Consider the following 288,358-nt stretch of genomic DNA (forward strand, 5'->3'; position numbering starts at 1 on the left):
ATGAAACACAGAAATTGAATCGGGTTTGAATACAACAGTCACCATGCGCACTTTCCTCCGTGGGAGTAATGTCTCAAATAGTTTACGCTTTGATCGTTTCCTGGAATACAAGTAGTAGTTTCTGATGCACATCTAAAGGCATCCTGTAATGTGTGGACTCTCAGAGTGTTGATGAAACACAGAAATTGCTTCGGGATTGAATACAACAGTAACCATGCGCACTTTCCTCCATGGGATTAATTCTCAAACATGCTACGCTTTGATCGTTCCCTGGTAGACCAGTAGTAGTTTCCGATGCACATCTGGTGGCATTCTGTAATCTGTGGACTATCAGAGTGTTGATGAAACACAGAAATTGCATCGGGATTGAACACAACTGTCACCATGCGCACCTTCCTCCATGGGAGTAATGTCTCAAAGAGTTTACGCTTTGATCGTTCACTGAAAGGCCAGTAGTAGTTTCCGATGCACATATGGAGGCACTCTATAATCTGTGAAGTGTCAGAGTGTTGATGAAACACAGAAATTCCATAGGGATTGAATACAACAGTCACCATTCGAACCTTCCTCCATGGGAGTAATGAGTCCAAGAGTTTACGCTTTGATCGTACCCTGGAAGACGAGTAGTAATTTCCGATGCACTTCTGGAGTCATTCTGAAATCTGTTTATTAACTGAGTGTTGATGAAACACAGAAATTACATCGGGATTGAATACTACAGTCACCATGTTCACTTCTCTCCATGGGAGTAATTCTCAATCAGTATACGCTTTGATCGTCCCTGGAAGACCAGTAGTTGTTTCCGATGCACATCTGGTGGCATTCTGTAATCTGTGGACTATCAGAGTGTTGATAAAACACGAAATTGCATCGGGATTGAATACAACAGTCACAACGCGCACTTCCCTCCACGGGAGTAATGTCTCAAGCAGTCTACGCTTTGTTCGTTCCCTAGGAGACCATTATTAGTTTCCGTGGCACATCTGGTGGTATTCTGTAATCTGTGGAGTATCAGGGTCTTGATGAAACACAGAAATTGAATCGGTTTTGAATACAACAGTCACCATGCGCACTTTCCTCCATGGGAGTAATGTCTCAAATAGTTTACGCTTTGATCGTTTCCTGGAATACAAGTAGTAGTTTCCGATGCACATCTGGTGGCATTCTGTAATCTGTGGACTATCAGAGTGTTGATGAAACACAGAAATTGCATCGGGTTTGAATACAACAGTCACAACGCGCACTTTCCTCCACGGGAGTAATGTTTCAAACAGTCTACGCTTTGATCGTTCCCTGGAAGAACAGTAGTAGTTTCCGATGCGCATCTGGAGGCATTCTGTAATCTGTGGAGTATCAGAGTGTTGATGAAACACAGAAATCGCATCGGGATTGAACACAACAGTCACCATGCGCACTTTCCTCTATGGGAGTATTGTCTCAACGAGTTTACGCTTTGATCGTTCCTTGGAATACCAGTAGTAGTTTCTGATGCACATCTGGAGGCATTCTGTAATGTGTGGACTATCAGAGTGTTGATGAAACAGAGAAATTGAATCGGGATTGAATACAACAGTCACCATGCGCACCTTCCTCCATGGGAGTAATGTCTCAAAGAGTTTACGCTTTGATCGTTCACTGGAAGACCAGTAGTAGTTTCCGATGCACATATGGAGGCATTCTATAATCTGTGAAGCGTCAGAGTGTTGATGAAACACAGAAATGCCATAGGGAATGAATACAACAGTCACCATTCGCACCTTCCTCCATGGGAGTAATGAGTCCAAGAGTTTACGCTTTGATCGTACCCTGGAAGACCAGTAGTAATTTCCGATGCACATCTGGAGTCATTCTGAAATCTGTGGACTAACTGAGTGTTGATGAAACACAGAAATTGCATCGGGATTGAATACAACAGTCACCATGCGCACTTTCCTCCTTTGGAGTAATGTCTCAAACAGTCTACGCTTTGATCGTTCCCAGGAAGACCAGTAGTAGTTTCCGATGAACATCTGGAGGCATTCTGCAATCTGTGGACTATCAGAGTGTTGATGAAATACAGAAATTGAATCGGGATTGAATACAACAGTCACCATGTTCACTTCCCTCCATGGGAGTAATTCTCAATCAGTATACGCTTTGATCGTTCCTTTGGAAGACCAGTAGTAGTTTCCGATGCACATCTGGTGGCATTCTGTAATCTGTGGACTATCACAGTGTTGATAAAACACAGAAATTGCATCGGGATTGAATACAACAGTCACAACGCGCACTTTCCTCCACGGGAGTAATGTCTCAAACAGTCTACGACTTGATCGTTCCCTAGGAGACCTGTAGTAGTGTCCGATGCACATCTGGAGACATTCTGTAGTCTGTGGTCTATCAGAGTGTTGATGAAACACAGAATTTGCATCGGGATTGAATACAACAGACACCATGCGCACTTTCCTCCATGCGAGTAATGTCTCTAACAGTCTACGCTTTGATCGTTCCATGGAATACCAGTAGTAGTTTCTGATGCACATCTGGAGGCATTCTGTAATGTGTGGACTATCAGAGTGTTGATGAAACACAGAAATTGCTTCGGGATTGAATACAACAGTAACCATACGCACTTTCCTCCATGGGAGTAATTCTCCAACATGCTACGCTTTGATCGTTCCCTCGTAGACCAGTAGTAGTTTCCGACGCATATCTGGTGGCATTCTGTAATCTGTGGACTATCAGAGTGTTGATTAAACACAGAAATTGCATCGGGATTGAATACAACAGTCACGACGCGCACTTTCCTCCACGAGAGTAATGTCTCAAACAGTCTACGCTTTGATCGTTCCCTGGAAGGACAGTAGTAGTTTCCGATGCTCATCTGGAGGCATTCTGTAATCTGTGGACTATCGAGTGTTGATGAAACACAGAAATTGCATCGGGTTGAATACAACAGTCACCATGCGCACTTTCCTCCATGGGAGTTATGTCTATAACAGTCTACGCTTTGATCGTTCCCTGGAAGACCAGTAGGTAGTTTGCGATGCACATCTGGAGGCATTCTGAAACCTGTGGAGTATCAGAGTCTTGATGAAACACAGAAATTGTATCGGGTTTGAATACAACAGTCACCATGCGCACTTTCCTCCGTGGGAGTAATGTCTCAAATAGTGTACGCTTTGATCGTTTCCTCGAATACAAGTAGTAGTTTCTGATGCACATCTGGAGGCATCCTGTAATGTGTGGACTATCAGAGTGTTGATGAAACACACAAATTGCATCGGGATTGAATACAACAGTCACCATGCGCACTTTCCTCCATGGGAGTAATGTCTCAAACAGTCTACACTTTGATCGTTCCCTGGAAGGCCAGTAGTAGTTTCCGATGCACATCCAGAAGCATTCTGTAATCTGTGGACTATACGGTTGTTGTTGAAACACAGAAATTGCATCGGGATAGAATACAACAGTCACCATGCCCACGTTGCTCCATGCGAGTAATGTCTCTAACAGTCTACGCTTTGATCGTTCCCTGGTAGACCAGTAGTAGTTTCCGATGCACATGTGGAGGCATTCTGTAATCTGTGGACTATCGAGTGTTGATGAAACACAGAAATTGCATCGGGTTGAATACAACAGTCACCATGCGCACTTTCCTCCATGGGAGTTATGTCTATAACAGTCTACGCTTTGATCGTTCCCTGGAAGACCAATAGGTAGTTTGCGATGCACATCTGGAGGCATTCTGAAACCTGTGGAGTATCAGAGTCTTGATGAAACACAGAAATTGAATCGGGTTTGAATACAACAGTCACCATGCGCACTTTCCTCCGTGGGAGTAATGTCTCAAATAGTTTACGCTTTGATCGTTTCCTGGAATACAAGTAGTAGTTTCTGATGCACATCTAAAGGCATCCTGTAATGTGTGGACTCTCAGAGTGTTGATGAAACACAGAAATTGCTTCGGGATTGAATACAACAGTAACCATGCGCACTTTCCTCCATGGGATTAATTCTCAAACATGCTACGCTTTGATCGTTCCCTGGTAGACCAGTAGTAGTTTCCGATGCACATCTGGTGGCATTCTGTAATCTGTGGACTATCAGAGTGTTGATGAAACACAGAAATTGCATCGGGATTGAACACAACTGTCACCATGCGCACCTTCCTCCATGGGAGTAATGTCTCAAAGAGTTTACGCTTTGATCGTTCACTGAAAGGCCAGTAGTAGTTTCCGATGCACATATGGAGGCACTCTATAATCTGTGAAGTGTCAGAGTGTTGATGAAACACAGAAATTCCATAGGGATTGAATACAACAGTCACCATTCGAACCTTCCTCCATGGGAGTAATGAGTCCAAGAGTTTACGCTTTGATCGTACCCTGGAAGACGAGTAGTAATTTCCGATGCACTTCTGGAGTCATTCTGAAATCTGTTTATTAACTGAGTGTTGATGAAACACAGAAATTACATCGGGATTGAATACTACAGTCACCATGTTCACTTCTCTCCATGGGAGTAATTCTCAATCAGTATACGCTTTGATCGTCCCTGGAAGACCAGTAGTTGTTTCCGATGCACATCTGGTGGCATTCTGTAATCTGTGGACTATCAGAGTGTTGATAAAACACGAAATTGCATCGGGATTGAATACAACAGTCACAACGCGCACTTCCCTCCACGGGAGTAATGTCTCAAGCAGTCTACGCTTTGTTCGTTCCCTAGGAGACCATTATTAGTTTCCGTGGCACATCTGGTGGTATTCTGTAATCTGTGGAGTATCAGGGTCTTGATGAAACACAGAAATTGAATCGGTTTTGAGTACAACAGTCACCATGCGCACTTTCCTCCATGGGAGTAATGTCTCAAATAGTTTACGCTTTGATCGTTTCCTGGAATACAAGTAGTAGTTTCCGATGCACATCTGGTGGCATTCTGTAATCTGTGGACTATCAGAGTGTTGATGAAACACAGAAATTGCATCGGGTTTGAATACAACAGTCACAACGCGCACTTTCCTCCACGGGAGTAATGTTTCAAACAGTCTACGCTTTGATCGTTCCCTGGAAGAACAGTAGTAGTTTCCGATGCGCATCTGGAGGCATTCTGTAATCTGTGGAGTATCAGAGTGTTGATGAAACACAGAAATCGCATCGGGATTGAACACAACAGTCACCATGCGCACTTTCCTCTATGGGAGTATTGTCTCAACGAGTTCACGCTTTGATCGTTCCTTGGAATACCAGTAGTAGTTTCTGATGCACATCTGGAGGCATTCTGTAATGTGTGGACTATCAGAGTGTTGATGAAACAGAGAAATTGAATCGGGATTGAATACAACAGTCACCATGCGCACCTTCCTCCATGGGAGTAATGTCTCAAAGAGTTTACGCTTTGATCGTTCACTGGAAGACCAGTAGTAGTTTCCGATGCACATATGGAGGCATTCTATAATCTGTGAAGCGTCAGAGTGTTGATGAAACACAGAAATGCCATAGGGATTGAATACAACAGTCACCATTCGCACCTTCCTCCATGGGAGTAATGAGTCCAAGAGTTTACGCTTTGATCGTACCCTGGAAGACCAGTAGTAATTTCCGATGCACATCTGGAGTCATTCTGAAATCTGTGGACTAACTGAGTGTTGATGAAACACAGAAATTGCATCGGGATTGAATACAACAGTCACCATGCGCACTTTCCTCCTTTGGAGTAATGTCTCAAACAGTCTACGCTTTGATCGTTCCCAGGAAGACCAGTAGTAGTTTCCGATGAACATCTGGAGGCATTCTGCAATCTGTGGACTATCAGAGTGTTGATGAAATACAGAAATTGAATCGGGATTGAATACAACAGTCACCATGTTCACTTCCCTCCATGGGAGTAATTCTCAATCAGTATACGCTTTGATCGTTCCCTGGAAGACCAGTAGTAGTTTCCGATGCACATCTGGTGGCATTCTGTAATCTGTGGACTATCACAGTGTAGATAAAACACAGAAATTGCATCGGGATTGAATACAACAGTCACAACGCGCACTTTCCTCCACGGGAGTAATGTCTCAAACAGTCTACGACTTGATCGTTCCCTAGGAGACCTGTAGTAGTGTCCGATGCACATCTGGAGACATTCTGTAGTCTGTGGTCTATCAGAGTGTTGATGAAACACAGAATTTGCATCGGGATTGAATACAACAGACACCATGCGCACTTTCCTCCATGCGAGTAATGTCTCTAACAGTCTACGCTTTGATCGTTCCATGGAATACCAGTAGTAGTTTCTGATGCACATCTGGAGGCATTCTGTAATGTGTGGACTATCAGAGTGTTGATGAAACACAGAAATTGCTTCGGGATTGAATACAACAGTAACCATACGCACTTTCCTCCATGGGAGTAATTCTCCAACATGCTACGCTTTGATCGTTCCCTGGTAGACCAGTAGTAGTTTCCGACGCATATCTGGTGGCATTCTGTAATCTGTGGACTATCAGAGTGTTGATGAAACACAGAAATTGCATCGGGATTAAATACAACAGTCACGACGCGCACTTTCCTCCACGAGAGTAATGTCTCAAACAGTCTACGCTTTGATCGTTCCCTGGAAGGACAGTAGTAGTTTCCGATGCTCATCTGGAGGCATTCTGTAATCTGTGGAGTATCAGAGTGTTGATGAAACACAGAAATTGCATCGGGATTGAATACAACAGTCACCATGCGCACTTTCCTCTATGGGACTATTGTCTCAAAGAGTTTACGCTTTTATCGTTCGCTGGAATACCAGTAGTAGTTTCTGATGCACATCTGGAGGCATTCTGTAATGTGTGGACTATCAGAGTGTTGATGAAACACAGAAATTGTATCGGGATTGAATACAACAGTCACCATGCGCACTTTCCTCCATGGGAGTAAGATCTCAAACAGTCTACCCTTTGATCGTTCCCTGGAAGACCAGTAGTGGTTTCCGATGCACATCTGGAGGCATTCTGTAATCTGTGGAGTATCACAGTGTTGATAAAACACAGAAATTGCATCGGGATTGAATACAACAGTCACCATGCGCACCTTCCTCCATGGGAGTAATGTCTCAAAGAGTTTACGCTTTGATCGTTCACTGGAAGACCAGTAGTAGTTTCCGATGCACATATTGAGGCATTCTATAATCTGTGAAGTGTCAGAGTGTTGATGAAACACAGAAATTCCATAGGGATTGAATACAACAGTCACCATTCGCACATTCCTCCATGTGAGTAATGAGTCCAAGGGTTTACGCTCTGATAGTACCCTGGAAGACCAGTAGTAATTTCCGATGGACATGTGGAGGCATTCTGTAATCTGTGACTATCAGAGTGTTGATGAATCACAGAAATTGCATCGGGATTGAATACAACAGTCACCATGCGCACTTTCCTCCATGGGAGTAGTGTCTCAAACAGTCTACGCCTTGATCGTTCCTTGGAAGACCAGAAGTAGTTTCCGATGCACATCTGGAGTCATTCTGAAATCTGTGGACTAACTGAGTGTTGAAACACAGAAATTGCATCGGGATTGAATTCAACAGTCACCATGCGCACTTTCCTCCTTTGGAGTAATGTCTCAAACAGTCTACGCTTTGATCGTTCCCAGGAAGACCACTAGTAGTGTCCGATGAACATCTGGAGGCATTCTGCAATCTGTGGACTATCAGAGTGTTGATGATATACAGAAATTGAATCGGGATTGAATACAACAGTCACCATGTTCACTTCCCTCCATGGCAGTAATTCTCAATTAGTATACGCTTTGATCGTTCCATGGAAGAGCAGTAGTAGTTTCCGATGCACGTCTGGTGGCATTCTGTAATCTGTGGGCTATCAGACTGTTGATGAAACACAGAAATAGCATCGGGATTGAACGCAACAGTCACCATGCGCACTTTCCTCTATGGGAGTGATGTCTCAAACAGTTTACGCTTTGATCGTTCCCTGAAAGAGCAGTAGTAGTTTCCGATGCACGTCTGGAGGCATTCTGTAATCTATGGACTATCAGACTGTTGATGAAACACAGAAATTGCATCGGGATTGAATACAACAGTCACCATGCGCACTTTCCTCTATGGGAGTGATGTCTCAAACAGTCTACGCTTTGATCGTTCCCTGGAAAGCCAGTAATAGTTTGCGATGCACATCTGGAGATATTCTGTAATCTGTGGGCTATCAGACTTTTAATAAAACACAGAAATTGCATCGGAATGGAATACAACAGCCACCAAGCGCACTTTCCTGCATTGGGAATAATTCTCAAAGAGTCTACGCTTTGATCGTGGCCTGGAAGACCAGTAGTAGTTTCCGATGAACACCTGGTGGCATTCTGTAATCTGTGGAGTATCAGAGTGTTGATGAAACACAGAAATTGCATCGGGATTGAATACAACAGTCACCATGCGCACTTTCCTCCATGGGAGTATTGTCTCAAAGAGTTTACGCTTTGATCGTTCCCTGGAATACCAGTAGTAGTTTCTGATGCACATCTGGAGGCGTTCTGTAATGTGTTTACTATCAGAGTGTTGATGAAACCCAGAAATTGCATCGGGATTGAATACAACAGTCACCATGCGCACTTTCCTCCATGGGAGTAATTTCCCAAACATTCTGAACTTTGATCCTTCCCTGGAAGACCAGTAGTAGTTTCCGATGCACATCTGGACCCTTTCTGTAATCTGTGGACTATCAGAGTGTTAATGAAACACAGAAATAGGATCGGGATTGAATACAACAGTCACCATGCGCACTTTCCTCCATGGGAGTAATTCTCAAACATGCTACGCTTTCATCGTTCCCTGGTAGCCCAGTGGTAGTTTCCGATGCACATCTGGTGGCATTCTGTAATCTGTGGACTATCAGAGTGTTAATAAACACAGAAATTGCATCGGGATGGAATACAACAGTCACAACGCGCACTTTCCTCCACGGGAGTAATGTCTCAAACAGTCTACGCTTTGATCGTTCCCTGGAAGACCAGTAGTGGTTTCCGATGCACATCTGGAGGCATTCTGTAATCTGTGAAGTGTAAGAGTGTTGATGAAACACAGAAATTCCATAGGGATTGAATACAACATTCACCATTCGCACCTTCCTCCATGGGAGTAATGAGTCCAAGAGTTTACGCTTTGATCGTACCCTGGAAGACCAGTAGTAATTTCCGATGGACATCTGGAGGCATTCTGTAATCTGTGACTATCAGAGTGTTGATGAAACACAGAAATTGCATCGGGATTGAATACGAAAGTCACCATGCGCACTTTCCTCCATGGGAGTAGTGTCTCAAACAGTCTACGCCTTGATCGTTCCTTGGAAGACCAGAAGTAGTTTCCGATGCACGTCTGGTGGCATTCTGTAATCTGTGGAGTATCAGAGTGTTGATGAAACACAGAAATTGCATCGGGATTGAATACAACAGTCACCATGCGCACCTCCCTCCATGGGAGTAAGGTCTCAAAGAGTTTACGCTTTGATCGTTCACTGGAAGACCAGTAGTAGTTTCCGATGCACATCTGGACCCTTTCTGTAATCTGTGGACTATCAGAGTGTTAATGAAACACAGAAATGGCATCGGGATTGAATACAACAGTCACCATGCGCACTTTCCTCCATGGGAGTAATTCTCAAACATGGTACGCTTTCATCGTTCCCTGGTAGCCCAGTAGTAGTTTCCGATGCACATCTGGTGGCATTCTGTAATCTGTGGACTATCAGAGTGTTAATGAAACACAGAAATTGCATCGGGATGGAATACAACAGTCACAACGCGCACTTTCCTCCACGGGAGTAATGTCTCAAACAGTCTACGCTTTGATCGTTCCCTGGAAGACCAGTAGTGGTTTCCGATGCACATCTGGAGGCATTCTGTAATCTGTGGAGTATCAGAGTGTTGATAAAACACAGAAATTGCATCGGGATTGAATACAACAGTCACCATGCTTACCTCCCTCCATGGGAGTAAGGTCTCAAAGAGTTTACGCTTTGATCGTTCACTGGAAGACCAGTAGTAGTTTCCGATGCACGTATGGAGGCATTCTATAATCTGTGAAGTGTCAGAGTGTTGATGAAACACAGAAATTCCATAGGGATTGAATACAACATTCACCATTCGCACCTTCCTCTATGGGAGTAATGAGTCCAAGAGATTACGCTTTGATCGTACCCTGCAAGACCAGTAGTAATTTCCGATGGACATCTGGAGGCATTCTGTAATCTGTGACTATCAGAGTGTTGATGAAACACAGAAATTGCATCGGGATTGAATACGACAGTCACCATGCGCACTTTCCTCCATGGGAGTAGTGTCTCAAACAGTCTACGCCTTGATCGTTCCTTGGAAGACCAGAAGTAGTTTCCGATGCACATCTGGAGTCATTCTGAAATCTGTGGACTAACTGAGTGTTGATGAAACACAGAAATTGCATCGGGATTGAATTCAACAGTCACCATGCGCACTTTCCTCCTTTGGAGTAATGTCTCAAACAGTCTACGCTTTGATCGTTCCCAGGAAGACCAGTAGTAGTTTCCGGTGAACATCTGGTGGCATTCTGCAATCTGTGGACTATCAGAGTGTTGATGAAATACAGAAATTGAATCGGGATTGAATACAACAGTCACCATGTTCACTTCCCTCCGTGGCAGTAATTCTCAATCAGTATACGCTTTGATCGTTCCCTGGAAGACCAGTAGTAGTTTCCGATGCACATCTGGTGGCATTCTGTAATCTGTGGGCTATCAGATTGTTGATGAAACACAGAAATAGCATCGGGATTGAACACAACAGTCACCATGCGCACTTTCCTCTATGGGAGTGATGTCTCAAACAGTCTACGCTTTGATCGTTCCCTGAAAGACCAGTAGTAGTTTCTGATGCACATCTGGAGGCATTCTGTAATCTGTGGACTATCAGACTGTTGATGAAACACAGAAATTGCATCGGGATTGAATACAACAGTCACCATGCGCACTTTCCTCTATGGGAGTGATGTCTCAAACAGTCTACGCTTTGATCGTTCCCTGGAAAGCCAGTAATAGTTTGCGATGCACATCTGGAGATATTCTGTAATCTGTGGGCTATCAGACTTTTAATAAAACACAGAAAGTGCATCGGAATGGAATACAACAGTCACCAAGCGCACTTTCCTGCATTGGAAATAATTCTCAAAGAGTCTACGCTTTGATCGTGGCCTGGATGACCAGTAGTAGTTTCCGATGAACACCTGGAGGCATTCTGTAATCTGTGGAGTATCAGAGTGTTGATGAAACACAGAAATTGCATCGGGATTGAATACAACAGTCACCATGCGCACTTTCCTCCATGGGAGTATTGTCTCAAAGAGTTTACGCTTTGATCGTTCCCTGGAATACCAGTAGTAGTTTCTGATGCACATCTGGAGGCATTCTGTAATGTGTTTACTATCAGAGTGTTGATGAAACCCAGAAATTGCATCGGGATTGAATACAACAGTCACCATGCGCACTTTCCTACATGGGAGTAATTTCCCAAACATTCTGAACTTTGATCCTTCCCAGGAAGACCAGTAGTAGTTTCCGATGCACATCTGGACCCTTTCTGTAATCTGTGGACTATCAGAGTGTTGATGAAACACAGAAATGGCATCGGGATTGAATACAACAGTCACCATGCGCACTTTCCTCCATGGGAGTAATTCTCAAACATGCTACGCCTTCATCCTTCCCTGGTAGCCCAGTAGTAGTTTCCGATGGACATCTGGAGGCATTCTGTAATCTGTGACTATCAGAGTGTTGATGAAACACAGAAATTGCATCGGGATTGAATACAACAGTCACCATGCGCACTTTCCCCCATGGGAGTAGTGTCTCAAACAGTCTACGCCTTGATCGTTCCTTGGAAGACCAGTAGTAGTTTCCGATGAACATCTGGAGGCATTCTGCAATCTGTGGACTATCAGAGTGTTGATGAAATACAGAAATTGAATCGGGATTGAATACAACAGTTACCATGTTCACTTCCCTCCATGGCAGTAATTCTCAATCAGTATACCCTTTGATCGTTCCCTGGAAGACCAGTAGTAGTTTCCGATGCACATCTGGTGGCATTCTGTAATCTGTGGGCTATCAGACTGTTGATGAAACACAGAAATAGCATCGGGATTGAACACAACAGTCACCATGCGCACTTTCCTCCACGGGAGTAATGTCTCAAACAGTCTACGCTTTGATCGTTCCCTGGAAGACCATTAGTAGTCTCCGATGCACATCAGGTGGCATTCTGTAATCTGTGGACTATCATAGTGTTGATGAAAAACAGAAATTGAATCGGGATTAAATACAACAGTCACCATGCGACCTTTCCTCCACGGGAGTAATGTCTCAAAGAGTCTACGTTTTGATCGAGCTGTGGAGGACCAGTAGTAGTTTCCTATGCACATCTGGAGGACTTCTGTAATCTGTGGACTATCACAGTGTTGATGAAACACAGAATTTGCATTGGGACTGAATACAACAGTCACCATGCGCACTTTCCTCCATGGGAGTAATGTCTCAAACAGTCTACGCTTTGATCGTTCCCTGAAAGACCAGTAGTAGTTTCCGATGCACATCTGGAGGCCTTCTGTAATCTGTGGACTATCAGAGTGTTGATGAAACACAGAAATGGCATCGGGATTGAATACAACAGTCACCATGTGCACTTTCCTCCATGGGAGTAATTTCCCAAACATTCTAATCTTTGATCGTTCCCTGGTAGCCCAGTAGTAGTTTCCGATGCACATCTGGATCCTTTCTGTAATCTGTGGACTATCAGAGTGTTGATGAAACACAGAAATGGCATCGGGATTGAATACAACAGTCACCATGCTCACTTTCCTCCATGGGAGTAATTCTCAAACATGCTACGCTTTCATCGTTCCCTGGTAGCCCAGTAGTAGTTTCCGATGCACATCTGGTGGCATTCTGTAATCTGTGGACTATCAGAGTGTTGATGAAACACAGAAATTGCATCGGGATGGAATACAACAGTCACAACGCGCACTTTCCTCCACGGGAGTAATGTCTCAAACAGTCTACGCTTTGATCGTTCCCTGGAAGAACAGTAGTAGTTTCCGATGCACATCTAGTGGCATTCTGTAATCTGTGGAGTATCAGAGTGTTGATGAAACACAGAAATTGCATCGGGATTGAATACAACAGTAACCGTGCGCACTTTCCTCCGTGGGAGTATTGTCTCAAAGAGTTTACGCTTTGATCGTTCCCTGGAATACCAGTAGTAGTTTCTGATGCACATCTGGAGGCATTCTGTAATGTGTTTACTATCAGAGTGTTGATGAATTACAGAAATTGCATCGGGATTGAATACAACAGTCACCATGCGCAGTTTCCTCCATGGGAGTAATTTTCAAACATTCTACGCTTTGATCGTCTCCTGGAAGACCAGTAGTAGTTTCCGATGCACATCTGAAGGCATTCTGTAATCTGTGGACTATCAGAGTGTTGATGAAACACATAAAATTCATCGGGATTGAATACAACAGTCACCATGCGCACCTTCCTCCATGGGAGTAATGTCTCTAACAGTCTACGCTTTGATCGTTCCCTGGAAGACCAGTAGTAGTTTCCGATGCACATCTGGAGGCATTCTGCAATCTGTGGACTATCAGAGTTTTGATGAAACACAGAAATTGCATCGGGATTGAATACAACAGTCACCATGCGCACTTTCCTCCATGGGAGTAATTTCCCAAACATTCTAAACTTTGATCCTTCCCTGGAAGTCCAGTAGTAGTTTCCGATGCACATCTGGACCCTTTCTGTAATCTGTGGACTATCAGAGTGTTGATGAAACACAGAAATGGCATCGGGATTGAATACAACAGTCACCATGCGCACTTTCCTCCATGGGAGTAATTCTCAAACATTCTACGCTTTGAACGTTCCCTGTTAGACCAGTAGCAGTTTCCGATGCACATCTGGTGGCATTCTGTAATCTGTGGACTATCAGAGTGTTGATAAAACACGAAATTGCATCGGGATTGAATACAACAGTCACAACGCGCACTTCCCTCCACGGGAGTAATGTCTCAAGCAGTCTACGCTTTGTTCGTTCCCTAGGAGACCAGTAGTAGTTTCCGTGGCACATCTGGTGGCATTCTGTAATCTGTGGAGTATCAGGGTCTTGATGAAACACAGAAATTGAATCGGGTTTGAATACAACAGTCACCATGCGCACTTTCCTCCATGGGAGTAATGTCTCAAATAGTTTACGCTTTGATCGTTTCCTGGAATATAAGTAGTAGTTTCCGATGCACATCTGGTGGCATTCTGTAATCTGTGGACTATCAGAGTGTTGATGAAACACAGAAATTGCATCGGGTTTGAATACAACAGTCACAACGCGCACTTTCCTCCACGGGAGTAATGTTTCAAACAGTCTACGCTTTGATCGTTCCCTGGAAGAACAGTAGTAGTTTCCGATGCGCATCTGGAGGCATTCTGTAATCTGTGGAGTATCAGAGTGTTGATGAAACACAGAAATCGCATCGAGATTGAACACAACAGTCACCATGCGCACTTTCCTCTATGGGAGTATTGTCTCAACGAGTTTACGCTTTGATCGTTCCTTTGAATACCAGTAGTAGTTTCTGATGCACATCTGGAGGCATTCTGTAATGTGTGGACTATCAGAGTGTTGATGAAACAGAGAAATTGAATCGGGATTGAATACAACAGTCACCATGCGCACCTTCCTCCATGGGAGTAATGTCTCAAAGAGTTTACGCTTTGATCGTTCACTGGAAGACCAGTAGTAGTTTCCGATGCTCATATGGAGGCATTCTATAATCTGTGAAGCGACAGAGTGTTGATGAAACACAGAAATGCCATAGGGATTGAATACAACAGTCACCATTCGCACCTTCCTCCATGGGAGTAATGAGTCCAAGAGTTTACGCTTTGATCGTACCCTGGAAGACCAGTAGTAATTTCCGATGCACATCTGGAGTCATTCTGATATCTGTGGACTAACTGAGTGTTGATTAAACACAGAGATTGCATCGGGATTGAATACAACAGTCACCATGCGCACTTTCCTCCTTTGGAGTAATGTCTCAAACAGTCTACGCTTTGATCGTTCCCAGGAAGACCAGTAGTAGTTTCCGATGAACATCTGGAGGAATTCTGCAATCTGTGGACTATCAGAGTGTTGATGAAATACAGAAATTGAATCGGGATTGAATACAACAGTCACCATGTTCACTTCCCTCCATGGGAGTAATTCTCAATCAGTATACGCTTTGATCGTTCCCTGGAAGACCAGTGGTAGTTTCCGATGCACATCTGGTGGCATTCTGTAGTCTGTGGACTATCAGAGTGTTGATAAAACACAGAAATTGCATCGGGATTGAATACAACAGTCACAACGCGCACTTTCCTCCACGGGAGTAATGTCTCAAACAGTCTACGATTTGATCGTTCCCTAGGAGACCAGTAGTAGTGTCCGATGCACATCTGGTGGCATTCTGTAATCTGTGGTCTATCAGAGTGTTGATGAAACACAGAATTTGCATCGGGATTGAATACAACAGACACCATGCTCACTTTCCTCCATGCGAGTAATGTCTCTAACAGTCTACGCTTTGATCGTTCCATGGAATACCAGTAGTAGTTTCTGATGCACATCTGGAGGCATTCTGTAATGTGTGGACTATCAGAGTGTTGATGAAACACAGAAATTGCTTCGGGATTGAATACAACAGTAACCATACGCACTTTCCTCCATGGGAGTAATTCTCAAACATGCTACGCTTTGATCGTTCCCTGGTAGACCAGTAGTAGTTTCCGACGCATATCTGGTGGCATTCTGTAATCTGTGGACTATCAGAGTGTTGATGAAACACAGAAATTGCATCGGGATTGAATACAACAGTCACGACCCGCACTTTCCTCCACGGGAGTAATGTCTCAAAGAGTCTACGCTTTGATCGTTCCCTGGAAGGACAGTAGTAGTTTCCGATGCACATCTCGTGGCATTCTGTAATCTGTGGACTATCAGAGTGTTGATAAAACACAGAAATTGCATCGGGATTGAATACAACAGTCACAACGCGCACTTTCCTCCACGGGAGTAATGTCTCAAACAGTCTACGATTTGATCGTTCCCTAGGAGACCAGTAGTAGTGTCCGATGCACATCTGGTGGCATTCTGTAATCTGTGGTCTATCAGAGTGTTGATGAAACACAGAATTTGCATCGGGATTGAATACAACAGTCACCATGCGCACCTTCCTCCATGGGAGTAATGTCTCTAACAGTCTACGCTTTGATCGTTCCCTGGAAGACCAGTAGTAGTTTCCGATGCACATCTGGAGGCATTCTGCAATCTGTGGACTATCAGAGTTTTGATGAAACACAGAAATTGCATCGGGATTGAATACAACAGTCACCATGCGCACTTTCCTCCATGGGAGTAATTTCCCAAACATTCTAAACTTTGATACTTCCCTGGAAGTCCAGTAGTAGTTTCCGATGCACATCTGGACCCTTTCTGTAATCTGTGGACTATCAGAGTGTTGATGAACCACAGAAATGGCATCGGGATTGAATACAACAGTCACCATGCGCACTTTCCTCCATGGGAGTAATTCTCACACATTCTACGCTTTGAACGTTCCCTGTTAGACCAGTAGCAGTTTCCGATGCACATCTGGTGGCATTCTGTAATCTGTGGACTATCAGAGTGTTGATAAAACACGAAATTGCATCGGGATTGAATACAACAGTCACAACGCGCACTTCCCTCCACGGGAGTAATGTCTCAAGCAGTCTACGCTTTGTTCGTTCCCTAGGGGACCAGTAGTAGTTTCCGTGGCACATCTGGTGGCATTCTGTAATCTGTGGAGTATCAGGGTCTTGATGAAACACAGAAATTGAATCGGGTTTGAATACAACAGTCACCATGCGCACTTTCCTCCATGGGAGTAATGTCTCAAAGAGTTTACGCTTTGAACGTTTCCTGGAATACAAGTAGTAGTTTCCGATGCACATCTGGTGGCATTCTGTAATCTGTGGACTATCAGGGTGTTGATGAAACACAGAAATTGCATCGGGTTTGAATACAACAGTCACAACGCGCACTTTCCTCCACGGGAGTAATGTTTCAAACAGTCTACGCTTTGATCGTTCCCTGGAAGAACAGTAGTAGTTTCCGATGCGCATCTGGAGGCATTCTGTAATCTGTGGAGTATCAGAGTGTTGATGAAACACAGAAATCGCATCGGGATTGAACACAACAGTCACCATGCGCACTTTCCTCTATGGGAGTATTGTCTGAACGAGTTTACGCTTTGATCGTTCCTTGGAATACCAGTAGTAGTTTCTGATGCACATCTGGAGGCATTCTGTAATGTGTGGACTATCAGAGTGTTGATGAAACAGAGAAATTGAATCGGGATTGAATACAACAGTCACCATGCGCACCTTCCTCCATGGGAGTAATGTCTCAAAGAGTTTACGCTTTGATCGTTCACTGGAAGACCAGTAGTAGTTTCCGATGCTCATATGGAGGCATTCTATAATCTGTGAAGCGTCAGAGTGTTGATGAAACACAGAAATGCCATAGGGATTGAATACAACAGTCACCATTCGCACCTTCCTCCATGGGAGTAATGAGTCCAAGAGTTTACGCTTTGATCGAACCCTGGAAGACCAGTAGTAATTTCCGATGCACATCTGGAGTCATTCTGAAATCTGTGGACTAACTGAGTGTTGATGAAACACAGAAATTGCATCGGGATTGAATACAACAGTCACCTTGCGCACTTTCCTCCTTTGGAGTAATGTCTCAAACAGTCTACGCTTTGATCGTTCCCAGGAAGACCAGTAGTAGTTTCTGATGCACATCAGGAGGCATTCTATAATGTGTGGACTATCAGAGTGTTGATGAAACACAGAAATTGCTTCGGGATTGAATACAACAGTAACCATACGCACTTTCCTCCATGGGAGTAATTCTCAAACATGCTACGCTTTGATCGTTCCCTGGTAGACCAGTAGTAGTTTCCGACGCATATCTGGTGGCATTCTGTAATCTGTGGACTATCAGAGTGTTGATGAAACACAGAAATTGCATCGGGATTGAATACAACAGTCACGACGCGCACTTTCCTCCACGGGAGTAATGTCTCAAAGAGTCTACGCTTTGATCGTTCCCTGGAAGGACAGTAGTAGTTTCCGATGCACATCTGGAGGCATTCTGTAATCTGTGGAGTATCAGTGTGTTGATGAAACACAGAAATTGCATCGGGATTGAATACAACAGTCACCATGCGCACTTTCCGCTATGGGACTATTGTCTCAAAGAGTTTACGCTTTTATCGTTCCCTGGAATACAAGTAGTAGTTTCTGATGCACATCTGGAGGCATTCTGTAATGTGTGGACTATCAGAGTGTTGATGAAACACAGAAATTGTATCGGGATTGAATACAACAGTCACCATGCGCACTTTCCTCCATGGGAGTAAGATCTCAAACAGTCTACCCTTTGATCGTTCCCTGGAAGACCAGTAGTGGTTTCCGATGCACATCTGGAGGCATTCTGTAATCTGTGGAGTATCACAGTGTTGATAAAACACAGAAATTGCATCGGGATTGAATACAACAGTCACCATGCGCACCTTCCTCCATGGGAGTAATGTCTCAAAGAGTTTACGCTTTGATCGTTCACTGGAAGACCAGTAGTAGTTTCCGATGCACATATGGAGGCATTCTATAATCTGTGAAGTGTCAGAGTGTTGATGAAACACAGAAATTCCATAGGGATTGAATACAACAGTCACCATTCGCACATTCCTCCATGTGAGTAATGAGTCCAAGGGTTTACGCTTTGATAGTACCCTGGAAGACCAGTAGTAATTTCCGACGGACATCTGGAGGCATTCTGTAATCTGTGACTATCAGAGTGTTGATGAAACACAGAAATTGCATCGGGATTGAATACAACAGTCACCATGCGCACTTTCCTCCATGGGAGTAGTGTCTCAAACAGTCTACGCCTTGATCGTTCCTTGGAAGACCAGAAGTAGTTTCCGATGCACATCTGGAGTCATTCTGAAATCTGTGGACTAACTGAGTGTTGATGAAACACAGAAATTGCATCGGGATTGAATTCAACAGTCACCATGCGCACTTTCCTCCTTTGGAGTAATGTCTCAAACAGTCTACGCTTTGATCGTTCCCAGGAAGACCACTAGTAGTTTCCGGTGAACATCTGGAGGCATTCTGCAATCTGTGGACTATCAGAGTGTTGATGATATACAGAAATTGAATCGGGATTGAATACAACAGTCACCATGTTCACTTCCCTCCATGGCAGTAATTCTCAATTAGTATACGCTTTGATCGTTCCCTGGAAGAGCAATAGTAGTTTCCGATGCACGTCTGGTGGCATTCTGTAATCTGTGGGCTATCAGACTGTTGATGAAACACAGAAATAGCATCGGGATTGAACACAACAGTCACCATGCGCACTTTCCTCTATGGGAGTGATGTCTCAAACAGTTTACGCTTTGATCGTTCCCTGAAAGACCAGTAGTAATTTCCGATGCACGTCCGGAGGCATTCTGTAATCTGTGGACTATCAGACTGTTGATGAAACACAGAAATTGCATCGGGATTGAATACAACAGTCACCATGCGCACTTTCCTCTATGGGAGTGATGTCTCAAACAGTCTACGCTTTGATCGTTCCCTGGAAAGCCAGTAATAGTTTGCGATGCCCATCTGGAGATATTCTGTAATCTGTGGGCTATCAGACTTTTAATAAAACACAGAAATTGCATCGGAATGGAATACAACAGTCACCAAGCGCACTTTCCTGCATTGGGAATAATTCTCAAAGAGTCTACGCTTTGATCGTGGCCTGGAAGACCAGTAGTAGTTTCCGATGAACACCTGGAGGCATTCTGTAATCTGTGGAGTATCAGAGTGTTGATGAAACACAGAAATGGCATCGGGATTGAATACAACAGTCACCATGCGCACTTTCCTCCATGGGAGTATTGTCTCAAAGAGTTTACGCTTTGATCGTTCCCTGGAATACCAGTAGTAGTTTCTGATGCACATCTGGAGGCGTTCTGTAATGTGTTTACTATCAGAGTGTTGATGAAACCCAGAAATTGCATCGGGATTGAATACAACAGTCACCATGCGCACTTTCCTCCATTGGAGTAATTTCCCAAATATTCTAAACTTTGATCCTTCCCTGGAAGACCAGTAGTAGTTTCCGATGCACATCTGGACCCTTTCTGTAATCTGTGGACTATCAGAGTGTTAATGAAACACAGAAATGGCATCGGGATTGAATACAACAGTCACCATGCGCACTTTCCTCCATGGGAGTAATTCTCAAACATGCTACGCTTTCATCGTTCCCTGGTAGCCAAGTAGTAGTTTCCGATGCACATCTGGTGGCATTCTGTAATCTGTGGACTATCAGAGTGTTAATGAAACACAGAAATTGCGTCGGGATGGAATACAACAGTCACAACGCGCACTTTCCTCCACGGGAGTAATGTCTCAAACAGTCTACGCATCGATCGTTCCCTGGAAGACCAGTAGTGGTTTCCGATGCACATCTGGAGGCATTCTGTAATCTGTGGAGTATCAGAGTGTTGATAAAAAACAGAAATTGCATCGGGATTGAATACAACAGTCACCATGCGCACCTTCAACCATGGGAGTAAGGTCTCAAAGAGTTTACGCTTTGATCGTTCACTGGAAGACCAGTAGTAGTTTCCGATGCACATATGGAGGCATTCTATAATCTGTGAAGTGTCAGAGTGTTGATGAAACACAGAAAGTCCATAGGGATTGAATACAACATTCACCATTCGCACCTTCCTCCATGGGAGTAATGAGTCCAAGAGTTTACGCTTTGATCGTACCCTGGAAGACCAGTAGTAATTTCCGATGGACATCTGGAGGCATTCTGTAATCTGTGACTATCAGAGTGTTGATGAAACACAGAAATTGCATCGGGATTGAATACGACAGTCACCATGCGCACTTTCCTCCATGGGAGTAGTGTCTCAAACAGTCTACGCCTTGATCGTTCCTTGGAAGACCAGAAGTAGTTTCCGATGCACATCTGGAGTCATTCTGAAATCTGTGGACTAACTGAGTGTTGATGAAACACAGAAATTGCATCGGGATTGAATTCAACAGTCACCATGCGCACTTTCCTCCTTTGGAGTAATGTCTCAAACAGTCTACGCTTTGATCGTTCCCAGGAAGTCCAGTAGTAGTTTCCGGTGAACATCTGGAGGCATTCTGCAATCTGTGGACTATCAGAGTGTTGATGAAATACAGAAATTGAATCGGGATTGAATACAACAGTCACCATGTTCACTTCCCTCCGTGGCAGTAATTCTCAATCAGTATACGCTTTGATCGTTCCCTGGAAGACCAGTAGTAGTTTCCGATGCACATCTGGTGGCATTCTGTAATCTGTGGGCTATCAGATTGTTGATGAAACACAGAAATAGCATCGGGATTGAATACAACAGTCACCATGCGCACTTTCCTCTATGGGAGTGATGTCTCAAACAGTCTACGCTTTGATCGTTCCCTGAAAGACCAGTAGTAGTTTCCGATGCACATCTGGAGGCATTCTATAATCTGTGGACTATCAGACTGTTGATGAAACACAGAAATTGCATCGGGATTGAATACAACAGTCACCATGCGCACTTTCCTCTATGGGAGTGATGTCTCAAACAGTCTACGCTTTGATCGTTCCCTGGAAAGCCAGTAATAGTTTGCGATGCACATCTGGAGATATTCTGTAATCTGTGGGCTATCAGACTTTTAATAAAACACAGAAATTGCATCGGAATGGAATACAACAGTCACCAAGCGCACTTTCCTGCATTGGAAATAATTCTCAAAGAGTCTACGCTTTGATCGTGGCCTGGAAGACCAGTAGTAGTTTCCGATGAACACCTGGAGGCATTCTGTAATCTGTGGAGTATCAGAGTGTTGATGAAACACAGAAATTGCATCGGGATTGAATACAACAGTCACCATGCGCACTTTCCTCCATGGGAGTATTGTCTCAAAGAGTTTACGCTTTGATCGTTCCCTGGAATACCAGTAGTAGTTTCTGATGCACATCTGGAGGCATTCTGTAATGTGTTTGCTATCAGAGTGTTGATGAAACCCAGAAATTGCATCGGGATTGAATACAACAGTAACCATGCGCACTTTCCTCCATGGGAGTAATTTCCCAAACATTCTGAACTTTGATCCTTCCCAGGAAGACCACTAGTAGTTTCCGATGCTCATCTGGACCCTTTCTGTAATCTGTGGACTATCAGAGTGTTGATGAAACACAGAAATGGCATCGGGATTGAATACAACAGTCACCATGCGCACTTTCCTCCATGGGAGTAATTCTCAAACATGCTACGCTTTCATCCTTCCCTGGTAGCCCAGTAGTAGTTTCCGATGCACATCTGGTGGCATTCTGTAATCTGTGGACTATCAGAGTGTTGATGAAACACAGAAATTGCATCGGGATTGAATACAACAGTCACCATTCGCACCTCCCTCCATGGGAGTAATGAGTCCAAGAGTTTACGCTTTGATCGTACCCTGGAAGACCAGTAGTAATTTCCGATGGACATCTGGAGGCATTCTGTAATCTGTGACTATCAGAGTGTTGATGAAACACAGAAATTGCATCGGGATTGAATACAACAGTCACCATGCGCACTTTCCTCCATGGTAGTAGTATCTCAAACAGTCTACGCCTTGATCGTTCCTTGGAAGACCAGAAGTAGTTTCCGATGCACATCTGGAGTCATTCTGAAGTCTGTGGACTAACTGAGAGTTGATGAAACACAGAAATTGCATCGGGATTGAATTCAACAGTCACCATGCGCACTTTCCTACTTTGGAGTAATGTCTCAAACTGTCTACGCTTTGATCGTCCCCAGGAAGACCAGTAGTAGTTTCCGATGAACATCTGGAGGCATTCTGCAATCTGTGGACTATCAGAGTGTTGATGAAATACAGAAATTGAATCGGGATTGAATACAACAGTCACCATGTTCACTTCCCTCCATGGCAGTAATTCTCAATCAGTATACGCTTTGATCGTTCCCTGGAAGACCAGTAGTAGTCTCCGATGCACATCTGGTTGCATTCTGTAATCTGTGGGCTATCAGACTGTTGATGAAACACAGAAATAGCATCGGGATTGAACACAACAGTCACCATGCGCACTTTCCTCCACGTGAGGTATGTCTCAAACAATCTGCGCTTTGATCGATCCCTGGAAGACCAGTAGTAGGCTCCGATGCACATCAGGTGGCATTCTGTAATCTGTGGACTATCATAGTGTTGATGAAAAACAGAAATTGAATCGGGATTAAATACAACAGTCACCATGCGCACTTTCCTCCACGGGAGTAATGTCTCAAAGAGTCTACGTTTTGATCGTGCTGTGGAAGACCAGTAGTAGTTTCCTATGCACATCTGGAGGCCTTCTGTAATCTGTGGACTATCACAGTGTTGATGAAACACAGAATTTGCCTTGGGATTGAATACAACAGTCACCATGCGCACTTTCCTCCATGGGAGTAATGTCTCAAACAGTCTACGCTTTGATCGTTCCCTGAAAGACCAGTAGTAGTTTCCGATGCACATCTGGAGGCATTCTGTAATCTGTGGACTATCAGAGTGTTGATGAAACACAGAAATGGCATCGGGATTGAATACAACAGTCACCATGCGCACTTTCCTCCATGGGAGTAATTTCCCAAACATTCTAATCTTTGATCGTTCCCTGGTAGCCCAGTAGTAGTTTCCGATGCACATCTGGATCCTTTCTGTAATCTGTGGACTATCAGAGTGTTGATGAAACACAGAAATGGCATCGGGATTGAATACAACAGTCACCATGCGCACTTTCCTCCATGGGAGTAATTCTCAAACATGCTACGCTTTCATCGTTCCCTGGTAGCCCAGTAGTAGCTTCCGATGCACATCTGGTGGCATTCTGTAATCTGTGGACTATCAGAGTGTTGATGAAACACAGAAATTGCATCGGGATGGAATACAACAGTCACAACGCGCACTTTCCTCCACGGGAGTAATGTCTCAAACAGTCTACGCTTTGATCGTTCCCTGGAAGAACAGTAGTAGTTTGCGATGCACATCTAGTGGCATTCTGTAATCTGTGGAGTGTCAGAGTGTTGATGAAACACAGAAATTGCATCGGGATTGAATACAACAGTAACCGTGCGCACTTGCCTCCGTGGGAGTATTGTCTCAAAGAGTTTACGATTTGATCGTTCCCTGGAAAGCCAGTAATAGTTTGCGATGCACATCTGGAGATATTCTGTAATCTGTGGGCTATCAGACTTTTAATAAAACACAGAAATTGCATCGGAATGGAATACAACAGTCACCAAGCGCACTTTCCTGCATTGGAAATAATTCTCAAAGAGTCTACGCTTTGATCGTGGCCTGGAAGACCAGTAGTAGTTTCCGATGAACACCTGGAGGCATTCTGTAATCTGTGGAGTATCAGAGTGTTGATGAAACACAGAAATTGCATCGGGATTGAATACAACAGTCACCATGCGCACTTTCCTCCATGGGAGTATTGTCTCAAAGAGTTTACGCTTTGATCGTTCCCTGGAATACCAGTAGTAGTTTCTGATGCACATCTGGAGGCATTCTGTAATGTGTTTGCTATCAGAGTGTTGATGAAACCCAGAAATTGCATCGGGATTGAATACAACAGTCACCATGCGCACTTTCCTCCATGGGAGTAATTTCCCAAACATTCTGAACTTTGATCCTTCCCAGGAAGACCAGTAGTAGTTTCCGATGCTCATCTGGACCCTTTCTGTAATCTGTGGACTATCAGAGTGTTGATGAAACACAGAAATGGCATCGGGATTGAATACAACAGTCACCATGCGCACTTTCCTCCATGGGAGTAATTCTCAAACATGCTACGCTTTCATCCTTCCCTGGTAGCCCAGTAGTAGTTTCCGATGCACATCTGGTGGCATTCTGTAATCTGTGGACTATCAGAGTGTTGATGAAACACAGAAATTGCATCGGGATTGAATACAACAGTCACCATTCGCACCTCCCTCCATGGGAGTAATGAGTCCAAGAGTTTACGCTTTGATCGTACCCTGGAAGACCAGTAGTAATTTCCGATGGACATCTGGAGGCATTCTGTAATCTGTGACTATCAGAGTGTTGATGAAACACAGAAATTGCATCGGGATTGAATACAACAGTCACCATGCGCACTTTCCTCCATGGTAGTAGTATCTCAAACAGTCTACGCCTTGATCGTTCCTTGGAAGACCAGAAGTAGTTTCCGATGCACATCTGGAGTCATTCTGAAGTCTGTGGACTAACTGAGAGTTGATGAAACACAGAAATTGCATCGGGATTGAATTCAACAGTCACCATGCGCACTTTCCTACTTTGGAGTAATGTCTCAAACTGTCTACGCTCTGATCGTCCCCAGGAAGACCAGTAGTAGTTTCCGATGAACATCTGGAGGCATTCTGCAATCTGTGGACTATCAGAGTGTTGATGAAATACAGAAATTGAATCGGGATTGAATACAACAGTCACCATGTTCACTTCCCTCCATGGCAGTAATTCTCAATCAGTATACGCTTTGATCGTTCCCTGGAAGACCAGTAGTAGTCTCCGATGCACATCTGGTTGCATTCTGTAATCTGTGGGCTATCAGACTGTTGATGAAACACAGAAATAGCATCGGGATTGAACACAACAGTCACCATGCGCACTTTCCTCCACGTGAGGTATGTCTCAAACAATCTGCGCTTTGATCGATCCCTGGAAGACCAGTAGTAGGCTCCGATGCACATCAGGTGGCATTCTGTAATCTGTGGACTATCATAGTGTTGATGAAAAACAGAAATTGAATCGGGATTAAATACAACAGTCACCATGCGCACTTTCCTCCACGGGAGTAATGTCTCAAAGAGTCTACGTTTTGATCGTGCTGTGGAAGACCAGTTGTAGTTTCCTATGCACATCTGGAGGCCTTCTGTAATCTGTGGACTATCACAGTGTTGATGAAACACAGAATTTGCATTGGGATTGAATACAACAGTCACCATGCGCACTTTCCTCCATGGGAGTAATGTCTCAAACAGTCTACGCTTTGATCGTTCCCTGAAAGACCAGTAGTAGTTTCCGATGCACATCTGGAGGCATTCTGTAATCTGTGGACTATCAGAGTGTTGATGAAACACAGAAATGGCATCGGGATTGAATACAACAGTCACCATGCGCACTTTCCTCCATGGGAGTAATTTCCCAAACATTCTAATCTTTGATCGTTCCCTGGTAGCCCAGTAGTAGTTTCCGATGCACATCTGGATCCTTTCTGTAATCTGTGGACTATCAGAGTGTTGATGAAACACAGAAATGGCATCGGGATTGAATACAACAGTCACCATGCGCACTTTCCTCCATGGGAGTAATTCTCAAACATGCTACGCTTTCATCGTTCCCTGGTAGCCCAGTAGTAGCTTCCGATGCACATCTGGTGGCATTCTGTAATCTGTGGACTATCAGAGTGTTGATGAAACACAGAAATTGCATCGGGATGGAATACAACAGTCACAACGCGCACTTTCCTCCACGGGAGTAATGTCTCAAACAGTCTACGCTTTGATCGTTCCCTGGAAGAACAGTAGTAGTTTGCGATGCACATCTAGTGGCATTCTGTAATCTGTGGAGTATCAGAGTGTTGATGAAACACAGAAATTGCATCGGGATTGAATACAACAGTAACCGTGCGCACTTGCCTCCGTGGGAGTATTGTCTCAAAGAGTTTACGATTTGATCGTTCCCTGGAAAGCCAGTAATAGTTTGCGATGCACATCTGGAGATATTCTGTAATCTGTGGGCTATCAGACTTTTAATAAAACACAGAAATTGCATCGGAATGGAATACAACAGTCACCAAGCGCACTTTCCTGCATTGGAAATAATTCTCAAAGAGTCTACGCTTTGATCGTGGCCTGGAAGCCCAGTAGTAGTTTCCGATGAACACCTGGAGGCATTCTGTAATCTGTGGAGTATCAGAGTGTTGATGAAACACAGAAATTGCATCGGGATTGAATACAACAGTCACCATGCGCACTTTCCTCCATGGGAGTATTGTCTCAAAGAGTTTACGCTTTGATCGTTCCCTGGAATACCAGTAGTAGTTTCTGATGCACATCTGGAGGCATTCTGTAATGTGTTTGCTATCAGAGTGTTGATGAAACCCAGAAATTGCATCGGGATTGAATACAACAGTCACCATGCGCACTTTCCTCCATGGGAGTAATTTCCCAAACATTCTGAACTTTGATCCTTCCCAGGAAGACCAGTAGTAGTTTCCGATGCTCATCTGGACCCTTTCTGTAATCTGTGGACTATCAGAGTGTTGATGAAACACAGAAATGGCATCGGGATTGAATACAACAGTCACCATGCGCACTTTCCTCCATGGGAGTAATTCTCAAACATGCTACGCTTTCATCCTTCCCTGGTAGCCCAGTAGTAGTTTCCGATGCACATCTGGTGGCATTCTGTAATCTGTGGACTATCAGAGTGTTGATGAAACACAGAAATTGCATCGGGATTGAATACAACAGTCACCATTCGCACCTCCCTCCATGGGAGTAATGCGTCCGAGAGTTTACGCTTTGATCGTACCCTGGAAGACCAGTAGTAATTTCCGATGGACATCTGGAGGCATTCTGTAATCTGTGACTATCAGAGTGTTGATGAAACACAGAAATTGCATCGGGATTGAATACAACAGTCACCATGCGCACTTTCCTCCATGGTAGTAGTATCTCAAACAGTCTACGCCTTGATCGTTCCTTGGAAGACCAGAAGTAGTTTCCGATGCACATCTGGAGTCATTCTGAAGTCTGTGGACTAACTGAGAGTTGATGAAACACAGAAATTGCATCGGGATTGAATTCAACAGTCACCATGCGCACTTTCCTACTTTGGAGTAATGTCTCAAACTGTCTACGCTTTGATCGTCCCCAGGAAGACCAGTAGTAGTTTCCGATGAACATCTGGAGGCATTCTGCAATCTGTGGACTATCAGAGTGTTGATGAAATACAGAAATTGAATCGGGATTGAATACAACAGTCACCATGTTCACTTCCCTCCATGGCAGTAATTCTCAATCAGTATACGCTTTGATCGTTCCCTGGAAGACCAGTAGTAGTCTCCGATGCACATCTGGTTGCATTCTGTAATCTGTGGGCTATCAGACTGTTGATGAAACACAGAAATAGCATCGGGATTGAACACAACAGTCACCATGCGCACTTTCCTCCACGTGAGGTATGTCTCAAACAATCTGCGCTTTGATCGATCCCTGGAAGACCAGTAGTAGGCTCCGATGCACATCAGGTGGCATTCTGTAATCTGTGGACTATCATAGTGTTGATGAAAAACAGAAATTGAATCGGGATTAAATACAACAGTCACCATGCGCACTTTCCTCCACGGGAGTAATGTCTCAAAGAGTCTACGTTTTGATCGTGCTGTGGAAGACCAGTAGTAGTTTCCTATGCACATCTGGAGGCCTTCTGTAATCTGTGGACTATCACAGTGTTGATGAAACACAGAATTTGCATTGGGATTGAATACAACAGTCACCATGCGCACTTTCCTCCATGGGAGTAATGTCTCAAACAGTCTACGCTTTGATCGTTCCCTGAAAGACCAGTAGTAGTTTCCGATGCACATCTGGAGGCATTCTGTAATCTGTGGACTATCAGAGTGTTGATGAAACACAGAAATGGCATCGGGATTGAATACAACAGTCACCATGCGCACTTTCCTCCATGGGAGTAATTTCCCAAACATTCTAATCTTTGATCGTTCCCTGGTAGCCCAGTAGTAGTTTCCGATGCACATCTGGATCCTTTCTGTAATCTGTGGACTATCAGAGTGTTGATGAAACAGAAATGGCATCGGGATTGAATACAACAGTCACCATGCGCACTTTCCTCCATGGGAGTAATTCTCAAACATGCTACGCTTTCATCGTTCCCTGGTAGCCCAGTAGTAGTTTCCGATGCACATCTGGTGGCATTCTGTAATCTGTGGACTATCAGAGTGTTGATGAAACACAGAAATTGCATCGGGATGGAATACAACAGTCACAACGCGCACTTTCCTCCACGGGAGTAATGTCTCAAACAGTCTACGCTTTGATCGTTCCCTGGAAGAACAGTAGTAGTTTGCGATGCACATCTAGTGGCATTCTGTAATCTGTGGAGTATCAGAGTGTTGATGAAACACAGAAATTGCATCGGGATTGAATACAACAGTAACCGTGCGCACTTGCCTCCGTGGGAGTATTGTCTCAAAGAGTTTACGATTTGATCGTTCCCTGGAATACCAGTAGTAGTTTCTGATGCACATCTGGAGGCATTCTGTAATGTGTTTACTATCAGAGTGTTGATGAATTACAGAAATTGCATCGGGATTGAATACAACAGTCACCATGCGCAGTTTCCTCCATGGGAGTAATTTTCAAACATTCTACGCTTTGATCGTCTCCTGGAAGACCAGTAGTAGTTTCCGATGCACATCTGAAGGCATTCTGTAATCTGTGGACTATCAGAGTGTTGATGAAACACATAAATTTCATCGGGATTGAATACAACAGTCACCATGCGCACCTTCCTCCATGGGAGTAATGTCTTTAACAGTCTACGCTTTGATCGTTCCCTGGAAGAACAGTAGTAGTTTCCGATGCACATCTGGAGGCATTCTGCAATCTGTGGACTATCAGTGTTTTGATGAAACACAGAAATTGCATCGGGATTGAAAACAACAGTCACCATGCGCACCTTCCTCCATGGGAGTAATGTCTCAAAGAGTTTACGCTTTGATCGTTCACTGGAAGACCAGTAGTAGTTTCCGATGCACATATGGAGGCATTCTATAGTCTGTGAAGTGTCAGAGTGTTGATGAAACACAGAAATTCCATAGGGATTGAATACAACAGTCACCATTCACACCTTCCTCCATGGGAGTAATGAGTCCAAGAGGTTACGCTTTGATCGTACCCTGGAAGACCAGTAGTAATTTCCGATGGACATCTGGAGGAATTCTGTAATCTGTGACTATCAGAGTGTTGATGAAACACAGAAATGGTGTCGGGATTGAATACAACAGTCACCATGCGCACTTTCCTCCATGGGAGTAGTGTCTCAAACAGTCTACGCCTTGATCGTTCCTTGGAAGACCAGAAGTAGTTTCCGATGCACATCTGGAGTCATTCTGAAATCTGTGGACTAACTGAGTGTTGATGAAACACAGAAATTGAATCGGGATTGAATACAACAGTCACCATGTTCACTTCCCTCCATGGCAGTAATTCTCAATCAGTATACGCTTTGATCGTTCCCTGGAAGACCAGTAGTAGTTTCCGATGCACATCTGGTGGCATTCTGTAATCTGTGGGCTATCAGACTGTTGATGAAACACAGAAATAGCATCGGGATTGAACACAACAGTCTCCATGCGCACTTTCCTCCACGTGAGGTATGTCTCAAACAATCTGCGTTTTGATCGATCCCTGCAAGGCCAGTAGTAGTTTCCGATGCACATCAGGTGGCATTCTGTATTATGTGGACTATCATAGTGTTGATGAAAAACAGAAATTGAATCGGGATTAAATACAACAGTCACCATGCGCACTTTCCTCCACGGGAGTAGTGTCTCAAACATTCTACGCTTTGATAGTTCTCTGGAAGACCAGAAGTAGTTTCCGATGCACATCTGGAGGCATTCTGAAATCTTTGGACTAACTGAGTGTTGATGAAACACAGATATTGCATCGGGATTGAATACAACAGTCACCATGCGCACTTACCTCCATGGGAGTAATGACTCAAACAGTCTACGCTTTGATCGTTCCCTGAAAGACCAGTAGTAGTTTCCGATGCACATCTGGAGGCATTCTGTAATCTGTGGACTATCAGAGTGTTGATGAAACACAGAAATGGCATCGGGATTGAATACAACAGTCACCATGCGCACTTTCCTCCATGGGAGTAATTCTCAAACATGCTACGCTTTCATCGTTCCCTGGTAGCCCAGTAGTAGTTTCCGATGCACAAATGGTGGCATTCTGTAATCTGTGGACTATCAGAGTGTTGATGAAACACGGAAATTTCATCGGGATGGAATACAACAGTCACATCGCGCACTTTCCTCCACGGGAGTAATGTCTCAAACAGTCTACGCTTTGATCGTTCCCTGGAGGAACAGTAGTAGTTTCCGATGCACATCTAGTGGCATTCTGTAATCTGTGGAGTATCAGAGTGTTGATGAAACACAGAAATTGCATCGGGATTGAATACAACAGTAACCGTGCGCACTTTCCTCCATGGGAGTATTGTCTCAAAGAGTTTACGCTTTGATCGTTCCCTGGAATACCAGTAGTAGTTTCTGTTGCACATCTGGAGGCATTCTGTAATGTGTTTACTATCAGAGTGTTGATGAAATACAGAAATTGCATCGGAGTTGAATACAACAGTCACCATGCGCAGTTTCCTCCATGGGAGTAATTTTCAAAGATTCTACGCTTTGATCGTCTCCTGGAAGACCAGTAGTAGTTTCCAATGCACATCTGCAGTCATTCTGTAATCTGTGGACTATCAGAGTGTTGATGAAACACAAAAATTTCATCGGGATTGAATACAACAGTCACCATGCGCACCTTCCTCCATGGGAGTAATGTCTCTAACAGTCTACGCTTTGATCGTTCCCTGGAAGACCAGTAGTAGTTTCCGATGCACATCTGGAGGCATTCTGTAATCTGTGGACTATCAGAGTTTTGATGAAACACAGAAATTGCATCGGGATTGAATACAACAGTCACCATGCGCACTTTCCTCCATGGGAGTAAGATCCCAAACAGTCTACGCTTTGATCGTCCCCTGGAAGACCAGTAGTAGTTTCCGATGCACATCTGGATGCATTCTGTAATCTGTGGAGTATCAGAGTGTTGATGAAACACAGAAATTGCATCGGGATTGAATACAACAGTCACCATGCGCAACTTCCTCCATGGGAGTAATGTCTCAAAGAGTTTACGCTTTGATCGTTCACTGGAAGACCAGTAGTAGTTTCCGATGCACATATGGAGGCATTCTATAATCTGTGGAGTGTCAGAGTGTTGATGAAACACAGAAATTCCATCGGGATTGAATACAACAGTCACCATGCGCACTTTCCTCCATTTGAGTAATGTGTCCAAGAGTTTACGCTTTGATCGTTCCTTTGAAGACCAGTAGCAATTTCCGATGCACATCTGGAGTCATTCTGAAATCTGTCGACTAACTGAGTGATGATGGAACACAGAAGTTGCATCGGGATTGAATACAACAGTCACCATGCGCACTTTCCTCCACGGGAGTGATGTCTCAAACAGTCCACGCTTTGATCATTCCCTGGAAGACCAGTAGTAGTTTCCGATGCACATCTTGGGGCATTCTGTAATCTCTGGACTATCAGAGTGTTGATGAATCACAGAAATTGCATCGGGATTGAATACAACAGTCATAATGCGCACTTTCTTCAATGGTCGTGAAGTCTCAAACAGGCTACGCCTTGATCGTTCCCTGGAAGACCAGTAGTAGTTTCCGATGCACATCGGGAGGCATTCTGTTATCTGTGGACTATCAGAGTGTTGCTGAAACACAGAAATTGCATCGGGATTGAATACAACAGTCACCATGCGCACTATCCTCCATGGGAGTAGTTCTCAATCAGTATACGCTTTGATCATTCCCTGGAAGACCAGTAGTAGTTTCCGATGAACATCTGGTGTCATTCTGTAATCTGAGGACTATCAGAGTGTTGATGAAACACAGAAATTGCATCGGGATTGAACACAACAGTCACCATGCGCACTTTCCTCCACGGGAGTAATGTCTCATAGAGTCTACGCTTTGATCGTTCCCTGCTAGACCAGTAGTAGATTCCGATGCACATCTGGAGGCTTTCTGTAATCTGTGGACTATCAGAGTGTTGATGAAACACAGAAATTGCATCTGGATTGAATACAACAGTCACCATGCGCACTTTCCTCCATGGGAGTAATGTCTCAAACAGTCTACGCTTTGATCGTCCCTGGAAGACCAGTAGTAGTTTCCGATGCACATCTGGAGATATTCTGTAATCTGTGGACTATCAGACTGTTGATGAAACACAGAAATTGCATCGGAATTGAATACAAGAGTCACCTTGCATACTTTTCTGCATTGGGAGTAATGTCTCAAAGAATTTACGCTATGATCGTGCTCTGGAAGATCAGTAGTAGTTTCCGATGCACATCTGGAGGCATTCTGTAATCTGTGGACTATCAGAGTGTTGATGAAACACAGAATTTGCTTCGGGATTGAATACAACAGTCACCATGCGCACTTTCCTCCATGGGAGTGATGTCTCAAACAGTCCACGCTTTGATCATTCCCTGGAAGACCAGTAGTAGTTTCCGATGCACATCTGGAGACATTCTGTAATCTCTGGACTATCAGAGTGTTGATGAATCACAGAAATTGCATCGGGATTGAATACAACAGTCACCATGCGCACTTTCCTCAATGGGCGTGATGTCTCAAACAGGCTACGCCTTGATCGTTCCCTGGATGACCAGTAGTAGTTTCCGATGCACATCTGGAGGCTTTCTGTTATCTGTGGACTATCAGAGTGTTGCTGAAACACAGAAATTGCATCGGGATTGAATACAAAAGTCACCATGCGCACTATCCTACATGGGAGTAATTCTCAAACAGTCTACGCTTTGATCATTCCCTGGAAGACCAGTAGTAGTTTCCGATGCACATCTGGAGGAATTCTGTAATCTGTAGCCTATCAGAGTGTTGATGAAACACATAAATTGCATCGGGATTGAATACAACAGTCACCATGCGCACTTTCCTCCACGGGAGTAGTGTCTCATACTTTCTACGTTTTGATAGTTCTCTGGAAGACCAGAAGTAGTTTCCGATGCACATCTGTAGGCATTCTGAAATCTTTGGACTAACTGAGTGTTGATGAAACACAGATATTGCGTCGGGATTGAATACAACAGTCACCATGGGCACTTTCTCCATGGGAGTAATGTCTCAAACAGTCTACGCTTCGATTGTTCTCTGGAAGACCAGTCCTAGTTTCCGATGCACATCTGGAAGCATTCTGTTATCTGTGGACTATCAGAGTGTTGATGAAACACAGAAATTGCATCGGGATTGAATACAACAGTCACCATGCGCACTATCATCCATGGGAGTAATTCTCAAACAGTCTACGCTTTGATCATTCCCTGGAAGACCAGTTGTAGTTTCTGATGCACATCTGGAGGCATTCTGTAATCTGTGGACTATCAGAGTGTTGATGAAACACATAAATTGCATCGGGATTGAATACAACAGTCACCATGCGCACTTTCCTCCACGGGAGTAGTGTCTCAAACATTCTACGCTTTGATAGTTCTCTGGAAGACCAGAAGTAGTTTCCGATGCACATCTGGAGGCATTCTGAAATCTTTGGACTAACTGAGTGTTGATGAAACACTCGGGATTGAATACAACAGTCACCATGCGCACTTTCCTCCATGGGAGTAATGTCTCAAACAGTCTACGCTTCGATTGTTCTCTGGAAGACCAGTCCTAGTTTCCGATGCACATCTGGAAGCATTCTGTTATCTGTGGACTATCAGAGTGTTGCTGAAACACAGAAATTGCATCGGGATTGAATACAATAGTCACCATGCGCACTTTGCTCCATGGGAGTAATTCTCAAAAAGTCTACGCTTTGATCATTCCCTGGAAGACCAGTAGTAGTTTCCGATGCACATCTGGAGGCATTCTGTAATCTGTGGACTATCAGAGTGTTGATGAATCACAGAAATTGCATCGGGATTGAATACAACAGTCATAATGCGCACTTTCCTCAAACAGGCTACGCCTTGATCGTTCCCTGGAAGACCAGTAGTAGTTTCCGATGCACATCGGGAGGCATTCTGTTATCTGTGGACTATCAGAGTGTTGCTGAAACACAGAAATTGCATCGGGATTGAATACAACAGTCACCATGCGCACTATCCTCCATGGGAGTAGTTCTCAATCAGTATACGCTTTGATCGTTCCCTGGAAGACCAGTAGTAGTTTCCGATGAACATCTGGTGTCATTCTGTAATCTGAGGACTATCAGAGTGTTGATGAAACACAGAAATTGCATCGGGATTGAACACAACAGTCACCATGCGCACTTTCCTCCACGGGAGTAATGTCTCATAGAGTCTACGCTTTGATCGTTCCCTGCTAGACCAGTAGTAGATTCCGATGCACATCTGGAGGCTTTCTGTAATCTGTGGACTATCAGAGTGTTGATGAAACACAGAAATTGCATCTGGATTGAATACAACAGTCACCATGCGCACTTTCCTCCATGGGAGTAATGTCTCAAACAGTCTACGCTTTGATCGTCCCTGGAAGACCAGTAGTAGTTTCCGATGCACATCTGGAGATATTCTGTAATCTGTGGACTATCAGACTGTTGATGAAACACAGAAATTGCATCGGAATTGAATACAAGAGTCACCTTGCATACTTTTCTGCATTGGGAGTAATGTCTCAAAGAATTTACGCTATGATCGTGCTCTGGAAGATCAGTAGTAGTTTCCGATGCACATCTGGAGGCATTCTGTAATCTGTGGACTATCAGAGTGTTGATGAAACACAGAATTTGCTTCGGGATTGAATACAACAGTCACCATGCGCACTTTCCTCCATGGGAGTGATGTCTCAAACAGTCCACGCTTTGATCATTCCCTGGAAGACCAGTAGTAGTTTCCGATGCACATCTGGAGACATTCTGTAATCTCTGGACTATCAGAGTGTTGATGAATCACAAAAATTGCATCGGGATTGAATACAACAGTCACCATGCGCACTTTCCTCAATGGGCGTGATGTCTCAAACAGGCTACGCCTTGATCGTTCCCTGGATGACCAGTAGTAGTTTCCGATGCACATCTGGAGGCTTTCTGTTATCTGTGGACTATCAGAGTGTTGCTGAAACACAGAAATTGCATCGGGATTGAATACAACAGTCACCATGCGCACTATCCTACATGGGAGTAATTCTCAAACAGTCTACGCTTTGATCATTCCCTGGAAGACCAGTAGTAGTTTCCGATGCACATCTGGAGGAATTCTGTAATCTGTAGACTATCAGAGTGTTGATGAAACACATAAATTGCATCGGGATTGAATACAACAGTCACCATGCGCACTTTCCTCCACGGGAGTAGTGTCTCATACTTTCTACGTTTTGATAGTTCTCTGGAAGACCAGAAGTAGTTTCCGATGCACATCTGTAGGCATTCTGAAATCTTTGGACTAACTGAGTGTTGATGAAACACAGATATTGCGTCGGGATTGAATACAACAGTCACCATGGGAACTTTCTCCATGGGAGTAATGTCTCAAACAGTCTACGCTTCGATTGTTCTCTGGAAGACCAGTCCTAGTTTCCGATGCACATCTGGAAGCATTCTGTTATCTGTGGACTATCAGAGTGTTGATGAAACACAGAAATTGCATCGGGATTGAATACAACAGTCACCATGCGCACTATCCTCCATGGGAGTAATTCTCAAACAGTCTACGCTTTGATCATTCCCTGGAAGACCAGTTGTAGTTTCTGATACACATCTGGAGGCATTCTGTAATCTGTGGACTATCAGAGTGTTGATGAAACACATAAATTGCATCGGGATTGAATACAACAGTCACCATGCGCACTTTCCTCCACGGGAGTAGTGTCTCAAACATTCTACGCGTTGATAGTTCTCTGGAAGACCAGAAGTAGTTTCCGATGCACATCTGGAGGCATTCTGAAATCTTTGGACTAACTGAGTGTTGATGAAACACAGATATTGCATCGGGATTGAATACAACAGTCACCATGCGCACTTTCCTCCATGGGAGTAATGTCTCAAACAGTCTACGCTTCGATTGTTCTCTGGAAGACCAGTCCTAGTTTCCGATGCACATCTGGAAGCATTCTGTTATCTGTGGACTATCAGAGTGTTGCTGAAACACAGAAATTGCATCGGGATTGAATACAATAGTCACCATGCGCACTTTGCTCCATGGGAGTAATTCTCAAAAAGTCTACGCTTTGATCATTCCCTGGAAGACCAGTAGTAGTTTCCGATGCACATCTGGAGGCATTCTGTAATCTGTGGACTATCAGGATGTTGATGAAACACAGAAATTGCATCGGAATTGAATACAACAGTCACCATGCGCACTTTCCTCCACGGGAGTAATGTCTCCAAGAGTCTTCGCTTTGATCGTCCCCTGGAAGACCAGTAGTAGTTTCCGATGGATATCTGGTGGCATTCTGTAATCTGTGGACTATCAGAGTGTTGATGAAACACCGAAATTGCGTCGGGATTGAATACAACAGTCACCATGCGCACTTTCCTCCTTTCGAGTAATGTCTCAAACAGTCTACGCTTTGATCGTTCCCAGGAAGACCTGTAGTAGTGTCCGATGCACATCTGGAAGCATTCTGTAATTTGTGGACTATCAGTGTGTTGATGAAACACAGAAATTGCATCTGGATTGAGTACAACAGTCACCATGCGCACTTTCCTCCACGGGAGTAATGTCTCAAACAGTCTACGCTTTGATCGTTCCCTGGAAGACCAATAGTAGTTTCCGATGGACATCTGGTGGCATTCTGTAATCTGTGGACTATCAGAGAGTTGATGAAACACAGAAATTGCGTCGGGATTGAAAACAACAGCCACCATGCGCACTTTCCTCCATGGGAGTAATGTCTCAAACAGTCTACGTTTTGATCCTTCCCTGGAAGACCAGTAGTAGTTTCCGATGCACATCTGGAGATATTCTGTAATCTGTGGACTATCAGACAGTTGATGAGACACAGAAATTGCATCGGGATTGAATACAACAGTCACCATGCGCACTTTTCTGCATTGGGAGTAATGTCTCAAACAGTCTACGCTTTGATCGTGGTCTGGAAGACCAGTAGTAGTTTCCGACGCACATCTGGAGGCATTCTGTAATCTGTGGACTATTAGAGAGTTGATGAAACACAGAATTTGCATTGGGATTGAATACAGCAGGACCATGCGCACTTTCCTCCATGGGAGTAATTCTCAAACAGTCTACGCTTTGATCATTCCCCGGAAGACCAGTAGTAGTTTCCGATGCACATCTGGAGGCATTCTGTAATCTGTGGACTATCAGAGTGTTGATGAAACACAGAAATTGCATCGGGATTGAATTCAACAGTCACCATGCGCACTTTCCTCCACAGGAGTAGTGTCTCAAACATTCTACGCTTTGATCGTTCTCTGGAAGACCAGTCCTAGTTTCCGATGCACATCTGGAAGCATTCTGTTATCTGTGGACTATCAGGGTGTTGCTGAAACACAGAAATTGAATCGGGATTGAATACAACAATCACCATGCGCACTTTCCTCCAGGGGAGTAATGTCTCAAAGAGTCTACGCTTTGATCGTTCCCTGGAAGAACAGTAGTAGTTTCCGTTGCACATCTGAAGGCATTCTGTAATCTGTGGAGTATCAGAGTGTTGATGAAATACAGAAATTGCATCGGGATTGAATACAACAGTCACCATGCGCAGTTTCCTCCATGGGAGTAATTCTCAAATATTCTACTCTTTGACCGTTCCCTGGAAGACCAGTAGTAGCTTCCGATGAACATCTGATGGCATTCTGTAATCTGACGACTATCAGAGTGTTGATGAAACACAGAAATTGCATCGGGATTGAACACAACAGTCACCATGCGCACTTTCCTCCACAGGAGTAATGTCTCATAGAGTCTACGCTTTGATCGTTCCCTGGAAGACCAGTAATAGTTTCCGATGGACATCTGGTGGCATTCTGTAATCTGTGGACTATCAGAGTGTTGATGAGACACAGAAATTGCATCGGGATTGAATACAACAATCAGCATGCGCACGTTCCTCCATGGAAGTAATGTCTCTAACAGTCTACGCTTTGATCGTTCCCTGCAAGACCAGTAGTAGTTTCCGATGCACATCTGGAGGCTTTCTGTAATCTGTGGACTATCAGAGTGTTGATGAAACACAGAAATTGCATCAGGATTGAATACAACAGTCACCATGCCCACTTTCCTCCATGGGAGTAATGTCTCAAACAGTCTACGCTTTGATCGTCCCTGGAAGACCAGTAGTAGTTTCCGAGCACATCTGAAGATATTCTGTAATCTGTGGACTATCAGACTGTTGATGAAACACAGACATTGCATCGGGATTGAATACAGCAGTCACCATGCGCTCTTTTCTGCATTGGGAGTATTGTCTCAAAGAGTCTACGCTTTGATCTTGCTCTGGAAGACCAGTAGTAGTTTCCGATGCACATCTGGAGGCATTCTGTAATCTGTGGACTATCAGAGTGTTGATGAAACACAGAATTTGCTTCGGGATTGAATACAACAGTCACCATGCGCACTTTCCTCCATGGGAGTAATGTCTCAAACAGTCCACGCTTTGATCGTTCCCTGGAAGACCAGTAGTTGTTTCCGATGCACATCTGGAGGCATTCTGTAATCTGTGGACTATCAGACTGTTGATGAATCACAGAAATTGCATCGGGATTGAATACAACAGTCACCAGGCGCACTTACCTCAATGGGAGTGATGTCGCAAACAGTCTACGCTTTGATCGTTCCCTGGAAGACCAGTAGTTGTTTCCGATGCACATCTGGAGGCATTCTGTTATCTTTGGACTATCAGAGTGTTGCTGAAACACAGAAATTGCATCGGGATTGAATACAACAGTCACCATGCGCACTTTCCTTCATGGGAGTAATTCTGAAACAGTCTACGCTTTGATCATTCCCTGGAAGACCAGTAGTATTTTCCGATGCACATCTGGAGGCATTCTGTAATCTGTGGACTATCAGAGTGTTGATGAAACACATAAATTGCATCGGGATTGAATACAACATTCACCATGCGCACTTTCCTCCACGGGAGTAGTGTCTCAAACATTCTACGCTTTGATAGTTCTCTGGAAGACCAGAAGTAGTTTCCGATGCACATATAGAGGCATTCTGAAAACTGTGGACTAACTGAGTGTTGGTGAAAAACAGAAATTGCATCGGGATTGAATACAACAGTCACCATGCGCACTTTCCTCCTTTCGAGTAATGTCTCAAACAGTCTACGCTTTGATCGTTCCCAGGAAGACCAGTAGTAGATTACGATGCACATCTGGAGGCATTCTGTAATTTGTGGAATATCAGAGTGTTGATGAAACACAGAAATTGCATCAGGATTGAATACAACAGTCCCCATGCTCACTTTCCTCCACGGGAGTAATGTCTCAAACAGTCTACGCTTTGATCGTTTCCTGGAAGACCAATAGTAGTTTCCGATGGACATCTGGTGGCATTCTGTAATCTGTGGACTATCAGAGAGTTGATAAAACAAAGAAATTGCGTCGGGATTGAAAACAACAGCCCCTAGGCGGAATTTCCTATATGGGAGTAATGTTTCAAACAGTCTACGTTTTGATCGTTCCCTGGAAGACCAGTACTAGTTTCCGATGCACATCTGGAGATATTCTGTAATCTGTGGACTATCAGACTGTTGATGAGACACAGAAATTGCATCGGGATTGAATACAACAGTCACCATGCGCACTTTTCTGCATTGGGAGTAATGTCTCAAACAGTCTACGCTTTGATCGTGCTCTGGAAGACCAGTAGTAGTTTCCGATGCACATCTGGAGGCATTCTGTAATCTGTGGACTATCAGAGTGTTGATGAAACACAGAAATTGCAACGGGATTGAATACAACAGTCACCATGCGCACTTTCCTCCACGGGAGTAATGTTTAAACAGTGTACGCTTTGATCGTTCCCTGGAGAACCAGTTATAGTTTGCGATGCACATCTGGAGATATTCTGTAATCTGTGGGCTATCAGACTTTTAATGAAACACAGAAATTGCATCGGGATTGAAAACAACAGTCACCAAGCGCACTTCCCTGCGAGGGACTAATTCTCAAAGAGTCTACGCTTTGATCGTGGCCTGGAAGACCAGTAGTAGTTTCCGATGAACATCTGGAGTAATTCTGTAATCTGTGGAGTATAAGAGTGTTGATGAAACACAGAAATTGTATCGGGATTGAATACAACAGTCACCATGCGCGCTTTCCTCCATGCGAGTAATTCTCAAACATTCTACGCTTTGATCGTTCCCTTGAAGACCAGTAGTAGTTTCCGATGCACATCTGGAGGCCTTCTGTAATCTGTGGACTATCAGTGTGTTGATGAAACACAGAAATGGCATCGGTATTGAATACAACAGTCACCATGCGCACTTTCCTCCATGGGAGTAATTCTCAAACGTGCTACGCTTTGATCGTTCCCTGGTAGACCAGTAGTAGTTTCCGATGCACATCTGGTGGCATTCTGTAATCTGTGGACTATCAGAGTGTTGATGAAACACAGAAATTGCATCGGGATTGAATACAACAGTCACAACGCGCTCTTTACCCCACGGGAGTAATGTCTCAAACAGTCTACGCTTTGATCGTTTCCTGGAAGACCAATAGTAGTTTCCGATGGACATCTGGTGGCATTCTGTAATCTGTGGACTATCAGAGAGTTGCTGAAACACAGAAATTGCGTCGGGGTTGAAAACAACAGCCCCTAGGCGGAATTTCCTATATGGGAGTAATGTCTCAAACAGTCTACGTTTTGATCGTTCCCTGGAAGACCAGTACTAGTTTCCGATGCACATCTGGAGATATTCTGTAATCTGTGGACTATCAGACTGTTGATGAGACACAGAAATTGCATCGGGATTGAATACAACAGTCACCATGCGCTCTTTTCTGCATTGGGAGTAATGTCTCAAACAGTCTACGCTTTGATCGTTCCCTGGAGAACCAGTAATAGTTTGCGATGCACATCTGGAGATATTCTGTAATCTGTGGGCTATCAGACTTTTAATGAAACACAGAAATTGCATCGGGATTGAAAACAACAGTCACCAAGCGCACTTCCCTGCGAGGGACTAATTCTCAAAGAGTCTACGCTTTGATCGTGGCCTGGAAGACCAGTAGTAGTTTCCGATGAACATCTGGAGGAATTCTGTAATCTGTGGAGTATAAGAGTGTTGATGAAACACAGAAATTGTATCGGGATTGAATACAACAGTCACCATGCGCACTTTCCTCCATGCGAGTAATTCTCAAACATTCTACGCTTTGATCGTTCCCTGGAAGACCAGTAGTAGTTTCCGATGCACATCTGGAGGCCTTCTGTAATCTGTGGACTATCAGAGTGTTGATGAAACACAGAAATGCCATCGGGATTGAATACAACAGTCACCATGCGCACTTTCCTCCATGGGAGTAATTCTCAAACGTGCTACGCTTTGATCGTCCCTGGAAGACCTGTAGTAGTTTCCGACGCACATCTGGAGGCATTCTGTAATCTGTGGAGTATCAGAGTGTTGATGAAACACAGAAATTGCATCGGGATTGAATACAAAAGTCACCATGCGCACCTTCCTCCATGGGAGTAATGTCTCAAAGAGTTTACGCTTTGATCGTTCCCTGGAAGACCAGTAGTAGTTTCCGATGCACATATGGAGGCATTCTATAATCTGTGGAGTGACAGAGTGTTGATGAAACACAGAAATTCCATCGGGATTGAATACAACGGTCATCATGCGCACCTTCCTCCATGGGAGTAATGTGTGCAAGAGTTTACGTTTTGATCGTTCCCTGGAAGACCAGTAGTAATTTCCGATGGACGTCTGGAGGCATTCTGTAATCTGTGACTATCAGAGTGTTGATGAAACACAGAAATTGCGTCGGGATTGAATACAACAGCCACCATGCGCACTTTCCTCCATGGGAGTAGTGTCTCAAACAGTCTACGGCTTGATCGTTCCTTGGAAGACCAGAAGTAGTTTCCGATGCACATCTGGAGTCATTCTGAAATCTGTGGACTAACTGAGTGTTGATGAAACACAGAAATTGCATCGGGACTGAATACAACAGTCACCATGCGCACTTTCCTCCTTTCGAGTAATGTCTCAAACAGTCTACGCTTTGATCGTTCCCAGGAAGACCAGTAGTAGTTTCCGATGCACATCTGGAGGCATTCTGTAATCTGTGGACTATCAGAGTGTTGATGAAACACAGAAATTGAATCGGGATTGAATACAACAGTCACCATGCGCACTTTCCTCCACGGGAGTAATGTCTCAAACAGTCTACGCTTTGATCGTTCCCTGGAGAACCAGTAATAGTTTGCGATGCACATCTGGAGATATTCTGTAATCTGTGGGCTATCAGACTTTTAATGAAACACAGAAATTGCATCGGGATTGAAAACAACAGTCACCAAGCGCACTTCCCTGCGAGGGACTAATTCTCAAAGAGTCTACGTTTTGTTCGTGGCCTGGAAGACCAGTAGTAGTTTCCGATGAACATCTGGAGGAATTCTGTAATCTGTGGAGTATCAGAGTGTTGATGAAACAAAGAAATTGTATCGGGATTGAATACAACAGTCACCATGCGCACTTTCCTCCATGCGAGTAATTCTCAAACATTCTACGCTTTGATCGTCCCTGGAAGACCAGTAGTAGTTTCCGATGCACATCTGGAGGCCTTCTGTAATCTGTGGACTATTAGAGTGTTGATGAAACACAGATATGGCATCGGGATTGAATACAACAGTCATCATGCGCACTTTCCTCCATGGGAGTAATTCTCAAACATGCTACGCTTTGATCGTTCCCTGGTAGACCAGTAGTAGTTTCCGATGCACATCTGGTGGCATTCTGTAATCTGTGGACTATCAGAGTGTTGATGACACACAGAAATTGCATCGGGATTGAATACAACAGTCACAACGCGCTCTTTCCTCCACGGGAGTAATGTCTCAAACAGTCTACGCTTTGATCGTCCCTGGAAGACCAGTAGTAGTTTCCGATGCACATATGGGGTCATTCTGTAATCTGTGGAGTATCCGAGTGTTGATGAAACACAGAAATTGCATCGGGGTTGAATACAACGGTCATCATGCGCACCTTCCTCCATGGGAGTAATGTGTGAAAGAGTTTACGTTTTGATCGTTCCCTGGAAGACCAGTAGTAATTTCCGATGGACGTCTGGAGGCATTCTGTAATCTGTGACTATCAGAGTGTTGATGAAACACAGAAATAGCATCGGGATTGAATACAACAGCCACCATGCGCACTTTCCTCCATGGGAGTAGTGTCTCAAACAGTCTACGCCTTGATCGTTCCTTGGAAGACCAGAAGTAGTTTCCGATGCACATCTGGAGTCATTCTGAAATCTGTGGACTAACTGAGTGTTGATGAAACACAGAAATTGCATCGGGACTAAATACAAGAGTCACCATGCGCACTTTCCTCCTTTCGAGTAATGTCTCAAACAGTCTACGCTTTGATCGTTCCCAGGAAGACCAGTAGTAGTTTCCGATGAACATCTGGAGGCATTCTGTAATCTGTGGAGTATCAGAGTGTTGATGAAGTACAGAAATTGCATCGTGATAGAATACAACAGTCACCATGCGCAGTTTCCTCCATGGGAGTAATTCTCAAACATTCTCTGCTTTGTTCGTTCCCTGGAAGACCAGTACTAGTTTCCGATGCACATCTGGAGGCATTCTGTAATCTGTGGACTATCAGACTGTTGATGAATCACAGAAATTGCATAGGGATTGAATACAACAGTCACCATGAGCACTTTCCTCAATGGGAGTGATGTCTCAAACAGTCTACGCTTTGATCGTTCCCTGGAAGACCAGTAGTAGTTTCCGATGCACATCTGGAGGCATTCTGTTATCTGTGGACTATCAGAGTGTTGCTGAAACACAGAAATTGCATCGGGATTGAATACAACAGTCACCATGCGCACTTTCCTTCATGGTAGTAATTCTCAAACAGTCTACGCTTTGATCATCCTCTGGAAGACCAGTAGGAGTTTCCGATGCACATCTGGAGGCATTTTGTAATCTGTGGACTATCAGAGTGTTGATGAAACACATAAATTGCATCGGGATTGAATACAACAGTCACCATGCGCAATTTCCTCCACGGGAGTAGTGTCTCAAACATTCTACGCTTTGATAGTTCTCTGGAAAACCAGAAGTAGTTTCCGATGCACATCTGGAGGCATTCTGAAATCTGTGGACTAACTGAGTGTTCATGAAACACAGAAATTGCGTCGGGATTGAATACAACAGTCACCATGCGTACTTTCCTCCTTTCGAGTAATGTCTCAAACAGTCTACGATTTGATCGTTCCCAGGAAGACCAGTAGTAGTTTCCGATGCACATCTGGAGGCATTCTGTAATTTGTGGACTATCAGAGTGTTGATGAAACACAGAAATTGCCTCGGGATAGAATACAACAGTCACCATGCGCACTTTCCTATACGGGAGTAATGTCTCAAACAGTCTACGCTTTGATCGTTTCCTTTAAGACCAATAGTAGTTAAGATTGGACATCTGGTGGCATTCTGTAATCTGTGGACTATCAGAGAGTTGATGAAACACAGAAATTGCGTCGGGATTGAAAACAACAGCCACCATGCGCACTTTCCTCCATGGGAGTAATGTCTCTAACAGTCTACATTTTGATAGTTCCCTGGAAGACCAGTAGTAGTTTCCGATGCACATCTGGAGATATTCTGTAATCTGTGCACTATCAGAGTGTTGATGAAACACATAAATTGCATCGGTATTGAATACAACAGTCACCATGCGCACTTTCCTCCACGGGAGTAGTGTCTCAAACATTCTACGCTTTGATCGTTCTCTGGAAGACCAGAAGTAGTTTCCAATGCACATCTGGAGGCATTCTGAAATCTGTGGACTAACTGAGTGTTGATGAAACACAGAAATTGCATCGGGATTGAATACAGCAGTCACCATGCGCACATTCCTCCATGGGAGTAATGTCTCAAATAGTCTACGCTTTGATCGCTTTCTGGAAGACCAGTACTAGTTTCCGATGCACATCTGGAGGCATTCTGTTATCTGTGGACTATCAGAGTGTTGCTGAAACACAGAAATTGCATCGGGATTGAATACAACAGTCACCATGCGCACTTTCCTCCATGGGAGTATTTCTCAAACAGTCTACCCTTTGATCATTCCCTGGAAGACCAGTAGTAGTTTCCGATGAACATCTGGAGGCATTCTGTAATCTGTGGAGTATCAGAGTGTTGATGAAACACAGAAATTGCATCGGGATTGAATACAACAGTCAGCATGCGCACTTTCCTCCATGGGAGTAATTCTCAAACATTCTACGCTTTGATCGTTCCCTGGAAGACCAGTAGTAGTTTCCGATGCACATCTGGAGGCTTTCTGTAATATGTGGACTATCAGAGTGTTGATGAAACACAGAAATGGAATCGGGATTGAATACAACAGTCACCATGCGCACTTTCCTCCATGGGAGTAATGTCTCAAACAGACTACGATTTGATTGTTCTCTGGAAGACCAGTCCTAGTTTCCGATGCACATCTGTAGGCATTCTGTAATCTGTGGACTATCACAGTGTTGATGAAACACAGAAATTGCATCGGGATTGAATACAACAGTCAACATGCGCACTTTCCTCCACGGGAGTAATGTCTCAAACAGTCTACGCTTTGATCGTTCCCTGGAAGACTAGTAGTAGTTTCCGATGGACATCTGGTGGCATTCTGTAATCTGTGGACTATCAGAGTGTTGATGAAACACAGAAATTGCGTCGGGATTGAATACAACAGTCACCATGAGCACTTTCCTCCATGGGAGTAATTCTCAAACAGTCTACGCTTTGATCATTCCCTGGAAGACCAGTAGTAGTTTCCGATGCACATCTGGAGGCATTCTGTACTCTGTGGACTATCAGAGTGGTGATGAAACACAGAAATTGGATCGGGATTGAATATAACAGTCACCATGCGCACTTTCCTCCACTTTAGTAATGTCTCAAACAGTCTACGCTTTGATCGTTCCCTGGAAGACCAGTAGTAGTTTCCGATGGACATCTGGTGGCATTCTGTAATCTGTGGACTATCAGAGTGTTGCTGAAACACAGAAATTGCATCGGGATTGAATACAACAGTCACCATGCGCACTTTCCTACATGGGAGTAATTCTCAAACAGTCTACGCTTTGATCATTCCCTGGAAGACAAGTAGTAGTTTCCGATGCACATCTGGAGGCATTCTGTAATATGTGGACTATCAGAGTGTTGATGAACACATAAATTGCATCGGGATTGAATACAACAGTCACCATGCGCACTTTCCTCCACGGGAGTAGTGTCTCAAACATTCTACGCTTTGATCGTTCTCTGGAAGACCAGAAGTTGTTTCCGATGCACATCTGGAGGCAATCTGTAATCTGTGGACTATCAGAGTGTTGATGCAACATAGAAATTGCATCGGGATTGAATAAAACAGTCACCATGCGCACTTTCCTCCACGTTAGTAATGTCTCAAACAGTGTACGGTTTGATCGTCCCTGGAGGACCAGTAGTAGTTTCCGATGGACATCTGGTGGCATTCTGTAATCTGTGGACTATCAGAATGTTGATGAAACACAGAAACTGCGTCGGGATTGAATACAACAGTCACCATGCGCACTTTCCTCCATGGGAGTAATGTCTCAAACAGTCTACGCTTTGATCATTCCCTGGAAGACCAGTAGTAGTTTCCGATGCACATCTGGAGGCATTCTGTAATCTGTGGACAATCAGAGTGTTGATGAAACAGAGAAGTTGCATCGGGATTGAATACAACAGTCATCATGCGCACTTTCTTCCACGGGAATAATGTCTCAAAGAGTTTACGCTTTGATCGTTCCCTGGAATACCAGTAGTAGTTTCTGATGCACATCTGGAGGCATTCTGTAATGTATTTATTATCAGAGTGTTGATGAAACACAGAAATTGCATCGGGATTGAATACAACTGTCACCATGCGCTGTTTCCCCCATGGGAGTAATTCTCAAACATTATACGCTTTGATCGTTCCATGGAAGACCAGTAGTAGTTCCCGATGCACATTTGGTGGCATTCTGTAATCTGTGGACTATCAGAGTGTTGATGAAACACAGAAATTGCATCGGGATTGAATACAACAGTCACAACGCACACTTTCCTCCACGGGAGCAATGTCTCAAACAGTCTACGCTTTGATCGTTCCCTGGAAGACCAGTAGTAGTTTCCGATGCACATCTGGTAGCATTCTGTAATCTGTGGAGTATCAGAGTGTTGATGAAACACAGAAAATGCATCGGGATTGAATACAACAGTCACCGTGCGTACGTTCCTCCATGGCAGTATTGTCTCAAAGAGTTTACGCATTGATCGTTCCCTGGAATACCAGTAGTAGTTTCTGATGCACATCTGGAGGCATTCTGTAATGTGTTTACTATCAAAGTGTTGATGAAACACCGAAATTGCTTCGGGATTGAATACAACAGTCACCATGCGCACTTTCCTCCATGGGAGTAATTCTCAAACATTCTACGCTTTGATCGTTCCCTGGAAGACCAGTAGTAGTTTCCGATGCACGTCTGGAGGCATTCTGTAATCTGTGGACTATCAGAGTATTGATGAAACACAGAAATTGCATCGGGATTGTATACAACAGTCACCATGCGCACCTTCCTCCATGGGAGTAATGTCTCTAACAGTCTACGCTTTGATCGTTCCCTGGTAGACCAGTATTAGTTTCCGATGCACATCTGGAATCATTCTGTAATCTGTGGACTATAAGAGTTTTGATGAAACACAGAAATTGCATCGGGATTGAATACAACAGTCACCATGCGCACTTTTCTGCATTGGGAGTAATGTCTCAAAGAGTCTACGCTTTGATCGTGCTCTGGAAGACCAGTAGTAGTTTCCGATGCACATCTGGAGGCATTCTGTAATCTGTGACTATCAGAGTGTTGATGAAACACAGAAATTGCATCGGGATTGATTACAACAGTCACTATGCTCACTTTCCTCCATGGGAGTAATGTCTCTAACAGTCTACGCTTTGATCGTTCCCTGGAAACCAGTAATACTTTGCGATGCACATCTTGAGATATTCTGTAATCTGTTTGCTATCAGACTTTTAATGAAACACAGAAATTGCATCGGGATTGAATACAACAGTCACCAGCGCACTTTCCTGCATGGGAGTAATTCTCAAACAGACTACGCTTTGATCGTGGCCTGGAAGACCAGTAGTAGTTTCCGATGAACATCTGGAGGCATTCTGTAATCTGTGGAGTATCAGAGTGTTGATGAAACACAGAAATTGCCCCGGAATTGAATACAAAAGTCACCATGCGCACTTTCCTCCATGGGAGTAATTCTCAAACAGTCTACGTTTTGATCGTACCCTGGAAGAACAGTAGTAGTTTCCGATGCACATCTGGTGGCATTCTGTAATCTGTGGGGTATCAGAGTGTTGATGAAACACAGAAATTGCATCGGGATTGAATACAACACTCACCATGAGCACTTCCCTCCATGGGAGTATTGTCTCCAAGAGTTAACGCTTTGATCGTTCCCTGGAGTACCAGTAGTAGTTTCTGATGCCCATCTGGAGGCATTCCCTAATGTTTTTACTATCAGAGTGTTGATGAAACACAGAAATTGCATCGGGATTGAATACAACAGTCACCATGCGCACTTTCCTCCATGGGAGTAATTCTCAAACGGTCTACGCTTTGATCGTTCATTTGAAGACCAGTAGTAGTTTCCGATGCACATCTGGTGGCATTCTGTAATCTGAGGACTATCAGAGTGTTGATGAAACACAGAAATTGCTTCGGGATTGAACACAACACTCACCATGCGCACTTTCCTCCACGGGAGTAATGTCTCAAAGAGTCTACGCTTTGATCTTTCCCTGGAAGACCAGTAGTAGTTTCCGATGGACATCTGGTGGCATTCTGTAATCTGTGGACTATCAGAGTGTTGATGAAACACAGAAACTGCATCGGGATTGAGTACAACAGTCACCATGCGCACTTTCCTCCATGGGAGTAATTCTCAAACATTCTACGCTTTGATCGGACCCTGGAAGGCATGTAGTAGTTTCCGATGCACATCTGGAGATATTCTGTAATCTGTGGAGTATCAGAGTGTTGATGAAACACAGAAATTGCATCGGGATTGAATACAACAGTCACCATGCGCACTTTTCTGCATTCTGAGTAATGTCTCAAAGAGTCTACGCTTTGATCGTTCCCTGGAAGACCAGTAGTATATTCCGATGCACATCTGGAGGCATTCTGTAATCTGTGAACGTTCAAAGTGTTGATGAAACACAGAAATTGCATCGGGATTGAGTACAACAGTCACCATGCCCACTTTCCTATATGGGAGTAATGTCTCAAACAGTCTACGCTTTGATCGTTCCCAGGAAGACCAGTAGTAGTTTCCGATGCACATCTGGAGGCATTCTGTTATCTGTGGACTATCAGAGTGTTGTTGAAACACAGAAATTGCATCGGGATTGAATACAACAGTCACCATGCGCACATTCCTCCATGGGAGTATTGTCTCAAAGAGTCTACGCTTTGATCGTTCCCTGGAAGACCAGTAGTAGTTTCCGATGGGCATCTGGTGGCATTCTGTAATCTGTGGACTATCAGAGTGTTGATGAAACACAGATATTGCATCGGGATTGAATACAACAGTCAGCATGCGCACTTTCCTCCATGGGAGTAAAGTCTCTAACAGTCTACGATTTGATCGTTCCCTGCAAGACCATTAATAGTTTCCGATGCACATCTGGAGGCTTTCTGTAATGTGTGGACTATCAGAGTGTTGATGAAACACAGAAATTGCATCGGGATTGAATACAACAGTCACCATGCGCACTTACCTCCATGGGAGTAATGTCTCAAACAGTCTACGCATTGATCGTTCCCTGGAAGACCAGTAGTAGTTTCCGATGCACATCTGGTGGCATTCTGTATTCTGTTGACTATCAGAGTGTTGATGAAACACAGAAATTGCCCCGGAATTGAATACAACAGTCGCAACGCGCACTTTCCTCCACTGGAGCAATGTCTCAAACAGTCTAAGCTTTGATCGTACCCTGGAAGAACAGTAGTAGTTTCCGATACACATCTGGTGGCATTCTGTAATCTGTGGATTATCAGAGTGTTGATGAAACACAGAAATTGCATCGGGATTGAATACAACAGTCACCATGCGCACTTTCCTCCATGGGAGAAATTCTCAAAGAGTCTACGCTTTGATCGTTCCCTGGAAGACCAATAGTGGTTTCCGATGCACATCTGGTGGCATTCTGTAATCTGAGGACTATCAGAGTGTTGATGAAACACAGAAATTGCTTCGGGATTGAACACAACACTCACCATGCGCACTTTCCTCCACAGGAGTAATGTCTCAAAGAGTTTACGCTTTGATCTTTCCCTGGAAGACCAGTAGTAGTTTCCGATGGACATCTGGTGGCATTCTGTAATCTGTGGACTATCAGAGTGTTGATGAAACACAGAAATTGCATCGGGATTGAATACAACAGTCACCATGCGCACTTTCCTCCATGGGAGTAATTCTCAAACATTCTACGCTTTGATCGGACCCTGGAAGACAAGTAGTAGTTTCCGATGCACATCTGGAGATATTTTGTAATCTGTGGAGTATCAGAGTGTTGAAGAAACACAGAAATTGCATCGGGATTGAATACAACAGTCACCATGCGCACTTTTCTGCATTGGGAGTAATGTCTCAAAGAGTCTACGCTTTGATCGTTCCCTGGAAGACCAGTAGTATTTTCCGATGCACATCTGGAGGCATTCTGTAATCTGTGAACGTTCAAAGTGTTGATGAAACACAGAAATTGCATCGGGATTGAATACAACACTCACCATGCGCACTTTCCATCATGGGAGTATTGTCTCCAAGAGTTAACGCTTTGATCGATCCCTGGAGTACCAGTAGTAGTTTCTGATGCACATCTGGAGGCATTCTGTAATGTTTTTACTATCATAGTGTTGATGAAACACAGAAATTGCATCGGGATTGAATACAACAGTCAACATGCGCACTTTCCTCCATGGGAGTAATTCTCAAACATTCTACGCTTTGATTGTTCCCTGGAGGACCAGTAGTAGTTTCCGATGCACATTTGGAGGCATTCTGTAATCTGTGGACTATCAGAGTTTTGATGAAACACAGAAATTGTTTCGGAATTGAATACAACAGTCACCATGCGCACTTTCCTCCATGGGAGTAAGATCTCAAACAGTCTACGCTTTGATCGTTCATTGGAAGACCAGTAGTAGTTTCCGATGCACATCTGGAGGCATTCTGTAAACTGTGGAGAATCAGAGTGTTGATGAAACACAGAAATTGCATCGGGATCGAATACAACAGTCACCATGCGCACCTTCCTCCATGGGAGTAATGTCTCCAAGAGTTTACGCTTTGATCGTTCACTGGAAGACCAGTAGTAGTTTCCGATGCAAATATGGAGGCATTCTATAATCTGTGGAATGTCAGAGTGTTGATGAAACACAGAAATTCCATCGGGATTGAATACAACAGGCACCATGCGCACCTTCCTCCATGGGAGTAATGTGTCCAAGAGTTTACGCTTTGATCGTTCCCTGGAAGACCAGTAGTAATTTCCGATGGACATCTGGAGGCATTCTGTAATCTGTGACTATCAGAGTGTTGATGAAACACAGAAATTTGCAACGGGATTGAATACAACAGTCACCATGCGCACTTTCCTCCATGGGCGTAGTGTCTCAAACAGTCTACGCTTTGATCGTTCCTTGGAAGACCAGAAGTAGTTTCCGATGCACATCTGGAGTCATTCTGAAATCTGTGGACTAACTGAGTGTTGATGAAACACAGAAATTGCATCGGGATTGAATACAATAGTCACCATGCGCACTTTCCTCCTTACGAGTAATGTCTCAAACAGTCTACGCTTTGATCGTTCCCAGGAAGACCAGTAGTAGTTTCCGATGGACATCTGGTGGCATTCTGTAATCTGTGGACTATCAGAGTGTTGATGAAACACAGAAATTGCATCGGGATTGAATACAACAGTCAGCATGCGCACTTTCCTCCATGGGAGTAATGTCTCTAACAGTCTACGCTTTGATCGTTCCCTGCAAGACCAGTAGTAGTTTGCGATGCACATCTGAAGGCTTTCTCTAATCTGTGGACTATCAGAGTGTTGATGAAACACAGAAATTGCATCGGGATTGAATACAACAGTCACCATGCGCACTTTCCTCCATGGGAGTAATGTCTCAAACAGTCTACGCTTTGATCGTTCCCTGGAAGACCAGTGGTAGTTTCCGATGCACATCTGGAGATATTCTGTAATCTGTGGACTATCAGAGTGTTGATGAAACCCAGGAATTGCATCGGGATTGAATACAACAGGCACCATGCGCACTTTTCTGCATTGGGAGTAATGTCTTAAAGAGTCTACGCTTTGATCGTTCCCTGGAAGACCATTAGTATTTTCCGATGCACATCTGGAGGCATTCTGTAATCTGTGAACGTTCAAAGTGTTGATGAAACACAGAAATTGCATCGGGATTGAGTACAACAGTCACCATGCCCACTTTCCTATATGGGAGTAACGTCTCAAACAGTCTACGCTTTGATCGTTCCCAGGAAGACCAGTAGTAGTTTCCGATGCACATCTGGTGGCATTCTATAATCTGCGGACTATCAGACTGTTGATGAAACACAGAAATTGCATCGTGATTGAATACAACAGTCACCATGCGCACTTTCCTCCATGGGAGTAATTCTCAAACATTCTACGCTTTGATCGGACCCTGGAAGACCAGTAGTAGTTTCCGATGCACATCTGGAGGCATTCTGTAATCTGTGGACTATCAGAGTATTGATGAAACACAGAAATTGCATCGGGATTGAATACAACAATCACCATGCGCAACTTCCTCCATGGGAGTAATGTCTCTAACAGTCTACGCTTTGATTGTTCCCTGGAAGACCAGTAGTAGTTTCCGATGCACATTTGGAGGCATTCTGTAATCTGTGAACGTTTAAAGTGTTGATGAAACACAGAAATTGCATCGGGATTGAATACAACAGTCACCATGCGCACTTTCCTCCATGGGAGTAATTCTCAAACAGTCTACGCTTTGATCATTCCCTGGAAGACAAGTAGTAGTTTCCGATGCACATCTGGAGGCATTCTGTAATATGTGGACTATCAGAGTGTTGATGAAACACATAAATTGCATCGGGATTGAATACAACAGTCACCATGCACACTTTCCTCCATGGGCGTAGTGTCTCAAACAGTCTACGCTTTAATCGTTCCTTGGAAGACCAGAAGTAGTTTCCGATGCACATCTGTAGTCATTCTGAAATCTGTGGACTAACTGAGTGTTGATGAAACAGAGAAATTGCATCGGGATTGAATACAATAGTCACCATGCGCACTTCCCTCCTTACGAGTAATGTCTCAAACAGTCTACGCTTTGATCGTTCCCAGGAAGACCAGTAGTAGTTTCCGATGGACATCTGGTGGCATTCTGTAATCTGTGGACTATCAGAGTGTTGATGAATCACAGATATTGCATAGGGATTGAATACAACAGTCAGCATGCGCACTTTCCTCCATGGGAGTAAAGTCTCTAACAGTCTACGCTTTGATCGTTCCCTGAAGGACCATTAGTATTTTCCGATGCACATCTGGAGGCATTCTGTAATCTGTGAACGTTCAAAGTGTTGATGAAACACAGAAATTGCATCGGGATTGAATACAACAGTCACCATGCGCACTTTCCTCCATGGGAGTAATTCTCAAACAGTCTACGCTTTGATCATTCCCTGGAAGACAAGTAGTAGTTTCCGATGCACATCTGGAGGCATTCTGTAATATGTGGACTATCAGAGTGTTGATGAAACACAGAAATTGCATCGGGATTGAATACAACAGTCAGCATGCGCACTTTCCTCCATGGGCGTAGTGTCTCAAACAGTCTACGCTTTGATCGTTTCTTGGAAGACCAGAAGTAGTTTCCGATGCACATCTGGAGTCATTCTGAAATCTGTGGACTAACTGAGTGTTGATGAAACACAGAAATTGCATCGGGATTGAATACAATAGTCACCATGCGCACTTTCCTCCTTACGAGTAATGTCTCAAACAGTCTACGCTTTGATCGTTCCCAGGAAGACCAGTAGTAGTTTCCGATGCACATCTGGTGGCATTCTATAATCTGCGGACTATCAGACTGTTGATGAAGCACAGAAATTGCATCGGGATTGAATACAACAGTCACCATGCGCACTTTCCTCCATGGGAGTAAGATCTCAAACAGTCTACGCTTTGATCGTTCATTGGAAGACCAGTAGTAGTTTCCGATGCACATCTGGAGGCATTCTGTAAACTGTGGAGTATCAGAGTGTTGATGAAACACAGAAATTGCATCGGGATTGGATACAACAGTCACCATGCGCACCTTCCTCCATGGGAGTAATGTCTCAAAGAGTTTACGCTTTGATCGTTCACTGGAAGACCAGTAGTAGTTTCCGATGCAAATATGGAGGCATTCTATAATCTGTGGAATGTCAGAGTGTTGATGAAACACAGAAATTCCATCGGGATTGAATACAACAGGCACCATGCGCACCTTCCTCCATGGGAGTAATGTGTCCAAGAGTTTACGCTTTGATCGTTCCCTGGAAGACCAGTAGTGATTTCCGATGGACATCTGGAGGCATTCTGTAATCTGTGACTATCAGAGTGTTGATGAAACACAGAAATTTGCAACGGGATTGAATACAACAGTCACCATGCGCACTTTCCTCCATGGGCGTAGTGTCTCAAACAGTCTACGCTTTGATCGTTCCTTGGAAGACCAGAAGTAGGTTCCGATGCACATCTGGAGTCATTCTGAAATCTATGGACTAACTGAGTGTTGATGAAACACAGAAATTGCATCGGGATTGAATACAATAGTCACCATGCGCACTTTCCTCCTTACGAGTAATGTCTCAAACAGTCTACGCTTTGATCGTTCCCAGGAAGACCAGTACTAGTTTCCGATGAACATCTGGAGACATTCTGTAATCTGTGCACTATCAGAGTGTTGATGAAACACAGAAATTGCTTCGGGATTGAACACAACACTCACCATGCGCACTTTCCTCCACGGGAGCAATGTCTCAGAGAGTCTACGCTTTGATCTTTCCCTGGAAGACCAGTAGTAGTTTCCGACGGACATCTGGTGGCATTCTGTAATCTGTGGACTATCAGAGTGTTGATGAAACACAGAAATTGCATCGGGATTGAATACAACAGTCAGCATGCGCACTTTCCTCCATGGGAGTAATGTCTCTAACAGTCTACGTTTTGATCGTTCCCTGCAAGACCAGTAGTAGTTTCCGATGCACATCTGAAGGCTTTCTCTAATCTGTGGACTATCAGAGTGTTGATGAAACACAGAAATTGCATCGGGATTGAATACAACAGTCACCATGCGCACTTTCCTCCATGGGAGTAATGTCTCAAACAGTCTACGCTTTGATCGTTCCCTGGAAGGCCAGTAGTAGTTTCCGATGCACATCTGGAGATATTCTGTAATCTGTGGACTATCAGAGTGTTGATGAAACACAGAAATTGCATCGGGATTGAATACAACAGTCACCATGCGCACTTTTCTGCATTGGGAGTAATGTCTCAAAGAGTCTACGCTTTGATCGTTCCCTGGAAGACCATTACTATTTTCCGATGCACATCTGGAGGCATTCTGTAATGTGTGAACGTTCAAAGTGTTGATGAAACACAGAAATTGCATCGGGATTGAGTACAACAGTCACCATGCCCACTTTCCTATATGGGAGTAATGTCTCAAACAGTCTACGCTTTGATCGTTCCCAGGAAGACCAGTAGTTGTTTCCGATGCACATCTTGAGGCATTCTGTAATCTGTGGACTATCAGAGTGTTGTTGAAACACAGAAATTGCATCGGGATTGAATACAACAGTCACCATGCGCACTTTCCTCCACGGGAGTAATGTCTCAAAGAGTCTACGCTTTGATCGTTCCCTGGAAGACCAGTAGTAGTTTCCGATGGACATCTGGTGGCATTCTGTAATCTGTGGACTATCAGAGTGTTGATGAAACACAGATATTGCATAGGGATTGACTACAACAGTCAGCATGCTCACTTTCCTCCATGGGAGTAAAGTCTCTAACAGTCTACGCTTTGATCGTTCCCTGCAAGACCATTAATAGTTTCCGATGCACTTCTGGAGGCTTTCTGTAATCTGTGGACTATCAGAGTGTTGATGAAACACAGAAATTGCATCGGGATTGAATACAACAGTCACCATGCGCACTTACCTCCACGGGAGCAATGTCTCAAACAGTCTACGCTTTGATCGTATCCTGGAAGAACAGTAGTAGTTTCCGATGCACATCTGGTGGCATTCTGTAATCTGTGGAGTATCAGAGTGTTGATGAAACACAGAAATTGCATCGGGATTGAATACAACACTCACCATGCGCACTTTCCTATATGGGAGTATTGTCTCCAAGAGTTAACGCTTTGATCGTTCCCTGGACTACCAGTAGTAGTTTCTGATGCACATCTGGAGGCATTCTGTAATGTTTTTACTATGTGAGTGTTGATGAAACACAGAAATTGCATCGGGATTGAATACAACAGTCACCATGCGCACTTTCCTCCATGGGAGTAATTCTCAAACATTCTACGCTTTGATCGGACGCTGGAAGACCAGTAGTAGTTTCCGATGCACATCTGGAGGCATTCTGTAATCTGTGGACTATCAGAGTATTGATGAAACACAGAAATTGCATCGGGTTTGAATACAACAGTCACAATGCGCAACTTCCTCCATGGGAGTAATGTCTCTAACAGTCTACGCTTTGATTGTTCCCTGGAAGACCAGTAGTAGTTTCCGATGCACATTTGGAGGCATTCTGTAATCTGTGAACTATCAGAGTTGTGATGAAACACAGAAATTGCATCGGGATTGAATATTACAGTCACCATGCGCACTTTCCTCCATGGGAGTAAGATCTCAAACAGTCTACGCTTTGATCGTTCATTGGAAGACCAGTAGTAGTTCCCGATGCACATCTGGAGGCATTCTGTATACTGTGGAGTATCAGAGTGTTGATGAAACACAGAAATTGCATCGGGATTGAATACAACAGTCACCATGCGCACCTTCCTCCATGGGAGTAATGTCTCAAAGAGTTTACGCTTTGATCGTTCACTGGAAGACCGGTAGTAGTTTCCGATGCACATCTGGAGGCATTCTGTAATCTGTGGACTATCAGAGTGTTGATGAAACACAGAAATTGCATCGGGATTGAATACAACAGTCACCATGCACAGTTTCCTCCATGAGAGTAATGTCTCTAACAGTCTACGCTTTGATCATTCCCTGGAAGACCAGTAATAGCTACCGATGCATATCTGGAGGCATTCTGTCATCTGTGGACTATGTGAGTGTTGATGATACACAGAAATTGCATCGGGATTGAATACAACTGTCACCATTTGCACTTTCCTCCATGTAAGTAATGTCTCAAACGGTCTACGCTTTGATCGTTCCCTGGAAGACCAGTGTTAGTTTCCGATGCACATCTGGAGGAATTCTGTAAACTGTGGACTATCAAAGTGTTGATGGAACACAGAAATTTCATCGGTATTAAATACAACAGTCACCATGCGCAGTATCCGCCATGGGAGTAATGTTTCAAACAGTCTACGCTTTGATCGTTCCCTGGAAGACCAGTAGTAGTTTCCAATGCACATCTGGAGGCATTCTGTAATCTGTGGACTATCAGAGTGGTGATGAAACACAGAAGTTGCATCGGGATTGAATACAACAGTCACCATGCGCACTTACCTCCATGGGAGTAATGTCTCAAAGAGTTTGCGCTTTGATCGTTCCCTGGAATACCAGTAGTAGTTTCTGATGCACATATGGAGGCATTCTGTAATGTGTGGACTATCAGAGTGTTGATGAAACACAGAAATTGCACCGGGATTGAATACAACTGTCACCATGCGCACTTTCCTCCATGGGAGTAATGTCTCAAAGAGTTTACGCTTTGATCGTTCCCTGGAATACCAGTAGTAGTTTCTGATGCACATCTGGAGGCATTCTGTAATGTGTGGACTATCAGAGTGTTGATGAAACACAGAAATTGCTTCGGGATTTAATACAACAGTCACCATTCGCACTTTCCTCCATGGGAGCAATGTCTCAAACAGTCTACACTTTGATCGTTCCCTGGAATACCAGTAGTAGTTTCTGATGCACATCTGGAGGCATTCTGTAATCTGTGGACTATCAGAGTGTTGATGAAACACAGAAATTGCATCGGGATTGAATACAACAGTCACCATGCGCACTTACCTCCATGAGAGTAATGTCTCTAACAGTCTACGTTTTGATCGTTCATCGGTAGGCCAGTAGTAGTTTCCGATGGACATCTGGAGGCATTCTGTAATCTGTGGACTATCAAGTGTTGATGAAACACAGAAATTGCATCGGGATTGAATACAACAGTCACCATGCGTACTTTCCTCCATGGGAGTTATGTCTAAAACAGTCTACGATTTGATCTTTCCCTGGAATACCAGTAGTAGTTTGCGATGCACATCTGGAGGAATTCTGAAATCTGTGGAGTATCAGAGTGTTGATGAAACACAGAAATTGAATCGGGAGTGAATACAACAGTCACCATGCGCACTTTCCCCCATTGGAGTAATGTCTCAAAGAGTTTACCCTTTGATCGTTCCCTGGAATACCAGTAGTAGTTTCTGATGCGCATCTGGAGGCATTCTGTAATGTGTGGACTATCAGAGTGTTGATGAAACACAGAAATTGCTTCGGGATTGATTACAACAGTCACCATGCGCACTTTCCTCCATGGGAGCAATGTCTCAAACAGTTTACGCTTTGATCGTTCCCTGAAAGACCAGTAGTAGTTTCCGATGCACGTCTGGAGGCATTCTGAAATCCGTGGACTAACTGAGTGTTGATGAAACACAGAAATTGCATCGGGATTGAATACAAAAGTCAGCATGCGCACTTTCCTCCATGGGAGTAATGTCTCAAACAGTCTACGCTTTGATCGTTCCCTGGAAGACCAGTAGTAGTTTCCGATGAACATCTGGAGGCATTCTGTAATCTGTGGACTAACAGAGTGTTGATGAAATACAGAAATCGAATCGGGATTGAATACAACAGTCACCATGTTCACATCCCTCCATGGGAGTAATGCTCAATCAGTATACGCTTTGATCGTTCCCTGGAAGACCAATAGTAGTTTCCGATACACATCTGGTGGCATTCTGTAATCTGAGGACTATCAGAGTGTTGATGAAACACAGAAATTGCATCGGGATTGAACACAACAGTTACCATGCGAACTATCCTCCACTTGAGTAATGTCTCAAAGAGTCTACGCTTTGATCGTTCCCTGGAAGACCAGTAGTAGTTTCCGATGGACATCTGGTGGCATTCTGTAATCTGTGGACTATCAGAGTGTTGATGAAACACAGAAATTGCATCGGGATTGAATACAACAGTGAGCATGCGCACTTTCCTCCATGGGAGTAATTCTCAAACAGTCCACGCTTTGATCATTCCCTGGAAGACCAGTAGTAGTTTCCGATGGACATCTGGTGGCATTCTGTAATCTGTGGACTATCAGAGTGTTGATGAAACACAGAAATTGCATCGGGATTGAATACAACAGTCACCATGCGCACTTACCTCCACGGGAGCAATGTCTCAAACAGTCTACGCTTTGATCGTATCCTGGAAGAACAGTAGTAGTTTCCGATGCACATCTGGTGGCATTCTGTAATCTGTGGAGTATCAGAGTGTTGATGAAACACAGAAATTGCATCGGGATTGAATACAACACTCACCATGCGCACTTTCCTATATGGGAGTATTGTCTCCAAGAGTTAACGCTTTGTTCGTTCCCTGGACTACCAGTAGTAGTTTCTGATGCACATCTGGAGGCATTCTGTAATGTTTTTACTATGTGAGTGTTGATGAAACACAGAAATTGCATCGGGATTGAATACAACAGTCACCATGCGCACTTTCCTCCATGGGAGTAATTCTCAAACATTCTACGCTTTGATCGGACGCTGGAAGACCAGTAGTAGTTTCCGATGCACATCTGGAGGCATTCTGTAATCTGTGGACTATCAGAGTATTGATGAAACACAGAAATTGCATCGGGTTTGAATACAACAGTCACAATGCGCAACTTCCTCCATGGGAGTAATGTCTCTAACAGTCTACGCTTTGCATGGGAGTAAGATCTCAAACAGTCTACGCTTTGATCGTTCATTGGAAGACCAGTAGTAGTTCCCGATGCACATCTTGAGGCATTCTGTAATCTGTGGACTATCAGAGTGTTGTTGAAACACAGAAATTGCATCGGGATTGAATACAACAGTCACCATGCGCACTTTCCTCCACGGGAGTAATGTCTCAAAGAGTCTACGCTTTGATCGTTCCCTGGAAGACCAGTAGTAGTTTCCGATGGACATCTGGTGGCATTCTGTAATCTGTGGACTATCAGAGTGTTGATGAAACACAGATATTGCATAGGGATTGACTACAACAGTCAGCATGCTCACTTTCCTCCATGGGAGTAAAGTCTCTAACAGTCTACGCTTTGATCGTTCCCTGCAAGACCATTAATAGTTTCCGATGCACTTCTGGAGGCTTTCTGTAATCTGTGGACTATCAGAGTGTTGATGAAACACAGAAATTGCATCGGGATTGAATACAACAGTCACCATGCGCACTTACCTCCACGGGAGCAATGTCTCAAACAGTCTACGCTTTGATCGTATCCTGGAAGAACAGTAGTAGTTTCCGATGCACATCTGGTGGCATTCTGTAATCTGTGGAGTATCAGAGTGTTGATGAAACACAGAAATTGCATCGGGATTGAATACAACACTCACCATGCGCACTTTCCTATATGGGAGTATTGTCTCCAAGAGTTAACGCTTTGATCGTTCCCTGGACTACCAGTAGTAGTTTCTGATGCACATCTGGAGGCATTCTGTAATGTTTTTACTATGTGAGTGTTGATGAAATACAGAAATCGAATCGGGATTGAATACAACAGTCACCATGTTCACATCCCTCCATGGGAGTAATGCTCAATCAGTATACGCTTTGATCGTTCCCTGGAATACCAGTAGTAGTTTCTGATGCACATCTGGAGGCATTCTGTAATCTGTGGACTATCAGAGTGTTGATGAAACACAGAAATTGCATCGGGATTGAATACAACAGTCACCATGCGCACTTACCTCCATGAGAGTAATGTCTCTAACAGTCTACGTTTTGATCGTTCATCGGTAGACCAGTAGTAGTTTCCGATGGACATCTGGAGGCATTCTGTAATCTGTGGACTATCAAGTGTTGATGAAACACAGAAATTGCATCGGGATTGAATACAACAGCCACCATGCGTACTTTCCTCCATGGGAGTTATGTCTCAAACAGTCTACGATTTGATCGTTCCCTGGAATACCAGTAGTAGTTTGCGATGCACATCTGGAGGAATTCTGAAATCTGTGGAGTATCAGAGTGTTGATGAAACACAGAAATTGAATCGGGAGTGAATACAACAGTCACCATGCGCACTTTCCCCCATTGGAGTAATGTCTCAAAGAGTTTACCCTTTGATCGTTCCCTGGAATACCAGTAGTAGTTTCTGATGCGCATCTGGAGGCATTCTGTAATGTGTGGACTATCAGAGTGTTGATGAAACACAGAAATTGCTTCGGGATTGATTACAACAGTCACCATGCGCACTTTCCTCCATGGGAGCAATGTCTCAAACAGTTTACGCTTTGATCGTTCCCTGAAAGACCAGTAGTAGTTTCCGATGCACGTCTGGAGGCATTCTGAAATCCGTGGACTAACTGAGTGTTGATGAAACACAGAAATTGCATCGGGATTGAATACAAAAGTCAGCATGCGCACTTTCCTCCATGGGAGTAATGTCTCAAACAGTCTACGCTTTGATCGTTCCCTGGAAGACCAGTAGTAGTTTCCGATGAACATCTGAAGGCATTCTGTAATCTGTGGACTAACAGAGTGTTGATGAAATACAGAAATTGAATCGGGATTGAATACAACAGTCACCATGTTCACATCCCTCCATGGGAGTAATGCTCAATCAGTATACGCTTTGATCGTTCCCTGGAAGACCAATAGTAGTTTCCGATACACATCTGGTGGCATTCTGTAATCTGAGGACTATCAGAGTGTTGATGAAACACAGAAATTGCATCGGGATTGAACACAACAGTTACCATGCGAACTATCCTCCACTTTAGTAATGTCTCAAAGGGTCTACGCTTTGATCGTTCCCTGGAAGACCAGTAGTAGTTTCCGATGGACATCTGGTGGCATTCTGTAATCTGTGGACTATCAGAGTGTTGATGAAACACAGAAATTGCATCGGGATTGAATACAACAGTCAGCATGCGCACTTTCCTCCATGGGAGTAATTCTCAAACAGTCCACGCTTTGATCATTCCCTGGAAGACCAGTAGTAGTTTCCGATGCACATCTGGAGGCATTCTGGAATCTGAGGACTATCAGAGTGTTGATGAAACACATAAATTGCATCGGGATTGAATACAACAGTCACCATGCGCACTTTCCTATACGGGAGTAGTGTCTCAAACATTCTACGCTTTGATAGTTCTCTGGAAGACCAGAAGTAGTTTCCGATGAACATCTGGAGGCATTCTGTAATCTGTGGACTATCAGAGTTTTGATGAAACACAGAAATTGCATCGGGATTGAATACAACAGTCACCATGTGCACTTTCCTCCATGGGAGTAATTCTCAAACAGTCTACGCTTTGGTCAATCTCTGGAAGACCAGTAGTCGTTTCCGATGCACATCTGGAGGCATTCTGTAATCTGTGGACTATCAGAGTGTTGATGAAACACAGAAATTGCATCGGGATTGAATACAACAGTCACCATGCGCACTTCCCTCCATGGGAGTAACGTCTCAAATAGTCTACGATTTGATCGTTCCCTGCAAGACTAGTAGTAGATTCCGAAGCACATCTGGAGGCTTTCTGTAATCTGTGGACTACCAGAGTGTTGATGAAACACAGAAATTGCATCGGGATTGAATACAACAGTCATCATGCGCACTTTCCTGCATTGGGAGTAATGTCTCAAACAGTCTACGCTTTTATCGTGCCCTGGAAGACCGGTAGTAGTTTCCGATGCACATCTGGAGGCATTCTGTAATCTGTGGACTATCAGAGTGTTGATGAAACACAGAAATTGCATCGGGATTGAATACAACAGTCACCATGCACAGTTTCCTCCATGAGAGTAATGTCTCTAACAGTCTACGCTTTGATCATTCCCTGGAAGACCCGTAATAGCTACCGATGCATATCTGGAGGCATTCTGTCATCTGTGGACTATGTGAGTGTTGATGATACACAGAAATTGCATCGGGATTGAATACAACTGTCACCATTTGCACTTTCCTCCATGTAAGTAATGTCTCAAACGGTCTACGCTTTGATCGTTCCCTGGAAGACCAGTGTTAGTTTCCGATGCACATCTGGAGGCATTCTGTAAACTGTGGACTATCAGAGTGTTGATGGAACACAGAAATTTCATCGGTATTACATACAACAGTCACCATGCGCAGTATCCGCCATGGGAGTAATGTTTCAAACAGTCTACGCTGTGATCGTTCCCTGGAAGACCAGTAGTAGTTTCCAATGCACATCTGGAGGCATTCTGTAATCTGTGGACTATCAGAGTGGTGACGAAACACAGAAATTGCATCGGGATTGAATACAACAGTCACCATGCGCACTTTCCTCCATGAGAGTAACAGTCTACGCTTTGATCGTTCATTGGTAGACCAGTAGTAGTTTCCGATGGACATCTGGAGGCATTCTGTAATGTGTGGACTATCAGAGTGTTGATGAAACACAGAAATTGCTTCGGGATTGATTACAACAGTCACCATGCGCACTTTCCTGCATGGGAGCAATGTCTCAATTAGTTTACGCTTTGATCGTTCCCTGGAAGACCAGTAGTAGTTTCCGATGCACGTCTGGAGGCATTCTGAAATCCGTGGACTAACTGAGTGTTGATGAAACACAGAAATTGCATCGGCATTGAATGCAAAAGTCAGCATGCGCACTTTCCTCCATGGGAGTAATGTCTCAAACAGTCTACGCTTTGATCGTTCCCTGGAAGACCAGTAGTAGTTTCCGATGCACATCTAGAAGCATTCTGTATTCTGTGGACTATAAGATTGTTGATGAAACAATGAAATTGCATCGGGATTGAATACAACAGTCACCACGCGCACTTTCCTCCATGGGTGTAATTCTCAAACATTCTACGCTTTGTTCGTTCCCTGGTAGACCAGTAGTAGTTTCCGATGCACATCTGGTGGCATTCTGTAATCTGTGGTCTATCAGAGTGTTGATTAAACACAGAATTTGCATCGGGATTGAATACAACAGTCACCATGCACACTTTCCTCTATGCGAGTAATGTCTCTAACAGTCTACGCTTTGATCGTTCCATGGAATACCAGTAGTAGTTTCTGATGCACATCTGGATTCATTCTGTAATGTGTGGACTATCAGAGATTTGATGAAACACAGAAATTGTTTCGCGATTGAAAACAACAGTCACAACGCGCACTTTCCTCCACGGGAGTAATGTCTCAAACAGTCTACGCTTTGATCGTTCCCTGGAAGACCAGTAGTAGTTTCCGATGCACATCTGGTGGCATTCTGTAATCTGTGGTCTATCAGAGTGTTGATTAAACACAGAATTTGCATCGGGATTGAATACAACAGTCACCATGCACACTTTCCTCTATGCGAGTAATGTCTCTAACAGTCTACGCTTTGATCGTTCCATGGAATACCAGTAGTAGTTTCTGATGCACATCTGGATTCATTCTGTAATGTGTGGACTATCAGAGATTTGATGAAACACAGAAATTGTTTCGCGATTGAAAACAACAGTTACCATGCGCACTTTCCTCCATGGGAGTAATTCTCGAACATGCTACGCTTTGATCGTTCCCTGGTAGACCAATAGTAGTTTCCGATGCACATCTGGTGGCATTCTGTAATCTGTGGATAATCAGAGTGTTGATGAAACACAGAAATCGCATCGGGATTGAATACAACAGTCAACATGCGCACCTTCCTCCATGGGAGTAATGTCTCAAAGAGTTTACGCTTTTGATCGTTCACTGGAAGAGCAGTAGTAGTATCCGATGCACATATGGAGGCTTTCTATAATCTGTGGAGTGTCAGAGTGTTGATGAAACACAGAAATTCCATCGGGATTGAATACAACAGTCCCCATGCGCACCTTCCTCCATGGGAGTAATGTGTCCAAGAGTTTACGCTTTGACCGTTCCCTCGAAGACCACTAGTAATTTCCGATGGACATCTGGAGGCATTCTGTAATCTGTGACTATCAGAGTGTTGATGAAACACAGAAATTTAATCGGGATTGAATACAACAGTCACCATGCGCACTTTCCTCCATGGGAGTAGTGTCTCAAACAGTCTACGCCTTGATCGATCTTTGGAAGACCAGAAGTAGTTTCCGATGCACATCTGGAGGCATTCTGAAATCTGTGGACTTACTGAGTGTTGATGAAACACAGAAATTGCATCGGGATTGAATACAACAGTCACCATGCGCAGTTTCCTCCTTTCGAGTAATGTCTCAAACAGTCTACGCTTTGATCGTTCCCAGGAAGACCAGTAGTAGTTTCCGATGAACATCTGGTGGCATTCTGTAAACTGTGGACTATCAGAGTCTTGATGTTATACAGAAATTGAATCGGGATTGAATACAGCAGTCACCATGTTCACTTCCCTCCATGGGAGTAATGGTCAATCAGTATACGCTTTGATCGTTCCCTGGAAGACCAGTAGTAGTTTCCGATGCACATCTGGTGGCATTCTGTAATCTGTGGACTATCAATGTGTTGATGAAACACAGAAATTGCATCGGGATTGAATACAACAATCACCATGCGCACTTTCCTCCACAGGAGGTACGTCTCAAACAGTCTACGCTTTGATCGTTCCCTGGAAGACCAGTAGTAGTTTCCGATGCACATCAGGTTGCATTCTGTAATCTGTGGACTATCAGAGTGTTGATGAAAAACAGAAATTGAGTCGGGATTAAATACAACTGTCACCATGCGCACTTTCCTAAACGGGAGTAATGTCTCAAAGAGTCTACGCGTTGATCGTTCCCTGGAAGACCAGTAGTAGTTGCCGATGGACACCTGGTGGCATTCTGTATTTTGTGGAGAATGAGAGTATTGATGAAACTCAGAAATTGCATCGGGATTGAATACAACAGTCAGCATGCGCACTTTCCTCCATGGGAGTGATGTCTCTAACAGTCTACGCTTTGATCGTTCCCTGCAAGACCTGTAGTACTTTCCGATGCACATCTGGAATCATTCTGTAATCTGTGGACTATCAGACTGTTGATGAAACACAGAAATTGCATCGGGATTGAATACAACAGTCACCATGCGCACTTTTCTGCATTGGGAGTAATGTCTCACACAGTCTACGCTTTGATCGTGCTCTGGAAGTCCAGTAGTAGTTTCCGATGGAAATCTGGAGGCATTCTGTAATCTGTGGACTATCAGAGTGTTGATGAAACACAGTATTTGCATCGGGATTGAATACAACAGTCACAATGCGCACTTTCCTCCATGGGAGTAATGTCTCAAACAGTCTACGCTTTGATCGTTCCCTGGAAGACCAGTAGTAGTTTCCGATTCACATCTGTAGGCATTCTGTAATCTGTGGACTATCAGACTGTTGATGAAACACAGAAATTGCATCGGGATTGAATACAACAGTCACCATGCGCACTCTCCTCCATGGGAGTAATGTCACAAACAGTCTACGTTTTGATCGTTCCCTGGAAGACCAGTAGTAGTTTCCGATGCACATCTGGAGATATTCTGTAATCTGTGGAGTATCAGAGTGTTGATGAAACACAGAAATTGCATCGGGATTGAATACAACAGTCACCATGCGCACTTTTCTGTATTGGGAGTAATGTCCCAAAGAGTCCACGCTTTGATCGTGCTCTGGAAGACCAGTAGTAGTTTCCGATGCACATCTTGAAGCATTCTGTAATCTGTGGACTAACAGAGTGTTGATGAAACACAGAAATTGCATCGGGATTGAATACAACAGTCACCATGCGCACTTTCCTCCATGGGAGTAATGTCTCAAACAGTCTACGCTTTGATCGTTCCCAGGAAGACCAGTAGTAGTTTCCGATGAACATCTGGTGGCATTCTGTAAACTGTGGACTATCAGAGTCTTGATGTAATACAAAAATTGAATCGGAATTTAATACAGCAGTCACCATGTTCACTTCCCTCCATGGGAGTAATCCTCAATCAGTATACGCTTTGATCGTTCCCTGGAAGACCAGTAGTAATTTCCGATGCACATCTGGTGGCATTCTGTAATCTGTGGACTATCAGTGAGTTGATGAAACACAGAAATTTCATCGGGATTGAATACAACAGTCACCATGCGCACTTTCCTCCTTTCGAGTAATGTCTCAAACAGTCTACGCTTTGATCGTTCCATGGAAGACCAGTAGTAGTTTCCGATGCACATCAGGTTGCATTCTGTAATCTGTGGACTATCAGAGTGTTGATGAAAAACAGATATTGAATCGGGATTAAATACAACTGTCACCATGCGCACTTTCCTAAACGGGAGTAATGTCTCAAAGAGTCTACGCGTTGATCGTTCCCTGGAAGACCAGTATTAGTTTCCGATGGACATCTGGTGGCATTCTGTATTCTGTGGACTATGAGAGTATTGATGAAACTCAGAAATTGCATCGGGATTGAATACAACAGTCAGCATGCGCACTTTCCTCCATGGGAGTAATGTCTCTAACAGTCTACGCTTTCATCGTTCCCTGGAAGACCAGTAGTAGTTTCCGATGCACATCTGGTGGCTTTCTGTAATCTGTGGTCTATCAGAGTGTTGATGAAACACAGAATTTGCATCGGGATTGAATACAACAGTCACCATGCACACTTTCCTCTATGCGAGTAATGTCTCTAACAGTCTACGCTTTGATCGTTCCATGAAATACCAGTAGTAGTTTCTGATGCACATCTGGATTCATTCTGTAATGTGTGGACTATCAGAGATTTGATGAAACACAGAAATTGCTTCGCGATTGAAAAAACAGTCACCATGCGCACTTTCCTCCATGGGAGTAATTCTCGAACATGCTACGCTTTGATCGTTCCCTGGTAGACCAGTAGTAGTTTCCGATGCACATTTGGTGGCATTCCGTAATCTGTGGATAATCAGCGTGTCGATGAAACACAGAAATTGCATCGGGATTGAACAGAACAGTCACAACGCGCACTTTCCTCCAGGGGAGTAATGTCTCAAACAGTCTACGCTTTGATCGTTCCTGGAAGAACAGTAGTAGTTTCCGATGGGCTTTCGGAGGCATTCTGTAATCTGTGGAGTATCACGAGTGTTGACGAAACACAGAAATTGCATCTGGATTGAATACAACAGTCACCATGCGCACTTTCCTCCATGGGAGTATTGTCTCAAAGAGTTTACGATTTGATCGTTAGCTGGAAACCAGTAGTAGTTTCTGATTCACACCTGGAGACATTCTGTAATTTGTGGACTATCAGAGTGTTGATGAAACACAGAAATTGCATCGGGATTGAATACAACAGTCACCATGCGCACTTTCCTCCATGGGAGTAATTCTCAAATACTTTACGCTTTGATCGTTCCCTGGAAGACCAGTAGTAGTTTCCGATGCACATCTGGAGGCATTCTGTAATCTGTGGACTATCAGAGTGTTGATGAAACACAGAAATCGCATCGGGATGGAATACAACAGTCACCATGCGCACCTTCGTCCATGGGAGTAATGTCTCAAAGAGTTTACGTTTTGATCGTTCACTGGAAGACCAGTAGTAGTTTCCGATGCACATATGGAGGCATTCTATATTCTGTGGAGTGTCAGAGTGTTGATGAAACACAGAAATTCCATCGGGATTGAATACAACAGTCCCCATGCGCACCTTCCTCCATGGGAGTAATTTGTCCAAGAGTTTACGCTTTGACCGTTCCCTCGAAGACCACTAGTAATTTCCGATGGACATCTGGAGGCATTCTGTAATCTGTGACTATCAGAGTGTTGATGAAACACAGAAATTTAATCGGGATTGAATACAACAGTCACCATGCGCACTTTCCTCCATGGGAGTAGTGTCTCAAACAGTCTACGCCTTGATCGATCTTTGGAAGACCAGAAGTAGTTTCCGATGCACATCTGGAGGCATTCTGAAATCTGTGGACTAACTGAGTGTTGATGAAACACAGGAATTGCATCGGGATTGAATACAACAGTCACCATGCGCACTTTCCTCCATGGGAGTAATCCTCAATCAGTATACGCTTTGATCGTTCCCTGGAAGACCAGTAGTAGTTTCCGATGCACATCTGGTGGCATTCTGTATTCTGTGGACTATGAGAGTATTGATGAAACTCAGAAAATGCATCGGGATTGAATAAAACAGTCAGCATGCGCACTTTCCTCCATGGGAGTAATGTTTCTAACAGTCTACGCTTTGATCGTTCCCTGCAAGACCAGTAGTACTTTCCGATGCACATCTGGAATCATTCTGCAATCTGTGGACTATCAGACTGTTGATGAAACACAGAAATTGCATCGGGATTGAATACAACAGTCACCATCCGCACTTTTCTGCATTGGGAGTAATGTCTCAAACAGTCTACGATTTGATCGTGCTCTGGAAGTCCTGTAGTAGTTTCCGATGCAAATCAGGTTGCATTCTGTAATCTGTGGACTATCAGAGTGTTGATGAAACACAGTATTTGCATCGGGATTGAATACAACTGTCACAATGCGCACTTTCCTCCTTGGGAGTAATGTCTCAAACAGTCTACGCTTTGATCGTTCCCTGGAAGACCAGTAGTAGTTTCCGATTCACATCTGGAGGCATTCTGTAATCTGTGGACTATCAGACTGTTGATGAAACACAGAAATTGCATCGGGATTGAATACAACAGTCACCATGCGCACTTTCCTCCACGGGAGTAATGTCTCAAACAGTCTCCGCTTTGATCGATCCCTGGAAGACTAGTAGTAGTTTCCGATGGACATCTGGAGGCATTCTGTAATCTGTGACTATCAGAGTGTTGATGAAACACAGAAATTTAATCGGGATTGAATACAACAGTCACCATGCGCACTTTCCTCCATGGGAGTAGTGTCTCAAACAGTCTACGCCTTGATCGATCTTTGGAAGACCAGAAGTAGTTTCCGATGCACATCTGGAGGCATTCTGAAATCTGTGGACTAACTGAGTGTTGATGAAACACAGAAATTGCATCGGGATTGAATACAACAGTCACCATGCGCACTTTCCTCCTTTCGAGTAATGTCTCAAACAGTCTACGCTTTGATCGTTCCCAGGAAGACCAGTAGTAGTTTCCGATGAACATCTGGTGGCATTCTGTAAACTGTGGACTATCAGAGTCTTGATGTAATACAGAAATTAAATATGGATTGAATACAGCAGTCACCATGTTCACTTCCCTCCATGGGAGTAATCCTCAATCAGTATACGCTTTGATCGTTCCCTGGAAGACCAGTAGTAGTTTCCGATGCACATCTGGTGGCATTCTGTGATCTGTGGACTATCAGTGTGTTGATGAAACACAGAAATTGCATCGGGATTGAATACAACAGTCACCATGCGCACTTTCCTCCACGGGAGGTACGTCTCAAACTGTCTACGCTTTGATCGTTCCCTGGAAGACCAGTAGTAGTTTCCGATGCACATCAGGTTGCATTTTGTAATCTGTTTACTATCAGAGTGTTGATGAAAAACAGAAATTGAATCGGGATTAAATACAACTGTCACCATGCGCACTTTCCTAAACGGGAGTAATGTCTCAAAGAGTCTACGCGTTGATCGTTCCCTGGGAGACCAGTATTAGTTTCCGATGGACATCTGGTGGCATTCTGTATTCTGTGGACTATGAGAGTATTGATGAAACTCAGATATTGCATCGGGATTGAATACAACAGTCAGCATGCGCACTTTCCTCCATGGGAGTAATGTCTCTAACAGTCTACGCTTTCATCGTTCCCTGGAAGACCAGTAGTAGTTTCCGATGCACATCTGGTGGCATTCTGTAATCTGTGGTCCATCAGAGTGTTGATGAAACACAGAATTTGCATCGGGATTGAATACAACAGTCACCATGCACACTTTCCTCTATGCGAGTAATGTCTCTAACAGTCTACGTTTTGATCGTTCCATGGAATACCAGTAGTAGTTTCTGATGCATATCTGGATTCATTCTGTAATGTGTGGACTATCAGAGATTTGATGAAACACAGAAATTGCATCGCGATTGAAAAAACAGTCACCATGCGCACTTTCCTCCATGGGAGTAATTGTCGAACATTCTACGCTTTGATCGTTTCCTGGTAGACCAGTAGTAGTTTTCGATGCACATCTGGTGGCATTCTGTAATCTGTGGGTAATCAGAGTGTTGATGAAATACAGAAATTGCATCGGGATTGAATAGAACAGTCACAACGCGCACTTTCCTCCAGGGGAGTAATGTCTCAAACAGTCTACGCTTTGATCGTTCCTGGAAGAACAGTAGTAGTTTCCGATGGGCTTTCGGAGGCATTCTGTAATCTGTTTAGTATCAGAGTGTTGGCGAAACACAGAAATTGCATCTGGATTGAATACAACAGTCACCATGCGCACTTTCCTCCATGGGAGTATTGTCTCAAAGAGTTTACGATTTGATCGTTAGCTGGAAACCAGTAGTAGTTTCTGATGCACACCTGGAGGCATTCTGTAATTTGTGGACTATCGGAGTGTTGATGAAACACAGAAATTGCATCGGGATTGAATACAACAGTCACCATGCGCACTTTCCTCCATGGGAGTAATTCTCAAATACTTTACGCTTTGATCGTTCCCTGGAAGACCAGTAGTAGTTTCCGATGCACATCTGGAGGCATTCTGTAATCTGTGGACTATCAGAGTGTTGATGAAACACAGAAATCGCATCGGGATTGAATACAACAGTCACCATGCGCACCTTCCTCCATGGGAGTAATGTCTCAAAGAGTTTACGTTTTGATCGTTCACTGGAAGACCAGTAGTAGTTTCCGATGCACATATGGAGGCATTCTATAATCTGTGGAGTGTCAGAGTGTTGATGAAACACAGAAATTCCATCGGGATTGAATACAACAGTCCCCATGCGCACCTTCCTCCATGGGAGTAATGTGTCCAAGAGTTTACGCTTTGACCGTTCCCTCGAAGACCACTAGTAATTTCCGATGGACATCTGGAGGCATTCTGTAATCTGTGACTATCAGAGTGTTGATGAAACACAGAAATTTAATCGGGATTGAATACAACAGTCACCATGCGCACTTTTCTCCATGGGAGTAGTGTCTCAAACAGTCTACGCCTTGATCGATCTTTGGAAGACCAGAAGTAGTTTCCGAAGCACATCTGGAGGCATTCTGAAATCTGTGGACTAACTGAGTGTTGATGAAACACAGAAATTGCATCGGGATTGAATACAACAGTCACCACGCGCACTTTCCTCCTTTCGTGTAATGTCTCAAACAGTCTACGCTTTGATCGTTCCCATGAAGACCAGTAGTAGTTTCCGATGAACATCTGGTGGCATTCTGTAAACTGTGGACTGTCAGAGTCTTGATGTAATACAGAAATTAAATATGGATTGAATACAGCAGTCACCATGTTCACTTCCCTCCATGGGAGTTATCCTCAATCAGTATACGCTTTGATCGTTCCCTGGAAGACCAGTAGTAGTTTCCGATGGACATCTGGTGGCATTCTGTATTCTGTGGACTATGAGAGTATTGATGAAACTCAGAAAATGCATCGGGATTGAATACAACAGTCACCATGCGCACTTTCCTCCATGGGAGTAATGTTTCTAACAGTCTACGCTTTGATCGTTCCCTGCAAGACCAGTAGTACTTTCCGATGCACATCTGGAATCATTCTGCAATCTGTGGACTATCAGACTGTTCATGAAACACAGAAATTGCATCGGGATTGAATACAACAGTCACCATGCGCACTTCTCTGCATTGGGAGTAATGTCTCAAACAGTCTACGCTTTGATCGTGCTCTGGAAGTCCAGTAGTAGTTTCAAATGCAAATCTGGAGGCATTCTGTAATCTGTGGACTATCAGAGTGTTGATGAAACACAGTATTTGCATCGGGATTGAATACAACAGTCACAATGCGCACTTTCCTCCATGGGAGTAATGTCTGAAACAGTCTACGCTTTGATCGTTCCCTTGAAGACCAGTAGTAGTTTCCGATTCACATCTGGAGGCATTCTGTAATCTGTGGACTATCAGACTGTTGATGAAACACAGAAATTGCATCGGGATTGAATACAACAGTCATCATGCGCACTTTCCTCCATGGGAGTAATTCTCGAACATGCTACGATTTGATCGTTCCCTGGTAGACCAGTAGTAGTTTCCGATGCACATCTGGTGGCATTCTGTAATCTGTGGATAATCAGAGTGTTGATGAAACACAGAAATTGCATTGGGATTGAATAGAACAGTCACAACGCGCACTTTCCTCCAGGGGAGTAATGTCTCAAACAGTCTACGCTTTGATCATTCCTGGAAGAACAGTAGTAGTTTCCGATGGGCTTTCGGAGGCATTCTGTAATCTGTGGAGTATCAGAGTGTTGACGAAACACAGAAATGGCATCTGGATTGAATACAACAGTCACCATGTGCACTTTCCTCCATGGGAGTATTGTCTCAAAGAGTTTACGATTTGATCGTTAGCTGGAAACCAGTAGTAGTTTCTGATGCACACCTGGAGGCATTCTGTAATTTGTGGACTATCAGAGTGTTGATGAAACACAGAAATTGCATCGGGATTGAATACAACAGTCACCATGTGCACTTACCTCCATGGGAGTAATTCTCAAATACTTTACGCTTTGATCGTTCCCTGGAAGACCAGTAGTAGTTTCCGATGCACATCTGGAGGCATTCTGTAATCTGTGGACTATCAGAGTGTTGATGAAACACAGAAATCGCATCGGGATTGAATACAACAGTCACCATGCGCACTTTTCTGCATTGGGAGTAATGCCTCAAAGAGTCTACGTTTTGATCGTGCTCTGGAAGTCCAGTAGTAGTTTCCGATGCAAATCTGGAGGCATTCTGTAATCTGTGGACTATCAGAGTGTTGATGAAACACAGTATTTGCATCGGGATTGAATACAACATTCACAATGCGCACTTTCCTCCATGGGAGTAATGTCTCAAACAGTCTACGCTTGGATCGTTCCCTGGAAGACCAGTAGTAGTTTCCGATTCACATCTGGAGGCATTCTGTAATCTGTGGACTATCAGACTGTTGATGAAACACAGAAATTGCATCGGGATTGAATACAACAGTCACCATGCGCACTTTCCTCCATGGGAGTAATGTCTCAAACAGTCTACGCTTTGATCGTTCCCTGGAAGACCAGTAGTAGTTTCCGATACACATCTGGAGGCATTCTGTAATCTGTGGACTATCACAGTTTTGATGAAACACAGAAATTGCATCGGGATTTAATACAACAGTCACCATGCGCACTTTCCTCCACGGGAGTAATGTCTCAAACAGTCTCCGCTTTGATTGATCCCTGGAAGACTAGTAGTAGTTTCCGATGGACATCTGGTGGCATTCTGTAATCTGTGGACTATCAGAGTGTTAATGAAACACAGAAATTATATCGGGATTGAATACAACAGTCACCATGCGCACCTTTCGCAATGGGAGTAATGTCTCAAAGATTTTACGCTTTGATGGTTCCCTGGAAGATCAATAGTAGTTTCCGATGCACATATGAGGCATTTTGTATAGTGTGGACTATCAAAGTGTTGATGAAACACAGAAATTGCATCGGGATTGATTACGACAGTCACCATGCGCACTTTGATCCACGAGAGTAGTGTCTCAAACATTCTACGCTTTGATCGTTCTCTGGAAGACCAGGAGTAGTTTCCGATGCACATCTGGAGGCATTCTGAAATCTGTGGACTAACTGAGTGTTGATGAAACACAGAAATTATTTCGGGATTGAATACAACAGTCACCATGCGCACTTTCCTCCATGGGAGTAATGTCTCAAACAGTCTACGTTTTGATCGTTCTCTGGCAGACCAGTACTAGTTTCCGATGCACATCTGGAGGCATTCTGTAATCTGTGGACTATCAGAGTGTTGATGAAACACAGAAATTGCATCGGGATTGAATACAACGGTCACAATGCGCCCTTTCCTCCATGGGAGTAATGTCTCAAACAGTCTACGCTTTGATCGTTCCCTGGAAGACCAGTAGTAGTTTCCGATGCACATATGGAGGCATTCTATAATCTGTGGAGTGTCAGAGTGTTGATGAAACACAGAAATTCCATCGGGATTGAATACAACAGTCCCCAGGCGCACCTTCCTCCATGGGAGTAATGTGTCCAAGAGTTTACGCTTTGACCGTTCCCTCGAAGACCACTAGTAATTTCCGATGGACATCTGGAGGCATTCTGTAATCTGTGACTATCAGAGTGTTGATGAAACACAGAAATTTAATCGGGATTGAATACAACAGTCACCATGCGCACTTTCCCCCATGGGAGTAGTGTCTCAAGCAGTCTACGCCTTGATCGATCTTTGGAAGACCAGAAGTAGTTTCCGATGCACATCTGGAGGCATTCTGAAATCTGTGGACTAACTGAGTGTTGATGAAACATAGAAATTGCATCGGGATTGAATAAAACAGTCACAACGCGCACTTTCCTCCAGGGGAGTAATGTCTCAAACAGTCTACGCTTTGATCATTCCTGGAAGAACAGTAGTAGTTTCCGATGGGCTTTCGGAGGCATTCTGTAATCTGTGGAGTATCAGAGTGTTGACGAAACACAGAAATTGCATCTGGATTGAATACAACAGTCACCATGCGCACTTTCCTCCATGGGAGTAATTCTCAAATACTTTACGCTTTGATCGTTCCCTGGAAGACCAGTAGTAGTTTCCGATGCACATCTGGAGGCATTCTGTAATCTGTGGACTATCAGAGTGTTGATGAAACACAGAAATCGCATCGGGATTGAATACAACAGTCACCATGCGCACCTTCCTCCATTGGAGTAATGTCTCAAAGAGCTTACGTTTTGATCGTTCACTGGAAGACCAGTAGTAGTTTCCGATGCACATATGGAGGCATTCTATAATCTGTGGAATGTCAGAGTGTTGATGAAACACAGAAATTCCATCGGGATTGAATACAACAGTCCCCATGCGCACTTTCCTCCACGGGAGGTACGTCTCAAACAGTTCACGCTTTGATCGTTCCCTGGAAGACCAGTAGTAGTTTCCGATGCACATCAGGTTGCATTCTGTAATCTGTGGACTATCAGAGTGTTGATGAAAAACAGAAATTGAATCGGGATTAAATACAACTGTCACCATGCGCACTTTCCTAAACGGGAGTAATGTCTCAAAGAGTCTACGCGTTGATCGTTCCCTGGAAGACCAGTAGTAGTTTCCGATGGACATCTGGTGGCATTCTGTATTCTGTGGACTATGAGAGTATTGATGAAACTCAGAAAATGCATCGGGATTGAATACAACAGTCAGCATGCGCACTTTCCTCCATGGGAGTAATGTTTCAAACAGTCTACGCTTTGATCGTTCCCTGGAAGACCAGTAGTAGTTTCCGATTCACATCTGGAGGCATTCTGTAATCTGTGGACTATCAGACTGTTGATGAAACACAGAAATTGCATCGGGATTGAATAACAGTCACCATGCGCACTTTCCTCCATGGGAGTAATTCTCGAACATGCTACGCTTTGATCGTTCCCGGGTAGACCAGTAGTAGTTTCCGATGCACATCTGGTGGCATTCTGTAATCTGTGGATAATCAGAGTGTTGATGAAACACAGAAATTGCATCGGGATTGAATAGAACAGTCACAACGCGCACTTTCCTCCAGGGGAGTAATGTCTCAAACAGTCTACGCTTTGATCATTCCTGGAAGAACAGTAGTAGTTTCCGATGGGCTTTCGGAGGCATTCTGTAATCTGTGGAGTATCAGAGTGTTGACGAAACACAGAAATTGCATCTGGATTGAATACAACAGTCACCATGCGCACTTTCCTCCATGGGAGTAATTCTCAAATACTTTACGCTTTGATCGTTCCCTGGAAGACCAGTAGTAGTTTCCGATGCACATCTGGAGGCATTCTGTAATCTGTGGACTATCAGAGTGTTGATGAAACACAGAAATCGCATCGGGATTGAATACAACAGTCACCATGCGCACCTTCCTCCATTGGAGTAATGTCTCAAAGAGCTTACGTTTTGATCGTTCACTGGAAGACCAGTAGTAGTTTCCGATGCACATATGGAGGCATTCTATAATCTGTGGAATGTCAGAGTGTTGATGAAACACAGAAATTCCATCGGGATTGAATACAACAGTCCCCATGCGCACTTTCCTCCACGGGAGGTACGTCTCAAACAGTTCACGCTTTGATCGTTCCCTGGAAGACCAGTAGTAGTTTCCGATGCACATCAGGTTGCATTCTGTAATCTGTGGACTATCAGAGTGTTGATGAAAAACAGAAATTGAATCGGGATTAAATACAACTGTCACCATGCGCACTTTCCTAAACGGGAGTAATGTCTCAAAGAGTCTACGCGTTGATCGTTCCCTGGAAGACCAGTAGTAGTTTCCGATGGACATCTGGTGGCATTCTGTATTCTGTGGACTATGAGAGTATTGATGAAACTCAGAAAATGCATCGGGATTGAATACAACAGTCAGCATGCGCACTTTCCTCCATGGGAGTTATGTTTCTAACAGTCTGCGCTTTGATCGTTCCCTGCAAGACCAGTAGTACTTTCCGATGCACATCTGGAATCATTCTGCAATCTGTGGACTATCAGACTGTTGATGAAACACAGAAATTGCATCGGGATTGAATACATCAGTCACCATGCGCACTTTTCTGCATTGGGAGTAATGTCTCAAACAGTCTACGCTTTGATCGTGCTCTGGAAGTCCAGTAGTAGTTTCCGATGCAAATCTGGAGGCATTCTGTAATCTGTGGACTATCAGAGTGTTGATGAAACACAGTATTTGCATCGGGATTGAATACAACAATCACAATGCGCACTTTCCTCCATGGGAGTAATGTCTCAAACAGTCTACGCTTTGATCGATCCCTGGAAGACTAGTAGTAGTTTCCGATGGACATCTGGTGGCATTCTGTAATCTGTGGACTATCAGAGAGTTAATGAAACACAGAAATTATATCGGGATTGAATACAACTGTCACCATGCGCACCTCTCGCAATGGGAGTAATGTCTCAAAGATATTACGCTTTGATCGTTCCCTGGAAGATCAGTAGTAGTTTCCGATGCACATTTGAGGCATTTTGTATAGTGTGGACTATCAAAGTGTTGATGAAACACAGAAATTGCATCGGGATTGAATACAACAGTCACCATGCGCACTTTGATCCACGGGAGTAGCGTCTCAAACATTCTACGCTTTGAACGTTCTCTGGAAGGCCAGAAGTAGTTTCCGATGCACATCTGGAGGCATTCTGAAATCTGTGGACTAACTGAGTGTTGATGAAACACAGAAATTATTTCGGGATTGAATACAACAGTCACCATGCGCACTTTCCTCCATGGGAGTAATGTCTCAAACAGTCTACGTTTTGATCGTTCTCTGGCAGACCAGTACTAGTTTCCGATGCACTTCTGGAGGCATTCTGTAATCTGTGGACTATCAGAGTGTTGATGAAACACAGAAATTGCATCGGGATTGAATACAACGGTCACAATGCGCCCTTTCCTCCATGGAAGTAATGTCTCAAACAGTCTACGCTTTGATCGTTCCCTGGAAGACCAGTAGTAGTTTCCGATGCACATCTGGAGATATTCTGTAATCTGTGGAGTATCAGAGTGTTGATGAAACACAGAAATTGCATCGGGATTGAATACAACAGTCACCATGCGCACTTTTCTGCATTGGGAGTTATGTCCCAAAGAGTCTACGCTTTGATCGTGCTCTGGAAGACCAGTAGTAGTTTCCGATGCACATCTGGAGGCATTCTGTAATCTGTTGACTATCAGAGTGTTGATGAAACACAGAAATTGCATCGGGATTGAATACAACAGTCACCATGCGCACTTTCCTCCTTTCGAGTAATGTCTCAAGCAGTCTACGCTTTGATCGTTCCCAGGAAGACCAGTAGTAGTTTCCGATGAACATCTGGTGGCATTCTGTAAACTGTGGACTATCAGAGTCATGATGTAATACAGAAATTGAATCGGGATTGAATACAGCAGACACCATGTTCACTTCCCTCCATGGGAGTAATCCTCAATCAGTATACGCTTTGATCGTTCCCTGGAAGACCAGTACTAATTTCCGATGCACATCTGGTGGCATTCTGTAATCTGTGGACTATCAGAGCGTTGATGAAAAACAGAAATGGAATCGGGATTGAATACAACAGTCACCATGCTGATTTTTCTCCATGGGAGTAATGTCTCTAACTGACTACGCTTTGATCGTTCCCTGGGAGACCAGTAGTAGTTTCCGAAGCCCATCTGGAGGCATCCTGTAATCTGTAGACGTTTAGAGCGTTGATGAAACACAGACATTGCAACGGGATTGAATACAACAGGCAAAATGCGGAAGTTTTAGCATGGGAGTAATGTCCCACACCGTCAACGGTTTGATTGATTCCTGGGAGATCAGTAGTAGTTTCCGCAGCACATCTGGAAGCTTCCTGTAATCTGTGGACGTTCTGAGTGTTGATGAAACACAGAAATTTAATCGGGATTGAATACAACAGACACCGAGAAGACTTTTGTCATAGGGAGTAATGTCTCAAACAATCTACACTTTGCTCGATTCCTGGGAGACAATTAGTAGGTTCCAAAGCACCTCTGTAGGCATTCTGTAATCTGTGGACATTCAGAGTGTTGATAAAACACAGAAATTGCATCGGCATTGATTACACCAGGCACCAAGCGGACTTTTCTCTATGAGAGTAATGTCTAAAACTGTCTACGATTTGTTCGTTCCCTGGTAGACCAGTAGTAGTTTCCGAAGCACATCTGAAGTCTTTCCGTAATCTGTGGACGTTCAGAGTGTTGATGAAACACAGAAATTGCATCGGGATTGAATATAACAGGCACCATGCGGACTTTTCTCCTTGGGAGTAAAGTTTCTAACTGTCTACGCTTTGATTGCTCTCTGGGAGACCACTAGTAGTTTCCGAAGCACATCTGGAGTCTTCATGTAATCTGTGGACGTTCAGTGTGTTGATGAAACACAGAAATTGCATCGGGATTGAATATAACAGGCACCATGCGGACTTTTCTCAATGGGAGTCATGTCTCAAACATTCTACACTTTGGTCAATTCCTGGGAGACCATTAGTACGTTCCGACGCACATCTGGAGGCATTTTGTAATCTGTGGACATTCAGAGAGTTGATGAAACACAGAAATTGCATCGGCATTGATTACAATAGGCACCATGCGGACTTTTCTCCATGGCAGTAATGTCTCTAACTGTCTACGCTTTGATCGAATCCTGAGAGACCAGTAGTAGTTTCCGAAGCAGATCTGAAGACTTCCTGAAATCTGTGGACGTTCAGAGTGTTGATCAAACACAGAAATTGCATCGGGATTGAATACAACAGCACCATGCGGACTTTTCTCCATGGGAGTAATGTCTCTAACTGTCTTCGCTTTGATCGTCCCTGGGAGACCAGTAGTAGTTTCCGAAGCAAATCTGGAGACTTCCTGTAATCTGTGGACGTTCTGAGTGTTGATGAAACATTGAAATTACATCGGGATTGAATACAACAGGCACCATGCGGACTCTTCTCTATGGGAGTAATGTCTCAACCTGTCTATGCTTTGATCGAATCACGGGAGACCAGTAGTAGTTTCCGAAGCACATCTGGATTCCTCATGTAATCTGTGGACGTTCCGAGTGTTGATGAAACACAGAAATTGCATCGGGATTGAATACAACAGACACCAAGAAGACTCTTGTCATAAAGAGTAATGTCTCAAACTCTCTACCATCTAATCGATTCCTGGGAGAGCAGTAGTAGTTTCCGAATGACATCTGGAGGCATTCTGTAATCTATGGACGTTCAGTGTGTTGACGAAACACAGAAATTGCATCGGGATTGAATACAACAGGCACCATGCGGACTTTTCTCCATAGGAGTAATATCTCTAACTGTCTACGCTTTGATGGTTCCCTGGGAGACCAGTAGTAGTTTCCGAAGTACATCTGGAGGCATCCTGTAATCTGTAGACGTTCAGAGCGTTGATGAAACACAGACATTGCATCGGGATTGAATACAACAGGCAACATGCGGAAGTTTTAGCATGGGAGTAATGTCCCAAACTGTCAACGGTTTGAACGATTCTTGGGAGACCAGTAGTAGTTTCCGCAGCACATCTGGAAGCTTCCTGTAATCTGTGGACGTTCTGAGTGTTGATGAAACACAGAAATTTAATCGGGATTGAATACAACAGACACCAAGAAGACTTTTGTCATAGGGAGTAATGTCTCAAACATTCTACACTTTGGTCGATTCCTGGGAGACCATTTGTAGGTTCCAAAGCACTTCTATAGGCATTCTGTAATCTGTGGACATTCAGAGTGTTGATAAAACACAGAACTTGCATCGGCATTGATTACAACAGGCACCAAGCAGACTTTTCTCTATGGGAGTAATGTCTAAAACTGTCTACGATTTGTTCGTTCCCTGGTAGACCAGTAGTAGTTTCCGAAGCACATCTGAAGTCTTTCTGTAATCTGTGGACGTTCAGAGTGTTGATGAAACCCAGAAATTGCATCGTGATTGAATACAACAGGCACCATGCGGACTTTTCTCCATGGGAGTAATGTCTCTAACTGTCTACGCTTTGATTGCTCTCTGGGAGACCACTAGTAGTGTCCGAAGCACATCTGGAGTCTTCCTGTAATCTGTGGACGTTCAGTGTGTTGATGAAACACAGAAATTGCATCGGGATTGAATACAACAGCCACCATGCGGACTATTCTCAATGGGAGTCATGTCTCAAACATTCTACATTTTGGTCGATTCCTGGGAGACCATTAGTAGGTTCCGAAGCAGATCTGGAGGCATTTTGTAATCTGTGGACATTCAGAGTGTTGATGAAACACAGAAATTGCATCGGCATTGATTACAATAGGCACCATGCGGACTATTCTCCATGGGAGTAATGTCTAAAACTGTCTACGCTTTGATCGTTCCCTGGGAGACCAATAGTAATTTCCGAAGCACATCTGGAGGCATCATGTAATCTGTCGACGTTCAGAGTGTTGATGAAACACAAAAATTTCATCGGGATTGAATAAAACAAGCCCCATTTGGAATTTTCTCCATGGGAGTAATGTCTCAAACTGTCTACGCATTGGTCGATTCCTGGGAGACAGGTAGTAGTTTACAAAGCACATATGGAGGCTTCATGTAATCTATGACGTCCAGAGTGTGCATGAAACACAGAAATTGCATCGGGAATGAATACAACAGGCACCATGCTTACTTCTCTACATGGGAGTAATGTCTCTAACTGTCTACGCATTGATCGTCCCTGGGAGACCAGTAGTAGTTTTCGAACCACATCTGGAGGCTTCATGTAATCTATGGACGTTCAGAGTGTTAATGAAACACAGAAATTGCATCGGGATTGAATACAACAGTCACCATGCGGACTTTTGTCCATGGGAGTAATGTCTCAAACTGTCTACGCTTTGATTGTTCTCTGGGAGACCACTAGTAGTTTCCGAAGCACATCTGGAGTCTTCCTGTAATCTGTGGACGTTCAGTGTGTTGATGAAACACTGAAATTGCATCGGGATTGAATGCAACAGGCACCATGCGGACTTTTCTCCATGGGAGTAATGTCTCTAACTGTCTACGCTTTGATCGTCCCTGGGAGACCAGTAGTAGTTTCCGAAGCAGATCTGAAGGCTTCCTGTAATCTGTTTACGTTCAGAGTGTTGATGAAACACAGAAATTGCATCGGGATTGAATGCAACACTCACCATTCGGACTTTTCTCCATGGGAGTAATGTCTCTAACTGTCTACGCTTTGATCGTCCCTGGGAGACCAGTAGTAGTTTCCGAAGCAGATCTGAAGGCTTCCTGTAATCTGTGGACGTTCAGAGTGTTAATGAAACACAGAAATTGCATCGGGAATGAATACAACGGGTACCATGCGGACTTTTCTCCATGGGAGTAATGTCTCTAAATGTCTACGTTTTGATTGCTTTCTGGGAGACCACTAGTAGTTTCCGAAGCACATCTGAAGGCTTCCTGTAATCTGTTAACGTTCCGAGTGTTGATGAAACACAGAAATTGCATCGGGATTGAATACAACAGGCACCATGCTGAAATTTCTGCATGGGAGTAATGTCCGAATCTGTCTACGCTTTGATAGATTCCTGGGAGACCAGTAGTAGTTTTCGAACCACATCTGGAGGCTTCATGTAATCTATGGACGTTCAGAGTGTTAATGAAACACAGAAATTGCATCGGGATTGAATGCAACAGGCACCATGTGGACTATTCTCAATGGGAGTAATGTCTCTAACTGTCTACGCTTTGATCGTCCCTGGGAGACCAGTAGTAGTTTCCGAAGCAGATCTGAAGGCTTCCTGTAATCTGTTTACGTTCAGAGTGTTGATGAAACGCAGAAATTGCATCGGGATTGAATGCAACACTCACCATGCGGACTTTTCTCCATGGGAGTAATGTCTCTAACTGTCTTCGCTTTGATCGTCCCTGGGAGACCAGTAGTAGTTTCCGAAGCAAATCTGGAGACCTCCTGTAATCTGTGGACGTTCTGAGTGTTGATGAAACACTGAAATTACATCGGGATTGAATACAACAGGCACCATGCGGACTCTTCTCTATGGGAGTAATGTCTGAAACTGTCTATGTTTCGATCGAATCACGGGAGACCAGTAGTAGTTTCCGAAGCACATGTGGAGGCCTCATGTAATCTGTGGACGTTCCGAGTGTTGATGAAACACAGAAATTGCATTGGGATTGAATACAACAGGCACCATGCGGAAATTTCTGCATGGGAGTAATGTCCCAATCGGTCTACGCATTGATAGATTCCTGGGAGACAAGTAGAGTTTACGAACCACATCTGGAGGCTTAAAGTAATCAGTCGACGTTCAGAGTGTTAATGAAACACAGATATTGCATCGGGATTGAATACAACAGGCACCATGCGGACTTTTCTCTATGGGAGTAATGTCTCAAACTGTCTATGCTTTGATCGAATCACGGGAGACCACTAGTAGTTTGCGAAGCACATCTGGAGTCTTCCTGTAATCTGTGGACGTTCAGTGTGTTGATGAAACACAGAAATTGCATCGGGATTGAATACAACAGACACCAAGAAGACTCTTGTCATAGAGAGTAATGTCTCAAACTCTCTACCTTTTAATCGATTCCTGGGAGAGCAGTAGTAGTTTCCGAAGCACATCTGGAGGCATTCTGTAATGTATGGACGGTCAGTGTGTTGACGAAACACAGATATTGCATCGGGATTGAATACAACAGGCACCATGCGGACTTTTCTCCATGGGAGTAATGTCTCTAAATGTCTACGCGTTGATCGTTCCCTGGGAGACCAGTAGTAGTTTCCGAAGCCTATCTGGAGGCATCCTGTAATCTGTAAACGTTCAGAGCGTTGATGAAACACAGACATTGCATCGGGATTGAATACAACAATAAACATGCGGAAGTTTTAGCATGGGAGTAATGTCCCAAACTGTCAACGGTTTGAACGATTCCTGGGAGACCAGTAGTAGTTTCCGCAGCACATCTCGAAGCTACCTGTAATCTGTGGACGTTCTGAGTGTAGATGAAACACAGAAATTTCATCGGGATCGAATACATCAGGCACCAAGCGGACTTTTCTCTATGGGAGTAATGTCTCAAACTGTCTACGATTTGATCGTTCCCTGGGAGACCAGTAGTAGTTTTCGAACCACATCTGTAGGCTTCATGTAATCTATGGACGTTCAGAGTGTTAATGAAACACAGAAATTGCATCGGGATTGAATACAACAGCCACCATGCGGACTTTTGTCCATGGGAGTAATATCTTAAACTGTCTACGCTTTGATCGTTCCCTGGGAGACCAGTAGTAGTTTCCGAAGCACATCTTTAGGCATTAGGTGATCTATCGACGTTCAGAGTGTTGATGAAACACAAAAATCTCATCGGGATTGAATAAAACAGGCACCATTCCGAATTTTTTCCATGGGAGTAATATCTCAAACTCCCTACGCAAAGGTCGATTCCTGGGAGACCAGTAGCAGTTTCCGAAGCACATATGGAGGCTACATGGAATCTATGACGTCCAGAGTGTGAATGAAACACAGAAATGGCATCGGGAATGAATACAACAGGCACCATGCTTACTTCTCTACATGGGAGTAATGTCTCAAACTGTCTACGCTTTGGTCGATTCCTGGGAGACCAGTAGTAGATTCTGCAGCATATCTGAAAGCTTCCTGTAATCTGTGGACATTCTGTGTTGATGAAACTCAGAAATTGCATCGGGATTGAATACAACAGGCACCATGCGGACTCTTCTCTATGGGAGTAATGTCTTAAACTGTCTTCGCTTTGATCGTCCCTGGGAGACCAGTAGTAGTTTCCGAAGCAAATCTGGAGACTTCCTGTAATCTGTGGGCGTTCTGAGTGTTGAGGAAACACTGAAATGACATAGGGATTGAATACAACAGGCACCATGCGGACTCTTCTCTATGGGAGTAATGTCTCAAACTGTCTATGCTTTGATCGAATCACGGGAGACCAGTAGTAGTTTCCGAAGCACATCTGGATCCCTCATGTAATCTGTGGACGTTCCGAGTGTTGATGAAACACAGAAATTATATCGGGATTGAATACAACAGGCACCATGCGGAAATTGCTGCATGGGAGTAATGTCCCAATCGGTCTACGCATTGATAGATTCCTGGGAGACAAGTAGTAGTTTACGAACCACAAATGGTGGCTTCAAGTAATCTGTGGACGTTCAGAGTGTTAATGAAACACAGAAATTGCATCGGGATTGAATACAACAGTCACCATACTAATTTTTCTCCATGGGAGTAATGTCTCAAACTGCCTACGCTTTGATTGTTCTCTGGGAGACCACTAGTAGTTTCCGAAGCACATCTGGAGTCTTCCTATAATCTGTGGACGTTCAGTGTGTTGATGAAACAAAGAAATTGCATCGGGATTGAATACAACAGACAGCAAGAAGACTCTTGTCATAGAGAGTAATTTCTCAAACTCTCTACCTTTTAATCGATTCCTGGGAGAGCAGTTGTAGTTTCCGAAGCACATCTGGAAGCATTCTGTAATCTATGGACGTTCAGAGTGTTAATGAAACACAGAAATTGCATCGGGATTGAAAACAACAGCCACCATGCGGATCTTTCTCAATGGGAGTCATGTCTCAAACATTCTACACTTTGTTCGATTCCTGGGAGACCATTAGTAGGTTCCGAAGCACATCTGGAGGCATTCTGTAATCTGTGGACATTCAGAGTGTTGATGAAACACAGAAATTGCATCGGCATTTATTACAACAGGCACCATGCGGACTTTTCTCCATGGGAGTAATGTCTCTAACTGTCTACGCTTTGATCGTTCCCTGGGAGACCAGTAGTAGTTTCCGAAGCACATCTGGAGGCATCATGTAATCTGTCGACGTTCAGAGTGTTGATGAAACACAAATATCTCATCGGGATTGAATAAAACAGACACCATTCCGAATTTTCTCCATGGGAGTAATATCTCAAACTCTCTACGCAATGGTCGATTCCTGGGAGACCAGTAGTAGTTTCCGAAGCACATATGGAGGCTACATGTAATCTATGACGTCCAGAGTGTGACTGAAACACAGAAATGGCATCGGGAATGAATACAACAGGCACCATGCTTACTTCTCTACATGGGAGTAATGTCTCAAACTGTCTACGCTTTGGTCGATTCCTGGGAGAGCAGTAGTAGGTTATGCAGCATATCTGGAAGCTTCCAGTAATCTGTGGACATTCTGTGTTGATGAAACTCAGAATTTGCATCGGGATTGAATACAACAGGCACCATGTGGACATTTCTCCATGGGAGTAATGTCTCTAACTGTCTACGCTTTGATCGTCCCTGGGAGACCAGTAGTAGTTTCTGAAGCAGATCTGAAGGCTACCTGTAATCTGTGGACGTTCAGAGTGTTGATCAAACACAGAAATTGCATCGGGATTGTATACAACAGGCACCATGCGGACTTTTCTCCTTGGGAGTAATGTCTCTAACTGTCTTCGCTTTGATCGTCCCTGGGAGACCAGTAGTAGTTTCCGAAGCAAATCTGGAGACTTCCTGTAATCTGTGGGCGTTCTGAGTGTTGATGAAACACTGAAATTACATCGGGATTGAATACAACAGGCACCATGCGGACTCTTCTCTATGGGAGTAATGTCTCAAACTATCTATGCTTTGATCGAATGACGAGAGACCAGTAGTAGTTTCCGAAGCACATCTGGATTCCTCTTGTTATCTGTGGACGTTCCGAGTGTTGATGAAACACAGAAATTGCATTGGGATTGAATACAACAGGCACCATGCGGAAATTTCTGTATGGGAGTAATGTCCCAATCAATCTACGCATTGATAGATTCCTGGGAGACAAGTAGTAGTTTACGAACCACAAATGGAGGCTTCAAGTAATCTGTGGACTTTCAGAGTGTTAATGAAACACAGAAATTGCATCGGGATTGAATACAACAGTCTCCATGCTGATTTTTCTCCATGGGAGTTATGTCTCAAACTGCCTACGCTTTGATTGTTCTCTGGGAGACCACTAGTAGGTTCCGAAGCCTATCTGGAGGCATCCTGTAATCTGTGGACATTCAGAGTGTTGATGAAACACTGAAATTGCATCGGCATTGATTACAACAGGCACCATGCGGACTTTTCGCCATGGGAGTAATGTCTCAAACTTTCTACGCTTTGATCGTCCCTGGGAGACCAGTAGTAGTTTCCGAAGCACATCTAAAGGCTTCCTGTAATCTGTTTACGTTCAGAGTGTTGATGAAACACAGAAATTGCATCGGGATTGAATGCAACAGGCACCATGCGGACTTTTCTCCATGGGAGTAATGTCTCTAAATGTCTACGCTTTGATCGTTCCCTGGGAGACCAGTAGTAGTTTCCGAAGCCTATCTGGAGGCATCCTGTAATCTGTAGACGTTCAGAGCGTTGATGAAACACAGACATTCCATCAGGATTGAATACAACAGGCAACATGCGGAAGTTTTAGCATGGGAGTAATGTCCCAAACTGTCAACGGTTTGAACGATTCCTGGGAGACCAGTAGTAGTTTCCGCAGCACATCTGGAAGCTTCCTGTAATCTGTGGACGTTCTGAGTGTAGATGAAACACAGAAAATTCATCGGGATTGAATACAACATGCACCAAGCGGACTTTTCTCTATGGGAGTAATGTCTCAAACTGTCTACGATTCGATCGTTCCCTGGGAGACCAGTAGCAGTTTCCGAAGCACATCTGAAGGCTTTCTGTAATCTGTGGACGTTCAGAGTGTTAATGAAACACAGAAATTGCATCAGGATTGAATACAACAGGCACCATGCCGACTTTTCTCAATGGGAGTCATGTTTCAAACATTCTACACTTTGGTCGATTCCTTGGAGACCATTAGCAGGTTCCGAAGCACATCTGGAGGCATTTTGTAATCTGTGGACATTCAGAGTGTTGATGAAACACAGAAATTGCATCGGTATTGAATACAACAGGCACCATGCTGACATTTCTGGATGGGAGTAATGTCCCAATCTGTGTACGGTTTGATAGATTCTTGGGAGACCAGTAGTAGTTTTCGAACCACATCTGTAGGCCTCATGTAATCTATGGACGTTCAGAGTGTTAATGAAACACAGAAATTGCATCGGGATTGAAAACAACAGCCACCATGCGGATCTTTCTCAATGGGAGTCATGTCTCAAACATTCTACACTTTGTTCGATTCCTGGGAGACCATTAGTAGGTTCCGAAGCACATCTGGAGGCATTCTGTAATCTGTGGACATTCAGAGTGTTGATGAAACACAGAAATTGCATCGGCATTTATTACAACAGGCACCATGCGGACTTTTCTCCATGGGAGTAATGTCTCTAACTGTCTACGCTTTGATCGTTCCCTGGGAGACCAGTAGTAGTTTCCGAAGCACATCTGGAGGCATCATGTAATCTGTCGACGTTCAGAGTGTTGATGAAACACAAATATCTCATCGGGATTGAATAAAACAGACACCATTCCGAATTTTCTCCATGGGAGTAATATCTCAAACTCTCTACGCAATGGTCGATTCCTGGGAGACCAGTAGTAGTTTCCGAAGCACATATGGAGGCTACATGTAATCTATGACGTCCAGAGTGTGACTGAAACACAGAAATGGCATCGGGAATGAATACAACAGGCACCATGCTTACTTCTCTACATGGGAGTAATGTCTCAAACTGTCTACGCTTTGGTCGATTCCTGGGAGAGCAGTAGTAGGTTATGCAGCATATCTGGAAGCTTCCAGTAATCTGTGGACATTCTGTGTTGATGAAACTCAGAATTTGCATCGGGATTGAATACAACAGGCACCATGTGGACATTTCTCCATGGGAGTAATGTCTCTAACTGTCTACGCTTTGATCGTCCCTGGGAGACCAGTAGTAGTTTCTGAAGCAGATCTGAAGGCTACCTGTAATCTGTGGACGTTCAGAGTGTTGATCAAACACAGAAATTGCATCGGGATTGTATACAACAGGCACCATGCGGACTTTTCTCCTTGGGAGTAATGTCTCTAACTGTCTTCGCTTTGATCGTCCCTGGGAGACCAGTAGTAGTTTCCGAAGCAAATCTGGAGACTTCCTGTAATCTGTGGGCGTTCTGAGTGTTGATGAAACACTGAAATTACATCGGGATTGAATACAACAGGCACCATGCGGACTCTTCTCTATGGGAGTAATGTCTCAAACTATCTATGCTTTGATCGAATGACGAGAGACCAGTAGTAGTTTCCGAAGCACATCTGGATTCCTCATGTTATCTGTGGACGTTCCGAGTGTTGATGAAACACAGAAATTGCATTGGGATTGAATACAACAGGCACCATGCGGAAATTTCTGTATGGGAGTAATGTCCCAATCAATCTACGCATTGATAGATTCCTGGGAGACAAGTAGTAGTTTACGAACCACAAATGGAGGCTTCAAGTAATCTGTGGACTTTCAGAGTGTTAATGAAACACAGAAATTGCATCGGGATTGAATACAACAGTCTCCATGCTGATTTTTCTCCATGGGAGTTATGTCTCAAACTGCCTACGCTTTGATTGTTCTCTGGGAGACCACTAGTAGGTTCCGAAGCCTATCTGGAGGCATCCTGTAATCTGTGGACATTCAGAGTGTTGATGAAACACTGAAATTGCATCGGCATTGATTACAACAGGCACCATGCGGACTTTTCGCCATGGGAGTAATGTCTCAAACTTTCTACGCTTTGATCGTCCCTGGGAGACCAGTAGTAGTTTCCGAAGCACATCTAAAGGCTTCCTGTAATCTGTTTACGTTCAGAGTGTTGATGAAACACAGAAATTGCATCGGGATTGAATGCAACAGGCACCATGCGGACTTTTCTCCATGGGAGTAATGTCTCTAAATGTCTACGCTTTGATCGTTCCCTGGGAGACCAGTAGTAGTTTCCGAAGCCTATCTGGAGGCATCCTGTAATCTGTAGACGTTCAGAGCGTTGATGAAACACAGACATTCCATCAGGATTGAATACAACAGGCAACATGCGGAAGTTTTAGCATGGGAGTAATGTCCCAAACTGTCAACGGTTTGAACGATTCCTGGGAGACCAGTAGTAGTTTCCGCAGCACATCTGGAAGCTTCCTGTAATCTGTGGACGTTCTGAGTGTAGATGAAACACAGAAAATTCATCGGGATTGAATACAACATGCACCAAGCGGACTTTTCTCTATGGGAGTAATGTCTCAAACTGTCTACGATTCGATCGTTCCCTGGGAGACCAGTAGCAGTTTCCGAAGCACATCTGAAGGCTTTCTGTAATCTGTGGACGTTCAGAGTGTTAATGAAACACAGAAATTGCATCAGGATTGAATACAACAGGCACCATGCCGACTTTTCTCAATGGGAGTCATGTTTCAAACATTCTACACTTTGGTCGATTCCTTGGAGACCATTAGCAGGTTCCGAAGCACATCTGGAGGCATTTTGTAATCTGTGGACATTCAGAGTGTTGATGAAACACAGAAATTGCATCGGTATTGAATACAACAGGCACCATGCTGACATTTCTGGATGGGAGTAATGTCCCAATCTGTGTACGGTTTGATAGATTCTTGGGAGACCAGTAGTAGTTTTCGAACCACATCTGTAGGCCTCATGTAATCTATGGACGTTCAGAGTGTTAATGAAACACAGAAATTGCATCGGGATTGAAAACAACAGCCACCATGCGGATCTTTCTCAATGGGAGTCATGTCTCAAACATTCTACACTTTGTTCGATTCCTGGGAGACCATTAGTAGGTTCCGAAGCACATCTGGAGGCATTCTGTAATCTGTGGACATTCAGAGTGTTGATGAAACACAGAAATTGCATCGGCATTTATTACAACAGGCACCATGCGGACTTTTCTCCATGGGAGTAATGTCTCTAACTGTCTACGCTTTGATCGTTCCCTGGGAGACCAGTAGTAGTTTCCGAAGCACATCTGGAGGCATCATGTAATCTGTCGACGTTCAGAGTGTTGATGAAACACAAATATCTCATCGGGATTGAATAAAACAGACACCATTCCGAATTTTCTCCATGGGAGTAATATCTCAAACTCTCTACGCAATGGTCGATTCCTGGGAGACCAGTAGTAGTTTCCGAAGCACATATGGAGGCTACATGTAATCTATGACGTCCAGAGTGTGACTGAAACACAGAAATGGCATCGGGAATGAATACAACAGGCACCATGCTTACTTCTCTACATGGGAGTAATGTCTCAAACTGTCTACGCTTTGGTCGATTCCTGGGAGAGCAGTAGTAGGTTATGCAGCATATCTGGAAGCTTCCAGTAATCTGTGGACATTCTGTGTTGATGAAACTCAGAATTTGCATCGGGATTGAATACAACAGGCACCATGTGGACATTTCTCCATGGGAGTAATGTCTCTAACTGTCTACGCTTTGATCGTCCCTGGGAGACCAGTAGTAGTTTCTGAAGCAGATCTGAAGTCTTCCTGTAATCTGTGGACGTTCAGAGTGTTGATCAAACACAGAAATTGCATCGGGATTGTATACAACAGGCACCATGCGGACTTTTCTCCATGGGAGTAATGTCTCTAACTGTCTTCGCTTTGATCGTCCCTGGGAGACCAGTAGTAGTTTCCGAAGCAAATCTGGAGACTTCCTGTAATCTGTGGGCGTTCTGAGTGTTGATGAAACACTGAAATTACATCGGAATTGAATACAACAGGCACCATGCGGACTCTTCTCTATGGGAGTAATGTCTCAAACTGTCTATGCTTTGATCGAATTACGGGAGACCAGTAGTAGTTTCCGAAGCACATCTGGATTCCTCATGTAATCTGTGGACGTTCCGAGTGTTGATGAAACACAGAAATTGCATCGGGATTGAATACAACAGGCACCATGCGGAAATTTCTGTATGGGAGTAATGTCCCAATCAATCTACGCATTGATAAATTCCTGGGAGACAAGTAGTAGTTTACGAACCACAAATGGAGGCTTCAAGTAATCTGTGGACTTTCAGAGTGTTAATGATACACAGAAATTGCATCGGGATTGAATACAACAGTCACCATGCTGATTTTTCTCCATGGGAGTAATGTCTCAAACTGCCTACGCTTTGATTGTTCTCTGGGAGACCACTAGTAGTTTCCGAAGCACATCTGGAGTCTTCCTGTAATCTGTGGACGTTCTGAGTGTTGATGAAACACAGAAATTTAATCGGGATTGAAAACAACAGACACCAAGAAGACTTTTGTCATAGGGAGTAATGTCTCAAACACCCTACACTTTGGTCGATTCCTGGGTGACCATTAGTAGGTTCCGAAGCACATCTGGAGGCATTCTGTAATCTGTGGACATTCAGAGTGTTGATGAAACACTGAAATTGCATCGGCATTGATTACAACAGGCACCATGCGGACTTTTCGCCATGGGAGTAATGTCTCAATCTGTCTACGCTTTGATCGTCCCTGGGAGACCAGTAGTAGTTTCCGAAGCACATCTAAAGGCTTCCTGTAATCTGTTTACGTTCAGAGTGTTGATGAAACACAGAAATTGCATCGGGATTGATTGCAACAGGCACCATGCGGACTTTTCTCCATGGGAGTAATGTCTCTAACTGTCTCCGCTTTGATAGAATCCTGAGAGACCAGTAGTAGTTTCCGAAGCAGATCTGAAGACTTCCTGTAATCTGTGGACGTTGAGAGTGTTGATCAAACACAGAAATTGCATCGGGATTGAATTCAACAGGCGCCATGCGGACTTTTCTCCATGGGAGTAATGTCTCTAACTGTTTTCGCTTTGATCGTCCCTGGGAGACCAGTAGTAGTTTCCAAAGCAAATCTGGAGACTTCCTGTAATCTGTGGACGTTCTGAGTGTTGATGAAACACTGAAATCACATCAGGATTGAATACAACAGGCACCATGCGGACTCTTCTCTATGGGAGTAATGTCTCAAACTGTCTATGCTTTGATCGAATCACGGGAGACCAGTAGTAGTTCCCGAAGCACATCTGGAGGCCTCATAAAATCTGTGGACGTTCCGAGTGTTGGTGAAACACAGAAATTGCATCGGGATTGAATACAACAGGCACCATGCGGACATTTCTGCATGGGAGTAATGTCCCAATCGGTCTACGCATTGATAGATTCCTGGGAGACAAGTAGTAGTTTACCAACCACATCTGGAGGCTTCAAGTAGTCTGTGGGCGTTCAGAGTGTTAAATAAACACAGTAATTGCTTCGGGATTGAATACAACAGTCACCATGCTGGTTTTTCTCCATGGGAGTAATGTCTCAAACTGCCTACGCTTTGATTGTACTCTGGGAGACCACTAGTAGTTTCCGAAGCACATCTGGAGTCTTCCTGTAATCTGTGGACGTTCTGTGTGTTGATGAAACACAGAAATTGCATCGGGATTGAAACAACAGACACCAAGAAGACTCTTGTCATAGAGAGTAATGTCCCAAACTCTCTACCTTTTAATCGATTCCTGGAAGAGCATTAGTAGTTTCCGATGCACATATGGAGGCATTCTGTAATCTATGGACATTGAGTGTGTTGACGAAACACAGAAATAGCATCGGGATTGAATACAACATGCACCATGCGGACTTTTCTCCATGGGAGTAACGTCTCTAACTGTCTACGCTTTGATCGTTCCCTGGGAGACCTGTAGTAGTTTCCGAAGCCCATCTGGAGGCATCCTGTAATCTGTAGACGTTCAGAGCGTTGATGAAACACAGACATTGCATCGGGATTGAATACAACAGGCAACATGCGGAAGTTTTAGCATGGGAGTAATGTCCCAAACTGTCAACGGTTTGAACGATTCCTGGGAGACCAGTAGTAGTTTCTGCAGCATATCTGGAAGCTTCCTGTAATCTGTGGACGTTCTGAGTGTTGATGAAACACAGAAATTTAATCGGGATTGAGTACAACAGACACCAAGAATACTTTTGTCATAGGGAGTAATGTCTCAAACATAATACACTTTGGTCGATTCCTGGGAGACCATTAGTAGGTTCCGAAGCACATCTGGAGGCTTCATGTAATCTATGACGTCCAGAGTGTGCATGAAACACAGAAATTACATCGGGAATGAATACAACAGGCACCATGCTTACTTCTCTACATGGGAGTAATGTCTCTAACTGTCTACGCTTTGATCGTCCCTGGGAGAAACGTAGTAGTTTTCGATGCACATCTGAAGGCTTCCTGCAATCTGTCTACGTTCAGAGTGTTGATGAAACACAGAAATTGCATCCGGATTAAATATAACAGGCACCATGCGGACTTTTCTCCATGGGAGTAATGTCTCTAACTGTCTTCGCTTTGATCGTCCCTGGGAGACCAGTAGTAGTTTCCGAAGCAAATCTGGAGACTTCCTGTAATCTGTGGGCGTTCTGAGTGTTGATGAAACACTGAAATTACATCGGAATTGAATACAACAGGCACCATGCGGACTCTTCTCTATGGGAGTAATGTCTCAAACTGTCTATGCTTTGATCGAATTACGGGAGACCAGTAGTAGTTTCCGAAGCACATCTGGATTCCTCATGTAATCTGTGGACGTTCCGAGTGTTGATGAAACACAGAAATTGCATCGGGATTGAATACAACAGGCACCATGCGGAAATTTCTGTATGGGAGTAATGTCCCAATCAATCTACGCATTGATAAATTCCTGGGAGACAAGTAGTAGTTTACGAACCACAAATGGAGGCTTCAAGTAATCTGTGGACTTTCAGAGTGTTAATGAAACACAGAAATTGCATCGGGATTGAATACAACAGTCACCATGCTGATTTTTCTCCATGGGAGTAATGTCTCAAACTGCCTACGCTTTGATTGTTCTCTGGGAGACCACTAGTAGTTTCCGAAGCACATCTGGAGTCTTCCTGTAATCTGTGGACGTTCTGAGTGTTGATGAAACACAGAAATTTAATCGGGATTGAATACAACAGACACCAAGAAGACTTTTGTCATAGGGAGTAATGTCTCAAACACCCTACACTTTGGTCGATTCCTGGGAGACCATTAGTAGGTTCCGAAGCACATCTGGAGGCATTCTGTAATCTGTGGACATTCAGAGTGTTGATGAAACACTGAAATTGCATCGGCATTGATTACAACAGGCACCATGCGGACTTTTCGCCATGGGAGTAATGTCTCAATCTGTCTACGCTTTGATCGTCCCTGGGAGACCAGTAGTAGTTTCCGAAGCACATCTAAAGGCTTCCTGTAATCTGTTTACGTTCAGAGTGTTGATGAAACACAGAAATTGCATCGGGATTGATTGCAACAGGCACCATGCGGACTTTTCTCCATGGGAGTAATGTCTCTAACTGTCTCCGCTTTGATAGAATCCTGAGAGACCAGTAGTAGTTTCCGAAGCAGATCTGAAGACTTCCTGTAATCTGTGGACGTTGAGAGTGTTGATCAAACACAGAAATTGCATCGGGATTGAATTCAACAGGCGCCATGCGGACTTTTCTCCATGGGAGTAATGTCTCTAACTGTCTTCGCTTTGATCGTCCCTGGGAGACCAGTAGTAGTTTCCAAAGCAAATCTGGAGACTTCCTGTAATCTGTGGACGTTCTGAGTGTTGATGAAACACTGAAATCACATCAGGATTGAATACAACAGGCACCATGCGGACATTTCTGCATGGGAGTAATGTCCCAATCGGTCTACGCATTGATAGATTCCTGGGAGACAAGTAGTAGTTTACCAACCACATCTGGAGGCTTCAAGTAGTCTGTGGGCGTTCAGAGTGTTAAATAAACACAGTAATTGCTTCGGGATTGAATACAACAGTCACCATGCTGATTTTTCTCCATGGGAGTAATGTCTCAAACTGCCTACGCTTTGATTGTACTCTGGGAGACCACTAGTAGTTTCCGAAGCACATCTGGAGTCTTCCTGTAATCTGTGGACGTTCTGTGTGTTGATGAAACACAGAAATTGCATCGGGATTGAAACAACAGACACCAAGAAGACTCTTGTCATAGAGAGTAATGTCCCAAACTCTCTACCTTTTAATCGATTCCTGGAAGAGCAGTAGTAGTTTCCGATGCACATATGGAGGCATTCTGTAATCTATGGACATTGAGTGTGTTGACGAAACACAGAAATAGCATCGGGATTGAATACAACATGCACCATGCGGACTTTTCTCCATGGGAGTAACGTCTCTAACTGTCTACGCTTTGATCGTTCCCTGGGAGACCTGTAGTAGTTTCCGAAGCCCATCTGGAGGCATCCTGTAATCTGTAGACGTTCAGAGCGTTGATGAAACACAGACATTGCATCGGGATTGAATACAACAGGCAACATGCGGAAGTTTTAGCATGGGAGTAATGTCCCAAACTGTCAACGGTTTGAACGATTCCTGGGAGACCAGTAGTAGTTTCTGCAGCACATCTGGAAGCTTCCTGTAATCTGTGGACGTTCTGAGTGTTGATGAAACACAGAAATTTAATCGGGATTGAATACAACAGACACCAAGAATACTTTTGTCATAGGGAGTAATGTCTCAAACATAATACACTTTGGTCGATTCCTGGGAGACCATTAGTAGGTTCCGAAGCACATCTGGAGGCTTCATGTAATCTATGACGTCCAGAGTGTGCATGAAACACAGAAATTGCATCGGGAATGAATACAACAGGCACCATGCTTACTTCTCTACATGGGAGTAATGTCTCTAACTGTCTACGCTTTGATCGTCCCTGGGAGAAACGTAGTAGTTTTCGATGCACATCTGAAGGCTTCCTGCAATCTGTTTACGTTCAGAGTGTTGATGAAACACAGAAATTGCATCCGGATTAAATATAACAGGCACCATGCGGACTTTTCTCCATGGGAGTAATGTCTCTAACTGTCTTCGCTTTGATCGTCCCTGGGAGACCAGTAGTAGTTTCCGAAGCAAATCTGGAGACTTCCTGTAATCTGTGGGCGTTCTGAGTGTTGATGAAACACTGAAATTACATCGGAATTGAATACAACAGGCACCATGCGGACTCTTCTCTATGGGAGTAATGTCTCAAACTGTCTATGCTTTGATCGAATTACTTGAGACCAGTAGTAGTTTCCGAAGCACATCTGGATTCCTCATGTAATCTGTGGACGTTCCGAGTGTTGATGAAACACAGAAATTGCATCGGGATTGAATACAACAGGCACCATGCGGAAATTTCTGTATGGGAGTAATGTCCCAATCAATCTACGCATTGATAAATTCCTGGGAGACAAGTAGTAGTTTACGAACCACAAATGGAGGCTTCAAGTAATCTGTGGACTTTCAGAGTGTTAATGAAACACAGAAATTGCATCGGGATTGAATACAACAGTCACCATGCTGATTTTTCTCCATGGGAGTAATGTCTCAAACTGCCTACGCTTTGATTGTTCTCTGGGAGACCACTAGTAGTTTCCGAAGCACATCTGGAGTCTTCCTGTAATCTGTGGACGTTCTGAGTGTTGATGAAACACAGAAATTTAATCGGGATTGAATACAACAGACACCAAGAAGACTTTTGTCATAGGGAGTAATGTCTCAAACACCCTACACTTTGGTCGATTCCTGGGAGACCATTAGTAGGTTCCGAAGCACATCTGGAGGCATTCTGTAATCTGTGGACATTCAGAGTGTTGATGAAACACTGAAATTGCATCGGCATTGATTACAACAGGCACCATGCGGACTTTTCGCCATGGGAGTAATGTCTCAATCTGTCTACGCTTTGATCGTCCCTGGGAGACCAGTAGTAGTTTCCGAAGCACATCTAAAGGCTTCCTGTAATCTGTTTACGTTCAGAGTGTTGATGAAACACAGAAATTGCATCGGGATTGATTGCAACAGGCACCATGCGGACTTTTCTCCATGGGAGTAATGTCTCTAACTGTCTCCGCTTTGATAGAATCCTGAGAGACCAGTAGTAGTTTCCGAAGCAGATCTGAAGACTTCCTGTAATCTGTGGACGTTGAGAGTGTTGATCAAACACAGAAATTGCATCGGGATTGAATTCAACAGGCGCCATGCGGACTTTTCTCCATGGGAGTAATGTCTCTAACTGTCTTCGCTTTGATCGTCCCTGGGAGACCAGTAGTAGTTTCCAAAGCAAATCTGGAGACTTCCTGTAATCTGTGGACGTTCTGAGTGTTGATGAAACACTGAAATCACATCAGGATTGAATACAACAGGCACCATGCGGACATTTCTGCATGGGAGTAATGTCCCAATCGGTCTACGCATTGATAGATTCCTGGGAGACAAGTAGTAGTTTACCAACCACATCTGGAGGCTTCAAGTAGTCTGTGGGCGTTCAGAGTGTTAAATAAACACAGTAATTGCTTCGGGATTGAATACAACAGTCACCATGCTGGTTTTTCTCCATGGGAGTAATGTCTCAAACTGCCTACGCTTTGATTGTACTCTGGGAGACCACTAGTAGTTTCCGAAGCACATCTGGAGTCTTCCTGTAATCTGTGGACGTTCTGTGTGTTGATGAAACACAGAAATTGCATCGGGATTGAAACAACAGACACCAAGAAGACTCTTGTCATAGAGAGTAATGTCCCAAACTCTCTACCTTTTAATCGATTCCTGGAAGAGCAGTAGTAGTTTCCGATGCACATATGGAGGCATTCTGTAATCTATGGACATTGAGTGTGTTGACGAAACACAGAAATAGCATCGGGATTGAATACAACATGCACCATGCGGACTTTTCTCCATGGGAGTAACGTCTCTAACTGTCTACGCTTTGATCGTTCCCTGGGAGACCTGTAGTAGTTTCCGAAGCCCATCTGGAGGCATCCTGTAATCTGTAGACGTTCAGAGCGTTGATGAAACACAGACATTGCATCGGGATTGAATACAACAGGCAACATGCGGAAGTTTTAGCATGGGAGTAATGTCCCAAACTGTCAACGGTTTGAACGATTCCTGGGAGACCAGTAGTAGTTTCTGCAGCACATCTGGAAGCTTCCTGTAATCTGTGGACGTTCTGAGTGTTGATGAAACACAGAAATTTAATCGGGATTGAATACAACAGACACCAAGAATACTTTTGTCATAGGGAGTAATGTCTCAAACATAATACACTTTGGTCGATTCCTGGGAGACCATTAGTAGGTTCCGAAGCACATCTGGAGGCTTCATGTAATCTATGACGTCCAGAGTGTGCATGAAACACAGAAATTGCATCGGGAATGAATACAACAGGCACCATGCTTACTTCTCTACATGGGAGTAATGTCTCTAACTGTCTACGCTTTGATCGTCCCTGGGAGAAACGTAGTAGTTTTCGATGCACATCTGAAGGCTTCCTGCAATCTGTTTACGTTCAGAGTGTTGATGAAACACAGAAATTGCATCCGGATTAAATATAACAGGCACCATGCGGACTTTTCTCCATGGGAGTAATGTCTCTAACTGTCTTCGCTTTGATCGTCCCTGGGAGACCAGTAGTAGTTTCCGAAGCAAATCTGGAGACTTCCTGTAATCTGTGGGCGTTCTGAGTGTTGATGAAACACTGAAATTACATCGGAATTGAATACAACAGGCACCATGCGGACTCTTCTCTATGGGAGTAATGTCTCAAACTGTCTATGCTTTGATCGAATTACGGGAGACCAGTAGTAGTTTCCGAAGCACATCTGGATTCCTCATGTAATCTGTGGACGTTCCGAGTGTTGATGAAACACAGAAATTGCATCGGGATTGAATACAACAGGCACCATGCGGAAATTTCTGTATGGGAGTAATGTCCCAATCAATCTACGCATTGATAAATTCCTGGGAGACAAGTAGTAGTTTACGAACCACAAATGGAGGCTTCAAGTAATCTGTGGACTTTCAGAGTGTTAATGAAACACAGAAATTGCATCGGGATTGAATACAACAGTCACCATGCTGATTTTTCTCCATGGGAGTAATGTCTCAAACTGCCTACGCTTTGATTGTTCTCTGGGAGACCACTAGTAGTTTCCGAAGCACATCTGGAGTCTTCCTGTAATCTGTGGACGTTCTGAGTGTTGATGAAACACAGAAATTTAATCGGGATTGAATACAACAGACACCAAGAAGACTTTTGTCATATAGAGTAATGTCTCAAACACCCTACACTTTGGTCGATTCCTGGGAGACCATTAGTAGGTTCCGAAGCACATCTGGAGGCATTCTGTAATCTGTGGACATTCAGAGTGTTGATGAAACACTGAAATTGCATCGGCATTGATTACAACAGGCACCATGCGGACTTTTCGCCATGGGAGTAATGTCTCAATCTGTCTACGCTTTGATCGTCCCTGGGAGACCAGTAGTAGTTTCCGAAGCACATCTAAAGGCTTCCTGTAATCTGTTTACGTTCAGAGTGTTGATGAAACACAGAAATTGCATCGGGATTGATTGCAACAGGCACCATGCGGACTTTTCTCCATGGGTGTAATGTCTCTAACTGTCTCCGCTTTGATAGAATCCTGAGAGACCAGTAGTAGTTTCCGAAGCAGATCTGAAGACTTCCTGTAATCTGTGGACGTTGAGAGTGTTGATCAAACACAGAAATTGCATCGGGATTGAATTCAACAGGCGCCATGCGGACTTTTCTCCATGGGAGTAATGTCTCTAACTGTCTTCGCTTTGATCGTCCCTGGGAGACCAGTAGTAGTTTCCAAAGCAAATCTGGAGACTTCCTGTAATCTGTGGACGTTCTGAGTGTTGATGAAACACTGAAATCACATCAGGATTGAATACAACAGGCACCATGCGGACTCTTCTCTATGGGAGTAATGTCTCAAACTGTCTATGCTTTGATCGAATCACGGGAGACCAGTAGTAGTTCCCGAAGCACATCTGGAGGCCTCATAAAATCTGTGGACGTTCCGAGTGTTGGTGAAACACAGAAATTGCATCGGGATTGAATACAACAGGCACCATGCGGACATTTCTGCATGGGAGTAATGTCCCAATCGGTCTACGCATTGATAGATTCCTGGGAGACAAGTAGTAGTTTACCAACCACATCTGGAGGCTTCAAGTAGTCTGTGGGCGTTCAGAGTGTTAAATAAACACAGTAATTGCTTCGGGATTGAATACAACAGTCACCATGCTGATTTTTCTCCATGGGAGTAATGTCTCAAACTGCCTACGCTTTGATTGTACTCTGGGAGACAACTAGTAGTTTCCGAAGCACATCTGGAGTCTTCCTGTAATCTGTGGACGTTCTGTGTGTTGATGAAACACAGAAATTGCATCGGGATTGAATACAACAGACACCAAGAAGACTCTTGTCATAGAGAGTAATGTCTCAAACTCTCTACCTTTTAATCGATTCCTGGAAGAGCAGTAGTAGTTTCCGATGCACATATGGAGGCATTCTGTAATCTATGGACATTGAGTGTGTTGACGAAACACAGAAATAGCATCGGGATTGAATACAACATGCACCATGCGGACTTTTCTCCATGGGAGTAACGTCTCTAACTGTCTACGCTTTGATCGTTCCCTGGGAGACCTGTAGTAGTTTCCGAAGCCCATCTGGAGGCATCCTGTAATCTGTAGACGTTCAGAGCGTTGATGAAACACAGACATTGCATCGGGATTGAATACAACAGGCAACATGCGGAAGTTTTAGCATGGGAGTAATGTCCCAAACTGTCAACGGTTTGAACGATTCCTGGGAGACCAGTAGTAGTTTCTGCAGCACATCTGGAAGCTTCCTGTAATCTGTGGACGTTCTGAGTGTTGATGAAACACAGAAATTTAATCGGGATTGAATACAACAGACACCAAGAATACTTTTGTCATAGGGAGTAATGTCTCAAACATTATACACTTTGGTCGATTCCTGGGAGACCATTAGTAGGTTCCGAAGCACATCTGGAGGCTTCATGTAATCTATGACGTCCAGAGTGTGCATGAAACACAGAAATGGCATCGGGAATGAATACAACAGGCACCATGCTTACTTCTCTACATGGGAGTAATGTCTCTAACTGTCTACTTTTTGATCGTCCCTGGGAGAAACGTAGTAGTTTTCGATGCACATCTGAAGGCTTCCTGCAATCTGTTTACGTTCAGAGTGTTGATGAAACACAGAAATTGCATCCGGATTAAATATAACAGGCACCATGCGGACTTTTCTCCATGGTAGTAATGTCTCTAACTGTCTACGCTTTGATCATCCCTGGGAGACCAGTAGTAGTTTTCGAAGCAGATCTGAAGGCTTCCTGTAATCTGTGGACGTTCAGAGTGTTGATCAAACGCAGAAATTGTATCGGGATTGAATACATCAGACACCATGCTTACTTTTATCCATGGGAGTATTGTCTCAAAGTGTCTACTTTTTGATCGAATCCTGGGAGACCAGTAGTAGTTTCCGAAGCACATCTGGAGTCTTCCTGTAATCTGTGGACGTTCAGTGTGTTGACGAAACACAGATTTTGAATCGGGATTGAATACAACAGCCACCATGCGGACTTTTCTCCATGGGAGTAATGTCTCTAACTTTCTACGCTATGATCGTTCCCTGGGAGACCACTAGTAGTTTCCGAAGCACATCGGGAGGCATCCTGTAATCTTTCGACGTTCAGAACGTTGATGAAACACAGAAATTGTATCGGGATTGAATACAACAGACAACATGCGGAAGTTTCTGCATGGGAGTAATGTCTCAAACTGTCTACGATTTGATTGTTCCCTAGGAGACCAGTAGTAGTTTCCGAAGAACATCTGGAGGCATTCTGTATTCTATGGACTTTCAGGGTGTTGATGAAACACAGAAATTGCATCGGGATTGAATACAACAGGCACCACGCGGATTTTTCTCAATGTGAGTTATTTCCAAAATTTTCTACACTTTGGTCGATTCCTGGGAGACCATTAGTAGATTCCGAAGCACATCTGGAGTCATTCTGTAATCTATGGAAGTTCTATGTGTTGATGAAACACAGAAATTGCATCGGGATTGAATACAACAGGCACCATGCGGACTTTTTTCCATGGGAGTAATGTCTCTAACTGTGTACGCTTTGATCGTTCCCTGGGAGACCAGTAGTGGAATCCGAAGCACATCTGAAGGCTTCCTGTAATCTGTGGACGTTCAGAGTGTTAATGAAACACTGAAATTGCATCGGGATTGAATACAACAATCACCTAGAAAACGTTTGTCATAGGGAGTAATGTCTCAAACTCTCTTCGATTTGATTGATTCCTGGGAGACCAGTAGTAGTTTCCACAGCACATCTGGAGGCATTCTGTATTCTATGGACTTTCTGTGTGTTGATGAAACACAGAAATTGCATCGGGATTGAATACAACAGGCATTAAGAAGACTCTTGTCGTAGAGAGTAATGTCTCAAACTCTCTACATTTTAATCGATTCCTGGGAGAGCAGTAGTAGTTTCCGAACACATCTGGAGGCACTCTGTAATCTATGGAGGTTCAGTGTGTTGATGAAACACAGAAATCGCATCGGGATTGAATACAACAGGCACCATGCGGACTTTTCTCCATGGGAGTTATTTCTCTAACTGTCTTCGCTTTGATCGTCCCTGGGAGACCAGTAGTAGATTCCTAAGCAAATCTGGAGACTTCCTGTAATCTGTGGACGTTCTGAGTGTTGATGAAACACTGCAATTACATCGGGATTGAATACAACAGGCACCATGCGACTCTTCTCTATGGGAGTAATGTCTCAAACTGTCTATGCTTTGATCGAATCACAGGAGACCAGTAGTAGGTTCCGAAGCACATCTGGAGGCCTCATGTAATCTGTGGACGTTCCGAGTGTTGATGAAACACAGATATTGCATCGGGATTGAATACAACAGACACCAAGAAGACTCTTGTCGTAGAGAGTAATGTCTCAAACTCTGTACCTTTTAATCGATTCCTGGGAGAGCAGTAATAGTTTCCGAACACATCTGGAGGCACTCTTTAATCTATGGTGGTTCAGTGTGTTGATGAAACACAGAAATTGCATCGGGATTGAATACAACAGGCACCATGCGGACTTTTCTCCATGGGAGTAATGTCTCTAACTGTCTATGCTTTGATCGTCCCTGGGAGACCAGTAGTAATTTTCGAAGCAGATATCAAGGCTTCCTGTAATCTGTGGACGTTCAGAGTGTTGATCAAACACAGAAATTGTATCGGGATTGAATACAACAGGCACCATGCTTACTTTTATCCATGGGAGTAATGTCTCAAAGTGTCTACTTTTTGATCAATACCTGGGAGACCAGAAGTCGTTTCCGAAGCATATCTGGAGTCTTCCTGTAATCTGTGGACGTTCAGAGTGTTGATGAAACACAGGAATTACATCGGGATTGAATACAACAGGCACCATGCGGACTCTTCTCTATGGGAGTAATGTCTCAGACTGTCTATGCTTTGATCGAATCCTGGGAAACCAGTAGTAGTTTCCGAAGCACATCTGGAGGCTTCTTGTAATCTGTGGACGTTCCGAGTGTTGATGAAACACAGAAATTGCATCGGGATTGAAATCAACAGTCACCATGAGGACTTCTCTACATCGTAGTAATGTCTCAAACTGTCTACGCTTTGATCGATTCTTGAGAAACCAGTAATAGTTTCCGCAGCACATCTGGAAGCTTCCTGTAATCTGTGGACGTTCTGAGTGTTGATGAAACACAGAAATTTAATCGGGATTGAATACAACAGACACCAAAAAGGCTTATGTCATAGGGAGTAATGTCTCAAACTCTCCACCCTTTAATCGATTCCTGGAAGTCCAGTAGTAATTACCGATGCACATCTGAAGGTATTCTGTAATCTATGGACGTTCAGTGTGTTGATGAAACACAGAAATTGCATCGGGATTGAATACAACAGGCAGCATGCGGACTTTTCTCAATTGGAGTTATGTCTCAAACTGTCTACACTTTGGTCGATTCCTGGGAGACCAGTAGTAGGTCCCGAAGCACATATGGAGGCATCATGTAATCTGTCGACGTTCAGAGTGTTGATGAAACACAAAAATTTCATCGGGATTGAATAAAACCGGCACCATTCGGAGTTTTCTCCATGGGAGTAATGTCTCAAACTGTCTACGCTTTGATCGTTCCCTGGGAGACCAGTAGTAGTTTCCGAAGCACATCTGGAGGCATCATGTAATCTGTCGACGTTCAGAGTGTTGATGAAACACAAAAATTTCATCGGGATTGAATAAAACAGGCACCATTCGGACTTTTCTCCATGGGAGTAATGTCTCAAACTGTCTACGCATTGGTCGATTCCTGGGAGACCAGTAGTAGTTTCCGAAGCACATATGGAGCCTTCATGTAATCTATGGACGTTCAGAGTGTTAATGAAACACAGAAATTGCATCGGGATTGAATACAACAGTCACCATGCGGACTTTTGTCCGTGGGAGTAATGTCTCAAACTGTCTACGCTTTGAATGTTCTCTGGGAGACCACTAGTAGTTTCCGAAGCACATCTGGAGTCTTCCTGTAATCTGTGGACGTTCAGTGTGTTGATGAAACACATAAATTGCATCAGGATTGAATACAACAGCCACCATGCGGACTTTTCTCAATGGGAGTCATGTCTCAAACATTCTACACTTTAATCGATTCCTGGGAGACAATTAGTAGGTTCCGAAGCACATCTGGAGGCTTCATGTAATCTATGACGTCCAGAGTGTGCATGAAACACAGAAATTGCAACGGGAATGAATACAACAGTCACCATGCTTACTTCTCTACATGGGAGTAATGTCTCTTACTGTCTACGCTTTGATCGTCCCTGGGAGACCAGTAGTAGTTTTCGAAGCACATCTGAAGGCTTCCTGCAATCTGTTTACGTTCAGAGTGGTGATGAAACACAGAAATTGCATCCGGATTGTATTTAACAGGCACCATGCGGACTTTTCTCCATGGGTGTAATGTCTCTAACTGTCTACGCTTTGATCGTCCCTGGGAGACCAGTAGTAGTTTTCGAAGCAGATCTGAAGGCTTCCTGTAATCTGTGGACGTTCAGAGTGTTGATCAAACACAGAAATTGTATCGGGATTGAATACATCAGACACCATGCTTACTTTTATCCATGGGAGTAATGTCTCAAAGTGTCTACTTTTTGATCGATACCTGGGAGACCAGAAGTAGTTTCCGAAGCATTTCTGGAGTCTTCCTGTAATCTGTGGACGTTCAGAGTGTTGATGAAACACAGAAATTACATCGGGATTGAATACAACAGGCAACATGCGTACTTTTCTCCATGGGAGTAATGTCTCTAACTTTCTACGCTATGATCGTTCCCTGGGAGACCACTATTAGTTTCCGAAGCACATCGGGAGGCATCAAGTAATCTGTCGACTTTCAGAACGTTGATGAAACACAGAAATTGCATTGGGATTGAACACAACAGACAACATGCGGAAGTTTCTGCATGGGAGTAATGTTCCAAATTGTCTACGCTTTGATCGATTTCAATGAGACCAGTAGTAGTTTCCGAAGCACATCGTGGGGCATTCTGTAATCTGTGGACGTTTAGAGTGTTGATGAAACACAGGTATTGCATCGGGATTGAATACAACAGACAACATGCGGACTATTCTCCATGGGAGTAATGTCTCAAACTGTCTACGAATTGATTGTTCCCTGGGAGACCAGTAGTAGTTTCCGAAGAACATCTGGAGGCATTGTGTATTCTATGGACTTTCAGTGTGTTTATGAAACACAGAAATTGCACCGGATTGAATACAACAGGCACCACGCGGATTTTTCGCAATGGGAGTTATTTCCAAAATTTTCTACACTTTGGTCGATTCCTGGGAGTCCATTAGTAGGTTCCGAAGCACATCTGGAGGCATTCTGTAATCTATGGAAGTTCTATGTGTTGATGAAACACAGAAATCGCATCGGGATTGAATACAACAGGCACCATGCGGACTTTTCTCCATGGGAGTTATGTCTCTAACTGTCTTCGCTTTGATCGTCCCTGTGAGACCATTAGTAGTTTCCGAAGCAAATCTGGAGACTTCCTGTAATCTGTGGACGTTCTGAGTGTTGATGAAACACTGAAATTACATCGGGATTGAATACAACAGGCACCATGCGGACTCTTCTCTATGGGAGTAATGTCTCAAACTGTCTATGCTTTGATCGAATCACGGGAGACCAGTAGTAGGTTCCCAAGCACATCTGGAGGCCTCATGTAATCTGTGGACGTTCCGAGTGTGGATGAAACACAGATTTTGCATTGGAATTGAATACAACAGACACCTAGAAGACTCTTGTCGTAGAGAGTAATGTCTGAAACTCTCTACCTTTTAATCGATTGATGGGAGAGCAGTAGTAGTTTCCGAAGCACATCTGGAGGCACTCTGTAATCTATGGACGTTCAGTGTGTTGATGAAACACAGAAATTGCGTCGGGATTGAATACAACAGGCACCATGCGGACTTTTCTCCATGGGAGTAATGTCTCTAACTGTCTACGCTTTGATCGTTCCCTGGGAGACCAGTAGTAGTTTCCGAAGCCCATCTGGAGGCATCCTGTAATCTGTAGACGTTCAGAGCGTTGATGAAACACAGACATTGCATCGGGATTGAATACAACAGGCAACATGCGGAAGTTTTAGAATGGGAGTAATGTCCCAAACTGTCAACGGTTTGAACGATTCCTGGGAGACCAGTAGTAGTTTCCGCAGCACATTTGGAAGCTTCCGGTAATCTGTGGACGTTCTGAGTGTTGATGAAACACAGAAATTTAATCGGGATTGAATACAACAGACACCAAGAAGACTTTTGTCATAGGGAGTAATGTCTCAAACATTCTACATTTTTGGTCGATTCCTGGGAGACCATTAGTAGGTTCCAAAGCACATCTGGAGGCATTCTGTAATCTGTGGACATTCAGAGTGTTGATAAAACACAGAAATAGCATCGGCATTGATTACAACAGGCACCCAGCGGACTTTTCTCTATGGGAGTAATGTCTCAAACTGTCTACGCATTGGTCGATTCCTGGGAGACCAGTAGTAGTTTCCGAAGCATATATGGAGTCTTCATGTAATCTGTGGACGTTCAGAGTGTTGATGATACACAGAAATTACATCGGGATTGAATACAACAGGCACCATGCGGACTCTTCTCTATGGGAGTAATGTCTCAAACTGTCTATGCTTCGATCGAATCCTGGGAAACCAGTAGTAGTTTCCGAAGCACATCTGGAGGCTTCATGTAATCTGTGGACGTTCCGAGTGTTGATGAAACACAGAAATTGCATCGGGATTGAATACACAAGGCACCATGCGGACTTTTGTCCCTGGGAGTAATCTCTCAAACTGTCTACGCTTTGATTGCTCCCTGGGAGACCAGTAGTAGTTTCCGAAGAGAAACTGGAGGCGTCCTGTAATCTATCGACGTTCAGAGCGTTGATGAGACACAAAAATTGCATCGGGATTGAATATAATAGGCTCCATGCGGAATATTCTCCATGGGAGTTATGTCTCAAACTGTATACACATTGATCGATTCCTGGAAGACGAGTAGTAGTTTCCGAAGCACATCTGGAGTCTTCATGTAATCTGTACACGTTCAGAGTGTCGATGAAACACCGAAATTGCATCGGGATTGAATACAACAGGCTCCATGCGAAAATTTCTGTATTGGGAGTAATGTCCCAAACTGTCTACGCTTTGATATATTCCTGGGAGACCAGTAGCAGTTTCTGAAGCACATCTGGACGCTTCATGTAATCTATGGACGTTCAGAGTGTTAATGAAACACAGAAATTGCAATGGGATTGAAATCAACAGTCACCATGAGAACTTCTCTACATCGTAGTAATGTCTCAAACTGTCTACGCTTTGATCGATTCTTGAGAAACCAGTAATAGTTCCCGCAGCACATCTGGAAGCTTCCTGTAATCTGTGGACGTTCAGAGTCTTGATGAAACACAGATATTGTATCGGGATTGAATATAATAGGCACCATGCGGTCTTTTCTCCATGGGAGTAATGTGTCAAACTGACTATGATTTGATTGTTCCCTGGGAGACCAGTAGTAGTTTCCGAAGCACATCTGGAGGCTTCATGTATTCCATGGACGTTCAGAGTGTTAATGAAACACAGAAATTGCATCGGGATTGAATAAAACAGGCACCATGGCGACTTCTCTACATAGGAGTAATATCTCAAAATTTCTACGCTTTGATTGTTCCCTAGGAGACCAGTAGTAGTTTCCGAAGCACATCTAAAGGCATCCTGTAGTCTGTCGACGTTCAGAGCCTTGATGAAACACAAAACTTGCGTCGGGATTGAATATAATTGGCACCATGCGGAATTTTCTCCATGGGAGTTATTTCTCAAATTGTCAACGCTTTGATCGATTCCTGGGAGACCAGTATTAGTTTCCGCAGCACATCTGGAAGCTTCCTGTAATCTGTGGACGTTCAGAGTGTTGATGAAACACAGAAAGTTTATCGGGATTGAATACAACAGACTCCATGAAGACTTTTGTCATTGGGAGTAATGTCTCAAATTCTCTACCATTTAATCGATTCCTGGGAGACCAGTAGTAGTTACCAATGAACATCTGGAGGCATTCTGTAATCTTTGGACGTTCAGTGTGTTGATGAAACACAGAAATTGCATCGGGATTGAATACAACATGCACCATGCGGACTTCTCTCAATGGGACTTATGTCTCAAACTGTCTACGCTTTGATCGTTTACTGGGAGACCAGTAGTAGTTTCCGAAGCACATCTGGAGAAAGTCTGTAATCTGTGGATCTTCACAGTGTTGATGAAACACCGAAATTGCATTGGGATTTAATACAACAGCACCATGCGTACTTTGCTCAATGGGAGTAATCTCTCAAACTGTCTACGCTCTGATCGATTCCTGGGAGACCAGTAGTAGTTACCAATGAACATCTGGAGGCATTCTGTAATCTGTGGACGTTTAGAGTGTTGATGAAACACAAATATTGCATCGGGATTGAATACAACAGTCACCATGCGGATTTTTCTCAATGGGAGTTATGTATCAAATATCCTACACTTTGGACGATTCCTGGGAGATCATTGGTGGGTTCCGAAGCACATCTGGAGGCATTCTGAAATCTGTGGACATTTATAGTGTTGATGAAACACAGAAATTGCATCGGCATTGATTACAACAGGCACCAAGCGAAGTTTTCTCTATGGGAGTAATGTCTCAAACTGTCTACGATTTGATAGTTCCCTGGGAGACTAGTAGTAGTTTCCTAAGCAAATCTGAAGGCTTTCTGTAATCTGTGGACCTTCAGAGTGTTGTTGAAACACAAAAATTGCATCGGGATTGAATACAACAGGCAACATGCGGAAGTTTCAGCATGGGAGCTATGTCCCAAACTGTCTACGCTTTGATCGATTCTTGGGAGACCTGTAGTAGATTCCGCAGCACATCTGGAAGCTTCCTGTAATCTGTGAACGTTCTGAGTGTTGACGAAACACAGAAATTTAATCGGGATTGAATACAACAGACACCAAGAAGACTTTTGTCATAGGGAGTAATGTCTCAAACATTCTGCACTTTGGTCGACTCCTGGGAGACCATTAGTAGGTTCCGAAGCACATCTGGAGGCATTCTGTAATCTGTGGATATTCAGAGTGTTGATGAAATACAGAAATTGCATCGGCATTGATTACAACAGGCACCAAGCGGACTTTTCTCTATGGGAGTAATGTCTCATACTGTCTAAGATTTTATCGTTCCCTGGGAGACCAGTAGTAGTTTCCGAAGCACATCTGAAGGCTTTCTGTAATCTGTGGACGTTCAGAGTGTTGATGAAACACAGAAATTGCATCGGGATTGAATACAACACGTACCATTCGGACTTTTCTATATGGGAGTAATGTCTCAAATTGTCTACGCTTTGATTGTTCCCTGGGAGACCAGTAGTAGTTTCCGAAGAACATCTGGAAGCATTCTGTATTCTATGCACGTTCAGTGTGTTGATGAAACACAGAAATTGTATCGGGATTGAATATAACAGGCACCATGCAAACTTTTTTCCATGGGAGTAATGTCTCAAACTGTCTACGCTTTGATCGTTCCCTGGGAGACCAGTAGTGGAATCCGAAGTACATCTGGAGGCTTCCTGTAATCTGTGGCCGTTCAGAGTGATATTGAAACACTGAAATTGCATCGGGATTGAATACAACAGGCAATATGAGAACATTTGTCATGGGGAGTAATGTCTCAAATTCTCTACCTTTTATTCGCTTCCTGGGAGACCAGTAGTAGTTTCCAATGCACATCTGGAGGCATTCTGTAATCTGTGGACGTTCAGAGTGTTGATGAAACACAGAAATTACATCGGGAATGAATACAACACGCCAAATGCGGACTCTTTCTCCATGGGAGTTATGTCTCAAACTGTCTACGATTTTATCGACTCCTGGGATACCAGTAGTAGTTTCCGAAGCACACCTTGAAGCTTCATATAATCTGTGGACGATCAGAGCGTTGATGAAGCACAGAAATTGAATCGGTATTGAATACAACAGGCACCATATAGACTTTTCTCCATGGGAGTAATGTCTCAAACTGTCTACGCTGTGATCGTTCCCTGGGATACCAGTAGTAGATTACGAATGATTTCTTGAGGCTTCATGTAATCTGTGGACGTTCAGAGTATTGAAAACACTGAACTTGCATCGGGATTGAATACAACAGGCACTATGCAGACCTCTCTACATGGGAGCAATGTCTAAAACTGTATACGCTTTGATCGTTCCCTGGGTGACCAGTAGTAGTTTCCAAAGCACATCTGAAGGCTTCCTGTAACCTGTGGACGTTCAGACTGTTGATGAAACACAGAAATTGCATAGGGATTGAATTCAACAAGCACCATGCGGACGTTTCTCAATGGGAGTAATGTCTCAAACTGTTACGCCTTGATTGTACACTACGAGACCAGTAGTAGTGTCCGAAGGACTTCTGGAGGCTTCATGTAATCTGTGGACGTTTAGAATATTGAATAAACACAGAAATTGCATAGGGATTGAAAACAAAGGTGCAAATGCTGACTTTTCTCCATGGGAGTAATGTCTGAAAAACAGTCTACGCTTTGATCGATTCCTGGGAGACCAGTAGTAGTTTCCGACCACATCTGGAGGCTTCCTGTAATCTGTGGACTTTGAGAGTGTTGATGAAACACAGATATTGCTTTTTCATTGGATGCAAAAGGCACCATGCGGACTTTTCTCCATGGGAGTAATGTCTCATACTGTCTACGATTTGATCGATTCCTGGGAGACCAGTAGTAGTTTACGAAGCACATCTGGAGGCTTCCTGTAATCTGTGGACGTCCAGAGCGTTGATGAAACACAGAAATTTCATCGGGATTGAATACAACAGGGACCATGCGGACTTTTCTCCATGGGAGTAATGAATCAAACTTTACGCTTTGATCGATTCCGTAGAGACCAGTAGTAGTTTCTGAAGCACATCTGGAGGCTTCTTGTAATCTGTGGACGTTCAGAGTGTTGATGAAACACAGAAATTGCATCTTGATTGAATGCAACAAGCACCATGCGGACTTTTCTCCAAGGGAGTTATTTCTCAAAGTGTACACTTTGATCGTTCCCTGGGAGACCAGTAGTGGTTTAAGTAGGACTTCTGGGGACTTCATGTAATCTGTGGACGTTCAGAGTGTTCATGAAACACAGAAATTTCATCGGGATTGAATACAACAGGCACCATGCGGACTTTTCTCATGGGGAGTTATGTCTCAACTTTCTAGACTTTGGTCGAATCCTGGGAGAGCAGTAGTAGATTCCGAAGGAGAAATGGAATCATTTTGTAATCTATGGACATTCAGAGTGTTGATGAAACACTGAAATTGCATCGGGATTTAATACAACACGCCAAATGCGGACTTTACTCCATGGGAGTAATGTCTCAAACTGTCTACGCTTTGATCGTTTACTGGGAGACCAGTAGTAGTTTCCGAAGCAAATCTGGAGGCAATCTGTATTCTGTGGACCTTCAGAATGTTGATGAAACACAGAAATTGCTTCGGCATCGATTACAACAGGCACCATGCGGAATTTTCCCCATGGGTGTAATGTCTGAAACTCTCAACGCTTTGATCGACTCCTGGGAGACCAGTAGTAGTTTCCACAGCACATCTGGAGGCATTCTGTAATCTGTGGAGGTTCAGAGTGTTGATGAAACACAGAAATTGACCCGGGATTGAATACAACAAGCACCTAGCGGACTTATCTCCATGGGAGTAATGTCTCTAACTGCCTACGCTTTGATCGTTCCCTGGAAGACCAGTAGTAGTTTCCGAAGCACAACTTGAAGCTTCATATAATCTGTGGACGATCAGAGCGTTGACGAAGCACAGAGATTGCATCGGGATTGAATACAACAGGCACCATGCGGACTTTTCTCATGGGGAGTTATGTCTCAACTTTCTAGACTTTGGTCGAATCCTGGGAGAGCAGTAGTAGGCTCCGAAGGAGAAATGGAATCACTTTGTAATCTATGGACATTCAGAATGTTGATGAAACACTGAAATAGCATCGGGATTCAATACAACACGCCAAATGCGGACCTATCTCCATGGGAGTAATGTCTCAAGCTGTCTACGATTTGATCGTTCTCTCGGAGACCAGTAGTAGTTTCCGAAGCACATATGAAGGTTTTCTGTAATCTGTGGATGTTCAGAGTGTTGATGAAACACAAAATTCCATCGGGATTGAATAAAACAGGCAACTAGCGGACTTTTCTCCATTGGAGTAATGTCTCTAACTGCCTATGCTTTGATCGTTCCCTGGAAGACCAGTAGTAGTTTCCGAAGCACATCTGAAAGGTTCCTGTAATCTGTGGACGATCAGAGTGCTGATCAAACACAGAAATTGCATCGGGATTGAATACAACAGGCACAATGCGGACTTTTCTCAATGGTGGTTATGTCTCAAACTGTCTACGATTTTATCGACTCCTGGGATACCAGTAGTAGTTTCCGAAGCACAACTTGAAGCTTCATATAATCTGTGGACGATCAGAGCGTTGATGAAGCACAGAAATTGAATCGGGATTGAATACAACAGGCACCATATAGACTTTTATCCATGGGAGTAACGTCTCAAACTGTCTACGATTTGATCGATTCCGTAGAGACCAGTAGTAGTTTCTGAAGCACATCTGGAGGCTTCTTGTAATATGTGGACGTTCAGAGTGTTGATGAAACACAGAAATTGCATCTTGATTGATTGCAACAGGCACCATGCGGACTTTTCTCCAAGGGAGTTATTTCTCAAAGTGTACACTTTGATCGTTCCCTGGGAGACCAGTAGTGGTTTCCGTAGGAATTCTGGGTACTTCATGTAATCTGTGGACGTTCAGAGTGTTAATGAAACACTGAAATTGCATCGGGATTGAATATAACAGGCACCATGAAAACTTTTGTCATCGGGAGTAATGTCTCAAACCCTCAACGCTTTGATCGATTCCTGGGAAACCAGTAGTAGTTTCCACAGCACATCTGGAGGCATTCTGTAATCTGTGGACGTTCAGAGTGTTGATGAAACACAGATATTGCTTTGGGATTGAATGCAACAGGCACCATGAAGACTCTTCTCTATGGGAGTAATGTCTCAAGATGTCTACGCTTTGATCGATACCTGGGAGACCAGAAGTAGTTTCCGAAGCGCATCTGGAGTCTTCCTGTAATCTGTGGACGTTCAGAGTGTTGATGAAACACAGATATTACATCGGGATTGAATACAACCGGCACCATGCGGACTTTCCTCTATGGGAGTAATGTGTCAAACTGTCTACGCTTTGATCGATTCCTGAGAGACCAGTTGTAGTTTCCGAAGCACATCTTCAGGCTTCGTTTAGTCTGTGGACGCTCCGAGTGTTGATGAAACACAGAAATTGCATCGGGATTGAATACACAAGGCATCATGCGACTTTTCTCCATTTGAGTAGTGTTTCAAATTGTCTACTCCTTGATTGTTCCCTGGGAGACCAGTAGTAGTTTCCGAAGAAAATCTAAATGCATCCTGTAATCTGTCGACGTTCAGAGCCTTGATGAAACACAAAATTTGCATCGGGATTGAATATTACAGGCACCATGCGTAACTTTCTGCATGGTAGTTATGTCTCAAACTGTCTACGATTTGATCGTTCCCTGGGAGACCAGTAGTAGTTTCCGTAGCACTTCTGGAGGCATTCTGTAATCTGTTGACGTTCAGAGTGTAGATGAAACACAGAAATTGCATCGGGATTGAATACAACAGTCACCATGCGGGCTATCCTCCTCATGAATAAAGTCTCAAACTGTCTACACTTTGAAATTCCTGGCAGATTAAAACTGTGTGCCCGACCGATACTCGAACTCGTGACCTTTGCCGTTCGCGGGCAAGTGCTCTACTATCTGAGCTACCGATGCACGACTCACGCCCGGTACTCATTGCTTTACTTTTGCCAGTATCTCGCCTCCTACCTTCCAAACTTTACAGAAGCTCTAATGCGAAACTTGCAGATCTAGCACCCCTAAAAGACAGGATATAGCTGAGACATGGCTTAGCCACAGCCTGGGGGATGTTTAAAGAATTAGAGTTTCTGTAAAGTTTGGAAAGTAGGAGACGAGGTACTGGCAGAAGTAAAGCTGTGACTACCGGGCGAGAGTCGTGCTTCGGTAGCTCAGATGGTAGAGCAGTTGCTCGCAAAAGGCAAATGTCCCTAGTTCGAGTCTCGGTCGGGCACACAGTTGTAATCTGCCAGGAAGATTAATATCAGCGCAAACTCTGCTGCAGAGTGAACATTTCATTCTGTCTACTCTTTGATCGTTCCCTGGGAGACCAGTAGTACTTTCCGAAGCACATCTGGAAGCATCCTGTAATCTGTCGACGTTCAGAGTATTGATGAAACTCAAAAATGGCAACGGGATTTAATAGAACAGGCACCATGCGGAATTTTCTCCATGGGAGTAATGTCTCAAACTGTCTACGCTTTGATCGATTCCTGGGAGACCAGTAGTAGTTTCCGAAGCATATCTGGAGGCTTCATGTAATCTATGGACATTCAGAGTGTTGATGAAACACAAAAATTGCATCGGGATTGAATACAACAGGCATCATGAGGACTTCTTTACATAGGAGTAATGTCTCAAACTGTCTACGCTTTGATCGATTCCTGGGAGACCAGTAGTAGTTTCCGCAGCATATCTGGAAGCTTCTTGTAATTTGTAGACGTTCTGAGTGTTGATGAAACACAGAAATTTAATAGGGATTGAATACAACAGACACCAAGAAGACTTTTGTCTTGGGGAGTAATGTCTCAAACTGTCTACGATTTGATCGACTCCTGGGATACCAGTAGTTGATTCCGAAGCACAACTGTTGGCTTCATGTAATCTGTGGACGATCAGAGCGTTCATGAAGCACAGAAATTGAATCGGGATTGAATACAACAGGCACCATGCTTACTTTTCTACATGGGAGTAATGTCACAAACTGTCTACCCTTTGATCGATTAATGGGAGACCAATAGCATCTTCCCAAGCACATCTGGAGGCATCCTGTAATCTGTGGTCCTTCTCAGTGTTGATATAAACAGGAATTGCATCGGGATTGAATACAAGCACTATACGGACAATTATATATGGGAGTAATGTCTCAAACTGTCTACGATTTGATCGATTCCTGGGAGATCAGTAGTAGGTTCCGAAGCACATCTGGAGGCATCCTGTAATCTGTGGACCTTCAGAGTGTTGATGAAACACAGAAATTGCACCGGCATTGAATACAACAGCCACTATGCGGACATTTCTCCATGGGAGTAATTTCTCCAACTGTCTAAGCTTTGATCGATTCCTGGGAGACCAGTAGTAGTTTCCGAAGCACATATGGAGGCATTCTGTAATCTGTGGACGTTCAGAGTGTAGATGAAACATAGAAATTGCATCGGGATTGAATACAACAGGCACCTAGGGGTCTTTTCTCCACGGAATAAGGTCTCAAACTGTCTACGCTTTGAAACTTCTTGGCAGATTAAAGCTGTGTGCTCGATCGAAACTCGAACTCGGAACCTTTGCCTTTCGCGGTCGAGTGCTCTACCATCTGAGTTACCAAAGCACGACTCCCAACCAGTACTCACATCTTAACTTCTGCCAGTATCTCCTCTCCTACCTTCCAAACTTTACAGAAGCTCTAATGCGAAACTTGTGGATCTAGCACCCCTGAATGAAAGGATATAGCGGAGACATGGCTTAGCCACAGCCTGGGGGGAAGTTTCCAGAATTAGAGCTTCTGTAAAGTTTGGAAGGTAGGAGACTAGATACTGGCTGGAGTAAAGCTTTGAGTACCGGGCGTGAGTCGTGCTTCGGTAGCTCAGATGGTGGAGCACTTGCACAGAAAAGGCAAATGTCCCTAGTTCGAGTCTCGGTCGGGCACCCAGTTGTAATCCGCCAGGAAGATTCATATCAGCGCACACTCCGCTGCAGAGTAAAAATCTCATTCTGTCTACGCTTTGATCGTTCCCTGGGAGACCAGTAGTAGTTTCCAAAGCACATCTGAAGGCTTCCTGTAATCTATGGACGTTCAGAGTGCTGATGAAGCACAGAACTTGCATCGGGATTGAATACAACAGGCACCATGAGGAAATTTCTGCATAGCAGTAATGTCCCAAACTGTGTACGCTTTGATAGATTCCTGGGAGACCAGTAGTAGTTTCCGAAGCACATCTGGAGGCATTCTGTAATCTATGGACATTTAGAGTGTTGATGAAACACAGAAATTGCATCGGGATTGAATACAACAGTCACCATGCGGACTTTACTCCATGGGAGTAATGTCTCAAACTGCCTACGCTTTGATTGTTCCCTGGGAGACCAGTAGTAGTTTCCGAAGAACATCTGGAGGCATTCTGTAATCTGTGGACATTCAGAGTGTTGATGAAACACAGAAATTGCATCGCGATTGAATACAACAGGCCTAATGCGGACTTTTCTCCAAGGGAGTAATGTCTCAAACTGTCTACGATATGATCGATTCCTTATAGATCGGTAGTAGGTTCCGGAGAACATCTGGATACATCCTGTAATCTGTGGACCTTCAGAGTGTTGATGAAACACAGAAATTGCATCGGGATTGAATGGAACAGGCCTAATGCGGACTTTTCTCCATGGGTGTAATGTCTCAAACTGTCTACGATATGATCGATTCCTTGGAGATCGGTAGTAGGTTCGGAAGAACATCTGGAGACATCCTGTAATCTGTGGACCTTCAGAGTGTTGATGAAACACAGAAATTGCATCGGAATTGAATGCAACAGTCACTATGCTGACATTTCTCCATGGGAGTAATGTCTCAAACTGTGTAAGCTTTGATTGATTCCTGGGAGACCAGTAGTAGTTTCCGAAGCACATATGGAGGCATTCTGTAATCTGTGGACGTTCAGGGTAATGATGAAACACAGAAATTGCATCGGGATTGAATACAACAGTCACCATGCGTTCTATCCTCCACGGGAATAATGTCTCAAACTGTCTACACTTTGAAATTCCTGGCAGATTAAATCTGTGTGCACGACCGAAACTCGAACTCGTGACCTTTGCCGTTCGCGGACAAGTGCTCTACCATCTGAGTTACCGATGCACGACTCACGCCCGGTACTCATTGCTCTACTTCTGCCAGTATCTCGCCTCCTACCTTCCAAACTTTACAGAAGCTCTAATGCGAAACTTGCAGATCTAGCACCCCTAAAAGACAGGATATAGCTGAGACATGGCTTAGCCAAAGCCTGGGGGATGGTTAAAGAATTAGAGTTTCTGTAAAGTTTGGGAGGTAAGAGACGAGGTACTGGCAGAAGTAAAGCTGGGACTACCGGGCGAGAGTCGTGGTTCGGTAGCTCAGATGATAGAGCACTTGCCCGCAAAAGGAAAATGTCCCTAGTTCGAGTCTCGGTCGGGCACACAGTTGTAATCTGCAAGGAAGAGTAATATCAGCGCAAACTCTGCTGCAGAGTGAAAATTTCTTTCTGTCTGCGCTTTGATCGTTCCCTGGGAGACCAGTAGTACTTTCCGAAGCACATCTGGAAGCATCCTGTAATCTGTCGATGTTCAGAGTGTTGATGAAACTCAAAAATGGCAACGGGATTGAATAGAACAGGCACCATGCGGACTTTTATCCATGGGAGTAATGTCTCAAACTGTCTACGATTTGATCGATTCCTGGGAGATCAGTAGTAGGTTCCGAAGCACATCTGGAGGCATCCTGTAATCTGTGGACCTTCAGAGTGTTGATGAAACACAGAAATTGCACCGGCATTGAATACAACAGCCACTATGCGGACATTTCTCCATGGGAGTAATTTCTCCAACTGTCTAAGCTTTGATCGATTCCTGGGAGACCAGTAGTAGTTTCCGAAGCACATATGGAGGCACTCTGTAATCTGTGGACGTTCAGAGTGTAGATGAAACACAGAAATTGCATCGGGATTGAAAACAACAGGCACCTAGATGACTTTTCTCCACGGAATAAGGTCTCAAACTGTCTAAGCTTTGAAACTTCTTGGCAGATTAAAACTTTGTGTTCGATCGAAACTCGAACTCGGAACATTTGCTTTTCGCGGGCGAGTGCTCTACCATATGAGCTACCGAAGCGCGACTCCCGCCCAGTACTCACATCTTAACTTCTGCCACTATCTCGTCTCCTACCTTCCAAACTTTACAGAAGCTCTAATGCGCAACTTGCAGATCTAGCACCCCTGAAAGAAAGGATATAGCGCAGACATGGCTTAGCCACAGCCTGGGGGGAAGTTTCCAGAATTATAGCTTCGGAAAAGTTTGGAAGGTAGGAGACTAGATACTGGCTGGAGTAAAGCTTTGAGTACCGTGCGTGAGTCGTGCTTCGGTAGCTCAGATGGTAGAGCACTTGCACACAAAAGGCAAATGTCCTTAGTTTGAGTCTCGGTCGGGCACACAGTTGTAATCTGCCAGGAAGATTCATATCAGCGCACACTCCGCTGCAGAGTAAAAATCTCATTCGGTCTACTCTTTGATCGTTCCCTCCTAGACCAGTAGTAGTTTCCAAAGCACATCTGAAGTCTTCCGGTAATCTGTGGACGTTCAGAATTGTGATGAAACACAGAAATTGCATCGGCATTGAATACAACAGTCACTACGCGGACATTTCTCCATGTGAGTAATGTCTCAAACTGTCTAAGCTTTGATCGATTCCTTGGAGACCAGTAGTAGTTTCCGAAGCACAAATGGAGGCATTCTGTAATCTGTGGACCTTCAGAGTGTAGATGAAACACAGAAATTGCATCGGGATTGAATACAACAGTCACCAAGCGGACTATCCTCCACGGGAATAAAGTCTCAAACTGTCTACACTTAGAAACTTCCTGGCAGATTAAAACTGTATGCCCTACCGAAACTCGAACTCGGGACCTTTGCCTTTCGCGATCATGTGCTCTACCATCTGAGCTACCGAAGCACAACTCACTCCCGGTACTCATTGCTTTACTTCTGCCAGTATCTCGTCTCCTACCTTCCAAACTTTATGGAAGCTCTAATGCGAAACTTGCAGATCTAGCACCCCTGAAAGAAAGGATATAGCCGAGACATGGCTTAGCCACAGCCTGGGGGATGTTTCCAGAATTAGAGCTTCTGTAAGGTTTGGAAGGTAGGAGACGAGATACTGGCAGAAGTAAAGCTGTGAGTACCGGGCGAGAGTCGTGCTTCGGTAGCTCAGATGGTAGAGCACTTGCCCGCAAAAGGCAAATTTCCCTAGTTCGACTCTCGGTCGGGCACACAATTGTAATCCGCCAAGAAAATTCATATCAGCGCACAATCCGCTGCAGAGTGAAAATCTCATTCTGTCTATTCTTTGATCGTTCCCTGGGAGACCAGTAGTAGTTTCCAAAGCACATCCGAAGGCTTCCTGTAATCTGTGGACGTTCAGAATTGTGATGAAACACAGAAATTGCATCGGCATTGAATACAACAGTCACTACGCGGACATTTCTCCATGTGAGTAATGTCTCAAACTGTCTAAGCTTTGATCGATTCCTGGGAGACCAGTAGTAGTTTCAGAAGCACATATGGAGGCATTCTGTAATCTGTGGACGTTCAGAGTGTAGATGAAACACAGAAATTGCATCGGGATTGAATACAACAGGGATTGAATACAACAGTCACCATGCGGACTATCCTCCACGGGAATTAAGTCTCAAACTGTCTACGCTTTGAAATTTCCTGGCAGATTAAAACTGTGTGCCCGACCGAAACTCGAACTCGGGACTTTTGCCTTTCGCGGGCATGTGCTCTACCATCTGAGCTACCGATGTACGACTCACGCCCGGTACTCATTGCTTTACTTCTGCCAGTATCTCGTCTCCTACCTTCCAAACTTTACAGAAGCTCTAATGCGAAACTTGCAGATCTAGCACCCCTGAAAGAAAGGATATAGCTGAGACATGGCTTAGCCACAGCCTGGGGGATGTTTAAAGAATTAGAGCTTCTGTAAAGTTTGGAAGGTAGGAGACGAGATACTGGCAGAAGTAAAGTTGTGAGTACCGGGCGAGAGTAATGCTTCGGTAGCTCAGATGGTAGAGCAGTTGCCCGCAAAAGGCAAATGTCCCTAGTTCGTGTCTCGTTCTTGCACACAGTTGTAATCTGCCAGGAAGATTAATATCAGCGCACACTCCGCTGCAGAGTGTAAATTTCATTCTGTCTACGCATTGATCGTTCCCTGGGAGAGCAGTAGTAGTTTCCTAAGCACATCTAAAAGCTTCCTGTAATTTGTGGACGTTCAGAGTGTTGATGGAGCACAGAAATTGCATCGGGATTGAATGCAACAAGCACCATGCAGTCTTTTCTCCATAGGAGTAATGTCTCAAACTGACTACGCTTTGATCGTTCCATGGGAGACCAGTATTACTTTCCGTAGGAGTTCTGGTGGGCCGGCCGCGGTGGTCTCGCGGTTCTAGGCGCGCAGTCCGGAACCGTGTGACTTCTACGGTCGCAGGTTCGAATCCTGCCTCGGGCATGGATGTGTGTGATGTCCTTAGGTTAGTTAGGTTTAAGTAGTTCTAAGTTCTAGGGGACTAATGACCACAGCAGTTGAGTCCCATAGTGCTCAGAGCCATTTGATTTTTTTTAGTTCTGGTGGCCTCATGTAATCTCTGGACGTTCAGAATGTTGATAAAACACAGAAATTGCATCGGGATTGAATACAACAGGCACCATGCGGAAATTTCAGCATGGGAGTAATGTCCCAAACTGTCTACGCTTTGATAGATTTCTGGGAGACCAGCAGTTGTTTCCGAAGCACACTCGGAGGCTTCATGTAATCTATGGACGTTCAGAGTGTTAATTAATCACAGGAATTTCATCGGGATTCAATACAACAGGCACCATGCGGACTTTTGTCCGTGGGAGTAATGTCTCAAACTGTCTACTCATTGATCGTTCCCTGGGAGACCAGTAGTAGCTTCTGGAGCACATCTGAAGGCTTTCTGTAATCAGTAGACGTTCAGAGTGTTGATGAAACACAGACATTGCATCGGGATTGAATACATCTGGAACCATGCAGTCTTTTCTCCATGGCAGTAATGTCTCAAACTGTCTACGCTTTTATTGTTCACTGGAAGACCAGTAGTAGTTTCCGAAGCCCATCTGGAGGCTTTATGTAATCTATGGACGTTCAGAGTGTTAATGAAACACTGAAGTTGCCTCGGATTGAATACAAGCACTATGCGGATATTTCTAAATGGGAGTAATGTCTCAAAATGTCTACGCTTTGATCGATTCCTCGAAGACCAGTAGTAGTTTCCGCACCAACTCTTGAAGCTTCCTGTGATCTGTGCACGCTCAGAGTGTTGATGAAACACAGAGATTGCATCGGGATTGAATACAACAGACACAATGAAGACTTTTGTCATAGGGAGTAAAGTCACAAACTCTCTACACTTTAATCGATTCCTGGGAGACCAGTAGTAGTGAAACGTCCCCTTAGAAAAATTGTACAAGACTGGTCTATGTGAAACGTCCTCTTTGAACAATTATACACGACTGTGCTTAAGCTGACACACAATATTTTTAGCGCAACGCAATCTGACTTCCAAAAATCCCTAAAGAATGGCCCTGACTAGCATTAACCTATACGTTTCACAAATCACTTATCTCACAAAAATCTTCGTTACTCAAGCTACTGCAATACAGCGAGCGTCACTACTGCGAGCTAAATAAAAGATTCAGACTACTGAAGGCACTAACTACTGATAGGCATAGTTAGCAAATGAAAGATTTTAAATGAGAACAAACAATGTATTTACCTCACTAGTCATAATATATATATATAGCAGTTCATGACACCAATTCTTACAAATTTCAAAACTCTGCCATCTCTCTCCCCACGTCCACCACTGCTGGCGGCTCACCTCCAACTGCGCAACGCTACCCGCTGTTAGCATCCAGCTGCCGCTGCCCAACGCTACAATGGCAGACAACAATGCAAACTAGCCACAGACTGCGCACAGCAGCCAATGATTTTTCATACAGAGCGCTACGTGGCGTTACCAATAAGAAAACGTAAACAGCTTACTTACATAGCCCCCATGCTCCCCACAATTAATTTACAAATTGTTTTGTGCAGTGGCCAATACAGATTTGAAGAAATTTTCTCATAATTACGATGACAAAGAAATGAAATGCACACACTTATCGATACAATGTTGGTCAAAAGCTAAAATTTTCTCACAGTTCATAAAGACAGTCCTGATCATTCATCAAAGTAAAATTGCAGTGTTTTTCTCAAAGTCTGAGTAGTAAAAGAAAATGCACACGGAAGTAGTGGATTTCCATGCAGTCTTGAAGAAGTAGTGTTGTCCTTCCAACGGAAAGACAGTGCTGACTCCTGACATGCAGACAGGTAATGGGCCACAACAGAGCAAACCCATAGCAGAGTCAGTCGAAGTTGAAGACTATTGGTACTTAGGTCATCACAGAGCAGACCCATTGTAGTACTGGTAGAGATTAGGGTATTGGTGGGCCACCAGAGATGCAGACCCACTGCAGTCCTTGTAGAAATAATGGTATTGATGGGCCATCAAAGATGCAGACCCACTGTAGTCCTTGTAGAGATGGCCAGCAGCCATCTGTTGCGACTGCCAGGTGCACAATCACCATCGAAGAGTCTTGCAGAGAATACAGCAAGTCCATATCAACCATTTGTGCACTCAGAAAAATTGTTTTTGAAATGTCCTTAGAACCAGCAATGCTGTTATCCAGTCCCTTACTGAGTTATTAACACACGTGGAAACACTATCAGTCCCTACTTCTCACATATTGTCCATATACTATGACCAACAGAAATGTGTGCAGTGAATTGTAATTTACAAGTTACTTAGTTTGATGAACTGGTGTCAATTACAATTTTATAACATAAGAATACAATAACAAAGGTACAAAATACATCTTTAAAGAACATAACAATACAGATAACATTTGTAGTAGTACAGGCTTTACAAAAGAATCGAAATAGCAAATACATCAGTGTTACAAATATTACGACATAAGTACATACATAAAAGATCAGAATAACTTTTGAAACATCAACTTCACACATGAGCATTAGAACAAAACAGAATAAATAATGTGTAAACATCTTTACAAAGTAAATAACATGTTATTAATGCAAATTATATTTGAGGATAACAGTATTCCTCATCATAGTTCATGTAGCTGAATATTAGAAAAATTCTGCAACATAAGTCTTATCAGATAAACATATAAAGACAGGACGAACATAAATACACAAGGGTATACAAACACATAGTGGGATAACACAAGGAAAGGATAGGGTTTGTTTTACTGCAGTATTTTGCAAACAAAACTTTCTTTACTTCTCGGAGACCTCCCTTCATTCTTCATTATTTCCAAAAAGTCATATCGAAGCCTGCTTTCTGTATTATGCTCACATCCTCTTTCAAAAATAGTTTTTCTTCACTATAAACTACTTTTTTGGCCAAACCATTTTCTTATAGCTTCTCAATGCATTTCTTCCAATTCATCATAGTTATTTTCTTATATAGTCTACCCCCTCCTAAGCTAACTTAAAATCTACTGAGCTCTGATGCTAAACTAAGGGACGAGGCAATGCAGCAGCACAAAACAATTAACACAAACAGAAATGAAAAAAAAATGCAAGTAAGCATAGCGAGCAGCAATAAATGTAATAATTTATATCTAAACATGACAAAGCTGAAACAGAAAAAATATGTAAGAATGTGTAATACCTATGTCACATCTTAACACTAGAGTGATGCATCACTAGAACATACGCTAGCAGATAAGTTACCAAACCGTAAAAAAAAATTATTTTTGTAAGTCCTGTGAAGGGAAATGTCTATTTGTGCTCTCTTTTCTAAGGAAGTACATCATAAAATGATTCTTTACTGGGTCTGTAAACAGAAAGTAGTTATATTAGTACATGTATTAAATTTTAATTTAAACAATGATGCATTGCAACAAGAAACTAGATATTAAACAAAATAGGCAAAGCAAGGCGTGAAACGTCATTCGCTAGCCATAAGGCATTTCATAATGCAGTAAACAATCTTACAGCTAGCAAGACAATAGACATGAAACGTTTCTCATCATTTCATTTCAGTAAATATCATAAATTAAGAACTCTACAGTGTAATCATGTTTTCAAGTTTGAGAGTGTCATATTTACGATGCTTTCTACAAAGGAATGTCAATAGCGAGGTTAATGACCTCTTTTTTTCCACCTGTGCCTCTGACAGGCACACACTAAAGGCTTTTTTTCCAGGCGCCTGTCGCGCAGCTGGGTGCCCACGACGCATTACGTGCAGGTGGTCACTTACCTTTCTTACTGAAAAATTTACGACAGCAGTTTCCGCTACAGTGACAGTCTCTTATAAAAATATTTTCACAGGTTGAGAATTTGCGTTATAAATGTGTAGAAAATAAAATCCTATAAATATAAGAGTGTCCAAAAAATTTTCGTCGGCATTGTAATACATTCACACATTTACATACATTTCATAACTCTTAAAGTACGATTCTTGGTTTCCAACAACCTATTTCACAAACCAGAGTCCCTAACCACTACTCATTATTCCTTGCTTTATTACACATATACATATTTGTCGACACTTCTTCAATATTTAATCATAAGAAATACATAGCATAATCAAATTCCTCACATATCATCAGCCTGTTGATCATAAACATACCACAACAGCGTAACACACATCGTCATCATAACATCATAAAACCTCACCCAAATCTCAAAATCGTCGTGGCTTCCTATGTCAAAACCTAGAAAAAAATTCTGTGCTCATGTCAAAAGTATCATCTACTTCAAACGTACTTTAAAAATCATGACCCCATACCAAATACATCATTCAAAGCTCTCATAGTATCACAATGCCTCTGAAACAATATGAACAGTTCACAAAGTACAGACAAAATACAATTTCATAAGTGTGAAGTTATCCAGATGTGTAATTGCGTAAACATCTGTCACTGACGTAGTAAAAAAAAAATGTATGTCTCTCTCAGTTAAGTGATCACATAGCTGTGTAGTTCTGTGTTAGAGAAATATGGTACCAATGTGTAGAGTTGTATAAGCAAATACCATATTAGCTAGGGCTCCTTGTGCTTGCCAAACACATGATACACAAAGTAGGCGTGTACCCCCCTGAGGATTAATGTAATTGTATCCTCAGGTGTTACAGATTACAGCAATGGAATGAAATGTATCACGGAAAACTTTCTTTGTAATTCAAATATGTTGAAAAATAAATAGTTTAATGCGTGTCCTGTAGCGCTAAATGTGCGTCTTGCTGTAAGACAATCTCTGTGGAAGTGTCGTAGTTATTGTCCTCCGAAAGCTAAGTTCTGCAGAAGTCAATGTACTTACCTCATGATAAACGAAATTGAAATGCTTTGCGTATAGATATCTTAGTTATTACGCTTATTGCCGTGATGAAGTAAGTACTGTACTGTACGTATTTTTGTGCTACAGAAAAGGCTGTCTCATTGTCGCTATACCACAAAAGTTACTAGTAAAACATGTTTTACTTTCCAGAATTATTCAGAGAAACTGCAGATATAAAACAAATACACCGCAAAAGCAACATTGTAAATTGTCACTCATTAGTAGCGTCGTGATATAATCGTGTAGTCGCCATATGAAACGTCCCCTTAGAAAAATTATACAAGACTGGTCTATGTGAAACGTCCTCTATGAACAATTATACACGACTGTGCATAAGCTGACACACAATATTTTTAGCGCAACGCAATCTGACTTCCAAAAATCCCTACGAAAGAATGGCCCTGACTAGCATTAACCTATACGTTTCACAAATCACTTACCTCACAAAAATCTTCGTTACTCAAGCTACTGCAATACAGCGAGCGCCACTACTGCCAGCTAAATAAAAGTTTCAAACTACTGAATGCACTAACTACTGATAGGCATAGTTAGCAAATAAAAGATTTTAAATGAGAACAAACAATGTATTTACCTCACTAGTCATAATATATATATAGCAGTTCATGACACCAATTCTTACAAATTTCAAAACTCTGCCATCTCTCTCCCCACGTCCACCACTGCTGGCGGCTCACCTCCAACTGCGCAACGCTACGCGCTGTTAGCATCCAGCTGCCGCTGCCCAACACTAGAATGGCAGACAACAATGCAAACTAGCCACAGACTGCGCACAGCAGCCAGTGATTTTTCATACAGAGCTCTACGTGGCGTCACCAATAAGAAAACGTAAACAGCCTACTTACAGTAGTTTCCGAAGCATATCTGGAGGCATTCTGTAATATATGGACATTCAGTGTGTTGATGAAACACAGATATTGCATCGGGATTGAATACAACAGGCACTATGCAGTCTTCTCTCAATGGGAGTTATGTCTCAAACTGTCTACACTTTGGTCGATTCCTGGGAGGCCATTACTATTTTCCGAAGCACATGTGGAGGCATTCTGTAATCTGTGGCCATTCAGAGTGTTTATGAAACACAGAGATTGCATCGGGATTGAATACAACACGCCAAATGCGGACTTTTCTCCATGGGAGTAATGTCTCAAACTGTCTACGCTTCGATCGTCCACGGGGAGACCAGTAGTAGTTTCCGAAGCACATCTGGAGGCTTCCTGTGATCTGTGGACTTTCACAGTATTGATGAAAGAGAGAAATTGCATCGGGATTGAATACAACAGTCACCATGCAGTCTTTTCTCCATGGGAGTAAGGTCTCAAACTGTCTACGCTTTGATCGATACCTGGGAGACCAGTAGTAGTTTCCAAAGCACATCTGGAGGCTTCCTGTAATCTATGGACGTTTAGAATATTGATGAAACACAGAAATTGAATCGGGATTGAAAACAAAGGGTCAAATGCGGACGTTTCTCCATGGGAGTAATGTCTCAAACAGTCTACGGTTTGATCGATTCGTGGGAGACCAGTAGTAGTTTTCGAAGCATATCTGGAGGCATGCTGTAATCTGTGGACCTAAAGAGTGTTGATGAAACACAGAAATTGCATCGCGATTGAATACAACAATTACAACGGGGACTTTTCTCCATGGCAGTAATGTCTCAAACTGTACACGCTTTGATTGTTCCCTTTGAGACCAGTAGTAGTTTCTGAAGCAAATCTGGATGCATCCTGTAATCTGTCGACGTTCAGAGTGTTGATGAAACACAAAACTTGCATCGGAATTGAATAGAATAGGCACCATGCGAACATTTCCCTATGGGAGTAATGTCACAAACTGTCTGCGCTTAGATCGTCATTTGGGAGACCAGTTGAAGTTTCCAAAGCACATCGGGAGGCTTCCTGTAGTCTGTGGACGTTCAGAGTGTTGATAATACACCGAAATTGCATCGGGATTGAATACAACAGGCACCATGCGGACTTTTCTCCACGGGAGTTATGTCTCAAACTGTCTACGCTTTGATTGTTCCCTTTGAGACCAGTAGTAGTTTCTGAAGCAAATCTGGAGGCATCCTGTTATCTGTCGACTTTCAGAGTGTTGATGAAACCCAAAAATTGCATCGGGATTGAATACAACAGTCACCATGCGGACTATCCTCCACGGGAATGAAGTCTCAAACTGTCTACACTTGGAAACTTCCTGGCAGATTAAAACTGTGTGCTCGACCGAAACTTGATCTCGGGACCTTTGCCTTTCGCGGGAAAGTGCTCTACCACCTAAGCCACCGAAGCACAACTCACGATCGGTACTCATTGCTCTACTTCTGCCAGTATCTCGTCTCCTACCTTCCAAACTTTACAGAAGCTCTAAAGAGAAACTTGCAAATCTAGCACCCCTGAAAGGAAGGATATACCCGAGACATGGCTTAGTCACAGCGTGGGGGATGTTTAAGGAATTAGAGCTTCTGTAAAGTTTGGAAGGTAGGAAACGAGATTCTGGCAGAAGTAAAGCTGTGAGTACCGGGCGAGAGTCGTGCTTCGGTACCTCAGATGGTAGAGCACTTGCCCGCAAAAGCCAAATGTCCCTAGTACGAGTCTCTGTCGGGCACACAGTTGTAACCTGCCAGGAGAATTCATATCAGCGCACAATCCGCTGCAGAGTGAAAATCTCATTCTGTCTATGCTTTGATCGTTCCCTGGGAGACCAGTAGAAGTTTCCAAAGCACAGCTGAAGACTTCCTGTAATCTGTCGACGTCCTGAATGTTGATGAAACACAGAAATTGCATCGGGACTGAATACAACAGGCACCATGCGGAAATTTCTGCATGGGAGTAATGTCCGAAACTGTCTACGCTTTGATAGATTCCTGGGAGACCAGCAGTAGTTTCCGAAGCACTTCTGGAGGCTTCATATAATCTATGGACGTTCAGAGTGATAATTAATCACAGAAATTGCATCGGGATTGAATACAACAGGCACAATGCGGACTTTTCTCCATGGGAAAAATGTCTCAAACTTTCTACACTTTTATCGTTCCCTGGGAAACCAGTAGTAGCTTCCGAAACACATCTGAAGGCTTCCTGTAATCTGTGGACTTTCAGAGTGTTGATGAAACACAGAAATTGAATCTGGATTGAATATAACAGGCACCATGTGGACTTTTCTCCATGGGAGTAATGTCTCAAATTGTCTACGCTTTGTTCGATTCCTGGGAGACCAGTAGTACCTTCCCAAGCACATCTGGAGGCATCCTGTAGTCTGTGGTCATTCAGAGTGTTGATGAAACACGGAAATTGCATCGGGAATGAATACAAGCACTATGCGGATATTTCTAAATGGGAGTAATGTCTCAAACTGTCTACGCTTTGATCGATTCCTCGAAGACCAGTAGTAGTTTTCGCAGCACATCTCGAAGCTTCCTGTAATCTGTGCACGTTCAGAGTGTTTGTGAAACACAGAGATTACATCGGGATTGAATACAACAGACACCATGAAGACTTTTGTCATAGGAGTAAAGTCACAAACTCTCCACGCTTTAATCGAATCCTGGAAGACCAGTAGTAGTTTCCAAAGCATATCTGGTGGCATTATGTAATATATGGACGTTCTGTGTGTTGATGAAACAAAGATAATTCATCGGGATTGAAAACAACAGGCACTATTCGGACATTTCTCAATGGAAATAATGTCTCAAACTGTCTACGCTTTGATCGATTCCTGGGAGACCAGTAGTACTTTCCGAAGCACGTATGGAGGCATTCTGTAATCTGTGGACGTTCAGAGTGATGATGAAACACAGAAATTGCATCAGGATTGAATGCAACAGTCATGATGCGGACTTTTTGCCATGGGAATAAAGTCACAAAGTGTCCACGCTTTGATCGATACCTGGGATACCAGTAGTAGTTTCCGAAGCACATCTGGAGGTTTCCTGTAATCTGTGGACGTTTAGAATATTGATGAAACACAGAAATTGAATCGGAACTGAAAACAATGGGAAAATTGCAGACTTTTCACCTTGGGAGTAATGTCTCAAACAGTTTACGCTTTGATCGAATCCTGGGAGACCAGTAGTAGTTTCCGAAGCACATATGGAGGCATTCTGTAATCTGTGGACGTTCAGGGTAATGATGAAACACAGAAATTGCATCGGGATTGAATACAACAGGCACCATGCGGTCTTTTTTCCATGGGAGTAATGTCTCAAACCGTCTTTGCTTTGATCGTTCCGTGGGAGACCAGTAGTAGTTTCCGAAGCACGTCTGGAGGCTTCCTGTAATCCATGTACGTCCAGAGTGTTGATGAAACACAGAAATTGCATCGGGATTGAATACAACAGGCACCATTCGGATTTTTCTCCATGGGAGTTATGTCTCAAACTGTCTACGCTTTGATCGATTCCTGGGGGACCAGTAGTACTTTCCGAAGCACATATGGAGGCATTCTGTAATCTGTGGACGTTCAGGGTAATGATGAAACACAGAAATTGCATCGCGTTTGAATACAACAGTCACCATGCGGACTTTTTTCCATGGGAGTAATGTCTCAAACTGTCTACGATTTGATCGATTCCTGGGAGATCAGTAGTAGGTTCCGAAGCACATCTGGAGGCATCCTGTAATCTGTGGACCTTCAGAGTGTTGATGAAACACAGAAATTGCACCGGCATTGAATACAACAGCCACTATGCGGACATTTCTCCATGGGAGTAATTTCTCCAACTGTCTAAGCTTTGATCGATTCCTGGGAGACCAGTAGTAGTTTCCGAAGCACATATGGAGGCATTCTGTAATCTGTGGACGTTCAGAGTGTAGATGAAACACAGAAATTGCATCGGGATTGAAAACAACAGGGACCTAGATGACTTTTCTCCACGGAATAAGGTCTCAAACTGTCTAAGCTTTGAAACTTCTTGGCAGATTAAAACTTTGTGTTCGATCGAAACTCGAACTCGGAACATTTGCCTTTCGCGGGCGAGTGCTCTACCATATGAGCTACCGAAGCGCGACTCCCGCCCAGTACTCACATCTTAACTTCTGCCACTATCTCGTCTCCTACCTTCCAAACTTTACAGAAGCTCTAATGCGCAACTTGCAGATCTAGCACCCCTGAAAGAAAGGATATAGCGCAGACATGGCTTAGCCACAGCCTGGGGGGAAGTTTCCAGAATTATAGCTTCGGAAAAGTTTGGAAGGTAGGAGACTAGATACTGGCTGGAGTAAAGCTTTGAGTACCGTGCGTGAGTCGTGCTTCGGTAGCTCAGATGGTAGAGCACTTGCACACAAAAGGCAAATGTCCTTAGTTCGAGTCTCGGTCGGGCACACAGTTGTAATCCGCCAGGAAGATTCATATCAGCGCACACTCCGCTGCAGAGTGAAAATCTCATTCGGTCTACTCTTTGATCGTTCCCTGCTAGACCAGTAGTAGTTTCCAAAGCACATCTGAAGTCTTCCGGTAATCTGTGGACGTTCAGAATTGTGATGAAACACAGAAATTGCATCGGCATTGAATACAACAGTCACTACGCGGACATTTCTCCATGTGAGTAATGTCTCAAACTGTCTAAGCTTTGATCGATTCCTTGGAGACCAGTAGTAGTTTCCGAAGCGCATATGGAGGCATTCTGTAATCTGTGGACGTTCAGAGTGTAGATGAAACACAGAAATTGCATCGGGATTGAATACAACAGGCACCATGCGGACTTTTCTCCATGGGAGTAATGTCTCAAACTGTCTAAGCTTTGATCGATTCCTTGGAGTCCAGTAGTAGTTTCCGAAGCACAAATGGAGGCATTCTGTAATCTGTGGACCTTCAGAGTGTAGATGAAACACAGAAATTGCATCGGGATTGAATACAACAGTCACCATGCGGACTATCCTCCACGGGAATAAAGTCTCAAACTGTCTACACTTTGAAACTTCCTGGCAGATTAAAACTGTGTGCCTGACCGAAACTCGAACTCGTGACCTTTGCCGTTCGCGGGCAAGTGCGCTACCATCTGAGCTACCGATGCACGCCTCACGCCCGGTACTCATTGATTTACTTCTGCCAGTATCTCGCCTCCTACCTTCCAAACTTTACAGAAGCTCTAATGCAAAACTTGCAGATCTAGCACCCCTAAAAGACAGGATATAGCTGAGACATGGCTTAGCCACAGCCTGGGAGATGTTTAAAGAATTAGAGTTTCTGTAAAGTTTGGGAGGTAAGAGACGAGGTACTGGCAGAAGTAAAGCTGGGACTACCGGGCGAGAGTCGTGGTTCGGTAGCTCAGATGGTAGAGCACTTGCCCGCAAAAGGCAAATGTCCCTAGTTCGAGTCTCGGTCGGGCACACAGTTGTAATCTGCAAGGAAGAGTAATATCAGCGCAAACTCTGCTGCAGAGTGAAAGTTTCTTTCTGTCTGCGCTTTGATCGTTCCCTGGGAGACCAGTAGTACTTTCCGAAGCACATCTGGAAGCATCCTGTAATCTGTCGATGTTCAGAGTGTTGATGAAACTCAAAAATGGCAACGGGATTGAATAGAACAGGCACCATGCGGACTTTTATCCATGGGAGTAATGTCTCAAACTGTCTACGATTTGATCGATTCCTGGGAGATCAGTAGTAGGTTCCGAAGCACATCTGGAGGCATACTGTAATCTGTGGACCTTCAGAGTGTTGATGAAACACAGAAATTGCACCGGCATTGAATACAACAGCCACTATGCGGACATTTCTCCTTTGGGAGTAATTTCTCCAACTGTCTAAGCTTTGATCGATTCCTGGGAGACCAGTAGTAGTTTCCGAAGCACATATGGAGGCATTCTGTAATCTGTGGACGTTCAGAGTGTAGATGAAACACAGAAATTGCATCGGGATTGAAAACAACAGGCACCTAGATGACTTTTCTCCACGGAATAAGGTCTCAAACTGTCTAAGCTTTGAAACTTCTTGGCAGATTAAAACTTTGTGTTCGATCGAAACTCGAACTCGGAACATTTGCCTTTCGCGGGCGAGTGCTCTACCGTATGAGCTACCGAAGCGCGACTCCCGCCCAGTACTCACATCTTAACTTCTGCCACTATCTCGTCTCCTACCTTCCAAACTTTACAGAAGCTCTAATGCGCAACTTGCAGATCTAGCACCCCTGAAAGAAAGGATATAGCGCAGACATGGCTTAGCCACAGCCTGGGGGGAAGTTTCCAGAATTATAGCTTCGGAAAAGTTTGGAAGGTAGGAGACTAGATACTGGCTGGAGTAAAGCTTTGAGTACCGTGCGTGAGTCGTGCTTCGGTAGCTCAGATGGTAGAGCACTTGCACACAAAAGGCAAATGTCCTTAGTTCGAGTCTCGGTCGGGCACACAGTTGTAATCTGCCAGGAAGATTCATATCAGCGCACACTCCGCTGCAGAGTGAAAATCTCATTCGGTCTACTCTTTGATCGTTCCCTCCTAGACCAGTAGTAGTTTCCAAAGCACATCTGAAGTCTTCCGGTAATCTGTGGACGTTCAGAATTGTGATGAAACACAGAAATTGCATCGGCATTGAATACAACAGTCACTACGCGGACATTTCTCCATGTGAGTAATGTCTCAAACTGTCTAAGCTTTGATCGATTCCTTGGAGACCAGTAGTAGTTTCCGAAGCACAAATGGAGGCATTCTGTAATCTGTGGACCTTCAGAGTGTAGATGAAACACAGAAATTGCATCGGGATTGAATACAACAGTCACCAAGCGGACTATCCTCCACGGGAATAAAGTCTCAAACTGTCTACACTTAGAAACTTCCTGGCAGATTAAAACTGTATGCCCTACCGAAACTCGAACTCGGGACCTTTGCCTTTCGCGATCATGTGCTCTACCATCTGAGCTACCGAAGCACAACTCACTCCCGGTACTCATTGCTTTACTTCTGCCAGTATCTCGTCTCCTACCTTCCAAACTTTATGGAAGCTCTAATGCGAAACTTGCAGATCTAGCACCCCTGAAAGAAAGGATATAGCCGAGACATGGCTTAGCCACAGCCTGGGGGATGTTTCCAGAATTAGAGCTTCTGTAAGGTTTGGAAGGTAGGAGACGAGATACTGGCAGAAGTAAAGCTGTGAGTACCGGGCGAGAGTCGTGCTTCGGTAGCTCAGATGGTAGAGCACTTGCCCGCAAAAGGCAAATTTCCCTAGTTCGACTCTCGGTCGGGCACACAATTGTAATCCGCCAAGAAAATTCATATCAGCGCACAATCCGCTGCAGAGTGAAAATCTCATTCTGTCTATTCTTTGATCGTTCCCTGGGAGACCAGTAGTAGTTTCCAAAGCACATCCGAAGGCTTCCTGTAATCTGTGGACGTTCAGAATTGTGATGAAACACAGAAATTGCATCGGCATTGAATACAACAGTCACTACGCGGACATTTCTCCATGTGAGTAATGTCTCAAACTGTCTAAGCTTTGATCGATTCCTGGGAGACCAGTAGTAGTTTCAGAAGCACATATGGAGGCATTCTGTAATCTGTGGACGTTCAGAGTGTAGATGAAACACAGAAATTGCATCGGGATTGAATACAACAGGGATTGAATACAACAGTCACCATGCGGACTATCCTCCACGGGAATTAAGTCTCAAACTGTCTACGCTTTGAAATTTCCTGGCAGATTAAAACTGTGTGCCCGACCGAAACTCGAACTCGGGACTTTTGCCTTTCGCGGGCATGTGCTCTACCATCTGAGCTACCGATGTACGACTCACGCCCGGTACTCATTGCTTTACTTCTGCCAGTATCTCGTCTCCTACCTTCCAAACTTTACAGAAGCTCTAATGCGAAACTTGCAGATCTAGCACCCCTGAAAGAAAGGATATAGCTGAGACATGGCTTAGCCACAGCCTGGGGGATGTTTAAAGAATTAGAGCTTCTGTAAAGTTTGGAAGGTAGGAGACGAGATACTGGCAGAAGTAAAGTTGTGAGTACCGGGCGAGAGTAATGCTTCGGTAGCTCAGATGGTAGAGCAGTTGCCCGCAAAAGGCAAATGTCCCTAGTTCGTGTCTCGTTCTTGCACACAGTTGTAATCTGCCAGGCTTATTAATATCAGCGCACACTCCGCTGCAGAGTGTAAATTTCATTCTGTCTACGCATTGATCGTTCCCTGGGAGAGCAGTAGTAGTTTCCTAAGCACATCTAAAAGCTTCCTGTAATTTGTGGACGTTCAGAGTGTTGATGGAGCACAGAAATTGCATCGGGATTGAATGCAACAAGCACCATGCAGTCTTTTCTCCATAGGAGTAATGTCTCAAACTGACTACGCTTTGATCGTTCCATGGGAGACCAGTATTACTTTCCGTAGGAGTTCTGGTGGGCCGGCCGCGGTGGTCTCGTGGTTCTAGGCGCGCAGTCCGGAACCGTGTGACTTCTACGGTCGCAGGTTCGAATCCTGCCTCGGGCATGGATGTGTGTGATGTCCTTAGGTTAGTTAGGTTTAAGTAGTTCTAAGTTCTAGGGGACCAATGACCACAGCAGTTGAGTCCCATAGTGCTCAGAGCCATTTGATTTTTTTTAGTTCTGGTGGCCTCATGTAATCTCTGGACGTTCAGAATGTTGATAAAACACAGAAATTGCATCGGGATTGAATACAACAGGCACCATGCGGAAATTTCAGCATGGGAGTAATGTCCCAAACTGTCTACGCTTTGATAGATTTCTGGGAGACCAGCAGTTGTTTCCGAAGCACACTCGGAGGCTTCATGTAATCTATGGACGTTCAGAGTGTTAATTAATCACAGGAATTTCATCGGGATTCAATACAACAGGCACCATGCGGACTTTACTCCGTGGGAGTAATGTCTCAAACTGTCTACTCATTGATCGTTCCCTGGGAGACCAGTAGTAGCTTCTGGAGCACATCTGAAGGCTTTCTGTAATCAGTAGACGTTCAGAGTGTTGATGAAACACAGACATTGCATCGGGATTGAATACATCTGGAACCATGCAGTCTTTTCTCCATGGCAGTAATGTCTCAAACTGTCTACGCTTTTATTGTTCACTGGAAGACCAGTAGTAGTTTCCGAAGCCCATCTGGAGGCTTTATGTAATCTATGGACGTTCAGAGTGTTAATGAAACACTGAAGTTGCCTCGGATTGAATACAAGCACTATGCGGATATTTCTAAATGGGAGTAATGTCTCAAACTGTCTACGCTTTGATCGATTCCTCGAAGACCAGTAGTAGTTTCCGCACCAACTCTTGAAGCTTCCTGTGATCTGTGCACGCTCAGAGTGTTGATGAAACACAGAGATTGCATCGGGATTGAATACAACAGACACAATGAAGACTTTTGTCATAGGGAGTAAAGTCACAAACTCTCTACACTTTAATCGATTCCTGGGAGACCAGTAGTAGTGAAACGTCCCCTTAGAAAAATTGTACAAGACTGGTCTATGTGAAACGTCCTCTTTGAACAATTATACACGACTGTGCTTAAGCTGACACACAATATTTTTAGCGCAACGCAATCTGACTTCCAAAAATCCCTAAAGAATGGCCCTGACTAGCATTAACCTATACGTTTCACAAATCACTTATCTCACAAAAATCTTCGTTACTCAAGCTACTGCAATACAGCGAGCGTCACTACTGCGAGCTAAATAAAAGATTCAAACTACTGAAGGCACTAACTACTGATAGGCATAGTTAGCAAATGAAAGATTTTAAATGAGAACAAACAATGTATTTACCTCACTAGTCATAATATATATATATAGCAGTTCATGACACCAATTCTTACAAATTTCAAAACTCTGCCATCTCTCTCCCCACGTCCACCACTGCTGGCGGCTCACCTCCAACTGCGCAACGCTACCCGCTGTTAGCATCCAGCTGCCGCTGCCCAACGCTACAATGGCAGACAACAATGCAAACTAGCCACAGACTGCGCACAGCAGCCAATGATTTTTCATACAGAGCGCTACGTGGCGTTACCAATAAGAAAACGTAAACAGCTTACTTACATAGCCCCCATGCTCCCCACAATTAATTTACAAATTGTTTTGTGCAGTGGCCAATACAGATTTGAAGAAATTTTCTCATAATTACGATGACAAAGAAATGAAATGCACACACTTATCGATACAATGTTGGTCAAAAGCTAAAATTTTCTCACAGTTCATAAAGACAGTCCTGATCATTCATCAAAGTAAAATTGCAGTGTTTTTCTCAAAGTCTGAGTAGTAAAAGAAAATGCACACGGAAGTAGTGGATTTCCATGCAGTCTTGAAGAAGTAGTGTTGTCCTTCCAACGGAAAGACAGTGCTGACTCCTGACATGCAGACAGGTAATGGGCCACAACAGAGCAAACCCATAGCAGAGTCAGTCGAAGTTGAAGACTATTGGTACTTAGGTCATCACAGAGCAGACCCATTGTAGTACTGGTAGAGATTAGGGTATTGGTGGGCCACCAGAGATGCAGACCCACTGCAGTCCTTGTAGAAATAATGGTATTGATGGGCCATCAAAGATGCAGACCCACTGTAGTCCTTGTAGAGATGGCCAGCAGCCATCTGTTGCGACTGCCAGGTGCACAATCACCATCGAAGAGTCTTGCAGAGAATACAGCAAGTCCATATCAACCATTTGTGCACTCAGAAAAATTGTTTTTGAAATGTCCTTAGAACCAGCAATGCTGTTATCCAGTCCCTTACTGAGTTATTAACACACGTGGAAACACTATCAGTCCCTACTTCTCACATATTGTCCATATACTATGACCAACAGAAATGTGTGCAGTGAATTGTAATTTACAAGTTACTTAGTTTGATGAACTGATGTCAATTACAATTTTATAACATAAGAATACAATAACAAAGGTACAAAATACATCTTTAAAGAACATAACAATACAGATAACATTTGTAGTAGTACAGGCTTTACAAAAGAATCGAAATAGCAAATACATCAGTGTTACAAATATTACGACATAAGTACATACATAAAAGATCAGAATAACTTTTGAAACATCAACTTCACACATGAGCATTAGAACAAAACAGAATAAATAATGTGTAAACATCTTTACAAAGTAAATAACATGTTATTAATGCAAATTATATTTGAGGATAACAGTATTCCTCATCATAGTTCATGTAGCTGAATATTAGAAAAATTCTGCAACATAAGTCTTATCAGATAAACATATAAAGACAGGACGAACATAAATACACAAGGGTATACAAACACATAGTGGGATAACACAAGGAAAGGATAGGGTTTGTTTTACTGCAGTATTTTGCAAACAAAACTTTCTTTACTTCTCGGAGACCTCCCTTCATTCTTCATTATTTCCAAAAAGTCATATCGAAGCCTGCTTTCTGTATTATGCTCACATCCTCTTTCAAAAATAGTTTTTCTTCACTATAAACTACTTTTTTGGCCAAACCATTTTCTTATAGCTTCTCAATGCATTTCTTCCAATTCATCATAGTTATTTTCTTATATAGTCTACCCCCTCCTAAGCTAACTTAAAATCTACTGAGCTCTGATGCTAAACTAAGGGACGAGGCAATGCAGCAGCACAAAACAATTAACACAAACAGAAATGAAAAAAAATGCAAGTAAGCATAGCGAGCAGCAATAAATGTAATAATTTATATCTAAACATGACAAAGCTGAAACAGAAAAAATATGTAAGAATGTGTAATACCTATGTCACATCTTAACACTAGAGTGATGCATCACTAGAACATACGCTAGCAGATAAGTTACCAAACCGTAAAAAAAAATTATTTTTGTAAGTCCTGTGAAGGGAAATGTCTATTTGTGCTCTCTTTTCTAAGGAAGTACATCATAAAATGATTCTTTACTGGGTCTGTAAACAGAAAGTAGTTATATTAGTACATGTATTAAATTTTAATTTAAACAATGATGCATTGCAACAAGAAACTAGATATTAAACAAAATAGGCAAAGCAAGGCGTGAAACGTCATTCGCTAGCCATAAGGCATTTCATAATGCAGTAAACAATCTTACAGCTAGCAAGACAATAGACATGAAACGTTTCTCATCATTTCATTTCAGTAAATATCATAAATTAAGAACTCTACAGTGTAATCATGTTTTCAAGTTTGAGAGTGTCATATTTACGATGCTTTCTACAAAGGAATGTCAATAGCGAGGTTAATGACCTCTTTTTTTCCACCTGTGCCTCTGACAGGCACACACTAAAGGCTTTTTTTCCAGGCGCCTGTCGCGCAGCTGGGTGCCCACGACGCATTACGTGCAGGTGGTCACTTACCTTTCTTACTGAAAAATTTACGACAGCAGTTTCCGCTACAGTGACAGTCTCTTATAAAAATATTTTCACAGGTTGAGAATTTGCGTTATAAATGTGTAGAAAATAAAATCCTATAAATATAAGAGTGTCCAAAAAATTTTCGTCGGCATTGTAATACATTCACACATTTACATACATTTCATAACTCTTAAAGTACGATTCTTGGTTTCCAACAACCTATTTCACAAACCAGAGTCCCTAACCACTACTCATTATTCCTTGCTTTATTACACATATACATATTTGTCGACACTTCTTCAATATTTAATCATAAGAAATACATAGCATAATCAAATTCCTCACATATCATCAGCCTGTTGATCATAAACATACCACAACAGCGTAACACACATCGTCATCATAACATCATAAAACCTCACCCAAATCTCAAAATCGTCGTGGCTTCCTATGTCAAAACCTAGAAAAAAATTCTGTGCTCATGTCAAAAGTATCATCTACTTCAAACGTACTTTAAAAATCATGACCCCATACCAAATACATCATTCAAAGCTCTCATAGTATCACAATGCCTCTGAAACAATATGAACAGTTCACAAAGTACAGACAAAATACAATTTCATAAGTGTGAAGTTATCCAGATGTGTAATTGCGTAAACATCTGTCACTGACGTAGTAAAAAAAAAATGTATGTCTCTCTCAGTTAAGTGATCACATAGCTGTGTAGTTCTGTGTTAGAGAAATATGGTACCAATGTGTAGAGTTGTATAAGCAAATACCATATTAGCTAGGGCTCCTTGTGCTTGCCAAACACATGATACACAAAGTAGGCGTGTACCCCCCTGAGGATTAATGTAATTGTATCCTCAGGTGTTACAGATTACAGCAATGGAATGAAATGTATCACGGAAAACTTTCTTTGTAATTCAAATATGTTGAAAAATAAATAGTTTAATGCGTGTCCTGTAGCGCTAAATGTGCGTCTTGCTGTAAGACAATCTCTGTGGAAGTGTCGTAGTTATTGTCCTCCGAAAGCTAAGTTCTGCAGAAGTCAATGTACTTACCTCATGATAAACGAAATTGAAATGCTTTGCGTATAGATATCTTAGTTATTACGCTTATTGCCGTGATGAAGTAAGTACTGTACTGTACGTATTTTTGTGCTACAGAAAAGGCTGTCTCATTGTCGCTATACCACAAAAGTTACTAGTAAAACATGTTTCACTTTCCAGAATTATTCAGAGAAACTGCAGATATAAAACAAATACACCGCAAAAGCAACATTGTAAATTGTCACTCATTAGTAGCGTCGTGATATAATCGTGTAGTCGCCATATGAAACGTCCCCTTAGAAAAATTATACAAGACTGGTCTATGTGAAACGTCCTCTATGAACAATTATACACGACTGTGCATAAGCTGACACACAATATTTTTAGCGCAACGCAATCTGACTTCCAAAAATCCCTAAAGAATGGCCCTGACTAGCATTAACCTATACGTTTCACAAATCACTTATCTCACAAAAATCTTCGTTACTCAAGCTACTGCAATACAGCGAGCGCCACTACTGCCAGCTAAATAAAAGTTTCAAACTACTGAATGCACTAACTACTGATAGGCATAGTTAGCAAATAAAAGATTTTAAATGAGAACAAACAATGTATTTACCTCACTAGTCATAATATATATATAGCAGTTCATGACACCAATTCTTACAAATTTCAAAACTCTGCCATCTCTCTCCCCACGTCCACCACTGCTGGCGGCTCAGCTCCAACTGCGCAACGCTACGCGCTGTTAGCATCCAGCTGCCGCTGCCCAACACTAGAATGGCAGACAACAATGCAAACTAGCCACAGACTGCGCACAGCAGCCAGTGATTTTTCATACAGAGCTCTACGTGGCGTCACCAATAAGAAAACGTAAACAGCCTACTTACAGTAGTTTCCGAAGCATATCTGGAGGCATTCTGTAATATATGGACATTCAGTGTGTTGATGAAACACAGATATTGCATCGGGATTGAATACAACAGGCACTATGCAGTCTTCTCTCAATGGGAGTTATGTCTCAAACTGTCTACACTTTGGTCGATTCCTGGGAGGCCATTACTATTTTCCGAAGCACATGTGGAGGCATTCTGTAATCTGTGGCCATTCAGAGTGTTTATGAAACACAGAGATTGCATCGGGATTGAACAAACTGTCTACGCTTTGATCGATACCTGGGAGACCAGTAGTAGTTTCCAAAGCACATCTGGAGGCTTCCTGTAATCTATAGACGTTTAGAATATTGATGAAACACAGAAATTGAATCGGGATTGAAAACAAAGGGCCAAATGCGGACGTTTCTCCATGGGAGTAATGTCTCAAACAGTCTACGGTTTGAACGATTCGTGGGAGACCAGTAGTAGTTTTCGAAGCATATCTGGAGGCATGCTGTAATCTGTGGACCTAAAGAGTGTTGATGAAACACAGAAATTGCATCGCGATTAAATACAACAAGTACAACGGGGACTTTTCTCCATGGCAGTAATGTCTCAAACTGTACACGCTTTGATTGTTCCCTTTGAGACCAGTAGTAGTTTCTGAAGCAAATCTGGATGCATCCTGTAATCTGTCGACGTTCAGAGTGTTGATGAAACACAAAACTTGCATCGGAATTGAATAGAATAGGCACCATGCGAACTTTTCCCTATGGGAGTAATGTCACAAACTGTCTGCGCTTAGATCGTCATTTGGGAGACCAGTTGAAGTTTCCAAAGCACATCGGGAGGCTTCCTGTAGTCTGTGGACGTTCAGAGTGTTGATAATACACCGAAATTGCATCGGGATTGAATACAACAGGCACCATGCGGACTTTTCTCCACGGGAGTTATGTCTCAAACTGTCTACGCTTTGATTGTTCCCTTTGAGACCAGTAGTAGTTTCTGAAGCAAATCTGGAGGCATCCTGTTATCTGTCGACTTTCAGAGTGTTGATGAAACCCAAAAATTGCATCGGGATTGAATACAACAGTCACCATGCGGACTATCCTCCACGGGAATGAAGTCTCAAACTGTCTACACTTGGAAACTTCCTGGCAGATTAAAACTGTGTGCTCGACCGAAACTTGATCTCGGGACCTTTGCCTTTCGCGGGAAAGTGCTCTACCACCTGAGCCACCGAAGCACAACTCACGATCGGTACTCATTGCTCTACTTCTGCCAGTATCTCGTCTCCTACCTTCCAAACTTTACAGAAGCTCTAAAGAGAAACTTGCAAATCTAGCACCCCTGAAAGGAAGGATATACCCGAGACATGGCTTAGTCACAGCATGGGGGATGTTTAAGGAATTAGAGCTTCTGTAAAGTTTGGAAGGTAGGAAACGAGATTCTGGCAGAAGTAAAGCTGTGAGTACCGGGCGAGAGTCGTGCTTCGGTACCTCAGATGGTAGAGCACTTGCCCGCAAAAGCCAAATGTCCCTAGTACGAGTCTCTGTAGGGCACACAGTTGTAACCTGCCAGGAGAATTCATATCAGCGCACAATCCGCTGCAGAGTGAAAATCTCATTCTGTCTATGCTTTGATCGTTCCCTGGGAGACCAGTAGTAGTTTCCAAAGCACAGCTGAAGACTTCCTGTAATCTGTCGACGTCCAGAATGTTGATGAAACACAGAAATTGCATCGGGACTGAATACAACAGGCACCATGCGGAAATTTCTGCATGGGAGTAATGTCCGAAACTGTCTACGCTTTGATAGATTCCTGGGAGACCAGCAGTAGTTTCCGAAGCACTTCTGGAGGCTTCATATAATCTATGGACGTTCAGAGTGATAATTAATCACAGAAATTGCATCGGGATTGAATACAACAGGCACAATGCGGACTTTTCTCCATGGGAAAAATGTCTCAAACTTTCTACACTTTTATCGTTCCCTGGGAAACCAGTAGTAGCTTCCGAAACACATCTGAAGGCTTCCTGTAATCTGTGGACTTTCAGAGTGTTGATGAAACACAGAAATTGAATCTGGATTGAATATAACAGGCACCATGTGGACTTTTCTCCATGGGAGTAATGTCTCAAATTGTCTACGCTTTGTTCGATTCCTGGGAGACCAGTAGTACCTTCCCAAGCACATCTGGAGGCATCCTGTAGTCTGTGGTCATTCAGAGTGTTGATGAAACACGGAAATTGCATCGGGAATGAATACAAGCACTATGCGGATATTTCTAAATGGGAGTAATGTCTCAAACTGTCTACGCTTTGATCGATTCCTCGAAGACCAGGCGTAGTTTTCGCAGCACATCTCGAAGCTTCCTGTAATCTGTGCACGTTCAGAGTGTTTGTGAAACACAGAGATTACATCGGGATTGAATACAACAGACACCATGAAGACTTTTGTCATAGGAGTAAAGTCACAAACTCTCCACGCTTTAATCGAATCCTGGAAGACCAGTAGTAGTTTCCAAAGCATATCTGGTGGCATTATGTAATATATGGACGTTCTGTGTGTTGATGAAACAAAGATAATTCATCGGGATTGAAAACAACAGGCACTATTCGGACATTTCTCCATGGAAATAATGTCTCAAACTGTCTACGCTTTGATCGATTCCTGGGAGACCAGTAGTACTTTCCGAAGCACGTATGGAGGCATTCTGTAATCTGTGGACGTTCAGAGTGATGATGAAACACAGAAATTGCATCGGGATTGAATGCAACAGTCATGATGCGGACGTTTTGCCATGGGAATAAAGTCACAAAGTGTCCACGCTTTGATCGATATCTGGGATATCAGTAGTAGTTTCCGAAGCACATCTGGAGGTTTCCTGTAATCTGTGGACGTTTAGAATATTGATGAAACACAGAAATTGAATCGGAACTGAAAACAATGGGAAAATTGCAGACTTTTCACCTTGGGAGTAATGTCTCAAACAGTTTACGCTTTGATCGAATCCTGGGAGACCAGTAGTAGTTTTCGACGCACATCTGAAGGCATTCTGTAATCTGTGGACCTTCAGAGTGTTGATGAAACACAGAAATTGCATCGGGATTGAATACAACAGGCACCATGCGGTCTTTTTTCCATGGGAGTAATGTCTCAAACCGTCTTTGCTTTGATCGTTCCGTGGGAGACCAGTAGTAGTTTCCGAAGCACATCTGGAGGCTTCCCGTAATCCATGTACGTCCAGAGTGTTGATGAAACACAGAAATTGCATCGGGATTGAATACAACAGGCACCATTCGGATTTTTCTCCATGGGAGTTATGTCTCAAACTGTCTACGCTTTGATCGATTCCTGGGGGACCAGTAGTACTTTCCGAAGCACATATGGAGGCATTCTGTAATCTGTGGACGTTCAGGGTAATGATGAAACACAGAAATTGCATCGCGTTTGAATACAACAGTCACCATGCGGACTTTTTTCCATGGGAGCAATGTCTCAAACTACCTACGGTTTGATTGTTCCCTGGGAGACCATAGTAGTTTCCGAAGCACATCTGGAGACATCCTGTAATCTGTCGACTTTCAGAATGGTGATGAAACACAAAAATTGCATCGGGATTGAATTGAACAGGCACCTTGCCCACATTTCTCTATGATAGTAAATTTACAAGCTGTCTACGCTTAGATCGTCATTTGGCAGGCTTCCTGTGATCTGTGTATGTTCATTGTGTTGATGAAACACATAAATTGCATCGGCATTGTTTACAAAAGGCACCATGCTGACTCTTCTCCATGGGAGTAATGTCTCAAACTGTCTACGCTTTGATCGCTTCCTGGGAGACCAGGAGAAGTTTCTGAAGCACATCTAGAGGCATTCTATAATCTGTGGACCTTCAGAGTGTTGATGAAACACAGAAATGGCATGGGGATTGAATACAACAATCACCATGCCGACTTTTCTCCATGGGAGTAATGTCTCATAATGTATACGCTTTGATCGATTGCTGGGAGACCAGTAGTAGTTTCTGAAGCACGTCTGAACTCTTCCTGTAATCTGTGGACTTTCAGAGTTTTGATGAAACACAGAAAATGCACCGGGATTGAATACAACAGCCACCATCGGGACTTCTCTCCGTGGGAGTAATGTCTCAAACTGTCTACACATTTTTTTCGTTCCCTGCGAGACCAGTAGTACTTTCCGAAGCACATCTGGAGACATTCTATAATCTGTGGACCTTCAGAGGGTTGATGAAACACAGAAATTGCATCGGGATTGAATACAACAGGCACCATGCGGACATTGCTCAATGGGAGTAAAGTCTCAAACTGTCATCGCTTTGATCGATTCTTGGGACACCAGTAGTAGTTTCCGAAGTACATCTGAAGACATTCTGTTATCTGTGGACGTTCAGAGTGTTTATGAAACACAGATATTGCATCGGGATTGAATACAATGTTCACCATGCGGACTTTTCTCCACAATAATTATTTCTCAAACTGTCTATGCTTTGATCGATTCCCGGGAGACCAGTAGAAGCTTCCGAAGCACATCTGGAGGCATTCTAAAATCTGTGGACCTTCAGGGTGATGATGAAACACAGAAATGGCATCGGGATTGAATACAAGAGTGACCATACGGTTTTTTCTCAATGCGAGTAATGTCTCAAACTGTCTACGCTTTGATTGTACCCTGGGAAACCAGTAGTAGTTTCCGAAGCGCATCTTGAGGCATCCTGTAATCTGTGGACCTTCAGAATGTTGATGAAACACAGAAATTGCATCGGGATTGAATACAACAGCCACCATGCAGACTTTGCTCAATGGGAGTAATGTCTCACACTGTCTACGCTTTATTCGATTCCTGGGAGACCACTAGTAGTTTCCGAAGCACATCTGTAGGCCTTCTGTAATCTGTGGACCTTCAGAATGTCGATGAAACACACGAGGTGCATCGGTATTGAATACAACAGGCACCATGCGAACTTTTCTGCACGGGAATAATGTTAAAAACTGTCTACGCTTTGATCGATTCCTGCGAGACCAGTAGGAGTATGCGAAGCACATCTGGAGGCATTCTATAATCTGTGGACCTTCAGAGTGTTGATGAATCACAGAAATTGCATCGGGATTGAATACAACAGGCACTATGCGAGCATTTCTCCATGGGAGTAATGTCCTCAAATGAGTACGATTTGATAGATTCCTGGGAGACCAGTAGTAGGTTCCGAAGCACATCTGGAGGCGTTCTGTAATCTGTGCACCTTCAGAGGGTCGATGAAACACAGAAATTGCATCGGGATTGAGTACAACAGGCACCATGTGGATTTTTCTCCACGTGAATAATGTCTACGATTTGATCGATTCCTGGGAGACCAGTAGTAGTTTCCAAAGCACTGATGGAGGCATTCTATAATCTGTGGACCTTCTGAGTGTTGAAACACAGAAATTGCATCGGGATAGAATACTACAGGCACCATGCCGACTTTGCTCAATAGGAGTAATGTCTCAAACTGTCTACGCTTTTATCGATTCCTGGGAGACCACTAGTAGTTTCCGAAGTACGTCTAGAGGAACTCAGTAATCTTTTGACGTACAGGTTGTTGATGAAACACTGATATTGCAATGGGACAAGAGTCACGATGCGGACTTTTCTCCATGGGAGTAATGTCTCAAACTGTCTACGCTTTGATTGTTCCTAAAAGAGCTGTAGTAGTTTAAGAAGCACATCTGGAGGCATTCTATAATCTGTGGACCTACAGAGTGTTGATGAAACACAGAAATTGCATCGGATTTGAATACAACAGGCACCATGCAGGCTTTTCACCATTGGAGTAATGTCTCAAACTGTCAACGTTTTGATCGATTCCGAGAGACCAGTAGTAGTTTCCGAAGCACATCTAGAGGAACTCAGTAATCTTTGGACGTACAGGTTGTTGATGAAACACTGATATTGCAATGGGATTGAATACAACAGTCACCATGCGCACTTCCCTCCATGGGAGTAATGTCTCAAACAGTCTTCGCTGTGATCATTCCCAGGAAGACCATTAGTAGTTTCCGATGCACATCTTTAGGCATTCTGTAAACTGAGTACTATCAGAGTGTTGATGAAACACAGAAAATGCATCGGGATTGAATACAACAGTCTCCATGGGCACTTTCCTCGATGGGAGTAATGCCTCAAAGAGTTTACGATTTGATCGTTCCCTGGAAGACCAGTAGTAGCTTCCGATGCACATCTGGAGGCATTCTGTAATCTGTGGACTCTCAGAGTGTTGATGAAACACAGAAATTGCATCGGGATTGAATACAACAGTCACCATGCGCCCTTCCCTCCATGGGAGTAATTCTCAAACAGTCTACGCTTTGATCGTTCCCTGGAAGACCAGTAGTAGTTTTTGATGCACATCTGGATTCATTCTGTAATCTGTGGACCTTCAAAGTCTTGATGAAACACAGAAATTGCCTCGGTATTGAATGCAACAGTCACCATGCGCACTTTCCTCCATGGGAGTAAAGTCTGAAACAGTCTACGCTTCGATCGTTCCCTGGAAGACCAGTAGTAGTTTCCGATGCACTTCTGGAGGCATTCTGTAATCTGTGGACCTTCGAAGAGTTGATGAAACACAGAAATTGCATCGGGAGTGTATACAACAGTCACCATGCGCACTTTCCTCCATGGGAGTAATGTCTCAGACAGTCTACGCTTTGATCGTTCCCTGGAGGCATTCTGTAGTCTGTGGACTATCATAGTGTTGATGAAACACAGAAATTGCATTGTGAATGAATACAACAGTCACCATGCGCACTTTCCCCCATGTTAGTAATTCTCAAACAGTCTACGTTTTGATTATTCCCTGGAAAACCAGTAGTAGTTACCGATGCACATCTGGAGGCATTCTGTAATCTGTTGACTATCAGAGTGTTGATGAAACACAGAAATTGCGTCGGGATTGAATACAACAGTCACAATGCGCACTTTCCTCCATGGGAGTAATGTCTCTAACAGTCTACGCTTTGGTCATTCCCTGGAAGACCAGTAGTAGTTTCCGATGCACATCTGGTGGCATTCTGTTATCTGTGGACTATCAGAGTGTTGATGAAACACAGTAATTAAATCGGGATTGAACACAACAGGCACCATGCGCACTTTCCTCCATGGGAGTAATGTCTTAAACAGTCTATTCTTTGATCGTTCCCTGGAAGACCAGAAGTAGTTTCCGATGCGCATCTGAAGGCATTCTTTACTCTGTGGACCTTCAAAGTTTTGATGACACACAGAAATTGCATCGGGAGTGAATACAACAGTCACCATCCGCACTTTCCTCCATGGGAGTAATGTCTCAAACAGTCTACCTTTTGATCGTTCCCTGGAAGACCAGTATTAGTTTCCGATGCACATCTGGAGGCAATCTGTAATCTGTGGACTATCAGAGTATTGATGAAAAACAGAAATTTCATCGGGATTGAATACAACATTCACTAAGCGGACTTTTCTCCATGGGAGTAATGTCTCAAAGAGTCTACGCTTTGATCGTTCCATGGAAGACCCGCAGTAGTTTCCGACGCACATCTGGAGGCATTCTGTAATCTGTGGACTATCAGAGTGATGATGAAACACAGAAATTGCATTAAGATTGAGTACAACAGTCACCATGCGCACTTTCCTCCATGGGCGGAATGTCTCTAACAGTCTACGCTTTGATTGTTCTCTGGACGACCAGTGGTAGTTTCCGATGCACATCTGGATGCATTCTGTAATCTGTGGACTATCAGAGTATTGATGAAACACAGAAATTGCATCGGGATTGAATACAACAGTCACCATGCGCACTTTCCTCAATTTGAGTAATGTCTCAAACAGTCTACGATTTGATCGTTCCCTGGAAGACCAGAAGTAGTTTCCGATGCACATCTGGAGGCATTCGGTAATTTGTGGACTATCAGAGTGTTGATGAAACAAAGAATTTGCATCGGGATTGAATACAACAGTCACCATGTGCACTTTCCTCCATGGAAGTAATGTCTCTAACAGTCCACGCTTTGATCATTCGCTGGAAGACCAGTAGTAGATTCCGATGCACATCTGGAGGCATTCTGTAATCTGTAGATTATCAGAGTGTTGATGAAACACAGAAATTGCATCGGGATTGAATACAACAGTTACCATGCGCTCATTCCTCCATGGGAGTAATTCTCAAACAGGCTACGATTTGATCGTTCCCTGGAAGACCAGTAGTAGTTTCCGATGCACATCTGGAGGCATTCTGTAAAATGTGGTCTATCAGACTGTTGATGAAACACAGAAATTGCATCGGGAATGATTACAACAGTTACCATGCGCTCTTTCCTCCATGGGAGTAATTCTTAAACAGTCTACGTTTTGATCGTTCCCAGGAAGATCAGTAGTAGTTTCCGACGCACATCTGGAGGCAATCTGTAATCTGTGGACCTTCAAAGTGTTGATGAAACACAGAAATTGCATCGGGATTGAATACAACAGTCACCATGCGCACATTCCTCCATGGGAGTAATGTCTCAAAGAGTCTACGCTGTGATCGTTCCCAGGAAGACTAGTAATAGTTTCCGATGCACATCTGGAGACATTCTGTAATCTGTGGACTATCAGAGTGTTGATGAAACACAGAAGATGCAACGCGATTGAATACAAATGTCACCATGCACACTTTCCTCCATAAAAGTAAAGTCTCAAACAGACTACGCTTTGATTGTTCCCTGGAAGACCAATAGTAGCTTCCGATGCACATCTGGAGGCATTCTGTAATCTGTGGACCTCCAAATTGTTGATGAAACACAGAAATTGCATCGGGATTGAATGCAACAGTCAACATCCGCACTTACCTCGGTGTTAGTAATGTCTCAAACAGTCTACGCTATGATCGTTCCCTGGAAGACCAGTGTTAGTTTCCGATGCACATCTGGAGGCATTCTGTAATCTGTGGACTATCAGAGTGATGATGAAACAAAGAAATTGCATCGGGAATGAATACAACAGTTACCATGCGCTCTTTCCTCCATGGGAGTATTTCTTAAACAGTCTACGTTTTGATCGTTCCCAGGAAGATCAGTAGTAGTTTCCGACGCACATCTGGAGGCAATCTGTAATCTGTGGACCTTCAAAGTGTTGATGAAACACAGAAATTGCATCGGGATTTAATACAACAGTCACCATGCGCACTTTCCTCTATGGGAGTAATGTCTCAAACAGTCTACGCTTTGATTGTTCCCTGGTAGACCAGTAGTGCTTTCCGATTCACATCTGGAGGCATTCTGTAATCTGTGGACTATCAGAGTGTTGATGACACACAGAAATTGCATCGGGATTGAATACAACAGTCTCCATGGGCACTTTCCTCCATGGGAGTAATGTCTCAAAGAGTTTATGCTTTGATCGTTCCCTGGAAACCAGTAGTAGCTTCCGATGCACATCTGGAGGCATTCTGTAATCTGTGGACTATCAGAGTGTTGATGAAACACAGAAATTGCGTCGGGATTGAATACAACAGTCACAATGCGCACTTTCCACCATGGGAGTAATGTCTCTAACAGTCTACGCTTTGATCATTCCCTGGAAGACCAGTAGTAGTTTCCGATGCACATCTGGTGGCATTCTGTTATCTGTGGACTATCAGAGTGTTGATGAAACACAGTAATTGCATCGGGATTGAACACAACAGGCACCATGCGCACTTTCCTCCGTGGGAGTAATGTCTTAAACAGTCTATTCTTTGATCGTTCCCTGGAAGACCAGAAGTAGTTTCCGATGCGCATCAGAAGGCATTCTGTACTCTGTGGACCTTCAAAGTTTTGATGACACACAGAAATTGCATCGGGAGTGAATACAACAGTCACCATCCGCACTTTCCTCCATGGGAGTAATGTCTCAAACAGTCTACCTTTTGATCGTTCCCTGGAAGACCAGTATTAGTTTCCGATGCACATCTGGAGGCAATCTGTAATCTGTGGACTATCAGAGTATTGATGAAAAACAGAAATTTCATCGGGATTGAATACAAGAGTCACTAAGCGCACTTTTCTCCATGGGAGTAATGTCTCAAAGAGTCTACGCTTTGATCGTTCCCTGGAAGACCCGCAGTAGTTTCCGACGCACATCTGGAGGCATTCTGTAATCTGTGGACTATCAGAGTGATGATGAAACACAGAAATTGCATTAAGATTGAATACAACAGTCACCATGCGCACTTTCCTCCATGGGCGGAATGTCTCTAACAGTCTACGCTTTGATTGTTCTCTGGAAGACCAGTGGTAGTTTCCGATGCACATCTGGAGGCATTCTGTAATCTGTGGACTATCAGAGTATTGATGAAACACAGAAATTGCATCGGGATTGAATACAACAGTCACCATGCGCACTTTCCTCTATGGGAGTAATGTCTCAAACAGTCTACGCTTTGATTGTTTCCTGGTAGACCAGTAGTGCTTTCCGATTCACATCTGGAGGCATTCTGTAATCTGTGGACTATCAGAGTGTTGATGACACACAGAAATTGCATCGGGATTGAATACAACAGTCTCCATGGGCACTTTCCTCCATGGGAGTAAAGTCTCAAAGAGTTTATGCTCTGATCGTTCCCTGGAAACCAGTAGTAGCTTCCGATGCACATCTGGAGGCATTCTGTAATCTGTGGACTATCAGAGTGTTGATGAAACATAGAAATTGCTTCGGGATTGAATACAACAATCACCATGCGCACTTTCCTCCATGGGCGTAATTCTCAAACAGTCTACGCTTTGATCGTTCCCTGGAAGACCAGTAGTAGATTCCGATGCACATCTGGAGGCATTCTGTAATCTGTGGACCTTCAAAGTGTTGATGAAAAACAGATATTGCATCGGGAGTGAATACAACAGTCACCATCCGCACTTACCTAAATGGGAGAAATGTCTGAAACAGTCTACCCTTTGATCGTTCCCAGGACGACCAGTATTTGTTCCGATGCACATCTGGAGACAATCTGTAATCTGTGGACTATCAGAGTGTTGATGAAACACATAAATTACATCGGTATTGAATACAACAGTCACCATGCGCACTTTCCTCCATGGGCGTAATTCTCAAACAGTCTACAATTTGATCGATCCCTGGAAGACCAGTAGTAGTTTCCGATGAACATCTGGAGGCATTCTGTAATCTGTGGACTATCAGACTTTTGATAAAACACAGAAATTGCGTCGGGATTGAATCTAACAGTCACCATACGCACTTTCCTCCATGGGAGTAATGTCTGAAACAGTCTACGCTTTGATCGTTCCCAGGAAGACCAGTATTTGTTCCCGATGCACATCTGGAGACAATCTGTAATCTGTGGACTATCAGAGTGTTGATGAAACACATAAATTACATCGGGATTGAATACAAAAGTCTCCATGGGCACTTTCCTCCATGGGAGTAATGTCTCAAAGAGTTTATGCTTTGATCGATCCCTCGAAACCAGTAGTAGCTTCCGATGCACATCTGGAGGCATTCTGTAATCTGTGGACCTTCAAAGTGTTGATGAAACACAGAAATTGCCTCGGGATTGAATACAACATTCATCATGCGCACTTTCCTCTATGGGAGTAATGTCTCAAACAGTCAACGCTTTGATCGTTCCCTGGAAGACCATTACTACTTACCGGTGCACATCTGGAGGCACTCTGTAATTTGTGGACTATCAGAGTGTTGATGAAACACAGAAATTGCATCGGGATTGAATACAACAGGAACCATGCGCACTTTCCTCCTTGGGAGTAACGTCTCAAAAAATCTATTTTTGATCGTTCCCTGGAAGACCAGAAGTAGCTTCCGATGCACATCTGAAGGCATTCTGTAATCTGTGGACCTTCAAAGTGTTGATGAAACACAGAAATTGCATCGGGATTGAATACAACAGTCACCATGCGCACTTTCCTCCTTGGGAGTAATGTCTTAAACAGTCTATACTTTGATCGTTCCCTGGAAGACCAGAAGTAGTTTCCGATGCACATCTGGAGGCATTCTGTAATCTGTGGACCTTCAAAGTGTTGATGAAACACAGAAATTGCATCGGGATTGAATACAACAGTCACCATGCGCACTTTCCTCCATGTTAGTAATTCTCAAACAGTCTACGTTTTGATCGTTCCCTGGAAGACCAGTAGTAGTTACCGATGCATATCTGGAGGCATTCTGTAATCTGTGGACTATCAGAGTGTTGATGAAACACAGAAATTGCATCGGGATTGAATACAACAGGCACCATGCGCACTTTCCTATATAAAAGTAATGTCTCAAACATACCACGATTTGATCGTTCCCTGGAAGACCAGTAGTAGTTTCCGATGCACATCTGGAGGCATTCTGTAATCTGTGGACTATCAGAGTGTTGATGAAACATAGAAATAGCATCGGGATTGAATACAACAGTCACCATCCGCACTTTCCTCCATGAGAGTAATTTCTGAAACAGTCTACGATTTGATCGTTCCCTGGAAGAGCAGTAGTAGTTTCCGATGCACATCTGGTGGCATTCTGTAATCTGTGGACCATCAAAGTGTTGATGAAACACAGAAATTGCATCTGGTGTGAATACAACAGTCACCATCCGCACTTTCCTCCATGGGAGTGATTATCAAACAGTCTATGCTTTGATCGTTCCCTGGAAGACCAGTAGTATTTTCCGATGCACATCTATAGGCATTCTGTAATCTGTGGACCTTCAAAGTGTTGATGAAACACAGATATTGCCTCGGGATTGAATACAACAGTCACCATGCGCACTTTCCTCCTGGGGAGTAATGTCTCAAACAGTCTACCCTTTGATCGTTCACTGGAAGACCAGTAGTAGTTTCCGATGCACATCTGGTGGCTTTCTGTAATCTGTGGACTATCAGAGTGTTGATGAAACACAAAAAATTGCATCGGGAATGAATACAACAGTCACCATGCGCACATTCCTCCATAAAAGTAATGTCTCAAACAGTCTTCGCTTTGATCGTTCCCTGGAAGACCAGTAGTAGTTTCCGATGAACATCTGGAGACATTCTGTAATCTGTGGACTATCAGAGTGTTGATGGAACACAGAAATTGTATCGGGATTGAATACAACAGTCACCATGCGCACATTCCTCCATGCTAGTAATGTCTCAAACAGTCTACGCTTTGATCGTTCCCTGGAAGACATGTAGTAGTTTCCGATGCACATCTGGTGGCATTCTGTAATCTGTGGAGTATCAGAGTGTTGATGAAGCACAGAATTTGCATCGGGATTGAATACAACAGTTACCATGCGCACTTTCCTCCACGGGAGTAATTTCTCAAACAATCTACGCTTTGATCATTCCCTGGAAGACCAGTAGTAGTTTCCGATGCACATCTCGTGGCATTCTGTATTGAGTAGACTATCAAAGTGTTGAAGAAACACAGCAATTGCTTCGGGATTGAATACAACAGTCACCATGCGCACTCTCCTCCATGGGAGGAATGTCCCAAACAGTCTACGCTTTGATCGTTCCCTGGAATACCAGTAGTAGTTTCCTATGCACATCTAGAGGCTTTCTGTACTCTGTGGACTAACAGAGTGTAGATGAAACACAGACATTGCATCGGGATTGAATACAACAGTCTCCATGCGCAGATTCCTCCATGGGAGTAATGTCTCTAACAGTCTACGTTTTGATCGTTCCCTGGAAGACTAGTATTAGCTTCCGATGCACATCTGGAGGCATTCTGTAATCTGTGGACTATCAGAGTGTTGATGAAACACGGAAATTGCATCGGGATGGAATACAAAAGTCTCCATGCGCACTTTCCTCCACGGGAGTAATGTCCCTAACAGTCTACCCTTTGATCGTTCCCTGGAAGACCAGTAGTAGTTTCCGATGCACATCTGGAGGCATTCTGTAATCTGTGGACTATCAGACTGTTGATGAAACACAGAAATTGCATCGGGATAGAATACAACAGTTACCATGCGCACTTTCCTCAACGGGGGTAATGTCTCAAACTGTCTACGCTTTGATCGTTCCCTGGAAGACCAGTAGTAGTTACCGATGCATATCTGGAGACACTCTGTAATCTGTGGACTATCAGAGTGTTGATGAAACACAGAAATTGCATCGGGATTGAATACAACAGTCACCATGAACACATTCCTCCATGGGAGTAATGTCTCTAACAGTCAACGCTTTGATCATTCCCTGGAAGACCAGTAGTAGTGTCCGATGCACATCTGGTGGCATTCTGTAATCTGTGGACTATCAGAGTGCTGATGAAAGACAGAAATTGCATCGGGATTGAATACAACAGGAACCATGCGCACTTACCTCCTTGGGAGTAATGTCTCAAAAAATCTATTTTTTGATCGTTCCCTGGAAGACCAGAAGTAGTTTCCGATGCACATCTGGAGGCATTCTGTAATCTGTGGACCTTCAAAGTGTTGATGAAACACAGAAATTGCATCGGGATTGAATACAACAGTCACCATGCGCACTTTCCTCCATGGGAGGAATGTCTCAAACAGTCTACGCTTTGATCGTTCCCTGGAAGACGAGTGTTAGTTTCCGATGCACATCTGGAGGCATTCTGTAATCTCCGGAACTTCAAAGTGTTGATGAAACACAGAAATTGCATATGGATTGAATACAACAGTCTCCATGCGCACTTTCCTCCATGGGAGGTATGTCTCAAACAGTCTACGCTTTGATCGCTCACTTGAAGACCAGTAGTATTTCCCGATGCACATCTGGAGGCATTCTGTAATCTGTGGACTATCTGAGTGTTGATGAAACACAGGTATTGCATTCGGGATTGAATACAACAGCCAACATGCGCACTTTCCTCCATGGGAGTAATTCTCAAACAGTCTACGCTTTTATCGTTCCCTGGAAGACCACTAGTAGTCTACGATGCACATCTGGAGGCATTCTGTAATCTGTGGACTATCAGACTGTTGATGAAACACAGAAATTGCATCGGGATTGAATACAACAGGAACCAAGCGCACTTTCCTCCTTGGGAGTAATGTCTCAAAAAATCTATATTTTGATCGTTCCCTGGAAGACCAGAAGTAGTTTCCGATGCACGTCTGGAGGCATTCTGTAATCTGTGGACTATCAGAGTGTTGATGAAACACAGATATTGCATCGGGATTGAATACAACAGTCACCATGCGCACTTTCCTCCATGAGAGTAATGTCTGCAACAGCCTACGCTTTGATCATTCCCTGGAAGACCAGTAGTAGTTTTCGATGCATATCTGGAGGCATTCTGCAATCTGTGGACCTGCAAATTGTTGGTGAAACACAGAAATTGCCTCGGGATTGAATACAACTGTCACCATGCGCACTTCCCTCCATGGGAGTAATGTCTGAAACAGTCTACGCTTTGAGCGTTCCCTGGAAGACCAGTAGTAGTTTCCGATGCACATTTGGAAGCATTCTGTAATCTGTGGACCTTCAAAGTGTTGATGAAACATAGAAATTGCATCTGGAGTGAATACAACAGTCACCATCCGCACTTTCCTCCATGGGAGGAATGTCTCAAACAGTCTACGCTTTGATCGTTCCCTTGAAGACCAGTAGTAGTTTCCGATGCACATATGGAGGCATTCTGTAACCTGTGGATTATCAGACTGTTGATGAAACACAGAAATTGCATCGGGATTGAATACAACAGGAACCAAGCGCACTTTCCTCCTTGGGAGTAATGTCTCAAAAAATCTATATTTTGATCGTTCCCTGGAAGACCAGAAGTAGTTTCCGATGCACGTCTGGAGGCATTCTGTAATCTGTGGACCTTCAAAGTGTTGATGAAACACAGAAATTGCATCGGAATTGAATACAACAGTCACCATGCGCACTTTCCTCCATGGGAGGAATGTCTCAAACAGTCTACGCTTTGATCGTTCCCTGGAAGACCAGTGTTAGTTTCCGATGCACATCTGGAGGCATTCTGTAATCTGTGGACTATCAGAGTGTTGATGAAACACAGATATTGCATCGGGATTGAATACAACAGTCACCATGCGCACTTTCCTCCATGAGAGTAATGTCTGCAACAGCCTACGCTTTGATCATTCCCTGGAAGACCAGTAGTAGTTTCCGATGCACATTTGGAAGCATCCTGTAATCTGTGGACCTTCAAAGTGTTGATGAAACATAGAAATTGCATCTGGAGTGAATACAACAGTCACCATCCGCACTTTCCTCCATGGGAGTAATGTCTGAAGCAGTCTACGCTTTGATCGCTCCCAGGAAGACCAGTAGTAGTTTCCGATGTATATCTGGTGGCATTCTGTAATCTGTGGACTATCAGAGTGTTGATGAAACACAGAAATTGCATCGGGATTGAATACAACAGTCACCATGCGCACTTTCCTCCATGGGAGGAATGTCTCAAACAGTCTACGCTTTGATCGTTCCCTTGAAGACCAGTAGTAGTTTCCGATGCACATCTGCAGGAATTCTGTAACCTGTGGTTTATCAGACTGTTGATGAAACACAGAAATTGCATCGGGATTGAATACAACAAGAACCAAGCGCACCTTCCTCCTTGGGAGTAATGTCTCAAAAAATCTATTTTTTGATCGTTCCCTGGAAGACCAGAAGTAGTTTCCGATGCACATCTAGAGGCATTCTGTAATCTGTGGACCTTCGAAGAGTTGATGAAACACAGAAATTGCATCGGGAGTGAATACAACAGTCACCATGCGCACTTTCCTCCATGGGAGTAATGTCTCAGACAGTCTACGCTTTGATCGTTCCCTGGAGGAATTCTGTAATCTGTGGACTATCAGAGTGTTGATGAAACACATAAATTGCATTGTGAATGAATACAACAGTCACCATGCGCACTTTCCCCATGTTAGTAATTCTCAAACAGTCTACGTTTTGATTATTCCCTGGAAGACCAGTAGTAGTTACCGATGCACATCTGGAGGCATTCTGTAATCTGTTGACTATCAGAGTGTTGATGAAACACAGAAATTGCGTCGGGATTGAATACAACAGTCACAATGCGCACTTTCCTCCATGGGAGTAATGTCTCTAACAGTCTACGCTTTGATTATTCCCTGGAAGACCAGTAGTAGTTTCCGATGCACATCTGGTGGCAATCTGTTATCTGTGGCCTTTCAGAGTGTTGATGAAACACAGTAATTGCATCGGGATTGAACACAACAGGCACCATGCGCACTTTCCTCCATGGGAGTAATGTCTTAAACAGTCTATTCTTTGATCGTTCCCTGGAAGACCAGAAGTAGTTTCCGATGCGCATCTGAAGGCATTCTGTACCCTGTGGACCTTCAAAGTTTTGATGACACACAGAAATTGCATCGGGAGTGAATACAACAGTCACCATCCGCACTTTCCTCCATGGGAGTAATGTCTCAAACAGTCTACGCTTTGATCGTTCCCTGGAAGACCAGTATTAGTTTCCGATGCACATCTGGAGGCAATCTGTAATCTGTGGACTATCAGAGTATTGATGAAAAACAGAAATTTCATCGGGATTGAATACAACAGTCACTAAGCGCACTTTTCTCCATGGGAGTAATGTCTCAAAGAGTCTACGCTTTGATCGTTCCCTGGAAGACCCGCAGTAGTTTCCGACACACATCTGGAGGCATTCTGTAACCTGTGGACTATCAGAGTGATGATGAAACACAAAAATTGCATTAAGATTGAATACAACAGTCACCATGCGCACTTTCCTCCATGGGAGGAATGTCTCTAACAGTCTACGCTTTGATTGTTCTCTGGACGACCAGTGGTAGTTTCCGATGCACATCTGGAGGCATTCTGTAATCTGTGGACTATCAGAGTGTTGATGAAACACAGAAATTGCATCGGGATTGAATACAACTGTCACCACGCGCACTTTCCTCCATGGGAGTAAGTTCTCTATTAGTCTACGCTTTGATCGTTCCCTGGAAGACCAGAAGTAGTTTCCCATGCACATCTGTAGGCATTCTGTAATCCGTGGACTATCAGAGTGTTGATGAAACAAAGAAATTGCATCGGGATTGAATACAACAGTCACCATGTGCACTTTCCTCCATGGAAGTAATGTCTCTAACAGTCCACGCTTTGATCATTCGCTGGAAGACCAGTAGTAGATTCCGATGCACATCTGGAGGCATTCTGTAATCTGTAGATTATCAGAGTGTTGATGAAACACAGAAATTGCATCGGGATTGAATACAACAGTTACCATGCGCTCATTCCTCCATGGGAGTAATTCTCAAACAGGCTACGAATTGATCGTTCCCTGGAAGACCAGTAGTAGTTTCCGATGCACATCTGGAGGCATTCTGTAAAATGTGGACTATCAGACTGTTGATGAAACACAGAAATTGCATCGGGAATGATTACAACAGTTACCATGCGCTCTCTCCTCCATGGGAGTAATTCTTAAACAGTCTACGTTTTGATCGTTCCCAGGAAGATCAGTAGTAGTTTCCGACGCACATCTGGAGGCAATCTGTAATCTGTGGACCTTCAAAGTGTTGATGAAACACAGAAATTGCATCGGGATTGAATACAACAGTCACCATGCGCACTTTCCTCCATGGGAGTAATGTCTCAAAGAGTCTACGCTGTGATCGTTCCCAGGAAGACTAGTAATAGTTTCCGATGCACATCTGGAGACATTCTGTAATCTGTGGACTATCAGAGTGTTGATGAAACACAGAAGATGCAACGCGATTGAATACAAATGTCACCATGCACACTTTCCTCCATAAAAGTAAAGTCTCAAACAAACTACGCTTTGATTGTTCCCTGGAAGACCAATAGTAGCTTCCGATGCACATCTGGAGGCATTCTGTAATCTGTGGACCTCCAAATTGTTGATGAAACACAGAAATTGCATCGGGATTGAATGCAACAGTCACCATCCGCACTTACCTCGGTGTTAGTAATGTCTCAAACAGTCTACGCTATGATCGTTCCCTGGAAGACCAGTGTTAGTTTCCGATGCACATCTGGAGGCATTCTGTAATCTCCGGAACTTCAAAGTGTTGATGAATCACAGAAATTGCCTCGGGATTGAGTACAACAGTCACCATGCGCACTTTCCTCCATGGGAGTAATGTCTGAAACAGTCTACGCTTTGATCGCTCCCAGGAAGACCAGTAGTAGTTTCCGATGTATATATGGAGACAATCTGTAATCTGTGGACTATCAGAGTGTTGATGAAACACAGAAATTCCATCGGGATTGAATACAACTGTCACCACGCGCACTTTCCTCCATGGGAGTAATGTCTCTAACAGTCTACGCTTTGATCGTTCCCTGGAAGACCAGAAGTAGTTTCCCATGCAAATCTGTAGGCATTCTGTAATCCGTGGACTATCAGAGTGCTGATGAAACACAGAAATTGCAACAGGACTGAATACAACAGTCACCATGCGCACTTTCCTCCATGAGAGTAACGTCTGAAACAGTCTACGCTTAGAACGTTCCCTGGAAGACCAGTAGTAGTTTCCGAAGCACATCTGGAGACAATCTTTAATCGGTGGACTATCAGAGTGTTGATGAAACACAGAAATTGCAAATGGATTGAATACAACAGTCACCATGCGCACTTTCCTCCATGGGAGGTATGTCTCAAACAGTCTACGCTTTGATCGCTCCCTTGAAGACCAGTAGTAGTTCCCAATGCACATCTGGAGGCATTCTGTAATCTGTGGACTATCTGAGTGTTGATGAAACACAGGTATTGCATTCGGGATTGAATACAACAGCCAACATGCACACTTTCCTCCATGGGAGTAATTCTCAAACAGTCTACGCTTTGATCGTTCCCTGGAAGGTCAGTAGTAGATTCCGATGCACATCTGGAGGCATTCTGTAATCTGTGGACCACCAAATTGTCGATGAAACACAGAAATTGCATCGGGATTGAATACAACTGTCACCATGCGCACTTCCCTCCATGGGAGTAATGTCTCAAACAGTCTACGCTTTTATCGTTCCCTGGAAGACCACTAGTAGTCTACGATGCACATCTGGAGGCATTCTGTAATCTGTGGACTATCGGACTGTTGATGAAACACAGAAATTGCATCGGGATTGAATACAACAGCCACCATGCGCACTTTCCTCCTTGGGAGTAATGTCTTAAACAGTCTATACTTTGATAGTTCCCTGGAAGACCAGAAGTAGTTTCCGATGCACATCTGGAGACATTCTGTAATCTGTGGACCTTCAAAGTGTTGATGAAACACAGAAATTGCATCGGGATTGAATACAACAGTCACCATGCGCACTTTCCTCCATGTTAGTAATTCACAAACAGTCTACGTTTTGATCGTTCCCTGGAAGACCAGTAGTAGTTACCGATGCATATCTGGAGGCATTCTGTAATCTGTGGACTATCAGAGTGTTGATGAAACACAGAAATTGCATCGGGATTGAATACAACAGTCACCATGCGCACTTTCCTCCATGGGAATAATGTCTCTAACAGTCTACGCTTTGATCATTCCCTGGAAGACCAGTAGTAGTTTCCGATGCACATCTGGTGGCATTCTGTAATCTGTGGACTATCAGAGTCTTGATGAAACACAGAAATTGCATCGGGATTGAATACAACAGTCACCATGCGCACTTTCCTCAATTTGAGTAATGTCTCAAACAGTCTACGCTTTGATCGTTCCCTTGAAGACCAGTAGTAGTTTCCGATGCACATATGGAGGCATTCTGTAACCTGTGGATTATCAGACTGTTAATGAAACACAGAAATTGCATCGGGATTGAATACAACTGGAACCAAGCGCACTTTCCTCCTTGGGAGTAATGTCTCAAAAAATCTATATTTTGATCGTTCCCTGGAAGACCAGAAGTAGTTTCCGATGCACGTCTGGAGGCATTCTGTAATCTGTGGACCTTTAAGGTGTTGATGAAACACAGAAATTGCATCGGAATTGAATACAACAGTCACCATGCGCACTTTCCTCCATGGGAGGAATGTCTCAAACAGTCTACGATTTGATCGTTCCCTGGAAGACCAGTGTTAGTTTCCGATGCACATCTGGAGGCATTCTGTAATCTGTGGACTATCAGAGTGTTGATGAAACACAGATATTGCATCGGGATTGAATACAACAGTCACCATGCGCACCTTCCTCCATGAGAGTAATGTCTGCAACAGCCTAGGCTTTGATCATTCCCTGGAAGACCAGTAGTAGTTTCCGATGCATATCTGGAGGCATTCTGTAACCTGTGGACCTCCAAATTGTTGGTGAAACACAGAAATTGCCTCGGGATTGAATACAGCTGTCACCATGCGCACTTCCCTCCATGGGAGTAATGTCTGAAACAGTCTACGCTTTGAGCGTTCCCTGGAAGACCAGTAGTAGTCTACGATGCACATCTGGAGGCATTCTGTAATCTGTGGACTATCGGACTGTTGATGAAACACAGAAATTGCATCGGGATTGAATACAACAGCCACCATGCGCACTTTCCTCCTTGGGAGTAATGTCTTAAACAGTCTATACTTTGATAGTTCCCTGGAAGACCAGAAGTAGTTTCCGATGCACATCTGGAGACATTCTGTAATCTGTGGACCTTCAAAGTGTTGATGAAACACAGAAATTTCATCGGGATTGAATACAACAGTCACCATGCGCACTTTCCTCCATGTTAGTAATTCACAAACAGTCTACGTTTTGATCGTTCCCTGGAAGACCAGTAGTAGTTACCGATGCATATCTGGAGGCATTCTGTAATCTGTGGACTATCAGAGTGTTGATGAAACACAGAAATTGCATCGGGATTGAATACAACAGTCACCATGCGCACATTCCTCCATGGGAATAATGTCTCTAACAGTCTACGCTTTGATCATTCCCTGGAAGACCAGTAGTAGTTTCCGATGCACATCTGGTGGCATTCTGTAATCTGTGGACTATCAGAGTCTTGATGAAACACAGAAATTGCATCGGTATTGAATACAACAGTCACCATGCGCACTTTCCTCAATTTGAGTAATGTCTCAAACAGTCTACGCTTTGATCGTTCCCTTGAAGACCAGTAGTAGTTTCCGATGCACATATGGAGGCATTCTGTAACCTGTGGATTATCAGACTGTTAATGAAACACAGAAATTGCATCGGGATTGAATACAACTGGAACCAAGCGCACTTTCCTCCATGGGAGGAATGTCTCAAAGAGGTCTACGCTTTGATCGTTCCCTTGAAGACCAGTAGTAGTTTCCGATGCACATCTGGAGGAATTCTGTAACCTGTGGATTATCAGACTGTTGATGAAACACAGAAATTGCATCGGGATTGAATACAACAGGAACCAAGCGCACCTTCCTCCTTGGGAGTAATGTCTCAAAAAATCTATTTTTTGATCGTTCCCTGGAAGACCAGTGTTAGTTTCCGATGCACATCTGGAGGCATTCTGTAATCTGTGGACAATCAGAGTGTTGATGAAACACAGAAATTGCGTCGGGATTGAATACAACAGTCACAATGCGCACTTTCCTCCATGGGAGTAATGTCTCTAACAGTCTATTCTTTGATCTTTCCCTGGAAGACCAGAAGTAGTTTCCGATGCGTATCTGGAGGCATTCTGTACTCTGTGGACCTTCAAAGTTTTGATGACACACAGAAATAGCATCGGGAGTGAATACAACAGTCACCATCCGCACTTTCCTCCATGGGAGTAATGTCTCAAACAGTTTACGCTTTGATCGTTTCCTGGAAGACCAGTATTAGTTTCCGATGAACATCTGGAGGCAATCTGTAATCTGTGGACTATCAGAGTATTGATGAAAAACAGAAATTTCATCGGGATTGAATACAACAGTCACCAAGCGCACTTTTCTCCATGGGAGTAATGTCTCAAAGAGTCTACGCTTTGATCGTTCCCTGGAAGACCCGCAGTAGTTTCCGACGCACATCTGGAGGCATTCTGTAATCTGTGGACTATCAGAGTGATGATGAAACACAGAAATTGCATCAAGATTGAATACAACAGTCACCATGCGCACTTTCCTCCATGGGAGGAATGTCTCTAACAGTCTACGCTTTGATTGTTCTCTGGACGACCAGTGGTAGTTTCCGATGCACATCTGGAGGCATTCTGTAATCTGTGGGCTATCAGAGTATTGATGAAACACAGAAATTGCATCGGGATTGAATACAACAGACACCATGCTCACTTTCCTGAATTTGAGTAATGTCTCAAACAGTCTACGATTTGATCGATCCCTGGAAGACCAGAAGTAGTTTCCGATGCACATATGGAGGCATTCTGTATTTTGTGGACAATCAGAGTGTTGATGAAACACAGAAATTGCAAATGGATTGAATACAACAGTCACCATGTGCACTTTCCTCCATGGGAGGTATGTCTCAAACAGTCTACGCTTTGATCGCTCCCTTGAAGACCAGTAGTAGTTCCCGATGCACATCTGGAGGCATTCTGTAATCTGTGGACTATCTGAGTGTTGATGAAACACAGGTATTGCATTCGGGATTGAATACAACAGCCAACATGCGCACTTTCCTCCATGGGAGTAATTCTCAAACAGTCTACGCTTTGATCGTTCCCTGGAAGGTCAGTAGTAGATTCCGATGCACATCTGGAGGCATTCTGTAATCTGTGGACCACCAAATTGTCGATGAAACACAGAAATTGCATCGGGATTGAATACAACTGTCACCATGCGCACTTTCCTCCATGGGAGTAATGTCTCAAACAGTCTACGCTTTTATCGTTCCCTGGAAGACCACTAGTAGTCTACGACGCACATCTGGAGGCATTCTGTAATCTGTGGACTATCAGACTGTTGATGAAACACAGAAATTGCATCGGGATTGAATACAACAGCCACCATGCGCACTTTCCTCCTTGGGAGTAATGTCTTAAACAGTCTATACTTTGATAGTTCCCTGGAAGACCAGAAGTAGTTTCCGATGCACATCTGGAGACATTCTGTAATCTGTGGACCTCAAAGTGTTGATGAAACACAGAAATTGCATCGGGATTGAATACAACAGTCACCATGCGCACTTTCCTCCATGTTAGTAATTCACAAACAGTCTACGTTTTGATCGTTCCCTGGAAGACCAGTAGTAGTTACCGAAGCATATCTGGAGGCATTCTGTAATCTGTGGACTATCAGAGTGTTGATGAAACACAGAAATTGCATCGGGATTGAATACAACAGTCACCATGCGCACTTTCCTCCATGGGAGTAATGTCTCTAACAGTCTACGCTTTGATCATTCCCTGGAAGACCAGTAGTAGTTTCCGATGCACATCTGGTGGCATTCTGTAATCTGTGGACTATCAGAGTCTTGATGAAACACAGAAATTGCATCGGGATTGAATACAACAGTCACCATGCGCACTTTCCTCCATGGGAGGAATGTCTCAAACAGTCTACGCTTTGATCGTTCCCTTGAAGACCAGTAGTAGTTTCCGATGCACATATGGAGGCATTCTGTAACCTGTGGATTATCAGACTGTTGATGAAACACAGAAATTGCATCGGGATTGAATACAACTGGAACCAAGCGCACTTTCCTCCTTGGGAGTAATGTCTCAAAAAATCTATATTTTGATCGTTCCCTGGAAGACCAGAAGTAGTTTCCGATGCACGTCTGGAGGCATTCTGTAATCTGTGGACCTTTAAAGTGTTGATGAAACACAGAAATTGCATCGGAATTGAATACAACAGTCTCCATGCGCACTTTCCTCCATGGGAGGAATGTCTCAAACAGTCTACGATTTGATCGTTCCCTGGAAGACCAGTGTTAGTTTCCGATGCACATCTGGAGGCATTCTGTAATCTGTGGACTATCAGAGTGTTGATGAAACACAGATATTGCATCGGGATTGAATACAACAGTCACCATGCGCACCTTCCTCCATGAGAGTAATGTCTGCAACAGCCTAGGCTTTGATCATTCCCTGGAAGACCAGTAGTAGTTTCCGATGCATATCTGGAGGCATTCTGTAACCTGTGGACCTCCAAATTGTTGGTGAAACACAGAAATTGCCTCGGGATTGAATACAACTGTCACCATGCGCACTTCCCTCCATGGGAGTAATGTCTGAAACAGTCTACGCTTTGAGCGTTCCCTGGAAGACCAGTAGTAGTTTCCGATGCACATTTGGAAGCATTCTGTAATCTGTGGACCTTCAAAGTGTTGATGAAACATAGAAATTGCATCTGGAGTGAAAACAACAGTCACCATCCGCACTGTCCTCCATGGGAGTAATGTCTGAAGCAGTCTACGCTTTGATCGCTCCCAGGAAGACCAGTAGTAGTTTCCGATGTATATCTGGTGGCATTCTGTAATCTGTGGACTATCAGAGTGTTGATGAAACACAGTAATTGCATCGGGATTGAATACAACAGTCACCATGCGCACTTTCCTCCATGGGAGGAATGTCTCAAAGAGGTCTACGCTTTGATCGTTCCCTTGAAGACCAGTAGTTGTTTCCGATGCACATCTGGAGGAATTCTGTAACCTGTGGATTATCAGACTGTTGATGAAACACAGAAATTGCATCGGGATTGAATACAACAGGAACCAAGCGCACCTTCCTCCTTGGGAGTAATGTCTCAAAAAATCTATTTTTTGATCGTTCCCTGGAAGACCAGTGTTAGTTTCCGATGCACATCTGGAGGCATTCTGTAATCTGTGGACAATCAGAGTGTTGATGAAACACAGAAATTGCGTCGGGATTGAATACAACAGTCACAATGCGCACTTTCCTCCATGGGAGTAATGTCTCTAACAGTCTATTCTTTGATCTTTCCCTGGAAGACCAGAAGTAGTTTCCGATGCGTATCTGGAGGCATTCTGTACTCTGTGGACCTTCAAAGTTTTGATGACACACAGAAATGGCATCGGGAGTGAATACAACAGTCACCATCCGCACTTTCCTCCATGGGAGTAATGTCTCAAACAGTTTACGCTTTGATCGTTTCCTGGAAGACCAGTATTAGTTTCCGATGGACATCTGGAGGCAATCTGTAATCTGTGGACTATCAGAGTATTGATGAAAAACAGAAATTTCATCGGGATTGAATACAACAGTCACCAAGCGCACTTTTCTCCATGGGAGTAATGTCTCAAACAGTCTACGCTTTGATCGTTCCCTGGAAGACCCGCAGTAGTTTCCGACGCACATCTGGAGGCATTCTGTAATCTGTGGACTATCAGAGTGATGATGAAACACAGAAATTGCATCAAGATTGAATACAACAGTCACCATGCGCACTTTCCTCCATGGGAGGAATGTCTCTAACAGTCTACGCTTTGATTGTTCTCTGGACGACCAGTGGTAGTTTCCGATGCACATCTGGAGGCATTCTGTAATCTGTGGGCTATCAGAGTATTGATGAAACACAGAAATTGCATCGGGATTGAATACAACAGTCACCATGCACACTTTCCTGAATTTGAGTAATGTCCCAAACAGTCTACGATTTGATCGTTCCCTGGAAGACCAGAAGTAGTTTCCGATGCACATGTGGAGGCATTCTGTATTTTGTGGACTATCAGAGTGTTGATGAAACAAAGAAATTGCATCGGGATTGAATACAACAGTCACCATGTGCACTTTCCTCCATGGAAGTAATGTCTCTAACAGTCCACGCTTTGATCATTCGCTGGAAGACCAGTAGTAGATTCCGATGCACATCTGGAGGCATTCTGTAATCTGTAGACTATCAGAGTGTTATTGAAACACAGAAATTGCATCGGGATTGAATACAACAGTTACCATGCGCTCATTCCTCCATGAGAGTAATTCTCAAACAGGCTACGATTTGATCGTTCCCTGGAAGACCAGTAGTAGTTTCCGATGCACATCTGGAGGCATTCTGTAAAATGTGGACTATCAGACTGTTGATGAAACACAGAAATTGCATCGGGATTGAATACAACAGGCACCATTCGCACTTTCCTCCATGGGAGTGATTACCAAACAGTCTATGCTTTTATCGTTCCCTGGAAGGCCAGTAGTAGTTTCCGATGCACGTCTGGTGGCATTCTGTAATCTGTGTACTATCAGAGTGTTGATGAAACACAGAAATTGCTTCGGGATTGATACAGCAGTCACCATGCGCACTTTCCTCCATGGGAATAATGTCTCAAACAGTCTACGATTTGATCGTTCCCAGGAAGACCAGTAGTAGGTTCCGATGCACATCTGGAGGCATTCAGTAATCTGTGGTGTATCAGAGGGTTGATTAAAGACAGAAAATGCATTGGGATTGAATACAAGAGTCACGATGCGCACTTTCCTCAATAGGAGTAATGTCTCAAAGTGTTTACGTTTTGATCGTTCCCTGGAAGACCAGTAGTAGTTTCCGATGAACATCTGGAGGCATTGTGTAATCTGTGGACTATCAGAGTGTTGATGAAACACAGAAATTGCCTCAGGATTGAATACAACAGTCACCATGCGGACTTTCCTCCATGGGAGTAATTCTCAAACAGTCTATGTTTTGATCGTTCCCTGTAAGACTAGTAGTAGTTTCCGATGCACATCTGGTGGCATTCTGTAATCTGTGGACTATCAGAGTGTTGATGAAACACAGAAATTGCATCGGGATTGAATTCAACAGTCACCATGCGCATTTCCTCCATGGGAGTAATGTCTCTAACAGTCTTCGCCTTGATCGTTCCCTGGAAGACCAGTAGTAGTTTCCGATGCACATCTGGAGGCTTTCTGTAATCTGTGGACTATCAGAGTGTTTATGAAACACAGAAATTGCCTCAGGATTGAATACAACAGTCACCATGCGCACTTTCCTCCATGGGAGTAATTCTCAAACCGTCTATGTTTTGATCGTTCCCTGTAAGACTAGTAGTAGTTTCCGATGCACATCTGGTGGCATTCTGTAATCTGTGGACTATCAGAGTGTTGATGAAACACAGAAATTGCATCGGGAATGAATACAACAGTCACCATGCGCACTTTCCTCCATAAAGGTAATGTCTCAAACAGTCTAAGCTTTAATCGTTCCCTGGAAGACCAGTAGTAGTTTCCGATGAACATCTGGAGGCTTTCTGTACTCTGTGGACTATCATAGTGTAGATGAAACACAGACATTGCATCGGGATTGAATACAGCAGTCTCCATGCGCAGATTCCTCCATGGGAGTAATGTCCCTAACAGTCTACGCTTTGATCGTTGCCTCGAAGACCAGTAGTAGTTTCCGATGCACATCTGGAGGCATTCTGTAATCTGTGGACTATCAGACTGTTGATGAAACACAGAAATTGCATCTGGATTGAATACAACAGTTACCATGCGCACTTTCCTCCACGGGGGTAATGTCTCAAACAGTCTACGCTTTGATCGTTCCCTGGAAGACCATTAGTAGTTTCCGATGCACATCTGGAGGCATTCTGTAATCTGTGGACTATCAGAGTGTTGACGAAACACAGAAATGGCATCGGGATTGAATACAACAGTCACCATGCGCACTTTCCTCCATTGGAGTAATGTCTCAAAGAGTTTACGCTTTGAACGTTCGAGGGAAGACCAGTAGTCGTTTCCGGTGCACATCTGGAGGCATTCTGTAATCTGTGGACTATCAGAGTTTTGATGATACACGGAAATTGCGTCGGGATTAAATACAACAGTCACCATGCGCACAATCCTCCATAAAAGTAATGTCTCAAACAGTCTACGCTTTGATCGTTCCCTGGAAGTCCAGTAGTAGTTTCCGATGCACATCTGGAGGCATTCTGTAATCTGTGGAGTATCAGAGTGTTGATGAAACACAGGAATTGTATTGGGATTGAGTACAACAGTCACCATGCGCACTTTCCTCCACGGGAGTAGTGTGTCAAACAGTCTACGCTTTGATCGTTCCCTGGAAGACCAGTAGTAGTTTCCGATGCACATCTGGAGGCATTCTGAAATCTGTGGAGTATCAGAGTGTCGATGAAACACAGGAATTGCATCGGGATTGAATACAACAGTCACCATGCGCACTTTCCTCCATGGGAGTAATGTCCCTAACAGTCTACGCTTCGATCGTTCCCTGGAAGACCAGTAGTAGTTTCCGATGCACATCTGGAGGCATTCTGTAATCTGTGGACTATCAGAGTTTTGATGATACACGGAAATTGCGTCGGGATTAAATACAACAGTCACCATGCGCACAATCCTCCATAAAAGTAATGTCTCAAACAGTCTACGCTTTGATCGTTCCCTGGAAGTCCAGTAGTAGTTTCCGATGCACATCTGGAGGCATTCTGTAATCTGTGGAGTATCAGAGTGTTGATGAAACACAGGAATTGTATTGGGATTGAGTACAACAGTCACCATGCGCACTTTCCTCCACGGGAGTAGTGTGTCAAACAGTCTACGCTTTGATCGTTCCCTGGAAGACCAGTAGTAGTTTCCGATGCACATCTGGAGGCATTCTGTAATCTGTGGAGTATCAGAGTGTTGATGAAACACAGAAATTGCATCGGGATTGAATACAACAGGCACCATTCGCACTTTCCTCCTTGGGAGTGATTATCAAACAGTCTATGCTTTGATCGTTCCCTTTAAGACCATTAGTAGTTTCCGATGCACGTCTGGTGGCATTCTGTAATCTGTGTACTATCAGAGTGTTGATGAAACACAGAAATTGCTTCGGGATTGATACAGCAGTCACCATGCGCACTTTCCTCCATGGGAATAATGTCTCAAACAGTCTACGATTTGATCGTTCCCAGGAAGACCAGTAGTAGGATCCGATGCACATCTGGAGGCATTCTGTAATCTGTGGACTATCAGAGGGTTGATTAAAGACAGAAAATGCATCGGGATTGGATACAAGAGTCACGATGCGCACTTTCCTCAATGGGAGTAATGTCTCAAAGAGTTTACGTTTTGATCGTTCCCTTGAAGACCAGTAGTAGTTTCCGATGAACATCTGGAGGCATTCTGTAATCTGTGGACTGTCAGAGTGTTGATGAAACACAGAAATTGCATCGGGATTGAAGACAACAGTCACCATGCGCAGATTCCTCTATGGGAGTAATGTCTCTAACAGTCTACGCTTTGATCGTTCCCTGGAAGACCAGTAGTACTTTCAATTGCACATCTGGAGGCATTCTGTAATCTGTGGACTATCAGAGTGTTGACGAAACACAGAAATTGCATCGGGATTGAATACAACAGTCACCATGCGCACTTTCCTCCATTGGAGTAATGTCTCAAAGAGTTTACGCTTTGAACGTTCGAGGGAAGACCAGTAGTAGTTTCCGGTGCACATCTGGAAGCATTCTGTAATCTGTGGACTATCAGAGTTTTGATGAAACACGGAAATTGCGTCGGGATTGAATACAACAGTCACCATGCGCACAAACCTCCATAAAAGTAATGTCTCAAACAGTCTACGTTTTGATCGTTCCCTGGAAGTCCAGTAGTAGTTTCCGATGCACATCTGGAGGCATTCTGTAATCTGTGGAGTATCAGAGTGTTGATGAAACACAGGAATTGTATTGGGATTGAGTACAACAGTCACCATGCGCACTTTCCTCCACGGGAGTAGTGTGTCAAACAGTCTACGCTTTGATCGTTCCCTGGAAGACCAGTAGTAGTTTCCGATGCATATCTGGAGGCATTCTGAAATCTGTGGAGTATCAGAGTGTTGATGAAACACAGGAATTGCATCGGGATTGAATACAACAGTCACCATGCGCACTTTCCTCCATGGGAGGAATGTCTCTAACAGTCTACGCTTTGATCGTTCCCTGGAATACCAGTAGTAGTTTCCTATGCACATCTGGAGGCTTTCTGTACTCTGTGGACTATCAGAGTGTAGATGAAACACAGACATTGCATCGGGATTGAATACAACAGCCTCCATGCGCAGATTCCTCCATGGGAGTAATGTCTCTAACAGTCTACGCTTTGATCGTTCCCTGGAAGACCAGTATTAGCTTCCGATGCACATCTGGAGGCATTCTGTATTCTGTGGAGTATCAGAGTGCTGATGAAACACAGAAATTGCATCGGGATTGAATACAACAGACACCATGCTCACTTTTCTCCATGGGAGTAATGTCCCTAACAGTCTACGCTTTGATCGTTCCCTGGAAGACCAGTAGTAGTTTCCGATGCACATCTGGAGGCATTCTGTAATCTGTGGACTATCAGAGTGTTGATGAAACACGGAAATTGCATCGGGATGGAATACAACAGTCACCATGCGCACTTTCCTCCATGGGAGTAATGTCCCTAACAGTCTACGCTTTGATCGTTCCCTGAAAGACCAGTAGTAGTTTCCGATGCACATCTGGAGGCATTCTGTAATCTGTGGAGTATCAGAGTGTTGATGAAACACAGAAATTGCATAGGGATTGAATACAACAGTTACCATGCGCACTTTCCTCCACGGGGGTAATGTCTCAAACAGTCTACGCTTTGATCGTTCCCTGGAAGACCATTAGTAGTTTCCGATGCACATCTGGAGGCATTCTGTAATCTGTGGAGTATCAGAGTGTTGATGAAACACAGAAATTGCATCGGGATTGAATACAACAGACACCATGCTCACTTTCCTCCAAGGGAGTAATGTCCCTAACAGTCTACGCTTTGATCGTTCCCTGGAAGACCAGTAGTAGTTTCCGATGCACATCTGGAGGCATTCTGTAATCTGTGGACTATCAGACTGTTGATGAAACACAGAAATTGCATCGGGATTGAATACAACAGTCACCATGCGCAGATTCCTCTATGGGAGTAATGTCTCTAACAGTCTACGCTTTGACCGTTCCCTGGAAGTCCAGTAGTAGATTCCGATGCACATCTGGAGGCATTCTGTAATCTGTGGAGTATCAGAGTGTTGATGAAACACAGGAATTGTATTGGGATTGAGTACAACAGTCACCATGCGCACTTTCCTCCACGGGAGTAGTGTGTCAAACAGTCTACGCTTTGATCGTTCCCTGGAAGACCAGTAGTAGTTTCCGATGCACATCTGGAGGCATTCTGAATTCTGTGGAGTATCAGAGTGTTGATGAAACACAGGAATTGCATCGGGATTGAATACAACAGTCACCATGCGCACTTTCCTCCATGGGAGTAATGTCCCTAACAGTCTACGCTTTGATCGTTCCCTGGAAGACCAGTAGTAGTTTCCGATGCACATCTGGAGGCATTCTGAAATCTGTGGAGTATCAGAGTGTTGATGAAACACAGGAATTGCATCGGGATTGAATACAACAGTCACCATGCGCACTTTCCTCCATGGGAATAATGTCTCAAACAGTCTACGATTTGATCGTTCCCAGGAAGACCAGTAGTAGGATTCGATGCACATCTGGAGGCATTCTGTAATCTGTGGACTATCAGAGGGTTGATTAAAGACAGAAAATGCATCGGGATTGAATACAAGAGTCACGATGCGCACTTTCCTCAATGGGAGTAATGTCTCAAAGAGTTTACGTTTCGATCGTTCCCTTGAAGACCAGTAGTAGTATCCGATGAACATCTGGAGGCATTCTGTAATCTGTGGACTGTCAGAGTGTTGATGAAACACAGAAATTGCATCGGGATTGAATACAACAGTCACCATGCGCAGATTCCTCTATGGGAGTAATGTCTCTAACAGTCTACGCTTTGATCGTTCCCTGGAAGACCAGTAGTACTTTCAATTGCACATCTGGAGGCATTCTGTAATCTGTGGACTATCAGAGTGTTGACGAAACACAGAAATTGCATCGGGATTGAATACAACAGTCACCATGCGCACTTTCCTCCATTGGAGTAATGTCTCAAAGAGTTTACGCTTTGAACGTTCGAGGGAAGACCAGTAGTAGTTTCCGGTGCACATCTGGAGGCATTCTGTAATCTGTGGACTATCAGAGTTTTGATGAAACACGGAAATTGCGTCGGGATTGAATACAACAGTCACCATGCGCACAATCCTCCATAAAAGTAATGTCTCAAACAGTCTACGCTTTGATCGTTCCCTGGAAGTCCAGTAGTAGTTTCCGATGCACATCTGGAGGCATTCTGTAATCTGTGGAGTATCAGAGTGTTGATGAAACACAGGAATTGTATTGGGATTGAGTACAACAGTCACCATGCGCACTTTCCTCCACGGGAGTAGTGTGTCAAACAGTCTACGCTTTGATCGTTCCCTGGAAGACCAGTAGTAGTTTCCGATGCACATCTGGAGGCATTCTGAAATCTGTGGAGTATCAGAGTGTTGATGAAACACAGGAATTGCATCGGGATTGAATATAACAGTCACCATGCGCACTTTCCTCCATGGGAGGAATGTCTCTAACAGTCTACGCTTTGATCGTTCCCTGGAATACCAGTAGTAGTTTCCTATGGACATCTGGAGGCTTTCTGTACTCTGTGGACTATCAGAGTGTAGATGAAACACAGACATTGCATCGGGATTGAATACAACAGCCTCCATGCGCAGATCCCTCCATGGGAGTAATGTCTCTAAGAGTCTACGCTTTGATCGTTCCCTGGAAGACCAGTATTAGCTTCCGATGCACATCTGGAGGCATTCTGTAATCTGTGGAGTATCAGAGTGTTGATGAAACACAGAAATTGCATCGGGATTGAATACAACAGACACCATGCTCACTTTCCTCCATGGGAGTAATGTCCCTAACAGTCTACGCTTTGATCGTTCCCTGGAAGACCAGTAGTAGTTTCCGATGCACATCTGGAGGCATTCTGTAATCTGTGGACTATCAGACTGTTGATGAAACACAGAAATTGCATCGGGATTGAATACAACAGTCACCATGCGCACTTTCCTACATGGGAGTAATGTCTCAAACAGTCTACGCTTTGATCGTTCCCTGGAAGACCTCTAGTAGTTTCCGATGCACGTCTGGTGGCATTCTGTAATCTGTGGAGTATCAGAGTGTTGATGAAACACAGAAATTGCATCGGGATTGAATACAACAGTCACCATGCGCACTTTCCTCCATTGGAGTAATGTCTCAAAGAGTTTACGCTTTGAACGTTCGAGGGAAGACCAGTAGTAGTTCCGGTGCGCATCTGGAGGCATTCTGTAATCTGTGGACTATCAGAGTTTTGATGAAACACGGAAATTGCGTCGGGATTGAATACAACAGTCACCATGCGCACAATCCTCCATAAAATTAATGTCTCAAACAGTCTACGCTTTGATCGTTCCCTGGAAGTCCAGTAGTAGTTTCCGATGCACATCTGGAGGCATTCTGTAATCTGTGGAGTATCAGAGTGTTGATGAAACACAGGAATTGTATTGGGATTGAGTACAACAGTCACCATGCGCACTTTCCTCCACGGGAGTAGTGTGTCAAACAGTCTACGCTTTGATCGTTCCCTGGAAGACCAGTAGTAGTTTCCGATGCACATCTGGAGGCATTCTGAAATCTGTGGAGTATCAGAGTGTTGATGAAACACAGGAATTGCATCGGGATTGAATACAACAGTGACCATGCGCACTTTCCTCCATGGGAGGAATGTCTCTAACAGTCTACGCTTTGATCGTTCCCTGGAATACCAGTAGTAGTTTCCTATGCACATCTGGAGGCATTCTGCAATCTGTGGACTATCAGACTGTTGATGAAACACAGAAATTGCATCGGGATTGAATACAACAGTTACCATGCGCACTTTCCTCCACGGGGGTAATGTCTCAAACAGTCTACGCTTTGATCGTTCCCTGGAAGACCATTAGTAGTTTCCGATGCACATCTGGAGGCATTCTGTAATCTGTGGAGTATCAGAGTGTTGATGAAACACAGAAATTGCATGGGGATTGAATACAACAGACACCATGCTCACTTTCCTCCATGGGAGTAATGTCCCTAACAGTCTACGCTTTGATCGTTCCCTGGAAGACCAGTAGTAGTTTCCGATGCACATCTGGAAGCATTCTGTAATCTGTGGACTATCAGACTGTTGATGAAACACAGAAATTGCATCGGGATTGAATACAACAGTCACCATGCGCACATTCCTACATGGGAGTAATGTCTCAAACAGTCTACGCTTTGATCGTTCCCTGGAAACCTGTAGTAGTTTCCGATGCACGTCTGGTGGCATTCTGTAATCTGTGGAGTATCAGAGTGTTGATGACACACAGAAATTGCATCGGGATTGAATACAACAGGCACCATTCGCACTTTCCTCCTTGGGAGTGATTATCAAACAGTCTATGCTTTGATCGTTCCCTGGAAGACCAGTAGTAGTTTCCGATGCACGTCTGGTGGCATTCTGTAATCTGTGTACTATCAGAGTGTTGATGAAACACAGAAATTGCTTCGGGATTGATACAGCAGTCACCATGCGCACTTTCCTCCATGGGAATAATGTCTCAAACAGTCTACGATTTGATCGTTCCCAGGAAGACCAGTAGTAGGATCCGATGCACATCTGGAGGCATTCTGTAAACTGTGGTCTATCAGAGGGTTGATTAAAGACAGAAAATGCATCGGGATTGAATACAAGAGTCACGATGCGCACTTTCCTCAATGGGAGTAATGTCTCAAAGAGTTTACGTTTTGATCGTTCCCTGGAAGACCAGTAGTAGTTTCCGATGAACATCTGGAGGCATTCTGTAATCTGTGGACTGTCAGAGTGTTGATGAAACACAGAAATTGCATCGGGATTGAATACAACAGTCACCATGCGCAGATTCCTCTATGGGAGTAATGTCTTTAACAGTCTACGCTTTGATCGTTCCCTGGAAGACCAGTAGTACTTTCAATTGCACATCTGGAGGCATTCTGTAATCTGTGGACTATCAGAGTGTTAACGAAACACAGAAATTGCATCGGGATTGAATACAACAGTCACCATGCGCACTTTCCTCCATTGGAGTAATGTCTCAAAGAGTTTACGCTTTGAACGTTCGAGGGAAGACCAGTAGTAGTTTCCGGTTCACATCTGGAAGCATTCTGTAATCTGTGGACTATCAGAGTTTTGATGAAACACGGAAATTGCGTCGGGATTGAATACAACAGTCACCATGCGCACAATCCTCCATAAAAGTAATGTCTCAAGCAGTCTACGCTTTGATCGTTCCCTGGAAGTCCAGTAGTAGTTTCCGATGCACATCTGGAGGCATTCTGTAATCTGTGGAGTATCAGAGTGTTGATGAAACACAGGAATTGTATTGGGATTGAGTACAACAGTCACCATGCGCACTTTCCTCCACGGGAGTAGTGTGTCAAACAGTCTACGATTTGATCGTTCCCTGGAAGACCAGTAGTAGTTTCCGATGCACATCTGGAGGCATTCTGAAATCTGTGGAGTATCAGAGTGTTGATGAAACACAGGAATTGCATCGGGATTGAATACAACAGTCACCATGCGCACTTTTCTCCATGGGAGTAATGTCCCTAACAGTCTACGCTTTGATCGTTCCCTGGAAGACCAGTAGTAGTTTCCGATGCACATCTGGAGGCATTCTGTAATCTGTGGACTATCAGACTGTTGATGAAACACAGAAATTGCATCGGGAGTGAATACAACAGTCACCATGCGCACTTTCCTACTTGGGAGAAATGTCTCTAACAGTCTACGCTTTGATCGTTCCCTGTAAGACTAGTAGTAGTTACCGATGCACGTCTGGTGGCATTCTGTAATCTGTGGAGTATCAGAGTGTTGATGAAACACAGAAATTGCATCGGGATTGAATACAACAGGCACCATTCGCACTTTCCTCCTTGGGAGTGATTATCAAACAGTCTATGCTTTGATCGTTCCCTGGAAGACCAATAGTAGTTTCCGATGCACGTCTGGTGGCATTCTGTAATCTGTGTACTATCAGAGTGTTGATGAAACACAGAAATTGCTTCGGGATTGATACAGCAGTCACCATGCGCACTTTCCTCCATGGGAATAATGTCTCAAACAGTCTACGATTTGATCGTTCCCAGGAAGACCAGTAGTAGGATCCGATGCACATCTGGAGGCATTCTGTAATCTGTGGACTATCAGAGGGTTGATTAAAGACAGAAAATGCATCGGGATTGAATACAAGAGTCACGATGCGCACTTTCCTCAATGGGAGTAATGTCTCAAAGAGTTTACGTTTTGATCGTTCCCTGGAAGACCAGTAGTAGTTTCCGATGAACATCTGGAGGCATTCTGTAATCTGTGGACTGTCAGAGTGTTGATGAAACACAGAAATTGCATCGGGATTGAATACAACAGTCACCATGCGCAGATTCCTCTATGGGAGTAATGTCTCTAACAGTCTACGCTTTGATCGTTCCCTGGAAGACCAGTAGTACTTTCAATTGCACATCTGGAGGCATTCTGTAATCTGTGGACTATCAGAGTTTTGATGAAACACGGAAATTGCGTCGGGATTGAATACAACAGTCACCATGCGCACAATCCTCCATAAAAGTAATGTCTCAAACAGTCTACGCTTTGATCGTTCCCTGGAAGCCCAGTAGTAGTTTCCGATGCACATCTGGAGGCATTCTGTAATCTGTGGAGTATCAGAGTGTTGATGAAACACAGGAATTGTATTGGGATTGAGTACAACAGTCACCATGCGCACTTTCCTCCACGGGAGTAGTGTGTCAAACAGTCTACGCAATGATCGTTCCCTGGAAGACCAGTAGTAGTTTCCGATGCACATCTGGAGGCATTCTGAAATCTGTGGAGTATCAGAGTGTTGATGAAACACAGGAATTGCATCGGGATTGAATACAACAGTCACCATGCGCACTTTCCTCCATGGGAGTAATGTCTCTAACAGTCTACGCTTTGATCGTTCCCTGGAATACCAGTAGTAGTTTCCTATGCACATCTGGAGGCCCTCTGTACTCTGTGGACTATCAGAGTGTAGATGAAACACAGACATTGCATCGGGATTGAATACAACAGTCCCCATGCGCAGATTCCTCCATGGGAGTAATGTCTCTAACAGTCTACGCTTTGATCGTTCCCTGGAAGACCAGTATTAGCTTCCGATGCACATCTGGAGGCATTCTGTAATCTGTGGACTATCAGACTGTTGATGAAACACAGAAATTGCATTGGGATTGAATACAACAGTTACCATGCGCACTTTCCTCCATGGGGGTAATGTCCCAAACAGTCTACGCTTTGATCGTTCCCTGGAAGACCATTAAAAGTTTCCGATGCACATCTGAAGGCATTCTGTAATCTGTGGAGTATCAGAGTGTTGATGAAACACAGAAATTGCATCGGGATTGAAAACAACAGACACCATGCTCACTTTCCTCCATGGGAGTAATGTCCCTAACAGTCTACGCTTTGATCGTTCCCTGGAAGACCAGTAGAAGTTTCCGATGCACATCTGGAGGCATTCTGTAATCTGTGGACTATCAGACTGTTGATGAAACACAGAAATTTCATCGGGATTGAATACAACAGTCACCATGCGCACTTTCCTACATGGGAGTAATGTCTCAAACAGTCTACGCTTTGATCGTTCCCTGGAAGACCTGTAGTAGTTTCCGATGCACGTCTTGTGGCATTCTGTAATCTGTGGAGTATCAGAGTGTTGATGAAACACAGAAATTGCATCGGGATTGAATACAACAGGCACCATTCGCACTTTCCTCCATGGGAGTGATTATCAAACAGTCTATGCTTTGATCGTTCCCGGGAAGACCAGTAGTAGTTTCCGATGCACGTCTGGTGGCATTCTGTAATCTGTGTACTATCAGAGTGTTGATGAAACACAGAAATTGCTTCGGGATTGATACAGCAGTCACCATGCGCACTTTCCTCCATGGGAATAATGTCTCAAACAGTCTACGATTTGATCGTTCCCAGGAAGACCAGTAGTAGGTTCCGATGCACATCTGGAGGCATTCTGTAATCTGTGGTCTATCAGAGGGTTGATTAAAGACAGAAAATGAATCGGGATTGAATACAAGAGTCACGATGCGCACTTTCCTCAATGGGAGTAATGTCTCAAAGAGTTTACGTTTTGATCGTTCCCTGGAAGACCAGTAGTAGTTTCCGATGAACATCTGGAGGCATTCTGTAATCTGTGGACTGTCAGAGTGTTGATGAAACACAGAAATTGCATCGGGATTGAATACAGCAGTCACCATGCGCAGATTCCTCTATGGGAGTAATGTCTCTAACAGTCTACGCTTTGATCGTTCCCTGGAAGACCAGTAGTACTTTCAATTGCACATCTGGAGGCACTCTGTAATCTGTGGACTATCAGCGTGATGACGAAACACAGAAATTGCATCGGGATTGAATACTACAGTCACCATGCGCACTTTCCTCCATTGGAGTATTGTCTCAAAGAGTTTACGCTTTGATCGTTCGAGGGAAGACCAGTAGTAGTTTCCGGTTCACATCTGGAGGCATTCTGTAATCTGTGGACTATCAGAGTTTTGATGAAACACGGAAATTGCGTCGGGATTGAATACAACAGTCACCATGCGCACAATCCTCCATAAAAGTAATGTCTCAAACAGTCTACGCTTTGATCGTTCCCTGGAAGACCAGTAGTAGTTTCCGATGCACATCTGGAGGCATTCTGAAATCTGTGGAGTATCAGAGTGTTGATGAAACACAGGAATTGCATCGGGATTGAATACAACAGTCACCATGCGCACTTTCCTCCATGGGAGTAATGTCTCAAACAGTCTACGCTTTGATCGTTCCCTGGAAGACCAGTAGTAGTTTCCGATGAACATCTGGAGACATTCTGTAATCTGTGGAGTATCAGAGTGTTGATGAAACACAGAAATTGTATCGGGATTGAATACAACAGTCACCATGCGCACATTCCTCCATGCTAGTAATGTCTCAAACAGTCTACGCTTTGATCGTTCCCTGGAAGACATGTAGTAGTTTCCGATGCACATCTGGTGGCATTCTGTAATCTGTGGAGTATCAGAGTGTTGATGAAGCTCAGAATTTGCATCGGGATTGAAAACAACAGTCACCATGCGCACTTTCCTCCACGGGAGTAATTTCTCAAACAATCTACGCTTTGATCATTCCCTGGAAGACCAGTAGTAGTTTTCGATGCACATCTCATGGCATTCTGTATTGAGTAGACTATCAGAGTGTTGACGAAACACAGTAATTGCTTCGGGATTGAATACAACAGTCACCATGCGCACTTTCCTCCATGGGAGGAATGTCTCTAACAGTCTACGCTTTGATCGTTCCCTGGAATACCAGTAGTAGTTTCCTATGCACATCTGGAGGCTTTCTGTACTCTGTGGACTATTAGAGTGTAGATGAAACACAGACATTGCATCGGGATTGAATACAACGGTCTCCATGCGCAGATTCCTCCATGGGAGTAATGTCTCTAACAGTCTACGCTTTGATCGTTCCCTGGAAGACCAGTATTAGCTTCCGATGCACATCTGGAGGCATTCTGTAATCTGTGGACTATCAGAGTGTTGATGAAACACGGAAATTGCATCGGGATGGAATACAACAGTCACCATGCGCACTTTCCTCCATGGGAGTAATGTCCCTAACAGTCTACGTTTTGATCGTTCCCTGGAAGACCAGTAGTAGTTTCCGATGCACATCTGGGGGCATTCTGTAGTCTGTGGACTATCAGACTGTTGATGAAACAGAGAAATTGCATCGGGATTGAATACAACAGTTACCATGCGCACTTTCCTACACGGGGGTAATGTCTCAAACAGTCTACGCTATGATCGTTCCCTGGAAGACCATTAGTAGTTTCCGTTTCTCATCTGGAGGCATTCTGTAATCTGTGGAGTATCAGAGTGTTGATGAAACACAGAAATTGCATCGGGATTGAAAACAACAGACACCATGCTCACTTTCCTCCATGGGAGTAATGTCCCTAACAGTCTACGATTTGATCGTTCCCTGGAAGACCAGTAGTAGTTTCCGATGCACATCTGGAGGCATTCTGTAATCTGTGGAGTATCAGAGTGTTGATGAAACACAGAAATTGCATCGGGATTGAAAACAACAGACACCATGCTCACTTTCCTCCATGGGAGTAATGTCCCTAACAGTCTACGCTTTGATCGTTCCCTGGAAGACCAGTAGTAGTTTCCGATGCACATCTGGAGGCATTCTGTAATCTGTGGACTATCAGACTGTTGATGAAACACAGAAATTTCATCGGGATTGAATACAACAGTCACCATGCGCACTTTCCTACATGGGAGTAATGTCTCAAACAGTCTACGCTTTGATCGTTCCCTGGAAGACCTGTAGTAGTTTCCGATGCACGTCTGGTGGCATTCTGTAATCTGTGGAGTATCAGAGTGTTGATGAAACACAGAAATTGCATCGGGATTGAATACAACAGGCACCATTCGCACTTTCCTCCATGGGAGTGATTATCAAACAGTCTATGCTTTGATCGTTCCCGGGAAGACCAGTAGTAGTTTCCGATGCACGTCTGGTGGCATTCTGTAATCTGTGTACTATCAGAGTGTTGATGAAACACAGAAATTGCTTCGGGATTGATACAGCAGTCACCATGCGCACTTTCGTCCATGGGAATAATGCCTCAAACAGTCTACGATTTGATCGTTCCCAGGAAGACCAGTAGTAGGTTCCGATTCACATCTGGAGGCATTCTGTAATCTGTGGTCTATCAGAGGGTTGATTAAAGACAGAAAATGAATCGGGATTGAATACAAGAGTCACGATGCGCACTTTCCTCAATGGGAGTAATGTCTCAAAGAGTTTACGTTTCGATCGTTCCCTGGAAGACCAGTAGTAGTTTCCGATGAACATCTGGAGGCATTCTGTAATCTGTGGACTGTCAGAGTGTTGATGAAACACAGAAATTGCATCGGGATTGAATACAGCAGTCACCATGCGCAGCTTCCTCTATGGGAGTAATGTCTCTAACAGTCTACGCTTTGATCGTTCCCTGGAAGACCAGTAGTACTTTCAATTGCACATCTGGAGGCACTCTGTAATCTGTGGACTATCAGCGTGATGACGAAACACAGAAATTGCATCGGGATTGAATACTACAGTCACCATGCGCACTTTCCTCCATTGGAGTAATGTCTCAAAGAGTTTACGCTTTGATCGTTCGAGGGAAGACCAGTAGTAGTTTCCGGTTCACATCTGGAGGCATTCTGTAATCTGTGGACTATCAGAGTTTTGATGAAACACGGAAATTGCGTCGGGATTGAATACAACAGTCACCATGCGCACAATCCTCCATAAAAGTAATGTCTCAAACAGTCTACGCTTTGATCGTTCCCTGGAAGACCAGTAGTAGTTTCCGATGCACATCTGGAGGCATTCTGAAATCTGTGGAGTATCAGAGTGTTGATGAAACACAGGAATTGCATCGGGATTGAATACAACAGTCACCATGCGCACTTTCCTCCATGGGAGTAATGTCCCTAACAGTCTACGTTTTGATCGTTCCCTGGAAGACCAGTAGTAGTTTCCGATGCGCATCTGGAGGCATTCTGTAATCTGTGGACTATCAGACTGTTGATGAAACACAGAAATTGCATCGGGATTGAATACAACAGTTACCATGCGCAATTTCCTCCACGGGGGTAATGTCTCAAACAGTCTACGCTATGATCGTTCCCTGGAAGACCATTAGTAGTTTCCGATGCACATCTGGAGGCATTCTGTAATCTGTTGAGTATCAGAGTGTTGATGAAACACAGAAATTGCATCGGGATTGAAAACAACAGACACCATGCTCACTTTCCTCCATGGGAGTAATGTCCCTAACAGTCTACGCTTTGATCGTTCCCTGGAAGACCAGTAGTAGTTTCCGATGCTCATCTGGAGGCATTCTGTAATCTGTGGAGTATCAGAGTGTTGATGAAACACAGAAATTGCATCGGGATTGAAAACAACAGACACCATGCTCACTTTCCTCCATGGGAGTAATGTCCCTAACAGTCTACGCTTTGATCGTTCCCTCGAAGACCAGTAGTAGTTTCCGATGCACATCTGGAGGCATTCTGTAATCTGTGGACTATCAGACTGTTGATGAAACACAGAAATTTCATCGGGATTGAATACAACAGTCACCATGCGCACTTTCCTACATGGGAGTAATGTCTCAAACATTCTACGCTTTGATCGTTCCCTGGAAGACCTGTAGTAGTTTCCGATGCACGTCTGGTGGCATTCTGTAATCTGTGGAGTATCAGAGTGTTGATGAAACACAGAAATTGCATCGGGATTGAATACAACAGGCACCATTCGCACTTTCCTCCATGGGAGTGATTATCAAACAGTCTATGCTTTGATCGTTCCCGGGAAGACCAGTAGTAGTTTCCGATGCACGTCTGGTGGCATTCTGTAATCTGTGTACTATCAGAGTGTTGATGAAACACAGAAATTGCTTCGGGATTGATACAGCAGTCACCATGCGCACTTTCCTCCATGGGAATAATGTCTCAAACAGTCTACGATTTGATCGTTCCCAGGAAGACCAGTAGTAGGTTCCGATGCACATCTGGAGGCATTCTGTAATCTGTGGTCTATCAGAGGGTTGATTAAAGACAGAAAATGAATCGGGATTGAATACAAGAGTCACGATGCGCACTTCCCTCAATGGGAGTAATGTCTCAAAGAGTTTACGTTTTGATCGTTCCCTGGAAGACCAGTAGTAGTTTCCGATGAACATCTGGAGGCATTCTTTAATCTGTGGACTGTCAGAGTGTTGATGAAACACAGAAATTGCATCGGGATTGAATACAGCAGTCACCATGCGCAGATTCCTCTATGGGAGTAATGTCTCTAACAGTCTACGCTTTGATCGTTCCCTGGAAGACCAGTAGTACTTTCAATTGCACATCTGGAGGCACTCTGTAATCTGTGGACTATCAGCGTGATGACGAAACACAGAAATTGCATCGGGATTGAATACTACAGTCACCATGCGCACTTTCCTCCATTGGAGTAATGTCTCAAAGAGTTTACGCTTTGATCGTTCGAGGGAAGACCAGTAGTAGTTTCCGGTTCACATCTGGAGGCATTCTGTAATCTGTGGACTATCAGAGTTTTGATGAAACACGAAAATTGCGTCGGGATTGAATACAACAGTCACCATGCGCACAATCCTCCATAAAAGTAATGTCTCAAACAGTCTACGCTTTGATCGTTCCCTGGAAGACCAGTAGTAGTTTCCGATGCACATCTGGAGGCATTCTGTAATCTGTTGAGTATCAGAGTGTTGATGAAACACAGAAATTGCATCGGGATTGAAAACAACAGGCACCATGCTCACTTTCCACCATGGGAGTAATGTCCCTAACAGTCTACGTTTTGATCGTTCCCTGGAAGACCAGTAGTAGTTTCCGATGCACATCTGGAGGCATTCTGTAATCTGTACACTATCAGACTGTTGATGAAACACAGAAATTGCATCGGGATTGAATACAACAGTTACCATGCGCAATTTCCTCCACGGGGGTAATGTCTCAAACAGTCTACGCTATGATCGTTCCCTGGAAGACCATTAGTAGTTTCCGATGCACATCTGGAGGCATTCTGTAATCTGTTGAGTATCAGAGTGTTGATGAAACACAGAAATTGCATCGGGATTGAAAACAACAGACACCATGCTCACTTTCCTCCATGGGAGTAATGTCCCTAACAGTCTACGCTTTGATCGTTCCCTGGAAGACCAGTAGTAGTTTCCGATGCTCATCTGGAGGCATTCTGTAATCTGTGGAGTATCAGAGTGTTGATGAAACACAGAAATTGCATCGGGATTGAAAACAACAGACACCATGCTCACTTTCCTCCATGGGAGTAATGTCCCTAACAGTCTACGCTTTGATCGTTCCCTCGAAGACCAGTAGTAGTTTCCGATGCACATCTGGAGGCATTCTGTAATCTGTGGACTATCAGACTGTTGATGAAACACAGAAATTTCATCGGGATTGAATACAACAGTCACCATGCGCACTTTCCTACATGGGAGTAATGTCTCAAACATTCTACGCTTTGATCGTTCCCTGGAAGACCTGTAGTAGTTTCCGATGCACGTCTGGTGGCATTCTGTAATCTGTGGAGTATCAGAGTGTTGATGAAACACAGAAATTGCATCGGGATTGAATACAACAGGCACCATTCGCACTTTCCTCCATGGGAGTGATTATCAAACAGTCTATGCTTTGATCGTTCCCGGGAAGACCAGTAGTAGTTTCCGATGCACGTCTGGTGGCATTCTGTAATCTGTGTACTATCAGAGTGTTGATGAAACACAGAAATTGCTTCGGGATTGATACAGCAGTCACCATGCGCACTTTCCTCCATGGGAATAATGTCTCAAACAGTCTACGATTTGATCGTTCCCAGGAAGACCAGTAGTAGGTTCCGATGCACATCTGGAGGCATTCTGTAATCTGTGGTCTATCAGAGGGTTGATTAAAGACAGAAAATGAATCGGGATTGAATACAAGAGTCACGATGCGCACTTCCCTCAATGGGAGTAATGTCTCAAAGAGTTTACGTTTTGATCGTTCCCTGGAAGACCAGTAGTAGTTTCCGATGAACATCTGGAGGCATTCTTTAATCTGTGGACTGTCAGAGTGTTGATGAAACACAGAAATTGCATCGGGATTGAATACAGCAGTCACCATGCGCAGATTCCTCTATGGGAGTAATGTCTCTAACAGTCTACGCTTTGATCGTTCCCTGGAAGACCAGTAGTACTTTCAATTGCACATCTGGAGGCACTCTGTAATCTGTGGACTATCAGCGTGATGACGAAACACAGAAATTGCATCGGGATTGAATACTACAGTCACCATGCGCACTTTCCTCCATTGGAGTAATGTCTCAAAGAGTTTACGCTTTGATCGTTCGAGGGAAGACCAGTAGTAGTTTCCGGTTCACATCTGGAGGCATTCTGTAATCTGTGGACTATCAGAGTTTTGATGAAACACGAAAATTGCGTCGGGATTGAATACAACAGTCACCATGCGCACAATCCTCCATAAAAGTAATGTCTCAAACAGTCTACGCTTTGATCGTTCCCTGGAAGACCAGTAGTAGTTTCCGATGCACATCTGGAGGCATTCTGTAATCTGTTGAGTATCAGAGTGTTGATGAAACACAGAAATTGCATCGGGATTGAAAACAACAGGCACCATGCTCACTTTCCACCATGGGAGTAATGTCCCTAACAGTCTACGTTTTGATCGTTCCCTGGAAGACCAGTAGTAGTTTCCGATGCACATCTGGAGGCATTCTGTAATCTGTACACTATCAGACTGTTGATGAAACACAGAAATTGCATCGGGATTGAATACAACAGTTACCATGCGCAATTTCCTCCACGGGGGTAATGTCTCAAACAGTCTACGCTATGATCGTTCCCTGGAAGACCAGTAGTAGTTTCCGATGAACATCTGGAGACATTCTGTAATCTGTGGACTATCAGAGTGTTGATGAAACACAGAAATTGTATCGGGATTGAATACAACAGTCACCATGCGCACATTCCTCCATGCTAGTAATGTCTCAAACAGTCTACGCTTTGATCGTTCCCTGGAAGACATGTAGTAGTTTCCGATGCACATCTGGTGGCATTCTGTAATCTGTGGAGTATCAGAGTGTTGATGAAGCTCAGAATTTGCATCGGGATTGAAAACAACAGTCACCATGCGCACTTTCCTCCACGGGAGTAATTTCTCAAACAATCTACGCTTTGATCATTCCCTGGAAGACCAGTAGTAGTTTCCGATGCACATCTCATGGCATTCTGTATTGAGTAGACTATCAGAGTGTTGACGAAACACAGTAATTGCTTCGGGACTGAATACAACAGTCACCATGCGCACTTTCCTCCATGGGAGGAATGTCTCTAACAGTCTACGCTTTGATCGTTCCCTGGAATACCAGTAGTAGTTTCCTATGCATATCTGGAGGCTTTCTGTACTCTGTGGACTATCAGAGTGTAGATGAAACACAGACATTGCATCGGGATTGAATACAACAGTCTCCATGCGCAGATTCCTCCATGGGAGTAATGTCTCTAACAGTCTACGCTTTGATCGTTCCCTGGAAGACCAGTATTAGCTTCCGATGCACATCTGGAGGCATTCTGTAATCTGTGGACTATCAGAGTGTTGATGAAACACGGAAATTGCATCGGGATGGAATACAACAGTCACCATGCGCACTTTCCTCCATGGGAGTAATGTCCCTAACAGTCTACGTTTTGATCGTTCCCTGGAAGACCAGTAGTAGTTTCCGATGCACATCTGGAGGCATTCTGTAATCTGTGAACTATCAGACTGTTTATGAAACACAGAAATTGCATCGGGATTGAATACAACAGTTACCATGCGCACTTTCCTCCACGGGGGTAATGTCTCAAACAGTCTACGATATGATCGTTCCCTGGAAGACCATTAGTAGTTTCCGATGCACATCTGGAGGCATTCTGTAATCTGTGGAGTATCAGAGTGTTGATGAAACACAGAAATTGCATCGGGATTGAATACAACAGACACCATGCTCACTTTCCTCCATGGGAGTAATGTCCCTAACAGCCTACGCTTTGATCGTTCCCTGGAAGACCAGTAGTAGTTTCCGATGCACATCTGGAGGCATTCTGTAATCTGTGGACTATCAGACTGTTGATGAAACACAGAAATTGCATCGGGATTGAATACAACAGTCAACATGCGCACTTTCCTCAATAGGAGTAATGTCACAAAGAGTTTACGTTTTGATCGTTCCCTGGAAGACCAGTAGTAGTTTCCGATGAACATCTGGAGGCATTCTGTAATCTGTGGACTGTCAGAGTGTTGATGAAAAACAGAAATTGCATCGGGATTGAATACAACAGTCACCATGCGCACTTTCCTCCATGGGAGTAATGTCCCTAACATTCTACGCTTTGATCGTTGCCTGGAAGACCAGTAGTAGTTTCCGATGCACATCTGGAGGCATTCTGTAATCTGTGGACTATCAGACTGTTGATGAAACACAGATATTGCATCGGGATTGAATTCAACAGTCACCATTCGCACTTTCCTCCATGGGAGTGATTATCAAACAGTCTATGCTTTGATCGTTCCCTGGAAGACCAGTAGTAGTTTCCGATGCACGTCTGGTGGCATTCTGTAATCTGTGTACTATCAGAGTGTTGATGAAACACAGACATTGCTTCGGGATTGATACAGCAGTCACCATGCGCACTTTCCTCCATGGGAATAATGTCTCAAACAGTCTACGATTTGATCGTTCCCAGGAAGACCAGTAGTAGGTTCCGATGCACATCTGGAGGCATTCAGTAATCTGTGGTCTATCAGAGGGTTGATTAAAGACAGAAAATGCATTGGGATTGAATACAAGAGTCACGATGCGCACTTTCCTCAATAGGAGTAATGTCACAAAGAGTTTACGTTTTGATCGTTCCCTGGAAGACCAGTAGTAGTTTCCGATGAACATCTGGAGGCATTCTGTAATCTGTGGACTGTCAGAGTGTTGATGAAAAACAGAAATTGCATCGGGATTGAATACAACAGTCACCATGCGCACTTTCCTCCATGGGAGTAATGTCCCTAACATTCTACGCTTTGATCGTTGCCTGGAAGACCAGTAGTAGTTTCCGATGCACATCTGGAGGCATTCTGTAATCTGTGGACTATCAGACTGTTGATGAAACACAGATATTGCATCGGGATTGAATTCAACAGTCACCATGCTAACTTTCCTCCATGGTAGTAATGTTTCAAACAGTCTACGTTTTGACCGTTCCCTGGAAGACCAGTAGTAGTTTCCGATGAACATCTCTAGGCATTCTGTAATCTGTGGACTATCAGAGTGTTGATGAAACACAGAAATTGCATCGGGATTGAATTCAACAGTCACCATGCGCATTTCCTCCATGGGAGTAATGTCTCTAACAGTCTTCGCCTTGATCGTTCCCTGGAAGACCAGTAGTAGTTTCCGATGCACATCTGGAGGCTTTCTGTAATCTGTGGACTATCAGAGTGTTGATGAAACACAGAAATTGCCTCAGGATTGAATACAACAGTCACCATGCGCACTTTCCTCCATGGGAGTAATTCTCTAGCTGTCTATGTTTTGATCGTTCCCTGTAAGACTAGTAGTAGTTTCCGATGCACATCTGGTGGCATTCTGTATTCTGTGGACTATCAGAGTGTTGATGAAACACAGAAATTGCATCGGGAATGTATACAACAGTCACCATGCGCACATTCCTCCATAAAAGTAATGTCTCAAACAGTCTACGCTTTAATCGTTCCCTGGAAGACCAGTAGTAGTTTCCGATGAACATCTGGAGACATTCTGTAATCTGTGGACTATCAGAGTGTTGATGAAACACAGAAATTGTATCGGGATTGAATACAACAGTCACCATGCGCACATTCCTCCATGCTAGTAATGTCTCAAACAGTTACGCTTTGATCGTTCCCTGGAAGACATGTAGTAGTTTCCGATGCACATCTGGTGGCATTCTGTAATCTGTGGAGTATCAGAGTGTTGATGAAGCACAGAATTTGCATCGGGATTGAATACAACAGTCACCATGCGCACTTTCCTCAACGGGAGTAATTTCTCAAACAATCTACGCTTTGATCATTCCCTGGAAGACCAGTAGTAGTTTCCGATGCACATCTCGTGGAATTCTGTATTGAGTAGACTATCAGAGTGTTGATGAAACACAGTAATTGCTTCGGGATTGAATACAACAGTCACCATGCGCACTTTCCTCCATGGGAGGAATGTCTCTAACAGTCTACGCTTTGATCGTTCCCTGGAATACCAGTAGTAGTTTCCTATGCACATCTGGAGGCATTCTGTACTCTGTGGACTATCATAGTGTAGATGAAACACAGACATTGCATCGGGATTGAATACAACAGTCTCCATGCGCAGATTCCTCCATGGGAGTAATGTCTCTAACAGTCTACGCTTTGATCGTTCCCTGGAAGACCAGTATTAGCTTCCGATGCACATCTGGAGGCATTCTGTAATCTGTGGACTATCAGAGTGTTGATGAAACACGGAAATTACATCGGGATGGAATACAACAGTCACCATGCGCACTTTCCTCCATGGGAGTAATGTCCCTAACAGTCTACGCTTTGATCGTTCCCTGGAAGACCAGTAGTAGTTTCCGATGCACATCTGGAGGCATTCTGTAATCTGTGGACTATCAGACTGTTGATGAAACACAGAAATTGCATCGGGATTGAATACAACAGTTACCATGCGCACTTTCCTCCACGGGGGTAATGTCTCAAACAGTCTACGCTTTGATCGTTCCCTGGAAGACCATTAGTAGTTTCCGATGCACATCTGGAGGCATTCTGTAATCTGTGGAGTATCAGAGTGTTGATGAAACACAGAAATTGCATCGGGATTGAATACAACAGACACCATGCACACTTTCCTCCATGGGAGTAATGTCCCTAACAGTCTACGCTTTGATCGTTCCCTGGAAGACCAGTAGTAGTTTCCGATGCCTATCTGGAGGCATTCTGTAATCTGTGGACTATCAGAGTGTTGATGAAACACAGAAATTGCTTCGGGATTGATACAGCAGTCACCATGCGCACTTTCCTCCATGGGAATAATGTCTCAAACAGTCTACGATTTGATCGTTCCCAGGAAGACCAGTAGTAGGATCCGATGCACATCTGGAGGCATTCTGTAATCTGTGTTCTATCAGAGGGTTGATTAAAGACAGAAAATGCATCGGGATTGAATACAAGAGTCACGATGCGCACTTTCCTCAATGGGAGTAATGTCTCAAAGAGTTTACGTTTTGATCGTTCCCTGAAAACCAGTAGTAGTTTCCGATGAACATCTGGAGGCATTCTGTAATCTGTGGACTGTCAGAGTGTTGATGAAACACAGAAATTGCATCGGGATTGAATACAACAGTCACCATGCGCAGATTCCTCTATGGGAGTTATGTCTCTAACAGTCTACGCTTTGATCGTTCCCTGGAAGACCAGTAGTACTTTCAATTGCACATCTGGAGGCATTCTGTAATCTGTGGACTATCAGAGTGTTGACGAAACACAGAAATTGCATCGGGATTGAATACAACAGTCACCATGCGCACTTTCCTCCATTGGAGTAATGTCTCAAAGAGTTTACGCTTTGAACGTTCGAGGGAAGACCAGTAGTAGTTTCCGGTGCACATCTGGAGGCATTCTGTAATCTGTGGACTATCAGAATTTTGATGAAACACGGAAATTGCGTCGGGATTGAATACAACAGTCACCATGCGCACAATCCTCCATAAAAGTAATGTCTCAAACAGTCTACGCTTTGATCGTTCCCTGGAAGTCCAGTAGTAGTTTCCGATGCACATCTGGAGGCATTCTGTAATCTATGGAGTATCAGAGTGTTGATGAAACACAGGAATTGTATTGGGATTGAGTACAACAGTCACTATGCGCACTTTCCTCCACGGGAGTAGTGTGTCAAACAGTCTACGCTTTGATCGTTCCCTGGAAGACCAGTAGTAGTTTCCGATGCACATCTGGAGGCATTCTGAAATCTGTGGAGTATCAGAGTGTTGATGAAACACAGGAATTGCATCGGGATTGAATACAACAGTCACCATGCGCACTTTCCTCCATGGGAGGAATGTCTCTAACAGTCTACGCTTTGATCGTTCCCTGGAATACCAGTAGTAGTTTCCTATGCACATCTGGAGGCTTTCTGTACTCTGTGGACTATCAGAGTGTAGATGAAACACAGACATTGCATCGGGATTGAATACAACAGTCTCCATGCGCAGATTCCTCCATGGGAGTAATGTCTCTAACAGTCTACGCTTTGATCGTTCCCTGGAAGACCAGTATTAGCTTCCGATGCACATCTGGAGGCATTCTGTAATCTGTGGACTATCAGACTGTTGATGAAACACAGAAATTGCATCGGGATTGAATACAACAGTTACCATGCGCACTTTCCTCCACGGGGGTAATGTTTCAAACAGTCTACGCTTTGATCGTTCCCTGGAAGACCATTAGTAGTTTCCGATGCACATCTGGAGGCATTCTGTAATCTGTGGAGTATCAGAGTGTTGATGAAACACAGAAATTGCATCGGGATTGAAAACAACAGACACCATGCTCACTTTCCTCCATGGGAGTAATGTCCCTAACAGTCTACGCTTTGATCGTTCCCTGGAAGACCAGTAGTAGTTTCCGATGCACATCTGGAGGCATTCTGTAATCTGTGGACTATCAGACTGTTGATGAAACGCAGAAATTTCATCGGGATTGAATACAACAGTCACCATGCGCACTTTCCTACATGGGAGTAATGTCTCAAACAGTCTACGCTTTGATCGTTCCCTGGAAGACCTGTAGTAGTTTCCGATGCACGTCTGGTGGCATTCTGTAATCTGTGGAGTATCAGAGTGTTGATGAAACACAGAAATTGCATCGGGATTGAATACAACAGGCACCATTCGCACTTTCCTCCATGGGAGTGATTATCAAACAGTCTATGCTTTGATCGTTCCCTGGAAGACCATTAGTAGTTTCCGATGCACATCTGGAGGCATTCTGTAATCTGTGGAGTATCAGAGTGTTGATGAAACACAGAAATTGCATCGGGATTGAAAACAACAGACACCATGCTCACTTTCCTCCATGGGAGTAATGTCCCTAACAGTCTACGCTTTGATCGTTCCCTGGAAGACCAGTAGTAGTTTCCGATGCACATCTGGAGGCATTCTGTAATCTGTGGACTATCAGACTGTTGATGAAACACAGAAATTTCATCGGGATTGAATACAACAGTCACCATGCGCACTTTCCTACATGGGAGTAATGTCTCAAACAGTCTACGCTTTGATCGTTCCCTGGAAGACCTGTAGTAGTTTCCGATGCACGTCTGGTGGCATTCTGTAATCTGTGGAGTATCAGAGTGTTGATGAAACACAGAAATTGCATCGGGATTGAATACAACAGGCACCATTCGCACTTTCCTCCATGGGAGTGATTATCAAACAGTCTATGCTTTGATCGTTCCCGGGGAGACCAGTAGTAGTTTCCGATGCACGTCTGGTGGCATTCTGTAATCTGTGTACTATCAGAGTGTTGATGAAACACAGACATTGCTTCGGGATTGATACAGCAGTCACCATGCGCACTTTCCTCCATGGGAATAATGTCTCAAACAGTCTACGATTTGATCGTTCCCAGGAAGACCAGTAGTAGGTTCCGATGCACATCTGGAGGCATTCTGTAATCTGTGGTCTATCAGAGGGTTGATTAAAGACAGAAAATGCATCGGGATTGAATACAAGAGTCACGATGCGCACTTTCCTCAATGGGAGTAATGTCTCAAAGAGTTTACGTTTTGATCGTTCCCTGGAAGACCAGTAGTAGTTTCCGATGAACATCTGGAGGCATTCTGTAATCTGTGGACTGTCAGAGTGTTGATGAAACACAGAAATTGCATCGGGATTGAATACAGCAGTCACAATGCGCAGATTCCTCTATGGGAGTAATGTCTCTAACAGTCTACGCTTTGATCGTTCCCTGGAAGACCAGTAGTACTTTCAATTGCACATCTGGAGGCACTCTGTAATCTGTGGACTATCAGCGTGTTGACGAAACACAGAAATTGCATCGGGATTGATACTACAGTCACCATGCGCACTTTACTCCATTGGAGTAATGTCTCAAAGAGTTTACGCTTTGATCGTTCGAGGGAAGACCAGTAGTAGTTTCCGGTTCACATCTGGAGGCATTCTGTAATCTGTGGACTATCAGAGTTTTGATGAAACACGGAAATTGCGTCGGGATTGAATACAACAGTCACCATGCGCACAGTCCTCCATAAAAGTAATGTCTCAAACAGTCTACGCTTTGATCGTTCCCTGGAAGACCAGTAGTAGTTTCCGATGCACATCTGGAGGCATTCTGAAATCTGTGGAGTATCAGAGTGTTGATGAAACACAGTAATTGCATCGGGATTGAATACAACAGTCACCATGCGCACTTTCCTCCATGGGAGTAATGTCTCAAACAGTCTACGCTTTGATCGTTCCCTGGAAGACCAGTAGTAGTTTCCGATGAACATCTGGAGACATTCTGTAATCTGTGGACCATCAGAGTGTTGATGAAACACAGAAATTGTATCGGGATTGATTACAACAGTCACCATGCGCACATTCCTCCATGCTAGTAATGTCTCAAACAGTCTATGCTTTGATCGTTCCCTGGAAGACATGTAGTAGTTTCCGATGCACATCTGGTGGCATTCTGTAATCTGTGGAGTATCAGAGAGTTGATGAAGCTGAGAATTTGCATCGGGGTGAATACAACAGTCACCATGCGCACTTTCCTCCACGGGAGTAATTTCTCAAACAATCTACGCTTTGATCATTCCCTGGAAGACCAGTAGTAGTTTCCGATGCACATCTCATGGCATTCTGTATTGAGTAGACTATCAGAGTGTTGACGAAACACAGTAATTGCTTCGGGATTGAATACAACAGTCACCATGCGCACTTTCCTCCATGGGAGGAATGTCTCTAACAGTCTACGCTTTGATCGTTCCCTGGAATACCAGTAGTAGTTTCCTATGCACATCTGGAGGCTTTCTGTACTCTGTGGACTATCAGAGTGTAGATGAAACACAGACATTGCATCGGGATTGAATACAACAGTCTCCATGCGCAGCTTCCTCCATGGGAGTAATGTCACTAACAGTCTACACTTTGATCGTTCCCTGGAAGACCAGTATTAGCTTCCGATGCACATCTGGAGGCATTCTGTAATCTGTGGACTATCAGAGTGTTGATGAAACACGGAAATTGCATCGGGATTGAGTACAACAGTTACCATGCGCACTTTCCTAAACGGGGGTAATGGCTCAAACAATCTACGCTATGATCGTTCCCTGGAAGACCATTAGTAGTTTCCGATGCACATCTGGAGGCATTCTGTAATCTGTGGAGTATCAGAGTGTTGATGAAACACAGAAATTGCATCGGGATTGAATACAACAGACACCATGCTCACTTTCCTCCATGGGAGTAATGTCCCTAACAGCCTACGCTTTGATCGTTCCCTGGAAGACCAGTAGTAGTTTCCGATGCACATCTGGAGGCATTCTGTAATCTGTGGACTATCAGACTGTTACTGAAACACAGAAATTGCATCGGGATTGAATACAACAGTCACCATGCGCACTTTCCTACATAGGAGTAATGTCTCAAACAGTCTACGCTTTGATCGTTCCCTGGAAGACCTGTAGTAGTTTCCGATGCACGTCTGGTGGCATTCTGTAATCTGTGGAGTATCAGAGTGTTGATGAAACACAGAAATTGCATCGGGATTGAATACAACAGGCACCATTCGCACTTTCCTCCATGGGAGTGATTATCAAACAGTCTATGATTTGATCGTTCCCTGGAAGACGAGTAGTAGCTTCCGATGCACGTCTGGTGGCATTCTGTAATCTGTGGAGTATCAGAGTGTTGATGAAACACAGAAATTGCCTCAGGATTGAATACAACAGTCACCATGCGCACTTTCCTCCATGGGAGTAATTCTCAAACAGTCTATGTTTTGATCGTTCCCTGTAAGACTAGTAGTAGCTTCCGATGCACATCTCGTGGAATTCTGTAATCTGTGGACTATCAGAGTGTTGATGAAACACAGAAATTGCATCGGGAATGAATACAACAGTCACCATGCGCACATTCCTCCATGCTAGTAATGTCTCAAACAGTTTACGCTTTGATCGTTCCCTGGAAGACATGTAGTAGTTTCCGATGCACATCTGGTGGCATTCTGTAATCTGTGGAGTATCAGAGTGTTGATGAAGCACAGAATTTGCATCGGGATTGAATACAACAGTCACCATGCGCACTTTCCTCCACGGTAGTAATTTCTCAAACAATCTACGCTTTGATCATTCCCTGGAAGACCAGTAGTAGTTTCCGATGCACATCTCGTGGCATTCTGTATTGAGTAGACTATCAGAGTGTTGATGAAACACAGTAATTGTTTCGGGATTGAATACAACAGTCACCATGCGCACTTTCCTCCATGGGAGGAATGTCTCTAACAGTCTACGTTTTGATCGTTCCCTGGAATACCAGTAGTAGTTTCCTATGCACATCTGGAGGCTTTCTGTACTCTGTGGACTATCAGAGTGTAGATGAAACACAGACATTGCATCGGGATTGAATACAACAGTCCCCATGCGCAGATTCCTCCATGGGAGTAATGTCTCTAACAGTCTACGCTTTGATCGTTCCTGGAAGACCAGTATTAGCTTCCGATGCACATCTGGAGGCATTCTGTAATCTGTGGACTATCAGAGTGTTGATGAAACACGGAAATTGCATCGGGATGGAATACAACAGTCACCATGCGCACTTTCCTCCATGGGAGTAATGTCCCTAACAGTCTACGCTTTGATCGTTCCCTGGAAGACCAGTAGTAGTTTCCGATGCACATCTGGAGGCATTCTGTAATCTGTGGACTATCAGACTGTTGATGAAACACAGAAATTGCATCGGGATTGAATACAACAGTTACCATGCGCACTTTCCTCCACGGGGGTAATGTCTCAAACTGTCTACGCTTTGATCGTTCCCTGGAAGACCATTAGTAGTTTCCGATGCACATCTGGAGGCACTCTGTAATCTGTGGAGTATCAGAGTGTTGATGAAACACAGAAATTGCATCGGGATTGAATACAACGGACACCATGCTCACTTTCCTCCATGGGAGTAATGTCCCTAACAGTCTACCCTTTGATCGTTCCCTGGAAGACCAGTAGTAGTTTCCGATTCACATCTGGAGGCATTCTGTAATATGTGGACTATCCGACTGTTGATTAAACACAGAAATTGCATCGGGATTGAATACAACAGTTACCATGCGCACTTTCCTCCACGGGGGTAATGTCTCAAACTGTCTACGCTTTGATCGTTCCCTGGAAGACCATTAGTAGTTTCCGATGCACATCTGGAGGCACTCTGTAATCTGTGGAGTATCAGAGTGTTGATGAAACACAGAAATTGCATCGGGATTGAATACAACGGACACCATTCGCACTTTCCTCCATGGGAGTGATTATCAAACAGTCTATGCTTTGATCGTTCCCGGGAAGACCAGTAGTAGTTTCCGATGCACGTCTGGTGGCATTCTGTAATCTGTGTACTATCAGAGTGTTGATGAAACACAGACATTGCTTCGGGATTGATACAGCAGTCACCATGCGCACTTTCCTCCATGGGAATAATGTCGCAAACAGTCTACGATTTGATCGTTCCCAGGAAGACCAGTAGTAGGTTCCGATGCACATCTGGAGGCATTCTGTAATCTGTGGTCCATCAGAGGGTTGATTAAAGACAGAAAATGCATCGGGATTGAATACAAGAGTCACGATGCGCACTTTCGTCAATGGGAGTAATGTCTCAAAGAGTTTACGTTTTGATCGTTCCCTGGAAGACCAGTAGTAGTTTCCGATGAACATCTGGAGGCATTCTGTAATCTGTGGACTGTCAGAGTGTTGATGAAACACAGAAATTGCATCGGGATTGAATACAGCAGTCACAATGCGCAGATTCCTCTATGGGAGTAATGTCTCTAACAGTCTACGCTTTGATCGTTCCCTGGAAGACCAGTAGTACTTTCAATTGCACATCTGGAGGCACTCTGTAATCTGTGGACTATCAGCGTGTTGACGAAACACAGAAATTGCATCGGGATTGATACTACAGTCACCATGCGCACTTTACTCCATTGGAGTAATGTCTCAAAGAGTTTACGCTTTGATCGTTCGAGGGAAGACCAGTAGTAGTTTCCGGTTCACATCTGGAGGCATTCTGTAATCTGTGGACTATCAGAGTTTTGATGAAACACGGAAATTGCGTCGGGATTGAATACAACAGTCACCATGCGCACAGTCCTCCATAAAAGTAATGTCTCAAACAGTCTACGCTTTGATCGTTCCCTGGAAGACCAGTAGTAGTTTCCGATGAACATCTGGAGACATTCTGTAATCTGTGGACTATCAGAGTGTTGATGAAACACAGAAATTGTATCGGGATTGATTACAACAGTCACCATGCGCACATTCCTCCATGCTAGTAATGTCTCAAACAGTCTACGCTTTGATCGTTCCCTGGAAGACATGTAGTAGTTTCCGATGCACATCTGGTGGCATTCTGTAATCTGTGGAGTATCAGAGAGTTGATGAAGCTGAGAATTTGCATCGGGGTGAATACAACAGTCACCATGCGCACTTTCCTCCACGGGAGTAATTTCTCAAACAATCTACGCTTTGATCATTCCCTGGAAGACCAGTAGTAGTTTCCGATGCACATCTCATGGCATTCTGTATTGAGTAGACTATCAGAGTGTTAACGAAACACAGTAATTGCTTCGGGATTGAATACAACAGTCACCATGCGCACTTTCCTCCATGGGAGGAATGTCTCTAACAGTCTACGCTTTGATCGTTCCCTGGAATACCAGTAGTAGTTTCCTATGCACATCTGGAGGCTTTCTGTAATCTGTGGACTATCAGACTGTTGATGAAACACAGAAATTGCATCGGGATTGAATACAACAGTTACCATGCGCACTTTCCTCCACGGGGGTAATGTCTCAAACTGTCTACGCTTTGATCGTTCCCTGGAAGACCATTAGTAGTTTCCGATGCACATCTGGAGGCACTCTGTAATCTGTGGAGTATCAGAGTGTTGATGAAACACAGAAATTGCATCGGGATTGAATACAACGGACACCATGCTCACTTTCCTCCATGGGAGTAATGTCCCTAACAGTCTACCCTTTGATCGTTCCCTGGAAGACCAGTAGTAGTTTCCGATTCACATCTGGAGGCATTCTGTAATATGTGGACTATCCGACTGTTGATGAAACACAGAAATTGCATCGGGATTGAATACAACAGTTACCATGCGCACTTTCCTCCACGGGGGTAATGTCTCAAACTGTCTACGCTTTGATCGTTCCCTGGAAGACCATTAGTAGTTTCCGATGCACATCTGGAGGCACTCTGTAATCTGTGGAGTATCAGAGTGTTGATGAAACACAGAAATTGCATCGGGATTGAATACAACGGACACCATTCGCACTTTCCTCCATGGGAGTGATTATCAAACAGTCTATGCTTTGATCGTTCCCGGGAAGACCAGTAGTAGTTTCCGATGCACGTCTGGTGGCATTCTGTAATCTGTGTACTATCAGAGTGTTGATGAAACACAGACATTGCTTCGGGATTGATACAGCAGTCACCATGCGCACTTTCCTCCATGGGAATAATGTCTCAAACAGTCTACGATTTGATCGTTCCCAGGAAGACCAGTAGTAGGTTCCGATGCACATCTGGAGGCATTCTGTAATCTGTGGTCTATCAGAGGGTTGATTAAAGACAGAAAATGCATCGGGATTGAATACAAGAGTCACGATGCGCACTTTCCTCAATGGGAGTAATGTCTCAAAGAGTTTACGTTTTGATCGTTCCCTGGAAGACCAGTAGTAGTTTCCGATGAACATCTGGAGGCATTCTGTAATCTGTGGACTGTCAGAGTGTTGATGAAACACAGAAATTGCATCGGGATTGAATACAGCAGTCACAATGCGCAGATTCCTCTATGGGAGTAATGTCTGTAACAGTCTACGCTTTGATCGTTCCCTGGAAGACCAGTAGTACTTTCAATTGCACATCTGGAGGCACTCTGTAATCTGTGGACTATCAGCGTGTTGACGAAACACAGAAATTGCATCGGGATTGATACTACAGTCACCATGCGCACTTTACTCCATTGGAGTAATGTCTCAAAGAGTTTACGCTTTGATCGTTCGAGGGAAGACCAGTAGTAGTTTCCGGTTCACATCTGGAGGCATTCTGTAATCTGTGGACTATCAGAGTTTTGATGAAACACGGAAATTGCGTCGGGATTGAATACAACAGTCACCATGCGCACAGTCCTCCATAAAAGTAATGTCTCAAACAGTCTACGCTTTGATCGTTCCCTGGAAGACCAGTAGTAGTTTCCGATGCACATCTGGAGGCATTCTGAAATCTGTGGAGTATCAGAGTGTTGATGAAACACCGTAATTGCATCGGGATTGAATACAACAGTCACCATGCGCACTTTCCTCCATGGGAGTAATGTCTCAAACAGTCTACGCTTTGATCGTTCCCTGGAAGACCAGTAGTAGTTTCCGATGAACATCTGGAGACATTCTGTAATCTGTGGACTATCAGAGTGTTGATGAAACACAGAAATTGTATCGGGATTGATTACAACAGTCACCATGCGCACATTCCTCCATGCTAGTAATGTCTCAAACAGTCTACGCTTTGATCGTTCCCTGGAAGACATGTAGTAGTTTCCGATGCACATCTGGTGGCATTCTGTAATCTGTGGAGTATCAGAGAGTTGATGAAGCTGAGAATTTGCATCGGGGTGAATACAACAGTCACCATTCGCACTTTCCTCCACAAAGGTAATTTCTCAAACAATCTACGCTTTGATCATTCCCTGGAAGACCAGTAGTAGTTTCCGATGCACATCTCATGGCATTCTGTATTGAGTAGACTATCAGAGTGTTGACGAAACACAGTAATTGCTTCGGGATTGAATACAACAGTCACCATGCGCACTTTCCTCCATGGGAGGAATGTCTCTAACAGTCTACGCTTTGATCGTTCCCTGGAATACCAGTATTAGCTTCCGATGCACATCTGGAGGCATTCTGTAATCTGTGGACTATCAGAGTGTTGATGAAACACGGAAATTGCATCGGGATGGAATACAACAGTCACCATGCGCACTTTCCTCCATGGGAGTAATGTCCCTAACAGTCTACGTTTTGATCGTTCCCTGGAAGACCAGTAGTAGTTTCCGATGCACATCTGGAGGCATTCTGTAATCTGTGGACTATCAGACTGTTGATGAAACACAGAAATTGCATCGGGATTGAGTACAACAGTTACCATGCGCACTTTCCTCCACGGGGGTAATGGCTCAAACAATCTACGCTATGATCGTTCCCTGGAAGACCATTAGTAGTTTCCGATGCACATCTGGAGGCATTCTGTAATCTGTGGAGTATCAGAGTGTTGATGAAACACAGAAATTGCATCGGGATTGAATACAACAGACACCATGCTCACTTTCCTCCATGGGAGTAATGTCCCTAACAGCCTACGCTTTGATCGTTCCCTGGAAGACCAGTAGTAGTTTCCGATGCACATCTGGAGGCATTCTGTAATCTGTGGACTATCAGACTGTTACTGAAACACAGAAATTGCATCGGGATTGAATACAACAGTCACCATGCGCACTTTCCTACATAGGAGTAATGTCTCAAACAGTCTACGCTTTGATCGTTCCCTGGAAGACCTGTAGTAGTTTCCGATGCACGTCTGGTGGCATTCTGTAATCTGTGGAGTATCAGAGTGTTGATGAAACACAGAAATTGCATCGGGATTGAATACAACAGGCACCATTCGCACTTTCCTCCATGGGAGTGATTATCAAACAGTCTATGATTTGATCGTTCCCTGGAAGACGAGTAGTAGCTTCCGATGCACGTCTGGTGGCATTCTGTAATCTGTGGAGTATCAGAGTGTTGATGAAACACAGAAATTGCCTCAGGATTGAATACAACAGTCACCATGCGCACTTTCCTCCATGGGAGTAATTCTCAAACAGTCTATGTTTTGATCGTTCCCTGTAAGACTAGTAGTAGTTTCCGATGCACATCTCGTGGAATTCTGTAATCTGTGGACTATCAGAGTGTTGATGAAACACAGAAATTGCATCGGGAATGAATACAACAGTCACCATGCGCACATTCCTCCATAAAAGTAATGTCTCAAACAGTCTACGCTTTGATCGTTCCCTGGAAGACCAGTAGTAGTTTCCGATGAACATCTGGAGACATTCTGTAATCTGTGGACTATCAGAGTGTTGATGAAACACAGAAATTGTATCGGGATTGAATACAACAGTCACCATGCGCACATTCCTCCATGCTAGTAATGTCTCAAACAGTCTACGCTTTGATCGTTCCCTGGAAGACATGTAGTAGTTTCCGATGCACATCTGGTGGCATTCTGTAATCTGTGGAGTATCAGAGTGTTGATGAAGCACAGAATTTGCATCGGGATTGAATACAACAGTCACCATGCGCACTTTCCTCCACGGTAGTAATTTCTCAAACAATCTACGCTTTGATCATTCCCTGGAAGACCAGTAGTAGTTTCCGATGCACATCTCGTGGCATTCTGTATTGAGTAGACTATCAGAGTGTTGATGAAACACAGTAATTGTTTCGGGATTGAATACAACAGTCACCATGCGCACTTTCCTCCATGGGAGGAATGTCTCTAACAGTCTACGTTTTGATCGTTCCCTGGAATACCAGTAGTAGTTTCCTATGCACATCTGGAGGCTTTCTGTACTCTGTGGACTATCAGAGTGTAGATGAAACACAGACATTGCATCGGGATTGAATACAACAGTCTCCATGCGCAGATTCCTCCATGGGAGTAATGTCTCTAACAGTCTACGCTTTGATCGTTCCCTGGAAGACCAGTATTAGCTTCCGATGCACATCTGGAGGCATTCTGTAATCTGTGGACTATCAGAGTGTTGATGAAACACGGAAATTGCATCGGGATGGAATACAACAGTCACCATGAGCACTTTCCTCCATGGGAGTAATGTCCCTAACAGTCTACGCTTTGATCGTTCCCTGGAAGACCAGTAGTAGTTTCCGATGCACATCTGGAGGCATTCTGTAATCTGTGGACTATCAGACTGTTGATGAAACACAGAAATTGCATCGGGATTGAATACAACAGTTACCATGCGCACTTTCCTCCACGGGGGTAATGTCTCAAACTGTCTACGCTTTGATCGTTCCCTGGAAGACCATTAGTAGTTTCCGATGCACATCTGGAGGCACTCTGTAATCTGTGGAGTATCAGAGTGTTGATGAAACACAGAAATTGCATCGGGATTGAATACAACGGACACCATGCTCACTTTCCTCCATGGGAGTAATGTCCCTAACAGTCTACCCTTTGATCGTTCCCTGGAAGACCAGTAGTAGTTTCCGATTCACATCTGGAGGCATTCTGTAATATGTGGACTATCCGACTGTTGATGAAACACAGAAATTGCATCGGGATTGAATACAACAGTCACCATGCGCACTTTCCTACATGGGATTAATGTCTCAAACAGTTACCGCTTTGATCGTTCCCTGGAAGACCTGTAGTAGTTTCCGATGCACGTATGGTGGCATTCTGTAATCTGTGGAGTATCAGAGTGTTCATGAAACACAGAAATTGCATCGGGATTGAATACAACAGGCACCCTTCGCACTTTCCTCCATGGGAGTGATTATCAAACAGTCTATGCTTTGATCGTTCCCTGGAAGACCAGTAGTAGTTTCCGATGCACGTCTGGTGGCATTCTGTAATCTGTGTACTATCAGAGTGTTGATGAAACACAGAAATTGCTTCGGGATAGATACAGCAGTCACCTTGCGCACTTTCCTCCATGGGAATAATGTCTCAAACAGTCTACGATTTGATCGTTCCCAGGAAGACCTGTAGTAGGTTCCGATGCACATCTGGAGGCATTCTGTAATCTGTGGTCTATCAGAGGGTTGATTAAAGACAGAAAATGCATCGGGATTGAATACAAGAGTCACGATGCGCACTTTCCTCAATGGGAGTAATGTCTCAAAGAGTTTACGTTTTGATCGTTCCCTGGAAGACCAGTAGTAGTTTCCGATGAACATCTGGAGGCATTCTGTAATCTGTGGACTGTCAGAGTGTTGATGAAACACAGAAATTGCATCGGGATTGAATACAACAGTCACCATGCGCAGATTCCTCTATGGGAGTAATGTCTCTAACAGTCTACTCTTTGATCGTTCCCTGGAAGACCAGTAGTACTTTCAATTGCACATCTGGAGGCATTCTGTAATCTGTGGACTATCAGAGTGTTGACGAAACACAGAAATTGCATCGGGATTGAATACAACAGTCACCATGCGCACAATCCTCCATAAAAGTAATGTCTCAAACAGTCTACGCTTTGATCGTTCCCTGGAAGTCCAGTAGTAGTTTCCGATGCACATCTGGAGGCATTCTGTAATCTGTGGAGTATCAGGGTGTTGATGAAACACAGGAATTGTATTGGGATTGAATACAACAGTCACCATGCGCACTTTCCTCCACGGGAGTAGTGTGTCAAACAGTCTACGCTTTGATCGTTCCCTGGAAGACCAGTAGTAGTTTCCGATGCACATCTGGAGGCATTCTGAAATCTGTGGAGTATCAGAGTGTTGATGAAACACAGGAATTGCATCGGGATTGGATACAACAGTCACCATGCGCACTTTCCTCCATGGGAGTAATGTCTCAAACAGTCTACGCTTTGATCGTTCCCTGGAAGACCAGTAGTAGTTTCCGATGAACATCTGGATACATTCTGTAATCTGTGGACTATCAGAGTGTTGATGAAACACAGAAATTGTATCGGGATTGAATACAACAGTCACCATGCGCACATTCCTCCATGCTAGTAATGTCTCAAACAGTCTACACTTTGATCGTTCCCTGGAAGACATGTAGTAGTTTCCGATGCACATCTGGTGGCATTCTGTAATCTGTGGAGTATCAGAGTGTTGATGAAGCACAGAATTTGCATCGGGATTGAATACAACGGTCACCATGCGCACTTTCCTCCACGGGGGTAATTTCTCAAACAATCTACGCTTTGATCATTCACTGGAAGACCAGTAGTAGTTTCCGATGCACTTCTCATGGCATTCTGTATTGAGTAGACTATCAGAGTGTTGATGAAACACAGTAATTGCTTCGGGATTGAATACAACAGTCACCATGCGCACTTTCCTCCATGGGAGTAATGTCCCTAACAGTCTACGCTTTGATCGTTCCCTGGAAGACCAATAGTAGTTTCCGATGCACATCTGGAGGCATTCTGTAATCTGTGGACTATCAGACTCTTGATGAAACACAGAAATTGCATCGGGATTGAATACAACAGTTACCATGCGCACTTTCCTCCACGGGGGTAATGTCTCAAACAGTTTACGCTTTGATCGTTCCCTGGAAGACCATTAGTAGTTTCCGATGCACATCTGGAGGCATTCTGTAATCTGTGGAGTATCAGAGTGTTGATGAAACACAGAAATTGCATCGGGATTGAATACAACAGACACCATGCTCACTTTCCCGCATGGGAGTAATGTCCCTAACAGTCTACGCTTTGATCGTTCCCTGGAAGACCAGTAGTAGTTTCCGATGCACATCTGGAGGCATTCTGTAATCTGTGGACTATCCGACTGTTGATGAAACACAGAAATTGCATCGGGATTGAATACAACTGTCACCATGCGCACTTTCCTACATGGGAGTAATGTCTCAAACAGTCTACGATTTGATCGTTCCCAGGAAGACCAGTAGTAGGTTCCGATGCACATCTGGAGGCATTCTGTAATCTGTGGTCTATCAGAGGGTTCATTAAAGACAGAAAATGCATCGGGATTGAATACAAGAGTCACGATGCGCACTTTCCTCAATGGGAGTAATGTCTCAAAGAGTTTACGTTTTGATCGCTCCCTGGAAGACCAGTAGTAGTTTCCGATGAACATCTGGAGGCATTCTGTAATCTGTGGACTGTCAGAGTGTTGATGAAACACAGATATTGCATCGGGATTGAATACAACAGTCACCATGAGCAGATTCCTCTATGGGAGTAATGTCTCTAACAGTCTACGCTTTGATCGTTCCCTGGAAGACCAGTAGTACTTTCAATTGCACATCTGGAGGCATTATGTAATCTGTGGACTATCAGAGTGTTGACGAAACACAGAAATTACATCGGGATTGAATACAACAGCCACCATGCGCACTTTCCTCCATTGGAGTAATGTCTCAAAGAGTTTACGCTTTGATCGTTCGAGGGAAGACCAGTAGTAGTTTCCGGTGCACATCTGGAGGCATTCTGTAATCTGTGGACTATCAGAGTTTTGATGAAACACGGAAATTGCGTCGGGATTGAATACAACAGTCACCATGCGCACAATCCTCCATAAAAGTAATGTCTCAAACAGTCTACGCTTTAATCGTTCCCTGGAAGTCTAGTAGTAGTTTCCGATGCACATCTGGAGGCATTCTGTAATCTGTGGAGTATCAGAGTGTTGATGAAACACAGGAATTGTATTGGGATTGAATACAACAGTCACCATGCGCACTTTCCTCCACGGGAGTAGTGTGTCAAACAGTCTACGCTTTGATCGTTCCCTGGAAGACCAGTTGTAGTTTCCGATGCACATCTGGAGGCATTCTGAAATCTGTGGAGTATCAGAGTGTTGATGAAACACAGGAATTGCATCGGGATTGAATACAACAGTCACCATGCGCACTTTCCTCCATATGAGTAATGTCTCAAACAGCCTAATCTTTGATCGTTCCCTGGAAGACCAGTAGTAGTTTCCCATGCACGTCTGGTGGCATTCTGTAATCTGTGGACTATCAGAGTGTTGATGAAATACAGAAATTTCCTCGGGATTGATACAGCAGTCACCATGCGCACTTTCCTCCATGGGAATAATGTCTCAAACAGCCTAGGGTTTGAGCGTTCCCTGGAAGACCAGTAGTAGTTTCCGATGCACATCTGGAGGCATTCTGTAATCTGTGGAGTACCAGAGTGTTGATGAAACACAGGAATTGCATCGGGATTGAATACAACAGTCACCATGCGCACTTTCCTCCATGGGAGTAATGTCTCAAACAGCCTAATCTTTGATCGTTCCCTGAAAGACCAGTAGTAGTTTCCGATGCACATCTGGTGACATTCTGTAATCTGTGGACTATCAGAGTGTTGATGAAACACAGAAATTGAATCGGGAATGAATACAACAGTCACCATGCGCACATTCCTCCGTAAAAGTAATGTCTCAAACACTCTACGCTTTGATCGTTCCCTGTAAGACCAGTAGTAGTTTCCGATGAACATCTGGAGGCATTCTGTAATCTGTGGACTATCAGAGTGTTGATGAAACACAGACATTCCATCGGCATTGAATACAACAGTCTCCATGCGCAGATACCTCTATAGGAGTAATTTCTCAAACAATCTACGCTTTGATCGTTCACTGGAAGAGCAGTAGTAGTTTCCGATGCACATCTGGTGGCATTCTGTACTCTGTGGTCTATCAGGGTGTTGATGAAACACAGACATTGCATCGGGATTGAATACAACAGTCTCCATGCCCAGATTCCTCTATGGGAGTAATGTCTCTAACAGTCTACGCTTTGATCGTTCCCTGGAAGACCTGTAGTAGTTTTCGATGCACATCAGGTGGCATTCTGTAATCTGTAGACCATCAGAGTGTTGATGAAAAACAGAAATTGCATCGGGATTGAATACAACAGTCACCATGCGCACTTTCCTCCACGGGAGTAATGTCTCAAACAGTCTACGCTTTGATCGTTCCCTGGAAGACCAGTTGTAATTTTCGATGCACATCTGGAGGAATTCTGTAATCTGTGGACTAGCAGAGTGTTGATGAAACACGGAAATTGCATCGGGATTGAATACAACAGTCACCATGCGCACATTCCTCCATAAAAGTAATGTCTCAAACAGTCTACGCTTTGAGCGTTCCCTGGAAGACATGTAATAGTTTCCGATGCACATCTGGAGGCATTCTGTAATGTGTGGAGCATCAGAGTGTTGATGATACACAGGAATTGTATTGGGATTGAATACAACAGTCACCATGCGCACTTTCCTCCATGGGAGTAATGTCTCTAACAGTCTTCGCCTTGATCCTTCCCTGGAAGACCAGTAGTAGTTTCCGATGCACGTCTGGAGGCTTTCTGTAATCTGTGGACTATCAGAGTGTTGATGAAACACAGAAATTGCCTCGGGATTGAATACAACAGTCACCATGCGCACTTTCCCCCATGCTAGTAATTCTCAAACAGTCTATGCCATGTTCGTTCCCTGTAAGACCAGTAGTAGTTTCCGATGAACATCTCTAGGCATTCTGCAATCTGTGGACTATCAGAGTGTTGATGAAACACAGAGATTGAATCGGGAATGAATACAACACTCACCATGCGCACATTCCTCCATAAAAGTAATGTCTCAAACACTCTACGCTTTGATCGTTCCCTGGAAGACCAGTAGTAGTTTCCGATGAACATCTGGAGGCATTCTGTAATCTGTGGAGTATCAGAGTGTCTACGAAACACAGAAATTGCATCGGGATTGAATACAACAGTCACCATGCGCACTTTCCTCCACGGGAGTAATGTCTCAAACAGTCTACGCTTTGATCGTTCCCTGGAAGACCAGTAGTAGTTTCCGATGCACATCAGGTGGCATTCTGTAATCTGTAGACTATCAGAGTGTTGATGAAACACAGAAATTTCATCGGGATTGAATACAACAGTCACCATGCGCACTTTCCTCCATGGGAGTAATGTCTCAAAGAGTTTACGCTTTGATCGTTCCCTGGAAGACCAGTAGTAGTTTCCGATGCACATCTGGAGGCATTCTGTAATCTGTGGAGTATCAGAGTGTTGATGAAACACAAGAATTGTATTGGGATTGAATACAACAGTCACCATGCGCACTTTCCTCCATGGGAGTAATGTCTTTAACAGTCTTCACCTTGATCGTTCGCTGGGAGATCAGTAGTAGGTTCCGATGCACATCTGGAGGCATTCTGTAATCTGTGGTCTATCAGAGTGTTGTTGAAAGACAGAATATGCATCGGGATTGAATACAAGAGTCACGATGCGCACTTTCCTCAATGGGAGTAATGTCTCAAAGAGTTTACGTTTTGATCGTTCCCTGGAAGACCAGTAGTAGTTTCCAATGAACGTCTGGAGGCATTCTGTAATCTGTGGACTGTCAGAGTGTTGATGAAACACAGAAATTGCATCGGGATTGAATACAACAGTCACCATGCGCACTTTCCTCCATGGGACTAATGTCCCTAACAGTCTACGCTTTGATCGTTCCCTGGAAGACCAGTAGTAGTTTCCGATGCACATCTGGAGGCATTCTGTAATCTGTGGACTATGAGACTGTTGATGAAACACAGAAATTGCATCGGGATTGAATACAACAGTCACCATGCTAACTTTCCTCCATGGGAGTAATGTCTCAAACAGTCTACGCTTTGACCGTTCCCTGGAAGACCAGTAGTAGTTTCCGATGAACATCTCTAGGCATTCTGCAATAAGTGGACTATCAGAGTGTTGATGAAACACAGAAATAGCATCGGGATTGAATTCAACAGTCACCATGCGCATTTCCTCCATGGGAGTAATGTCTCTAACAGTCTTCGCCTTGATCGTTCCCTGGAAGACCAGTAGTAGTTTCCGATGCACATCTGGAGGCTTTCTGTAATCTGTGGACTATCAGTGTTGATGAAACACAGAAATTGCCTCGGGATTGAATACAACAGTCACCATGCGCACTTTCCGTCATGGGAGTAATTCTCAAACAGTCTATGCCATGTTCGTTCCCTGTAAGACCAGTAGTAGTTTCCGATGAACATGTGTAGGCATTCTGTAATCTGTGGACTATCAGAGTGTTGATGAAATACAGAAATTGAATCGGGAATGAATACAACAGTCACCATGCGCACATTCCTCCATAAAAGTAATGTCTCAAACACTCTAAGCTTTGATCATTCCCTGGTAGACCAGTACTTGTTTTCGATGAACATCTGGAGGCATTCTTTAATCTGTGGACTATCAGTGTTGATGAAACACAGACATTGCATCGGGATTGAATACAACAGTCTCCATGCGCAGATTCCTCTATGGGAGTAATTTCTCAAACAATCTACGCTTTGATCGTTCCCTGGAAGACCAGTAGTAGTTTCCGATGCGCATCTGGTGGCATTCTGTATTGTGTAGACTATCAGAGTGTTGATGAAACACAGTAATTGCATCGGGATTGAATACAACAGTCACCATGCACACTTTCCTCCATGGGAGTAATGTCTCTAACAGTCTACGCATTGATCTTTCCCTGGAATACCAGTAGTAGTTTCCGATGCACATCTGGAGGCTTTCTGTACTCTGTGGTCTATCAGAGTGTTGATGAAACACAGACATTGCATCGGGATTGAATACAACAGTCTCCATGCGCAGATTTCTCTATGGGAGTAATGTCTCAAACAGCCTACGCTTTGATCGTTCCCTGGAAGACCAGTAGTAGTTTTCGATGCACATCTGGAGGCATTCTGTAATCTGTGGACTATCAGAGTGTTGATGGAACACGGAAATTGCATCGGGATTGAATACAACAGCCACCATGCGCACATTCCTCCATAAAAGTAATGTCTCAAACAGTCTACGCTTTGATCGTTCCATGGAAGACATGTAGTAGTTCCGATGCACATCTGGAGGCATTCTGTAATCTGTGGAGTATCAGAGTGTTGATGAAACACAGGAATGGTATTGGGATTGAATACAACAGTCACCATGCGCATTTCCTCCATGGGAGTAATGTCTCTAACAGTCTTCGCCTTGATCGTTCGCTGGAAGATCAGTAGTAGGTTCCGATGCACATCTGGAGGCATTCTGTAATCTGTGGTCTATCAGAGTGTTGATGAAAGACAGAAAATGCTTCGGGATTGAATACAAGAGTCACGATGCGCACTTTCCTCAATAGCAGTAATGTCTCAAAGAGTTTACGTTTTGATCGTTCCCTGGAAGACCAGTAGTAGTTTCCGATAAACATCTGGAGGCATTTGTAATCTGTGGAGTATCAGAGTGTTGATGAAACACAGAAATTGCATCGGGAGTGAATACAACAATCACCATGCGCACTTTGCTCCACGGGAGTAATTTCTCAAAAAATCTACGCTTTGATCGTTCCCTGGAAGACCAGTAGTAGTTTCCGATGCACATCTCGTGGCATTCTGTATTGTGTAGACTATCAGAGTGTTGATGAAACACAGTAATTGCATCGGGATTGAATACAACATTCACCATGCACACTTTCCTCCATGGGAGGAATGTCTCTAACAGTCTACGCTTTGATCGTTCCCTGGAATACCAGTAGTAGTTTCCGATGCACATCTGGAGGCATTCTGTAATCTGTGGACTATCAGACTGTTGATGAAACACAGAAATTGCATCGGGATTGAATACAACAGTCACCATGCTAACTTTCCTCCATGGGAGTAATGTCTCAAACAGTCTACGCTTTGACCGTTCCCTGGAAGACCAGTAGTAGTTTCCGATGTACATCTGGTGGCATTCAGTATTGTGTAGACTATCAGAGCGTTGATGAAACACAGTAATGGCATCGGGATTGAATACAACAGTCACCATGCGCACTTTCCTCCATGGGAGGAATGTCTCTAACAGTCTACGCTTTGATCGTTCCCTGGAATACCAGTAGTAGTTTCCGATGCACATCTGGAGGCATTCTGTAATCTGTGGACTATCAGACTGTTGATGAAACACAGAAATTGCATCGGGATTGAATTCAACAGTCACCATGCGCATTTCCTCCATGGGGTAATGTCTCTAACAGTCATCGCCTTGATCGTTCCCTGGTAGACCAGTAGTAGTTTCCGATGCACATCTGGAGGCTTTCTGTAATCTGTGCACTATCAGAGTGTTGATGAAACACAGAAATTGCCTCGGGATTGAATACAACAGTCACCATGCGCACTTTCCTCCATGCTAGTAATTCTCAAACAGTCTATGCCATGTTCGTTCCCTGTAAGACCAGTAGTAGTTTTTGATGAACATCTCTAGGCATTCTGTAATCTGTGGACTATCAGAGTGTTGATGAAACATAGAAATTGAATCGGGAATGAATACAACAGTCACCATGCGCACATTCCTCCATAAAAGTAATGTCTCAAACACTCTACGCTATGATCGTTCCCTGGAAGACCAGTAGTAGTTTCCGATGAACATCTGGAGGCATTCTGTAATCTGTGGACTATCAGAGTGTTGATGAAACACAGACATTGAATCGGGATTGAATACAACAGTCTTCATGCGCAGATTCTTCAATGGGAGTAATTTCTCAAACAATCTACGCTTTGATCGTTCCCTGGAAGACCAGTAGTAGTTTCCGATGCACATCTGGTGGCATTCAGTATTGTGTAGACTATCAGAGTGTTGATGAAACACAGTAATTGCATCGGGATTGAATACAACAGTCACCATGCGCACTTTCCTCCATGGGAGTAATGTCTCTAACAGTCTACGCTTTGATCTTTCCCTGGAATACCAGTTGTAATTTCCGATTCACATCTGGAGGCTTTCTGTACTCTGTGGTCTATCAGAGTGTTGATGAAACACAGACATTGCATCGGGATTGAATACAACAGTCTCCATGCGCAGATTCCTCTATGGGAGTAATGTCTCTAACAGTCTACGCTTTGATCGTTCCCTGGAAGACCAGTAGTAGTTTTCGATGCACATCTGGAGGCATTCTGTAATCTGCGGACTATCAGAGTGTTGATGAAACACGGAAATTGCATCGGGATTGAATACAACAGTCACCATGCGCACATTCCTCCATAAAAGTAATGTCTCAAACAGTCTACGCTTTGATCGTTCCCTGGAAGACATGTAGTAGTTTCCGATGCACATCTGGAGGCATTCTGTAATCTGTGGAGTATCAGAGTGTTGATGAAACACAGAAATTGCATCGGGATTGAATACAACAGTCACCATGCGCACTTTCCTCAACGGGAGTAATTTCTCAAACAATCTACGCTTTGATCATTCCCTGGAAGACCAGTAGTAGTTTCCGATGCACATCTCGTGGCATTCTGTATTGTGTAGACTATCAGAGTGTTGATGAAACACAGTAATTGCATCGGGATTGAATACAACAGTCACCATGCGCACTTTCCTCCATGGGAGGAATGTCTCAAACAGTCTACGTTTTGACCGTTCCCTGGAAGACTAGTAGTAGTTTCCGATGAACATCTCTAGGCATTCTGGAATCTGTGGACTATCAGAGTGTTGATTAAACACAGAAATTGCATCGGGATTGAATTCAACAGTCACCATGCGCATTTCCTCCATGGGAGTAATGTCTCAAACAGTCTACGCTTTGATCGTTCCCAGGAAGACATGTAGTAGTTTCCGATGCACATCTGGAGGCATTCTGTAATCTGTGGAGTATCAGAGTGTTGATGAAACACAGAAATTGCATCGGGATTGAATACAAGAGTCACCATGCGCACTTTCCTCCACGGGAGTAATTTCTCAAAGAATCTACGCTTTGATCATTCCCTGGAAGACCAGTAGTAGTTTCCGATGCACATCTCGTGGCATTCTGTATTGTGTAGACTATCAGAGTGTTGATTGTACACAGTAATTGCTTCGGGATTGAATACAACAGTCACCATGCGCACTTTCCTCCATGGGAGGCATGTCTCTAACAGTCTACGATTTGATCGTTCCCTGGAATACCAGTAGTAGTTTCCGATGCACATCTGGAGGCTTTCTGTACTCTGTGGACTATCAGAGTGTAGATGAAACACAGACATTGCATCGGGATTGAATACAACAGCCTCCATGCGCAGATTCCTCCATGGAAGTAATGTCTCAAACAGTCTACGCTTTGATCGTTCCCTGGAAGAAAAGTAGTAGTTTCCGATGAACATCTGGAGACATTCTGTAATCTGTGGACTATCAGAGTGTTGATGAAACACAGAAATTGCATCGGGATTGAATACAACAGTCACCATGCGCACTTTCCTCCACGGGAGTAATGTCTCAAACAGTCTACGCTTTGATCGTTCCCTGGAAGACCAGTAGTAGTTTGCGATGCACATCGGGTGGCATTCTGTAATCTGTAGACTATCGGAGTGTTGATGAAACGCAGAAATTGCATCGGGATTGAATACAACAGTTACCATGCGCACTTCCCTCCATGGGAGTAATGTCTCTAACAATCTAAGATTTGATCGTTCCCTGGAAGACCAGTAGTAGTTTCCGATGCACATCTACAGGCATTCTGTAATCTGTGGAGTATCAGAGTGTTGATGAAACACAGAAATTGCATCGGGATTGAATACAACAGTCACCAGGCGCACTTTCCTCCACGGAAGTAATGTCTCAAACAGTCTACGTTTTGATCGTTCCCTGGAAGACCAGTAGTAGTTTCCGATGCACATCGGGTGGCATTCTGTAATCTGTAGACTATCGGAGTGTTGATGAAAAGCAGAAATTGCATCGGGATTGAATACAACAGTTACCATGCGCACTTTCCTCCATGGGAGTAATGTCTCTAACAATCTAAGATTTGATCGTTCCCTGGAAGACCAGTAGTAGTTTCCGATGCACATCTGGAGGCCTTCTGTAATCTGTGGAGTATCAGAGAGTTGATGAAACACAGAAATTGCATCGGGATTCAATACAACAGTCACCATGCGCACTTTCCTCCACGGGAGTAATGTCTCAAACAGTCTACGCTTTGATCGTTCCCTGGAAGACCAGTAGTAGTTTGCGATGCACATCGGGTGGCATTCTGTAATCTGTAGACTATCGGAGTGTTGATGAAAAGCAGAAATTGCATCGGGATTGAATACAACAGTTACCATGCGCACTTTCCTCCATGGGAGTAATGTCTCTAACAATCTAAGATTTGATCGTTCCCTGGAAGACCAGTAGTAGTTTCCGATGCACATCTGGAGGCCTTCTGTAATCTGTGGAGTATCAGAGAGTTGATGAAACACAGAAATTGCATCGGGATTGAATACAACAGTCACCATGCGCACTTTCCTCCACGGGAGTAATGTCTCAAACAGTCTACGCTTTCGTCGTTCCCTGGAAGAATCATTAGTAGTTTCCGATGCACATCTGGAAGCATTCTGTAATCTGTGGTGTATCAGACTGTTGATGAAACACAGAAATTGCATCGGGATTGATTACAACAGTCACGATGCGCACTTTCCTCCACGGGAGTAATGTCTCAAACAGTCTACGCTTTGATCGTTCCCTGGAAGACCTGTAGTAGTTTCCGATGCACGTCTGGTGGCATTCTGTAATCTGTGGAGTATCAGAGTGTTGATGAAACACAGAAATTGCATTGGGATTGAATACAACAATCACCATTCGCACTTTCCTCCATGGGAGTGATTCTCAAACAGTCTAAGCTTTGATCGTTCCCTGGAAGACCAGTAGTAGTTTCATTTGCACATCTGGAGGCATTCTGTAATCTGTGGACTATCAGAGTGTTGATGATACACAGAAATTGCATCGGGATTGAATACAACAGTCACCATGCGCACTTTCCTCCATGGGAGTAATTCTCAAACAGTCTATGCTTTGATCGTTCCCTGTAAGACCAGTAGTAGTTTCCGATGCACATCTGGAGGCATTCTGTAATCTGTGGACTATCAGAGTGTTGATGAAACACAGAAATTGCATCGGGATTGAATACAACAGTCACCATGCGCACATTCCACCACGGTAGTAATGTTTCTAACAGTCTTCGCTTTGATCGATCCCTGGAAAACCAGTAGTAGTTTCCGATGCACATCTGGAGGCTTTCTGTAATCTGTGGACTATCAGAGTGTTGATGAAACACGGAAATTGCATCGAGATTTATTACAACAGTCACCATGCGAACATTCCTCCATAAAGGTAATGTCTCAAACAGTCTACGCTTTGATCGTTCCCTGGAAGACCGGTAGTTGTTTCCGATGCACATCTGGAGGCTTTCTGTAATCTGTGGACTATCAGAGTGTTGATGAAACACAGAAATTGCATCGGGAATGAATACAACAGTCACCATGCGCACATTCCTCCATAAAACTATTGTCTCAAATAGTCCACGCTTTGATCGTTCCCTGGAAGACCAGTAGTAGTTTCCGATGCACATCTCGTGGCATTCTGTATTGTGTAGACTATCAGAGTGTTGATGAAACACAGTAATTGCATCGGGATTGAATACAACAGTCACCATGCGCACTTTCCTCCATGGAGGAATGTCTCTAACAGTCTACGCTTTGATCGTTCCCTGGAATACCAGTAGTAGTTTCCTATGCACATCTGGAGGGTTTCTGTACTCTGTGGCCTATCAGAGTGTAGATGAAACACAGACATTGCATCGGGATTGAATACAATAGTCTCCATGCGCAGATTAATCCATGGGTGTAATGTCTCTAACAGTCTACGCTTTGATCGTTCGCTGGAAGACCAGTAGTAGTTACAATTGCACATCTGGAGGCATTCTGTAATCTGAAGACTATCAGAGTATTGATGAAACACAGAAATTGCATCGGGATTGAATACAACAGTCACCATGCGCACTTTCCTCCATGGGAGTAATGTCCCTAACAGTCTACGCTTTGATCGTTCCCTGGAAGACCAGTAGTAGTTTCCGATGCACATCTGGGGGCATTCTGTAATCTGTGGACTATCTGAGTGTTGATGAAACACAGAAATTGCATCGGGATTGAATACAACAGTCACCATGCGCACTTTCCTCCACGGGGGTAATGTCTCACACAGTCTACGCTTTGATCGTTCCCTGGAAGACCATTAGTGGTTTCCGATGCACTTCTGGAGGCATTCTGTAATCTGTGGAGTATCAGAGTGTTGATGAAACACAGAAATTGCATCGGGATTGAAAACAACAGTCACCATGCACACTTTCCACCATGGGAGTAATGTCTCAAACAGTCTACGCTTTGACCGTTCCCTGGAAGACCAGTAGTAGTTTCCGATGCACATGTGGAGCCTTTCTGTGATCTGTGGACTATCAGAGTGTTGATGAAGCACAGAAATTGTCTCGGGATTGAATACAGCATTTCCTCCATGGGAATAATGTCTCAAACAGTCTACCCTTTGATCGTTCCCTAGATGACCAGTAGTAGTTTCCGATGCACATCTGGAGGCATACTGTAATCTGTGGACTATCAGTATGTTGTTGAAACACAGAAATTGCATCGGGATTGAAAACAACAGTCACCATGCACACTTTCCACCATGGGAGTAATGTCTCAAAGAGTCTACGCTTTGACCGTTCCCTGGAAGACCAGTAGTAGTTTCCGATGAACATCTGTAGGCATTCTGTAATCTGTAGACTATCAGAGTGTTGATGAAACACAGAAATTGCATCGGGATTGAATACAACAGTCACCATGCGCACTTTCCTTCATAGGAGTAATGTCTCAAAGAGTTTACGCTTTGATCGTTCCCTGGAAGACCAGTAGTAGCTTCCGATGCACATCTGGAGGCATTCTGTATTGTGTAGACTATCAGAGTGTTGATGAAACACAGTAATTGCATCGGGATTGAATACAACAGTCACCATGCGCACTTTCCTCCATGGAGGAATGTCTCTAACAGTCTACGCTTTGATTGTTCCCTGGAATACCAGTAGTAGTTTCCTATGCACATCTGGAGGCTTTCTGTACTCTGTGGCCTATCAGAGTGTAGATGAAACACAGACATTGCATCGGGATTGAATACAACAGTCTCCATGCGCAGATTCCTCCATGGGTGTAATGTCTCTAACAGTCTACGCTTTGATCGTTCGCTGGAAGAGCAGTAGTAGTTTCAATTGCACATCTGGAGGCATTCTGTAATCTGAAGACTATCAGAGTATTGATGAAACACAGAAATTGCATCGGGATTGAATACAACAGTCACCATGCGCACTTTCCTCCATGGGAGTAATGTCCCTAACAGTCTACGCTTTGATCGTTCCCTGGAAGACATGTAGTAGTTTCCGATGCACATCTGGAGGCATTCTGTAATCTGTGGAGTATCAGAGTGTTGATGAAACACAGAAATTGCATCGGGATTGAATACAACAGTCACCATGCGCACTTTCCTCAACGGGAGTAATTTCTCAAACAATCTACGCTTTGATCATTCCCTGGAAGACCAGTAGTAGTTTCCGATGCACATCTCGTGGCATTCTGTATTGTGTAGACTATCAGAGTGTTGATGAAACACAGTAATTGCATCGGGATTGAATACAACAGTCACCATGCGCACTTTCCTCCATGGGAGGAATGTCTCAAACAGTCTACGTTTTGACCGTTCCCTGGAAGACTAGTAGTAGTTTCCGATGAACATCTCTAGGCATTCTGGAATCTGTGGACTATCAGAGTGTTGATTAAACACAGAAATTGCATCGGGATTGAATTCAACAGTCACCATGCGCATTTCCTCCATGGGAGTAATGTCTCAAACAGTCTACGCTTTGATCGTTCCCAGGAAGACATGTAGTAGTTTCCGATGCACATCTGGAGGCATTCTGTAATCTGTGGAGTATCAGAGTGTTGATGAAACACAGAAATTGCATCGGGATTGAATACAAGAGTCACCATGCGCACTTTCCTCCACGGGAGTAATTTCTCAAAGAATCTACGCTTTGATCATTCCCTGGAAGACCAGTAGTAGTTTCCGATGCACATCGCGTGGCATTCTGTATTGTGTAGACTATCAGAGTGTTGATTGTACACAGTAATTGCTTCGGGATTGACTACAACAGTCACCATGCGCACTTTCCTCCATGGGAGGCATGTCTCTAACAGTCTACGATTTGATCGTTCCCTGGAATACCAGTAGTAGTTTCCGATGCACATCTGGAGGCTTTCTGTACTCTGTGGACTATCAGAGTGTAGATGAAACACAGACATTGCATCGGGATTGAATACAACAGCCTCCATGCGCAGATTCCTCCATGGAAGTAATGTCTCAAACAGTCTACGCTTTGATCGTTCCCTGGAAGAAAAGTAGTAGTTTCCGATGAACATCTGGAGACATTCTGTAATCTGTGGACTATCAGAGTGTTGATGAAACACAGAAATTGCATCGGGATTGAATACAACAGTCACCATGCGCACTTTCCTCCACGGGAGTAATGTCTCAAACAGTCTACGCTTTGATCGTTCCCTGGAAGACCAGTAGTAGTTTGCGATGCACATCGGGTGGCATTCTGTAATCTGTAGACTATCGGAGTGTTGATGAAACGCAGAAATTGCATCGGGATTGAATACAACAGTTACCATGCGCACTTCCCTCCATGGGAGTAATGTCTCTAACAATCTAAGATTTGATCGTTCCCTGGAAGACCAGTAGTAGTTTCCGATGCACATCTACAGGCATTCTGTAATCTGTGGAGTATCAGAGTGTTGATGAAACACAGAAATTGCATCGGGATTGAATACAACAGTCACCAGGCACACTTTCCTCCACGGAAGTAATGTCTCAAACAGTCTACGTTTTGATCGTTCCCTGGAAGACCAGTAGTAGTTTCCGATGCACATCGGGTGGCATTCTGTAATCTGTAGACTATCGGAGTGTTGATGAAAAGCAGAAATTGCATCGGGATTGAATACAACAGTTACCATGCGCACTTTCCTCCATGGGAGTAATGTCTCTAACAATCTAAGATTTGATCGTTCCCTGGAAGACCAGTAGTAGTTTCCGATGCACATCTGGAGGCCTTCTGTAATCTGTGGAGTATCAGAGAGTTGATGAAACACAGAAATTGCATCGGGATTGAATACAACAGTCACCATGCGCACTTTCCTCCACGGGAGTAATGTCTCAAACAGTCTACGCTTTGATCGTTCCCTGGAAGACCAGTAGTAGTTTGCGATGCACATCGGGTGGCATTCTGTAATCTGTAGACTATCGGAGTGTTGATGAAAAGCAGAAATTGCATCGGGATTGAATACAACAGTTACCATGCGCACTTTCCTCCATGGGAGTAATGTCTCTAACAATCTAAGATTTGATCGTTCCCTGGAAGACCAGTAGTAGTTTCCGATGCACATCTGGAGGCCTTCTGTAATCTGTGGAGTATCAGAGAGTTGATGAAACACAGAAATTGCATCGGGATTGAATACAACAGTCACCATGCGCACTTTCCTCCACGGGAGTAATGTCTCAAACAGTCTACGCTTTCGTCGTTCCCTGGAAGAATCATTAGTAGTTTCCGATGCACATCTGGAAGCATTCTGTAATCTGTGGTGTATCAGACTGTTGATGAAACACAGAAATTGCATCGGGATTGATTACAACAGTCACGATGCGCACTTTCCTCCACGGGAGTAATGTCTCAAACAGTCTACGCTTTGATCGTTCCCTGGAAGACCTGTAGTAGTTTCCGATGCACGTCTGGTGGCATTCTGTAATCTGTGGAGTATCAGAGTGTTGATGAAACACAGAAATTGCATTGGGATTGAATACAACAATCACCATTCGCACTTTCCTCCATGGGAGTGATTATCAAACAGTCTAAGCTTTGATCGTTCCCTGGAAGACCAGTAGTAGTTTCATTTGCACATCTGGAGGCATTCTGTAATCTGTGGACTATCAGAGTGTTGATGATACACAGAAATTGCATCGGGATTGAATACAACAGTCACCATGCGCACTTTCCTCCATGGGAGTAATTCTCAAACAGTCTATGCTTTGATCGTTCCCTGTAAGACCAGTAGTAGTTTCCGATGCACATCTGGAGGCATTCTGTAATCTGTGGACTATCAGAGTGTTGATGAAACACAGAAATTGCATCGGGATTGAATACAACAGTCACCATGCGCACATTCCACCACGGTAGTAATGTTTCTAACAGTCTTCGCTTTGATCGATCCCTGGAAAACCAGTAGTAGTTTCCGATGCACATCTGGAGGCTTTCTGTAATCTGTGGACTATCAGAGTGTTGATGAAACACGGAAATTGCATCGAGATTTATTACAACAGTCACCATGCGAACATTCCTCCATAAAGGTAATGTCTCAAACAGTCTACGCTTTGATCGTTCCCTGGAAGACCGGTAGTTGTTTCCGATGCACATCTGGAGGCTTTCTGTAATCTGTGGACTATCAGAGTGTTGATGAAACACAGAAATTGCATCGGGAATGAATACAACAGTCACCATGCCCACATTCCTCCATAAAACTATTGTCTCAAATAGTCCACGCTTTGATCGTTCCCTGGAAGACCAGTAGTAGTTTCCGATGCACATCTCGTGGCATTCTGTATTGTGTAGACTATCAGAGTGTTGATGAAACACAGTAATTGCATCGGGATTGAATACAACAGTCACCATGCGCACTTTCCTCCATGGAGGAATGTCTCTAACAGTCTACGCTTTGATCGTTCCCTGGAATACCAGTAGTAGTTTCCTATGCACATCTGGAGGGTTTCTGTACTCTGTGGCCTATCAGAGTGTAGATGAAACACAGACATTGCATCGGGATTGAATACAATAGTCTCCATGCGCAGATTCCTCCATGGGTGTAATGTCTCTAACAGTCTACGCTTTGATCGTTCGCTGGAAGACCAGTAGTAGTTACAATTGCACATCTGGAGGCATTCTGTAATCTGAAGACTATCAGAGTATTGATGAAACACAGAAATTGCATCGGGATTGAATACAACAGTCACCATGCGCACTTTCCTCCATGGGAGTAATGTCCCTAACAGTCTACGCTTTGATCGTTCCCTGGAAGACCAGTAGTAGTTTCCGATGCACATCTGGGGGCATTCTGTAATCTGTGGACTATCTGAGTGTTGATGAAACACAGAAATTGCATCGGGATTGAATACAACAGTCACCATGCGCACTTTCCTCCACGGGGGTAATGTCTCACACAGTCTACGCTTTGATCGTTCCCTGGAAGACCATTAGTGGTTTCCGATGCACTTCTGGAGGCATTCTGTAATCTGTGGAGTATCAGAGTGTTGATGAAACACAGAAATTGCATCGGGATTGAAAACAACAGTCACCATGCACACTTTCCACCATGGGAGTAATGTCTCAAACAGTCTACGCTTTGACCGTTCCCTGGAAGACCAGTAGTAGTTTCCGATGCACATGTGGAGCCTTTCTGTGATCTGTGGACTATCAGAGTGTTGATGAAGCACAGAAATTGTCTCGGGATTGAATACAGCATTTCCTCCATGGGAATAATGTCTCAAACAGTCTACCCTTTGATCGTTCCCTAGATGACCAGTAGTAGTTTCCGATGCACATCTGGAGGCATACTGTAATCTGTGGACTATCAGTATGTTGTTGAAACACAGAAATTGCATCGGGATTGAAAACAACAGTCACCATGCACACTTTCCACCATGGGAGTAATGTCTCAAAGAGTCTACGCTTTGACCGTTCCCTGGAAGACCAGTAGTAGTTTCCGATGAACATCTGTAGGCATTCTGTAATCTGTAGACTATCAGAGTGTTGATGAAACACAGAAATTGCATCGGGATTGAATACAACAGTCACCATGCGCACTTTCCTTCATAGGAGTAATGTCTCAAAGAGTTTACGCTTTGATCGTTCCCTGGAAGACCAGTAGTAGCTTCCGATGCACATCTGGAGGCATTCTGTATTGTGTAGACTATCAGAGTGTTGATGAAACACAGTAATTGCATCGGGATTGAATACAACAGTCACCATGCGCACTTTCCTCCATGGAGGAATGTCTCTAACAGTCTACGCTTTGATTGTTCCCTGGAATACCAGTAGTAGTTTCCTATGCACATCTGGAGGCTTTCTGTACTCTGTGGCCTATCAGAGTGTAGATGAAACACAGACATTGCATCGGGATTGAATACAACAGTCTCCATGCGCAGATTCCTCCATGGGTGTAATGTCTCTAACAGTCTACGCTTTGATCGTTCGCTGGAAGACCAGTAGTAGTTTCAATTGCACATCTGGAGGCATTCTGTAATCTGAAGACTATCAGAGTATTGATGAAACACAGAAATTGCATCGGGATTGAATACAACAGTCACCATGCGCACTTTCCTCCATGGGAGTAATGTCCCTAACAGTCTACGATTTGATCGTTCCCTGGAAGACCAGTAGTAGTTTCCGATGCACATCTGGAGGCATTCTGTAATCTGTGGACTATCAGAGTGTTGATGAAACACAGAAATTGCATCGGGATTGAATACAACAGTCACCATGCGCACTTTCCTCCACGGGGGTAATGTCTCACACAGTCTACGCTTTGATCGTTCCCTGGAAGACCATTAGTGGTTTCCGATGCAGTTCTGGAGGCATTCTGTAATCTGTGGAGTATCAGAGTGTTGATGAAACACAGAAATAGCATCGGGATTGAAAACAACAGTCACCATGCACACTTTCCACCATGGGAGTAATGTCTCAAACAGTCTACGCTTTGATCGTTCCCTGGAAGACCAGTAGTAGTTTCCGATGCACATGTGGAGGCTTTCTGTAATCTGTGGACTATCAGAGTGTTGATGAAGCACAGAAATTGTCTCGGGATTGAATACAGCAGTCACCATGCGCACTTTCCTCCATGGGAATAATGTCTCAAACAGTCTACGCTTTGATCGTTCCCTAGATGACCAGTAGTAGTTTCCGATGCACATCTGGAGGCATACTGTAATCTGTGGACTATCAGTATGTTGTTGAAACACAGAAATTGCATCGGGATTGAAGACAACAGTCACCATGCACACTTTCCACCATGGGAGTAATGTCTCAAAGAGTCTACGCTTTGACCGTTCCCTGGAAGACCAGTAGTAGTTTCCGATGAACATCTGTAGGCATTCTGTAATCTGTAGACTATCAGAGTGTTGATGAAACACAGAAATTGCATCGGGATTGAATACAACAGTCACCATGCGCACTTTCCTTCATAGGAGTAATGTCTCAAAGAGTTTACGCTTTGATCGTTCCCTGGAAGACCAGTAGTAGCTTCCTATGCACATCTGGAGGCATTCTGTAATCTGTGGACCATCAGAGTGTTGATGAAACACAGAAACGGCCTCGGGATTGAATACAACAGTCACCATGCGCACTTTCCTCCATGGGAGTAATTCTCAAACAGTCTATGCTTTGATCGTTCCGTGTAAGACTAGTAGTAGTTTCCGATGCACATCTGGTGGCATTCTGTAATCTGAGGAGTATCAGAGTGTTGATGAAACACAGAAATTGCATCGGGAATGAATACAACAGTCACCATGCGCACATACCTCGATAAAAGTAATGTCTCAAACAGTCTACGCTTTGATCGTTCCCTGGAAGACCAGTAGTAGTTTCATTTGCACATCTGGAGGCATTCTGTAATCTGTGGACTATCAGAGTGTTGATGAAACACAGAAATTGCATCGGGATTGAATACAACAGTCACCATGCGCACTTTCCTCCATGGGAGTAATTCTCAAACAGTATATGCTTTGATCGTTCCCTGTAAGACCAGTAGTAGTTTCCGATGCACATCTGGAGGCATTCTGTAATCTGTGGACTATCAGAGTGTTGATGAAACACAGAAATTGCATCGGGATTGAATACAACAGTCACCATGCGCACTTTCCACCACGGTAGTAATGTTCCTAACAGTCTTCGCTTTGATCGTTCCCTGGAATACCAGTAGTAGTTTCCGATGCACATCTGGAGGCTTTCTGTACTCTGTGGCCTATCAGAGTGTAGATGAAACACAGACATTGCATCGGGATTGAATACAACAGTCTCCATGCGCAGATTCCTCCATGGGTGTAATGTCTCTAACAGTCTACGCTTTGATCGTTCGCTGGAAGACCAGTAGTAGTTTCAATTGCACATCTGGAGGCATTCTGTAATCTGAAGACTATCAGAGTATTGATGAAACACAGAAATTGCATCGGGATTGAATACAACAGTCACCATGCGCACTTTCCTCCATGGGAGTAATGTCCCTAACAGTCTACGCTTTGATCGTTCCCTGGAAGACCAGTAGTAGTTTCCGATGCACATCTGGAGGCTTTCTGTAATCTGTGGACTATCAGAGTGTTGATGAAACACAGAAATTGCATCGGGAATGAATACAACAGTCACCATGCGCACATTCCTCCATAAAACTAATGTCTCAAATAGTCGACGCTTTGATCGTTCCCTGGAAGACCAGTAGTAGTTTCCGATGCACATCTCGTGGCATTCTGTATTGTGTAGACTATCAGAGTGTTGATGAAACACAGTAATTGCATCGGGATTGAATACAACAGTCACCATGCGCACTTTCCTCCATGGAGGAATGTCTCTAACAGTCTACGCTTTGATCGTTCCCTGGAATACCAGTAGTAGTTTCCTATGCACATCTGGAGGCTTTCTGTACTCTGTGGCCTATCAGAGTGTAGATGAAACACAGACATTGCATCGGGATTGAATACAACAGTCTCCATGCGCAGATTCCTCCATGGGTGTAATGTCTCTAACAGTCTACGCTTTGATCGTTCGCTGGAAGACCAGTAGTAGTTTCAATTGCACATCTGGAGGCATTCTGTAATCTGAAGACTATCAGAGTATTGATGAAACACAGAAATTGCATCGGGATTGAATACAACAGTCACCATGCGCACTTTCCTCCATGGGAGTAATGTCCCTAACAGTCTACGCTTTGATCGTTCCCTGGAAGACCAGTAGTAGTTTCCGATGCACATCTGGAGGCATTCTGTAATCTGTGGACTATCAGAGTGTTGATGAAACACAGAAATTGCATCGGGATTGAATACAACAGTCACCATGCGCACTTTCCTCCACGGGGGTAATGTCTCACACAGTCTACGCTTTGATCGTTCCCTGGAAGACCATTAGTGGTTTCCGATGCACTTCTGGAGGCATTCTGTAATCTGTGGAGTATCAGAGTGTTGATGAAACACAGAAATTGCATCGGGATTGAAAACAACAGTCACCATGCACACTTTCCACCATGGGAGTAATGTCTCAAACAGTCTACGCTTTGATCGTTCCCTGGAAGACCAGTAGTAGTTTCCGATGCACATGTGGAGGCTTTCTGTAATCTGTGGACTATCAGAGTGTTGATGAAGCACAGAAATTGTCTCGGGATTGAATACAGCAGTCACCATGCGCACTTTCCTCCATGGGAATAATGTCTCAAACAGTCTACGCTTTGATCGTTCCCTAGATGACCAGTAGTAGTTTCCGATGCACATCTGGAGGCATACTGTAATCTGTCGACTATCAGTATGTTGTTGAAACACAGAAATTGCATCGGGATTGAAAACAACAGTCACCATGCACACTTTCCGCCATGGGAGTAATGTCTCAAAGAGTCTACGCTTTGACCGTTCCCTGGAAGACCAGTAGTAGTTTCCGATGAACATCTGTAGGCATTCTGTAATCTGTAGACTATCAGAGTGTTGATGAAACACAGAACTTGCATCGGGATTGAATACAACAGTCACCATGCGCACTTTCCTTCATAGGAGTAATGTCTCAAAGAGTTTACGCTTTGATCGTTCCCTGGAAGACCAGTAGTAGCTTCCTATGCACATCTGGAGGCATTCTGTAATCTGTGGACCATCAGAGTGTTGATGAAACAAAGAAATTGCATCGGGATTGAATACAACAGTCACCATGCGCACTTTCCTCCATGGGAGTAATTCTCAAACAGTATATGCTTTGATCGTTCCCTGTAAGACCAGTAGTAGTTTCCGATGCACATCTGGAGGCATTCTGTAATCTGTGGACTATCAGAGTGTTGATGAAACACAGACATTGCATCGGGATTGAATACAACAGTCTTCATGCGCAGATTCTTCAATGGGAGTAATTTCTCAAACAATCTACGCTTTGATCGTTCCCTGGAAGACCAGTAGTAGTTTCCGATGCACATCTGGTGGCATTCAGTATTGTGTAGACTATCAGAGTGTTGATGAAACACAGTAATTGCATCGGGATTGAATACAACAGTCAGCATGCGCACTTTCCTCCATGGGAGTAATGTCTCTAACAGTCTACGCTTTGATCTTTCCCTGGAATACCAGTTGTAGTTTCCGATTCACATCTGGAGGCTTTCTGTACTCTGTGGTCTATCAGAGTGTTGATGAAACACAGACATTGCATCGGGATTGAATACAACAGTCTCCATGCGCAGATTCCTCTATGGGAGTAATGTCTCTAACAGTCTACGCTTTGATCGTTCCCTGGAAGACCAGTAGTAGTTTTCGATGCACATCTGGAGGCATTCTGTAATCTGTGGACTATCAGAGTGTTGATGAAACACGGAAATTGCATCGGGATTGAATACAACAGTCACCATGCGCACATTCCTCCATAAAAGTAATGTCTCAAACAGTCTACGCTTTGATCGTTCCCTGGAAGACATGTAGTAGTTTCCGATGCACATCTGGAGGCATTCTGTAATCTGTGGAGTATCAGAGTGTTGATGAAACACAGAAATTGCATCGGGATTGAATACAACAGTCACCATGCGCACTTTCCTCAACGGGAGTAATTTCTCAAACAATCTACGCTTTGATCATTCCCTGGAAGACCAGTAGTAGTTTCCGATGCACATCTCGTGGCATTCTGTATTGTGTAGACTATCAGAGTGTTGATGAAACACAGTAATTGCATCGGGATTGAATACAACAGTCACCATGCGCACTTTCCTCCATGGGAGGAATGTCTCAAACAGTCTACGTTTTGACCGTTCCCTGGAAGACTAGTAGTAGTTTCCGATGAACATCTCTAGGCATTCTGGAATCTGTGGACTATCAGAGTGTTGATTAAACACAGAAATTGCATCGGGATTGAATTCAACAGTCACCATGCGCATTTCCTCCATGGGAGTAATGTCTCAAACAGTCTACGATTTGATCGTTCCCAGGAAGGCATGTAGTAGTTTCCGATGCACATCTGGAGGCATTCTGTAATCTGTGGAGTATCAGAGTGTTGATGAAACACAGAAATTGCATCGGGATTGAATACAAGAGTCACCATGCGCACTTTCCTCCACGGGAGTAATTTCTCAAAGAATCTACGCTTTGATCATTCCCTGGAAGACCAGTAGTAGTTTCCGATGCACATCTCGTGGCATTCTGTATTGTGTAGACTATCAGAGTGTTGATTGTACACAGTAATTGCTTCGGGATTGAATACAACAGTCACCATGCGCACTTTCCCCCATGGGAGGCATGTCTCTAACAGTCTACGATTTGATCGTTCCCTGGAATACCAGTAGTAGTTTCCGATGCACATCTGGAGGCTTTCTGTACTCTGTGGACTATCAGAGTGTAGATGAAACACAGACATTGCATCGGGATTGAATACAACAGCCTCCATGCGCAGATTCCTCCATGGAAGTAATGTCTCAAACAGTCTACGCTTTGATCGTTCCCTGGAAGAAAAGTAGTAGTTTCCGATGAACATCTGGAGACATTCTGTAATCTGTGGACTATCAGAGTGTTGATGAAACACAGAAATTGCATCGGGATTGAATACAACAGTCACCATGCGCACTTTCCTCCACGGGAGTAATGTCTCAAACAGTCTACGCTTTGATCGTTCCCTGGAAGACCAGTAGTAGTTTGCGATGCACATCGGGTGGCATTCTGTAATCTGTAGACTATCGGAGTGTTGATGAAACGCAGAAATTGCATCGGGATTGAATACAACAGTTACCATGCGCACTTCCCTCCATGGGAGTAATGTCTCTAACAATCTAAGATTTGATCGTTCCCTGGAAGACCAGTAGTAGTTTCCGATGCACATCTACAGGCATTCTGTAATCTGTGGAGTATCAGAGTGTTGATGAAACACAGAAATTGCATCGGGATTGAATACAACAGTCACCAGGCGCACTTTCCTCCAAGGGAGTAATGTCTCAAACAGTCTACGTTTTGATCGTTCCCTGGAAGACCAGTAGTAGTTTCCGATGCACATCGGGTGGCATTCTGTAATCTGTAGACTATCGGAGTGTTGATGAAAAGCAGAAATTGCATCGGGATTGAATACAACAGTTACCATGCGCACTTTCCTCCATGGGAGTAATGTCTCTAACAATCTAAGATTTGATCGTTCCCTGGAAGACCAGTAGTAGTTTCCGATGCACATCTGGAGGCCTTCTGTAATCTGTGGAGTATCAGAGAGTTGATGAAACACAGAAATTGCATCGGGATTGAATACAACAGTCACCATGCGCACTTTCCTCCACGGGAGTAATGTCTCAAACAGTCTACGCTTTCGTCGTTCCCTGGAAGAATCATTAGTAGTTTCCGATGCACATCTGGAAGCATTCTGTAATCTGTGGTGTATCAGACTGTTGATGAAACACAGAAATTGCATCGGGATTGATTACAACAGTCACGATGCGCACTTTCCTCCACGGGAGTAATGTCTCAAACAGTCTACGCTTTGATCGTTCCCTGGAAGACCTGTAGTAGTTTCCGATGCACGTCTGGTGGCATTCTGTAATCTGTGGAGTATCAGAGTGTTGATGAAACACAGAAATTGCATTGGGATTGAACACAACAATCACCATTCGCACTTTCCTCCATGGGAGTGATTCTCAAACAGTCTATGCTTTGATCGTTCCCTGTAAGACCAGTAGTAGTTTCCGATGCACATCTGGAGGCATTCTGTAATCTGTGGACTATCAGAGTGTTGATGAAACACAGAAATTGCATCGGGATTGAATACAACAGTCACCATGCGCACATTCCACCACGGTAGTAATGTTTCTAACAGTCTTCGCTTTGATCGATCCCTGGAAAACCAGTAGTAGTTTCCGATGCACATCTGGAGGCTTTCTGTAATCTGTGGACTATCAGAGTGTTGATGAAACACGGAAATTGCATCGAGATTTATTACAACAGTCACCATGCGAACATTCCTCCATAAAGGTAATGTCTCAAACAGTCTACGCTTTGATCGTTCCCTGGAAGACCGGTAGTTGTTTCCGATGCACATCTGGAGGCTTTCTGTAATCTGTGGACTATCAGAGTGTTGATGAAACACAGATATTGCATCGGGAATGAATACAACAGTCACCATGCGCACATTCCTCCATAAAACTAATGTCTCAAATAGTCCACGCTTTGATCGTTCCCTGGAAGACCAGTAGTAGTTTCCGATGCACATCTCGTGGCATTCTGTATTGTGTAGACTATCAGAGTGTTGATGAAACAAAGTAATTGCATCGGGATTGAATACAACAGTCACCTTGCGCACTTTCCTCCATGGAGGAATGTCTCTAACAGTCTACGCTTTGATCGTTCCCTGGAATACCAGTAGTAGTTTCCTATGCACATCTGGAGGGTTTCTGTACTCTGTGGCCTATCAGAGTGTAGATGAAACACAGACATTGCATCGGGATTGAATACAATAGTCTCCATGCGCAGATTCTTCCATGGGTGTAATGTCTCTAACAGTCTACGCTTTGATCGTTCGCTGGAAGACCAGTAGTAGTTTCAATTGCACATCTGGAGGCATTCTGTAATCTGAAGACTATCAGAGTATTGATGAAACACAGAAATTGCATCGGGATTGAATACAACAGTCACCATGCGCACTTTCCTCCATGGGAGTAATGTCCCTAACAGTCTACGCTTTGATCGTTCCCTGGAAGACCAGTAGTAGTTTCCGATGCACATCTGGGGGCATTCTGTAATCTGTGGACTATCAGAGTGTTGATGAAACACAGAAATTGCATCGGGATTGAATACAACAGTCACCATGCGCACTTTCCTCCACGGGGGTAATGTCTCACACAGTCTACGCTTTGATCGTTCCCTGGAAGACCATTAGTGGTTTTCGATGCACTTCTGGAGGCATTCTGTAATCTGTGGAGTATCAGAGTGTTGATGAAACACAGAAATTGCATCGGGATTGAAAACAACAGTCACCATGCACACTTTCCACCATGGGAGTAATGTCTCAAACAGTCTACGCTTTGACCGTTCCCTGGAATACCAGTAGTAGTTTCCGATGCACATGTGGAGCCTTTCTGTGATCTGTGGACTATCAGTGTGTTGATGAAACACAGAAATTGCATCGGGATTGAATACAACAGTCACCATGCGCACTTTCCTTCATAGGAGTAATGTCTCAAAGAGTTTACGCTTTGATCGTTCCCTGGAATACCAGTAGTAGTTTCCTATGCACATCTGGAGGCTTTCTGTACTCTGTGGCCTATCAGAGTGTAGATGAAACACAGACATTGCATCGGGATTGAATACAACAGTCTCCATGCGGAGATTCCTCCATGGGTGTAATGTCTCTAACAGTCTACGCTTTGATCGTTCGCTGGAAGAGCAGTAGTAGTTTCAATTGCACATCTGGAGGCATTCTGTAATCTGAAGACTATCAGAGTATTGATGAAACACAGAAATTGCATCGGGATTGAATACAACAGTCACCATGCGCACTTTCCTCCATGGGAGTAATGTCCCTAACAGTCTACGCTTTGATCGTTCCCTGGAAGACCAGTAGTAGTTTCCGATGCACATCTGGAGGCATTCTGTAATCTGTGGACTATCAGAGTGTTGATGAAACGCAGAAATTGCATCGGGATTGAATACAACAGTCACCATGCGCACTTTCCTCCACGGGGGTAATGTCTCACACAGTCTACGCTTTGATCGTTCCCTGGAAGACCATTAGTGGTTTCCGATGCACTTCTGGAGGCATTCTGTAATCTGTGGAGTATCAGAGTGTTGATGAAACACAGAAATTGCATCGGGATTGAAAACAACAGTCACCATGCACACTTTCCACCATGGGAGTAATGTCTCAAACAGTCTACGCTTTGATCGTTCCCTGGAAGACCAGTAGTAGTTTCCGATGCACATGTGGAGGCTTTCTGTAATCTGTGGACTATCAGAGTGTTGATGAAGCACAGAAATTGTCTCGGGATTGAATACAGCAGTCACCATGCGTACTTTCCTCCATGGGAATAATGTCTCAAACAGTCTACGCTTTGATCGTTCCCTAGATGACCAGTAGTAGTTTCCGATGCACATCTGGAGGCATACTGTAATCTGTGGACTATCAGTATGTTGTTGAAACACAGAAATTGCATCGGGATTGAAAACAACAGTCACCATGCACACTTTCCACCGTGGGAGTAATGTCTCAAAGAGTCTACGCTTTCACCGTTCCCTGGAAGACCAGTAGTAGTTTCCGATGAACATCTGTAGGCATTCTGTAATCTGTAGACTATCAGAGTGTTGATGAAACACAGAAATTGCATCGGGATTGAATACAACAGTCACCATGCGCACTTTCCTTCATAGGAGTAATGTCTCAAAGAGTTTACGCTTTGATCGTTCCCTGGAAGACCAGTAGTAGCTTCCTATGCACATCTGGAGGCATTCTGTAATCTGTGGACCATCAGAGTGTTGATGAAACACAGAAACGGCCTCGGGATTGAATACAACAGTCACCATGCGCACTTTCCTCCATGGGAGTAATTCTCAAACAGTCTATGCTTTGATCGTTCCGTGTAAGACTAGTAGTAGTTTCCGATGCACATCTGGTGGCATTCTGTAATCTGAGGAGTATCAGATTGTTGACGAAACACAGAAATTGCATCGGGAATGAATACAACAGTCACCATGCGCACATACCTCGATAAAAGTAATGTCTCAAACAGTCTACGCTTTGATCGTTCCCTGGAAGACCAGTAGTAGTTTCATTTGCACATCTGGAGGCTTTCTGTAATCTGTGGACTATCAGAGTGTTGATGAAACACAGAAATTGCATCGGGAATGAATACAACAGTCACCATGCGCACATTCCTCCATAAAACTAATGTCTCAAATAGTCCACGCTTTGATCGTTCCCTGGAAGACCAGTAGTAGTTTCCGATGCACATCTCGTGGCATTCTGTATTGTGTAGACTATCAGAGTGTTGATGAAACACAGTAATTGCATCGGGATTGAATACAACAGTCACCATGCGCACTTTCCTCCATGGAGGAATGTCTCTAACAGTCTACGCTTTGATCGTTCCCTGGAATACCAGTAGTAGTTTCCTATGCACATCTGGAGGGTTTCTGTACTCTGTGGCCTATCAGAGTGTAGATGAAACACAGACATTGCATCGGGATTGAATACAACAGTCTCCATGCGCAGATTCCTCCATGGGTGTAATGTCTCTAACAGTCTACGCTTTGATCGTTCGCTGGAAGAGCAGTAGTAGTTTCAATTGCACATCTGGAGGCATTCTGTAATCTGAAGACTATCAGAGTATTGAGAAACGCAGATATTGCATCGGGATTGAATACAACAGTCACCATGCGCACTTTCCTCCATGGGAGTAATGTCCCTAACAGTCTACGATTTGATCGTTCCCTGGAAGACCAGTAGTAGTTTCCGATGCACATCTGGAGGCATTCTGTAATCTGTGGACTATCAGAGTGTTGATGAAACACAGAAATTGCATCGGGATTGAATACAACAGTCACCATGCGCACTTTCCTCCACGGGGGTAATGTCTCACACAGTCTACGCTTTGATCGTTCCCTGGAAGACCATTAGTGGTTTCCGATGCACTTCTGGAGGCATTCTGTAATCTGTGGAGTATCAGAGTGTTGATGAAACACAGAAATTGCATCGGGATTGAAAACAACAGTCACCATGCACACTTTCCACCATGGGAGTAATGTCTCAAACAGTCTACGCTTTGATCGTTCCCTGGAAGACCAGTAGTAGTTTCCGATGCACATGTGGAGGCTTTCTGTAATCTGTGGACTATCAGAGTGTTGATGAAGCACAGAAATTGTCTCGGGATTGAATACAGCAGTCACCATGCGCACTTTCCTCCATGGGAATAATGTCTCAAACAGTCTACGCTTTGATCGTTCCCTAGATGACCAGTAGTAGTTTCCGATGCACATCTGGAGGCATACTGTAATCTGTGGACTATCAGTATGTTGTTGAAACACAGAAATTGCATCGGGATTGAAAACAACAGTCACCATGCACACTTTCCACCATGGGAGTAATGTCTCAAAGAGTCTACGCTATGACCGTTCCCTGGAAGACCAGTAGTAGTTTCCGATGAACATCTGTAGGCATTCTGTAATCTGTAGACTATCAGAGTGTTGATGAAACACAGAAATTGCATCGGGATTGAATACAACAGTCACCATGCGCACTTTCCTTCATAGGAGTAATGTCTCAAAGAGTTTACGCTTTGATCGTTCCCTGGAAGACCAGTAGTAGCTTCCGATGCACATCTGGAGGCATTCTGTATTGTGTAGACTATCAGAGTGTTGATGAAACACAGTAATTGCATCGGGATTGAATACAACAGTCACCATGCGCACTTTCCTCCATGGAGGAATGTCTCTAACAGTCTACGCTTTGATCGTTCCCTGGAATACCAGTAGTAGTTTCCTATGCACATCTGGAGGCTTTCTGTACTCTGTGGCCTATCAGAGTGTAGATGAAACACAGACATGGCATCGGGATTGAATACAACAGTCTCCATGCGCAGATTCCTCCATGGGTGTAATGTCTCTAACAGTCTACGCTTTGATCGTTCGCTGGAAGACCAGTAGTAGTTTCAATTGCACATCTGGAGGCATTCTGTAATCTGAAGACTATCAGAGTATTGATGAAACACAGAAATTGCATCGGGATTGAATACAACAGTCACCATGCGCACTTTCCTCCATGGGAGTAATGTCCCTAACAGTCTACGCTTTGATCGTTCCCTGGAAGACCAGTAGTAGTTTCCGATGCACATCTGGAGGCATTCTGTAATCTGTGGACTGTCAGAGTGTTGATGAAACACAGAAATTGCATCGGGATTGAATACAACAGTCACCATGCGCACTTTCCTCCACGGGGGTAATGTCTCACACAGTCTACGCTTTGATCGTTCCCTGGAAGACCATTAGTGGTTTCCGATGCACTTCTGGAGGCATTCTGTAATCTGTGGAGTATCAGAGTGTTGATGAAACACAGAAATTGCATCGGGATTGAAAACAACAGTCACCATGCACACTTTCCACCATGGGAGTAATGTCTCAAACAGTCTACGCTTTGATCGTTCCCTGGAAGACCAGTAGTAGTTTCCGATGCACATGTGGAGGCTTTCTGTAATCTGTGGACTATCAGAGTGTTGATGAAGCACAGAAATTTTTTCGGGATTGAATACAGCAGTCACCATGCGCACTTTCCTCCATGGGAATAATGTCTCAAAGAGTCTACGCTTTGACCGTTCCCTGGAAGACCAGTAGTAGTTTCCGATGAACATCTGTAGGCATTCTGTAATCTGTAGACTATCAGAGTCTTGATGAAACACAGAAATTGCATCGGGATTGAATACAACAGTCACCATGCGCACTTTCCTTCATAGGAGTAATGTCTCAAAGAGTTTACGCTTTGATCGTTCCCTGGAAGACCAGTAGTAGCTTCCTATGCACATCTGGAGGCATTCTGTAATCTGTGGACCATCAGAGTGTTGATGAAACACAGAAACGGCCTCGGGATTGAATACAACAGTCACCATGCGCACTTTCCTCCATGGGAGTAATTCTCAAACAGTCTATGCTTTGATCGTTCCGTGTAAGACTAGTAGTAGTTTCCGATGCACATCTGGTGGCATTCTGTAATCTGAGGAGTATCAGAGTGTTGATGAAACACAGAAATTGCATCGGGAATGAATACAACAGTCACCATGTGCACATACCTCGATAAAAGTAATGTCTCAAACAGTCTACGCTTTGATCGTTCCCTGGAAGACCAGTAGTAGTTTCATTTGCACATCTGGAGGCATTCTGTAATCTGTGGACTATCAGAGTGTTGATGAAACACAGAAATTGCATCGGGATTGAATACAACAGTCACCATGCGCACTTTCCTCCATGGGAGTAATTCTCAAACAGTATATGCTTTGATCGTTCCCTGTAAGACCAGTAGTAGTTTCCGATGCACATCTGGAGGCATTCTGTAATCTGTGGACTATCAGAGTGTTGATGAAACACAGAAATTGCATCGGGATTGAATACAACAGTCACCATGCGCACTTTCCACCACGGTAGTAATGTTCCTAACAGTCTTCGCTTTGAACGTTCCCTGGAATACCAGTAGTAGTTTCCGATGCACATCTGGAGGCTTTCTGTAATCTGTGGACTATCAGAGTGTTGATGAAACACGGAAATTGCATCGAGATTTATTACAACAGTCACCATGCGAACATTCCTCCATAAAGGTAATGTCTCAAACAGTCTACGCTTTGATCGTTCCCTGGAAGACCGGTAGTTGTTTCCGATGCACATCTGGAGGCTTTCTGTAATCTGTGGACTATCAGAGTGTTGATGAAACACAGAAATTGCATCGGGAATGAATACAACAGTCACCATGCGCACATTCCTCCATAAAACTAATGTCTCAAATAGTCCACGCTTTGATCGTTCCCTGGAAGACCAGTAGTAGTTTCCGATGCACATCTCGTGGCATTCTGTATTGTGTAGACTATCAGAGTGTTGATGAAACACAGTAACTGCATCGGGATTGAATACAACAGTCACCATGCGCACTTTCCTCCATGGAGGAATGTCTCTAACAGTCTACGCTTTGATCGTTCCCTGGAATACCAGTAGTAGTTTCCTATGCACATCTGGAGGCTTTCTGTACTCTGTGGCCTAACAGAGTGTAGATGAAACACAGACATTGCATCGGGATTGAATACAATAGTCTCCATGCGCAGATTCCTCCATGGGTGTAATGTCTCTAACAGTCTACGCTTTGATCGTTCGCTGGAAGACCAGTAGTAGTTTCAATTGCACATCTGGAATCATTCTGTAATCTGAAGACTATCAGAGTATTGATGAAACACAGAAATTGCATCGGGATTGAATACAACAGTCACCATGCGCACTTTCCTCCACGGGGGTAATGTCTCACACAGTCTACGCTTTGATCGTTCCCTGGAAGACCATTAGTGGTTTCCGATGCACTTCTGGAGGCATTCTGTAATCTGTGGAGTATCAGAGTGTTGATGAAACACAGAAATTGCATCGGGATTGAAAACAACAGTCACCATGCACACTTTCCACCATGGGAGTAATCTCTCAAACAGTCTACGCTTTGACCGTTCCCTGGAAGACCAGTAGTAGTTTCCGATGCACATGTGGAGCCTTTCTGTGATCTGTGGACTATCAGAGTGTTGATGAAGCACAGAAATTGTCTCGGGATTGAATACAGCAGTCTCCATGCGCACTTTCCTCCATGGGAATAATGTCTCAAACAGTCTACCCTTTGATCGTTCCCTAGATGACCAGTAGTAGTTTCCGATGCACATCTGGAGGCATACTGTAATCTGTGGACTATCAGTATGTTGTTGAAACACAGAAATTGCATCGGGATTGAAAACAACAGTCACCATGCACACTTTCCACCATGGGAGTAATGTCTCAAAGAGTCTACGCTTTGACCGTTCCCTGGAAGACCAGTAGTAGTTTCCGATGAACATCTGTAGGCATTCTGTAATCTGTAGACTATCAGAGTGTTGATGAAACACAGAAATTGCATCGGGATTGAATACAACAGTCACCATGCGCACTTTCCTTCATAGGAGTAATGTCTCAAACAGTTTACGCTTTGATCGTTCCCTGGAAGACCAGTAGTAGCTTCCGATGCACATCTGGAGGCATTCTGTATTGTGTAGACTATCAGAGTGTTGATGAAACACAGTAATTGCATCGGGATTGAATACAACAGTCACCATGCGCACTTTCCTCCATGGAGGAATGTCTCTAACAGTCTACGCTTTGATCGTTCCCTGGAATACCAGTAGTAGTTTCCTATGCACATCTGGAGGCTTTCTGTACTCTGTGGCCTATCAGAGTGTAGATGAAACACAGACATTGCATCGGGATTGAATACAACAGTCTCCATGCGCAGATTCCTCCATGGGTGTAATGTCTCTAACAGTCTACGCTTTGATCGTTCGCTGGAAGACCAGTAGTAGTTTCAATTGCACATCTGGAGGCATTCTGTAATCTGAAGACTATCAGAGTATTGATGAAACACAGAAATTGCATCGGGATTGAATACAACAGTCACCATGCGCACTTTCCTCCATGGGAGTAATGTCCCTAACAGTCTACGCTTTGATCGTTCCCTGGAAGACCAGTAGTAGTTTCCGATGCACATCTGGAGGCATTCTGTAGTCTGTGGACTATCAGAGTGTTGATGAAACACAGAAATTGCATCGGGATTGAATACAACAGTCACCATGCGCACTTTCCTCCACGGGGGTAATGTCTCACACAGTCTACGCTTTGATCGTTCCCTGGAAGACCATTAGTGGTTTCCGATGCACTTCTGGAGGCATTCTGTAATCTGTGGAGTATCAGAGTGTTGATGAAACACAGAAATTGCATCGGGATTGAAAACAACAGTCACCATGCACACTTTCCACCATGGGAGTAATGTCTCAAACAGTCTACGCTTTGATCGTTCCCTGGAAGACCAGTAGTAGTTTCCGATGCACATGTGGAGGCTTTCTGTAATCTGTGGACTATCAGAGTGTTGATGAAGCACAGAAATTGTCTCGGGATTGAATACAGCAGTCACCATGCGCACTTTCCTCCATGGGAATAATGTCTCAAACAGTCTACGCTTTGATCGTTCCCTAGATGACCAGTAGTAGTTTCCGATGCACATCTGGAGGCATACTGTAATCTGTGGACTATCAGTATGTTGTTGAAACACAGAAATTGCATCGGGATTGAAAACAACAGTCACCATGCACACTTTCCACCATGGGAGTAATGTCTCAAAGAGTCTACGCTTTGACCGTTCCCTGGAAGACCAGTAGTAGTTTCCGATGAACATCTGTAGGCATTCTGTAATCTGTAGACTATCAGAGTGTTGATGAAACACAGAAATTGCATCGGGATTGAATACAACAGTCACCATGCGCACTTTCCTTCATAGGAGTAATGTCTCAAAGAGTTTACGCTTTGATCGTTCCCTGGAAGACCAGTAGTAGCTTCCTATGCACATCTGGAGGCATTCTGTAATCTGTGGAGCATCAGAGTGTTGATGAAACACAGAAACGGCCTCGGGATTGAATACAACAGTCACCATGCGCACTTTCCTCCATGGGAGTAATTCTCAAACAGTCTATGCTTTGATCGTTCCGTGTAAGACTAGTAGTAGTTTCCGATGCACATCTGGTGGCATTCTGTAATCTGAGGAGTATCAGAGTGTTGATGAAACACAGAAATTGCATCGGGAATGAAAACAACAGTCACCATGCGCACATACCTCGATAAAAGTAATGTCTCAAACAGTCTACGCTTTGATCGTTCCCTGGAAGACCAGTAGTAGTTTCATTTGCACATCTGGAGGCATTCTGTAATCTGTGGACTATCAGAGTGTTGATGAAACACAGATATTGCATCGGGATTGAATACAACAGTCACCATGCGCACTTTCCTCCATGGGAGTAATTCTCAAACAGTATATGCTTTGATCGTTCCCTGTAAGACCAGTAGTAGTTTCCGATGCACATCTGGAGGCATTCTGTAATCTGTGGACTATCAGAGTGTTGATGAAACACAGAAATTGCATCGGGATTGAATACAACAGTCACCATGCGCACTTTCCACCACGGGAGTAATGTTCCTAACAGTCTTCGCTTTGATCATTCCCTGGAATACCAGTAGTAGTTTCCGATGCACATCTGGAGGCTTTCTGTAATCTGTGGACTATCAGAGTGTTGATGAAACACGGAAATTGCATCGAGATTGATTACAACAGTCACCATGCGAACATTCCTCCATAAAGGTAATGTCTCAAACAGTCTACGCTTTCATCGTTCCCTGGAAGACCAGTAGTTGTTTCCGATGCACATCTCGTGGCATTCTGTATTGTGTAGACTATCAGAGTGTTGATGAAACACAGTAATTGCATCGGGATTGAATACAACAGTCACCATGCGCACTTTCCTCCATGGAGGAATGTCTCTAACAGTCTACGCTTTGATCGTTCCCTGGAATACCAGTAGTAGTTTCCTATGCACATCTGGAGGCTTTATGTACTCTGTGGCCTATCAGAGTATTGATGAAACACAGAAATTGCATCGGGATTGAATACAACAGTCACCATGCGCACTTTCCTCCATGGGAGTAATGTCCCTAACAGTCTACGCTTTGATCGTTCCCTGGAAGACCAGTAGTAGTTTCCGATGCACATCTGGAGGCATTCTGTAATCTGTGGCCTATCAGAGTGTTGATGAAACACAGAAATTGCCTCGGGATTGAATACAACAGTCACCATGCGCACTTTCCTCCATGGGAGTAATTCTCAAACAGTCTATGCTTTGATCGTTCCCTGTAAGAATAGTAGTAGTTTCCGATGCACATCTGGTGGCATTCTGTAATCTGAGGAGTATCAGAGTGTTGATGAAACACAGAAATTGCATCGGGAATGAATACAACAGTCACCATGCGCACATACCTCCATAAAAGTAATGTCTCAAACAGTCTACGCTTTGATAGTTCCCTGGAAGACCAGTAGTAGTTTCCGATGAACATCTGGAGACATTATGTAATCTGTGGACTATCAGAGTGTTGATGAAACACAGAAATTGCATCGGGATTGAATACAACAGTCACCATGCGCACTTTCCTTCATAGGGGTAATGTCTCAAAGAGTTTACGCTGTGATCGTTCCCTGGAAGACCAGTAGTAGCTTCCGATGCATTTCTGGAGGCATTCTGTAATCTGTGGACCATCAGAGTGTTGATGAAACACGGAAATTGCATCGGGATTGAATACATCAGTCACCATGCGAGCATTCCTCCATAAAAGTAATGTCTCAACAGTCTACGCTTTGATCGTTCCCTGGAAGACCAGTAGAAGTTTCCGATGCACATCTTGAGGCTTTCTGTAATCTGTGGACTATCAGAGTGTTGATAAAGCACAGAAATTGCCTCGGGATTGAATACAACAGTCACCATGCGCACTTTCCTCCATGGGAGTAATTCTCAAACAGTCTACGCTTTGATCGTTCCCTGGAAGACCAGTAGTAGTTTTCGATGCAGATCTGGTGGCATTCTGTAATCTGTAGACTGTCAGAGTGTTGATGAAACACAGAAATTGCATCGGGATTGAATAAAACAGGCACCATTCGCACTTTCCTCCATGGGAGTGATTATCAAACAGTCTATGCTTTGATCGTTCCCTGGAAGACCAGTAGTAGTTTCCGATGCACATCTGGAGGCATTCTGTAATCTGTGGACTATCAGAGTGTTGTTGAAACACAGAAATTGGATCGGGATTGAAAACAACAGTCACCATGCACACTTTCCACCATGGGAGTAATGTCTCAAACAGTCTACGCTTTGACCATTCCCTGGAAGACCAGTAGTAGTTTCCGATGAACATCTGTAGGCAATCTGTAATCTGTGGACTATCAGAGTGTTGATGAAACACAGAAATTGCAACGGGATTGAATACAACAGTCACCATGCGCACTTTCCTCCACGGGAGTAATGTCTCAAACAGTCTACGCTTTGATCGTTCCCTGGAAGACCAGTAGTAGTTTTCGATGCACATCAGGTGTAATTCTGTAATCTGTAGACTATCAGAGTGTTGATGAAACACGGAAATTGCATCGGGATTGAATACAACAGTCACCATGCGAGCATTCCTCCATAAAAGTAATGTCTCAAACAGTCTACGCTTTGATCGTTCCCTGGAAGACAGTAGTAGTTTCCGATGCACATCTGGAGGCATTCTGTGATCTGTAGACTATCAGAGTGTTGATGAAACACAGAAATTGCATCGGGATTGAATACAACAGTCACCATGCGCACTTCCATTCATAGGAGTAATGTCTCAAACCGTCTATGCTTTGATCGTTCCCTGTAAGACTAGTAGTAGTTTCCGATGCACATCTGGTGGCATTCTGTAATCTGTGGAGTATCAGAGTGTTGATGAAACACAGAAATTGCATCGGGAATGAATACAACAGTCACCATGCGCACATACCTCCATAAAAGTAATGTCTCAAACAGTCTACGCTTTGATCGTTCCCTGGATGACCAGTAGTAGTTTCCGATGAACATCTGGAGACATTCTGTAATCTGTGGACTATCAGAGTGTTGATGAAACATTGAAATTGCATCGGGATTGAATACAACAGTCACCATGCGCACATTCCTCCATGGGAGTAATGTCTCAAACAGTCTACGCTTTGATCGTTCCCTGGAAGACATGTAGTAGTTTCCGATGCACATCTGGAGGCATTCTGTAATCTGTGGAGTATCAGAGTGATGATGAAACACAGAAATTGCATCGGGATTGAATACAACAATCACCATGCGCACTTTCCTCCATGGGAGTAATTTCTCAAAAAAACTACGATTTGATCATTCCCTGGAAGACCAGTAGTAGTTTCCGATGCACATCTCGTGGCATTCTGTATTGTGTAGACTATCAGAGTGTTGATGAAACACAGTAATTGCATCGGGATTGAATACAACAGTCACCATGCGCACTTTCCTCCATGGGAGTAATGTCTCAAACAGTCTACGCTTTGATCGTTCCCTGGAAGACCAGTAGTAGTTTCCGATGCACATCTAGAGGCATTCTGTAATCTGTGGAGTATCAGAGTGTTGATGAAACACAGAAATTGCATCGGGATTGAATACAACAGTCACCATGCGCACTTTCCTCCACGGGAGTAATGTGTCAAACAGTCTACGCTTTCCTCGTTCCCTGGAAGAATCATTAGTAGTTTCCGATGCACATCTGGAAGCATTCTGTAATCTGTGGTGTATCAGACTGTTGATGAAACACAGAAATTGCATCGGGATTGAATACAACAGTCACCATGCGCACTTTCCTCCACGGGAGTAATGTCTCTAACAGTCTACGCTTTGATCGTTCCCTGGAAGACCAGTAGTAGTTTCCGATGCACATCTAGAGGCATTCTGTAATCTGTGGAGTATCAGAGTGTTGATGAAACACAGAAATTGCATCGGGATTGAATACAACAGTCACCATGCGCACTTTCCTCCACGGGAGTAATGTCTCAAACAGTCTACGCTTTGATCGTTCCCTGGAAGACCTGTAGTAGTTTCCGATGCACGTCTGGTGGCATTCTGTAATCTGTGGAGTATCAGAGTGTTGATGAAACACAGAAATTGCATTGGGATTGAATACAACAATCACCATTCGCACTTTCCTCCATCTGAGTGATTCTCAAACAGTCTAAGCTTTGATCGTTCCCTGGAAGACCAGTAGTAGTTTCATTTGCACATCTGGAGGCATTCTGTAATCTGTGGACTATCAGAGTGTTGATGAAACACAGAAATTGCATCGGGATTGAATACAACAGTCACCATGCGCACTTTCCTCCATGGGAGTAATTCTCAAACAGTCTATGCTTTGATCGTTCCCTGTAAGACCAGTAGTAGTTTCCGATGCACATCTGGAGGCATTCTGTAATCTGTGGACTATCAGAGTGTTGATGAAACACAGAAATTGCATCGGTATTGAATACAACAGTCACCATGCGCACTTTCCACCACGGTAGTAATGTTTCTAACAGTCTTCGCTTTGATCGATCCCTGGAAAACCAGTAGTAGTTTCCGATGCACATCTGGAGGCTTTCTGTAATCTGTGGACTATCAGAGTGTTGATGAAACACGGAAATTGCATCGAGATTTATTACAACAGTCACCATGCGAACATTCCTCCATAAAGGTAATGTCTCAAACAGTCTACGCTTTGATCGTTCCCTGGAAGACCGGTAGTTGTTTCCGATGCACATCTGGAGGCTTTCTGTAATCTGTGGACTATCAGAGTGTTGATGAAACACAGAAATTGCATCGGGAATGAATACAACAGTCACCTTGCGCACATTCCTCCATAAAAGTAATGTCTCAAACAGTCTACGCTTTCATCGTTCCCTGGAAGACCAGTAGTAGTTTCCGATACACATCTGGAGGCATTCTGTAATCTGTGGACTATCAGAGTGTTGATGAAACACAGAAATTGCATCGGGATTGAATACAACAGTCACCATGCGCACTTTCCTCCACGGGGGTAATGTCGCACACAGTCTACGCTTTGATCGTTCCCTGGAAGACCATTAGTGGTTTCCGATGCACTTCTGGAGGCATTCTGTAATCTGTGGAGTATCAGAGTGTTGATGAAACACAGAAATTGCATCGGGATTGAAAACAACAGTCACCATGCACACTTTCCACCATGGGAGTAATGACTCAAACAGTCTACGCTTTGACCGTTCCCTGGAAGACCAGTAGTAGTTTCCGATGCACATGTGGATGCTTTCTGTAATCTGTGGACTATCAGAGTGTTGATGAAGCACAGAAATTGTTTCGGGATTGAATACAGCAGTCACCAAGCGCACTTTCCTCCATGGGAATAATGTCTCAAACAGTCTACGCTTTGATCGTTCCCTAGATGACCAGTAGTAGTTTCCGATGCACATCTGGAGGCATACTGTAATCTGTGGACTATAAGTATGTTGTTGAAACACAGAAATTGCATCGGGATTGAAAACAACAGTCACCATGCACACTTTCCACCATACGAGTAAGGTCTCAAAGAGTCTACGCTTTGACCGTTCCCTGGAAGACCAGTAGTAGTTTCCGATGAACATCTGTAGGCATTCTGTAATCTGTAGACTATCAGAGTGTTGATGAAACACAGAAATTGCATCGGGATTGAATACAACAGTCACCATGCGCACTTTCCTTCATAGGAGTAATGTCTCAAAGAGTTTACGCTTTGATCGTTCCCTGGAAGACCAGTAGTAGCTTCCGATGCATATCTGGAGGCATTCTGTATTGTGTAGACTATCAGAGTGTTGATGAAACACAGTAATTGCATCGGGATTGAATACAACAGTCACCATGCGCACTTTCCTCCATGGAGGAATGTCTCTAACATTCTACGCTTTGATCGTTCGCTGGAATACCAGTAGTAGTTTCCTATGCACATCTGGAGGCTTTCTGTACTCTGTGGCCTATCAGAGTGTCGATGAAACACAGACATTGCATCGGGATTGAATACAACAGTCTCCATGCGCAGATTCCTCCATGGGTGTAATGTCTCTAACAGTCTACGCTTTGATCGTTCGCTGGAAGACCAGTAGTAGTTTCAATTGCACATCTGGAGGCATTCTGTAATCTGAAGACTATCAGAGTATTGATGAAACACAGAAATTGCATCGGGATTGAATACAACAGTCACCATGCGCACTTTCCTCAATGGGAGTAATGTCCCTAACAGTCTACGCTTTGATCGTTCCCTGGAAGACCAGTAGTAGTTTCCGATGCACATCCGGAGGCATTCTGTAATCTGTGGACTATCAGAGTGTTGATGAAACACAGAAATTGCATCGGGATTGAATACAACAGTCACCATGCGCACATTCCTCCACGAGGGTAATGTCTCACACAGTCTACGCTTTGATCGTTCCCTGGAAGACCATTAGTGGTGTCCGATGCACTTCTGGAGGCATTCTGTAATCTGTGGAGTATCAGAGTGTTGATGAAACACAGAAATTGCATCGGGATTGAAAACAACAGTCACCATGCACTCTTTCCACCATGGGAGTTATGTCTCAAACAGTCTACGCTTTGATCGTTCCCTGGAAGACCAGTAGTAGTTTCCGATGCACATGTGGAGGCTTTGTGTAATCTGTGGACTATCAGAGTGTTGATGAAGCACAGAAATTGTCTCGGGATTGAATACAGCAGTCACCATGCGCACTTTCCTCCATGGGAATAATGTCTCAAACAGTCTACGCTTTGATCGTTCCCTAGATGACCAGTAGTAGTTTCCGATGCACATCTGGAGGCATACTGTAATCTGTGGTATATCAGTATGTTGTTGAAACACAGAAATTGCATCGGGATTGAAAACAACAGTCACCATGCACACTTTCCACCATGGGAGTAATGTCTCAAAGAGTCTACGCTTTGACCGTTCCCTGGAAGACCAGTAGTAGTTTCCGATGAACATCTGTAGGCATTCTGTAATCTGTAGACTATCAGAGTGTTGATGAAACACAGAAATTGCATCGGGATTGAATACAACAGTCACCATGCGCACTTTCCTTCATAGGAATAATGTCTAAAAGAGTTTACGCTTTGATCGTTCCCTGGAAGACCAGTAGTAGCTTCCGATGCACATCTGGAGGCATTCTGTAATCTGTGGACCATCAGAGTGTTGATGAAACACAGAAATGGCCTCGGGATTGAATACAACAGTCACCATGCGCACTTTCCTCCATGGGAGTAATTCTCAAACAGTATATGCTTTGATCGTTCCCTGTAAGACCAGTAGTAGTTTCCGATGCACATCTGGAGGCATTCTGTAATCTGTGGACTATCAGAGTGTTGATGAAACAAAGAAATTGCATCGGGATTGAATACAACAGTCACCATGCGCACTTTCCACCACGGTAGTAATGTTCCTAACAGTCTTCGTTTTGATCGTTCCCTGGAATACCAGTAGTAGTTTCCGATGCACATCTGGAGGCTTTCTGTAATCTGTGGACTATCAGAGTGTTGATGAAACACGGAAATTGCATCGAGATTGATTACAACAGTCACCATGCGAACATTCCTCCATAAAGGTAATGTCTCAAACAGTCTACGCTTTGATCGTTCCCTGGAAGACCAGTAGTTATTTCCGATGCACATCTGGAGGCTTTCTGTAATCTGTGGACAATCAGAGTGTTGATGAAACACAGAAATTGCATCGGGAATGAATACAACAGTCACCATGCGCACATTCCTCCATAAAAGTAATGTCTCAAACAGTCTACGCTTTGATCGTTCCCTGGAAGACCAGTAGTTGTTTCCGATGCACATCTGGTGGCATTCTGTAATCTGTGGAGTATCTGAGAGTTGATGAAGCACAGAAATTGCATCGGGAATGAATACAACAGTCACCATGCGAGCATTCCTCCATAAAAGTAATGTCTCAAACAGTCTACGCTTTGATCGTTCCCTGGAAGACCAGTAGTAGTTTCCGATGCACATCTTGAGGCTTTCTGTAATCTGTGGACTATCAGAGTGTTGATGAAACACAGAAATTGCCTCGGGATTGAATACAACAGTCACCATGCGCACTTTCCTCCATGGGAGTAATTCTCAAACAGTCTATGCTTTGATCGTTCCCTGTAAGAATAGTAGTAGTTTGCGATGCACATCTGGTGGCATTCTGTAATCTGAGGAGTATCAGAGTGTTGATGAAACACAGAAATTGCATCGGGAATGAATAAAACAGTCACCATGCGCACATACCTCCATAAAAGTAATGTCTCAAACAGTCTACGCTTTGATAGTTCCCTGGAAGACCAGTAGTAGTTTCCGATGAACATCTGGAGACATTATGTAACCTGTGGACTATCAGAGTGTTGATGAAACACAGAAATTGCATCGGGATTGAATACAACAGTCACCATGCGCACTTTCCTTCATAGGGGTAATGTCTCAAAGAGTTTACGCTGTGATCGTTCCCTGGAAGACCAGTAGTAGTTTTCGATGCAGATCTGGTGGCATTCTGTAATCTGAGACTGTCAGAGTGTTGATGAAACACAGAAATTGCATCGGGATTGAATAAAACAGGCACCATTCGCTTTTTCCTCCATGGGAGTGATTATCAAAGAGTCTATGCTTTGATCGTTCCCTGGAAGACCAGTAGTAGTTTCCGATGCACATCTGCATGCATTCTGTAATCTGTGGACTATCAGTATGTTGTTGAAACACAGAAATTGGATCGGGATTGAAAACAACAGTCACCATGCACACTTTCCACCATGGGAGTAATGTCTCAAACAGTCTACGCTTTGACCGTTCCCTGGAAGACCAGTAGTAGTTTCCGATGAACATCTGTAGGCATTCTGTAATCTGTGGACTATCAGAGTGTTGATGAAACACAGAAATTGCAACGGGATTGAATACAACAGTCACCATGCGCACTTTCCTCCACGGGAGTAATGTCTCAAACAGTCTACGCTTTGATCGTTCCCTGGAAGACCAGTAGTAGTTTTCGATGCACATCAGGTGTAATTCTGTAATCTGTAGACTATCAGAGTGTTGATGAAACACGGAAATTGCATCGGGATTGAATACAACAGTCACCATGCGAGCATTCCTCCATAAAAGTAATGTCTCAAACAGTCTACGCTCTGATCGTTCCCTGGAAGACAGTAGTAGTTTCCGATGCACATCTGGAGGCATTCTGTGATCTGTAGACTATCAGAGTGTTGATGAAACACAGAAATTGCATCGGGATTGAATACAACAGTCACCATGCGCACTTCCATTCATAGGAGTAATGTCTCAAACCGTCTATGCTTTGATCGTTCCCTGTAAGACTAGTAGTAGTTTCCGATGCACATCTGGTGGCATTCTGTAACCTGTGGAGTATCAGAGTGTTGATGAAACACAGAAATTGCATCGGAAATGAATACAACAGTCACCATGCGCACATACCTCCATAAAAGTAATGTCTCAAACAGTCTACGCTTTGATCGTTCCCTGGATGACCAGTAGTAGTTTCCGATGAACATCTGGAGACATTCTGTAATCTGTGGACTATCAGAGTGTTGATGAAACATAGAAATTGCATCGGGATTGAATACAACAGTCACCATGCGCACATTCCTCCATGGGAGTAATGTCTCAAACAGTCTACGCTTTGATCGTTCCCTGGAAGACATGTAGTAGTTTCCGATGCACATCTGGAGGCATTCTGTAATCTGTGGAGTATCAGAGTGATGATGAAACACAGAAATTGCATCGGGATTGAATACAACAATCACCATGCGCACTTTCCTCCATGGGAGTAATTTCTCAAAAAAACTACGCTTTGATCATTCCCTGGAAGACCAGTAGTAGTTTCCGATGCACATCTCGTGGCATTCTGTATTGTGTAGACTATCAGAGTGTTGATGAAACACAGTAATTGCATCGGGATTGAATACAACCGTCACCATGCGCACTTTCCTCCATGGGAGGAATGTCTCTAACAGTCTACGCTTTGATCGTTCCCTGGAATACCAGTAGTAGTTTCCGATGCACATCAGGAGGCTTTCTGTACTCTGTGGACTATCAGAGTGTAGATGAAACACAGACATTGCATCGGGATTGAATACAACAGTCACCATGCGCACTTTCCTCCACGGGAGTAATGTCTCAAACAGTCTACGCTTTGGTCGTTCCCTGGAAGACCATTAGTAGTTTCCGATGCACATCTGGAAGCATTCTGTAATCTGTGGTGTATCAGACTGTTGATGAAACACAGAAATTGCATCGGGATTGAATACAACAGTCACCATGCGCACTTTCCTCCACGGGAGTAATGTCTCAAACAGTCTACGCTTTGATCGTTCCCCGGAAGACCAGTAGTAGTTTCCGATGCACATCTAGAGGCATTCTGTAATCTGTGGAGTATCAGAGTGTTGATGAAACACAAAAACTGCATCGGGATTTAATACAACAGTCACCATGCTCACTTTCCTCCACGGGAGTAATGTCTCAAACAGTCTACGATTTGATCGTTCCCTGGAAGACCAGTAGTAGTTTCCGATGGACATCTGGAGGCATTCTGTAATCTGTGGAGTATCAGAGTGTTGATGAAACACAGAAATTGCATCGGGATTGAATACAACAGTCACCATGCGCACTTTCCTCCACGGGGGTAATGTCTCAAACAGTCTACGTTTTGATCGTTCCCTGGAAGACCATTAGTGGTTTCCGATGCACATCTGGGGGCATTCTGTAATCTGTGGAGTATCAGAGTGTTGATGAAACACAGAAATTGCATCGGGATTGAATACAACAGACACCATGCTCACTTTCCTCCATGGGAGTAATGTACCTAACAGTCTAGGTTTTGATCGTTCCCTGGAAGACCAGTAGTAGTTTTCGATGCACATCAGGTGGCATTCTGTAATCTGTAGATTATCAGAGTGTTGATGGAACACAGAAATTGCATCGGGATTGAATACAACAGTCACCATGCGCACTTTCCTTCATAGGAGTAATGTCTCAATGAGTTTACGCTTTGATCGTTCCTTGGAAGACCAGTAGTAGCTTCCGATGCACATCTGAAGGCATTCTGTAATCTGAGGACTATCAGAGTCTTGATGAAACACGGAAATTGCATCGGGACTGAATACAAGAGTCACCATGCGAGCATTCCTCCATAAAAGTAATGTCTCAAACAGTCTACGCTTTGATCGTTCCCTGGAACACCAGTAGTAGTTTCCGATGCACATCTGGAGGCATTCTTTGATCTGTAGACTATCAGAGTGTTGATGAAACACAGAAATTGCATCGGGATTGTATACAACAGTCACCATGCGCACTTTCATTCATAGGAGTAATGTCTCAAAGAGTCTATGCTTTGATCGTTCCCTGTAAGACTAGTAGTAGTTTCCGATGCACATCTGGTGGCATTGTGTAATCTGTGGAGTATCAGAGTGTTGATGAAACACAGAAATTGCATCGGGAATGAATACAACAGTCACCATGCGCACATACCTCCATAAAAGTAATGTCTCAAACAGTCTACGCTTTGATCGTTCCCTGGAAGACCTGTAGTAGTTTCCGATGAACAACTGGAGACATTCTGTAATCTGTGGACTATCAGAGTGTTGATGAAACACAGAAATTGCATCGGGATTGAATACAACAGTCACCATGCGCACATTCCTCCATGGGAGTAATGTGTCAAACAGTCTACGCTTTGATCGTTCCCTGGAAGACATGTAGTAGTTTCCGATGCACATCTGGAGGCTTTCTGTACTCTGTGGACTATCAGAGTGTAGATGAAACACAGACATTGCATCGGGATTGAATACAACAGTCTCCATGCGCAGATTCCTCCATGGGAGTAACGTCTCAAACAGTCTACGCTGTGATCGTTCCCTGGAAGACCAGTAGTAGTTTTCGATGCACATCGGGTGGCATTCTGTAATCTGTAGACTATCAGAGTGTTGATGAAACACAGAAATTGCATCGGGATTGAATACAACAGTTACCATGCGCACTTTCCTCCATGGAAGTAATGTCTCTAACAGTCTACGCTTTGATCGTTCCCTGGAAGACCAGTAGTAGTTTCCGATGCACATCTGGAGGCATTCTGTAATCTTTGGAGTATCAGAGTGTTGATGAAACACAGAAATTGCATCGGGATTGAATACAACAGTCACCATGCGCACTTTCCTCCACGGGAGTAATGTCTCAAACAGTCTACGCTTTGGTCGTTCCCTGGAAGACCATTAGTAGTTTCCGATGCACATCTGGAGGCATTTTGTAATCTGTGGAGTATCAGACTGTTGATGAAACACAGAAATTGCATCGGGATTGAATACAACAGTCACCATGCGCACTTGCTCCACGGGAGTAATGTCTCAAACAGTCTACGCTTTGATCGTTCCCTGGAAGACCAGTAGTAGTTTCCGACGCACATCGGGTGGCATTCTGTAATCTGTAGACTATCGGAGTGTTGATGAAACGCAGAAATTGCATCGGGATTGAATACAACAGTTACCATGCGCACTTTCCTCCATGGGAGTAATGTCTCTAACAATCTAAAATTTGATCGTTCCCTGGAAGACCAGTAGTAGTTTCCGATGCACATCTGGAGGCATTCTGTAATCTGTGGAGTATCAGAGTGTTGATGAAACACAGAAATTGCATCGGGATTGAATACAACAGTCACCATGCGCACTTTCCTCCACGGGAGTAATGCCTCAAACAGACTACGCTTTGATCGTTCCCTGGAAGACCTGTAGTAGTTTCCGTTGCACGTCTGGTGGCATTCTGTAATCTGTGGAGTATCAGAGTGTTGATGAAACACAGAAATTGCATCGGGATTGAATACAACAGGCACCATTCGCACTTTCGTCCATGGGAGTGATTCTCAAACAGTCTACGCTTTGATCACTCCCTGGAAGACCAGTAGTAGTTTCATTTGCACATCTGGAGGCATTCTGTTGTCTGTGGACTATCAGAGTGTTGATGAAACAGAGAAATTGCATCGGGATTGAATACAACAGTCACCATGCACACTTTCCTCCATGGGAGTAATTCTCAAACAGTCTATGCTTTGATCGTTCCCTGTAAGACCAGTAGTAGTTTCCGATGCACATCTGGAGGCATTCTGCAATCTGTGGACTATCAGAGTGTTGATGAAACACAGAAATTGCATCGGGATTGAATACAACAGTCACCATGCGCACTTTCCACCACGGTAGTAATGTTTCTAACAGTCTTCGCTTTGATCGTTCCCTGGAAGACCAGTAGTAGTTTCCGATGCACATCTTGAGGCTTTCTGTAATCTGTGGTCTATCAGAGTGTTGCTGAAACACGGAAATTGCATCGGGATTGAATACAACAGTCACCATGCGAACAATCCTCCATAAAAGTAATGTCTCAAAGATTCTACGCTTTGATCGTTCCCTGGAAGACCAGTAGTAGTTTCCGATGAACATCTGGAGGCTTTCTGTAATCTGTGGACTATCAGAGTGTTGATGAAACACAGTAATTGCCTCGGGATTGAATACAACAGTCACCATGCGCACATTCCTCCATGGGAGTAATGTCTCAAACAGTCTACGCTTTGATCGTTCCCTGGAAGACATGTAGTAGTTTCCGATGCACATCTGGTGCCATTCTGTAATCTGTGGAGTATCAGAGTGTTGATGAAGCACAGAAATTGCATCGGGATTGAATACAATAGTCACCATGCGCACTTTCCTCCACGGGAGTAATTTCTCAAACAATCTACGCTTTGATCATTCCCTGGAAGACCAGTAGTAGTTTCCGATGAACATCTGGAGACATTCTGTAATCTGTGGACCATCAGAGTGTTGATGAAACACAGAAATTGCATCGGGATTGAATACAACAGTCACCATGCGCACATTCCTCCATGGGAGTAATGTCTCAAACAGTCTACCCTTTGATCGTTCCCTGGAAGACATGTAGTAGTCTCCGATGCACATCTGGTGGCATTCTGTAATCTGTGGAGTATCAGAGTGTTGATGAAGCACAGAAATTGCATCGGGATTGAATACAACAGTCACCATGCGCACTTTCCTCCACGGGAGTAATTTCTCAAACAATCTACGCTTTGATCATTCCCTGGAAGACCAGTAGTAGTTTCCGATGTACATCTCGTGGTATTCTGTATTGTGTAGACTATCAGAGTTCTGATGAAACACAGTAATTGCATCGGGATTGAATACAACAGTCACCATGCGCACTTTCCTCCATGGGAGTAATGTCTCTAACAGTCTACGCTTTGATCGTTCCATGGAAGACCAGTAGTAGTTTCCGATGCACATCTGGAGGCATTCTGTAATCTGTGGAGTATCAGAGTGTTGATGAAACACAGAAATTGCATCGGGATGGAATACAACAGACTCCATGCTCACTTTCCTCCATGGGAGTAATGTCCCTAACAGTCTACGCTTTGATCGTTCCCTGGAAGACCAGTAGTAGTTTCCGATGCACATCTGGAGGCATTCTGTAATCTGTGGACTATCAGACTGTTGATGAAACACAGATATTGCATCGGGATTGAATACAACAGTCACCATGCTAACTTCCCTACATGGGAGTAATGTCTCAAACAGTCTACGCCTTGATCGTTACCTGGAAGACCTGTAGTACTTTCCGATGCACGTCTGGTGGCATTCTGTAATCTGTGGAGTATCAGAGTGTTGTTGAAACAAAGAAATTGCATCGGGATTAAATACAACAGGCACCATTCGCACTTTCCTCCATGGGAGTGATTATCAAACAGTCTATGCTTTGATCGTTCCCTGGAACACCAGTAGTAGTTTCCGATGCACATCTGGAGGCATTCTGTAATCTGTGGACTATCAGAGTGTTGATGAAACACAGAAATTGCATCGGGATTGAAAACTACAGTCACCATGCGCACTTTCCTCCATGGGAGTGATGTCTCAAACAGTCTACGCTTTGATCGTTCCCGGGAAGACGAGTAGTAGTTTCCGATGCACATCTGGTGGCATTCTGTAATCTGTGGAGTATCAGAGTGTTGATGAAACACAGAAATTGCATCGGGATTGATACAACAGTCACCATGCGCACTTTCCTCCATGAGAGTAATTCTCAAACAGTCTACGATTTGATCGTTCCCTGGAAGACCAGTAGTAGTTTCCGATGCACATCTGGTGGCATTCTGTAATCTGTGGACTATCAGAGCGTTGATGAAACACAGAAATTGCATCGGGATTGAATACAACAGTCACCACGCGCATTTTACTAAAGGGGAGGTATGTCTCAAACGTCTACGCTTTGATCTTTCCCTGGAAGACCAGTAGTAGTTTCCGACGCACATATGGTGGCATTCTGTAATCTGTGGACTATCAGAGTGTTGATGAAACACAGAAATTGCATCGGGATTGAATACAACAGTCACCATGCGCATATTCCTCCACGGGAGGTATGTCTCAAAGAGTCTACGCTTTTATCGTTCCCTGGAAGACCAGCAGTAGTTTCCGATGCACATCTGCAGGCATTCTGTAATCTGTATACTATCAGAGTGTTGATGAAACACAGAAATTGCTTCGGGATTGAGTACAAAAGTCACCATGCACACATTCCTCTATAAAAGTAATGTCTCAAACAGTCTACGCTTTGATCGTTCCCTGGAAGACCAGTAGTAGTTTCCGATGAACATCTGGAGGCATTCTGTAATCTGTGGACTATCAGAGTGTTGATGAAACACAGAAATTGCATCGGTATTGAATACAACAGTCACCATGCGCATTTTCCTCCACGGGAGGTATGTCTCAAGGAGTTTACGCTTTGATCGTTCCCTGGAAGACCAGTAGTAGTTTCCGATGCACATCTGAAGGCATTCTGTAATCTGTGGACTATCAGAGTGTTGATGAAACACAGAAATTGCTTCGGGATTAAGTACAAAACTCACCATGCGCACATTCCTCCATAAAAGTAATGTCTCGAACAGTCTACCCTTTGATCGTTCCCTGGAAGACCAGTAGTAGTTTCCGATGCACATCTTGAGGCTTTCTGTAATCTGTGGACTATCAGAGTGTTGATGAAACACGAAAATTGCATCGGGATTGAATACAACAGTCACCATGCAAACATTCCTCCATAAAAGTAATTTCTCAAACAGTCTATGCTTTGATCGTTCCCTGTAAGACTAGTAGTAGTTTCCGATGAACATCTGGAGACATTCTGTAATCTGTGGACTATCAGAGTGTTGATGAAACACAGAAATTGCATCGGGATTGAATACAACAGTCACCATGCGCACATTCCTCCATGGGAGTAATGTCTCAAACAGTCTACGCTTTGATCGTTCCCTGGAAGACATGTAGTACTTTCCGATGCACATCTGGTGGCATTCTGTAATCTGTGGAGTATCAGAGTGTTGATGAAGCACAGAAATTTCATCGGGATTGAATACAACAGTCACCATGCGCACTTTCCTCCACGGGAGTAATTTCTCAAACAATCTACGCTTTGATCATTCCCTGGAAGACCAGTAATAGTTTCCGATGCACATCTCGTGGTATTCTGTATTGTGTAGACTATCAGAGTGCTGATGAAACACAGTAATTGCATCGGGATTGAATACAACAGTCACCATGCGCACTTTCCTCCATGGGAGTAATGTCTCTAACAGTCTACGCTTTGATCGTTCCCTGGAAAACCAGTAGTAGTTTCAATTGCACATCTGGAGGCATTCTGTAATCTGTGGACTATCAGAGTGTTGATGAAACACAGAAATTGCATCGGGATTGAATACAACATTCACCATGCGCACTTTCCTCCACGGGGGTAATGTCTCAAACAGTCTATGCTTTGATCGTTCCCTGGAAGACCATTAGTAGTTTCCGATGCACATCTGGAGGCATTCTGTAATCTGTGGAGTATCAGAGTGTTGATGAAACACAGAAATTGCATCGGGATGGAATACAACAGACACCATGCTCACTTTCCTCCATGGGAGTAATGTCCCTAACAGTCTACGCTTTGATCGTTCCCTGGAAGACCAGTAGTAGTTTCCGATGCACATCTGGAGGCATTCTGTAATCTGTGGACTATCAGACTGTTGATGAAACACAGATATTGCATCGGGATTGAAAAGAACAGTCACCATACACACTTTCCACCATGGGAGTAATGTCTCAAACAGTCTACGCTTTGACCGTTCCCTGGAAGACCAGTAGTAGTTTCCGATGCACATCTGGAGGCTTTCTGTAATCTGTAGACTATCAGAGTGTTGATGAAACACAGAAATTGCCTCGGGATTGAATACAGCAGTCACCATGCTCACTTTCCTCCATGGGAATAATGTCTCAAACAGTCTACGCTTTGACCGTTCCCTGGAAGACCAGTAGTAGTTTCCGTTGAACTTCTGGAGGAATTCTGTAATCTGTGGACTATCAGAGTGTTGATGAAACACAGAAATTGCATCGAGATTGAATACAACAGTCACCATGCGCATTTTCCTCCACGGGAGGTATGTCTCAAACAGTCTACGCTTTGATCGTTCCCTGGAAGACCAGTAGTAGTTTCCGATGCACATCTGGTGGCATTCTGTAATCTGTGGACTATCAGAGTGTTGATGAAACACAGAAATTGCATCGGGATTGAATACAACAGTCACCATGCGCATTTCCTCCACGGGAGGTATGTCTCAAGCAGTCTACGCTTTAATCGTTCCCTGGAAGGCCAGTAGTATTTTCCGATGCACATCTGGAGGCATTCTGTAATCTGTGGACTATCAGAGTGTTGATGAAACACAGAAATTGCTTCGGGATGTAGTACAAATGTCACCATGCACACATTCCTCTATAAAAGTAATGTCTCAAACAGTCTACGCTTTGATCGTTCCCTGGAAGACCAGTAGTAGTTTCCGATGAACATCTGGAGGCATTCTGTAATCTGTGGACTATCAGAGTGTTGATGAAACACAGAAATTGCATCGGTATTGAATACAACAGTCACCATGCGCATTTTCCTCCACGGGAGGTATGTCTCAAGGAGTTTACGCTTTGATCGTTCCCTGGAAGACCAGTAGTAGTTTCCGATGCACATCTGGAGGCATTCTGTAATCTGTGGACTATCAGAGTGTTGATGAAACACAGAAATTGCTTCGGGATTAAGTACAAAACTCACCATGCGCACATTCCTCCATAAAAGTAATGTCTCGAACAGTCTACCCTTTGATCGTTCCCTGGAAGACCAGTAGTAGTTTCCGATGCACATCTTGAGGCTTTCTGTAATCTGTGGACTATCAGAGTGTTGATGAAACACGAAAATTGCATCGGGATTGAATACAACAGTCACCATGCAAACATTCCTCCATAAAAGTAATTTCTCAAACAGTCTATGCTTTGATCGTTCCCTGTAAGACTAGTAGTAGTTTCCGATGAACATCTGGAGACATTCTGTAATCTGTGGACTATCAGAGTGTTGATGAAACACAGAAATTGCATCGGGATTGAATACAACAGTCACCATGCGCACTTTCCTCCACGGGGGTAATGTCTCAAACAGTCTACGCTTTGATCGTTCCCTGGAAGACCATTAGTAGTTTCCGATGCACATCTGGAGGCATTCTGTAATCTGTGGAGTATCAGAGTGTTGATGAAACACAGAAATTGCATCGGGATGGAATACAACAGACACCATGCTCACTTTCCTCCATGGGAGTAATGTCCCTAACAGTCTACGCTTTGATCGTTCCCTGGAAGACCAGTAGTAGTTTCCGATGCACATCTGGAGGCATTCTGTAATCTGTGGACTATCAGACTGTTGATGAAACACAGATATTGCATCGGGATTGAAAACAACAGACACCATACACACTTTCCACCATGGGAGTAATGTCTCAAACAGTCTACGCTTTGACCGTTCCCTGGAAGACCAGTAGTAGTTTCCGATGCACATCTGGAGGCTTTCTGTAATCTGTAGACTATCAGAGTGTTGATGAAACACAGAAATTGCCTCGGGATTGAATACAGCAGTCACCATGCTCACTTTCCTCCATGGGAATAATGTCTCAAACAGTCTACGCTTTGACCGTTCCCTGGAAGACCAGTAGTAGTTTCCGTTGAACATCTGGAGGAATTCTGTAATCTGTGGACTATCAGAGTGTTGATGAAACACAGAAATTGCATCGAGATTGAATACAACAGTCACCATGCGCATTTTCCTCCACGGGAGGTATGTCTCAAACAGTCTACGCTTTGATCGTTCCCTGGAAGACCAGTAGTAGTTTCCGATGCACATCTGGTGGCATTCTGTAATCTGTGGACTATCAGAGTGTTGATGAAACACAGAAATTGCATCGGGATTGAATACAACAGTCACCATGCGCATTTTCCTCCACGGGAGGTATGTCTCAAGCAGTCTACGCTTTAATCGTTCCCTGGAAGACCAGTAGTATTTTCCGATGCACATCTGGAGGCATTCTGTAATCTGTGTACTATCAGAGTGTTGATGAAACACAGAAATTGCTTCGGAATTGAGTACAAAAGTCACCATGCGCACATTCCTCCATAAAAGTAATGTCTCAAACAGTCTACGCTTTGATCGTTCCCTGGAAGCCCAGTTGATTCTCGCTTCGCGCGTCGGTCGACTAGGTCGTGCTCTTAGTTCCGCCTCTACCGTAGCGCAGCGTGTTTTCCTCCTGTCAGTTCAGTGCCGTGTTGGTCTCCGTGCGCGTCGCATCGCTGGTTGTCGGCTGGTGTTTGGTGTTCGTGCGGCCCTTCCTGTCGCGGCGTCGTCTCTCGCCGTGATGTCCACAATGGTTCCCACGAAAGTTCCGCGTACAGGTACAGTCAGTTTTACCTTTGACAAATCCACGCGTCACGTCCAGCCCGGTTCTTTGGAGATACATGACTGGTTAGTCGATACAGTTAAGGTCACTACTGATCAGGTGCATACCGCATATTTCGACAGCGAATTATATGTGTTTTTTGTTAAGTTGCTTGACCCGCTCCAGGTTGATAGGCTACTTTCTCGTCATGGTTCTCAGGTACCCTTTACGCACCGTGATGGTTCCACTAGTATGGTTCTCTTGGCAAATGCAGAAGTGGTATATACGAATGTTCGGGTATTTAACCTTCCGCCCGAGGTTGACGACTCTTTTCTGAAGTCCGTTTTGCTTCCTTATGGGGACGTACGCCATATTCGAAAGGAACGCTGGTCTGCTCAGCACCGCTTACAGGTATATAGTGGTATTCGGTCGGTGGAAATGGTGGTCAAAAAACCTATTCCTTCTCACCTACAGGTATGTGGTTATAGGGTCCATATCACGTACAGTGGCCAGGAAGGAACATGTTATTATTGTAATGAAACTGGTCATTTCCGTACTAATTGTCCGCGGCGTGTGGTGGTATTAAAACCTACATACGAACAGCGTAAAAAATTGACTTTAGCTGATCTTCTCCCGCAAGGATCTCGGACTGAATCGCTCACTGTTACTGAGGGACGCAGTGATCCGTTACCCGACAACGGCCGTGATTTTCCCCCGTTGTCCTTGAGTAGGGATGTTGCTGCCCATAATTCCGATGTTCCCGCGCTGATTTCTCACAACAAGCGTCGGCGAACACAGGATGATGCGGCTGATGAATCTTCCTTATTGGCTCGCCCTTCCGATGGGCCTCCGGTAAAGGACTCTCTTTCTCAGTCGGAAATCGTGGATGAGGAAGCCACAGGTGCTATCACACCTTTGCAGAAGCTCCCTGACACCTTATCTGACGTTGTTCCTGCTACCGCGGCAGCCTCTTCGGAGACGCCCGTGACGGAACCTGCTTCTGGTTGCCACGTGTCTTCTCCGGTGCTCTCTGACACTTCTCCTATTGACTCTGTTTCGCATCCCCCTTCTGGAATTTCTGTCGCCCCCTCTGGGTCACAGCCTCCTCCCATCAAACAACTGATTGATTCTCCAGAGCCAGTGGATCCCGTTGTTATTCACCAACTGTCCCACCGTGAACCCATGTCTGCGGACGAGTGGGATGTAGAGGCCTCTCTCTCCCAATCTGACACGGAATGTCTACATGATGCTCCTACGCAGCCGAACGCTGCAGCGTCGGCACCGCGGAGCCGCAGTCGAATCCGTAAACAGCCACGGAGAGCCGCGTCACGGCCGAAGAAAAAGCAGTGGGAAGATGAGGGTTCTGTTTCGTAGTTTTTCTCTCTGTGGTTCAGCGCTTGTTTCTGGTATGATTACTTGTATGCTGCTCCGTCAGCTGACGGCTCTCTACCGATCTTTGTTTTTCTTTGTAGGTTGAAGTTCCATGCAAGCATATACATTTCTTACTCTGAATATTAACAGAATACGTTCTGAGCTTCGGCTCGCCGCTTTGCGACAGTTTATCTATCAGTCTGGGGCAGATGTTGTTTTTTTACAGGAAGTCCTATTCGACCAGTTTTCCATTCCTGGGTTCTCGACGTTTTTTAATGTCGCTTCCGAACTTTCTACAGGCACTGCCTTGTTTTATAGAGAAGGCATTCCGTTGATGAATTTCGAAGTACTTGACAGTGGAAGGGGGATCGGGTGCACGTTTTATGATCTCAGTTTACTCCTTCTTTATGCCCCTTCTGGTTCGGGTTGTACTACCGCACGCTCGAGTTTCTATAAAGAAGAAGTCATTTACCTGCTTCGTAAATCCCCGACAAAGATAATTTTAGGTGGGGACTTCAATTGTGTTCTACGGCCGGTAGATCAGTCTCCTAATTTTAATTTCAGTAAAGAACTCGACGACCTTGTGCGCTCCTTGCACCTGCGTGACGTGTGGGTTTCTCGCTATCCTACACTTGTGCGACATACCTACTTTACTCCCACGTCTAGCAGTCGCCTCGATCGCTTTTACCTTTCCGATTCCTTGTGTGGGCAACTTCTGGCTGTTGATGTGATACCAGCCTGTTTTACTGATCACTGCGCTGTAGCCGTTACGTTTAATTACGAGCGACAACCGGTAAAATTGTTTCGTCCTCCTTGGATGCTCAATATCGCGTATTTGCAAGATACCTCCCTTGGTATCGTCCTGGAGGACATTTGGACACGTTGTTCTCGTACTATGGACCGGTACCCGTCTATCGTGGCATGGTGGACACTGTATGCAAAACCTCACATCCGTAGGGCTCTCATGCGTTTTGGGGCTGCGAAGGTGGCAGAAGATCGACGAACGCAAGAATTTTACTATTCTGTCTTACGTCAACTGTACGATAGTGCTACGCATGCTCCCCTCCGGGTTACTGATATACAGCGCATCAAAGCCAAATTGCTGCAGCTCAAACGCATTCAAATGGAGGGCCTGCGGACGAGGTCTCAACCACGTTCCCTTCTACAAGAGGAACTGACGTCACTCTACCATCTAGTCCGTTTACGGTCGCGCCGGAAACGTGGGTGCCTTGCCTCCCTCACAACCGCTGACGGCCGCGTGTTCACCTCTCACCGTGACATTTCTGACTTCGTTTACACCTATTTTACTGATCTGTACGATACTCATGTCCCGGCGGAAACCTCTCTTGACGACTTTACCTCCTTGCTGCCTCGCGTCGTCACTCCTCAATTAAACGACGCCTTTCTGTGTCCCTTTCAGAAGGATGACATATATGATGTTGTTGCAGGATCGCAGTCCCGCAAGTCGCCTGGATTAGATGGTATTCCTAAGGAGTTCTATGTTCAATTTTGGCCGCTCATTGGTGACACCTTAACGTCAATGGTAAATGAAGTGATGCGGGGAGTCTCACTTCCTGCTCCTTTTCAGGAAGGCAGAATGGTCCTCCTCCCGAAATCCACAGGTCGACCTGCAATTGATTCCCTCCGTCCTATTACTCTCCTTAACTTTGATTATAAACTTGTCGCTCGAGCAATTAATATCCGTCTCTCTAAGCTGCTCGATACCATTATTGCCGCCCACCAAAGCTGTGTGCCTGGACGCACGATACTGACTTCCGTTCTCGAATGTCGCGATGTAATCTCGGTGGCGGCTGCCGCTAATATCCCAGGGGCTTTGCTTTTTCTTGATTTCCAAAAAGCGTTCGATCGCGTCAGCCATGATTTTTTATCGAGAGTGCTCACCGCTGTCGGCTTTAATAATGATGCTCGACAAGTCTTAACTAATCTTTTTACCGGTATCAGTGTCTCGGTGATTGTGAACGGTCACCCTACCCCCCGGATATCGATCAGACGGGGGTTACCCCAGGGAAGCCCCTTATCCATGTCACTTTTTGTTCTATCCTTAGAGCCCTTACTTCGCCATCTCACCATGCACTTACGTGGCTGGAATATATTGGGGGAAATTTTTGCAGTCCGTGCATACGCCGATGACGTCATGGTTTTAGTACGACATGCCGAGGAAATACCGCGACTTAAGGATACCTTGGATTCATTTTGTGGTCTTGCTGGTGCTCGCATTAATGATCGCAAATGCACGTTCCTGCCGTTGAGAGGCTTTGATCATGTCGTCATTCCTTGGGCGACGGTTGTCGATCGCCATAAGACCTTGGGGATCATAGTGGATCGTAATCCGATCAAAATGGCGGCACTAAATTGGCGTGAGGTTACGAGTCGTGTTCACGGGGCGATCCTTGAAGATGACCGCCGTTCCCTTAGCCTCCTTCACAAGGCACGGGTTTTAGAGACCTATGTCTTCAGTAAAATATACTACGTTGCGCAGGTCTTCCCGCTTCCCGCGATGATGGCCCGCAGGCTGAAACAGCTGTCTAGTCGATTTCTGTGGCGCCGCCATGTCTTCCGTGTCCGATATGAAGTTGTGGCCAGGCCTCGGAAGCTTGGAGGATTGGGTCTTTCAGATATCAAAGTGAAGACGTCCATCTTATTTGCCCGCCGCAATGTTTTAACCTGTACGCGGGCTCCGCATTCAGTCACCTCTCGTTTACTTTCCCGCCTCCGGCCGGCCAGTCTGACCCCTCCTGTTGATGTTGGACGGATTAATCCTAAATTGCGGCACATTCGTGAATACTTTGTACTTGTCGGTATTCTGGGTGCTGATATACTTTCTATGACGCATATAACTACCAACATGCTACAAATCCGTTGGGGTACAGCATGTTTCCCTTCTTCTGTTGAACTTGCTTCCCCGTCAACGTCATGGAAAACGGTCTGGTCTCATCTTAGTCTTCCCATTTTGCCGATGGAGATTGTTTCAACGTGGTATAAGGTCATTTACCGTCTGATACCTACTGGTGATCGTCTTTTTCATATTGGCCTTCGTCCGACTGATCAGTGTGAGGAATGTCATCAAACTGACACCTTACTTCACAGGCTAGTTGCTTGCGGACGGGATCATTGGCTCTGGGTCCGCCGTCAATTAGCTTTTCTTACTAGAGGGCCTGAAACCGCATTCCCAGACGACATCTTCTTACATCCGGACATCTCTTATTTTCCTCAGACGAAAACGAACACGATTGTTTGGCTCTTGGGTTACTATGTCCATTACGTCATTGAAGGCGGTAATGACCCAGATCCCCGCGTTTTTCACCACTATTTGTCAACTGCGCATTGGAAATGGCAGCGGTTACCACAATACCGAACGCTTTTTGCGAATATGCTTTTTCTTGTGTTTAACCGTCAAGGGGTTGGTTAAGTTCCCCTGTGATTCCTGTTTCTTCCCTGAGCTCGAGTACCCTCCCTTGTTGTATTTTTTCGTAATTTTTTTTTCTCTCTCTATTTTGCATGTATATATATACACCCAAAATTCATACGGGTGGGGTAACGGGTTGGTCTTCCCCTTCAGAAGAAATGTTTTATTTGTGTTTCACCTAATTTGTTGATTTTCTTTTTGCAGCTAATATTAAATGATGATTTGACTATGGTTGTCTGAATTCTCGTGAAATATACCAAGTCAATCTGATAATAAAAAAAAAAAAGTAGTAGTTTCCGATGAACATCTGGAGGCATTCTGTAATCTGTGGACTATCAGAGTGTTGATGAAACACAGAAATTGCATCGGGATTGAATACAACAGTCACCATGCGCACTTTCCTCCATGGGAGTAATGTCTCAAACAGTCTACGCTTTGATCGTTCCCTGGAAGACCAGTAGTAGTTTCCGATGCACATCAGGAGGCATTCTGTAATCTGTGGACTATCAGACTGTTGATGAAACACAGAAATTGCATCAGGATTGAATACAACAGTCACCATGCGCACTTTACTCCATGGGAGTAATTTCTATAACACTCTTCGCTTTGATCGTTCCCTGGAAGACCATTGTAGTTTCCGATGCACATCTGGAGGCTTTCTGTAATCTGGGGACTATCAGAGTGTTGATGAAACACAGAAATTGCATCGGGATTGAATACAACAGTCACCATGCGCATTTTCCTCCACGGGAGGTATGTCTCAAACAGTCTACGCTTTGATCGTTCCCTGGAAAACCAGTAGTAGTTTCCGATGCACATCTGCAGGCAATCTGTAATCTGTGGACTATCAGAGTGTTGATGAAACACAGAAATTGCTTCGGGATTGAGTACAAAAGTCACCATGCGCACATTCCTCTATAAAAGTAATGTCTCAAACAGTCTACGCTTTGATCGTTCCCTGGAAGACCAGTATTAGTTTCCGATGAACATCTGGAGGCATTCTGTAATCTGTGGACTATCAGAGTGTTGATGAAACACAGAAATTGCATCGGGATTGAATACAACAGTCACCATGCGCATTTTCCTCCACTTGAGGATGTCTCAAAGAGTCTACGCTTTGATCGTTTCCTGGAAGACCAGTAGTAGTTTCCGATGCTCATCTGGTGGCATTCTGTAATCTGTGGACCATCAGAGTGTTGATGAAACACAGAAATTGAATCGGGATTGAATACAAAAGTCACCATGCTCATTTTCCTCCACGGGAGGTATGTCTCAAGGAGTTTACGCTTTGATCGTTCCCTGGAAGAGCAGTAGTAGTTTCCGATGCAAATCTGGAGGCATTCTGTAATCTGTGGACTATCAGAGTGTTGATCAAACACAGAAATTGCTTCGGGATTAAGTACAAAACTTACCATGCGCACATTCCTCCATAAAAGTAATGTCTCAAAAAGTCTACCCTCTGATCGTGCTCTGGAAGACCAGTAGTAGTTTCCGAAGAAAAATCTGGAGGCATTCTGTAATCTGTGGACTATCAGAGTGTTGATGAAACACAGAAATTGCATCGGGATTGAATACAACAGTCACCATGCGCACTTTTCTCCACCGTAGTAATGTCTCAAACAGTCTACGCTTTGATCGTTCCTTGGAAGACCAGTAGTAGTTTCCGATGCACATCTGGAGGCATTCTGTATTCTGTGGACTATTAGAGTGTTGATGAAACACAGAAATTGCATCGCTATAGAATACAACAGTCACCATGCGTTCATTCCCCCTTAAAAGTAATGTCTCAAACAGTCTACGCTTTGATCGTTCCTCGGAAGACCAGTAGTAGTTTCCGATGAACATCTGGAGGCATTCTGTGATCTGTGGACTATCAAAGTGTTGATGAGACACAGAAATTGCATCGGGATTGAATACAACAGTCACCACGCGCACTATTCTAAACGGTAGTAATGTCTCAAACAATCTACGCTTTGATCGTTCCCTGGAAGACAAGTAGTAGCTTCCGATGAACATCTGGCGGCATTCTGTAATCTGTGGACCATCAGAGTGTTGATGAAACACAGAAATTGCATCGGGAGTGAATACAACAGTCACCATGCGCACTTTCCTCCACGGGAGGTATGTCTCAAACAGTCTACGCTTTGATCGTTCCGTGGAAGACCATTAGTAGTTTCCGATGCACATCTGGTGGCATTCTGTAATATATGGCCCATCAGAGTGTTGATGAAACACAGAAATTGCATCGGGATTGAATACAACAGTCACCATGCGCTATTTCCTCCTTAAAAGTAATGTCTCAAACAGTCTACGCTTTGATCGTTCCCTGGAAGACCAGTAGTAGCTTCCGATGAACATCTGGAGGCATTCTATAATCTGTGGACTATCAGAGTGTTGATGAAACACAGAAATTGCATCGGGATTGAATACGACAGTCACCATGGGAGTAATGTCTCAAACAGTGTACGCTTTGATCGTTACCTGGAAGGACAGTAGTAGTTTCCGATGCACATCTGGAGGCATTCTGTAATCTGGGGACTATCAGATTGTTGTTGAAACACAGAAATTGATTCAGGATTGAATACAACAGTCACCATCCTCACATTCCTCCATGTTAGTAATTTCTATAACACTCTTCGCTTTGATCGTTCCCTGGAAGACCATTGTAGTTTCCGATGCACATCTGGAGGCTTTCTGTAATCTGGGGACTATCAGAGTGTTGATGAAACACAGAAATTGCCTCGGGATTGAATAAAACAGTCACCATGCACACTTCCCTCCATTAGAGGTATGTCTCAAACAGTCTACGCTTTGATCGTTCCGTGGAAGACCATTAGTAGTTTCCGATGCACATCTGGTGGCATTCTGTAATCTATGGCCCATCAGAGTGTTGATGAAACACAGAAAATGCATCGGTATTGAATACAACGGTCACCATGCGTTCATTCCTATTTTAAGTGATGTCTCAAACAGTCTACGCTTTGATCGTTCCCTGGAAGACCAGTAGTAGTTTCCGATGAACATCTGGAGGCATTCAATAATCTGTGGACTATCAGAGTGTTGATGAAACACAGAAAATGCCTCGGGATTGAATAAAACAGTCACCATGCACACTTTCCTCCATGGGAGTAATTCTCAAACATTCTATGCTTTGATCGTTCCCTGTAAGACCAGTAGTAGTTTCCGATGCACATTTGGTGGCATTCGGTAATCTGTGGACTATCAGAGTGTTGATGAAACACAGAAATTGCATCGGGAATGAATACAACAGTCACCATGCGCACTTTCCTCCACAGGAGGTATGTCTCAAACAGTCTACGCTTTGATCGTTCCCTGGAAGACCAGTAGTAGTTTCCGATGCACATCTGGAGGCATTCTGTAATCTATGGCCTATTAGAATGTTGATGAAACACAGAAATTACATCAGGATTGAATACAACAGTGACCATGCGCACTTTCCTCTATGGGAGTAATACTCAAACAGTCTATGCTTAGATCGTTCCCTGTAAGACCAGTAGTAGTTTCCGATGCACATCTGGAGGCATTCTGTAAACTATGGACTATCAGAGTGATGATGAAACACAGAAATTGCCTCGGGATTGAATACAACAGTCACCATGCGCACTTCCCTCCATGGGAGTAATGTCTCAAACAGTCTACGCTTTGATCGTTCCCTGGAAGACGAGTAGTAGTTTCTGATGCACATCTGGAGGCATTCTGTAATCTGTGGACTATCAGAGTGTTGATGAAACACAAAAATTGCATCGGGATTGAACTCAAGAGTCACCATGCGCACATTCCTCCACGGGAGTAAAGTCTCAAAGAGTCTGCGCTTTGATCGTTCCCTGGAAGACAAGTAGTGGTTTCCGATGCACATCTGGTGGCATTCTGTAATCTGTAGACTATCAGAGTGTTGGTGAAACAGAGAAATTGCATCGCGAATGAACACAACAGTTACTATGCGCACTTTCCTCCACGGGAGGTATGTCTCAAATAGTCTACGCTTTGATCGTTCCCCGGAAGACAAGTAGTAGTTTCCGATGAACATCTGGCGGCATTCTGTGATCTGTGGACAATCAGAGTGTTAATGAAACACAGAAATTGCATCGGGAATGAATACAACAGTCACCATGCGCACTTTCCTCCACGGGAGGTATGTCTCAAACAGTCTACGCTTTGATCGTTATCTGGAAGACCAGTAGTAGTTTCCGATGCACATCTGGTGGCATTCTGTAAGCTTTGGACTATCAGAGTGTTGATGAAACACAGAAATTGCATCGGGAATGAATACAACAGTCACCATGCCCACTTTCCTCCTCGGGAGGTATGTCTCAAACAGTCTACGCTTTGATCGTTCCGTGGAAGACCATTAGTAGTTTCCGATGCACATCTGGTGGCATTCTGTAATCTATGGCCCATCAGAGTGTTGATGAAACACAGAAATTGCATCGGTATTGAATACAACGGTCACCATGCGTTCATTCCTCTTTTAAGTAATGTCTCAAACAGTCTACGCTATGATCGTTCCCTGGAAGACCAGTAGTAGTTTCCGATGAACATCTGGAGGCATTCTATAATCTGTGGACTATCAGAGTGTTGATGAAACACAGATATTGCATCGGGATTGAATACAACAGTCACCATGGGAGTAATGTCTCAAACAGTGTACGCTTTGATCGTTCCCTGGAAGGCCAGTAGTAGTTTCCGATGCACATCTGGAGGCATTCTGTAATCTGGGCACTATCAGAGTGTTGTTGAAACACAGATATTGATTCGGGATTGAATACAACAGTCACCATGCGCACATTCCTCCATGGGAGTAATTTCTCTAACACTCTTCGCTTTGATCGTTCCCTGGAAGACCATTGTAGTTTCCGATGCACATCTGCAGGCTTTCTGTATTCTGGGGACTATCAGAGTGTTGATGAAACACAGAAAATGCCTCGGGATTGAATAAAACAGTCACCATGCACACTTTCCTCCATGGGAGTAATTCTCAAACATTCTATGCTTTGATCGATCCCTGTAAGACCAGTAGTAGTTTCCGATGCACATTTGGTGGCATTCGGTAATCTGTGGACTATCAGAGTGTTGATGAAACACAGAAATTGCATCGGGAATGAATACAACAGTCACCATGCGCACTTTCCTCCACAGGAGGTATGTCTCAAACAGTCTACGCTTTGATCGTTCCCTGGAAGACCAGTAATAGTTTCCGATGCACATCTGGTGGCATTCTGTAATCTATGGCCTATCAGAGTGTTGATGAAACACAGAAATTACATCAGGATTGAATACAACAGTGACCATGCGCACTTTCCTCTATGGGAGTAATACTCAAACAGTCTATGCTTAGATCGTTCCCTGTAAGACCAGTAGTAGTTTCCGGTTCACATTTGGAGGCATTCTGTAATCTGTGGACTATTAGAGTGTTGATGAAACACAGAAATTGCATCGGGATTGAATACAACAGTCACCATGCGCACTTTCCTCCATGGGAGTAATGTCTAAAACAGTCTACGCTTTGATCGTTCCCTGGAAGACCAGTAGTAGTTTCCGATGCACATCTGGAGGCATTCTGTAATCTGTGGACTATCAGACTGTTGATGAAACACAGAAATTGCATCGGGATTGAATACAACAGTCACCATGCGCACTTTCCTCCATGAGAGTAGTTCTCATACAGTCTACGATTTGATCGTTCCCTGGAAGACCAGTAGTAGTTTCCGATTCACATCTGGTGGCATTCTGTAATCTGTGGACTATCAGAGTGTTGATGAAACACAGAAATTGCATCGGGATTGAATACAACAGGCACCATGCCCATTTTCGTCCAGGGGAGGTATGTCTCAAACGTCTACGCTTTGATCGATCCCTGGAAGACCAGTAGTAGTTTCCGATGCACATATGGTGGCATTCTGTAATCTGTGGACTATCAGAGTGTTGATGAAACACAGAAATTGCATCGGGATTGAATACATCAGTCACCATGCGCATTTTCCTCCACGGGAGGTATGTCTCAAACAGTCTACGCTTTGCTCGTTCCCTGGAAGACCAGTAGTAGTTTCCGATGCACATCTGGAGGCATTCTGTAATCTGTGGACTATCAGAGTGATGATGAAACACAGAAATTGCCTCGGGATTGAGTACAAAAGTCACCATGCGCACATTCCTCTATAAAAGTAATGTCTCAAACAGTCTACGCTTTGATCGTTCCCTGAAATACCAGTAGTAGTTTCCGATGAACGTCTGGAGGCATTCTGTAATCTGTGGACTATCAGAGTGTTGATGAAATACAGAAACTGCATCGGGATTGAATACAACAGTCACCATGCGCATTTTCCTCCACGGGAGGTATGTCTCAAGGAGTTTACGCTTTGATCGTTCCCTGGAAGACCAGTAGTAGTTTCTGATGCACATCTGGAGGCATTCTGTAAACTGTGGACTATCAGAGTGTTGATGAAACACAGAAATTTCTTCGGGATTAAGTACAAAACTCACCTTGCGCACAATCCTCCATATAAGTAATGTCTCAAACAGTCTACCCCTTGATCGTTCCCTTGAAGACCAGTAGTAGTTTCCGAAGAAACATCTGGAGGCATTCTGTAATCTGTGGACTATCAGAGTGTTGATGAAACACAGAAATTGCATCGGGATTGAATACAACAGTCACCATGCGCACTTTTCTCCACCGTAGTAATGTCTCAAACAGTCTACGCTTTGATCGTTCCCTGGAAGACCAGTAGTAGTTTCCGATGCACATCTGGAGACATTCTGTAATCTGTGGACTATCAGAGTGTTGATGAAACACAGAAATTACATCGGTATTGAATACAACGGTCACCATGTGTTCATTCCTCCTTAAAAGTAATGTCTCAAACAGTCTAATCTTTGATCGTTCCCTGGAAGACCAGTAGTAGTTTCCGATGAACATCTGGAGGCATTCTATAATCTGTGCACTATCAGAGTGTTGATGAAACACAGGAATTGCATCGGGATTGTATACAACAGTCACCATGGGAGTAATGTCTCAGACAGTGTACGCTTTGATCGTTCCCTGGAAGGCCAGTAGTAGTTTCCGATGCACATCTGGAGGCATTCTGTAATCTGTGGAGTATCAGAGTGTTGATGAAACACAGAAATAGCATCGGGATTGAATACAACAGTCACCATGCGCACTTTCCTCCATGAGAGTAATTCTCAAACAGTCTACGATTTGATCGTTCCCTGGAAGACCAGTAGTAGTTTCCGATGCACATCTGGTGGCATTCTGTAATCTGTGGACTATCAGAGTGTTAATGAAACACAGAAATTGCATCGGGATTGAATACAACAGTCACCATGCGCATTTTCCTCCAGGGGAGGTATGTCTCAAACGTCTACGGTTTGATCGTTCCCTGGAAGACCAGTAGTTGTTTCCGATGCACATATGGTGGCATTCTGTAATCTGTGGACTATCAGAGTGTTGATGAAACACAGAAATTGCATCGGGATTGAATACAACAGTCACCATGCGCATTTTCCTCCACGGGAGGTATGTCTCAAACAGTCTACGCTTTGATCGTTCCCTGGAAGACCAGTAGTAGTTTCCGATGCACATCTGGAGGCATTCTGTAATCTTTGGACTATCAGAGTGTTGATGAAATACAGGAATTGCTTCGGGATTGAGTACAAAAGTTACCATGCGCACATTCCTCTATAAAAGTAATGTCTCAAACAGTCTACGCTTTGATCGATCCCTGGAAGACCAGTAGTAGTTTCCGATGAACATCTGGAGGCATTCTGTAATCTGTGGACTATCAGAGTGTTGATGAAACACAGAAATTGCATCGGGATTGAATACAACAGTCACCATGCGCATTTTCCTTCACTTGAGGTATGTCACAAACAGTCTACGCTTTGATCGTTCCCTGGAAGACGAGTAGTAGTTTCCGATACACATCTGGTGGCATTCTGTAATCTGTGGACTATCAGAGTGTTGATGAAACACAGAAATTGCAACGGGATTGAATACAACAGTCACCATGCACATTTTCCTCCACGGGAGGTATGTCTCAAGGAGTTTACGCTTTGATCGTTTCCTGGAAGACCAGTATTAGTTTCCGATGCACATCTGGCGACATTCTGTAATCTGTGGACTATCAGAGTGTTGATGAAACACAAAAATTGCATCGGGATTAAATTAAAGAGTCACCATGCGCACATTCCTCCATGGGAGTAAAGTCTCAAAGAGTCTGCGCTTTGATCGTTCCCTGGAAGACCAGTAGTAGTTTCCGATGCACATCTGGTGGCATTCTGTAATCTGTAGACTATCAGAGTGTTGATGAAACACAGAAATTGCATCGGGAATGAACAAAACAGTCACTATGCGCACTTTCCTCCATGGGAGTAATTCTCAAGCAGTCTATGCTTTGATCGTTCCCTGTAAGACCAGTAGTAGTTTCCGATGCTCATCTGGTGGCATTCTGTAATCTGTGGACTATCAGAGTGTTGATGAAACACAGAAATTGCCTCGGTATTGAATAAAACAGTCACCATGCGCACTTTCCTCCATGGGAGTAATTCTCAAGCAGTCTATGCTTTGATCGTTCCCTGTAAGACCAGTTGTAGTTTCCGATGCTCATCTGGTGGTATTCTGTAATCTTTGGACTATCAGAGTGTTGATGAAACACAGAAATTGCATCGCGAATTAACACAACAGTAACTATGCGCACTTTCCTCCACGGGAGGTATGTCTCAAACAGTCTACGCTTTGATCGTTCCCTGGAAGACCAGTAGTAGTTTCCGATGCACATCTGGAGGCATTCTGTAGTCTGTGGACTATTAGAGTGTTGATGAAACACTGAAATTGCATCGGTATAGAATACAACAGTCACCATGCGTTCAATCCCCCTTAAAATTAATGTCTCTAACAGTCTACGCTTTGATCGTTCCCCGGAAGACCAGTAGTAGTTTCCGATGAACATCTGGAGGCATTCTGTAATCTGTGGACTATCAAAGCGTTGATGAGACACAGAAATTGCATCGGGAATGAATACAACAGTCACCATGCGCACTTTTCTCCACGGGAGGTATGTCTCAAACAGTCTACGCTTTGATCGTTATCTGGAAAACCAGTAGTAGTTTCCGATGCACATCTGGTGGCATTCTGTAATCTGTGGACTATCAGAGTGTTAATGAAACACAGAAACTGCATCGGGATTGAATACAACAGTAACTATGCGCACTTTCCTCCACGGGAGGTATGTCTCAAGGAGTTTACGCTTTGATCGTTCCCTGGAAGACCAGTAGTAGCTTCTGATGCACATCTGGAGGCATTCTGTAAACTGTGGACTATCAGAGTGTTGATGAAACACAGAAATTTCTTCGGGATTAAGTACAAAACTCACCTTGCGCACATTCCTCCATATAAGTAATGTCTCATACAGTCTACCCCTTGATCGTTCCCTTGAAGACAAGTAGTAGTTTCCGAAGAAACATCTGGAGGCATTCTGTAATCTGTGGACTATCAGAGTGTTGATGAAACACAGAAATTGCATCGGGATTGAATACAACAGTCACCATGCGCACTTTTCTCCACCGTAGTAATGTCTCAAACAGTCTACGCTTTGATCGTTCCCTGGAAGACCAGTAGTAGTTTCCGATGCACATCTGGAGACATTCTGTAATCTGTGGACTATCAGAGTGTTGATGAAACACAGAAATTTCATCGGTATTGAATACAACGGTCACCATGTGTTCATTCCTCCTTAAAAGTAATGTCTCAAACAGTCTACGCTTTGATCGTTATCTGGAAAACCAGTAGTAGTTTCCGATGCACATCTGGTGGCATTCTGTATTCTGTGGACTATCAGAGTGTTAATGAAACACAGAAACTGCATCGGGATTGAATACAACAGTAACTATGCGCACTTTCCTCCACGGGAGGTATGTCTCAAGGAGTTTACGCTTTGATCGTTCCCTGGAAGACCAGTAGTAGTTTCTGATGCACATCTGGAGGCATTCTGTAAACTGTGGACTATCAGAGTGTTGATGAAACACAGAAATTTCTTCGGGATTAAGTACAAAACTCACCTTGCGCACATTCCTCCATATAAGTAATGTCTCATACAGTCTACCCCTTGATCGTTCCCTTGAAGACAAGTAGTAGTTTCCGAAGAAACATCTGGAGGCATTCTATAATCTGTGCACTATCAGAGTGTTGATGAAACACAGGAATTGCATCGGGATTGTATACAACAGTCACCATGGGAGTAATGTCTCAGACAGTGTACGCTTTGATCGTTCCCTGGAAGGCCAGTAGCAGTTTCCGATGCACATCTGGAGGCATTCTGTAATCTGTGGAGTATCAGAGTGTTGATGAAACACAGAAATAGCATCGGGATTGAATACAACAGTCACCATGCGCACTTTCCTCCATGAGAGTAATTCTCAAACAGTCTACGATTTGATCGTTCCCTGGAAGACCAGTAGTAGTTTCCGATGCACATCTGGTGGCATTCTGTAATCTGTGGACTATCAGAGTGTTAATGAAACACAGAAATTGCATCGGGATTGAATACAACAGTCACCATGCGCATTTTCCTCCAGGGGAGGTATGTCTCAAACGTCTACGCTTTGATCGTTCCCTGGAAGACCAGTAGTTGTTTCCGATGCACATATGGTGGCATTCTGTAATCTGTGGACTATCAGAGTGTTGATGAAACACAGAAATTGCATCGGGATTGAATACAACAGTCACCATGCGCATTTTCCTCCACGGGAGGTATGTCTCAAACAGTCTACTCTTTGATCGTTCCCTGGAAGACCAGTAGTAGTTTCCGATGCACATCTGGAGGCATTCTGTAATCTTTGGACTATCAGAGTGTTGATGAAACACAGGAATTGCTTCGGGATTGAGTACAAAAGTTACCATGCGCACATTCCTCTATAAAAGTAATGTCTCAAACAGTCTACGCTTTGATCGATCCCTGGAAGACCAGTAGTAGTTTCCGATGAACATCTGGAGGCATTCTGTAATCTGTGGACTATCAGAGTGTTGATGAAACACAGAAATTGCATCGGGATTGAATACAACAGTCACCATGCGCATTTTCCTCCACTTGAGGTATGTCTCAAACAGTCTACGCTTTGATCGTTCCCTGGAAGACGAGTAGTAGTTTCCGATACACATCTGGTGGCATTCTGTAATCTGTGGACTATCAGAGTGTTGATGAAACACAGAAATTGCAACGGGATTGAATACAACAGTCACCATGCACATTTTCCTCCACGGGAGGTATGTCTCAAGGAGTTTACGCTTTGATCGTTCCCTGGAAGACCAGTATTAGTTTCCGATGCACATCTGGCGACATTCTGTAATCTGTGGACTATCAGAGTGTTGATGAAACACAAAAATTGCATCGGGATTGAATTCAAGAGTCACCATGCGCACATTCCTCCATGGGAGTAAAGTCTCAAAGAGTCTGCGCTTTGATCGTTCCCTGTAAGACCAGTAGTAGTTTCCGATGCTCATCTGGTGGCATTCTGTAATCTGTGGACTATCAGAGTGTTGATGAAACACAGAAATTGCCTCGGTATTGAATAAAACAGTCACCATGCGCACTTTCCTCCATGGGAGTAATTCTCAAGCAGTCTATGCTTTGATCGTTCCCTGTAAGACCAGTTATAGTTTCCGATGCTCATCTGGTGGTATTCTGTAATCTGTGGACTATCAGAGTGTTGATGAAACACAGAAATTGCATCGCGAATTAACACAACAGTAACTATGCGCACTTTCCTCCACGGGAGGTATGTCTCAAACAGTCTACGCTTTGATCGTTCCCTGGAAGACCAGTAGTAGTTTCCGATGCACATCTGGAGGCATTCTGTAGTCTGTGGACTATTAGAGTGTTGATGAAACACTGAAATTGCATCGGTATAGAATACAACAGTCACCATGCGTTCAATCCCCCTTAAAATTAATGTCTCTAACAGTCTACGCTTTGATCGTTCCCCGGAAGACCAGTAGTAGTTTCCGATGAACATCTGGAGGCATTCTGTAATCTGTGGACTATCAAAGCGTTGATGAGACACAGAAATTGCATCGGGAATGAATACAACAGTCACCATGCGCACTTTTCTCCACGGTAGTAATGTCTCAAACAGTCTACGCTTTGATCGTTCCCTGGAAGACAAGTAGTAGCTTCCGATGAACATCTGGAAGCATTCTGTAATCTTTGGACCATCAGAGTGCTGATGAAGCACAGAAATTGCATCGGGAATGAATACAACAGTCACCATGCGCACTTTCCTCCACGGGAGGTATGTCTCAAACAGTCTACGCTTTGATCGTTATCTGGAAAACCAGTAGTAGTTTCCGATGCACATCTGGTGGCATTCTGTAATCTGTGGACTATCAGAGTGTTAATGAAACACAGAAATTGCATCGGGAATGAACACAACAGTAACTATGCGCACTTTCCTCCACGGGAGGTATGTCTCAAACAGTCTACGCTTTGATCGTTCCGTGGTAGACCAGTAGTTGTTTCCGATGCACATCTGGTGGCATTCTGTAATCTATGGCCCATCAGAGTGTTGACGAAACACAGAAATTGTATCGGGATTGAATACAACAGTCACCATGCGCAATTTCCACCATGGGAGTTATTCTCAAACAGTCTATGCTTTGATCGTTCCCTGTAAAACCAGTTGTAGCTTCCGATGCACATCTGGAGGCATTCTGTAATCTGTGGACTATTAGAGTGTTGATGAAACACAGAAATTGCTTCGGTGTTGAATACAATGGTCACCATGCGTTCATCCCTCCTTAAAAGTAATGTCTCAAACAGTCTACGCTTTGATCGTTCCCTGGAAGACCAGTAGTAGATTCCGATGAACATCTGGAGGCATTCTATAATCTGTGGACTATCAGAGAGTTGATGAAACACAGAAATTGCATCGGGATTAAATACAACAGTCACCATGGGAGTAATGTCTCAAACAGTGTACGCTTTGATCGTTCCCTGGAAGGCCAGTAGTAGTGCACATCTGGAGGCATTCTGTAATCTGTGGAGTATCAGAGTGTTGATGAAACACAGAAATTGCATCGGGATTGAATACAACAGTCACTATGCGCACTTTCCTCCATGAGAGTAATTCTCAAACAGTCTACGATTTGATCGTTATCTGGAAAACCAGTAGTAGCTTCCGATGCACATCTGGTGGCATTCTGTAATCTGTGGACTATCAGAGTGTTGATGAAACACTGAAATTGCATCGGGATTGAATACAACAGTCACCATGCGCATTTTCCTCCAGGGGAGTAATTCTCCATCAGTCTACGCTTTGATCGTTCCCTTGAAGACCAGTAGTAGTTTCCGAAGAAACATCTGGAGGCATTCTGTAATCTGTGGACTATCAGAGTGTTGATGAAACACAGAAATTGCATCGGGATTGAATACAACAGTCACCATGCGCACTTTTCTCCACCGTAGTAATGTCTCAAACAGTCTACGCTTTGATCGTTCCCTGGAAGACCAGTAGTAGTTTCCGAAGAAACATCTGGAGGCATTCTGTAATCTGTGGACTATCAGAGTGTTGATGAAACACAGAAATTGCATCGGGATTGAATACAACAGTCACCATGCGCACTTTTCTCCACCGTAGTAATGTCTCAAACAGTCTACGCTTTGATCGTTCCCTGGAAGACCAGTAGTAGTTTCCGATGCACATCTGGAGACATTCTGTAATCTGTGGACAATCAGAGTGTTGATGAAACACAGAAATTTCATCGGTATTGAATACAACGGTCACCATGTGTTCATTCCTCCTTAAAAGTAATGTCTCAAACAGTCTAATCTTTGATCGTTCCCTGGAAGACCAGTAGTAGTTTCCGATGAACATCGGGAGGCATTCTATAATCTGTGCACTATCAGAGTGTTGATGAAACACAGAAATTGCATCGGGATTGAATACAACAGTCACCATGCGCATTTTCCTCCAGGGGAGTAATTCTCAAACAGTCTACGCTTTGATCGTTCCCTTGAAGACCAGTAGTAGTTTCCGAAGAAACATCTGGAGGCATTCTGTAATCTGTGGACTATCAGAGTGTTGATGAAACACAGAAATTGCATCGGGATTGAATACAACAGTCACCATGCGCACTTTTCTCCACCGTAGTAATGTCTCAAACAGTCTACGCTTTGATCGTTCCCTGGAAGACCAGTAGTAGTTTCCGATGCACATCTGGAGACATTCTGTAATCTGTGGACTATCAGAGTGTTGATGAAACACAGAAATTGCATCGGGAATGAACAAAACAGTCACTATGCGCACTTTCCTCCATGGGAGTAATTCTCAAGCAGTCTATGCTTTGATCGTTCCCTGTAGTAGTTTCCGATGCTCATCTGGTGGCATTCTGTAATCTGTGGACTATCAGAGTGTTGATGAAACACAGAAATTGCCTCAGTATTGAATAAAACAGTCACCATGCGCACTTTCCTCCATGGGAGTAATTCTCAAGCAGTCTACGCTTTGATCGTTCCCTGGAAGACCAGTAGTAGTTTCCGATGCACATCTGGAGGCATTCTGTAATCTGTGGACTATTAGAGTGTTGATGAAACACAGAAATTGCATCGGTATAGAATACAACAGTCACCATGCGTTCAATCCCCCTTAAAATTAATGTCTCTAACAGTCTACGCTTTGATCGTTCCCCGGAAGACCAGTAGTAGTTTCCGATGAACATCTGGAGGCATTCTGTAATCTGTGGACTATCAGAGCGTTGATGAGACACAGAAATTGCATCGGGAATGAATACAACAGTCACCATGCGCACTTTTCTCCACGGTAGTAATGTCTCAAACAGTCTACGCTTTGATCGTTCCCTGGAAGACAAGTAGTAGCTTCCGATGAACATCTGGAGGCATTCTGTAATCTTTGGACCATCAGAGTGTTGATGAAGCACAGAAATTGCATCGGAAATGAATACAACAGTCACCATGCGCACTTTCCTCCACGGGAGGTATGTCTCAAACAGTCTACGCTTTGATCGTTATCTGGAAAACCAGTAGTAGTTTCCGATGCACATTTGGTGGCATTCTGTAATCTGTGGACTATCAGAGTGTTAATGAAACACAGAAATTGCATCGGGAATGAACACAACAGTCACGATGCGCACTTTCCTCCACGGGAGGTATGTCTCAAACAGTCTACGCTTTGATCGTTCCGTGGTAGACCAGTAGTTGTTTCCGATGCACATCTGGTGGCATTCTGTAATCTATGGCCCATCAGAGTGTTGACGAAACACAGAAATTGTATCGGGATTGAATACAACAGTCACCATGCGCAATTTCCACCATGGGAGTTATTCTCAAACAGTCTATGCTTTGATCGTTCCCTGTAAAACCAGTTGTAGCTTCCGATGCACATCTGGAGGCATTCTGTAATCTGTGGACTATTAGAGTGTTGATGAAACACAGAAATTGCATCGGTGTTGAATACAATGGTCACCATGCGTTCATTCCTCCTTAAAAGTAATGTCTCAAACAGTCTACGCTTTGATCGTTCCCTGGAAGACCAGTAGTAGATTCCGATGAACATCTGGAGGCATTCTATAATCTGTGGACTATCAGAGTGTTGATGAAACACAGAAATTGCATCGGGATTAAATACAACAGTAACCATGGGAGTAATGTCTCAAACAGTGTACGCTTTGATCGTTCCCTGGAAGGCCAGTAGTAGTGCACATCTGGAGGCATTCTGTAATCTGTGGAGTATCAGAGTGTTGATGAAACACAGAAATTGCATCGGGATTGAATACAACAGTCACTATGCGCACTTTCCTCCATGAGAGTAATTCTCAAACAGTCTACGATTTGATCGTTCCCTGGAAGACCAGTAGTAGCTTCCGATGCACATCTGGTGGCATTCTGTAATCTGTGGACTATCAGAGTGTTGATGAAACACTGAAATTGCATCGGGATTGAATACAACAGTCACCATGCGCATTTTCCTCCAGGGGAGTAATTCTCAAACAGTCTACGCTTTGATCGTTCCCTTGAAGACCAGTAGTAGTTTCCGAAGAAACATCTGGAGGCATTCTGTAATCTGTGGACTATCAGAGTGTTGATGAAACACAGAAATTGCATCGGGATTGAATACAACAGTCACCATGCGCACTTTTCTCCACCGTAGTAATGTCTCAAACAGTCTACGCTTTGATCGTTCCCTGGAAGACCAGTAGTAGTTTCCGATGCACATCTGGAGACATTCTGTAATCTGTGGACTATCAGAGTGTTGATGAAACACAGAAATTTCATCGGTATTGAATACAACGGTCACCATGTGTTCATTCCTCCTTAAAAGTAATGTCTCAAACAGTCTAATCTTTGATCGTTCCCTGGAAGACCAGTAGTAGTTTCCGATGAATATCTGGAGGCATTCTATAATCTGTGCACTATCAGAGTGTTGATGAAACACAGAAATTGCATCGGGATTGAATACAACAGTCACCATGCGCATTTTCCTCCAGGGGAGTAATTCTCAAACAGTCTACGCTTTGATCGTTCCCTTGAAGACCAGTAGTAGTTTCCGAAGAAACATCTGGAGGCATTCTGTAATCTGTGGACTATCAGAGTGTTGATGAAACACAGAAATTGCATCGGGATTGAATACAACAGTCACCATGCGCACTTTTCTCCACCGTAGTAATGTCTCAAACAGTCTACGCTTTGATCGTTCCCTGGAAGACCAGTAGTAGTTTCCGATGCACATCTGGAGACATTCTGTAATCTGTGGACTATCAGAGTGTTGATGAAACACAGAAATTGCATCGGGAATGAACAAAACAGTCACTATGCGCACTTTCCTCCATGGGAGTAATTCTCAAGCAGTCTATGCTTTGATCGTTCCCTGTAAGACCAGTAGTAGTTTCCGATGCTCATCTGGTGGCATTCTGTAATCTGTGGACTATCAGAGTGTTGATGAAACACAGAAATTGCCTCGGTATTGAATAAAACAGTCACCATGCGCACTTTCCTCCATGGGAGTAATTCTCAAGCAGTCTATGCTTTGATAGTTCCCTGTAAGACCAGTTGTAGTTTCCGATGCTCATCTGGTGGTATTCTGTAATCTGTGGACTATCAGAGTGTTGATGAAACACAGAAATTGCATCGCGAATTAACACAACAGTAACTATGCTCACTTTCCTCCACGGGAGGTATGTCTCAAACAGTCTACGCTTTGATCGTTCCCTGGAAGACCAGTAGTAGTTTCCGATGCACATCTGGAGACATTCTGTAATCTGTGGACTATCAGAGTGTTGATGAAACACAGAAATTGCATCGGGAATGAACAAAACAGTCACTATGCGCACTTTCCTCCATGGGAGTAATTCTCAAGCAGTCTATGCTTTGATCGTTCCCTGTAGTAGTTTCCGATGCTCATCTGGTGGCATTCTGTAATCTGTGGACTATCAGAGTGTTGATGAAACACAGAAATTGCCTCAGTATTGAATAAAACAGTCACCATGCGCACTTTCCTCCATGGGAGTAATTCTCAAGCAGTCTACGCTTTGATCGTTCCCTGGAAGACCAGTAGTAGTTTCCGATGCACATCTGGAGGCATTCTGTAATCTGTGGACTATTAGAGTGTTGATGAAACACAGAAATTGCATCGGTATAGAATACAACAGTCACCATGCGTTCAATCCCCCTTAAAATTAATGTCTCTAACAGTCTACGCTTTGATCGTTCCCCGGAAGACCAGTAGTAGTTTCCGATGAACATCTGGAGGCATTCTGTAATCTGTGGACTATCAGAGCGTTGATGAGACACAGAAATTGCATCGGGAATGAATACAACAGTCACCATGCGCACTTTTCTCCACGGTAGTAATGTCTCAAACAGTCTACGCTTTGATCGTTCCCTGGAAGACAAGTAGTAGCTTCCGATGAACATCTGGAGGCATTCTGTAATCTTTGGACCATCAGAGTGTTGATGAAGCACAGAAATTGCATCGGAAATGAATACAACAGTCACCATGCGCACTTTCCTCCACGGGAGGTATGTCTCAAACAGTCTACGCTTTGATCGTTATCTGGAAAACCAGTAGTAGTTTCCGATGCACATTTGGTGGCATTCTGTAATCTGTGGACTATCAGAGTGTTAATGAAACACAGAAATTGCATCGGGAATGAACACAACAGTCACCATGCGCACTTTCCTCCACGGGAGGTATGTCTCAAACAGTCTACGCTTTGATCGTTCCGTGGTAGACCAGTAGTTGTTTCCGATGCACATCTGGTGGCATTCTGTAATCTATGGCCCATCAGAGTGTTGACGAAACACAGAAATTGTATCGGGATTGAATACAACAGTCACCATGCGCAATTTCCACCATGGGAGTTATTCTCAAACAGTCTATGCTTTGATCGTTCCCTGTAAAACCAGTTGTAGCTTCCGATGCACATCTGGAGGCATTCTGTAATCTGTGGACTATTAGAGTGTTGATGAACCACAGAAATTGCATCGGTGTTGAATACAATGGTCACCATGCGTTCATTCCTCCTTAAAAGTAATGTCTCAAACAGTCTACGCTTTGATCGTTCCCTGGAAGACCAGTAGTAGATTCCGATGAACATCTGGAGGCATTCTATAATCTGTGGACTATCAGAGTGTTGATGAAACACAGAAATTGCATCGGGATTAAATACAACAGTAACCATGGGAGTAATGTCTCAAACAGTGTACGCTTTGATCGTTCCCTGGAAGGCCAGTAGTAGTGCACATCTGGAGGCATTCTGTAATCTGTGGAGTATCAGAGTGTTGATGAAACACAGAAATTGCATCGGGATTGAATACAACAGTCACTATGCGCACTTTCCTCCATGAGAGTAATTCTCAAACAGTCTACGATTTGATCGTTCCCTGGAAGACCAGTAGTAGCTTCCGATGCACATCTGGTGGCATTCTGTAATCTGTGGACTATCAGAGTGTTGATGAAACACTGAAATTGCATCGGGATTGAATACAACAGTCACCATGCGCATTTTCCTCCAGGGGAGTAATTCTCAAACAGTCTACGCTTTGATCGTTCCCTTGAAGACCAGTAGTAGTTTCCGAAGAAACATCTGGAGGCATTCTGTAATCTGTGGACTATCAGAGTGTTGATGAAACACAGAAATTGCATCGGGATTGAATACAACAGTCACCATGCGCACTTTTCTCCACCGTAGTAATGTCTCAAACAGTCTACGCTTTGATCGTTCCCTGGAAGACCAGTAGTAGTTTCCGATGCACATCTGGAGACATTCTGTAATCTGTGGACTATCAGAGTGTTGATGAAACACAGAAATTTCATCGGTATTGAATACAACGGTCACCATGTGTTCATTCCTCCTTAAAAGTAATGTCTCAAACAGTCTAATCTTTGATCGTTCCCTGGAAGACCAGTAGTAGTTTCCGATGAATATCTGGAGGCATTCTATAATCTGTGCACTATCAGAGTGTTGATGAAACACAGAAATTGCATCGGGATTGAATACAACAGTCACCATGCGCATTTTCCTCCAGGGGAGTAATTCTCAAACAGTCTACGCTTTGATCGTTCCCTTGAAGACCAGTAGTAGTTTCCGAAGAAACATCTGGAGGCATTCTGTAATCTGTGGACTATCAGAGTGTTGATGAAACACAGAAATTGCATCGGGATTGAATACAACAGTCACCATGCGCACTTTTCTCCACCGTAGTAATGTCTCAAACAGTCTACGCTTTGATCGTTCCCTGGAAGACCAGTAGTAGTTTCCGATGCACATCTGGAGACATTCTGTAATCTGTGGACTATCAGAGTGTTGATGAAACACAGAAATTGCATCGGGAATGAACAAAACAGTCACTATGCGCACTTTCCTCCATGGGAGTAATTCTCAAGCAGTCTATGCTTTGATCGTTCCCTGTAAGACCAGTAGTAGTTTCCGATGCTCATCTGGTGGCATTCTGTAATCTGTGGACTATCAGAGTGTTGATGAAACACAGAAATTGCCTCGGTATTGAATAAAACAGTCACCATGCGCACTTTCCTCCATGGGAGTAATTCTCAAGCAGTCTATGCTTTGATAGTTCCCTGTAAGACCAGTTGTAGTTTCCGATGCTCATCTGGTGGTATTCTGTAATCTGTGGACTATCAGAGTGTTGATGAAACACAGAAATTGCATCGCGAATTAACACAACAGTAACTATGCTCACTTTCCTCCACGGGAGGTATGTCTCAAACAGTCTACGCTTTGATCGTTCCCTGGAAGACCAGTAGTAGTTTCCGATGCACATCTGGAGGCATTCTGTAATCTGTGGACTATTAGAGTGTTGATGAAACACAGAAATTGCATCGGTATAGAATACAACAGTCACCATGCGTTCAATCCCCCTTAAAATTAATGTCTCTAACAGTCTACGCTTTGATCGTTCCCCGGAAGACCAGTAGTAGTTTCCGATGAACATCTGGAGGCAT

The sequence above is a fragment of the Schistocerca gregaria genome, chromosome 8, assembly GCF_023897955.1.
Source record: "Schistocerca gregaria isolate iqSchGreg1 chromosome 8, iqSchGreg1.2, whole genome shotgun sequence".
Classification (NCBI taxonomy): domain Eukaryota; kingdom Metazoa; phylum Arthropoda; class Insecta; order Orthoptera; family Acrididae; genus Schistocerca; species Schistocerca gregaria.